At 37.3% G+C, this 288,358-nt stretch overlaps 1 protein-coding gene across 1 annotated transcript; it reads right to left on the bottom strand.

Moving 5' to 3' along the window:
- Positions 1–78,383: 78,383 nt before the first annotated feature.
- ANGPT1 (angiopoietin 1) lies at positions 78,384–240,168 on the bottom strand (the record flags this gene model as incomplete). Its single annotated transcript, XM_080639609.1, has 9 exons — positions 78,384–78,544; positions 89,143–89,273; positions 117,097–117,263; positions 131,103–131,204; positions 136,796–136,923; positions 155,067–155,299; positions 162,830–162,951; positions 165,994–166,149; positions 239,872–240,168. The coding sequence occupies 9 exons, from the start codon at positions 240,166–240,168 to the stop codon at positions 78,384–78,386; spliced, it is 1,497 nt and encodes a 498-aa protein (XP_080495735.1).
- Between the last annotated feature and the right edge of the window lie 48,190 nt (positions 240,169–288,358).

Here is a 288,358-nt window from a genome sequence, read left to right on the forward strand (position 1 = left end):
TCTTCAGTGTCATGATTGGAGAATCCTAGGCTGCTTACCTTTTGGGAAGATGACATAGACAAGTGCTCTGAGAAGCTATTTTCCTGAGAGAACAAGAGCTGAGGGCATCTTAGCTTGAATGACAAGGCTGACACATTCCTTCAGAGTCAGCAGTATCCAGTGACCCTTCACATCTAGCCAGAACCAGGGATGATGCTGACATTTCAGAAAGCCATCTGCCTTACTTAGAAATGCTTCCACCCATGTCTTTACAAGAAGTACTTCAGGAACCAGTACCACATCTGCAAAAATGGTGAACGGTTATTCCTGATCATGCTTCCCCGAAATCGTGTAAAAGCCTTTCATTAGTACTAGTTTAACACTGTCTGCTGGTGCACCAGGCCAGAACTTCCAGACAATGATTAAAGTTAGATGACATTAAGTCAGGTCTCAATATATAAGTTTCAGGTCTCAATATCTAAGTTTCAAACTGTACAGAAAGACCAGCTGTTGTACTTCTGCAGCTCCTGAAAAGTTGTAGTGTGGTGGACAGGACTCAAGCATTGTCTTTTCTTCGATAGTCAGGAATGAAAATGCTGTAACATTTGTTATTTTGAGGTAAATTATATTTTGGTCATGTGATTATTTATCCTGTTACACCTTGTTCATCTGAAAAGGGACCTCTAATTTATTTTGAGTGGTGAGTCTATACTGACTAGATGAGATCAGGCCCCACAGAAAGTGCACTTGTGATTTATATATTCTTTATAGAATGAGTGTTTTTAAGTTTGTTGGCTCAGATAACTGGGTGTCATTTTATTGAAACCAGTGGAGCAGTTCTGATTTAAAGCAGTTGCAAGTCTATCCAGCTTTTACTTTTTCTGTTTATGTAGCTATTATGTGATAATGAAGTGTCCAGCTAGCCATGAACTTTTAGTGTTCCAATATTCTCTGCTAGGTCAGATATTAGAAAAGATATCTGTTTTACCAGACTGTTGCAGATCTAGCACATTTAAGAAGTGCCAAGAGAGTGAGCTACAATCACAAAAATAATATGTCAACAACAAATACATGACCTATTTCAGCACAAAGTTCCTCATCATGCTTTCTTTGAACAATCTCAGATAAAACTCTGTGTTTTCTATATGGTTGATAGAAAATGATAGGCCTCTTGGGCAGGTGAGTTAGAGAGAAATTAAGAGTTCCATTTGCTGTCAAGGTAGCTTAGATACTAGGATGAGTAACTAGAATTAGGTGACATGAATATTTCCCCAGTAGATTTAAATATTTGTGCTGAATCTTATATTTACCTTGAATCTGAAGGGTTAGATTTCCAATTTTATATGGCACAGCATGAATAAAAAAGTTCTCTTCCACTAGTACCAGGAGCATATGCTATCCCCAGAAGAGAAAAGCAATTAACCACTTGGTTTCTGTGACACCAGGGAGTAAAATCTGAAATGTGGTTCAAAAATCAGTAGTGCTGATGAAAACTTGATGTTATTGCAAAAAGCCCAAGATTTTATCATTGCCTATTAAACACAGTCTATTGTAATACCTGGAAAACTAGACAATTCTGGAGTAAATTATCTAAGCAGAAATAGCTGTGTATGCAGTATTCAGTTGCATATTGAACAGAATTATTGCTGTTGGATGCAGCAAAATGGCAACATATGCACTAGTCATTTGTAAAACCAATGACACGAATGAGAGCCACATGGATGGAGTATATTGAAATAATTAAGATGAAGGACATGTGAGATCTATCATAATTTATAAAAAAAAATAACAAAAATTCAAAAGCAAGTGCAATTTTTGGGAGGAGTTAGAGTAATTGGCATGATATATTACCATTCTTTAAAAAAAGTTGTTAATTTATTTTGCCTTCAAGTTAGAATATCAGGTTTTGTCATGGTAACATCAGAAGCAGGGATATATACAAGTAGTTTCCATTCTGCAGAAACAGACATTCAGGTATCATGGGCTAATTTGGATACTAACATGTAGATATGGAGCACAAAGCAGAGGCTTTTCCCAGAGGATCACGGCTTCAGGGCTGTGTTCCACAGTGCAAGGGTCCCTACAAACATTGGATTAAATCTGATAGAGATATAAATATTAAAACCAAAGCATTTACTTTCTAGATTCCTGTTCTCCACAGTGAAAATTGTAATCTTGCATTTAAGGATGAAGTCTTGTCATATAATAACAGGGGATAATCAAGAACAGTAAAAAGATGTCAGAAACAGCTCACGTGAACTTTTGGTTCCATGAAATCAAGACCCTCACAAGGGTATTTTTCTTAGATGCTCAAACTGTCTTTGGTTTTAAAACTAAATATCTGTTCCCACAAATGCTATTTAGACATTCGAGCTCTGCTTTTTAGATAGTCCAGCTGGGAGAAGTTCCTGCATGTGAAGGTGTCCAAAGAAGTCTGAGCTGGATGCTCACCCGTCTCCATCGGGATTGTGCTCACTTCAGGAGTCAGTTTGGATGGTGCCAAAGCAGCAAGAACCTTAAAGCCAGCCTGAATGGCAGTAAGAGAGCTGTGCTGAAGAAAATATTTCTGCATCCAGGAGGAATTCATGATAACTTCCTTCTTAACTGCTGTTTCAATACTTCCCTAGGAAATGAAACAAAAGAGTGTAGTTTTCCTCAGACTGAGGAGCAGCAGAAAAATACCCTAACCAGGCTACAGGATTTATTTCTACATTCACTGCATTTGCTATTTATAGTCAATTGTGAAACACTTCTTAGAGCAGGAACTGAAATGTAAGACTCATGAGAGATATGGGATTCAAAGGCTACTAGATCTTCGTCGCAGCCGGACTGAATGAATCTAAGTCTCCTGCTTCTCATGTAAATGCTTCAACATCTATATCCAATGTAGTTATATACATATGTTTATATATATAATGTGTTTATATATGTGTATATAGTATACACATGCACATACACATACATATATAAACATAAATAAAAGCGCACAGTTTCATCAGCGTCATCACCTCCCTTGACTTGATATTCTTAATCTATGTGACTGTGACTTAAATGTGAGGAGAGATGAAAATTAGGCACGCTGTTTTTTGCAGGGTAACATTATTAAAAATTATTCCAAACATTGCATTTATGTTTCTTCAGTTCATAAACAATTTCAAATTCAATGCTTAGAGTGAGTCCTTGGAATCAGACAGGTTTTGCAATGAAAAAATATGCACAGATGGGTTTATACAAGGAAAGTTTCACTGTTACCACTAGATTCTGTCAAAATAAAGCCAAGTCACTAGAAAGCACAATGCACTAATCAGATTAGCCCAGCATCAAGGTTTCTGTGTAAAACTGCACACAATATCAGAACAGTGCAGTGTTAATGTGATAGTATTGCTGTTACAAGCAAACCTATACTGCTAGTGTCATACGAATGTTTTATACAGAGAAAGATCACTAGTACTGTCATGGCCTTAAAATATGAAGGTTTCATTATTGTGTTTCTTGAATCTGTAACATTTTAGGGATGATCTTTCACGCAGTGGAAGATGTTTTTTATGTATGTCTGTTTTCTCTCATTATTTATTTTAATTAAGTTTACCTTGACAATAAGTATTCCTGCCATGTCTTCCTTAATTATAAGACTTGCTTACTTGACACTAAGGCAGTAAAGGAAACATTTTACTGTAATACAGATTTTGACACTTCTGTTAAAACTTTAATTTTAGACTGACCATGTACTTTTTCACCTTAAATCTCCAGATTTGTCACTATAAAAATGAAATCACACTGAATTATGGAAAATAAAATTAACTTGAATTTCTTCAAATCTAACAATATTTGCACTGAGAAGACTTCACTTCCTAATTACACTAAGTACAGAATTTATATTTGCTTTGTAAAGTGCTGTAGATATGCACCATCTTGCATTCTCTTAGCAACCGTCATAATGAGGCTTTTATTCTTGCTGGCTTTTATTCTCCAAAACAAATGATCTCTATTATATTAACCTCCCTATGGCAACATATATTCACACATATTAGCAAAACATAGTGTTTTGATTGTTTTTCTTTTCCTATTACAGAAACCCCACAACCAGACCCTATTTCCAGACAAAGAGTTAAATCTTTATTTTTCTTGGTGACTTTACTAATCCACAATTTGTTATTTGATTGCACAATGTTTTAAATGTTGCGTCCTTCATATTAGTTGCTCCCAACCTGTCGCTCACAAATCTCTGACACTGGAAGTGGCCCTTCACTTTTTTTTTCACTACATGCTTTTCCAAGTGAACTAGGAGAACAGAGTATGTTGCTTTCTGCAATAGGTTGCTCCCTGGCTCCCTGGGAATGGTAATGGCTTAACATTCATAACATGGGATGGAACAGAAAGGAGAATATATCTGGGATCTAGAGAGGAAGGAATATTTGGAATCTGAACTCAAATTTTCTGGGTTTTTTTGACTGATGACCTTTCTCTGTATTGCCCTTCAAATGCACTGTCATGGAACAACTACAGGGCACAAAACTTTTAAAGAAGTAGCTCAAAGGATTCTTTAGATTTACATTTAACAGTCTGCTGTATTTAAAACCATAATTTACTTTGACTCAAGTGGGCTAAATGACATCATTATTATACTGTGGGAGAAAGAAGTAGGTTTAAGTTGGAAATAATGTTGTTCAGCATCTTATCAACCATATTTATAAAAGTATTAATATTACATCAGGGCAAAAAATTGAGCTAAAATCCTGAAGAATGTGTTTTATATTATAAACTTCCATAAACCATTGACACTGAGCTGCTTTAGCATCTGGCATAACTACTTTTCTTGGCAAAAGAACAAAAAAATCATGTACTGTATTTTCTTCTTGTTCTCAGATTTCTTCTGTATTGACTGATACATTTATGGCATATGACTGCATCTATGTGCAGACAAACGTGTGAATTATTATGGAGAAAATTAGTTAACTCAGTGTTTTAATCTTCAGCTAGATCTGTTGATGTCTGAGAAAAACAATCCAGACATTTTAAGGGTGCAAAAGTTTGTCTTTTATTTAGTCTTTTTGGAAAGAAAAATAAAATTGAAAGAAAGAGAAATATTTTTAGCAGTAACCTGTCTACTGAAACGTGCATTTTTTCCTTTAAAAATGAATAATGTAGTATGTATAATTATTGTAACAGTAATGGCATAGCTATATATGTTGATGAAATATAGAAGCAAAAAAAATTTGAATGCCAAATTTTCCAGCTACAGGTGGTATTAAAGATAGGTTTATGGTGCATACTAAATTATTTCATTGTATTTTGGTTGTTTCTTTAATATGGAGGTGTATTTAAAATAGCTGAAAATAGCAGCATTACTGTTCCCTGAGGAACAGAAATTTCGATTTTATAATAAGTTTGGACAAAGTAGACCTTCAATAATGAAAAAGTAAAAGAAAGTACTCTTTTCATGGCAAATCTTGGAGAATAGATGTAAAATCATTTTAAACTGAAACAGCATAATACTGAGAATCAAAAATAACTCAGCAGAATAAACAACTCTAATGATATCTCTAGTGCTCTGAACTTTCGAATTCCTTAAATGAGACACCTGTTATTTTAGAATTTTTATGAAGTTTGACAGAGGAGAGAGAATAACATAAGTAGTGTCCTGGGTTCAGCAGTGGCAGTCAGTTTTTCTCCTTCTTGGTAGCTATTGCAGCACTGTGTTTTTGACTTCCGGCCTGGGAACGGAGCTGATAACACCGATGTTTAGACTGACCAAGGACTTTGTGAGTCTCATGCTCTGCCAGGGAGGAGGAGGGGCCGGGAGGAGGCAGGGACGGGACACCTGACCCAAACTAACCAAAGAGGTATTCCATACCACAGCATGTCACGCCCAGGATGTAGAACTGAGAGTTCCCGGAAGGGCTAGATCACTGCAGGGTGGGGGTGAGGTACCGGTTGGTGAGCGGTTGTATTCTTTTCCTTGTTATTTCCTTTATCATTATCATTATTGGTGGTAGCAGTAGTGATTTGTGTTATACCTTGGTTATTAAACTGTTCTTATCTCAACCCGTGGGAGTTGCATTCTTTCGATTCTCCTCCCTGTCCCTCCAGGAGCGGAGGGAAGAAAGGTGGGGGGGGGGGGGAAGTAGACTGCGTGGTTCTGATTTACGGCCTGGACTTAAACCACGACAGTTCATATAACTTTATGCTCAAATAACTTTGCAATTCTTTCTGACTTAAAAATCTTCCTCATTATTTTGCTAAAATCTATTGCCTTCATTGTGCCAGGTTTGTTATATCAAGCCTTAGCAAAAAAAGACAAGTGTACACACATACAGGTTTACCTCTGCTCCTAACTCCACATTTCTAACAATTTTCTGGAAATGGCTGTTGTCTTTTAAGTGAATGTGCCAGCTCTTTTGAGAAGATGTTTATCACCTCCTAACTGGTGCCACAAAGGGACCATGTGCAGTGCTACAGGGTTTTATGCTGCTTTACTTCTCAGTACCTTGTTGTTCTTGCTCAGAGCTTTTTATCTGTCTTAGCTTTTCACATTTTTCCTACAGTGGAAGTGTTTATTCATCTGCAGTTGAAACGGTATCTGATATGAGTAGACAACACTTCTGGAGTGAGTTTCTGAATACATTTCTGTTTGAGATAGCTATTACTGTCTAATTAAGAGACGTGCTCACTGGTAACTGAAGAACTTAGCTGTAATTTGTTTCTACGAATTTTACTTTCCTGTTGAGTGAAAACTATCTACAAATTCAATAAACTCATTAACCTTCATATTACTATTACAATGGACTGGAACACAGAAGTTCTGAGAATCAAGTTTAAAAGAAAACGTGAAAGACAAATAGTTCAAATGGAATTATGAACTGCTGTTTGCATTTGTGTTAACCATGATACATTTTGTGAAAAAGCAAAAGGAAACCAAAACAAAACCAAATCAAACCACAAAAAAAATCACAAACAAACAATCATTGATATTTCTGTACATGATAATATCTTGGTAACAGGCCAAATGATTCAAAGTTCAGAAGAATTTCTGCTAGATATTATATATAGGCTAGAGAAATAGGTTAGCATGTCAAACAGGAAAAGATGAAATACAGTTCCGCCATTGCTCTACTTGGATTAAAATTATTAATGAAGCAAAAAACATGGCACAAAAGACAGGTATAAATTCTGTATATTGAAACATCCAGTTCTGATTCCTGTACAACAAGGACACGTTATACTTACACTATCTTCGGAAAAGGATGCTCATGTGTTTAGTCATTGAAGTATGTCTCATAGGAGGAGAGACAGAGAGCAGTGGCTGTTTATCCCAGACATGAGAAGGCTCAGGGGAACCTTACCCATGTGCATAAATACCTGATAGAAGGAGTACAGAAGAGAGAAGCAGATCCTTCTGAGTAGTGCCCAGTGACAGGACAGAGGCAATGGGCAAAAACTGAAGTACAGGAAATTCCATTTAAACATTAGAAAAAGCTTTTGTGCTGTGAGGGTTGTATGGAGCGAGTTGCTGAGGAGCCTCCATCCTTGAAGATATTCAAAACCTGGCTGGAGATGGTCCTGAGCAGCCAGCTCTGGCTGACCCTGCTGAGAGCAGGGCTGAACTGATAAGCTCCAGAGGTGTCTGTTGGCCTCAGCAATTCTGCAGTTCCCTTTGGTGATAGAGAGAGAGAATTCTCATCATAACAATTTGTTGAAATTCAGCTGTGTGGTTAGAGTTTTATAAGAAAAAACTTTCACATTTTGAATTAAGAATAGCTAGTGCTGATATAAATGTTGCGTGATGCCCTTGTTCATTACATTTCTGATCAGTGCTTGACATATATCTCCCAGTTCCTGTATTATATTTTAATTGGTAGTATTAAGAAAAGTGGTTATTACCCACACTGAAGAAAATCTTTTAAAGTCACAATCTTGTTTGGTGTAGATTTAAAAAACTTTTTCTTTATGTGAACAAAGGATTAACAGTAGCATGCTTCCTTTCTGAAGAAGGAATTCAAGGATACAAGAAAATTAGACCGAGAAATCAACACTTGTAAGAATTATTGGAAAGATTCATGTAAAGTTAATAAAACTGTTGCAAACAAACTGTTATCTCATGAAAAAGTATAATTTTTTTAAAAACTGTTCAAGATTGAAAGATTAAAAGAATGGGACTTGTAGTATAATTAGTAAAAACCATTGAGTTTAGGCATTCATTCATCAAGTGTGATACATGTATATCTTATATACAAAAGGTCAGAATGGATTTTCATACTTTGAGGGCTTGTTTTCATAGATTAAAACTGAATAAGAGAGTTTATATAGTTTTTGGCTACAGTTCCACTACAATATATTAATTTTAGATACATAAGAGAGTTACAGAAGGATGTTTAAGTTTAGAGATATAGCAGATAACAAAAAAACTGTTGCTGTTAGTTCATACCAGAACATAGGAAGTGCAGAGCAAGCTAAATGCATCCTAAAAGGAGATCATAGCTTTATGCTTAAAACAGGAAAAAAATGTGGTGATATGTTTGTCTTTTGGCGAAAGTGGAGAATCTTCTTTAACTTGCAAGATTGGTTCTCTCCTCTCCAGCCAGAATTGCTGTTTGAAGTGCCAGTCTTGCGACTTCTAGTTAGGAAGAGGTTTTTACATGAGCTTGATGTGCACCTACTGCAGCTATTGTTCTTATACCACTTAAATGAGCCATGCAGGAACCTCTCCCATCATGCTGTCCAGACCCAGAGAAGTGTTATGTCTGCCTGAACTTTTTATATCTCTGATCACTGACTGAACAGTTGCAAAGTCCATAGGAATAGGAGAAGTGGGAAATGGCTTTAAATTGAAAGAAAGTAGATTTAGAATAGACAATAGGAAGAAATTCTTCACTATGATGGTAGTGAGACACTGGCACAGGTTGCCCAGAGAAGCTGGGCATACCCCATCTCTGGTAGTATTCAAAATCAGGTTGGATGAAACTTTGAACAACCCGGTCTAGTGGGAGGTGTCCCTGCCAGTAGCAGGGGATTGTAATTAGATGATCTTTAAGGTAGCTTCCAACTCTAATCTTTCTATCATTATACGAATACACATTCTTACCACTGGTCCTGTTGTCAGCTGAGAATCCATCACCTTGCATTGACCAATGTTTTTTTAATTTCAACTAATGCATGTCACATCTTTCATAGTGAGTTATATGCTGGCTTGCTCTTGTAAAAGCCAGCACTGCTATTATCCTGTCAACAGCAGGTTTCAAAAGGAATTCCTTTGGTGAGTCTACCTTCAGTGCTGTGCCCCTCAAATTTACAGTTCATCCCTGCAGAGAGTTATCTTGCTGGTTCAATATCTGCGTTTAAAACAAGACTTTGATTGAAGTTATTCTCATCATGCCTTCCACTTACTGAATTAGTTTTCTTTAGGTAGTGCCTTGGAAGGCTATTTGAAAACACATTTTTAATAAACATATATAGTGAGAGAAGAGAGAGAGAGTGGGGACAGAGACCCTATACAGGTATCCAAACTAATTGGTTTTGTTCTACAATACCTTTGAAGATACTTTAGCAAAAGACATTTAATGAACTATTGTTCCATGACATAGATTTAAACTAAAACAATCAAGAAATAAATATTTTATGAAAAGCACTACCATCTCCTTAAATAATATTATCATACATTTGGTACTGATTTATCCTTATTGAGCAACAAAAAAACCCCAAAACCTGAAACAATCAAGAAACAAATATTTTAGGAAAAGCACTATTATCTCCTTAAATAATATTAACATACATTTGGTACTGATTTATCCTTATTGAGCAAAAATAGTTTCATTGTTCTAAATGAGCATTTACAGTGTATTTTGGACCTATTACAAGAACTGTTGAAGTGAGAAGGTATTGGGATGACCTGAATAATTTTCTTGAAGCTTTACTGTTCTTGAGTAACCTATCTCACATGGGTGTCAATGAAGCCTTCATGCCAATCCACACCATGCTATCAAATTAATTTTCTCTCCCTCATCTAATATAGTTTTCAGCATCTGTGCCAAAGCCAAACTACCATGATGAGAGTCACAAGTCTGGAGAAAGAATGAATTAAAATTACATAAACCTGAGAATATTTTGACACAAACTTGTCCAAGGTGCTAAGATAGATCTTTGTGAAGTGCATATCAAAGCTGCATGTCATATAGAAGAGACTGGGACAAATTCTGCTCACATTTAACAAACAAGCTGTGTTATAACTGGTAGGTTTCTTTGTGTAAGTGAGAGGGGGCTTTGGCTCAGCATTTATCTAATAGATTAAATGTAAATACAGTCCAGTAGGAAACTGTATTTTCCCGACTAATCTGTATTACTGCTGAGAGTTAAACTATGTGTGTCCCTTTCTTATATTAAAGAAAATGAGTAGGAGAAATATAATCTAATCACTTGCTGATATTTCATAGAGGTGGGAGTAGCAAGAGGCTTTAGGTTTCTCCAACTGTTTATTCTACTTTATTTGTCTTATGAACATGATTCTCTCTTCTCAGGAAAACTGCTGTTTTGGATGCAGTCTTACTGAACCTCCGCCCAGTATTTAAACCAAATTGAATCTGAGCCTTTTCCAGGAAGACTGGGAGGAGATGTGAAAACTGTTTAGAACTAAGATTAAAAAAATAAATGTGGTATCTCTGCACTGCTGCTTTCACTTGAGATCTGAACTCAGGTCAGATGGGCCACACTTACCACAACTTCTGGGAGGACCCAGCCAGGAAAAGTTCATTCTTCTTAGGCTGTCAGAAGAGACACAGGAATATTATAAGTATCCTTCTCAGTAAATTCGTTGATCTCTCACATTATTGGTCCTTTAAAACCAAACTGGGAAGAAACACCTAGTACAGCAGGGAGGGAGAAGGAGAACTCTGGCCAGGATTCCTCCTGCCCCATAGAAGACCTTTGGAAACTGGACCCCTGCCTGCCAGGAGAGGCCTTTTGGTAAAGATTAAAAGCAAAATGTTTGCTAATAGCAGAAAATATTTACAACTATTTATGATGACAAATCTAATGTGACAAAGAAAGAGCACTTCTAACCTACCTTGTAAACTCTTTCACTTTCATTTGCACTGCCCAAGTGAATATAGGAGCATTGAAGACAGACACACTGTGTGTGCAATAGTTGTAGAATCATAGAATAGTTAGGGTTGGAAAGGACCTTGAGATCATCTAGTTCCAATCCCCCTGCCATGGACAGGGACACCTCACACTAAACCATGCCATCTGAGGCTCTGTCCAACCAGGCTTTGAACACCATCAGGGATGGAACATTCACAGCTTCCCTGGGCAACCCATTCCAGTGCCTCACCACCCTCTCAGTAAAGAATTTCTTCCTTAGATCCAATCTAAACTTCCCCTGTTTAAGTTGGAACCCGTTACCTCTTGTCCTGTCACTACAGTCCCTGATGAAGAGTCCCTCCCCAGCATCCCTATAGCACCCCTTCAGATACTGGAAGGCTGCTAGGAGGTCTCCGCGCAGCCTTCTCTTCTCCAGGCTGAACAGCAACACCTTTCTCAGCCTGTCTCCATACGGGAGGTGCTCCAGTCCCCTGATCATCCTCGTGGCCCTCCTCTGGACTTGTTCCAGCAGCACCATGTACTTTTTATGTTGAGGACACCAGAACTGCACACAATACTCCAAGTGAGGTCTCACAAGAGCAGAGTAGAGGGGCAGGATCACCTGCTTCGGCCTGCTGGTCACGCTCCTTTTGATGCAGCCCAGCATACGGTTGGCTTTCTGGGCTGCGAGCGCACATTGAAGCCAGCTCATGTTCATTTTCTCATTGACCAACACCCTCAAGTCCTTCTCTGCAGGGCTGCTCTGAATCTCTTCTCTGCCCAACCTGTAGCTGTGCCTGGGATTGCTCCAACCCAGGTGTAGGACCTTGCCCTTGGCATGGTTAAACTTCATCAGGTTGGCATCAGCCCACCTCACGAGCGGGTCAAGGTCCCTCTGGATGGCATCCCTTCCCTCCAGCGTATCAACCGAACCACACAGCTTGGTGTCATCGGCAAACTTGCTGAGGGTGCACTCAATCCCACTGTCCATGTCACCAACAAAGATGCTGAACAAGACCGGTCCCAACACCGATCCCTGAGGGACACCACTCATTACCGGTCTCCAGCCTGACATCGAGCCATTGACCACAACTCTTTGCGTGTGGCCATCCAGCCAGTTCTTCCCATCAAATTGATGCCTCTCCAATTTAGAGACAAGGCTGTCGTGTGAGACAGAGTCGAACGCTTTGCGCAAGTCCAGGTAGATGACGTCAACTGCTCTACCCCTGTCCATCAGTTTCGTAGCCCCATCATAGAAGGCCACCAATTTGGTCAGGCAGGATTTCCCCTTAGTGAAGCCATGCTGGCTGTCACCAACCACCTCCTTGTTTTTCCTGTGCCTTAGCATGCCTTCCAGGAGAATCTGCTCCAAGAGTTTGCCAGGCACAGAGGTGAGACTGAGTGGTCTGTAATTCCCCGGGTCATCCATTTTCCCCTTCTTGAAAATGGGGGTTATATTTCCCTTCTTCCAGTCGTTGGGAACTTCACCTGACTGCCATGATTTTTCAAATATGATGGACAGTGGCTTAGCAACTTCATTTGCCAGCTCCTTCAGGACCTGTGGATGGATTTCATCATGTCCCATGGACTTGTGCACGTTCAGGCTCTTAAGATAGTCTTGAACCAGATCCTCTCCTACAGTGGCCCCAAGGTCTTCATTTTCACAATCCCTGCATCTGCCTTCCAAGACTTGGGTGGTGCAGTCAGAGCATTTGCCAGTGAAGACTGAGGCAAGGAAGTAATTTATAACCTCAGCCTTCTCCAAATCCAGTGTAGCCAGTTCTCCTGATAGCTTTCTGAGAAGGCCCATGTTGTCTCTAGTCTGTCTTTTATTTGCAATGTAAAAAATGTTTATTTACAGTGAAACACCCCCTTTTTGAAATTCCTTTGTGTTTATATAGTGTTGGTATTTTTCCATACCTCCTCAGTCTCTAAAGGTGCTGCCTATTATTGTTTAGTTTTGGTAGCAGTGACAAGAGGAAGCTGTCTTCCTGGGAGTTGAAGAAGACCCACATGGGCTTTCTCTCAGGGGACAAAGAAATGGTGAAAGGTGGAGAAGGAACAAGGAGGCGAGTTTTCTATAGGAGTCATTCCATTTTAGTTAATGGGATAAAGTGAACACAGGTATTAGCTGTGTCATAGAGGGAAGGATGAAAGTTCTCTTTCTGCTCTGCTTTCAGAAACACTTTCCAAATCTCTCTAATGCAGTGATCTATTTTTTTGTGATTTTTCCTCATTTCTGAGCTGGATAAATCAAATTTAATTCCAGCAGAAAGAATTTATATAGACATAGAGCTCCTCTGAACTAAGGTTGTGCAATTAGAGGCTGAAGAAACTTATCTAGACTATGAATTGATGAGTCAGTTATGAATAGCAGGAGTGATTAATGAAACATTCTGGCTAATATTTGAAACTAACTAATGAATCTAAAGATACCGTTAAAATGTTTAAGTGTAGCAGTTCTCTCCCCAATCCCCACTTGCTATCTTTTTAATGCCTTCCTATTCCTCAACTAAATTAGTGAATTGCAAGAAAGTGTCATTCATTTGTACATTTTTATCAATACAGAATGACACCATTTTACTTTTCTTGCTCATGCCTTAATGTGGATGAATCACACTGAAATCTGCTTAGTGTCTCAGTAAAGATCATACTTATCCACAATTCCAGTTGTTAACACACAACATTAAATGTATTTCTGATGCTTTCAACATTGTTTTCAAAGTCTGGTTAAGATGAGTTTCCTTCTTCAGAAAGGATATTCATGCCTCTAAACAAACAGACCACAATCCCTCCTGATCCCATCCTGATCCCTTTCTATCTTTTCTGCCCACTTCTGCAAAGAGGAATCTGCAGGCATCCAGACCAATGTTCCTTTAGATTTCTGCACCGAATTCCTTTCTGTCTGCTTGTCCTGGGCTCAGCAGCAGCAGTCAGTTTTTCGCCTTCTTAGTAGCTGGTGCAATGCTGTGGTTTTGACTTTCGGCCTGGGAATAATACTGATAAAGCCGATGTTTTCAGTTGCTGGTCAGAATGTTTACCCTGACCAAGGACTTTGTGAGTCTCATGCTCTGCCAGGGAGGAGGAGAAGCCGGGAGGAAGCAGGGACGGGACACCTGACCCAAACTAGCCAAAGAGGTATTCCATACCACAGCACGTCATGCCCGGGGATGTAACTGGGAGTTACCCAGAAGGGCACGTCCTCTTCTCTGTCGGGCTCTTTTCCGGCTAGCGGTATCGTATTCTCTTCCCTTGTTATTTCTCTTATCATTATTATTATTGGTGGTAGCAGTAGTGATTTGTGTTATACCTTAGTTACAGGCCTGTTTTTATCTCAACCCATGGGAGTTACATTCTTTCTATTCTCCTCCCCATCCCTCCGGGGCTGGGGGGGGAGGGGAGTAGAAACTGCGTGGTTCTAATTTACGGCCTCGGCTTAAACCATGACACTGCTTCTGCAGATTATAGAAAGCAAATAATTAAAACTCAGAATAAATTAACCTCAACCGCATTAGCTCTAACCTCTCATTGATCTCGGTATCTAGGGCAAAATTACTAGTGCTAGAGACATAATTATTAATGCAGCCAAGAATAAAACCCAACACCCTTAGGTGTTAGTTTTGATTTTGAAATTAAGATAAATTTGTAATTCTCTTTTATTTCAAAGTTATTTTTTTTATTTTAAATTATTGAAAGGAAGAATAATACTATTAGATTTTAGTCTTAGCTACAAAAACCTTATGATATCAGCAACTTAGTGGCAACAGTTGGATTTGGAAGGCCTCACAAAAAATCAGATTAAGCCAAATGAAAACCAGCCCTAGCGCCAAGTACTTATCTCTCAAGCTATGTCTGTGAAAGTGACAACACTGCCAAAATAAAGAGCAGTACCTTAGGACTGCGTATTAGAGACTACTGTGGGTTTTAGAGTTAACCTAAGCTGGAGCTGGTTTACATAATGTACAGTAAAAATGATTAGCATAGAAATAATTATGATTTCTTTTCATTGCTTTAGGTGTCTTTTTATTGTGTGCAAATTAGTTCTTTAAGGTGAATTTCATGTTAAGCGGTTGCCAAGTCAGTGTAAATTCTTGGTAAATTTAGCACATATAAGCAGTTCTGTCTGTCTCATGGATAACTGGTGTCTAAGTTTGTTTTCCGTACTTACTTTAAGAGTGTTCTTAACTCTATCTCTGATTTTAACATTCTGTTAGCATATTGTTATGACACAGCTTCTTAAAAAATACACCTTGCTATTGTCTTAGCTTTTTTGCATCTACTTTTTTTTTGTTTGTAGATATCTATGGACTGTTTACTCCCTTCAGCTGAAACAACTAGTAGTTTAGAGCTTATGCTGTCCAAGAGGGGCTTGTAATTTTATCCAAAATGGACAAAAGAGAATAAAGAAAGGGTTATGTTTCTCATTTTAGATATATTAGGGACTGGATGGAAACACAAGTTGTACAGCATGTAGAGAGTGTTGCTCATGTCTATAGTTTCATACATATGGTACTATTCAAACCCTATTCATGATGAAGACTGTTTAAAATTTTATTGAATTTCTAAATGAGTTCTCTATCTCTAGATGGTATTGAAATCTCTATCAGAACCAGACCAAGCTTCCCTTCTTTCCCACATCTAACTTCCATCAGAAGACATAGCCAAGAATGGCTTCTTTCAGAATGAAAATGTGCTTGTCCTACTCGGATGGATTTAATTCTGTTTTCATTTCTTGGTTCTATTCGACTTTTAGCTAATTGTGTTTTTTTCTGATTCACTACCAACAAGCAATAAGACTCTTCGTTTCATATGCAATTTAAACAACATTTATCTCTTACATGCTTATATGTGGAGACCTATGCAGGCCACAAAGCAGGATATATTATTTGGAAAGACAGTTTGAAGAAGAAATCCCTCACCTGTGAAATGGTCTGTTTCCAAGCTACAAAGGTGTAAAATCATAGAATCGTAGAATCACAGAATAGTTAGGGTTGGAAAGGACCTTAAGATCATCTAGTTCCAGCCCCCCTGCCATGGCCAGGGACACCTCACACTAAGCCATGTCACCCAAGGTTCTGTCCAGCATGGCCTTGAACACCGCCAAGGATGGAGCATTCACAACTTCCTCGGGCAACCCATTCCAGTGCCTCACCTCCCTCTCAGTAAAGAATTTCTTCCTTAGATCCAATCTAAACTTCCCCTGTTTAAGTTTTAATCCGTTACCCCTTGTCCTATCACTACAGTCCCTAATGAAGAGTCCTTCCCCAGCATCCCTATAGCCCCCCTTCAGATACTCGAAGGCTGCTAGGAGGTCTTCATGCAGCCTTCTCTTCTCTAGACTGAACAGCCCCAACTTTCTCAGCCTATCTTTATATGGGAGGTGCTCCAGTCCCCTAATCACCCTTGTGGCCCTCCTCTGGACTTGTTCCAAAAGTTCCATGTCCTTTTTATGTTGAGGACACCAGAACTGCACACAATACTCCAAGTGAGGTCTCACAAGAGCAGAGTAGAGGGGCAGGATCACCTCCTCTGACCTGCTGGTCATGCTCCTTTTGATGCAGCCCAGGATACAGTTGGCTTTCTGGGCTGCGAGCGCACACTGAAGCCAGCTCATGTTCATTTTTTCATCAACCAACCCTCCCAAGTCCTTCTCTGCAGGGTTGCTCTGAATCTCTTCTCTGCCCAACCTGTAGCTGTGCCTCCAGCCTGTAACTGTGCAAGACAGCAAGAGCTATCTGCCTTTGGGGAGTCTGGTGTGTGCTGAACAGGCAATAAGGAGAGCATCAGTATACCGTTGTGTATTCTAGGAGATGCATATGTCCTGGCTGCTCTGCACATACTTTGTCCTACCATCTCAGAAAAGATACAAGATCTGGAACAGGTTCAGAGAAGGATGTCTGAAAGTGTGGAAGAGCTTCCATACAAAGAAATTTATGTAGACCAGGACTTGTCAAGCTGTAAAAGAGACGACTGAGGGGCTCTAGCTGAAGCCTGTGAAACTGTGAGGAGAACTTATGCAACCATTTCTCTCTTGTCTAGTACAGGGTCAAATGAATCTAGCAGCTAACTGGCTAAAACTGAAAAAAAAAGTAGGCATTTTATGTAACTAGTAGTCAAACAGTAGAGCTGCTCACCAAAATACATCACAGAGAGTCTGCTAGTGACTGAGTCACATAGATAGCAGGTGAGATATACACTGAGTGGTATGGATGTTCACTCCACCTTGCTAAATTCTAGGTGAAGTAACACTGTTCTTATGGAGATATCTGCCTGAACCAGGAAATGAGAACATATTTAGCATAATTGGCTTACACTAGGTGCTTACCTAGTTTCTGCCTATGAACTACCTGGCTTTTGTGTTATTCAGTTCCTCAGAGCTCTGGATGTAAAAGCAAATCAACTCACTAAAAAACTTAAAATAGAGGTTTGGGTTTTTTTCCTTCTGCCTCTACCAACTCTTCTAAGTATTGCAGTGACAAGACAATTACCAGTTTCTCTATAGTACAAGATCTTTCAAAATGTTTTAAGCTGTTTGACAAACAAACTTAGCTTTCCCTGAACGGCTATTATTTCTTATGAAAGTGAGAGGAGATGAAGGAATTTCTCCATTCAAATGAAATCTCCATCAAATCAAAAATCCTTCCTGAATGATGCTTTCTGATGAGCTTTATCAAAACCACATTGGAATAATGAATAAACAAATTATGTGTTGGGATTTATAAATCTATGAAAACCTTGTGTCTAGATTGGGGCGAAATACTGTCATTAGCACACAGAGTATTAAAGCAATGTTACACATCTCATATTAGTACTTGTCACCGGCATAAATCTGAGTTACCTAGAGAGGCATGGGGTGAACAAGCTGTCAGTTTTGTTTTCATCCTACTTCATGATCTTTTTCTTCCCATTGAAAGTTTGATTTCCTTGCTGTCTGCCATACAGAAGCTAGGGCACCTTCCTAGGACATTCCTCTTGCAGCCTGAAGTTGTAGTTGCATGTATACTGTGTGTACATAAAAGTATTAAACTGTACTTTTAAAAGGTACACTTACAACACAAGGTAGGGCTTGGTTCAAAATGAAGATGCATCTAATTTTTACTTTTTCTGCAGTATTTCACACAGTTAATTGATGCTGTCAGTAACTCTAATGGAGGGTGATGTTAATGCTTTGTACTGCAGCATTCTGAGCTTGATTTTAAGTTTTAGGGAGTTTTCCAACTTACAATGCTGTATCACAAAGAAAAACAATACAATAAAAGTAGATGGTTATAGTAGCCAGCATCAACAAGTAAGTTTCCAATTTTTCTGGACTTACGTGTCTATTTAATTTTATCCTAGCCAAATGAATTGGTTGTTAATTCTCCAGATTCTGAGAAATGTAAAGATCTACTTAAGAATGAGGTCATTGTGATAATATACATTACCTGTAGTGTGGCCTAATGTGAGAAAAGTCTGAGCATATGAAGGAAATGTAGGCAAAGTCCAGGTCTGAAAGCCTGAGCAAGAAAACATTCTCATTAGCAATACAAATACTATCTCACTGTCTATTAGCTATTTCTCCATTGAAAAATCAGGCCAGAGTCTAATTTGAGTGATTAATAGCACATCTTCAGCTGCTATAAATCTGTTGGTAAGTCCAATTATTAAAACCAGATGAGGATTTAGTCACATACCCTGCACTCTTCAAATGCCCAGAAATGTCTGTAATAATAATTACCTCTTGCACTTTAAAACTTGGGTGGATTTAGTGCTCAGGAAAGCAGAGTGAAAAACAGCTCTGACTGATATTTAGGGCTGGTGCAAGTGTCATGGAATCCTTGCGTCTGTGTCTTTAACTTTGATTTGTATTGACCCACTAGTTAAAAATTAATGTTAGCAAATTGAAATGTGAGTCTGAAACATTAGCAATGTTAGCAAAGACAATGAGGATACCATTGCATATTATGACACGTTCTTTGGATGTCTTCAGTGAAAGATAAGCTAAATTATCTCTTTGTTTCCTCCTATATATAAAGTGCTTATTGATCAAAGAAGTTCATAAGCTGAACTCTTCCTCAGTGGATGTCTCTTAGCTCTTGTTATTATATCCCTCCACCTGAGGAGGTCAATCTACTTGCTCCTAAGTGTATCCTGTTATACTCATGGTTCCTTAGTAAAAATCAGTTGTTCTGAAATCTAAATAAGGCTAAATAAGGTCTTAACAAGCAAATGTCAGTTCCCAGAAAGAGCATACCAAAATATTATTCAGTAAAACATCAGGCACTATTTACAGTAGTCAGTCTAATATACAAATTTGGAAAAAAAATATTGTAAGTAACAGATAAAGTAAATGTATCATTTGTATTTCAATGTGTTTATCATGTTCAACAGTGACAGCATGAATTCATGAAACATTAAAAATATGACTCTAAAAATCAAAAAAGTGTTTGCATAACTGTAGTTGTGAATTCAGAGGGAAAGCAATGTTGCAACTTTAAGCTATGCAATATAATTTGCTAACATCTTCTGAAATCCATACAGGTAACCCCACTGATCATCATAATAAGAACACAGAAGATTTATTTTCCTTGTCAAGGAGTTACTGATAAGTACCGGGCCAAGTGAAGGTTTCAGATGTTGTAGACATAAACCTTGTGCAAAAAAAAATATTTAGACTTTACTCCCAACTTCTCAGGACAGCCAAGAGGGTTAATGTGCTTTTTTGACTTCTACAAAGACAAACTTAATTTTATTTTTTTCTTATTACATATGTCTATAAGAATTTTGAATATCTCTATCATTATCAAGAAGCTGAATAAAGAAATAGCTGCAGGAGCCACTCCTTATAGCCAGAATTAAAGACCAAAGAGAAGGGTAAAGCTCTATGCAGGTTAACGTCTAAAACAAAACAGTTACTACACAAAGATAACAAAAACCTTTTTTTTTTTCTTCTCAGCTTTTTCCCTGACTCTGACATTTGATGGATCAAATGCTTCAGCAGCTTCAGTTCCTTGTCCATGTCACAGCTTCCATTTCAGGTGTGCCAACACAGATGTCTAAGTCCATGTTATGATCACTGAAATCAACCGGGTGTTGCTTTCTGGTTTTATTTAAAGAGAGGGAAAGAAGATTTTTAGCTCTGATAGTAACTTTTAAGCCAGGAAAAATGCATCAGATATTTTGTTGATACTTTTGAGAGAAATGTGTACTGGCTTGATCCCAAAATGAGATTCTTGTTTTTATTGGGTGCTTCTTCTCATTTGGCTTCCTGGATACGTTTTGCTAGTAATATCAAATCAAGTGCTGCTTTTATTTTCAGTAGAACCAGGGGTTTACCTCATGTACAAATCACTGAGACAGAATAATAGGAAAGCATTGGAAGATGTGGTTAGATCTGAAAGTTCCTGATGGAGTATCAAAAGCTTGGTGAGGGGAAAATGAATTTAAGAATAAGAGAGAGTACTATTAAAATTTAGAGTATTTGCTACCTCCTGAAAGTCAAAGCAATGAGATAATTTTGTCCATTTTGTCACAGGCTTTTCATACTAGAACAAAACTAAATACAGGCCAGCATTTTAATACAAAGCTGAAGAGCTGCAGTATTGTCAGTACAATCTTGAAACACTTCAGTGTAGCAGAAGCAAAAATACCTGAGCCTCTGAAAGCCAAGGGCCATTCCCTCAGATGAGGTGACAGTAATAAACCCAAGTCTGGCTTTCAACCCTGCCTCAAATAATGAGCAAATCAAGTAATAGGTGTCCTCAAATGCTTTCCAGAAATAAACTGGGGAGATATGTTGTAAATCTACAGCAAATGTAGATATTTTTACTGTTTTATCACCAGTGACAGTTTATAAAATGTAATAGTACTGTTATGATAGTAGGACATAATAGTTTATGGTTCAGAGATTAAAAGCAATATCTTTTCCCCTCATTTTCAACAGTAACACCTAATTCCATTAGGAGCAACTCTATGCGGCTATTTTAATTTTTGTTGATAACTGCAAAATCAGCTTTCTTTTTCTTTGACAACTAAGCCTTTTAAACTTCATAAGTAGAATAAAGTGCTGTTGAGTGTATTTTAAGTATGCACATGTAGTTAAATTCACATTAAGATATTTTTTCTTGGAGAAATTTAATTTTCTCATTCAGATATGGGCACAAAATGAACTGTTACTTATAGAAATTTAGATTTTTAAGAATGCTTAAAGGATGTAATTTTAAAATGCCTTCCTCCTTTTAATAGGAAACCTCAAAGCTAGCAAATGATTTTACATTCAGGGTAAAAAAAAAAAAAAAAAAAAGGCAAGGATAGGCCCCAATTCAAAACTGTTTTCTTGTGCCCCATCAGAAGTACTTGGATATGAAAATATTTTGCTTTTATCATACGTTCAAGTAAAAAAAATCTGTGCCTTTTATAAGAACCAATTCAATGCAGATAGCTGAAAATCTTACATTGTTTTCAATTAATTGGATTAGGTCTGTAGACATTGAGGATTAGCTGGTAGTTGAGTGCCATGCGTTAAGTATCCACAATTGTATGTGTTGTAAGGAACAATTAAAGCAATATTTAATGATTTTGCAGAAAAAAACTGAGTTTGGCTGCTGCATCATTCTTGACTCAGTATTATTTGGCATGATATTTTGTAACATACTATAAGGTATTGTAAGTTATATGCACATTTTATACAAAATACTCAAAAATATTTTATGGTAAAAGAGATCATATAGTGCAGATAACTTAGACAATACAACTTAGGATCTTGAACTCAGACTTTGTGTCTTAACAGAAATGTATGGCTCCATGGTTTGGCAATATCAGTGACATGCAGTAAGAGGCTGTCAAGCTCAGTAAGAGAAATGTAAGCTTTGCTGCAGCTGTACCAGTGGCATTTCACAGTCATTCAAAAACTATAATCAAGGGCCACTATGAATTAAAAGGAGGAGACATTGTAAGACAAAACATTAACAGACTTAATTAGAAATGTGTTACATAAAAACAGTTTGAGGGATTACAATTTTTTATATGGTTTTAATACTGTTTCCCACTGATTACTCTTACGAAACATCAATAAAATCAAAAGAAAACACTGACTTATCACTAGCAAAAATAGTATATAATGAGCTGTTAAAATTCAAAGTAAAACTGAAGCGATATAGAAAGATACATTTTTTTCTTTATTTTCATTATTGTAACCTTAGATGTTTCATAGGGCATTGATGACATAGTATTAAAGTGAATAATTAATTAAATATATTTTAGTATGTTATATATTTTTTTTACCTTTCTGTTTTAATTGATAAAACGGTAGGGAAATATTCTGTTTGGATCTTGTTTTGTATGGTCTGTTTCTCAAGCATATTTTGATATTTATACAGTTGCAATTTAAAAATAGCTTAATATGGACTGAGAATATAGTTCCTTAGTCTGAGCTATTTTATTTGATGATGGAATTTCTATCCAATGTTACAAGCAAATAGATTTTTAAAATATGCATAATTAATTAAAAAAAATAGCAAACTGTACTTAAACCAAAGATTTATAAAGACTTTCTAAGTGTTTCTTTGTTTAAGAATAAGTGCCAACCAAAATTATTTTGGCCTTATCCAGTTAGAAACAAATACTTAGCATACACTATGCAGTTTAGCCAGATAAAGCACAACCAAGAGAACATTGGTACGAATAACTCTTTTAAAAAAAACAACCCTTCAGCTAGGATTTTGGCCATATTCCTGTTCTCATTAAAACCAGTGGCAAATATCCCATTGCTTTTAATATAACATCTTTATGACATTTAGGTAATACTGGAAAAGAAAGCAATCTCTGACTTATAAAACGAAGACACATGCACAGAACTTACGATGCTCAAAACCATTCTTGGTTCAACATGCCTGGCATGGGCTGAGTGCGCAGAATTTCCCTTGCAGTGAAACCAGGACTCAGAGAAGGTAAGAGATCTTGGGGTTCTTTTTGTCATAGTGAGCTCAAACTAACTGTCCAGTAAACTAACAGGTTCCATAATTAAATACCAGGGGACAGGGTGGTGTTTAGGATGTCAAATAGCAGAAAATTTCTGATTTTTAACAGTTCTTCCAAAGCCTCTTAAAATGCTTAAAACCCTCTTTAAATTTAAAGCCAGAAGGATATAGGCCAAAGGAACTGACAGACTACTCTCTTCATTACCTGCTGAACAGGGTTTAAAGCAAATTCCTGGTGGAGGAAGCCTCTTTGGGCTGGGCTTAAGGGGAACTTTGCAAGGGATGTGAGCACGGCTGAGCTTGTGCCCTCCTTGCTCTCTGCTAACTTGACCCAGGCCAGCCTTAACAGGAAGCCATCCAGAGGTGTCTTACTGCTCTGTTTCTCAGTTTCCAGTTTCTCAGCTGGAAAATTTGGATTGAATTTAATGGCTCATTGATGCAATCTCTGGGTTTGCAGAGGAGAGCTGGGTCACGTCTGGTTAGTGTTGACCATGGGCTGAGTGGTGCCCCAGCTGCACAGGGCATGCCCTTTTCCTTCCATGACACCCAGCGGTAGGTGCAACAAATTGAATAATCTCTATCTTTAGGAATAACACAAACAAATTCAAGGAGGAAGAAAGGAAACAGCCCAGTAGCTTTTAGTTTTGCCTTGGACCATGGATGATCCTAGCAAAAAACCCCTATTGACTCATGTAAGTAAAATATAATATAAAGACACGTTTTTGAAATTCTTTCTTGTGCAGAATAAGCAAGTATCTTAATAGCAATTTTAAGATGAGTTTACATTCAAACTATGCCTTTAGGAAGAGGAAACATGTTTCCACACCGTTTTAAAGTGTTAGTGAACTTTGATACAGATGTGAGAAAATCCCTTATAGTTTTAAGCTAAGTTGGGGTTACTCTTGAAATCCAACTTTTTTATATAGCAAAGATTGTGAAAATATTTCAGCTTGACCACTTCTCCATGAAAATGACAGTGTGTAAATCTACACTTTCAGCCAAGGGGGAGAATGCTATAAATGAGCTCTGACAATGTGACTTGAAAACTGAAATGTCCAAACATGAGTCTGTACATGTTGTTTAATCCCCGAGTTTGTAGCATTAGTCTTAGCTGGTAATAAAAAAGTTTTCTAATACCCTTCATGACTGATCAAGTTCTTGCAGTAAACTGCATGAAAATGAGGTTATGCACATGAACTGCTCAAAATCACCCTAAATCAAGTACACTGAAATTGGTTGGGAAGTAGGTAACATGAGCTTTTGTATTATCACACTTAATTCTGATTATGTTTAATTCAGAAGCTCTAGATGCACAGAACAGGTTTAATAAAAGATGCTGATCTTTGTGATCCTTTGAAAGGAGCAATTTTATTTTTATTGTAAATAGGCAACCTAACATAACAAAAAGAAAAAATATATAGAAGGAGTGACTTTTACAGGGAAGCTGTATAATCATATGTAAATAATATATTTTAATTCTTTAGCTGAACTAAATGTAATTCTAAAAGCCAAGTGAGCTCTTTGCCAGAGCTGGATGAGATGACATAGTCAACTTTAACAGTATAGTTTCTATAAAACTGTCCTTTAACAAAACTGTAAAAGATTTAAACTGATGAAAACAACCTTCTTTTAACTATACATCCCTTTTTTACGTTGGTTTCTTTTTTTTTTTTTTTTTTTTTTTTTTTTTTTGTGTGTGCCTGTGTTAGTAGACATTGAAATATATATTTGCTGTTACCTTGGTACTTTCTGGTTTATATTCACAGGCATTGGATATGCTGTTCCATGTAGGAAGTTGTTAGCATGAACCACATATATCAGAGTTGGCAGTGATTCCCTGAAGCCCATTAATTCACTTTGATAACCACTGCTGTTCCTGATACTCCTATTATATAAAGATCAAACATACCCAAATGAGCAAATTAAGCAGGTTTTAATCGTCCCATGGAAATTTCTTAGTGTCTGTGACAGAACTACTTCTGTACAGTGAAGGTTTCAGGGTAATGATTTCAGTGTGCCAGAGACTTCCAGTAAAGTCTGAGGAAAAGAGGCCACTAAAGTCAGTAAGCCCTGAATTAGGGCTTTTGGAACTGGTTCATCTCATCCCAAGGGTAAAATAACAGTACTTCAAAATGAATAAGTGGAAGTCATCTTTTAAATTAGAACAAAGGGTCAGGACAAATTATCTTTGTTTCTCCTGTAATGAGTATATAAAGTTTGTTCAGACCTCTACTGCAGGATTAAAACTTAACAAACAAAATTTCTCTCTTGTTTGTACTGATACAAGCAAACGTGTGTAGTCACTGTGATCTCCATGGCAGCCTTTTTTGGTCTTAATCAGTCTGAGATTTCTTGGTCTTATGACAGAAATTTTGTGTTTATGAAGGCAAAATTCTGATATCTAGAACTGCCTTACATTTTCTTATTTCTGCTGCTCTCCAGAAAATATTGCTGTGTGATCAAGAAAATAAATAAGGCCCTAAAGCTGAAGGAAACAAATTTTCCACAGTAAAATAAGAAAAATAAGATAGGCATTTACCTGCATACCAGTCTACTTACTGTCTTTTGCACCACAAGTGTTGGCTTGAGAGCAGATCCAGCCTGGATGGTGGGTAGACTGTGGGCAGTGGAGGCAGTATCTGGAGAGATGGCACATGAGCTTGGAAAGGGGTGTAGATCTGTGGGCTGAGCAGACTAAGGGGACACTTTGTGGCTTGAAGAGCAAGTTGTGAGCCTGCAAGTTACTTGTTTATATTGAGGATGCTGGTAGGTTTGGCCTGGGGGGAGATGGCAGCTCAGCTGGTAAACTTTCAAATTTCATTTCATAGTGACATTGAATATTTACAAATAGCTTGAGTCCATTTTCACAGCCCACCTCTTTTCATGATTTCCCACTTGGAAGTTCTGCTTTTATCTGCAAAGCCCAAGGCCTGACCAAAGTACCTGCCATATTGCTAATAGCGTCAAATAGAAACATTTAATTTATATGGACATCTTAAAACAATAGAAGGCTTTTAAAGTTAATAATTAAAAGCAGCTGCATTGACTATGCAAGGAAAGAATGCAGATGACTTGTCATCAACACGGATTCTTAGTATATTAGCAATCCTAATGATGGAAACAGTGACTTGTGCAGTAAGTGGCCAAAAAAGTCATGACTTCTTGTTCATACAGAACATTCCTGTAGTTAACATGAGAAGTTGCGGTCAGAGATTGCTTGCAAAGGTAATTTCTCACAGCAAATCCCCATGAAAAGAGTTAATCTTAAGCTATTTCAGCTATCCATCTCCGAACAGCTAGTCTTTCTTTATGAACTATACAGGCCTTGGGCCTTATACTGGCCTGTAATTGTCTGATGTTTGTACTTTTTACCAGAACTTTGAGAAACCTTGAACTGAATATTAAGATGGAAAAGAAAGAGGTCTGTGTGTCTGTCAAGACATTAATTCTGAATGACATTTCTATGTTTCCGATATCCTTTATGCACTGCAATGATGACTGAGCTCTGACCCAATAGAACTCTCTTAGGGGTCTTAAATCAAACACACCAGAAATGAAAATAAAAACCTAAAAACATGTATTTTGGCTAATTTGATTTATTCTGTCCACATAATTTTTTGTGTGAAATATTTGTGTCCTCACAAAACTTTTGTTTCTGCTGGATGAAGGTGCTTTTCAGTATTTTTGTATTATAGATTCATATGGACTATATATTACATATGTCTGCATAATATTTATGCATATATATTTGTGTATCATTATTGATAATCTCTATTTGATAGTCACATGAAAATGGTTCTCCAATTCTGTCCTGTTTTCTGTGCAGCTTTTTGAAGTAAATACAGAATCATAGAATCATAGAATAGTTAGGGTTGGAAAGGACCTTGAAATCATCTAGTTCCAACCCCCCTGCCATGGGCAGGGACACCCCACACTAAACCATGTCACCCACGGCCTCATCCAACCTGGCCTTGAACACCGCCAAGGACGGAGCATTCAGAACTTCCTCGGGCAACCCATTCCAGTGCCTCACCACCCTCTCAGTAAAGAATTTCTTCCTTAGATCCAATCTAAACTTCCCCTGTTTAAGTTGGAACCCATTACCCCTTGTCCTGTCACTACAGTCCCTGATGAATAGTCCCTCCCCAGCATCCCTGTAGGCCCCCTTCAGATACTCGAAGGCTGCTATGAGGTCTCCACGCAGCCTTCTCTTCTCCAGGCTGAACAGCCCAAACTTTCTCAGCCTGTCTCCATACGGGAGGTGCTCCACTTCCCTGATCATCCTCGTGGCCCTCCTCTGGACTTGCTCCAACAGTTCCATGTCCTTTTTATGTTGAGGACACCAGAACTGCACACAATACTCCAAGTGAGGTCTCACAAGAGCAGAGTAGAGGGGCAGGATCACCTGCTTCGGCCTGCTGGTCACGCTCCTCTTGATGCAGCCCAGGATATGGTTGGCTTTCTGGGCTGCGAGCGTACACTGAAGCCAGCTCATGTTCATTTTTTCATTGACCAACACCCTCAAGTCCTTCTCTGCAGGGTTGCTCTGAATCTCTTCTCTGCCCAACCTGTAGCTGTGCCTGGGATTGCTCCGACCCAGGTGTAGGACCTTGCACTTGGCATGGTTAAACTTCATCAGGTTGGCATCAGCCCACCTCACGAGCGTGTCGAGGTCCCTCTGGATGGCATCCCTTCCCTGCAGCGTATCAACCGAATCACACAGCTTGGTGTCATCGGCAAACTTGCTGAGGGCGCACTCAATCCCACTGTCCATGTCACCGACAAAGATGTTGAACAAGACCGGTCCCAACACTGATCCCTGAGGGACACCACTCATTACCAGTCTCCAGCCAGACATCGAGCCATTGACCACAACTCTTTGCATGTGGCCATCCAGCCAGTTCTTTATCCACCGAGTGGTCCATCCATCAAATTGATGTCTCTGAAAATCAAATTGATTTCTTCTGCAGCCATGCAAACTAGAGGCTTCTCTTTTGAAAGTGAAAGATATGAAAGATAGCAATGTAAAAGATGTAAAATAATTGCCAACTGTCTCCAAATTTTTCCTTGTACCTACGAGATGTTTTGAGCAACATTGCTTTACTCCCAGAGAACTAACAGAAAGCAAGAAAGTGTAGTCATATACTGCACCTCTGGTCTACTGAGGGAGATCATGAGAACAGATTGTGGAATTAGGAGACCGGCACTTCCTGTAAACAACACTGCTAAAAAGTATAAGCAATTGCAATGACATATTTTGGTGCTGGATTGAAAGTGGATTTTTTTCTACTATCTGACTATGACACAGACATATGAAACAGTAACATATGAACATCAACCACTGCTTTCAGAGCAAAAATCTCGGAGTCCAAACACCCTCTTTAAATCCAAAGCTTTTTCTGAGTAAATATTACAAAATATTGATGAGGAAGCATTACAGAACTGGATAATAGCTACTGCTTTGGTAAATCATTCTGATGGGTGAAAAAATATAGGACATCAGATTATGAAAAAGGTATTTAGAAGCTTAGAATTAAATTTACAATAAAATATTACATTATTCTGTTGATCTGTCCTTCAAAATTCAGAGCCTTTGATGAGGGAGTAACGTCTGGCCATCAAAAGACAGCAGTATGAAAACTGTATGTTTCATTAGTGTTGTCTCTCAATATCAATTAAAAGGAGGGTTTGTATATTTTAACTACTGAATTCTTCAGTTCTGTGGGGTTTTTTCTCCTTTTCTTTTCCTTTTTTTTTTTTTTTTTTCCCTGTTTGATGTCTCCTGAAAAAATTCCATTTGGTTATGAATTTTTCCCCAGACGATCATTCTCTTTGGAGGTCAGTTTTGTACTCAACGGTAAACAAGAATGACAAGCTCCTTGGCTGAACTTGTATTGACATTTTTTTACCTACATCTTCAAGCTATCTGAATGGGCTACAAAAATGCATTTGAAGGTCTGAGATAGACCACAAACAATCTAACCATAATTAAATAGCCAATTAGCAATAAACTAGATGTAATTAACACTACCAGTGATCTTCACAATATTCTTTAAAGCCATTTTTTTCCAGAAGAATGTCACTTCAACTCATACATCCTTCTCAGAGTTATCTCTCTCTATATTGCTTTAATTCAAAGTACTGAAAGTAATTGCTTTAGTAAAGTTATACATGAGGTGTTATATCTGGAAATGCTCCTCAAACAGACTTAAAGTTCCAACAATAAGTTTAAGATTTTTCTTATGCTTCAATGGACATGTTTAAAGATGGCAGAATTTCAGAAGCTGAATTCGGGATTCACAACTTTAAAATGAATTGCATAAATAGTGTCACTGTGTACTGAAGTTATTACTGTACCTTTTTCGTGGCTGAGAGTTACCTAGGAGATATGTTGGGAAATACGGTGGTGATATAAAGATAACGACTTTGATTGAGATGGACTGAGACAACGTGTGGTTTTGAGGCATACTAAGGGCTTTGTTAGGCAGAATTCTCACCTAGTTTTGCTTCACTGTGTGTGGTTTTCAGATGGCTGCAGATGTCTTAGAAAACATTATATATGAATTTTACAAAGTGAAAAATAAATAAGATGTTCTGCAGATGTGAATGCTACTTTAAAGATTACTGTCCCACAATTTAAAATCGTATTTGACAGTCAGAGGGTGATAAAAGTTCCATTAGTGGTGGAGAAAAATGATATTATTCTATTTAAAGTATCAGCATTTTTCCTTCATTTAAAATGTAATTATAGGGCACCAAGAGGTCAGAAAACATTCATGATAGAAAAATACTTATTTGGGCTGATTGTGCATTAATTTGTCAGGGCATATATTCTTTCCTGCGCCTTCATTGCAGTGATTCATCTTCATTGGTGATAAGAAAATATAGCTTTCTATTTTAGTGATACTGACGATGATTCTCTTCTGACAGATTGAGTGCCCGGAGTAAATAGCTTTGGTCAATGTGGAAAATACATCACTTGCAAAAAATTCAAAATGGAGGTGTTGATATATATGTCACTATTTGGCCTTCTTTTCAATACCTATGCAGAGATTAATTAGAATGTAGTTTATGCTTTGTCATACTACAGATGAGTTTGGTCTTCAAATGTAACTCAATAACCTTAAAATACACAGGAGATAAACACTAAATACCAGGCTATCAACAATTTTATTGTTAAATGGATTACTAGATGACAGGATTCCAATAAGATAATCAAGCCATCAGTAAGGCTGGTTATTTCATTTCCAAAATAACAACTGGATGCAATTAAAAGTTATGATTCTCTCTTCTGTCATGTAAAGTCAATTTTTTTAGGTCTCAGATGAGTAATAGTGCTTCTCGCACCTCATCTCCTAGGTAGCTATTAGAAGCATGCCACTTTCAACTGCCAGATGTTCCTGTCATCAGTCTGACCCTGCAAAAAAACATTCAAACCAAAAGCTGTCTCTTATGATTTCTTCATTTTCCTGGACAGTAGAAATGAAAAGCAGTGATGAGTGGTTTATGGGTCAGAACATATGAAGACCGTCAATTTATGACTACCACTTTCATCTGAAATTCGCAGCCTGTCCTGGAGTTGTTGGGTACGTCTTTATCATTTTTCAAAACTATGTATGGGTAAGCCTAAGTTCTTCTCCAGCTCAGGTTCTATAGGAAGGGCTCATGTTTTAGTAGAGAAACCCAACCCAAACTCCTTTTCTAGTTGCCATAGCTCCTTATACTGCAGTAAGTACAGTTATACAGAGCACTCAAGCCAGCAGCCCAACTTACTGCTCCTATTAGAATCATAGAATCATAGAATAGTTAGGGTTGGAAAGGACCTTGAGATCATCAAGTTCCAACCCCCCTGCCATGGGCAGGGACACCCCACACTAAACCATGTCACCCACGGCCTCATCCAACCTGGCCTTGAACACCGCCAAGGACGGAGCATTCACAACCTCCCTGGGCAACCCATTCCAGTGCCTCACCTCCCTCTCAGTAAAGAATTTCTTCCTTAGATCCAATCTAAACTTCCCCTGTTTAAGTTGGAACCCGTTACCCCTTGTCCTGTCACTACAGTCCCTAATGAAGAGTCCATCCCCAGCATCCCTGTAGCACCCCTTCAGATACTCGAAGGCTGCTAGGAGGTCTCCACGCAGCCTTCTCTTCTCCAGGCTGAACAGCCCAAACTTTCTCAGCCTGTCTTCATACGGGAGGTGCTCCAGTCCCCTGATCATCCTCATGGCCCTCCTCTGGACTTGTTCCAACAGTTCCATGTCCTTTCTATGTTGAGGACACCAGAACTGCACACAATACTCCAAGTGAGGTCTCACAAGAGCAGAGTAGAGGGGCAGGATCACCTCCTTCGACCTGCTGGTCACGCTCCTTTTGATGCAGCCCAGGATACAGTTGGCTTTCTGGGCTGTGAGCGCACACTGAAGCCGGCTCATGTTCATTTTTTCATCGACCAACACCCCCAAGTCCTTCTCTGCAGGGTTGCTCTGAATCTCTTCTCTGCCCAACCTGTAGCTGTGCCTGGGATTGCTCCGACCCAGGTGTAGGGCCTTGCACTTGGCATGGTTAAACTTCATCAGGTTGGCATCAGCCCACCTCACAAGCGTGTCGAGGTCCCTCTGAATGGCATCCCTTCCCTCCAGCGTATCAACCGAATCACACAGCTTGGTGTCATCGGCAAACTTGCTGAGGGCGCACTCAATCCCACTGTCCATGTCACCAACAAAGATGTTGAACAAGACCGGTCCCAACACCGATCCCTGAGGGACACCACTTGTTACTGGTCTCTAGCCGGACATCAAGCCATTGACCACAACTCTTTGCGTGTGGCCATCCAGCCAGTTCTTTATCCACCGAGTGGTCCACCCATCAAATTGATGTCTCTCAAATTTAGAGACAAGGATGTCGTGTGGGACAGCGTCAAAGGCTTTGCACAAGTCCAGGTAGATGACGTCAACTGCTCTTCCCCTGTGCATCAGTTTCGTAGCCCCATCATAGAAGGCCACCAAATTGGTCAGGCAGGATTTCCCCTTAGTGAAGCCATGTTGGCTGTCACCAACCACCTCCTTGTTTTTCATGGACCTCACATCTTTTCATTAGAAACTTACATCAATAAACTTGTGTGAAAGTGACTGAGATTGAAATCTAGCCCAATATTTGTGTAGCTGAGTGTTAATAAGATCAGGCAAAAACCAATAAGTGATAACCTGAATGTTCATTTACGTTATCAGGAGATTCTCTGTTTCCCTCTCCCTCTAATTCTCCCTACATCTACTCTTCTTTCATATATGTGTAACTGCTATATGCATATATATATGTATACCTATATGTATTTCTATGCATGTATAAGGAGCTATTTCCATGTTTCTGCTTATGAACAGTGTGTCTAAGTCCTTTGAAATCAGCAGAAAGACTGTATCTATTGATATATTTCTTTTATTTATTTATATTTATTATATTTATAATTGATATATTGATACTGATCAGTTCTCACCTGAAATATTCTCATTGTTTTAAATAAGAAAACTTTTCATTTTGAATATCCTGATTCAATAGCATTTCCTAGGAATGTATGAAGCAAACAGATGCATTGTATTGCCTTCTGGAGAGATTTTTGTGATGGTGTTAAAAGATTTCACCTATTTCTAGTCTAGCACTGAATAAATTGGCAGCTTTTGTTCATTAGACCCTCTGGTGGTGCAGTTCTGCTTTCTCCTTACCCCAGACTGTAGCTCTTAGACATGTTACTATTCCACCTTAATGGGGGGGGGGGGTGGTGTAGTTGCTTCAATATAAATTGCAGTTAGTGGAGCTCTAGCAGCAGAACATCTGCTCTCAGGTATTTTAGAAAATAGCTGTAAGAAAACCCTTTAATTGCTCAGAAGCATAAAATAGGTCTGAAAATACTTGGACAAAGGAGTTTTAAAGGGGACTTAATTTGTGCCAGAAATACTGGATTTTGGGGTCTAGTTTTAAGAAGTTACCTTATCTCGTGGACTAGCGCAGACCAGGACTGGACATTGCCCAGAAATTTGGCTAACCTCCATAACTGTCAGAAATCTTGGGATATTTTTAGAGGAAGTTTCAAGAAAGCAGATATTGCCTGCTTTTAGTTACATGGCTTCACTCTTATCCATACAGCTTAATGCACACGGATACATATGTTTTGATTTGAGAAGATTTTAGTGGTAGAAAAAGCACTTTCATTAAAATGCATTACAAACATTTAGACATAATATTAAAGTTAAGCATTTTATATGCTATAATAGATGCACTAGACTCGGGAAGAAAGTGTCTGTGTCATATGGATCTCAGTATAGAAATTATAATCAGAAGATACATGTGCTGCTCAAAATAATAAAACAACCATGATTTTTTAATTCTTATTTTCTGGTACAACAAGAAAACATAATGAAAATATTTAGTTCATTTCATAATTCAGCATGCGACTTAGAATAAGTCTCTTCAAAATATAGTAAAATTCTTACAGGTAATGTAGGTATAGAGATAAAGGCAATAGTTTATATCGTGGCACTACATGTTGTGCTAGTGGTTACGATTATTTGCAAGATCAAAGTCTTGAATGTTTCTCAGACTGACAGCTTAAAAAGTGAAGAGTTCCTTTAAAAGTCTAGAAATTAGCAAATAATTTACCATCTCTTTGCAAGATATTCTGTATTTGCATGAAAGCACCATACTTTCCTTCCGTAAAAAGAGAGCAGCCAAAGTTCTTTTGTTTTTCTGTAGCAATGGGCAAAGGGTGACTTGAGAGGGTATTCAAACAGGGCAGTGATTAGATGCAGAGAATTAACATCTCATGGAACACAGTGGACATGAGAAAGATTTTTGACTGTATAAAAGGCAGTATATGTAGAGTCTTATTCTTTTGTTTCCTCACGGTAGTATTTATTTACTATCTGATTATTACTTTCACAGTATCACAGTATGCTAGAGATTGGAAGGGACCTCAAAAGATCATCTAGTCCAATCCCCCTGCCGGAGCAGGAACACCTAAATAAGGTTACACAGGAATGTGTTCAGACGGGTTTTGAATGTCTCCAGAGAAGGAGACTCCACAACCCCCCCGGGCAGCCTGTTCCAGTGTTCCGTCACCCTCACTGAGAAGTTTCTTCTCAAGTTTAAGTGGAACCTCTTGTGTTCCAGTTTGTACCCATTACCCCTTGTCCTATCATTGTTTGCCACTGAGAAGAGCCTGGCTCCATCCTCATGACACTCCCCCTTTATATATTTATATACACTAATAAGGTCACCCCTCAGTCTCCTCTTCTCCAAACTACAGAGACCCAGCTCCCTCAGCCTTTCCTCATAAGGGAGATGCTCCACTCCCTTAATTATCTCAGTTGCCCTGCGCTGGACTCTCTCCAGCAGGTCCCTGTCCTTCTTGAACTGAGGGGCCCAGAACTGGACACAATATTCCAGGTGCGATCTCACCAGGGCAGAGTAGAGGGGAAGGAGGACCTCTCTCGACCTACTAACCACCCCCTTTCTAATACACCCCAGGATGCCATTGGCCTTCTTGGCCACAAGGGCACAGTGTTGGCTCATGGTCATCCTGCCGTCCACTAGGACCCCCAGGGCCCTCTCCCCTACACTGCTCTCTAACAGGTCGTTCCCCAACCTATACTGGAACCTGGGGTTGTTCCTGCCCAGATGCAGGACTCTACACTTTCCCTTGTTATATTTCATCAAGTTACTCCCTGCCCAACTCTCCAGCCTGTCCAGGTCTCGCTGGATGGCAGCACAGCCTTCTGGCGTGTCAGCCACTCCTCCCAGCTTAGTGTCATCAGCAAACTTGCTGATAGTACACTCAGTTCCCTCATCTAAATCATTGATGAATATATTAAATAATACTGGCCCCATCACTGACCCTTGAGGCACTCCACTAGATAGTCCTCCAACTAGACTCCGCCCCATAGACTACAACTCTCTGGCTTCTGTCCTTCAGCCAGTTTGCAGTCCACCTCACCACCTGATCATCCAGACCACACTTCCTCAATTTAGCTATGAGGATGCTGTGGGCGACTGTGTCAAATGCTTTGCTGAAGTCAAGGTAGACCACATCCACCGCTCTGCCATCATCCATCCACTGTGTTATTTCCTCATAAAAGGCTATGAGGTTGGTCAAGCATGACTTCCCCTTGGTAAAGTCATGTGGACTGCCCCTCATAACCCTCTTATCCTTGATATGCCTTAAGATGGCACCAAGGATAAGGTGTTCCATCAAACAGATGCTTTCAGAGCACCAAGTATATTATGTACAAGCAAGCATATGCGGCAGCTTTTAAGAAACAAATATAAAAAGTGCTCAAGACTGCAAAATCAAGACTTTGCTTGTCTAGCAGACCTCCATGAATTCTGTAAAGCAGACAGTCGACTTTCCTGGAATCCGCAGTCCTTTTCACACAGATAAAGACACTTCTTTCCAGTATGTAAATCTTCAGTAAAAAACTGGTTCAGATCTGCTAAATTCCTGCCATCAATTAACATACTACTACTCTTTTTGTACTGGCTACTGCCAGATAGGCAACTTACTCTTTTTCTCCTGCAGTGCTGTTCTGGCTAGTTTCTGCAACAATTTGTATTTTTTTGGCGCCTGCGTACTCATGACTGTCAGTCTGGCCTTTTCTTCAGGCATGTGTTCTACAGTTGAATAATGCATTGATAATAGATGCAGCTGACAATTACATTATTGATTTCTTGAAGTGTAACATTATCTGCCTTGGGATTTTCATTCAAAAGATTCAGAACATGTGATTGTAATTTTCAACAATAAAGTCTTTTGAGCATCTCCAGTTCAGGTTATCATAATATCTTAGGCTGATTTTGTACAGATAAAACACAGACAAATATAGCCGATTCTGTGATTTAATGTACGTTATTTATATGTCGCCATTACCATTTTTGTAGCTATTTAATTTTAATCCTGCCTCCTAATCCTCACTTCATCTGGCATTTTATTATTTCTGTTTGATGTTTTCCATGCATAACCACTTAATGGAAAATTTTTTACAATGAAAATCAAATCCTCTCAGCAAGTGTAAGAATGTAAGTACAAGTATTGTTATATCAATGTAAAAAACATGAAAGTGCAGGATATATATTTTCTTACCCACATTCTTATTTGTAAAGCAACATGGTCATGCCTTCTGCTGCTGACACCTATTACCAACTAGTTGCAATTTACACAATCTACTAGATACAAATTAGACAGCTAAGGAAAAGGAATTAAAATAGTTGTTTTCTTGCCCTCAGTGTTCAGATGCTGATGAGGATGATGGAGTCAGTAGCACCGCTAATGCCCATTTTTCATAGAATCATAGAATCGTGGAATAGTTAGGGTTAGAAAGGACCTTAAGATCATCTAGTTCCAAACCCCCTGCAATGGGCAGGGACACCCCACACTAAACCATGCCACCCAAGGTTCTGTCTAACCTGGCCTTGAACACTGCCAGGGATGGAGCATTCACAACCTCCCTGGGCAACCCATTCCAGTGCCTCACTATCCTCAAAGTAAAAAACTTCTTCCTTATATCTAATCTAAACTTCCCCTGTTTAAGTTTGAACCCATTACCCTTTATCCTATCACTAATGAAGAGTCCCTCCCCAGCAACCTTGTAGGCCCCCTTCAGAAGGAGGTCTCCACGCAGCCTTCTCTTCTCCAGGCTGAACAGCCCCAACTTTCTCAGCCTGTCTTCATACAGGAGGTGCTCCAGTCCCCTGATCATCCTCGTGGCCCTCCTCTGGACTTGTTCCAGCAGATCCATGTCCTTTTTATGTTGAGGACACCAGAACTGTACACAATATTCCAAGTGGGGTCTTTTTTTTTTTTATTGCTCTCCTTATTTTTCCAGTTATCTGTAATCATCTTATTGTCCAGAGGCTTGGTCAGGATCAAGACTGCAATGTGGTGAGTACTGTACAAGCACAGAATAATCTGTGTATCTAACTATTTACATGATCTCAATGCTTCTTCCTGAAGACTAAATTCCTGACTTGAAGCACTTTCTTTCTTAAAGTAAATATAAAATCCTAAGTAGATGTAAAATCCTAGGTCTTCTAATGTCAAACATCCACATTTCAAGATCTTGAAATTGTAAAATTGCATTGTATGTCTTCTTTAAAATAGCGGAGTCCGTTTTATATGCACAAGGTATTTCTGTTTTTCCTTATTTACTTTGTTTCCAGACCAAAAACTTTATTTTTTATTTCTTAAAAAAAACCTCAGAAAAACAGATTATATAAGATCTTATTTTATGCTCTCAACACAGCAACTGTCGAATAAAGATTAAAGACATATTTGCAGGATGTATGATATGTCCCCTTTTTTTACTAGTCCAAGAAGTATTGAAAGAAATGGCAGTACAGATGAGGGAGCTGTATTGGTGGCATGCTTGCTGCTGTTTCAAATCCTCTTAGGTGTTTGTTCAGGGTGGAGGAAAATAACATCTTAAAGTGAACTTTATAGTGATGGTCATCTCAAATTAAAAAGAAGAGGTAAACGAAACAGTAAAGGATCAGAAAAGGCCATGCTGCCCCTGAAATACTGCGGTGTGGAACAGGCTCTGATAGAGAACATTGTGATCCATCAGTTTGGTGTCATAACTTGAAAAAGAAGCATAACATTTCCTATACGAACAAACTTAAAATTGAAATTCTATTCTGTCTCCTATCCTTATGTGAGGCATTGCTAAAGACCCTGCTTTTACAACTTTCAAAACAGATCACTATGAATACGGAGGTACAGGTGGTTGCTGCTGGAACTCCAGAGGGGTGGAGACAGCTTTTTATATAGATCAGCTGGGAGTCAAAATGTTATTTGACAAGCAGCACCATACCTTTCAGTGAGTTGCTCAAGAGTGAATCAGCTGGAAATGCAATACTAAATATGAATATATTTTTAGAGCCACTTTAGATTGTAAAATATATTTATATTCTAAAATACAAATTCTTTGAGAGCTCCTATTGACATCTTTCCACCATGTCATTAAAACATGGAAATCTAAATTTCTGTGAAGCTTAGTTATTTTCATTTTAAAAAATAAATCAGATTTATTTATTTACTTAAAATTTCACTGAATTCTTTTTTCTTAGATGTGTGTTGCATATGTGGCTTTGATTTATTACCCTTTATCTTAAAAACAAAGAAGTATTTCCTTGATCACATGTAAGTATCCATTTATCAATAAAATAAAAATATGTTCTTGACATTTTTATTTTATTTTTAGTGGGATATAGTTTATATCTTTTAATTTATTCTTCTTGATATTTTTAATCCTTCTGAATCAACATGGTTTCATAGTGAATTTCAGTGTCTTTGTTGTCATATAGCTTTTAATGTGTTTGATTTTTCACTTTTGCTATCTGCTTAATTTATTTTTTTGCTTCTCAAATGTTTTATAGGCACTACACCAATGCTGATACTGTATTTGTGTTGGCTTAGAAGTTCCTTGTAATTTAAAATCCCACTGGTAGATCTCAGGGAGGAGACTGGCTTGGACTTTCACATCCAAGAAATGTAATCCATACTGGCTTTCTGCAGGTTTACTATCTCAATGATGTATGGCATTTGACATAACTTCTCTGAAAAGCCTATGAGAAATTTCTTGGGTTTGGATACACAATATAATTCTAGCTTCAGTTCAATGTTTTCCAGCATTTCTTTTTGCATTCTACCTCCAGTAGCTCAGGCATCTTACCTGAAGCCATCCTCCATTGCTTAGCTTGGAGCCAGTTCATATATAAGGGCAAGGTCAGTTGGATGTTGACCCAGACTCAGCTTGGGTTTTCTAATGGTGCAAGTGAGCAAAGTGCACTGTTTAAAGAAACTGACTGAAGCTGTGAATCTTTTCTTTTCCCAGAATCCAGAAGTCTTGTAAAGTCTAGGATTGTCTAGCTGTTTCTTCTTGATATATTACAGTTTAACAACATAAAGTGAGTTGTTAATCACTGTTACATTCCTGGCCCACCTTCAGCTGTTTTTCATTGAGTTGCAAGCACAACCTTTTTCATCAAGCACTTGAAAATATGGATTTCTTCTGTTCAGTGTTACATCCCATACACCGTAGGTGCCTCCACAAGTGCATGCAAATGGGTGAAATGCCTGAAGCCTACTATTAGTCCCAAACTTTGGATATTAAAATACTTGATGCATTTAATCTTCAGAAGTTTATGTGAAAAACAGATAAACACTACCTCTGAAAAATAGCCATTTAACTACATATTTGAGTCATTGACCTCTAGAAGACATTAAATCCTTTCTTTTGTCTTCATATGGGAGGTGATCCAGCCCCCTGGTCATCCTCATGGCCCTCCTCTGGACTTGTTCCAACAGTACCATGTCCTTTTTGTGATGAAGACACCAGAACTGTACACAATACTCCAAGTGAGGTCTCACAAGAGCACAGTGGAGGGGCAGGATCACCTCCTTCGACCTGCTGGTCACGCTCCTCTTGATGCAGCCCAGGATATGGTTGGCTTTCTGGGCTGCGAGCGCACACTGAAGCCAGCTCATGTTCATTTTCTCATCGACCAACACCCCCAAGTCCTTCTCTGCAGGGCTGCTCTGAATCTCTTTTCCACCCAACCTGTAGCTGTTATAATCGTGTAATACTACATGAGAATTGATGCTATTTAATTTTATTTTTTTACTGGGAACTTTTAAATGAGAACAGATCTAAGTCAGAATCCATTGCTCTTTGAAGAATGATGTTAGCAATCTCCAGTACTATCTGAGAAACAAGCTTTATCTAGATGATTCTTTCACTGGCTGGCCAATACACTGGCAAAGGTTAAAACTGAATTTTAATGAATCTTTTGAATAGCAATACTAACATTTTAAATTATTAATATCTAATATCTATTAAACATATCAAATTGTTAAATTTGTACTAAGCGTATAATATTTAATCTTATATTTACAAATTTTATGTTAAAGACTGAAATTCAACAGAAACCTAAAGCTACACCATGCAGTTACAAAAGCACTGTCTTTATAAAAATAAATATTCAAATTTCAACTCCCATGTATAATGCACAACTTTGTATTTAAAACTTTGAACTAGTTTTAGCTGCAAAATTATTTATAGCACCTTCATGAACCTACAGGCTTCTTCAGGATCACTGCTGGCAAACGGGTTTACAATTGTGAAAGCTTTGATTGTAAGAAGTCAAGGATTTTGTATTACATCGTCTGGCATTACCCATGGTTGTCGCTGCTCGTGTCTTAGATTACATATTTAGAATAGCATCAATGTAAATAATCCATGAAGACAGAACTGGAGGTGATCATGTGTGTTTCAAAAGCACCTATAAAAATTGGGAGCAGCACCTTTTGCAGAGAAAGAGGCTCTTGTGCTGTATAAGTCATTCAATGCAGATTTTCGTCTGTGGCCCAGGAGTCAACCTGCACACTCTCCCCAGATTTGTAGCAGCTTTCAGGAAAGCAGAGAACAAATGGTGTAGTCTTCATGGTCTGAGACATTACTGTTATTTATGGTACATGAGCACTAAAAAATGTGATGTCTGTTTATTTGTCTTTATTTTTTAATCTTAATCTGATACCCAAATGAGAGATGAGTAAGAAGTTAATAATTTATTATTTCATGGAAATTAAAGACAAAATTGAGACGCTGCTCATGATATATCAAGGAATTGCCAGAACAAGGCATTAAGTTTACAGTGTTGGCTAGGATTTATACTAGAGTTGAAACTTTGTCATATTATGATAGTGATCTATGCACTACCATTGTCACCCTTCTCTTTTGTCTTACTCTTATCATCAGAAATTCAGCTGACACTGTCAGTGACAGATCAAACACCTGTGTCACCATTTTTTGACTGTCATTCATAAGAACTACTGTGGTCAGTAATCAGAAATAACATTTACACCAAAGGTTATTTCTGCTGCAACAATCATATTCCTGCCAACTGTTCTCATCTGAAAAGTATCTGTGCTCAGCCGTAGAGTACATTGTTGATATTTCATCATCCTTAACACAAAGGAGTGTTGCTTCTGGATGTATAGCATCTTAATGAGTATTGTCACCTATTGGTGTTACTAAATTTTGCTGTCCTGCCATTTCTAACTCGTAAGATAGACTTGAGTTTAATTTATTCTTTCTTTCCTAACTGCATAGCACCATGCTTTCTCAGCTGTTTTGCCTTTACATTGCTACTAGATGTGAAGTAGGGGAACAGAATATCTTTCTTGTCCTATCCCCCGGCAAATACTTGTCATTGTGAGTACTGCTCTAGGCAGTACATGAAGGGTAGTAGTCTGTCACCTGGAAGTAAAACTAATTTTACATACCTCTAATTTCTGTTTCATTTCTATATTTCATTATTTCTAACACTCATATTTGAATAAGAAACCAATTTTAGGAAAATGACCTAATTAAGTTTTCTTTTTCTAGATGTAATGGAAAAACAGACTTCTTTCGTGCCTTGCTATATTACAAAAGAATCATAAAGTTTTAAATGGTAACTTTATTGAAAAAACCCTTAGAAAGCTAAATAATTAAATAATTTTACTTCAACACAAGATTGTGGTCAGAATGCAGACTTAATTTCACTCTCTCAGAGTTGTAAAGGAGCTAAGCACCTAAAAAAATTTTTGTGGAACAGACTGGGATGCAAGTAATTTCACACTGTGATAGCACAAAATTCTGAAGGGGTTATCTAATTTCTATTTAACAACTAGAAACTAAAGAAATTTTCCACAGTGGTTGTGTATTATGCAACATTTTCTAAGTTTTAATTTCATTTAACCGTATCAGTTGACAGCTGGTTTTGTGCCTTCATTAATTCAAATGAAGGCACAATAATTCATATCAGAAATTTTATCACCATACAAATATAAAAATTATAAAAATTAGTATTCTTTTCCTAGATTTCAAATTTCCTGTTGTGCTTTCTTATTTCATCCTCAGTGGGAACAGCAGGGTGTTTGCTAATGTATCATACAGCCCCACTTCTTTTGATTCTTTTTCTAGTAATTTTTTTCAAAAATAACCTAGTCTGCACTTTATGCCATCTTAATGTTGTCCTTATGTCCTTTATAATCAAGCTGTCATAACCTAGTATTTAAAAAATCTTTGAGGTGTTCTAGCTCTGTACTTAACTTCAAGACTCTATACTCTATTGCAACAATGGTCCAGTGCCAATCCAAAGTTACGCCAGAGTTCTCCAGTGCTCTGAATATTTCCCATGTCAGAAATGGTATTTACTAATTCTAATTGACAGATTCTTTTAAATCCTTGTATTCAAGTATGTATACTTTGTTACTTCCACTCTGAACCAACCAAAACATCTAGGACTTCAGTAATTCTGTTACTTAAAAAAACCTTGGTGCATAAAAGTATGCACTAGGGAAGAAGAGCTGCTCTCTTACATACTGTAGAAGGGATGTAGGTGTAAATTATAAGTGTGAGAATTTTTAAATAGGAAAGAGGTGGTTTGAGAAAGAGCCAAATAAAATAAATCTTGAGGTAAAATGTAAAGGTACAAAATTTATGTAATAGAAAAAAAAGTATTTGGAAAATATTATAGTTGAAGACCTTCTGGGAAAGACATATTCAGATAATTTTGTCCTCCAAACTTCTCAGAGGAAATCCTGACAAATATTTTAGATGAAAGTTTTAAGATAGCCTGGAGCTACTCCCCAGAGTCTTATATAAGCCTTATTAGGTTAGGTAAAGAATTAAGACTTATTCAACTGTTGCCAGTTATCATCTTAGTATAATTGATTCAGTGTGCGAACCCATCTCGTATCTCATCTTATCAATAGTTGAAGTAACTCCAATTTATTTGGCCTTTCAAGTGTCTCAAACACACAGTCATTTAATAGCTCCTCCAATAGCCATTTTGTTTCTGTATAAGGGTTTCTGCATAATCCTTTTCTCCTTATTAACAGAGATTACTGAAAAAGATACCATTGAAAAGAAAGTGGATTTTTAAGGCATGTAAACTTTAAATTGTTTGGGGAAAAAAAGAAAGGTACAACAGGCACAATTTTTTTGCAAAGTTAGATTCAATGTTCTGGTGAAAAAGTTAAGAAAAAATCTGTGGATACATTTTTATTATTTACAAATAGTTCCATATTTTGTTATTCATTTAATATCATAATACAATTAAAAGAAAATTAATAACTTCAATTGCTGGAGCTGCTTATGTTCAGAAGAAAAAACCTTAAAAATTATAAATATATGAAAAAAGTGTCTGATTATAAACATGAAATTTTTTTAGCTATATAATAACTGAAAAATATCAGTTTTATGTGTGGCATGAAACTGACATTAAAAAGCATTTTATATATTTTTCCTACTCATCATTATCCACATGGGGGATCTAGATAACGTTTTCTCTTTTGAATGGAATTTGCATGTGTCTTTTAACATGACTGGAACAAGCTGCTCCATGTCAAACATGGACTATACTTAATATTTCCTTCTACTTTAAGGTAGTCCACATCCATTTGCTTTTAGTATTTTATCCAAACTGATTTCAGGACTTTATGTAAGAGGATATGAACTAGTAATAGTGCTTCTATTACTAAACCTTGTACAATATATTTTTCTTGAATTTTTGTGGTTTTGGTTTTTTTTATAACCCTCTTCTCTGTGCAGATCTGTGTTCTGTCCTTTCTTGAAGTTCACACCTGGAAATAGTTATGCACAGCAATAAATATCTATTCTGGTTAGCATGTGTTTTAGGTGATACAATATGTTGGACTTTCGATATTCCATAAAACAGCGATAAAACTTCTCCTGACTTCAGAAGCACTAAAAATTAGGCAATATGTAGTATTTTTACATCAAACTGTATTCAGTAAGTTGTGAATCTGTGTCATGGAGGCCTGTTCTTAAAAGCAAAGATGCTCAAGAAGAATTTATTTAGTGGTCAGGGACATGAATTGTTCTTTAAATCAAGCTGTTCCTTGATGACAGAAGCCTTGTAGCTTAACTTGATTTTATACAATACAGATCAGTGACAAGATGTTATGACTTTCTGTTTTAATTTACAGTAGTTTCTGGAAACCATGCTTGCTTATTTCCAGCTGGTATCCAAGTGATCAGGGCTCAGCTCCAGGATGTGTCACAAACTACCTCTATGATATTAAGTGGTTCAATATTTCTGTGGCTCAGTTCTCTACCTATAAACACCATCAATAAAGCTATTGTTGTCTATTTATTTGCTATGCTGCCTCTTAACTCTGGAAGATTTTTGGGGAAAAATCTATCCCTCATTTTACTTAGGTACATCATTTACATAAATGTACAGTTGTAGACTGAGGCCTCTATATACTGCTATACTCCATAACACTAACAATAATGCTAATATTTTGTTAGGTTTCTTTTGGCATGTGATTCTTGCTAAGGTTTAAGTCTGTGTATCGCTCAGACCAGCTGTGGTTCAAAGATCATCACCCTAAAGTCCCACTGGCTAGCAGGAAGTTATATGTGGCCAAGAAACAAAAAAGAATGAATAGGAAACTCAGCCTTTATCTTTAAAAAAATCTGAAGCAGTATTTTCCCCCCTTACTCCCCCCTAGAAAAGGGTGACAATTCATTTTTATTGTTCAGTTTAAAAAAACCCAGACATGTAAAAATATGCATTCCCTTTTCACAAGAATCCCACAAACAGTGATTTTCATGTAAGACCAAAGGAATTCTGTACAGCGGTCTATACACTAGTCTCCCAGGTTCTATGTACATAAAATTTCTGGCATGAAGCTTATGGTAAAGTACACTAGTTGAAGTTTGCCATCTTTTGTAGCTGAACTGACTTCCATACAAACATTTACAAAGTCTGCAAGTCAAGTTCTGCTGATCTAAACGCTGGATATCTTTGAAAATTTTGGACTTCACAGAAGTTAAGCAGTAAGGAATGGAAGATGAGAAAGAAACAAAACGTCTTCTCATCACCATCTTCAGATGTAGACAAGTCAGCCCAGAAGATTAATGATTTTCATACAGAATTTCTGTCTGCCAATGCCTTGAATTCCCCAGGTGTTCTTAAATTTGTAAATAGGGACCTAGCAATTGTTCATGCTTTGAACAAAGACATTACTAAGTAATAAAATCTTTATAAACATCACTTAATCATCCATAAAATAAACCAATGACATACTGTTAAAATTTACATTTTAAATTAAAAAATGTGACCAAAATGTAGAGGTTTATTTAACATCTGTTTAGCTTGGGTGGTAGATGGAGTCTGATCTTGTTAAATGAAAAATACTATACCTTTGGGCTTACACAATAGCAAGAAATATAAAGCAGAGCATTAAAGGACTGACTGATGAAAGTAGTGGACATGAGCGCTTGCAGTATAGTAACTACTCATATCTTGGGAATGTGCCCCTCTGCAAAGGGATGTGTAAAGGTATTATATGAGTTGAGGTTACAGATTGGGCATGAAAGTGGTCTAAGACCATTGCCCCTTAGTTCCATGTTACATTTAGTAAATGGACATAGCTAAGTGATGCTGGAGAGCAATTTCTCAGTCACTGTCTATAGGTGCTCCTTTCACTTCCCTTTCTCTTCCTGTCCTCTAGTACAAGAGGCTCTTGCCTTTAACTTTTGTGTCTCCTATACCTAAACAGAGTTAATACAAAGTGACAATGACTGGATTTACACTTCTGAGTGGAAAAAAGAGAAATCACTTGCAGTAGTATTTTTCTTTTAGTTTAGATTGAACTATTTAACTATAAAACGTTAAAGCCAGTTTCTTATCACTTATAAGTCAAATTCCTGTTTCATTTAAATTGATGCAAATCTGGAGAGGGAAAATTATAAATGACATGAGTAGGTTTTTCATGAGCAAAATGGAAAAATCACCTTTTTTTTTTCAGAGTCCTTCTGTCATTATAATTAGGTGGAAGTAGACATAGCCATCTGGCAAACAAATAACACTCTACCAAAGCTTCCCCTTGGCCTGACAGTTTCCCTCTTTCCCAACAAAGAGAAGCAAAAATTCTGCCCTGTCTTTTTTAATTATTATTTATTTATTTTTAAGGCGGGAAAAACCTGTGAACAATAAGGAAAAGATTTATTTTCCTAAATCTCAGATTACCTGTAATAGTGACTGAAGACTGAGGCAAGCTAAAGCTTCATGTTTTCAGAGTTTGACTCTGAAAGAAATGATGCATAATCTTCAGTTAAATAGGGAATTTCCACAGTACCAAAAGAAGTGTAAGGCAATTTGTAAGACCTGTTTAAGAACTTAAATTTCCCATGTGTAGGGAGTTTTAGTATCAAAACCTAGTGCTTTAGCATGGAAGATGTGGATCTAACCATACATATACAATACGAATAGATATGTAACATATCCTTTGGAAGAAAATCTTAAAATATTTCATCCAGAAAAAATGGAATTGACTTATTCAAAAATATATCACTGGAGCTTCATAAACTCTCCAGCTGCAGAGCTCCAACAGAATAGGGTGGCTTGGAGAATCTTCACAGCTTCAGCCTGCAAAGTTATGGGAAAAACAAAGATGTGATCTTGGAAAATTTTAGAGCCCATCTATAATCCTTCAAAAGATTTACAAGTCTTCCTTCATAATCCAGTGGAATTGATATATTCCTATTCCAATACACATTTTCAGACAGGAATGTTTTCAGTTGGAAACATATATAATTTAGAGGAAGTCAAGTACACTTCAGTCATACAATTTTACATATAAACTCTCTAAGTCCATGTCTTTGTCTTCCTCTCTTGTTTTCAATATATATAAAAAATGCACAACATAAATCAATTTCTTGTGTCAGTAAGAAAAAAAATTATGTTTTAGAACCTATCACACTCTAGTAGTTACAATGGCTACATTTTTATGTTAGTATCTGCAGTTTAAAACAGCAGAAGTTTATTGCAAAGTACTGGCACAATCTTGACACTTGTTTTTTTAATACTTAATGCTAAATTCACTTAAGCCTTTGCATGACAGTAGCATCTGGAGAGTTTTTCTGTTTGTTAAGTAGCTAGGATGACTAGTTTTCCACTTCTGGAAAATGTTACTTTCAGGGAGGTAAAGGATTTATAATTAGGGAAAAAAAACCCAGGAATTACAGTATTATGAGCATGACATCTCTGTCTGAGAGTCCTAGTTGCCAGAAACAGAAATGCTGGCTCACACACCACATCAAAACAAATGAGAAAATATCATTAAAAGTAAGTTTGGAACCCTCATTTTCCTCTATAATGTTGTATATTTTTACCAACATGACAATGTGAGGGTGTCACGGAGCGTAAGTAGTACTTGCAAAAGTAGGAACAGGTAGCCTTAAAACCAAGATTTCAGCTGTCTGCATGAATTTAACAAAAGCTAAGGGAAAGAAGAAATAATTAAAAGGAAAATGCAATAAAAAGTCTGTCTGCCAAATGTTTAGTGTTTGGCTCTGGACTCAGGCCCACTAGGACATGCTCTCTGCAGGCTGCGGCACTCAGCAGTTAAGTCCTTATCTGCTCTCTGGAATGTTTCTGGATTTTATCCAACAATCTTTTTAATACCGAATTTGTAAAAACTCTAGGAAATCTTAAGCCAGCATTTCTGAACAAAATTTTTTTTTTTTTTAATTGAGACAGAAAGTGACTAGCCCTAGGCAAGTGGGAAGATAAATGCATGCAAACCAGTGCTCTGTGATGCATCAGCATGGCATACTGCAAAGTAGGAAATTTCATTGCTGTCATACAAAAACCCAGAGTAGGTATTTAGGAACATGAAAGCAAAACAAAATGCTAGAAGCAAATGCTGAAGTTGCTTTTGAGGCATAGGATTTAAAAAGTAATGATTAAATGGTCTCCACTGTCTTGCAAAAAAACATGATCACCTGTTGCTCTAGACATTCAGTGCCAGAGCAATGTAGAAGTCTTCATAGATATAAAATGCTAAAATAAATTCTCTCTCCCTGCACTGCAAAGTGGTAAAGGTTTTCTCGCTCTCTTAGGCCTTGGTTCAGTAACTCAGGATGTCACCCACACAAAGTGGACAGCAAGACACAGCAGCAAAGCAACCTTCCTGAAGGGGAGGATGGAGGCCACCTCAGATAATAATGACATCTCAGATGGCGTTCTTTACCTCTTCTTAGGATCTAAACTACACATTTACAGAGGCAGAATCCATAAACCTGGGTATCTGCATCCACTGTGTAACTCAGAATTATGGCCTATGGACATCTAGACAATAGAACCAGCAGTGCTAGAGAGGTACTCAGCCAATCAGCCAAGGGCTTTCTGCTTCTAGTGCATTGACTTCCCCAGGATCTAAGGATTCTGCTTGCTTGGTCCACATTGATCTTCAGCAGTCATCTGTCTCCTGTGGAATAACTTAATTGTAATCACCTGAAGGTGATGTCCCTCAATCTTGTACAGAATCTACACTTATTTTCAGACCCTACTGGATTCCTTTATTCTTGTCTTTCATGCATACTTCAAAGACTTGTGTTTAGCCGCCTAGTTAGTAAGATCCTTGTCAATGGGCTGTTGTTCCACTCTACACTTACTAGGAGAGAATGAGGACAGCGGCGAAGGCAAAAGGATTTGACTGTGCAATCGTATAACTCTTCTATTGCATATGCAATTAAAGGGCCATATGGATGTTATGTTTTAGACAGTGGATTAGCTGATGAGACTGCCTGTGATAGCAAAAGGCTGGCCCAGAATACCCAGCTAGTTTTATAACCCAAATGCGATAAATACTTACACTAATTTTACCATGCTTTCCCAGAATATAACTAGACACAATTCACAAATACAGTCTTGAATTTCATTATTTACTAATAAAATCTGGTAAATCAGTTCATCTCCTCTTCCTGGACAATGAATTACAGAATCTGAATCTGCCCTGAAAAATTCACATTATAGATTGGACATTAATTAGAAACATGAGATCAGGACTGAATTTGAATCACTTGCTTACAGACCAGTTAATAATTTTCACACACTTTTCATTAAAAACAACTATCTTGTGGCTGCATGGGTGGGTTCAATAATTCTGCTGTCATGAGTACAATTATAAAATAAACACAAGGGACTAAATGAGAGAGTGAGAGAATGAATTTGCCAGCTGGAAGCCTTAGCAAAATGATATTCTATGACCTCAGGAACTATTCAGTACAATTGAACCTTGTCTATCCTTGACAATATATCCACAATAAATGTAATTGACTGCTCCTCTCTGAACTTTGGGACTGTATGGAACTGATCTTGTCTGTGAAGATTACATGTTCAATAATGTCTTTGCATATGTGAGGTCTTTCTTACTCTGTGGCTAGTACGTAGGCTGCAGTATGGTTTAGAAATACTTTACATATTTTGTTATCAAGATTTTAGCTGTTATGGTTATTGTGATGACATTTCTTTCCCTGACCAATCCCTCTTTTTTTTTTTTCCTCCTTCTTCTTCCTCCTGATTTTTTTTATTCATATACTTTCCAATGTTCTTTTGTGCTTTTTAAAATCTTTTATTTTTCAAAATTTGTATATTCTGATATTAATTTGATGCTCTTTGCTCTCAGTGACTTTATAAAATACAGTCCACGCCTTCTGGAAGAAGGCTCTTTTTTAAGCTTTCTTTTGATTAAGGCATTTTCAAAACAAACTAGGTGATAGACAAAAGCAATAAGAAAATAAAAGCTTTCCACATATAATACCCTCGCAACTATTGCAAAATATATATTCCATTAAATATTCCCGAAGATCAAGACAACAGGGTGTCAGTCTTCCTTCAGGTGTTGGATATCTCTGTTAGCAGAGCAGAGCAAAATGATAGCAATGGTTATGCATAATTAGGGAAATATTCTGGAGATGCACACTACCTGCGTTTGGGGAGGAGGAAAGGTAGATCGGTGTGAAATTGCACATAGTCCAAGGCCAACTCATCTGTGTCTGGAGAAGTCCTGGATTGGTTTTGTCTTAAAGGAGTCCAGTTCAGGTGCTGCAAGATCACTCTGTTATATGAACCAGAAAATATTATGAAGTGGCTACAACCATTATCTTCAAGAATGTAATCATAGGGCAGATGTGCTTAGGGTATCCATACACCTCTGGTCATTATTGTTTTTCCCATGGTTTAGGGTGCTATAATCCATGCACTGCAGTGCATCTGGATACAGTATGCAACAGAGCATAGCACTGAAATCCAAGAAGGTGTACTTTTAAAATAAAGAATATATAAGCTGTATGAAGCATCCACTGTGGGTAAGAGAACAAGCAGACACAAATAACTACCATAGCAGAGCTATCCTAAAAAGCTTCTTTCCATACAGCCCCTTCAACTAGATGTAGCTTGTGTAAACACAGTGGAAAGAAAATATTAATGTATAGTACTAAAATGCTCAGTTAACATCATATTGAGTTACATATTTCATATGCAGGTGTATATATGAACCCTGCAGTTTTTAGAAAAAGGGACAGTCTATATCTAGCCTCTGGCCTTTGTATTTTATATATATGTATGTAAAACTCCATTTATATATTACTGAGGGGTTTCAATTAGAGTCCTATCAAACTTTACATTTAGATGTAATTTTCATTTATATTGTAACTCAAAGGTTTCTCAGTATTAAAGAGCACCTTAAGAATTAGCAATAAGATATGTTACAATAATTTTTCATGATATGTTTGTCCTGGTTTAGCAGTAGCAGTCATTTTTTCTACTGGTGCAGTGCTGTGTTTTGACTTTCGACCTGGGAATAATACTGATAAAGCCGATGTTTTCAGTTGTGGGTCAGAATGTTTACCCTGATCAAGGACTTTGTGAGTCTCATGCTCTGCCAGGGAGGAGGAGAAGCCAGGAGGAAGCAGGGACAGGACACCTGACCCAAACTAGCCAAAGAGGTATTCCATACCATAGCACGTCATGCCCAGGATTTAGAACGGAGAGTTCCCGGAAGGGCTGGATCATGGCAGGGTGGGGGTGAGGTACCGGTTGGTGAGCGGTTGTATTCTCTTCCTTGTTATTTCCTTTATCATTATTATTGGTGGTAGCAGTAGTGATTTGTATTATACCTTAGTTATTAAACTGTTCTCATCTCAACCCGTGGGAGCTGCATTCTTTTGATTCTCCTCCCCGTCCCTCCAGGAGCGGAGGGAAGAAAGGTGGGGGGGGGGAAGTGGACTTCGTGGTTCTGATTTACGGCCTGGGCTTAAACCACGACAATGTTAAATATGGACATTTGATTATATAGATAAGCCAACAAATTTAATATCTCCACTTGCCTCAATGACCAGGAACTTCCTTCATCCCATAGAAGGTGCAACAAATATTATTATATTTCACTTTGATACAAACCCTACTTCTTTTATTTTGGCTGTCCAAATACTAAAATGAATTTTAGAACAGTAATTTGCTGTACAAGGAAGAAAGTACAGGAAGGTACTGAAGCGTGCTTCCCAGGAAGCAAAATGGCACAGAAACAACTGTCTCACTTAGGCCTGAGTTCATCCCATCAACTGTATAGCCTTAACTGAGTCTTCCAAGCAGGCATCACACAGATCTATGGAATTTTACTTAATTGGTGAGAAGACAGAGTTCACCTCTAGAGAGCAATTTAGATGGTGTGTGGGCTTGCAAGAGTAAAGCAAAAGGGGTTTGTGACTAATGGGTCTGAAGAAGAGAACTGCTTCTGCATCTGCACCAGCTGGAACTTTCCCAGGGCTGACGCTTTCCAGCTTAAGTAAATTGCATTGTTGTAACCAAAATGAGACATGCTGAAGGAATGAGTTATCATTGCTGGCGTTAAATCAAAGAAGACAGGATGCAATCCTGAAGCCAGTGGGAGATAGTAGCAAGCATTTCTTGCAAACCCTGATATATAAGAGTTTTATTACTGTCATAAATAATTTACAATATTTCTCAGCACTTTGTCGGCTAAGTACCTACAAAGTAGGTCACACAAAACTCAAGAAACCTTAAAATACTCAATTATCCCTGTAGAATCTTATTGATTTGTTTCTAAAACTTGTTTACTGAGTTAGAGATGTTTATATCCATCTTTTTTTGGATTTAATAAAGTAATTTACCAGAACTGCGGACTTCCACTTTTGTCATGTTGAAATTTCCATATTTCCCTAAACTTATTTTCAACTTCAACTGAAGTCCTAATGCTAGGATGAATTACAACCTTCATTTCAGAGCTAGAGATATCCACAGAATACGTTCATTATATAGAGCATTTCTATTCTCTGATGCCCTACTACTAACAGAAATGTTTGTATTCAGCCTCCTTTCAGCTGCCTGTATGGAGGCAGCCACAAAGGCCACCTAGCCTTCAGCTACGGCTCCAGAACAATACAGGTCTCCTGTAGGGCTTGTGTGTTGTCCACCAGTGACACCTTATCCTACCCTACGGCATCTCAAGTGGCACCAGGAGCCTTTGTTTAGGCAACTGAATTGAGTCTTTTCTGATACAGTCGTAGTCTGCCAGGGAGAGAAAAAAGGAAATATTTGTCATTTTAGGAATCTTTTTAATCAATCTTAAAATATCTTCCAGAATTATTCTTTTTTTTTTACTGAGGTAACTTTCTATGGTCATGTGTCCTCTTGTAGGGCCAAGCAGCCTTTGAGAACCACAGCCTTGGTAAGGATTGATTTTCTACACTACGTAACAACATGAAGAAAATGCCTCCATTTTTCTTAGTGGAGTAATAATAACCTCATTTACAAGGCACTGAGGACTAGAACAGTCTTTGTGTGACATTTATTAGACACTGTCTTCAACTTAGCAGTGTATGACTTCTTTTAAAAATGGCAAACCAGGAGATGCATGTTAAGCCAAGTAATCTGCATGCAGTTTTATATACCACAGCTATTGAAGCATATTGGTATTGGGACAGACTACAGTTGTTTTCACATTTAAACAAATACAAAGTCTTTAAACAAATCCATTTTACATGTAAAGCCAGTCCCCACATGTAAACTGTCCTTTTATATTAATGTAATTCCAATGATGTCAATGGAGCTGCGACAACTCCAGCACCATGCTGACCCAGTTCCCCAAGGTGACGTTCCTGGTGATTGTCTCTAGGTTCCAGGTTCCTTTAAGCTACTGCATTGCATTGTTTCTAAATAATATGGGGATTTTTTGAGGCTCTCAATATTAATGATTTTTTGTAAATCTTATAAAGCCCTTCAGAACTGGAAAGATTTCCAGAATACTTGGACTTTCTGCTTAGTCAGTGTCGGTTTTTTGCTTGTGTTGAATTTAACATGGTAGGTGACATGCTGGTTTACTATTTACTCCGTTAAAGCTTTATGCTGGAATGAAATCAGTACATGAAAATCTGGAGATGATAGTATAATATAATAATAATGATAATTATATAATTCAATTTAAAATATATGTGAACTTTTCTAGTGACACTTTAGATTATTCTTGTTAAACTTTTTCTGCATTTCTGGTAAAGGTACAAGTAGGTTCTTCTAAATTTATCCATATAACTTCAGTGTCCAAAAAAATTATTTGGCTCTTGTGTCAGCTGAACATCTTGGTTCTAATGCTGAGGATATTCTCAAGACACTTCAGCTCCCTCAGTTGATGTCAGCCAACAGACACACAGGTCAGCCAGAAAACTGTCTAAGGATGTACACAGGAAAAACAACAATGGGGAAAAAAAACCACAAGGAACATCATGGGCCATATGCCTTCCAGTTAAAGGAAGATCCCTGTATGGGAAAAAAAAGAAGGCTTTGAATATACAAATAATTATAGTGTCCCTTATGAGGCCACTTTCATTTCAACAAATATAACAAAGACATGTTGTGACATTGGATTTAGATGTTTTTGTCACCATATTAGTGGTTGCCTCAACCAGTTCAAACAATTAGCTCAGTTTATTCAATGGCTTCATGGCAAAAAAGAGATCATTTTAAATGTTTTTACTTACACCAGCCTGCTTACAACTCTTACAGGTTCAGTGCTAAGAGATTTAAAGGAAACGCAAACCAAAAGAGGCCTTCTTCAGTTTGCTGTTAGTGTCTTCCAAAATCAGCCGTCTGTGTACAGAGCCAGTCTCTGTATCACTTGTGGCCTTTCCTTGGCTTCTGCTCAGAGAGAAGCTGTTTGTTGTTTAATAGAGCCCTCAGAGATCATTCAGAGAGTTATTTCTGTAAACCAGAGTACATAGACTGAAAAATCTTTATAAAGTCTCGAAATAGGAGCAATTGGATGCACTCTTCCCTTGCTAGATATTCACTGGGAAACTGCAAACCAAATTTGAGGTCTGCATCCCCAAATATTTGTCGTTCAGCAATTTACCACAGTCAGGGGCATTGTTTGGTGTATGTGAACACTTCTCAAGTGAATCAATGCTGTCATCACAGATGAAGGTAACTTACTGTCTTGCAGAATTAGGCCAGTGATAGGGAGCAAATTTCTCTGTCAGAAATAGTAGCACTGGCAACTAAACAAGAACTTGTGTTTGAGGCGCAGCATGGACATGCATATAAACATGCATGTTTACAATTACTAGATATATTAGTCTGGAAGTAATGCATTAGAGGTTTGTTTGGGGTTTTTTTAATCCATGTAAGATAAACATTTACAGGAAATAAAAAACATACACAAAATACTTTTGTTTGTTTGTTTGTTTGTTTGGTGAAACAAAACAGAACAAAATGAAACAAAATAAACCAAAATTAAACAAACCAAACCAAACAAACCAACCCTAAAATATATTGTATAGAATAGAAAATAATTTGAGCTGAATATAAAAGCGTCTGGTGGTTTATTTTTGGAATGCAATTTTTAAACAATTGTCATTTTCAAAAAGCAAATGCTTGGAAATTAAAAACTTAAATATTTTCCCAAATACAAATTTGAAGTTTTCTGAATTTTCTTCTTTTTTGGTTGAGTTTCTTCTCCCAAAATTAACCTCAAATTAAGGAATAATTTCCATCTTTCCAATTACATCTTTAGAACAAGAAACTTTTCACTGAAGAAAAACTAAATACCAGCATTATTAATCTACATCCACTGAATCAATAGCAGAGCTTTTTGGTTCTCTGTCTCATTCTCAAAGAATAAATGCAACCACTCTATTCAGATTGCATTAATATTCATAGCTATAATTTCATTATTTAATTCTTACTAATGCTTGGCACTTTATAGAGCTGACAGCTAGAGAAAGAGCAATATCACCATATCTACAACAGGACATATCTGCAGAGATGGGAGTGACCAAATTAGTTGGAGTCTTGAAATTACCAAAGCTACATTAGTTGGTCAGTTGTGTTCACCTCCTGTGGTACTGCTTTGTGCATATAGACACACTCCAGTATTGAAAATAGAGATTCTTCAAAATTCTAGTCAGTTGTGTCTCACTGTGAAAATGCCAGCAGAATGCTAGTCTACCAATGAGTCAAACACTGCAGTACCATTGTGACTTCAACCCTTTAAGTTGTCAGAATAAGTTGCCATCCAGTTTTGGTAAGTTGTCATAGGAGTCCAGGGTGAGTGATGGGGGGGGGGGATACACCAACAAGCAAAATGGTCAGAATTCGTGTAAGGTATCAGACAGCTAGACAAATGAAAGTTTTTCTAGTCTAGTTCTTTTTCTTTTGCAAGACAATCGGATGTGCATGGAATAAAATATGACTTATCAGAAACACTGATAACAGAATCAAAACTTTTCAAATTACTTTAAATTGTGAATCAAAACAGTCTTCAGTAAATCAGGTTTGGCTGAACTCACCTAGTGGAAAATACAGTATTGTTTAGATATAACTTTCTATTTTTTTTCTTGTTAATTTTAGCAGAAATTAAATAGAGATAAAAATCAATATTCACAAAATCACAGAATTGTTAGGGTTGGAAGGAAGCTCTGGAAATCATCCTTAAGGTTTGTGGGTTTTTTTAGTAGCATTCAAAAACATATATTCAGTGAATGTGTGTTCATTGATCTTTAATTGAATAATATTCCACACACATCAGCCACAGCCTTCTCTTGTGACAATAAATCCAGAACATACTATAGTGGCTGACATGGCTTTTCAAGGGTGTTGTTTCTCAGCTTCATTTATAATGCTTAAAAATTATATTAACCAGCTTTATAATTCTGCATTTTTTGCTGATCCATCCTATTTCATTTTCTAAAATATACTGCATGAAATATTAACTTTATTATTTTGACCCAGCCTGAATTTTTCCTGAGTCCTGGAAAATGTTCAGCTGAAGCTACCAGGACGTTACAGAACACTCTGGAAAAAGAAAACTTATTTCCCCATAAATGTCAGTAAAGGCATTTCAGAATAACAAACCAAGCATGATTTAAGTATTCTGAGGTCTTATTTGTTCATATTGTTCAAAAGATTCCTCAGTTGCTCTATTTGTGAACAACTATCATGAAAATATACTGAAACCACTGGGAAAATAGGCATAAATGCTTTCAGAGGCCATGCAACAGATGTAGTGATGCTGGATCAAAGGAATATGAACACTTTCCCTCAATTTCTCACCAGCTGAGACTCTTTTGGTTTAAAGGGGACTTAAGTCTTCTGGGCAGATTATCGACTTCTTGCCCTTACTCTCTGGGGACTCACTGGATGGGTCCTAGTCCATTTTATTTCCTAGTGTAGACATAGCTATAAAATTTAGGATTTGATGTCAGGGTAGTGGGGAGTGGATCTGGCAGGAGCTGGGACACCAAGCAATGCTGAGGAGTGGGGAACATGAGTGGCCAAGAACATTGAATCTGAAAGCCCAACAGATGGTCTTCAGGAAATAAAGAAACATGAAACTAGTGAAATTACGGCTTGTGAGAGAAAAAGAAAGATGGAACAGTTACTGAGTGAGGTACTTTCTTAATCCCTTCTCTTTTTCTCCTTGTAGCTTGTGGCCCCTTTGGGGAAGACAGAGGGTACGAAAGTTTGAGAGAAACCTCTAGTTTGACCTATGGGTTATGTGACCAACAGCCATGCCTGTAGCCTGAATCACTGAGAAGCAATTGCAACTTGAGATCTGCCACCAAAAGCCATACTTGAGCCTCCATATCCTCATCATTGCTACCTATCATGCAGAGAAACTTTAACAAGAACACAGTAGTCCTGTTGGTGGCAAACCCTGAATAAACAGAACTCTCTGCCAATATAATCATTCCTAGTTCCCTTACTTCGTGGGCCCCACCTCCTTTCAGCACCAACACAAGTTCCTCTCGCCTCACTGGCACAAGCAAGCTCCTTGCGCCTTCTCAAGCTGATTTTCCCATGGGCCTCTTAGGTGGGACTCCAAGGAGAGTTAAAACCAATGCTTGTTCACATAAACCCTGAATTAGACCATACCTCTGTGGCTTCAGTGTAGAATAAATTATTTTAACTATTTGCCTTACATTTGCTTTTCCATTTTCACATAAAGAAAACAGAATATTTGCAAAGCACACTCTGTCAATATTAACATAAAATCCAGATGTCTGTTTTGTCAGCCTACTGCCTTATACTGGATGTTTGGATATTATAATTTGCTTTTGATTGGTAAGTTATTTAAGGGAACAAGATGTATGTGTGTAAGAGTGCATACTGCATTGCGGCTGCTGCAGCTAGTGCCCTAGGTTCAAGATACACACAAGTGAACGATTTCAGGTCTCAAGAACAAAAAAAAAAAACAGCTGTTTGCACTGATATTTCACAGAACTGTGAACACATCAAAATATGCAACAAATGGTCATACATGAATATGCTACTGTTATTTATTCTTTAAACAGGATTTACTTTCATGTTTCAACAAATACTGCTGCACTGAGATAGTGTAATCTTCCCAACCATAGCTTCTTCTGCCACCCATCTCCAGGCCTTAGAGCAACTCCTATTGTTGTGCATGTTTGCTATAAGATTAAAGATTCATCTAGGGTGGCATATAACCTGAATGACACATTCAAAGCAAGTGCAAATTTGCCCAAAGACTCCTGTGCTGATGTTAAGTTGTACATTTTGTGAGTACTCATTTTTCATCTAATGGTTCAGTTCTGATGACTTTTCCTTGGAGTGGCTAATGTTGACATTTCAAATGACAATTTTCCTGTTGGGTAGAAATGAAAGCTATTTACCATGCAGTTTCCAAATGATTCATTCTTAGGAATGAGGAATTGCTCTCAAGAGTGCTGGTTGCACAGTAGTCATGAAGACCAGTGCCAGTAAGTACAACTTCTTTACTGAACTAGAGGTGCTAACTATGGCAACTTTAAATGAACTTTATATGACTGTTGTGTAGTTGTGTAAGGTGTCTGTTCCACCATGCTCTATACTTACCACAAGCACATGGCCTTCACAAAGAATATGCTAAGCAAATGTTGGGCACTGCAATCAAATATTCCTCCATTCCTATCTGGAAGTGATGATGGAAGAACTTGATCTTGGTCTCAGATAAAATATTTATTCAGCAGTACATCATATGAAGAAAATTATGCAAATATCTTATATCTAAAGATACATTGTTAATGCTCTGCCAAATTCTGATCTTAGATATGTGTGGAAAAACTCATATTGCATCAACTGAATTAGTCAAAACTAATTGGTAGAAATGACAGCAAACTTTAGCACATTGATGCCAAATAGATCTGCACATACATATCTGAAAAGAAGAATGAATTCGCAAACACAGAACCAAATTGAAGATTTTTCACTGATTTTTCTGGGCTTTGTTTCATACCATAAGTAATTTCAGGGTCAAATGCCATGTCCTTAGCAATGACTGCATAAGGGAGAAACACATCCACTGTTCTAAAAAGCAGGTTTATTTTAAAGTAGTTAACAATTTTCTGATTTTGTCACATAAAAAGTTTTCCTGAAAGAATTTTGCCAATGTGCTATATAGCTCCAAAGCTGTATCTGATCCAGTTAAGCCAATAATGTTACCCTGGATTTAAGTCAGTGTTAGTGAGTGCAGATTATGCACTCCCATGGGCAAAAGGAGCAGAATTGTTCCCTTTTCCTTAGAAATGGAATTGGAACTTTGTTTTTTAAAAAGTAACTTTCTGTAAAATTATTAAAGTAACTTTCTATAAAAGTAGTCCAGAATCTGTCTTAAATAACTTACGAGAACAGAATACAAATTTTATTTCTAATAAAATATTCCTATGAACTGTTTTTTTCCTAGTTTTGCAAACTTGGATTTAAATTTCTGTTTAACAGCATTTGAAAAAATCTGGTCTATGGCTGAACCTGCAAACATTGCAGTGCATATGCAACTGTGGGAGAGAGCTCATATTAGAGAAGATTAGAATTGACCTTGTCATTTAATCTGCTTATCGTTCAAAAAGTCAGAAAAGCAAATCAAATGTTAGAAAAAAATAGAAAAGAAAACAGGAATTTTAGCTCCATTACAAAAAGAATACAATAGCAGGGGAAAGAGAAGGAGGAAGTCAAGAAGAAAAGGGTAAGAACAGCTTCTACACAACAAACAAAGCAAGAAATAAGGAAGGAACATATAGTCCATTAAAATAATGAGTGGTGTAGGGCAGGGAATGATTGTTCACTATCTTTTACTTTCCAGCACAAGATGATGTGAAAATCAGAATATCTTTAGTCTGGAACTCTGGAAATACTAAAAATTCAAATGGTTTAAAATACATGATTGGAAAAAAAATACTGGGAGAAAATCTATAGTCGTTAAATAAAAAGCATCACCTCTGAATGTTCCTGACCAATATCTGTGGATATCTTTCCTATATTCTGGGCCTGCTTTTATCCTTTTTCTTAGACTTCAACTGCTATACACGGATTCTTCTATTGAAAAATGGACTACAGAGTGGAGTTTGGTTTTACCTGGTACACGCTTTCCTGTGTTTTCATTCAGAAACTGCCACCCAATTGAAGTCGTGGCCTGTAAATATCAATTGTCCAGAGGAGGGAGAAGGGCCTCAGTCTTCACAGGAAATGACACAAACTTCTTGACCACCACTGCAGTATAAGTTTAAAAGGTTAAAAGCACAAAGGAAATACAAGAATAAAATAACACAGAAGACTTGATAAGACAGGCTAAGAAAACTTTATTTAAAAGATGGCATTTTAAAAGGATAAAACTTTATCCTGTTGCTCCTCATTTTTCAATCTCTGCAACAAAATTAAACAGCATATGTGGGATTATTGCATGTTTGATTTTACTCATAATTCACCAAGCAATAATGCTATGTCTGAAGTTTGCAACACTTGCTGATCTCAGGAAAGATTACTTACTGTAAGGACTATCTGTGCAATGTTTTGTTCAATGTGGCTGGATATCCCTTTCTGTGCTGCAAGCACATGAACCACAAGCAAGGTACCTCCCACAGATGCTTACAAATGCCTTTTAACAAACTGAAGGTCTTTGATTCTGCTCTCAGTGCACCAAACAGGATAGCTGTCATCACTTGAGTGGAAATTCATGTGGGATTTTAACTGTTGTGGGCTTCCGCCTTTTAGTTTCTTTTTCCCAGAAGAGGCCATAAGTCTCTGTCTCTTGCTGGGGTGATCTTCAGAGGCTTGGAGGTTGTTTCAGCTCCAGTGGCAACGCATGAGATAGTGCTGTGCATCATCTTGGGGCAATCTTCGTGAGTGTTGCATCTGCTTGAAACAGAATGGCTGCCAACCTGTCAGGTTTGGCCCTTTTTAATATTTGATTACCTACACACCTCAGCAAATACCTTTGGGAAGTATTAGTTGAGATATATTTGCAAAACAACAGTTATGCAATTTTTCCAGCTATAGTGATTCAAAGGTCTCGCACAAGAGAGTACAGCAAGATTTTGAGACACTGAAGAACTAATTCATTTCTATTTTCTTAAAATATGATTCCTTAAGATTTCCAAGTATAGTTGAATCAAGCCTTTCATATTCAGCCTAACAATACTAGTGCCAACGTGATATGTATTAGGCAAAAATGTTTTTTCAATTTTGAGAAAAAACCAGTGGTTAATGAGCTTCTCTCTCATGCCTTCATTGGTTATAAACTCAGTATAAATTCAGCCTTTTGACTCCTATTAGCAGTTTAAGATTTCTTGGAAATAGATAACGTATATAATAACTCAACATGTTTGTCTCATCCATCTGTTCTCTGTTGGCAGGTTGTAAATTATTAGGACACATGCTGTCTTGTCTATACCTTTGTACATGCAGAATAGAACCAGGTGGGAACAGTTTCCTGCTCTAATTAGTATTTAGGTTCTTCCTTTGTGTGAAACCTATGCAACCATAATAATACATGAATGCCTTTTTTGTCTTTTCTGAACACATTGATTTCTGTCTTCACTGAGGTTCATGTCATCAGAGGAGAGTCATAGCAAAAAGATATCAAGCACTTCTGCAGACTAGGACAATGTCAGACATTAAGTATCAGACTGAAAACTGGCACGTCCTAGTCAGTTGGTATAAACCCAGAACCTGGTTAGTCCTGAGACACATTTAGTGACAGAGACATCTCAGTAAGTGATTTAGTGGGAGAATAAATTGTTAAGCTTGTGCAGATAATTCCAAGCACAAACTCAATCCCTACAGGAATAGCCATCAAAGCAACAAAAGTGTATCTATCTTTTTCATCAAACCAAAATTTGTCTCAGTGTGATGTATGTCATTTTTAACTGCTGTAGTTGATGTGAAACCACTGCTGGAAACAATTTTCTTTGAGAATTCTCCATTTATCAAGTTTATTTTACAAACTACAGTTATGTGGCTGACTTTGGGGGTGTGGACGGTCTGAAGTTTAAAAGCAGACATCAGGGAATAGCAAAGGTGAGAACGATTGTGCTGTAAATGCTGCTCTAATGCAAAGGCTGAGAAAACTAAAATAGCAATGCAGGTTCTACATAAATCTAACAAAAAAATAAAGAATGCACTAACAACCCTATGAAAGATCCTTAAGGAGTCAAGGGATGATGTTGTTGACAAGGCATCAAGCCAACCAATATTTTTTTGAAACTGATAATGAAAGAGGATTTAGAAATTGGAGAAGCTTAAGCAGGTTTTTTTATGATTTTGCTTAGTACAAGCAAGATCTCCAAGGACTGGGCTATGGTTACTGTACCTCATTATTTAAGGAGTGTTCTAGGGAGTTACTTAGAAATTATGTATCAATGCATTTAGCCTCATATGGGAGAAAAATTTTTCACAAGATCAAATAAAGATACCCTTTGTAAAATCAACAGTCTTGAGAACAGCCATATGTTTTCAGGAAGTGGAGATCATGCTTGAGCTGGTTGGAATTCCTGGCGGATATTGTTACTGCAGAGGTGTGGGGTGATTTGCTAGATTAGCAAGAAAAAACCACAGAATTTTCAATGTAGTTATTCAGATATCTTGATCATATAAACATCCCAGATTTTTAAACTATGTGGATGAATGTTCTTTGCTTCAAGGATGAGTTGAAATGGTTGATGAAATTCAAGGTGTTTCTTAAACTTTTTTTGGCTGAAGACTTTTAAGCCATTATAATACATAAACCTTGCTTTTGAGATTCCTGGGATATTGTAGGATTGGACTCAATAATAATAATAATAATAATAAAAAAAATAATTTGTGAATTTTCCTGTTTCAGCACTATGAAGACTAACAGAAGTGCAAATGAAACAGGACGCAGAAAGTACTTCAAAACATTTTTGAGTTTCTCCAAACTCTATACTGCCACTGGAAAGAGCCAGAAGAGCAGCAGAGGGATGGTGTATTTTCACTACAGTAAATAGAACTTAATTTGGATTGCTTAGTTTGTGAATGCAAGCCATGTTTAGTACAAGCTTAGCAGTGCTTTGCAATTTTCTTCTGTAAATATGTTTAAGGCTATAATCACTTTAAGATGAAAGGTTTTGTTTTTCTTTTAGTGCACCAAACCACAGCTGACCTACTGTGATCAACTGATTTTTTTTTCTTTTGCTACCAGTGGTGAACCATATTCAGGTAACTTTTCTTGGAAAATGGGATATTAGATGAGCACCCAGAGAGGAGTCAGCGTCAGAGAATACTGAAATTCCAAGAACTTCTTTAAGAACAGTAAACTTTGCAGCTTGGATGACTTGATATTTCATTACTTCCATTAAATTCCCAGATTGCATGGATTAGACAGAAGAGTTAGCAAAATGAACAACTGTCAAATGAAAGCTTTCCAACAGACCTTAAGGAAAGAGCTTCAACCGTCAAATCAGATCAAGAGTAAATTATTTTGAGTGACGTGGGATTACAGCAAGTTAAACTAACAGCTGGATTCTCAAAATAAATATATCCCAAGTTATTCTATAAAGTTCAAGAACCTTTTATGTATTGAAAATACTAGAGATTATTACTGGAGGAGTGACAAACACTTGTCAAGGGAAGATTTTAACCTGTACCTCCTAAGTAATTTCAGGTTTGAGATGACAAACAAAAAGGCAATCTACAAATAATGGTTTATGTTAAACTCTCACAATGAAACCTTTACTCATGGCTGAAAATTAAGGCTGCTGTTCTGACGTAAAAGAAATTGGACAACAGACCATGAAATCTCCCTTGTCTTTATATATATATTAAAAAAAAAAAGAATAAAATTTGTGTTATAACATGCAAGAGAAATGAAAATTAAGGAAGAATTTTTCTTCTTCTTTAACTGCTATCAAAAGATCTTCCGCAAAATTAATACTATCTCTGTCTGCCAGATCTTTTAGGCTCCTTTGAAAGAAGTGGCTCCCACACATCTGTTTGTCAAATAGCTACTAGTCTTACCAGGGAAAACAAGTGATTGTGAGAGGTGAGGAGCATTTCTGCTCTCTTCTTGAAGGCACATTCTGGGTTTTGTGCATGTCAGTTGTGGCAAATGCGAACAGCACTATCCCTAAGGCTTTGATGAAGGTTTCCACAACTGCATCTGCTGTGGAAATTTTCCCACTTAGCATTTGGCTTAATATTAATCATTGTGAAATCATAGAATCATAGAATCATTGAATAGTTAGGGTTCGAAAGGACCTTGAGATCATCTAGTTCCAACCCCCCTGCCATGGGCAGGGACACCCCACACTAAACCATGTCACCCAAGTCCTCATCCAACCTGGCCTTGAACACCGCCAAGGGTGGAGCATTCACAACTTCCTCGGGCAACCCATGCCAGTGCCTCACCACTCTCTCAGTAAAGAATTTCTTCCTTGGATCCAATCTAAACTTCCCCTGTTTAAGTTGGAACCCGTTACCCCTTGTCCTGTCACTACAGTCCCTGAGGAAGAGTCCCTCCCCAGCATCCCTGTAGGCCCCCTTCAGATACTGGAAGGCTGCTATGAGGTCTCCACGCAGCCTTCTCTTCTCCAGGTTGAACAACCCCAACTTTCTCAGCCTATCTTCATACAGGAGGTGCTCCAGTCCCCTGATCATCCTCGTGGCCCTCCTCTGGACTTGTTCCAACAGTTCATGTCCTTTTTATGTTGAGGACACCAGAACTGCACACAATCTGAGGCCCACTCTGTCTGAAGAATCATGGAATCTTAGAATGCTTTGGATTGGAAAGGACCTTGAAGCTCATCTAGTTCCAACCCCCCTGCCGTGTGCAGGTAGACCTTCCACTAGACCAGGTTGCTCAAAGCCCAGTCCAACCTGGCTTTGAGCACTGCCAGGGATGGCGTATCCACAGCTTCTCTGGGTAACTTTTTCCAGTGTCTCACCACCATTACAGTGAAGAAGTGAGGAAAGAAGGGAACTCACAAAATCTAGGGGTACATTTCTATTTTTATAGCTATTTTCCTAAGTTTTTAGAGTTGAAATTGTGACTCCTACTCATTCTTTTTTTTGATCCAGCCACTGAAATGTTCCCAAGATTTTCAATTTAGCACTAGACTCGGGTTTTTTGGCCTTGGGTATATTGAAACTGTTAAGCTTGTGTAGAAGTAAATGTTAGTCCAGACGGAATTGAAAACAGATTTCTGAGGCAAGAAGTCTAAAGCAACAAATTATTGACGCATTTGGTTACTTCCACTGCAGTCTAAAATATTGAAAAAATAACTAATATGAATTCACAGCTTAGATAGATTTTGGAACAAAGTAAAGCCGTGAATTCTTTATGGGCAAACATGATATCTAATCACTCAAGAAACACTGCTTTGCTTTAAACTGCAGATGTCATTTTTGGACTAGATTACACATTAGGGGGATTTGATGAGCAAAATTTGGATGATTCCTTTTGTTATGTGAATTATCCTGTCTTACAATCTGACATCTATTGTTGTGGGGTGGAAATCTACAGAAAACTTGGCTTCAGTCATACTACTTTAATGGCTTAACTGTTATTTAGAACAGAAAATGGCAATGTCGATAGATCAAAGTCTTCTCAAAACTAAAATGAATTCCTTGGATACTCCAGAGGTCTATATCCACATTGGATCATATTGTCTACAATTCTTGTAATAATCATTTTATGTCTGTCCATAAACGGAGCAGATGCAGGTTCCCCCTTCTCTTAACGCCCTCATGTATCCAGCATCAGGAGAGGCTGGCTTAGTATGCAGTGCATTTACATAACTGTCTGTGTCCAGCAGACTTCCGTAGTGCTATATTAACCCATTCAAGAGCTGACCTTCAGTTTGACTGAAAGTGGTAAGAAATTCAGTGTATTGTCTAGACAATACAGAACACCAGAACTTTGTTTTGTGGAATGGATCTCTTTTTTTTTTTTTTTTCATCGAATGAAAGGCCAGACATTCAGGAGGCTATAGTGAGATTTGTGCTTTTCCTTTATTGTGATGCATTTCATTTCCATGTAGGCTACTTGACTGACAGTGTGTTTGAATTGGGCCAGGGGCAAAAGCAAAATGGTGTATACAGCGAAAAAGACTTCTTTCACCACCTGGAAATGGAAGAGGATTCCTGTTACTTTTCATAGTTTTCCATGTCATCTTCTTGAGAGTTTCAGGATGAATAGTAGGAAGTGGACTGAACTTTTATTGCTTGCATAAGTTCTGATTGCTTTCAGGTTATATATTATTTTTGTAGGGGCTTGAGGAAAACAGTGGGGTTGTTCTGAGTTTTCCTGAAAATATATGTAAGAAAAAATACTCAATTTTCCCATGAAATTCTGTGCAAGACACTTGATCACAGTAAGGAATACTTTCTTTTCTCAGCTTATCATTTGTTCCTTTATGCTATTGTGTTTCTAGGAAAGCTGAATCACTTGTTATGTTTTTATTATATAAACACTAAAATACAAATACACTTTCAGGTAACTGATCATGACCTTATGTTACTTAAAATAGAGGGGGAAGTGGCAGGAAATGTAAGTTTTTATTTTTTTTTTTTTCAGAAACCCAATAATTATGGTTTCTTATTTATGTTTAATTGTTGGTTTCCTCAGTGGAATTTGAGGGTAGAAAGGGAGGAGTCAATAAAAAACCAGAATACCAAAATATGTGGACATTTCATTGGAAACCCAATCACTTCAGTCTGAGGTGTTCAGTGAAACCACAAATATTTCTAAAAAGAAATATCCCTGCTCTGAATATTTCTGTTTAATAACAAATCTGTGAAAATCCTTGTTTCGTAGAAATAAGGGAGCATGATTTTGATGTTTGGCTGTTGAAGAAAGAATTTTTAGTTCAGATTTTTTTTTAAAACACCTCATTTAATAACATCATTCACTTTTTGTAGCCTTTGAAACTTTAAAAACCAAATCTAGAATAAAATTCAGATGCATCAGTCCTTTATATGGTAATATACTTCATTGCATTATAGAAATTTTGTATATATTTGGCCAAGTCCTGTGAAGCATGAAAATATGAATTGCCTCAAACAAATATTTGGAGAAAGCTAATCCACATAAGCTATTAACATTCCAGGTGTTGATATCTACTAAACTAAACAACAATTAATCTACTATAAAAAGTTATAAAGGATAGGAAGAAATAATCTTCAAAACTGGGTAAAAAGACACATATGAACATAAAAATTACCTGTTGATTCTGCAACAATACTATTCACAGAAATTACTTGCAATTCAAACAAATTACTAGAGATGGAAAAAGTAGCATATAAGTTTCAACTATGGGTTATGAATCTATTTCTATTTTATGCCCTACTTATGTATATATGTTGAGTATTGCTGAACCAATAAACAATCAGTTCACAAAAGTTTGATTTCCATTTTTTTTCTCTAAGTTATAAGCTGCACAGAAAAATAGGGAACAAGAAAATGCAACCTGACACAACAAACGAGAATTCTACCACTCAGGAATTAAAGCAAGCTAATTGCTATTGTTTCATTTTATCATTTTTTCATTTTACTTAAAAAGAATTTTTGAAGAGTCATGACAAAAAAAAATAAGGTTATTCAGCTAAGGGATGAAGCGTTTAAGAAATGCTGAAGTTGGAATTATTTTTGCACCATCTCCTGAGAGATAGTTTACATATACTGTCACATATATTTTTCTGTACACAGAGACATGCATGGGAAATATGTTTGCATGTAGGAGACTGCTGCCTGAATATGGTATTACTTATTGTAGGCCACCCACAACAACACTGTATTGAAGTAACTGTTCACTACCAGCAATGATTCAGTTAACCTTTGATTAAACACAGGAATTTAAACTATGGAAAGGTCTGAAACCCAACACAGTCCTTTGACACCTAGATGTCTGTCATTAAAGATAACCCTGAGTAAGGTACTGATTTCTGAAAATAGAATTAAACTACTTTGGTTGTCGATCTTAACCCTTCCACATTACAGATGTAACCCTGCTGTGTTAGGAGACTTCCTGAATTACTGCTTCTCCTTTCAAGTCCACGTGTTTGTGAAGGAGCTTTAGGGGCAGCACAGGGGCCAGCGAACACAAACTGGGCAACTCCGTTTTCAGCAAATGAAGTGACTGTCCAGGTCGTATTGAACAGTGGATCACAGAAAAACTCCCAGGACTTCAAAGTCTGATTGTGCCCCATCCTTCCTTCACTTTTTCACACTTCATATAGATTGAGACATTGAATTAGAAAGTCAGACAGCATGTTGCTTGTTGGTTTTTTTTTTTAAATCTTTTCTTTGCCTGAGCATCACTAATGCCATGCCACTATTTTCAGCTTCGTCTACATGGAGATTGTGTTCCATCTTTTGCCACTGTTTCTGGTAGGTAGGAAGTACTTCCCTGTGATGAAGGCCTTGAAATGATCTAAGAAGCTTGTGCTCTCAGAAATGCTTTTACTCCTGTTTAACTACTACATTTTCCCCCCTCTTTTTTCACTCTTTTTATTCAAATCACTAAGAAAATCTCAGTGGGAATCTCCTGATATTTCCTCAGCCTGCTGTTCTTTTCTTCTATACAACATTAAAAACTGGCAAACAGTGACAAGGTTTCAGTTTTGCGTATCACCTGATTATACAAAATAAAATAAAGAAGTCAGAGGAGTACAATTCAGCAGCAGATTTCCACTGGAAATAAATGTGTGCTGATCCAAAGCCTATGAAATATGAGAGTCTTTAGATCTATACTGTTATTGAAAAGTTGCCCATCGGTTCTTTGGATAGGTTGTGTGTTGCATCTGATCTGGAATAAGCAAGGTCATGGCTGAGAATAGCTTAGGCACTGACTGTCCTGCAGAGACAGTTCTTACACCCCTTATCACCAGCAATACTGTTGGGGAGCAGGACATCATCCCATAGAAGAGCTGATCTTTAAACTACAGCAGTAGTCCAACCTGATCAAAGCAAACCCTGTCCAACAACAGAACATTTCTCTTGAAGCTGAACATGAACACTGACCAGATTCACAGATGACAGTGACCTCCCCAGCCCTCACCAAGCTGCCCCAATGCCCCTGGGTGCTGGAATGCCCATTGGTTTTTCCAAACCACTGGCAATCTGTTATGTGACATTTAGAGAGAAAACATTTTTCTTTTTCCCAAGCAGAAGCTTGTCAATCTGCCTTGTCAGCCTGTACCTTCTTGGCAGTGCACATGGGATGTTCCTAGCTCCCAGGCTACTCACAGCAAACTGAAAAGGGAAAGAGGAAGCTTTATGCTGTTTTCTTTTAGACCCATGATTCATGAGCATGGAGCCTATGAAGGACAGCTTGGTCCTTGACAAGTCTTCAAGTAGCAGCTACTTAACTTTGTCCCAAAGGGTGGTTGTGCAGCTGCAGTCTCTTAAAATTAAAGCCCATCCTGCATGTCTGTAGCTAAATTTCTGGTTCCTCTTCACAGGTGTTGCATGAAAGAACAGTCAAAAAATTTCAAAATTATTAGTTGCAACAGGTTTGTTGAAATTTTCAGTATGAATGGAGCTGTTTAGGATCATGCCCATATTCACATTTTTAAAGCATTTCCACATGTGCTTTTTAGAAGCAAAAACAAAAAGAAAAAAAAGACAACCTAAGGAAGCTTCAGTCTGAAGCTGATCAATGCAAACAAGGAAAGATGGCAAGGGTTGAAAAGACTCCCTCAGGAACGTGGCCTTTATGGAAGGGGGAAGGTGAAATCTTACCCTTGTCAGTAAAGCTCATTTCATAGTACCTAAGAGGGCATTGCATTTTGGCAGGGTCCTTCTTGTTAGGTATTAGTGTTGTTTATTGTGTAGTCATTGTTTGTGATAACAACATGCAGATAACTAACTGGAGATAAATACTTTGGGATGCATAGAGTAACCTGATATTTCTTGGTGGAATACCAAGTTTACCCCTTCCATGACACTAATCTCATAATTCACTTTCTGAGCACCAAAGATTTCTCTTACAAATCAGATCTATTTTATAATCCATTCAGAGTTTTGACATACTGAGTACATTGCTGTTCACGTTCCTTCCTTGGTAACAGCTTAATACGGCGATATGAAGGTGCTAGAAGAAAAGTCAGTCAAGTGCATGCATAAATGGAGTTTGTCCATGTTCCCATTGATGATGAAGGAACCTGGTGGACTCTAGAATCCTTGTTTTCCCTACCTTCTTATTTTGCGTGAAAGCCTCACTGAGTGTTGTTTCTGACAAAGAGAATACAGAAAGAATAATGTCAACTAGCCTTCCCTGACTTCAATTTTTTTTTATTTTTGTGGAGAAAAGAGAATGTTTTGTTTAATTTTGATTTAATTTACATTATGTTTCAGATTAAAGGCCACAAATTCAAGATCTATTTGGATAAACACTGAACCTGTCCCAACTTTCTAGGAGCTAAAGACATCAAGAGACATGGTGTTAAAACCTGTAGAAAAGGTATGGTCAGGGGGATAATTCAGTCCCTATTGAAGCAACCTGATTGTCCATGCAGTCACAAATATTAGTACTTCAAAAGGCTTCACAATGACTTTACTATCTAGCTTCACTTGCCTTTACTAGGAGTAAAATTGCTGTGCATTGGGACAGTCATTTTCTCCTATTCACTAGGTGTGCTGTGCTCTAAAAGTACTGAATGTGTTCTTAAAAGGATAGACAATGGGAAAATATCCCATTTAAGAAATCTGTGGCATTAAATGCAAAGCTGAGCTCTCCACACCAGGATAACACTTAGATTTCTTAATCAACAAACTGCAGAAACACATCCTCAAAATATTTCAGTGTTTAACTCATAAGTGGAAACATCTAACTAGACATAAATATGTAAAATAAGGATGTTGATTTGGGCCCCTTCAGATATATGTTAGCAATACTGAGAAGAGCTGTTTAAGTTAGTGTGGAACCTGAGCTTCTTCATGGCAAGAGATTCATCTGACCCAAAGAAGATGAAAACCGAGAAGAAAGACTTTAGTCTCATTTTCACCATGAGGCCCCAGTTGCGTGCAGACAGATGAGAATCAAACTGCAGTCCAGGGCACAGCTTCCATGAAAAACGGCCTGTCAACTATTAAAACTCTATTCAAAGCACTGCTTTTTCTTATGGTACATGCGCCATAAGCCTACATTTCTTTGCAGCCAAAGTGCTTGGACTGAAACATTCATGGATTGTGTAACAGTGTCAGCTCCTCCCTGCTGTACCACAGGCACTGTGTAAACTTTGATGTGGAGCCGGAACACCCCTGGGCATCCAGGAGCAAATCAGTGTTTGCTTGTTGTGCTTGTGGCCTGCAGGTAACTAAGCTTCTGGTTTTGTTTCATTCCCATTAATTTTTATTTGTTCAGATCAGCTAAGCTCACAGCTTTTGAGACTCACAGTGGACAAAAGGGCATGAACAGCTGGATTTCTCCAACTTTCTAAATATTGATTCACTTCTGGTTTCTGTAAGAAAATGACATGGAGTTCTACTAATTTCTAAGGTTATCTGTGACCTTGTGACCTGCAAATCGTAACCTCAATGCGACTCTTGTTTGAACACTGGAAAGTGAAAGGTCAGAGAAACGAGATAGCTTATGTATGGCAACAGGATTAGCAGTTTGGGCTGCTCCAAAGATATTAATTTGAACCATCTCATGGCCAATAATGCTTCGGTGGACTTAAGAGAACAAAAGGAATTCTTGAACTCTTGAAAAGACATTGTATTTTTACTATTGCTAAATATGATTCTAGAGTAAATTAAGGCATCAAAATGAGCTGATTATTTGGGGAGCTAAAACCACAAAATTATAGGATACATTTTCATTGCCCAATAAATTATTCTTCATGAGTCAAAAACCTTATTGAAATGTGATTATTGGACTATGCAATAAAACCAGTGTGTGAGACAGCAATTAAAGTCTTTCAGGATAATGCATTATGCATAAGTTGATTAAATTTAGGCCTGAAGAACAAATTGAACTATTGTATCTACAACTGCTCAGCATTTGTCTTGAAAACTATTTTAATGTGTTTTTTTAAAAATACAGTTCAGTTCCTGTCTTAATTCTATAGCTTTCTTTCTGCTTCTTTCTTAGGCCTTGCGATGTGTCCTCCATATACATATCTCTGGCGAAAATTGAGATGAATGTGACATGACTTTTTAGAAGGATTTTGTGAGACTCCACTTTCTCCATCACCTGAATTTTTTTGAGCAACTTTTTTACCCAATAAATATCATTATCTTCTTTAGTTACGGTCTATGTTGCTATAAAACCAATGCATTTTAATCCTTTTGGGATAAACTGAGTTAAGTACATTTAAAACTGAAAGTACATACCTGAATATAGGATTAACTTTGACCATTCGTGCTGGACGTTCTATTTGTTTTAGTTCCTTCAGTTTCCTTTTTTTAGATCCTTCGTTCGTTGCATGTTTAGTAGATTTTGGCAATGAATCGACCTTTGGAAAATCTTCATTTTGAACCATAGGTGGCAGCAGACAGCAGAAACGTCAGAAATAAGGACTCTGCCTCTCCGAGTGAGCTGAGATAGCAGGATAGCTTGCTTTGTTGTAGAATGAGTTCTTTACCGTTTTCTCCACACATCCAATAGATATTTAAACTATATGTTCTATATATTTACATTATACGTGGTTGTACTGAAAATATAAATATTTTTGCTTCTTTTTTCTCTGAGTACTTAAATGTGTAAAATGTTAACTTGAACAGGATAGTCGCATTAGAAATGTCCTTCAGTTTCCTGCAGTAACCGTTGATTTGCAGCAGTACCATTTAATCTATTTTATATGATATCAGACTGAGGCAATTTTTGTGATCTAGTCTGTGGGGCAGCTCACAGTGGCTGGAAAGGAGATTCAGGAGATGCTGGTGTTGTGAGATTGCACATCACACAATGAAAAAGAAGCAGTGACAGAGCTGCTGCCTCCTGCCTAAACCTCTGTTAATAAACCCCTAGTCAAAGTCACAGAGGAAAGTTCCCTTCTCTTCATTTTACACTTGTGGGTACTCAAAACTGCTTGTGCTTAAAAATTCATTTTTACAACACAAACTCCAATGTATTTATTATTGCCTTTTCCCAAAGCCTTGAAACTCTAAACAAACAACAAAGCTTTTGTAACATGCTAAATGTTGCATGTATCAGTCCTGTGTTAGTCACACTAGACACATCTCCACCTACATGTTTAGGGAACTGCCTGTCTTCTCCTGTGGTAAAACTAGCATTAGTTTCTTAATCTAATAAACAGAATTAATTGGTGGAAAAGCCTTTGGCTACATGCTTGTATCAGCTTTGGCTTGTGAATAGGCAGTCTAAAAGCCAGCATTTTCACTCGACAGGGTCTGCTTGACTGTGTGCATAGCCTGGAGGTGTGCAGAAACATCTCCTTGTGAGAAACTGCCATTACGGTGGCTCCTGGGCTGTTTCTCTCCACTCTTGGGACAGAGAGCTATTCCAGGAGAAATGGGTAGGAGGGAAGCAGGGGTGCTTGACGACTCTTCCGTTGCCTGGACTGATGTGGCTTTCTGCCAGAAAGATTTCAGCAGCTGTTTTGCAGGGGTGGGCCAGGATTTGTGGGATCCAGGACCTGCAATGCTGTTGCTTCAAGGAATTCCAGATTTCCTGGAAGGGCTGAAAAAAAACCCCTTAAAAATGACAGTATTGATGCCTGGCAGTGTGACACTCCATGTGAAGGCAGAGCAGAAGACTGGAGACTAAAACCTCTGCATGATTCCAGGAGGAGAATTTTGCCTGGAGGGTTTACAGAACAAATAGTGCTAAGGGAAGCTATCAAAGAGAGATTAAATCATCAGCTTTGGTGGATGAAAGATGAACTCCAAGCAGAAGCTTTTGAATTAAAAAAAAAAAAAAAAGAAAGAAAAAAAGAAAAAAAAGAAAAAAAGAAGAGAAACGTTTGTTTCAAAGGAAGTGTAAAACTTATATCCATATACCCAGGAGTTCTGCTCCATTACTCAAAAGAAAACAAACCACTGGTTCTACAGTGAAGGTGAATGAGATTGGGTCTGAGATTTGTAGTTTCCTTTAAAGCAGACAATGATTCTAAATATAAGCATGAGAGGGCTGCGAAAGGATGGAGGTCCGCATCTTTTAGTGGAAGAGTAAATATCCAAAGCTGATTTATCTACTGGTGGATTTTTGTCTCATGCTAAAAGCAGGAACTGTTTCTCAGGCTGCATGTTATCAAAAATTCCTCTAAGAAGGAACTGCTTTTTAAGTATTGCTTTCGATTTTACCGGATGTCAATGTATCTCCATGGCATTGTAAATATTAAATAAAAGAAGCAAGTAAAATATTGACACTGTTCCTTTCAGGCCTTGGAAAATTAATTGATACTACTTATCCTCTAATAAATATATTAATAGATTCTTCTGTCTAATTCTTCTTCATTTTCCTTTTTTCTGTGCTTTAACCTTTGTCATTTCTCCATACTCTTTTCAGCAGTGACTTCCTTCTTTCACTACATTTGCCTTCAAGCTCCCTAATTTGATTCCTTTCCTTCCTTAGCTGTCTTATCCTATAACAGCCATTATCTCACTCTTCCTCCACTCTTTCTTAGCTGTCTCAGTGCATCAGGATTCTCCAATTTTCCTGCTCCTTGTTTTAGAGTTTCTTTCCCTTCCCTCCCACTCCCCCCTACTCTCCCTACCCCCATCTCCCAGAAGCATATCCCTATGAGTTACTCTCCTGGAGTCCTATTAGCACTTCTAGGGTTCACCTGGCAAAGCATCAGTTTCCTGTATAAGTAGCAACCAGGGACATATGTGCCTGTTTTACCCTCCATGGCCTTGCAGGGCAAATGACTGTCAAGAAAGGTTTCTTCCCCATGGTTTGGCAGGGACTGACTTGGCTATCCCAGTAGATGATGGTGTGGTTGTGAACACAAGCTTCTGCAAGTCTTTGTCCTGCAGTTAAGTCTGTTGCTTGCCTTCCTGTGACTACATCCAGGCAGCAGAAGGGAAGCATTGCCAGCTGTGCACAGGGGCACTGTTAAAGTGTCTTCCTGTTGGCGTTTGCACTTTTGGTTTATTTAGGTTTTTGTGCTTTCTGGATTTTTTTCTATTATTGGCCTGAGATTACAGTTCCTCTAGATAAAATTTAAAAGAGGTCTTTTTGATTGGCTGTGTCAAGCTGTCTGCAGACATATGGATTTCTTTTGCGTGTGCATGTTTGTGTGTGTGCACGCGTGTGTCCGTGTGTGTATGCATACCACACATCAGAGTTAGGCAACACCAGCAGCATCAGTTGTATTTAGGGGTTATTGCCTCTCTCCTCAAGCTCTCCAGCTTATGTAAAAAATTGTAGGTAGTAATGCCTCTTGGCACAACTGCAGCACATTCTGATTGTAAATTAAGATGATCCTACCTGGAGAGTTCAGCTCTTATTGTGATTGCTGTTTCAGTTTTGTTCTTCCCAAAGGAGAAGTGAGTGCTGTGCTAATCCCAAATGAGGTTATTTGAGGCATGTTCAGAGCTGTGGTTTGAGCTGCAGATCTGCAGGGAAGTAAGTTGTTATTATAGCTGGAAAGGTTTTTAAGGAACTGTGTCTTGGGTACCTGTTGTACAGATGATTATAAATGTAGACGACTTGCCTACTTAACAGACCAGTGCTGGATTCTAGGGCACTCTGAAAAGCGTGCATTAAATTACATCTCCAGCCTTAAAAGATATTAAAAATTAGGGATCTCTATGCTATGGAAAACACATCTATTGACCTACAAATAATTTGGTTTTATAAACCAGGAAGAAATAGTAAAGTTACCATTACCACTGACAACTGACTATATATTTAGTTTCTTCCAAGGCAAGCAAAATTTTAACATAAATCAAATTCAGAGACACCATTTTTGCTAAGTGTAACTCTTCAATTCATGCAGTTCATGCATATTCAATTTAAAGAGTAAAACGTGCTTTTATGTATGTAGCTCCTCACAGCTTTAGTGTTGACTTAAAAAGCTAGGCTGGTCTGAATGAACAAGTCCAATTAAGCAAAAATTCCTAAGAAAATGAGGATAAACTGACTACAAAGACATGTTTAAACTGATCCATGTAGTGTTAAAAGGTATACAAATGGAGCAAGAGGCATTTCTGGCTAAGAGATCAATGGAGATTTGTCACTGCCATGAAACATGAGCGAATGGATGATAGAACACATCATAAGGCAAGAGAAAAAAACATCATACTTCAATTTTTATCTTTGTGGAATTCAAGAAACATTTTATTTTAAAGATTGATAGAGTTGTATGATTTGAAATTAAAATTAGAAATATAGGGCCCATAATTTTAATCAAGGAAATTGAATAAAAATACTGAAATATGGATTTGAAAGATTAGTAATATAGATTTCTGGACAATCTGTAATCAGACTCCCTTTCCAGGCTTTGTGTGAATTTATTAATATTTCATACAAGGAGAGGTGGTGGCTTGAAAAATGTTGTTAGCCAGTCACAGAAAGGTATACTTAAAGCAAAGCAAAACACAGACTCTGCAATTTTTAATAATATTTTATTATAAAGGATAGGAAACCAAATCCACAGTTTTTTCAAACCCAGATAAATAAACAGTAAGTATCATGTTCTTTTATTTTAAATGTGGTTTTTCTTTTGCAATAGGATCTGCAAAAACAGCATTACTAAATTGAAGACCTGCAAAAATATATCTTTTGAGAATATGGAGGAAAACTGACCACATATTTTGAACATAAATGAAGACCATTAAAAAAAACTGCTGGAAACTAAGACAAAACAGCTCTGTGAAAAAACTGCTGACTAAGGAGTAGTTTGGTAACTTATTCAGCAGAAAACAGCAAATTAACCCTAGGCAAGATTACTTCAAATATATATATAAATATATACAAATACACAAAAAAAAAAAAAGATCTTCCTGCTTAAAACCAAAGAGGACCATGTGGGGCCTTGTGATCTCTATAAAGAGATGTTTAAAAAATCCTATCCCATGAGATAAAGGGGTGGGGGGGAGGGGGAAAGAAGGGAAGAGGAAGAGAAAAAAATAAAGGCAGTTACTCTGTCATCATCCTTTAAAAAATAATCAAATCTTTTTTGTGCCTGGTCTCAGGAACAGTTTAATAAATGAAACAAAGCAACAGACAAACAAAAAAGTCACCACATGAAGATTTTGTGCTTCATGTTCATCATAATTTACTTGGTGAAAATATTATTTTTTATTTCAGTGGAAGCAGGCTAAACTTTTTCATTTTATATATAGCAGAAATAGAATGACTGCAAGCTACTTTCCCAAATGGATTTTACTCATATGACTAAATCACAAGGGGCTGTAAATGGAAAGAGTTTTCTCTATACCCTTATGGGCCACCCAACTATTTTGTTACTTCTTGTTTTAGGAACTTGATCTCCAAGAGTTGAAATGTGCATCTTGCCCCCCACTTCTCCAACACTTTAATATAACAAAATTACATGCTAACAACCTTTAAGCAGTCTTCTAAAGATCTTATAATATTTATATCCTTTTGAGGTTTTGAATCCTCAGAGTGAGGTCAGGGCTGCCTGTACAAATCAAATGACCATTATAGGAAATATAAACATACTATTTACAAGTTCACAACTCTTTATTTTCTATACTATTCTGATGAGTATTTTTTTATAATTGTAGCCTAAGCACTGTGTAGAACTGTCATGCTTCTGATATTCACAAAAATGTAAGAATAAGGAAAAATAATGATAAATTGAGCACATGCAAGGATACTGTAAAATGAATCCATTGCCTTAAGCTATGCATTTATGTAATTTTCATATACCCTAAGAATTTGCCTTCCTGTTTACTTTTAATGGAAATATTCCATGCAAAATCCTGTCCTTTCTTTAGGATAATATTTCACATTCTTTAAACCTTCTATTAATTTTTCTACATGACATTCAGACTGCCTTTAATGAAAGAAGGGAAAAATCTCAAAACACAGCTACTTTTGTTATCACACTATAAATCCTAGCTCAGGGATTATGCCAATTATCTGATTTACTTCTACAGAGCAACTGAAAAATTTATGCTTATTACCCTTATCATTCTTTATATGTTTGACTCGGTTTATTTATGAGAAACACGTCCTTAAAGGATTTAATGAAAAATAATACTCGCACAAATTATTTGACTCTGGGATTAACATAAATCCATCCACTATCCAAATTCAGTTCATTTAAGAAAAACAATATTTGGAGCGGTCATCTTGAGTGCCTTAAGATGAGTTTTAAAAAAGGTGTCTCTGTAATCCATTTTCATGGGTATAATTTTGGCATTTCACTGCTGAATAACATTCTACGCAATAAACTGTAGTTGGTATATTTCAGTTCTTCAAATTCTGAAGCTGTTGCTGAATAATCTTGTGCACTTTTGCATCTTTTTTTTAAAAAAAGAAGAAAAAAAAAATTATATCTGCTGACAAGCACCAGGTTTGGGCCAAATAAACAGATCCAGGTGTTCTCTGGAAAATCATTACAGCCACCTTCTTCTAAACCAAGTCTCCCCGGTCATCAAAATGGGGGAGTTTTTCTGGGGTGACTTGAAGAGTTTTTGCAGGTTATAGGGTGATAATGAAGCAATTTTTCATCATCCCTACATGTTGCTTTCAAGACCTTCACCTTTTACCTTCAACCTGTGATAGTGGTGCTGCTGAGGGCAGTGTCATCCTGGTTTGTTCTGGGATTCACCACCAAATGCCTTTAAAAATCCAAGGGCCGAATCATCATGGTGGTGGAGCGCAAGGAGTAGCTGGGGCCTTTGAAGTAGTGCCACTTGATGCCATTGAGCTTTCCGTGGTTTTGCCCAGCTGTATAGAACATTCCATTGAGATTGGAGGGACCACAGGCATCAAACCACCACCCTGAAAACATTAAAACAAATGATTAAACTACCAGTGCATTAAGTATTTTTATTTTATTTAATAGGTTTAGCTGCTTATCACATTCTAGTGTTCCCAGACTCATTAATACTCCTAGTGTGGCAGTGGAGAAGATATATGAATGTTTTCTTTTTTTGCCCTTCTGTGCCATCCTATAATCAGTGGTGCTGGAGAATGAACTTGTACTTACAGAGTTGGAAAAGTATCTAAGTCCTAACTCATTCTTGTTTTATATGCAGCATGTGAAACAAAAGCAAGAACCACAAAGACAAATAAACTGCTTCTCTTGTTTAAACAGTACTACAGTTCATCCATCTAATGTAAACCTCAGAGAAAGACTATAACTTGTAAGTATTTTTGCATAATTTCACTTGTTTGGTTATTTTAAGTATAAGCATGATTCAATTTTATTTACCAATTCTTTTCTATTGCTGTAACTGTGATTGTTCAATTGCTCAGTTTTCTTATTCTCTCAGGTCAGATGTGCTTAGCAAACATGGTTTAGGAGTGCGGTGGTGCTGCCCTCTTATAGTAATTACAGTACTATAGCAATAGATAATCTGTATTCACAGTGGTGTACAAGGAAACAGGTAGACTCTTTAAGACTTCTGATAAATTTACAAACAAGACTCAGGAAATGAATGGAAGGACTAAGTGAAGAAGACAAATATAATACTGTAGGGTGGTGACAGTTAGTCAGAATACCTGTGTGCATGGACAGATGGTTTAGATGACTACCTGAGTGTGCATGCATCTAGGTGACAGTATGGCCAATTTCAATCAAGATATATTCACTGCAGGTACATTTTGAGCCAGAACAGTGACATTCTCTCCTCAATCTTATCATTTTAGATATGAAAATCTGTATTAAATCTTGAGCTTCTTAATCTTGATCTTGAAATGTGACAAACACTTTTGCATCAGCAGCATCAGGAGGGTCCTTGCACAGGTTCATTTGAGATTTGTTCACTTCTCTGCAAAGCCCCTGAGCAAGTTCTCACCTGGCACCTAGAAAACTAACAAATGCTTATTCATTTTTATATTTTTTTAAGGGGTTTGCAGACATTATTTATTTATGTGCCTACAGGTAGCAGAAAATTACTAGTTACTTTAACACCACTGACTACAAAAAAATACTAAAAATGTTACTGGTTGATATCAAATTTAGGCTTAGAAAGCCACTAATTGCATTTTGTGCCACCTCCAAGATGTGGCTTCCTATTCATTAACCCTTTGAATTCCGTGTGCTGTAGCATATATTTTATTCCACTGGAAAGACAGAGCAAAAATGTCTTGCCCAGATGGCTGTAATTCTAGTTCACTACTCCAGCTGCATTGTAAGACTATTCTGAAAAGTGAGGTGGCAGAGATTTAGAAAAAAGACCAGAACTTTGCTTTCAGAGAGCAAACCAGCAATCTGGTTTTTACAGAATGGCCCAGTGAACTGTTGTTTTGGCACAACTGAATGAGTATTAAATTGAGAAGTTAGGATAAAAAAGAAATGTAGCAGTTCAGGAACTTTTCAAACAGAGTTTTCTGCCAGAAAAAATACATGTAAAGCCATACCTCCACCTTTGTGAGTGCTCTGTCAACACAGCACTGAAAATAAACCAGAAATATTTGCCAAGTACTTGTGAATATTACTAACAAGGACAGAGGTCTTGTTACCATTTGTATGACTGAATGCAGAAAACCCAGACTTACTAGAAGTGTAGCTTTGGTCGCAAACTGTATGCAAATAAGTCATCTCACCTTTAGACTTCTGCAGTAAAAACATGCATATATGTCTTTAACCAATGGAGAAAACGGAGTGAGTGATGAAAAAGAGAGTGAGTCTTCAAATCTATTTTGAATTGTTGCTTTAAATTTAAAATTAAATTAATCAGACAACTCTCTTGCTTACATCCCCAAAATCTTTTCTTATTAAGGTGAATTTTGGACTGCCATGGAAGTTTTAAGGAAAACTCCAAATAACGTGAAACTTGGCAACACCAATATTACAGGGCACAAACTGACAAAGATAAACTAGGTGACACACTAACTCCATGGACAGTAGTGGGAGATTTGTTGTATATCTTGATGGGAATAGAATTTTCTCTCCAACAGCTGACAGGTTATCTACATAATGTAACGGAAAGATGCTTAGTTTAGACTAAGGAAGACAGAATGAGTCCCCACACTGCAAAAAGCTAATATTCTCAATGTCAAAAGTATATTAACCTCTATTTGTCAAGAAAGATTTCTGCTGAGTTTGGGGAGGTATTTTTTCTTATTTGGCTGGTGGGTTGCTTTTTAGGGTTTTTTTGTTTCTCCATAGTAAGACCTATGTCTGTAAATCTTTAGCACAGGTCTTGTGTATCTTTCCATGTAATATGGCTGTACTGAACATTTACATCCATGTATGGAGGCAATATATAAAGATTGGATGGTGACTTTTGCTTTTGGTTTTTAAATGCCACTTTATTTTCAACAGTTATTTCAGCCTGCACATCACAGTACTGTAATATTCCCAAGACCTCCTGCAAACCTTTTTCAAGCACTACGGGTAGCGATAAACTCATCTAGTAAGTGCCTACTGAAAGCTGCAAGCGTCACAGTGGACTGAAACACAGGATTCTAAATTTTCAGCATGTTTCCTACTCTGACTTCTGGAAAAGGATTTAAATTGTTAGAAGTTCCTTTTGGACAATGTGCACTGCCCTTGCAAATCATCCAATTTCATCATATACAGTGGTTAGCCTTGTATCTACCTATAATGAATGCATTGTATAAATGCATTTTAAACTATGCTTTACTACTACTGATCTGATACTGACCGTGATTAGCTGTGATCCAGCGCTTACTCTGTCCTTTGTATTCAGATCCGTGTAATTTATGTTTCTAGTCTTGTAATTTCTTAGATTTTGGATAATACTTAGTGGGCTTTTTTCAGAAGTAACACTTCATAATAAAATCTTAAGGGAAGAATTTATGCCAGATAAATTCTGGCAAACTTCTATTTTGATACAATTGACCTCTCTTTGATTACAATGTTTTACCTAAGGGGGCAATAAACAAAGAGAAAGTCTTACAGCTGATGTTTTACTGCAACCACAGTATGATCTTATAGAAACTTCAGACGAAGCTAAACAGGGAAAATGTAATCCTCATTTTTCAAAGTTGGAACACAGATGCAGATGAGTTCTGTTTATGGTGTTGGGATGTGAAAACATGGCAAGCTTTGCTAGTTACCATTTCATCTTAAAGGAAAAGCAATGGATGTAAAAATGGCCTTTTTAGGATGAAGATTTTAAGCTGTCCTTTACAAAATCTCTGTTAAAAGTGGAATCAGGTGAAGAAACACAGAATTTTGCAAAACTTGTGTGAGGATTTGCTCAAATCTCTCATTACAGTTTTCTTTCAAAATGTGTTTTAATGAGCATTATTCTTACTAGTAAGATTGTATGATTTTTTTTTTAAATACTTCCTAATGTTACACTAAATGTTTGGTTTACTTTCTCTCTGTCTTTCTTTTTGTAAGTTTTTGTAAGTTTTTTGCTTGTTTCTTTGTTCTTTCTATATAGTTATTTCTCTCCATCCTCCCCTGCAGTCCTCTTAAAGCTCCTCATTCCCCATAGGGCCTCAGATTATCAGAAGGCTTCCTACTGCATGGTTCGGCATCAAAATCTGTATCTTTGAATGGATATAAAGAAAGTAATTTTTCAGACACCTTGTATATAGTGGGAAAGAGGAATGGAAACAGTGACTTGGTAGCTGTAAATGGGGGAACTTAAATAGAGGTTTCTGAAAGAGATACCTGCAGCAATGCCATTGGAGAAAACACCAAATAAAGCAGCTCCAGAGCCATGAGGAAAGATTCCCAGTAGCTAAATGTTGACTCATTCCTTGAAGTTCATGGGATTTTTCTCCCATGAAGAATCTTGTTTATACGTCACTACAAGGTAATGGTTTCCCGAAATAAATATCAAGTCTTCTCTGAATGGCAGTAAGATTTTAACCTTGAAGATGATAACCTTTGGCAATAATTTCCATGGGATATTTGATTTGAGCAAGATGACTCATGAAGCATGGGCATTATGAGAAACAGTGATGGAAGCAAGATTTTAAAGTGACTAATGAAGTGGGAAAGAGGAGGTTTTCATGAGAAGGTTGAGTGTTTTTATTCAGAAACATAGGTAGTTTTGTCAAGATGTTGTGATCACAAAATCACTAATTTCTTATTTGAACTGAGGGTTGATTCAGTCTTTTGAGGTTAGTCCACCTGTAATAATTTGTGTAGTACAAGCAGCATTACTGTCTCTGTTTGTAATAAACATCCTTAGGTCATGAAGTACATTGTCCAAACAAAAAATAATTTAGCTAATACCTTGATAAGTTCTTTGAAAGTTCATCTACAAATAAACTTGAATCTTCACTGTGGAGAGCTACTCTTCTGGACCAGCTAAGGCATGCTCACACTTTATGGTGTCTTATTTGGTCTTTAGTCAATGCTGCTATTACTGCTGGGAAGTTGTTACATTTCATGTCAGCTCTTTTAATTAAATAAATGTTTTTTGAGTGCTTCAGCCTGCTTAAACCACCTATGACGAGATATTTCAGCTCCACAGACCTGCCTGTACTATATCTTTGGCCAAATATGAATGTATATTGAGATAATTTGCATGAATTCTTGCAAAAAACCCGCACCTTACCTAGTGAAGGAGCATTGCTCAAATTAGTAGTGATATTACAAGAAAAAGTATGCAGCCATCTTTTATGATGGTTTTCTGAAGTCACAAGTATAATTTTTGTATGATAAAATCTTCTTTGTAAAAACAACATAGAAGAAGCTTTCGTATGCCAAAGCTAACATCTTTCCATTTTGGCTTGTGATATTAATTGTAATTAAGCATATATGTATGTAAAATTCTTCATTAGTAGCCCAGTGCTCATCATTTCATGAGTGCACTGTAAATCTGACATGCACTTGGAATGTGTTAATGATCATTCAGGTTTGATGAAAGATTCTTAGTTGCATACATAGTAAAAGAAGCAAAAGCATAAAAGTAAAAGAATAGTAAAAGAATAGGCATCTAAACACTGCACATTTGATGTCAGACCCTTTCTTCACACGTCTCTGCTCTCTCTCCTCAGTACTCTCCAAATGCAGTGAGATCAATATAAACCATTCAATAAGATCCAGAGTATGCTTCAATGGTACATTTGTTTGGGTTTATGAGATAAATGGATCCTATGAAAAGCCAGATTTATTTCTAACCCTCTGGGTTTGTCCATAAAATTTAGTGCGTTTGGCACCGCAGCCAGTAATACTTTCTAATGCAAAAATATTGAAACAGTCTTCATTGTTCAGAAGACATAACAATTTATTTTATGTAACGTTTCAAGAAGTTGAAATGTACTTTAAAGAAGTTAGATGGTTATACTTTGACTTTTCATTCGTAACTTCTCAGCTAGAAGACTGGGTGTAGTTTTGGATGACACCTCAAGCTATATGTGGAGTCACTGGATAGAGTCCAAAAGAGAAGGAAAATTTCCAAAATATAGGAGGAAAGACTAAGGGTTGTTTAGTCCAGAATTCAAAGGACAGATTGCCAGCAGTCTCAAATTCATAAAAAACACTGCTTAAAAAAAAAGCAGCTCTTCAAAGGAATGGCCTATTCTTTCCAGTGATCGAGGAGAAGACAAGATGGATCACAAGTAAATTGTCAGAGAATTGGTTTAGCCAACGAACAAAGTTTTCTTATATAAAGTGTAGCCAAACTCAGTAACAGATTATACTATGGGAATGAATTTCTATCATTAGAAATCTTGAAGATGAACAAAAAGAAATAAATAGGTAGAGAAGAGTCTGTCTTAGAGAGGGACTAAATGACCTCTGCAATCCATTTCCAGGTCTATGTTCTTTTATTTGTTAGAGTATTGGATTGACCAGACTGTTATTTAGCAATTGGTACTTGACATAGAATCATAGAATAGTTAGGGTTGGAAAGGACCTTGACATCCTGAAGATTAAACCAGAATTTAGCTGGGAGGACATAGGATGAAAAGGCATTAACTTTTCATTCAATTGGATAACATAGTCCTATTTATAAGGACCTTTTTATAAGGTAAAAATAATATGAAACTTATTTCTGTTCACTTGTAATCCATATGGTGGTTATATTTCTCTATTTAAAATGTTAGGCAACATAAATTGTGGATGATTTTCTGGCAAAGAATGGCCACATACCCAGATCATCAAGTGCCTACGTGGAGTTCAACATGAACCGAGGGACAACTAAAGGTGAAGGAGGATGGGAGTGAGGCACTGGAAGTGAGAATCCCAGCAAGATAAGAAGGAGCTGGAATTTACTGAGTTGCTAAATTGAGGACTGTTGGAAAACTTTGAAGGTCAGGTTCTCACACCTGTGCTTAACCAATTACATGTTAGTTGTTAAGGGCCTTAAAGATATGTATCCAATCACAATGGGCCAAGTTAGTGTAAACAACTTTAAGAAATACTATATAAAGAGTTAGTTTTCTATAATAAATGACTTTGGTCTGATCACATTGATCTCCGACTGAGTCCATTCTGCACCAATAAATGATAATTCATGAATGGTGTTTTCAAAGTAACTTTGTTTGGAAGCAACAATATACATAAAGCCTAAAAATCAATGTTTGCTTATGTAAGTAGAAGTATATACAGGGGTTCAAGCTGGACACCTTTAAGTGTGCTGAGGTTGCTACTTTAAAAGTTTTGGTTTCAAACAAAATATAAAAGAAACTGTGGCTTTTTCTAATTGGATTATGTACAGACAGATTTCTATATTCAGCCAAGAAATTCCCTCCAAGCGATGACCAGAATTCTCCATACCATTCTTGCCAGAGATTCATAAAGTGCAGCACTTGGAGAAAAAAGCAGTGAAACAATAAGCAATTAGTGCTCCACTGTTTGGGATTGTCATTGAGCATTCTCACTTAATGGATGAGAAATCCATTGAGGATTAATAAATACATGGGAACTGTCTCAGACTTGGGAAGTCCCTGAGATGCGAAGGATACTGGGAAAATACTCCAGGGAAGTATCATCTATTTATATTGTTCTCAAGCCCAAACTAAGGCATCTGCTGCTGACTGCTGTCAGAGACAGGAGATTGCAGCTGGATGGACCTCTTCTTCCAGTAAAATAAAAGAAGTTATTTTAGTAATTCTATGCTGCTTCAGCCCTAGAAAGACATACAGAAAGTCTGCCTGTCACTTTGTCAAAGTATTTCAGGGATCAGAGGTTTAGAAACATTCTCATTTGTGACTTGAAACCAGGTAAATGCCTTGACTGCAACCAATCAAACACAAAACAAATCACCTTAAGGCTCTTTTACTATGGGCCAAGTCACCATAAGTCACTTTCCAGTGACTGAAAACCATTGCGCAAACAACTTCTGGGACTCAGCTGACAGGTGGTATCCTGGCAGGATGTTCTAACTTGGCCTTGTGCCCACGAATGTGATCCAGAGACGTTAAATGTTCTACTGTTGGAAATCTATCTGAAGCACTTTGGACATCTAATTAGTGTTTCATACCGGTGACAGTCTGTTACATTATAAATGCTATTTCTTGCAAAAAAGCTGTGCATGTAGTTCACTGGAGTACTCTCCAAAACAACGCTATGAGGATATAACATTTTCATTAGTTTACTGGCCTGAGATATTGTACTACTTCTTAAAAGATATTTTTATGATAGGATTGGTTTTTTTTACTGTTTTGACAAATATTAAGCTTAAATGAAGTAATTATTTGAATAAATATATTTTGTCTCCCATTAAAGTAAACCTAGCATGCTTAATTTAAATTTTTCAAGGTACAAAAAAGCAGCTAAATTATTTAACTGCCATGTGTAGTTCACAGGGGCTAAGAATCCAGCTCATTCATGTACTTTTGAAGTCATTTACTTAAAACAACATTAAGATAGAGTCAAGGAGCATGGTTCGCGAAAGCACAAGAAACACACGCACAATTTTATTGATGTTACTGTATTATTTTCCCAGTATTTAGTTATTTCTTATTCTGGGGAGTGTGCCGGGGGCGGGGGGGGATAGGAGGAAATAAAGGAGAAAAGAGGATAATAGTTTTGATATAGACCAAATAAAACTGACAACTAGTAAGATCACTGAGAGAAATGTGTGTTTTCCTTACATTTATATTTTCAGCCTTGACTATAACCATATCATAGTCTTGAGCTTCAGCTTATCTCAGCCTTTATTTCTGACAGAAATATATTCAGTTCACCTCATAGAGATAACATGCTCACCCAAACTGTCAAGATAGCTTGAAACCTGCCTGTAGATTTCATGTCATTCATCATTAAAAGCTCTCTATGACGTTGCCAAAACTAACAGAGTCTGGTATCATTTGGAAAAAAAAGAGGTTTTCCAAAACCTGTTATCATTGCTACTTTTCTTAATTAGTCATTGTCTGTGGAACAAAACTGAACTCTACTCACTAAACAAATGTTTTGATATTTAATTAAACGTCTGATATTTTTCAAGGTATGAGGAAGTCATTTCAATGAGCAAAGAAAAGCAGAGTGTTGGGGGAGGATTCTAGCATGAGTAAAGTTTTTCTTGAACTACATATTACTCAGTGCTGTACAGCCTATCTCCAGAAGACTTGCTGCTCAGAATCTAGTCCAAAAGACTAGACTCATCTATCCCCAAAGGCTAGCTGAATCTCCTTTCACTCTGCAGTGTTTTGTTCTATTTGTGGTTTCCTCAGCCTTTGATAATTCTCTCCCTTCCTCTATATTCCTTTAATTTGCTACTAGTATGTTCCAATATGTGGTTTTCCTGTTGATTTACAGGACTGCTGCTGCAAAATATATGTGAACCTTGTGGAATGGTTGTTCAACAGCAGGTTGACCTTAGAAGGGCATTGACCTGCCACAGAAGTCAGGGCAGGAAAATAAACACAACCCTTAGCTCCCAGAATTAGCCATCTGGGAGCAGAGGTATTTCCAGGCAGCTCGAGTACATGAATGAGTCTGCACTTCAGCACAGACACAACTCACATTTAGAAGCTTCTCACTAGACTCTGGCCTGCCCTGGAAGTAAAAGACTTTAATTCAGCATGATCTCTAAAGGGAAAGTTCAACAATCTTAATTAAAATAAACACGGAGTTCTTATCCGTTATCTGCCTCTAGAACTATCTGGTTAGCTTCTCTTATTTTTATAGAAATGGAAAGGTAACATCTGATCACCTGTCTATTGGAAGAAGTTTGTCATGCTGACATTTAATAAGACATCACTAAGGGAAGTTAGGAAAGTTTGAAAAATTGGCTCTTTGAAGACTTTCCCAACTGGGTCATTTCCAATTGGCAAAAGAGAATGAGGAGATAGGTTCTGATTTGATATAAATTCTCAGTGATGGGAAACTATCTTCTGTTAGCAGATGATAGCTTTAGAGGCTCATATATTCCTGAATGTGGTCTGAGATGAATTAAGTCTGAGTGCCAGTAACCACAAATAATACCAGTTCAGCAGTCTAATCCAAAATACAGAATAATTTGCATGCTATATGTTTTTTTAACACAAAAGATAGAAATCACTGAGGGAGAGTCTCTGAAGAAGGTCAGATGTGAAAATAAGGGCTTTTTTGTCATATAGTTAATGAGCCAAAGAATCCCAATTTAATCTTTCTGCTTTAATGTGGCGTCCTGGAGACAAAAAAATTAGTTTACCCATATAGGAATTAGGAATAAGCAGAATTTTCCAGGGAAAGTTCTCACTCTTTTGCAAAACTTTAGGTGTCTGTATGGGCTGACCATCTCAGATATTCCTCCTCTGCACTGGAGGGAACAAACATCAATTATATACACCATACATGTCCTGGTGCTTTAAACTGTTTCAGTATAACTTCTCTGAGTTTTCCCTACCTGAACTTTTCTTTCTTTCCCTCCACAGTTCAACTGAGCTCACTAAGGATACTGTCTTAAATCTTTCAGAACAGCTATGTGCCACAATTTGAGCAAGGTGTTGCAGGTCCAGTATTTCACAGGTGAGTTATTTGGCCATTGCATTAATTAGGTTTATATAAACATATGTATTACACACATATAAGACAGAAAGCTGACTCATTATAATTATTCCAATAACAGAATCACATCCCTAAGTGAGGTAGATAATATATTGCAAATCCAGATTCTGATTGTTTTTAAACTTTACTTTCTAACAGCCATTTCCTTGCATTCTTTTTCTGGCTAATTCTCCTACTTCTCACAAAGTTTCTTCCCTCTTCTTCATCTCTTAACTTCTCTCTTACTTTGCCTTTCTTGCCTCAACAATAGCTTATGCTTTCACACTTGAAATTGTTAAGTGCAGAAGTACGCTAACTGCATCTTTGAGTAATCCCTTCGCTGCTGATAGGAATCTTGAGGCATTGGCACTACCACAGTACATATACAGAAAAGAGTAGAAGTAATAATAATAAAAGGAATTTTCACACAGTACTTACACATCTGTGAGTGCAACTTCATCCATGGTTGATTTAGGAAAACAGAGTAGATTCTTATCAATGTATCACATATTTTCAGAGTTGTACTCACCTCCAGTCAACATGAGAGCACATTTACACATGCAGTTGTCATTGTCAGCGTCTTTTGTACTGAATTCAGCACCATGTAAAATCAGGCTACTCTGTTTTCCAGCTGTCCCACTGTGGCCTTTTAAATAAAGCCTGAAAGAGCAAAAGAAAACAAACAATCAGTGTTGGCAAAAAGAAAAATAAAATATCCAGGCCTTGCATAAAGTGCACTCAGAAAATGCACAAATGTCTTGCATTGTGACTCAGTGTCTTTGTTTCAGGTGTAAAATGGGAACATTCTGGGGGTTTCAGTGTATCCATAGTAGCACATTGTCACTGCCACAGAGCAGAACTGAGCACAAGAAATTTGCAACAGAAAATGCAGCAAAGTGGAGGGAGTCAAGAGCCTGAAAAGAGAATGAAGAGAGGTGTCAAGAGATCTGTAATACATTGACAGGATAACCGAGTATTTGGGTAGCTGGTCTCTTTACTGTGGCACAGAAACAGCACTTCCAGTTAACAGCAGCCACCGATATTAATCCCTGGGCTCGATTTCAACAGTTTCAGAATTTTTAATTTCACCAGTTACAGCACAAGCCAGCAACCCTCTTCTGCCAAAGCCATCTCTGACTGATGGAGAATAACTTAAGAGTTCAAGCCACAAAAGTCTTCATGAATTGCAATGCTAAATATCCCTTTTCTTAAGGAGTTTTGTCAACTAGTTGAAACCACAACCATGAGCTAGGAGCCTGAGCCCAGCCCCAGCAAGTACGAGAACATTTCTAGTGCCCAATGCTATAACGCTGAAAGCCAAGCGTGCCAGCTGCAGAGATGGTGAATGGAGTACCTCTGTCTCAGCAACGAAACATGGGGGACCTGATCACATCTGACCCAAGTTCACAACTACAGCAACAGTTCACATGCACAAGATAACAGGATAAGACAGGAGAGAAGGGGAGAGCAAAGGAGAGCAGATGAAAGGCTTTAGAAGCTCTATGAGACAGATATCACTAGCAGACATGCTCACAGTAAAAACTACTCCTGTACATAGCTACCTACATCAGACATCTGACCAGTATGCTCTTGGTTTTTTTCATAAAACATTGCTGGAAGATGAAGGTATCCTTTGCTGTAATAGCTTCACATGTAGGAAGGAGACAGGAATGTCTACCTGACAAGACATTGATGTTTTTTCTGAGATTTAAATAAAACCTTATTCTCCCACATAACTTTGGGTTTGGAGCCCGGCTTATAAAAGGGAGGAGAAGGAGCACATAGCACATATAGCAGCTTTTGATTAACTGTATTGTGGAAACTTTTTACAGAAAAGACTCTTCTGAACATCCCCATGAGGTTACTAAGCTGTCTCAATATATGAATGCACAAAACCAGCACTTGAGCTCTAGAGAGTCTGAGATTCACACTTTCATACTGCCTTAAACATCACCTAATTTTTAACAAAATTCGTCCTATATGTCCTTTCTCTAACAATGGAAACCATAGATGCTAAGAATGAGCATGTTAAAACAAAAAAAAAGTATTAAGAGAACTGTCAGGGCTACTCTTCCAATGTAGTTACACTGCCTACTTTGATTTTAATCTTGCATGTCACTTGATCTGAGCCTGATAGTTAAATATCATTGGACTTAATCCTAAGAGTAAATTTTATGTATAAATAAGAACGTGTGCATACTCATATAAAAATTCTTGGATTAAATATGAATACCATGGATAATCAAAGACATTTGGGTAGCACAAAAATGAATAAGGCAAAGTGTGAACCTCAATAAAAGGTCATGAAGATTCGTAGAAATTTAACAGGGAACAACCTAGGAACAGGTATTTAGGAGGGTCATTGCGTTACTCTATTGTTCAATCACAATGGCAATTAGCCCGTAATTACTGTGTTATTCTATCAAAGGATAATTGTTTTAGACAAGATTTCTCTAAGATCTTTCTTGCTCATGTTCATTTCTTTGTTCCATACAAAAGAGAAGATGGAATTGATCCCATCTTCATTCATTGGACTTTTGCCTTGTTTTGCAAGCTGTGCCTAATTTTTTGCAGAACAAAATAAACTTTCCTGAGTTTGTGTTGACAGAAAAATTCCCTTGTCACATGATATCTACAATCTGATTTTAAGTGGCCATACATCCTCACTATATCAGCAACACCAGAGCTCACAGAAGTCTCATAAAGTCAGTATAAAAAGCAAATGCTGTTTACTTAAATCAGAAAGACAATTCTAGCCAGATCATTTTATTAACAAACACTATAAACCCCACTTAGTCCAATAAAAAAATTCATACCATGTAACAAAACAATAAAGAAATTCATAATACTTAGTGTGCAATATTTTTCCCAAAGGGTTGAGGCATTAGATTTATTTACAAGCTCATACTCCTGTCCTCATATTTTATAGATTCCACTCAGCACAGACTTAGATTTTGCCAGCTACATTTGAATTTCCCTCAACACCATTTGTCTGGTAGGTCTCCAGTGACTTCAAAAGGATAAAGCTTAGCTTAGCTCTAAACTCTATTAGGCTTTGCATACTACAGAGTGTACAGAAGAATCATAGGGTGAAATTCTCTTGTCTGGGCCTTTCTCCGTGAATTAGCATTGCCCAACAATTAGGAAAAAAATGGTACTGCAAAGTTGGTCTTGAAGCAGTCAGTTGTTTTCTTTCTGAGCTTCAGTTCAAGCTACATGGCTCTGAACTAGCCTGGCTTGAGATAGGATGTCTGGTAGCTCCCAGGAAGCAGTAGATATCTTACCAGTCTAGACTTAGCTATTTTTTCAGTATTCTCAGATTCAGAATAGTAGGATTGAACCTTTAAAAATAAACTCTGAATAACTACTAGGATATAATTTCTCTCCCTTAGAAAAGATGGTGATTCACGATAGAGTTCTTCTTGATGGTTCTTGAATGAGATAAACGAAAGGATGTTCAAAATAAAAGGCAACTCCTTCTAGCCAAAAGTCCAGGAGCAGTTTCAGGACTACATCTCCTGTCTTCCTATTTGCACGTAGCAGGGAAACTCTGAAGATAGAGGAAAGCAGTGGAAATACTGCTCAGATTTACAAATTAAGCAGGAAAAGTAAATTCATGCTCAAATAAGTGAGAAGAACATATCTACTTTATCTGTATACAGTGGAATTAAAACCGCAACAGCTAAGCATTAGCAAGTAAATTATGAGTTAGTAGGGGTAATGCATATAGTAAGTTTTGAGGATTCTGATGACATATTTATGAAATTCAAAAATCACTATGAGGAACAGCAACTGACAGCATTCACTTAGAGACCAATAGCTTTCCTAGTTGATGTGCAAAGAAAAAATAGCACATTTTAAAAAAATTGCAACTGTTACCTTTCATCTTGCACGGGTATTTTTTAGAAATTCTCTCTGAATTTTTTTGTATGTGATATTATAGCAATGGAAGCTTGGGATCTATACACACAGATGGTGAGGAAGAACTCTCTTAAACATGTTTTGCTTTTTACCATTTCTATTGTGTGACATAACTTGACTATCTGGAGTCCCTTGAAACCAAAGGTATATTGTGTAGAAAGAGTAGTTCTAAAAATATTATATAAAAAAGTGCGGGGCAGCCTGAAAAGACATTTCAAATATACACCAGAAATTTTTCCTTTTGAAGTGATTACATCACCTGGAATTATTCTTTCAAATATATACAATTTAGCTGTGTTCACATGCTGTTTGATGAACTTAACAGATGAACCAAATATACTTCTAAATAAATTATAAAAACACCTGTATTTTTCTGAAGCATGCAGTTATGAAGATTGCAATAGACAGAATGAGATATTAGAATATCTAAGAAATAAGTACAATCATAAATCCAGATGAAAAAGTTGTGTGCTAAATATTATTAAAAGTGTAGGATATGGTTTCTGCTTCAATGTTTGCATATAAAGCACCTGATCTTAGAATTTAAATTTATTTATTTATTTTTGCTAGAACTAATAAGAGGTCTGTAGGATTCCCAGAATTTAATGTTTGCTACTTTTTTCTCTAAATTTTTTCTGTTAGTCGTTAAAGGTCACTCAGTCCTTCATCTACAGCAGTCCCTCACGGAAATAGTCAAGAATTTATATCCAGCTTTGTTAGTGAGCAATGCATACTTTGTCTGTAAATAAAAAAATCATACTAGCTTACTGCAAACATTAATAATCATCATTAGAAGATGTAAAGTACCATCTTAACTACCTCAGTGTGCATACAGTTAAGTATTTTAATGAGATAAGATCAAATCATATCATTACGACAGTGCTAAAAATTTGAGCACAAATCTCCATGACTGCAATTCATAAACACGTGTAATGGTGTAAGATTTTTAACCATTAAATAGAGAGAAACAGGAGTCTTGAAGTAGGATTTAAAATATTCAGTGTGATGAACGGAGAGGGACACATCAAAGCTTGCCTTTAGGAAATGCTGCCTCCAAATTCCCACCTCATTTTGTCTCTCTCTCTGCAGACTAAAATGTCCCTCCCTGATCATTCCACATGGCTGGCAGGAAGGAATCCCAAAATCTGATCTTTCCTCAAGGGAAGGGTTGTTAATTTTGACTGAAAGGGTCATTGAGTAAAATGGATGCATGAGGATTAGAAACCTATAACGAGATTTTCCTATTCTAAACCGTCTCTTCACTGTATTTCCATTCTTTCATAACTTCAATAGGAGAAGAGGGCACCTACATCTCAGCCCTTCTTCTAACCCATTGCTCATCACTTCCACCTGGTGTGTGACAATATGTCAACACAGATACCTGTGAACAAATACAAGCTCCCACTGACTGTCCTCCATGTTCAGCATGCGAAAGGCATCTTTGCTATAAAACTCATATGACTGCCATTATTTTGTTCTCTAGTTTTGAAATTTCTGAGGTTGAAGAAGGCTTTAACTTTTTAACTTGCATCTTCCATCTGGTGCACATTTGCATCTAAATTTTAGATAGCTTCAGTTTGTGAAATGAAACTCACTCCTAAAGATGCTGAATTTGGTAGAGTTTTATGAATTACTGTCTTAGTCAACCACATCCCATTTGTAATGATATTTAGGTGATCCAGTCCCTTTGTGAACCAAAGCCCACTGAATTGTAACCATTTAGGAGAAACCAGTAAGAGATTTTCCTCAGGTTACTCTTTTAATTCCAGACATTAACTGTAATAACATTAAGTAATAACACCCCCCCCACCCAAAAAAAAAAAAAAAAAAAAAAAAAAAAACACCTAAACACACTCAAAACAAGATAGCAGCTCTATTTTCTATTTTAAGTTCAGATTTCTTTTTTCTCAGAAAATGTTTTTATTGTTTATTTGGTCATGCAAAATTATTTGTTTATCAATGAATAAAATATAATTTCTACTGAATTAATATTAAATGTAGTTGGCTCCTTGTAAAGTTTCCCAATGTGCCTTTTCCTGAACATATTACAAAGTAGCATGAAGTCTCCCAATAGTAACAGTTGCCCCTGAGTAGCAAAAGCACCTCTGTAATAAACATCTTCCAAATATTTAATGATAGATATTGTGTTGTGGACAGGAGACAAATTTAAATAATCACTCTAGAGAAAAACTCTTCTCACTGAGGTTGAGGCTGCAATGTCTGCCAAAATCCTGTTAAACGCAGAACTAACCATAATGCAGTAACTGTCTGGGAAGCCTAGCCCTGGTATTCAATTTTTTCAAAATTTAATACTCCCACTAAAGCATAAAAAGAAACTTCCCTTGTGTGTGCTAATTTGCAGATTCAGTGGAAAGATCAGTGGAAAGATCATCTCTTTGTTGGAGATAAAGTATGAGCCATCTGCAGTGAGTGGGCAGATCCCTGTGAGTTTGAACTGCTTTAACTGGGTTGCAGAGTAGAAGGCATCATAGTGCTTTTGTTCAGATAAAAGCTAGATTGCCTGGACACCCATTTGCATTCTTTTTTCTTTGTTAGGAAATAAAGATTCTTCTTAAACATGACATACTTTTTCAGGGAAAAACGTTTTATCTAGATTTCACTGGGGCCATGCATGCTCTCCTTATGAAAACAAACAAAATTAAACCAAACCCCAGTATTTTATCATAAATCAAGATTGGTTAACTAACAAGAACGTAACACCAGATGAGGAAAGTAAAGTAATCATTAGAAGTCAATCAGAAAGCACTCTGAAAGAAAGGAAAATACTTTGGAGAAATTGAAGAAACTAAATAGAGTGGAAGATGATGAAAACTTAGTCACCACTACTCTCAAAATTTCAAGCTGTTGCTAAACCACTTATCCAAGTTACAAGAACAATTCACCACCTTTATCATTGTTCATCCTTGAAGGAGTGATGTAAAAGTACCAAAGAGAAGAAGTGGAATGTCAGAGTTAGCATCTCACTGGGAAAACCTGTGATAGAAACCATAAAAATCTAACAATATTCATTTTTTCCCACTCCTAACTTCAGTCCAAACTTGAGAAACAATGTGTGTGGGAAAATCTCGCACTTTTTATTTAATTTTATTGTATTCTTAATAGAGTTTGTAACTCTGCAAACAGTAGGTATGGTGGTTCTGAAAAATGTTAAAAAAAATACAACCCCAAACAACACAGTAAGTAGCTCTGACAACTTGAACAGATTTTTAATTTGGCTCTTAGTATTCTTGCTGCCAGCACATGAAAATGATTTTGTTTCACAATTTGTTAGAAAAGTGTAAGATGAGATGACCTCTGTATTTCTTTGCTGCTCTGTAGCAATGTCTCAGTGCTGTAATTATTAAATTTGACATTACTGCAACTATGTGCATTCTCCTGTTGAGACAAGTGAAATGTGCCCAATAAAAAAATATTCACTTAATACATCCAGAGTAAGAACACATAGCTTCCAATTTTAAAGGTAAAACAGTAATAAATAATAGAATAATAAATGCATATGACCAATTTTCCTTTAGAATGGTTTCAGTACAGCCTGTCTATGGGTCAATAAACACTACGCAGAAGAGAGATCCTTCCCTGGGATGGCACACTGCTAACAGAAAAGCTTGTTTTCTCTGTAAGAACTTGTGCTAATTTTAGCTTCTGTTTGAACCATGCATACCTGACAGGTGAAAGGAGAAAAATATGTTTATTCTGGAAAGTGCACAAGTAAACATAACCTAGTCATGAATAAGAAACATAGTTACACGTTACAGCAAACTACACAGTAGTCTAGTGAGCCTTGCTGTTGTACTGAATGTGAATTTAACAAATAATACAACAAATTTTCTTCTTCTATATTAAATTTCTTTAATAATTGACTGAAGAGCTGTACTCATTGGGAACAAGTATAGTGAACAGGGGTAGTTAAAAAGACATCCAGATTTTCTGTCTGAGACATTTTTCCTACCATAAGGCAAATAGCCTGTCATATCACTGCATGCAGACAAACGGCGCTTTGTCACAGCTTACAAAAATGTTTAAAAATATGTTTATCCTGGACAGTGAACAAGCAAACATATGCTTCTACTGCTTGAAATGCATGCTACAGAAGCCACAGAACAGTCACTGTGGCAGCGTGAGCTGCTAGGTTTGCGTCTGATGTCAGTAACATAGTGGTGATGGAGAGGAAACATACGGCAACACTGTTTTTACTGCTAACAGTGACAGAAACATATTTAAAGGCTACTATCACAACGATGTGTTGAACAGAAATAATTCCCTCTACTCTAAACTCTCACCAAACAGAGCACTGAAGAGATAAATCAATCCGATACCACCATTTTCTCTTAAAACTCTTTTTCAACACAATACTTATTAAACTAAAGTCAACCACCATTTTTTTCTCATGAAAATCTGAAATTAAACTTTTCAGCAGTTAGCTTAATTACTTTTTATAGTAATGAGTATTTAAAATCTTGTTACAGAAAAATATTAATAAAATCTCACTCTCCCACCAGCCATATAAATGCTAAGATTTCCTGTTGCTACCAAAACTACCACTTTTGCCCTGATTGATGGCTATATGATACATAATACGTTAATGCAAGAAGTATAGGGTCTCTATTAATTTCAAACTTGAAATAACTACAGATGATCAATATTTTAGACAGGCATATAAACACTGAGCATATACGAAGATGATAATGAAAATTGTTTTGATAACATTGAAGATGAACAAACTTCTTAAAAAATAAAATACAAAATTAGAACTTGTCTAAACATTTGCCCAAAACACAGGCAAAGCCAAGGCTAGAGAAATTTGGTTAACATAAAATGTAATGTAAAATGTAAAAATATTTTTTTCCCTTCTCCACTACAATTCCTCAGTTTGGCTGAAGCCAACAACAGAAATGCCAAAATTCATTCTCAAGGGATTTTTCAGCACAGAAATACAGGGACCCTCCAGAGAAACTCATATTTTAAAAGTTCCTAAGGTTTATATAAATAATCAGATCTTCTTCTGCTCATCACCCTAACTATTCTATGATTCTATGATCTATACTGAACTGCTGAACCTTGTGAATGTTTGTGTTTTTATCTAAGGATCTGTTTTGTGGCCATTGAAGCTAGTAGAAAAGTTCAGAGAACACCGGTTTGAAATGCTATTTATCTGTAAATTGATTAATCCTCTTTGAAAATCCAGTAAAAAAGACCCACACAACTCCAGTATAATTAAACTTAATAGTTATTCCAAAATGAGCTTGAAGTTCCATGAAGATATATTTGAATAGTGGATTTATGCTTTAGTTGTACTGAGGGTGACATTAATTACCCACTGTCATATGTCATGTACATTATCCTAATTAAGTCATTTAGATAAAATAGAAATGTAAAATTTCCTATATCAGCATGCTGTTCATGCTTACTTTTACCCTGATGACTACTGAAAAGATACTAGCTTCTTGTTACACCACAATGTCATTGAAAAATATCATTTATGGGCCATAGTAAAATATTTATCACACAGTTTAATTAATTGAAATTAATTAAGCATAAGTAACCATAAAAGTTACAAATACCATAGGTAGACCTATGTTAAAAATTTATATAAATCTCCCTGAGACATGTTAGTGTTTGGAAGTCAATGTGTTTAAACAGTATATAATCATTGTGTTTTGGGGTGTGTGTTGGGGATTTGATTTTTTTTTTTTTTTTTTATGGTGGGGTTTTTAATTGGATTGTTGCTTTTCAAAGAGTATCCTGGAATTGTGATTGAAATTAGTTATAGTTTTGCTTTACGAAGGTTAAGTACTACAAGTGCATCTCTACTCATGAATCTTGATAATTAAAACTTTTCTATTGTATGTTGTTGCTTGCAATTTGAAGAAAAACCTGTGAAGACAGTGTTTAAATGCATTTCTTTTCCATTTACAAAGATGCAAGAGAAAATATAGCTAATTGCATTTTCTTTTTTTCCCCAGTATTTGCTTGAAGCCATGATATCAGTAAAACCTATTTAAGGATGCCTGTTACTAATTTATAAATATCCTTTACAAAATAGAGTTTAAAAATCCTAATTCCCTAATATTTTTGTTAAAAAAAAATGCATAGTTTTTGAAGTTAGCAATTATGTATACTTATTTTGCATGTGCTGGAATAAGAAACTATTACGTTTTACTTTCTATTACATAAAAATTTAGAGTTTTATTCATAGGTAAGCTTTTTTTCATTAGAAAGTCACTTGTTACTAAACTGGATGAATTTTGTACATGCCTAATTCTTCAGATTCCATAGATTATGGTTGGTTGTTTTGGTTTGGTTTTTTTAATTATCAAACAATATAGATAACTTTCTAAGTGGAGATAGCTTTTTATTAGCATTTTATTTTAACTGGATACCGGATCAGCATTGTTTTCTTAATTATGGAGGTTCAGTCAAATGTTTGTACAGTTTAGCAGAGACCTAAACAGTCTACCTGAAACAAGTCACTATCCTAAGGACTCAAATTACCTTTCAGAACAGAAATTGGTGTGATTTTTTTTTTTTAACTGATACTGGCTCCTTCTTTAATGTTAGACTGTTTCTCTAAAGTTCCATGGTTATGATAACATCTCAGGTCACAAATCAGGCAGTGAGATAAGTAACCCTTAAGCAGGCCTGCCCTGCAGGAAATCCACATCAACAGTATATAATAAAGCAAAATATTCAGTTTGCTATAAAAGCAAGTGGCAAGAATCAGATAAGAGACAAGCTGAAATATAAGAGCAAAACCAAGGACCAGCCCTGAGACAATGTCTTCAGATTCCAAAGATTTTGCATAAACCAAACGGGACAGTGTCCTTGAAATGACCGCTTCCAAAATAGTCACTGAGGTTAAAGTGACTCCTATAGGGAAACAGCTTTTGCGATTCACTTGATGGAAATATTTACAACTCTCACAATGAAAGTAAAATGCTGTCATTCTATTTAATAATCATGCCTTCTTCACGCAGGCTTGTATTGTGTGTGTAACGGCTAAGGCTGAGAGCTAAAAAACCCCAAAACAATGATAGATACACTGGTTCACAGAATTCCTGACTCGAAATATGAGTACTGAACATTTTTTTGTTTTTTCAAATTGAATGTTGAATGAGGTGTCACCTGTAATCACCATTGAGAAGTTATTTAAATATTCAATTGGAGGTAACATCTAGATTGAATAATCTTTCCCCCCATGTTTTCACTTGCACAACAGCTATTTGAAACTGTGTAAGGCATGTTTAAAATATCATAGAATCATAGAATCATTAGGTTGGAAAAGACCTTTAGGACCATCAAGTCCAACTGTTAGCCTTACACTGCCAAGCCTACAACTAAACCATGTCCTTAAGTGCCACAACAACATTTCTTTTAAATACCTCCAGGAATGGTGATTCCACCACTTTCCTGGGAAGTTTGTTCCAATGCTTGACAGTACTTTTGTAGAAGAAATTTTTCTTAATATCCAGTCTAAACCTCCTCTTGTGCAACTTGAGGCCATTTCCTCTTGTCCTATCACTTGTTACTTGGAAGAAAAGACCAACACTCATCTCACTACAACTTCCTTTCAAGTCATCCTAGGGAGCAATAAAGTCTCCCTGGAGCCTCCTTTTTTCCACACTAAACAATTCCAGTTCCCTCAGCGACTCCCCATAAGACACTAAACCATTCACTAGCTTTGTTGCCCTTCTTTGGACATTCTCCAGCAGTCTAAAAAGTGGGCTAAAAAAAGTCTTTAGACTTTAGACTAAAGACTTTAGTCTTTAGACTGCTAAAAGCAGTCTAAAGGTGGGCTTTTTTTCTCTTTTTGAAAAGGTTGTATTTAAGGAAATGAATCATTATTGGCAGAAGTGAAAATAGTCTGCAGTTAATTCTTCATAATTTTTTTTTTTTTTTTTTTTTTTTTTTTTTTTTTTTTTTTTTTTTTATTGTCTATTCTGTGCTGGCAGTGCAACCTTCTTTTACAATTGTGCTCCTTTGGGCATCTGAAGATTCTGGTTTTGAATTTTTTCCAGTGTTAATGACCTAATGACCCTCTCAAATTATACTACAGTGTTGCTATAATGTGGCTGGAATGGAATGAATTTGCAGCTGCCAGCAGACTATGATTTAAAGAAATAATGAATAAAAAATAAATACTTTGGGTTCTGCATGAGATTTTCAAGATTTATGGTGGGATTTGTGTCAAGAGATGTGTGCTTCCCTCTGGGTGAATCCCAGAGAAAAATACAGGTGTGTTTTGGGGGGACATTATTTTCAAAGCAAAACATTAATTAGCATTTCCATTCTCTTGCCTATGTTTCAGCCTTTTAAATCCTGATGAATAAGCCAGTTCACAATTTATGAATTTCTACAACTTAAATTAATGGGCTTAGTCTAGTAGCTGTGTATGCAGGCTCATGACATCAGTAAAAAGTAAAGGATGTTAAAGATGTGGGGATAACAGGAAATTACTTTGGAGATGTCTTTGTGGAGATGACAAGAAACACAGTCATTTCCAGATACAGAAACAATGTAAGGTAGCATTAATGACAAGGTGGTCTCTTTCTGACAATGTTTGATTTTGGGGGTTTTTTTTCTTACATTTTGATGTCATCTTACAGACTGTGCAAGGATAATGAAACAAGAGTGACTTGACCTTCAGTGAGAGCTCTGGTGGCCATACCTCAGCAAAGTACTTAGTATGTGCTTAAAATACAACTTAAAAAAAAAGGTGCCTAAGTGCATTGCCAAATGAGGGCATAAGTACCCTAAAAAAAAAAATTAAAAATGAGGTGAGGGGAAAGAGGATGTGAAAGAAGTGAGGAAGACAAAGGAAAGGCATCAGTTACTCATCCAGTATAATTCACACCAGCAATGTGAAAATTAGTTTTCTTATTAAAGGTTTAAGCCCCTGAAACACCTGGCTTGATTATTTTACTCATTATTGGATGTATTGTACATCATGCTACGCTTATCCTCTCTCCTTTATATCCATTATCATACAAAAGTTAGACTTTCATTATAAGGGCATGTATCTAGGAAAAGGTAACAAATTTTGGAAGTGACTGATGTACTGAGAGTTTCTGTGAAATGTTTATAGTTATTTGAAAAATAAATATTGGCTTCACTGTTTGCTTGGTTTTCTTAATGCAAAATTAAGTTTAAAAAATGCCAAAATGAGTTATGTGGCACTAAGACCTCTGTAGAAAAATATAAACAGACTGTTAAAACATATTTCAATTCCCTTGGTGTCTTTTGTGGCATATAAACAGTCACATATGAGTGAAAGGTTCACTGACTGTCACCCATTTGTGATCCAAGTTCTTTGATGGTGCCACACTGACCAGGCTAACAGGGATCAGAATGTCTTACATGCTTTTTTTCCCCTAAAACCACAGGTCATGATCTTATAAGAGCTGTGATTCACAATAATGACTTCTTTGGTTCAAATGGCATTGAGATTGGTACAAAACGGTTTTACTTTAGTGCAATTGAATTATAACACTAAATAAAAGAAAATGGAACACAAACACTGCACGTGCACTTGGGTCAAGTGTGGTGAGCACTGATTTAAAATTGAAAACACTTCAGCCTGTTGTATCTGATTAAAGAAAAGACTGGAAACTAGACTCTGTATAGCACCAGGCACTCAGTTATCTTTTTTTAATTAGGCTTCCATTGTTATTGAGTACCTCATTCTTCCATGGTAATAAAGAAGGTATATTGAAACTTTGCAGACCAAACAAACAATAAAAGTACACTGCATCAGATACCACAATATTTCCATGATCTGATGTTCGAAGTTGCTATCTGTTTGTACGTTTATGTAAATTAGTAGCTCTTTAGACATGGAGTGAACTTCTTTGTGCTCTAACTCATCCACTGCGTTGCTGTGGATCAAATAATGAATAATATCACTTCTTGTTACCATTACTTTAGAGAATGTCATAGCAAAATCAAGCATGTTTACATTTGATAGGGAACCCCCCTCCCCCTCCAAAAAAAAAAAAAAAAAAAAACCAACCAAAAAAAAAACCACCACAACAAAACAACAGTGTCTTAAAGACTGATGCAATGAATGATTCTGGAAAAATCTGGGATGATCCCTTCCTGAAATTGTTTAGAAGCCTCACAAGTATGCTTGAATTTTTGATGCATGAATGAAGCAAACGCACAGAAAATACCTCATCACTGGTATTCTCCTGAAAATATAGTGAATTAATACAGAAAGAGTTCCCAAAATCATGCTCAAGAAACACTTGCCAGTAGAACTGTTCATGATAAAAAGGAAAAAAAAACCCAACCAAACGAGTTGGTAACAAACTTCAGAGATATTAACCACAAGCATACCAGATTAAATAAGGGTCAGTCTAAGAATTTCTGCATGTTTTTTGCAGGGAGATGAAAGCTTTTTCTGTCAGGACTCTGAGCAGACATGAGCTCATTCTGCCCACACTCCATCCCGGCTGAAAGCAGTACTGTCGCAATAAGCACGACACTGAATCTGCTCAGGGGCAGAATACATTAGCTTGGGCTTGACGGCACAATGACAGGTCTACTGAGCTTCTATTTAGCTCAGAGAGTGGGCAGAAAATGCACATCTCTGTTAGAAACTGCACAGAGGGGGTTTTCAGGTCCCATTCTTTGCTTCTGTATTGTGGAGAATTTAAGTTTGAATTTTGGATTTTGGTCAATGGTGAGAATTGTTAACATTTTGCAAGACTTTCCACAATGCATTATTTCTTTTATCTGGATATACTGTCATTAATGCTAATTAAGTTCATCATAATCTTGTAAACACTTAGTGGACATGTTAAGTCTGATGGAGACCATGGTCACCCACAGGAAGAACATAATTTTTCTAATTGAAATCAGAGACACATCTTATTGTTTGTATCCCCATTTCAAACTTTTCTGGGCTGGCATTTGGAAGTGTCAGTTTCTTCAGTCTTGATAATGGTTAGGACCTGTCTAGGTTAAACATTTTGAGCTGAACCTGAATTTGGGTCTTTAAAATGTACTCCACTGCCCAGCATCCATGCATAATAATGAAGAGAATGACATACTAATAGAATCTGCGTGAAAAAGCTATTCTAATACAGAGATATTTTGCAAGCCTTATTTTTTCTGAAATATTTTTCCTCATTCTGCATTTTACTTTTGCATGAGTCTCTCACAGTCCTTTACCGTTTGCACCCTTAAACTTATATATGCATTATATTGCAATCTTAAGTTATTAGCTTATTAATGCAAACATTGATGATGCTGTACCATCTAGAAGTTTTGACATGTCCTTAGACATATCCTTTACACTTCGTGCACAAATTTTCACTATGCTAATCTACATTCTGATAATCATTATGAGTTCTAGAGAGTTTTAACACTGACGATGTTATACAAAAATGAAGTAAATTTAAATTAATTAAGTGAAAAAGTGACAGCAAGAATACTCAAATACTGATTAAGAAAATTATTGTAAGATTGAAAGACGGTTATTGTGTTATTTAGGTTTTTATGGAAATAGAGATACATATTACATCACTTATGGCCCTGTGGTGGATACTCTGAATTTAGAATCATAGAATAGTTAGGGTTGGAAAGGACCTTAAGATCATCTAGTTCCAAGCCTCCACCTCACACTAAACCACGTCACCCAAGGCTTTGTCTAACCTGGCCTTGAACACTACCAGGGATGAAACATTCACAACCTCCCTGGGCAACCCATTCCAGTGCCTCACCACCCTCTCAGTAAAGAATTTCTTCCTTAGATCCAATCTAAACTTCCCCTGTTTAAGTTTGAACCCATTACCCCTTGTCCTGTCACTACAGTCCCTCATGAATAGTCCATCCCCAGCATCCTTATGACCTCCCTTCAGATACTGGAAGGCTGTTACCAGGTCTCCACGCAGCCTTCTCTTCTCCAGGCTGAACAGCCCCAACTTTCTCAGCCTGTCTTCGTACAGGAGGTGCTCCAGTCCCCTGATCATCCTCGTGGCCCTCCTCTGGACTTGTTCCAACAGTTCCATGTCCTTTTTATGTTGAGGACACCAGAACTGCACACAATACTTCAAGTGAGGTCTCACAAGAGCAGAGTAGAGGGGCAGGATCACCTCCTTCGACCTGCTGGTCATGCTCCTTTTGATGCAGTCCAGGATAGGGTTGGCTTTCTAGGCTGCGAGCGCACACTGAAGCCGGCTCATGTTCATTTTCTCATCAACCAACACCCCAAAGTCCTTCTCTGCAGGGTTGCTCTGAATCTCTTCTCTGCCCAACCTGTAGCTGTGCCTGAGATTGCTCCGACCCAAGTGTAGGACCTTGCACTTGGCATGGTTAAACTTCATAAGGTTGGCAGACCTCCAAGACCATCCGATCTTGGAGATGTCTGGATAATTTTAATATAAAAAAAATCCTCATGGGTGGCAAATATCCAGAAATGTCTCAGTTTCACAAGGTTCTTTTATTCAGGAACTGTTTCATGCCCAGCAGAGAGGAAGAAACTATGTTACTGGTTTCTATTAATACAAACATCAGTAGGTTTAAACTCTTTCAAATGCTTTGACAGAAGTAAATTAAAAAAAACATAGCTATTCTTAGTGTTGTTACTGGCAAAAGTGGGAGGTTTTACCTTGGGGACAGTGAGGTCTGTTCACACCAGGATTTTATAAATTTTGTTAAGATACCTGTTTGACATTCTTTCTTAATACAAATATGTAGGGGTGGCATAAAGTGAGAGAGCCTTAAAAGAAAGCGACACTGTGTAAGAAGACTAACAATATAGATTACTTATGAAGATAATTTCAGCAGGATAAGGTTAGTCACTTTAAATTGGAGAACTAAAAAAAAAAAAAAAAAAAAAAAAAGCTATTACCTTATAAAAGCCTGTGCAGCTTTCTCTTAAGTGCCCCATCATGTCTGTCCCTGATAGCTGGGGAATAGCTGGTGACATCTCCACTGAGCTACAATATGTAACAAGTAAGATCACTACCGAGTTTCCACAGGTATTTTTTTACTGCCAATACTTACATATGTTAGAATTCTCTCAGATGTGTGCCCACGCAGCAGCCCTGAACAGGATTTCACTGTGCTGTTCTTGCTTTACATGATACTGCTCTCACACAACTCTACTAAGATTTTTTTCTGTAGAGATGTTTACCAGGTAATAGTAGCTGAGCTACCAGTGATTGTTACTCTCTACTCTTCATGTAACAACTTATTGATCTGAATGCTTACCCAGCCTATAGGAGTTATGGTTTCTATTCACTCAGGAAGAGGAAGGTTTAAAACCACAAAGCTTCCCTCACAATGGTGCCATAACCAGAAACGTGTCCTGTTGCAAAAAGTTGCTCAAGATTGACTGAGCCTTAGAGAGAGTACAAGTGTAAGTCTTTAGCAGAACTGTTTTAGAATGTTCAGACTTCAGTGGTAGTCCTCACTGACTCATAACATATTGTGTCGTTTAATTGAACTGTATTTAATTCAAAATGAGACTTAATCCATGGATCAGGAAGCATAATCTTAGAATTCCCTCTCCCACCTCATTGACAAGAGACCTGGTACCTACTCATTCACTTAACAGTGAATTCTTCTCCGCACTGTATCAGAGTTTCACCAACTAGTCTGTTCTGCAGAAAGATTGCTGCTTTTTCTTCGGAATCAATAACTATGGTCTGGATCCTCTCTGGCAAATGAATGCATTAACCTAGGGTCTTTCATTTATTTCCTGAGTAAGACAGGGCATTGTCTCCTACCTTCAGGCTGTGGGCTGTGAACCGTCAGTGGATATAAATGAATGCCTTGCTATTTTCAGAATATCCTAATGGTTAACTCTTGGCAGCTGTCTGCTCTGTGTGTTGCCTGATTTGGCTTCTGTCTAAGGAGTTTATCTCTCCCCTGGCACGCACAGAGAATCGAGTGTCTTAGGGTTCTGCAGTTTGTTCCTTGGGCCTATGTTAGCACTGAAAATCCTAGGGCTTTAATGCTAGCACTGAAAATCTTTATCTCACCTACCTGTGGGAAACTATGTCTGATTTGTGAATAAGCACTTTAATTCATTAAATCCAGGGTGATGTTTAAATCTAGTAAACTGTTGCAAACTAGTTTTTGCTGCCTCAAGTAATCAGTAGTTTGAATTGACATGTTTATTTTATTTTAGATTAGCTTTATGAGAAAATAAGATACTTTTGTTCTTACTCATACATTTTTCTTTTCTTAAAAAATGAATCTAGGAGCCTGGAGAAGCTGATAATGACATGCCCACTATGTCCCACACTGATAGCTGAGGTGGAATATATTGGAAAACAAGTTTCTCTCCAGCTATGTGGCTAAAAAGCCCTGAAAAACCAAAGAAAAAAAAGGATTCTAGAAACATAAGAACACTATAAAATGTAATTATTGAAAATTTCTTATCAATAGCCTATTAACCCTTCTATGGATAGACCCTATCTGTGGATACACAAAAATGGCGAGGTTGTTGTATCAGACATATTTTGAGTAACACACACGGGAGGCTTTGCTTTCCTCTTGGAAAGTAAGGTTACTGTCCAACCAGTGTATACCTTGTAAAGTACTTTTATAAAATATCAAGTAAAGACTTTCCCAGAGTTTAGGGAACACCTTTGTTGGTTTCCCTCCATATCCTAGACATTGTTGCAGTAAAAAGCTGTAGCACATCTGTGACCAAATAAAACACAAAAAGAAACATTAGGGGGTTTAAATAGTGTTTTTAACACTATTTTTAAGATAATGTATTATTTCTGAGCTGACCTTGCATACATGAACATCATTTGACTTTAGTAAAAAAGAGAGATATTTATTTTGCATGAAATACAGTTAATACTTAAGATTAATTGATTCAGAAAGGTGAGGAAGTTTTTCTTCTTCTAAGTATATTACTCTAACTGAATATGAAGATAGTCTTTATCTAAAGGACCTGAAGACTAATGCCACCTTTCATTTTACATAGAACTGTTTAAGACTTAGAAGGATAGTGAGGAAATATGCCAATACCTAACTTTTTCAGATGAAATAATACATCTTCTGTGTATGGAATTAATTGTTCCATGACACCTAAAATGAACCACATAATACAATTCCAAATTAAATTTCTCACTTTTAAAGATATTTAAGTTATGAGCTAAGAAAAGTAATTATCAATGTCTTTCTGTCATGTGAAAGAGACCTTTCAGTGAGCTATGGTAGTACAATATCTTATCAATAGTTTTGTAATAATTTCTAGCATTATCAATTATTATGCTTCATATAGACAGATACAGTTTGGTATTGAATGTCAGCTGTAGCTGGGTTTGGTACACCTGGGCTCTCATGTTTGCAGCCTGTGTTGGTTTTTTCACTTGAACGTGGCAGACAGTCATTAGATTTTGCAGAGATTCCAGTAATGAAGATTCAGAGGGGTAGCAAAGAATTACATACCCCTTCATGGAGGTCCTATTTTGATAAAGTGAACACATTTTCTTGCTTCTTGGAGGGAATACTTTAGTATTGGTGCTGGTAACCACCCCAGCAAACTTCCCACAAAATGGGCATGTGATGGGGGAAAGTACTCCACTACTCCCCAATTCACTACCCAAAAGACCTTTCCCCTCCTCCCCTCAGGATCTGCACATCATCCCTCTTCTATCCATTCCCATCATTCTCTCCCACTATTCACTTCTCAATTCAGTAGCTCATTTACAGTACTTAGTATCATAGAATCACAGAATCATAGAATAGATTGGATTGGAAGTGACCTTTAAAGGTCACCTAATCCAACCCTCCCTGCGGTTGACAGGGACATCTTCAACTAGACAAGGTTGCTCAGAGACCTATCCAACCTGGCTTTGAATATTTCTGGGGATGGAGCATCTACCACCTCTCTGGGAAACCTGTTCCAGTTTTTCACCACCCTCATAATAAAAAAGTTTCTTCCTTATATCTAGTCTAAATCTCCCCTTTTTTACTTTAAAACCATTTTCCCTTGCCTTATCACAACAGACCCTACTAAAATATCTGTCTCCATCTTTCTTATGACCCTCTATTAAGTACTGAAATGCTGCTCTGAGGTCTTCTCAGATCATTCTCTTCTCTGAGCTGAAGAATCCCAACTCTCTCAGCCTTTCTTCATATAGAAGAGGTGCTCCAGCCATCTGATCATTTCTGTGACCCTTCTCTGGATCCTCCTTATGAACAAGGTCCATGTTTTTCCTGTGTTGAGGACTCCAGAGCTGAAGGCAGTACTCAAGGAGGGGAAAAATCACCTCCCTTGACCTGCTGGCCGTGCCCCTTTTGATGCAGTCCGGGATATAGTTGGCTTTCTATATACATATAGGTGTATATATATATATAGTTGGCATCTGATCCAGGTGCAGGACCTTGCACTTGGCCTTGTTGAACCTCATGAGGTTCTTTTGGGCCCACCTCTTGAGCTTGTTTGCATCCTCCTGGATAGTGTGGTATCCCTCTGGTGTATTAACCACATCACTCAGCTTGATAGTATCTGCAAACTGGTTAAGTGTGCACTTGATCCTACTGTCTATGTCATTGATAAAGATACTAATCAACACTCATCCTAATATTGGTGATTACCAGTCTCCTTCTGGACATTGACTCATTGACCACTACACTGTGGGTGTGACCACCTGACCAATTTCTCATGCAGTGAATGGCCCAATATTAAGTCCCTATCTCTCCAATTTAGATAGGATTTTGAGGGGAACTGTGTCAAAGCCCTTATAGAAATCCAGAGAGATGACATCCATAGCTCTTCTCTTGTCCACTGATGTAGTCACTCCACCATACACGGTCACTAGGTAGGACTTGCCCTTGGTGAAGCCATGCTGGCTGCCTTGAATTGCCTCCCTGTCCTGCACATGCCTGAGCATAGCTTCTAGGAGGATGTGTTCCATGATTTTCCTAGGCACAGTGGTGAAGCTGACAGATTGGTAGTTCCCAGGGTTCTCCTTTCTACCCTTTTCAAAATGGGTACAATGTTTCCCTTTTCTAGTCACAAGGGACTTCACCTGACTGCAATGACTTTTCAAATATCATGAAGAGTGCTTGGCAACTGCATCAGCTAATTTCCTCAAAATCCTGGAATGCATCGTGTCAGGTCCTACAGACTTACGTATGTTCAGATTCCTCAGCTGACCTTCCCTTTCTGGCTGATGTACCTGTAGAAGCCCTTATTATTCCTTGCATGTCTTGCCAAGTTCAGCTTTTGTGGTGCCTTGGTCTTCTTGATCCCATCCCTGTGCAGCCAGGCAGCTTCCCTATACTCTTACAGGAATACTTGTCCCTGTTTCTACTGCCTGTGCATTTACTTCTTGCCCTTTAGTTTGACCAGCAGGTTTCAACTCATCTATATGAGTCTCTTGCCTTCCTTACTTGATTACTTACACCTGAGGACTGACAGCTCTCGTGCTCTTTGGAAAATGTCCTTTAAGATCTGTCAGCTCTGATCTCCTCCCTTGGCCCTAAGGGCAATCTCCCAGGGGGTCCTATTGACTAACTCCTTGACCAGCTACAGCCTAGGCTGCCTCTAATCTTGACGTCACCTATTAGTTCACTTGTGTTGGTGACCAACAGGTCCAGTATCACATCCCCACTGGTAGGGCTGTCTATTACCCAGCTTAAGAAGTTATACTCAATGATTTCCAGGAGTCTCCTGGGCTGCCTATAGCCCACCAAGCTATTTTTCTAGTAGATGTGAGGGTAGTTGAAGTCGCCAAGCAAGACAAGAGCCTAAGAGTGCAATGACTCCTGTAGCTAGAGTAAGAAGGTCTTGCCAATAGGTTCTCCTTGATCAGGAAGCCTGTAGCAGACAGCAGCCATGAGGTTTCTTTTGCTGCCTTGATCTCTGATTCTTATCCATGTGCTTCCAACCTGCAGTGGCTATTCTTCAGAGGCAGCTCTTCACACTCTATCCATTCCTTGACATAAAGGGCGATGTCTCTGCCCTTCCTTTCTTGCATGTCCTCTCTGAACAGCCTGTAGCCATGGATAGCTGTACTCCAGTTATGGGATTTGTCCCACAAAGTTTCAGTAATGGCAACTAGGTCATAGCTTTCTAGCAACACTGTAGCTTCAGACTCCTCTTGTTCGTGGCCCACCCTGAGTTTATTTGGTGTACAGGCGCTTCAGCTGGGCTGTATGACATATCACCTTCTCAGAGGAACATTCCTTAATTCCTTTGAGGTATTTCACTGGTGTTTCACTGTTAGCTCCTATTACCTCAGGAGTCCACACATCATCTTCATAAGACTTCAACTGTGTTCCAGTATAGCCAGAACACCTCACTGCATTCTTATTATATTCCTTAACACAGAAGAAGAAAACCTCTGTTCCTGCTTCAAGGTAGTCATGGCTATTGTATAGTGAACTATAAATTAGCTTTATGTAATTAGAGATGGGAAATCATTAGCTGTGGATGCATAGAATACATAGGGATTTAAATGGATTAAGTCAATTTTTAATATTCATAAACTCCAAAAGTATATTTGCATCAACTTTCATTTAGTCAGAGAAAATGTTATATTTCATTCTGCTTACATTTGGAGATAGTGTATAAACTCCATTGAGCTTTAATAACAACAATGGCCTGGTTTCAGAAAGACCTCTGGTTAATGGGCATTGGATTGAATCCCTGCACATCCAGTATTTGGACTTCATGAAATATTATTAGACTGACAGTGTTCTTAAGCAGAATAAAGTTATTTCAGCCAGATATTTATATATACATAGAGACATTACATCTTTTTCCATATTATCTATTTTATACCATTGTTTTGTGAAAAAATATGCAATATATTTTCAAATAATGGAAAGCATGCATACCACAGATATCATGCTGTCTTTTAATAGAATTTTGCATGGATATTCCCTATGAAGTAGTTTTGCAAATTGAATTTCAAGCTTCCAAAGAAAACTGAATTACTATGGGTTTAAATTTCTGTACCATGTCTGGTTCTTGAGTTATTTTGTAGTTTTCAAAGCTGGCAAGAAAAGTACCAGAGTCTGGGCACAGGACTGGGTCTCAGAGAATCCTATCCTATGTGTCCTCCATTGGATTTTTCTAAGAATGGACCCTTTGAAGCTTTACTGTGACACAAGTAACACAGATGAAGCTAGGCAGACGGTTCAGAAAAACTTACAAGTCAGTTTTACCTAAACTACTCAAATGAAAAAAGAAGAAACTATGTTACTTATTGCAAATGCATTACCAAAAACCCTGGGTGATAACAAAGAACCGAAGTAACACTTAAAAATGAGGTTTGCTACACCAAAGTTGTAGCCTAATAGCCTAATAGCCTAGTAGCCTGTTAATGTCCTGCTTCTGCAATAGCAATAGTGTGTGGAACATATTTTAAATTAAAGATGCATAAACCCAGCTGTCCCCATAAAAGTCATACTCTTAAATAATACTTCCTTTACTACTGATTACAACAGTTCTATTAGTACAATTTAAAAGACTGTACAAAAGAAAATTTTTCTTTATGGAAAGAAAAGTGAGAAATTTTGATACAAAATTCCAGCATTAGTTCAACAATGGTGATTAAATAAATCAATAGTTTCCACCTTAAAAAAAAAAAAAAAATAAAATCAAAGATTAACATTACATCAAGGCCTCTGGCTCCAGGCTACCTACCTAGTTTGCCTAACAAAACAGATAGAAATAATACCATTGCTGAAACTAAATATACAAACTCTTAAATAAGCAAGAACTAAAAAATCCAGTACTCAGTGAACTAAAAATTCTCTACTATCAGTTCCCACAAAGGTTAACAGTTTTTAGTTTACATTCAACAACTGATCTGGTTTCCGAAAACAAAGGCTGGAGCGACACAGTATTTTGTAGAGCCTGGAAACTGTGTTCTCTAAAAATTTATATGAATCAAGAGACCATGTAAGTGGTTTCAAGTAATTTGAGTCAATTCAATGACTCTCTCTCCTGTTTACAACAAATTCCGTTAACTTCTTGCATCTGAAGGACCATACATCTGATTTTTCCCTGCATAACTGATATTCTATCAAACTGTCTCTTGCTTGATCCACTAACAATATATCTATGCCCTCTTTCATTTTGTTGTAAGATTTACTAATCTCTTTCTGATGCTGGTTCCAATATGAAGACTGTTCTCCATAAAGTATCAAAGATCAGACATCACCTTAAGTCCATGATTCATTCATAGAAATTAGGATGCTCTCTGTCTGTCACCAGTTTTGACCTATACTTACAGCAATCCCAAAGTTTTGCTCACCTCAGCAGCACTGCCTCATCTTTAATCATATTTCTCCATGGATAGGACCAGTGCTAGTGAGTCATGGCAGAAATGGAAAGCTTTTCTAAGTAAAAGAATGACTAAATACTGGAATATATTGTCATAAGGAAGTGAGGGTGTACTCTCTAAGGGTTTTGAGGTACAAATAGCTCAGCCAATTAAAAATTATTTTTCCCCCATTGTCCATCCCATGCCTTGCTTGGAAGTGCTGCTTCTGCATCATGAATAGCAAAACCGGATGTGCATGCAGACTGAAATTGCTGCTGTTCAAAATATGGCATCAGTATATCTGTTTTCATTAAATAGTGTGTGGGATTATGAAGTGTGGTGTCTGAAATCCCAACACGTGGTTACTTTTTGTGTTTAATTCTGGAAGGTCTGAGGACAGAAGTCAGAGCAGCAGAGTGTCATACCAATACAGCTCCTAAGAACGTTGAACAATGTCAGCTAGCTATCAAGAATGGGCTAGGTAGAGTCTACAAAGGAAAAGAGGAGAGGCTGTGTGTCTTCTAGAAGTCTCTTTCAACTTACATTTTTATAGTATATAAAATGTGAATAACTCATTTGACTTAAATTAAGAAACACTGCACTAAATTGGGTTTGCAAGATCTGATTTTTCTTACTCTATGGAGATTTTACTTGCCATAGTGTAAGAATGACTTGCAAAGAGACTGGCAGAAATAGTTTTCATCATATTTACAAACAGCCCTCCATTTTTGTGTAACCATTTTGTGCAGATAAGAAGCCTAAAGATGTTCTAAAGGAAATTAATACTTAGATACTTTTATGCTATTGAAGCTTTCACGTGTGGTGCAGCACTGATTTTCTTATTTCAGTTATCACTTATCATTATACATTTACTGCTTTGGTATCCATCTTCTCAACTTTCTCCTATTCGGTCATAATCTGGGATAAATAGATTTTATTCTGCATTCCCAGAAACCCTTTTGGAGCTATCTCATTTTAAAAGAGAAACAAGTATATTTTTAATATACATGTGTTCAGCATTAACCTTTTTAATCATAGATTCTTTAGGCTAATAAAAAGTAGTAAAGAGAATGCAAACAAACAGAGGAAAAACAGAACCCTTCTGAAATCACCAGTTGGGAGTTATCCAGACTGAATCGAACTTTGCATACTGTTGGGACTGGATTTTGGAAAAACAGCATGAAAATGATTTTCCATATTTTCTTAGACACATTTTATCCTTTCATAGCATTTGTTTTCTTTTTTCTTTTTTTAAAATTTATTATATTCAAACAGTTTTTGTGTGCATGTACATCTTCCAAATGTACAACATACTCAGCATAAATGAAAGATGTTGCATTTCCTAGCTTTTCCTTTCATTTCAATACCCTCTATTTTAGATCACCTTGACCTACTGCCCAGACCAGCTTGGAAAGTTGTCTCTTTACTGGTTATTATTTCTTAGTGAACTTGTGTTATTTGAAACTAATGTACAGTGAAGCCAGCCTACAATTACTTATTTTTGCAAAGCAGCATTTAATGTTGGTCACTAGCAGAAAATCCTAATAGCTTCCAAAAGAAGAGAGAATGTTTGTTTAGTAAAATTATTTCAAATTAACAGCAACTACAGTTTTGAAAAGCTTTTTTTTTTTTTTTTTTTTTTTTTTTGTTCTGTGTTTGAGGTATTGAAAGCAAACACAGAAAAGGCCTGGCAATTGTGTAGGAAAGGCACTGAAAGCAGGAGGTTGAGAACTGTGATTTTCAGCTTCAGAGGAATCATTTAAATTCTTAATGGCAGCTTCTCAGATAAAGAGAAAACAGCATTCTCTGAAGGGTAGCCAGCTCTTTAAGGCTCAATAATCAGGCTTTTATTTGGCCTGCCTTCTGGAGTTGCTTCTATCACAGATAGTGATGCTGGCAAGCAAAATAAAGAGTTTTTATGTCATAGGATATATTCTTGTAATGCTTTCTTAAAAAGCCCAACATAATTTTAGCCTGAAAAAAGTCTGCTGGACATAGATCTGTCTGTACTAAGCACAAGTTCATTTGACAAGCATTAAAAAAAATAGATTTGCATGTGCCTTACTCATCATGATTTCCAGAACTGTCACCATGTACTCAGGTATTTTCTTTTAATATTCAGATATGTTTGAGTAGAAATAAACTTAAAGGGCCAACAGAGATGAACAGAGTCTTTATACGTCTTCATGTTTTCCTCTCTGTTTATTCCAGAATAATGCGAATGGAACTGATTGCCTGATCCTCAGACAAAGAAAATTCAGTTGTACTGTAAGAAGGCCACACAGACAGCATAAGTAGAACTCATTCTACCCTTTTATTGGACTATGGAGCAGGACAGGAACCAAAACTGCAGTCATTTGTCCAAGTCGAATTCTTTCCAATTTTTACGGAAAAGTGACTTGAACATGGGTAGCAGAATTTATCACTATTACTCAACATTATACTTTTAAGGTTTGTATACTCTCATTTAATTTATACACTCTTGGAAGACATCTCTTTTATTTTTGTTGTTCAGCCAGAAGAATTTTCATCTGTCACAGTCTGCAACAGAATTCCCAGATTGTTGGAGGCATGACAGCGCAGCCCTTCCCAAAACTCTTGTCACATTTCATGGGCAAGAAGAAATCCTTTAAGCATTTCCAAGTTGCTCTACTATCTTACTGCAAATGCAGTTTAGCATTTTGAAATAAAACAAGGAATTCTCTTGCTATTTTGCCATGAATGATCCAAGGTGAATCCTGAAAAGAAATCCTCCCTTAACATAAGCTTTAACAAAAGTTAAATTGTCAACATCCTTCCAATTCCTTAACAATACATGCTGTCCCTATCCAGTCCAGAATAAATGTGAGCAAAAAAAGCACTGTCATATTAGGAAATTCAACCACCTTAATTCACCCTCTGAGTAATATTTCTTGCATCTTTTTGGATTTTCATCATAATTTTTACTGTCTTTTGAAATTTTTCCTCAGTTGACAAGTATTTTTCCCATCCTTTCCTTACATCTTTTAGCATCTTCTACTAATGTTTAAGGTCCCACATCATCCTCTTTTACATTGCTGATTTTATATTCTGTGCAAATACTTCTAGCCTCTGTTTTGAGAAATTTCCTTTACTTACATTTATTCATTACCTAGAAGTGCCTCAGAATGGGTGCTCCACCTTCCCAAAATCTGATGAAAATGTCATAGGCAGTGCCAGGCACAGCCCTGCTGGAGGGAATGGAGGAAGAGTTGTCTTTTGTGTGCCTTGCTTTATGCAGGATTTAAGCTCATACAAATTGCTTCTAAATGTAGCTTCTGCACTCCTACATATGCAGTAGTGCCCTCTGACAAGAACCCTGAGTATTTCTAAGAATCAAGTTACTTGAATTTAAAAATCTGAATACCAACCTAGTTTCACACTCTATGACTTGAATGTTTGTGTTTACATGTTTGGTTCTATCCTGTCTTATGATAACTAGATGTGCTGCAATAAATATTTTAGAATGATTTTTATTAAGTTTCGTGATCTTTTTCCAGCATTTCTCCAGTACTGCTCAGATGAAGAAATGATTATAAAAAATCACATACAATGAAATCACTAAGGTCATATATATCTCTTTTGTATCTAAGTTCTTCTTCGAGTTATTATTTTGGGGGTTGGGGTTTTTTTTTAATAAACAGATTTAAGTTTCCTACTTTTTCATTTTTAAAAGAAAGTATGGGAGAAAAATATTATTGGAAAAAAAATTAATTTTATGTCTTTTTTGAAATATAATAAATGGCATGCTGCTGCTGCCGATGAATCAAGGCTATCTAGTACCTGACACTGTGTTTTGTGTTTATCATCTCCTCACAATAAGATCCAGAATTCTGGTTTTTGTCTTCACTTACACTGAATTTTTAGCTTGGAAATATCAAATGTTTTAATGACATTTTTTGTCTTTTATTCCCATGTCCATTATTTCAGTTTTATGATTTTGAGGTAAAAATCCTTCAAGTTGTAATGAAGAATCCATATCCTTTTTCTATTCAATCAGGTTTGAATTCTGATAGTCTCAGATGTGATTGAAGTTATGCAGGTTTTTTAGCAGTTATACCAGCCAGCATGATTAATAGATCATCCATTGTTCTTAGATTTGTTACATTTACTCTAACCTTCCATCACTGAGAAATTAGATTTCCATTTCATTTTTACCTTCTCTATTCACTTTTGATGAAAATCCATATTATATTTTTGTCCTTTCTTATATTTAACAAGCGAAAAATGAACAATATTTGTCACTCAGCAGAGTCAGAAGAATTTCAAGAGATTCTTACCTGTAATTCTGTTTTTCATTTCCTATGTGAAATCTGTCATACTGTGAATATGCCCGGTTTCCTTCCCAGTCCATTAATTCAATTCTTAGAGAATATTGCCTCTGACTTGTTATTGCAAAGATAAATTCATTTCCCAGCCAATGTTCACCTGACGGGCTACCAAAACCCTAGAAAAAAGTTGGCAAAACAGCTAGATGTAATTGTTGCAACTGATAGAACTTTTATAAAGTAATAAAACCACCAATATATTTTACCTATACATATTAATTACTGGTCATAGCTTTCTGTGCTCCAGATTGATTATCTCTACAATGAGTCTACTAATACATACCATGTAGGAATGTTGTGCAGGTTAGCTAATATTTGAAAGGGCAGTTGAGGTTATTAGTGGAAAATCACTTTCCAATTACAAGATATTAATAGTGTGATGCTATATTCCCATCCTTCAATGGGAATACTGGACAGTCATATTCTATGACATATTTCATATAGCGTTAAACCTAGTTATCATTAAGACAGTTAAGTCAAAACAGAATTCTGCTATACAATATAAAAGGTTAAAGAGTTTAATTTAGCCTAGACTATACACTGAATTCAAGTTAAATGTGAATGATATTTCATGTCTTAACTTCTAAAGAAGAATGGACCATTCCTTTACTGTCAAGTGTCTGCCACAACCAAAGGAAGGCATTTAGTTTAAAATCCTCTTCTGTATATAAGATCTACTGGATAGGTTTCTGTGAGTGATCCTCAGTTGTAGCATTTATATACTTCATTCCTTTTGTTTTAACTGGCCTACCTGAGCAGATATTTGGTGCTCACTATTACTAGAGGCTTAGAAGATGTGCCACATTTAGCTATGCTGAGCTGAGTACACTAGTTTATGTTTCAAAGACACATAATCAGCCTTTAAGCTCAGAGACCATCAAGTGATACTTATAATAAAGTGTTTAGTCTGCAAGAATTGAAATTCAGTAGTCTGTGGTGAGTCTCAGAGAAGACTCAAATATGGGAGGATATTAATTGTTGGCTTTTCCTTTCCTGCACACTATTTTATTACACTCTTTCTCAAGTAGAGATTTCCTATGTAAGTCCCTGTAAATACTGGTTGTAGACAATACTGGTGATATCTTGCTTTGACATCAGTCTTCCAGTCCTGCTCCTCAAGCTTTATTTACCCTGGTGATGCTTTTGTATCTCTTACCCACTGCTTTGATTGCATTCACATGCGTATTTGGCTTCATGCATGCTTCCTAAAACACAAAAAACTTGTTCCTCACCTGCATAAACCCTGTTTACAGCTGACATACTCTTCTGTATGTTTTCACTGTTTACTATCTGTTCCTTCTATCCTTGCCATCTCCTAACCTTTTCTCTTTGCCCTGTGACTGTCACACATGGTCTCTCCTGTTCTAGCAGCTTTGGCAGTGTCATACCAGAGCAGTCAGTGGTTTGTCTCTGATATCCTCTTTCACCCCTGGTCATTGCCACTTGTCTCAGGAAGGCAAAATATGCTCTACAGTGACTACTTAACAGACAGTTTGTCTCCCTAAAATCCAGAAGGTAGAAGTTGGAGCACAGGTGTTCATATACCAGCCAAAGTACATTTCTTTGCAGTCTACATGGTTTCTGATTCACAGAAGATATAACACTATTTTTATCAGCTGTCTCCCTTTAAAAGAAGATTTTCAGGAAATCCTTTCTGCCTTTTTCCCAATGCCAGCAAGCTGAGGTGACTCCCCTTGGAACTGTGGCTCTATTGAATTATATTTGTCTTATTTAGATTGAAGCCTATTCAGGATGAAATACATGTGGGTTTTTTAACATTATGTGTGCCCATATGTGTTCTAGATAAACTCCAGACACCATACATAACTATTCTGAAATAATAATAATTTTTCTTCTTCACATTTACACTTCATTCTCCCTTTTCACATGTACTATTACACTAAGATGAAAATCCGTCCCTAAGCGGTTTGCTCCTCTGACCAAAGGAAATGAAGTTGCAGCAAAAGGGAACTGGAGGAATATAAAAAGCAATATAAAATTATAAGGAAAGCTACCGCATTAGTTAGAAAAAACTGAATCTTACTATAAGAAGCTACAATATTGAAACTCAGATTAGAAATGCCTAAACTAACAATGATTTTTTTTTTTTTTCTTGTCAAGGGCAACTTCTTTTCCAACAAAATCCTTGCTTATATGAAAATAAAACCAAGGAAGTAAGTGGAATATAAAACATATCTCTGAAGCAAAGGATGTTCTTAAGAAGTTGAGCATTTTATTAAACACTTAATATGGCTGGGAAAAACAATAAACAAACAGGCACTCAAACTTTCATAGATCTGAAACAGAGAGGATCAGTACATTTCTGTTGAGTACAGAGTTGGGAACCATTTCTTCAAGTGTAATTTTATTATGCCAAACTCTACTGGTTCCAACTTATATTTAGTCTGCAGTTTATGGCCACTATATCAAACCCGAAGAAAGACTTGCATTCTTGCTAGTTTTTCCAGATACTTTAGCTGACTTACTAACTACACAGTTTCCCCTGTTTGTATCTTGGACTGTCAGTGCTGCAAAAACACGACTATTTTGATGCTTCTGTGCACAGAAGCCAAAGATGTGCAATTAACAAAACCCCCTGAAAATCATAATTAAACCTTCCATTCTCATTTCCAGTCCTGAGGGTGGCAAAAAAAAAATGGTTGTGCCAGGTTCTTTTGATTTGCCTTCAAGATCTATAGTCTTCAAAGTATAAAATACAAAATAAAATCAAATATAAAGCTCCTTTTTTTATTTTTATTTTTTTTTTATTTTTTCATTCAGCCATAAAACTTAAGGAAAACAAGCATTTGCAATTGTTATGCCCACCTGTCCTTTATTTTTGTGCAATATTTTTTGAACATTTTTGAGGTTGGGATAGAAATCACACAAACTTAAAGTTCAACGAGTTTTCAGGAGAACTGGTGTCTAGGATGAGCTGCTGCTGAGAGAAATGTTGAAACGGAAACTCAGCAGCTGCCTATTTCAATTGCCTATCAGTAGGTGCACACCGACCAGCGAGGTGCAGATGCTGAGCATGTATTGCCTTAGAGAATCGCTAAATATCTTGGAGAGATTTGAGGGACATAAAAGGGGAACTCAAGCTATTGCCACAAAGGATCTTAGAAAATAATAGGGATTCAGGAGATTATTAGTAACAAGAATAGGACTTCTATGCAGGACACAGGACAAAAATCCACAGAAAAGCAGACCTCGTTAATTTTGCTGTTCATGAGACAATTCAGTAGTTGTTCAGTAATGAAATTTCAGTGAGGAAATCCAACCATTTTAGTTAGTGATATAAACACATGCCATTTATGTTTATTCTGCTGCTTAAATCTGTGGGGTCCCAAGTGTTAAGGTGACTTCAGCCTTGACCAGGACCATGCCTGTCATCTTCTATGGACAAGGAGTTTGCATTTGAGAATGCCTTAGAGCATAGCTCTGAAACTTAAAAGTTGACACTGGGACTCACCTATTCAGACTCATAGCTGCCATGAAATGTTTTTGTTTCCCAGTCACATATATACTCTGCCAACATACTCATTGGGTTTTGCATTCATATTGCTATAGCAAACACTTTCAGAATTATTTGTGTTAAAGTTTTGTACTTAAGGAAGTACATTAAGTGCTCCAAGTCATCCTCAGCTGTCAATCTTCTAGGAAAAGCAACATCTGTATTTCATGAATGTGTTTGTTTGTAGTTAACTACATTTTAAGTCCCTCTGAAACCCAGTGGGTAGTAAACACTGTTCCAAAATTGCATTTTAAATGACTACGAGACACTATTTTGTCATTAAATTTCTATATTTTGCTCATTGCATGTTTCCAAGTAGAGGAATTAATTGTTAAAATTCACATCTTATTCCAAATATACTAATTTTTCATTGAAATTTCCATAACATTTTGGAAGGAGTGGCAAATCAGAGCCTTTAATTTCCCAAAAGAGTGCTTAATGTAATAGTAAAAGTTCAGAAATCTCCAAAAGTTTTCAGAGGTCTCCTACATTATCCTTGTTAGCACTCTGGAAGTTGGGAGAATATAGCAGGGAAAGACTCAGATGTACTAGGATGAAGCAAAGGAGTTTTATGGCTCTTTATGCCTATAACTATATTGTATATTGTGTAAATTCTGATATAGTGACCAACAGTTATGTAAAAAAATAAATAAATTGTAATTTGTTGTTCTTTTGTATGCACTAAAGCACTTACAACCAGGAATCACAGACACAAGTCCATGATTTCATAATTACACAAATTTTATATATTTTATACATCAGCCTTTTTCCAATTGCATGGTGATTAACAGTCAAAACTACTAAAGCACTCATGAGTCCAAAGAAACAGGCTTCAATACTTGTTTTAAAAATGACCTTAAGAATTTACAAGTTGATGCTTATTCAAAAATAATAAGTAGGGTGCAAAAGACTTTTATTAGCTTTGGCAAAATCTGTGGGGGTATTTGGCTTGAATCACATTACTCCAAGTTCATTAAACAATTATCTCTCTTACATTATTTATTTTGTCTGATAATGCTCATAGGAAGCTTTGACTTTTTATAGACAAAACAAAATTGAAACCAGACACAGTCAATATATCCTATGGGTTCATCTCCTGTCAGACAATTTACTGAATAAAGCAGATAATAAATCAGTGTTTTACAGCAGCAGTGTCTTCTCAGAAGCTGTAAAGAATATTCATCTCCTTTTGCCTTAGCTGAGAATGTGAAATAGATTCTGTTTAAGAAGATAAGTTCTAAAAAGGTCAGTATACATCTTCATTTACATCATATTGAATAATTCATTACAATATTTTAAATAGAGATGTGGTCTACAGAAATGACTTCAAGTTCCTCAGAGAACAAATGTCCTAATAATGCTAAATATTTGGAATTATTTTTATAAAATAGTAATAAATATTTATTGGCAAGTTCAAAAAATACGTTTAGATTAAAGCCAGAGGTACCTTCTCAAAAGTCTAAAAAAACCCCTAAATTCTTGACAGTTTAAAGAATTAAATGGTTGTATAGTCACTCCAAGATTGAAAAGTGTGTCTCAAAATCTTCTTCATATGCTGCATCAATTCAGGCTGTTGCTTTTTGTTCTAGACAAATATGTTAGTAGACCTACAGAAGTCAAGTTCAGTTTTTCCTTTTTCTTTTGCAAAACATACAGCATAAGTTTATCAAACTTCCTTTGTCTAGGTAATGGTCCCCAAACATCTGTTTCTTACAGTGACCCATATACAACAGCCAGTGCATTATCCACAGGCCTCGATTTCAAACTTCCCTACTGTTTAACTGAAAACAGGACAGCATTTCCTACTCAGAAAATACTGAGATCCTCTCTCCCAAACCATTTTCTTCACTCTGAATGGATCATGGAATATACAGGCACTTAGTGTGTCTCCTAGTAAGTGCATCCCAAGGAGATGGGTATGTTTTAAAGAAAAGAAAACTCAAGTTTTGTGATCTAAGAAAGATGAATTAGGAGTGTAAGAGATCTTTGTGTGCTGTTCTTTCCAAAGAAATAAATTGTCTGGTTCAGGGCTTTTAGTCCTTATTTAAAATCTGATTTAAAATCTTTAAAAAAAAAAAAAAAAAAAAAAGTACTTTGGTTTCACTTCAGGCAAAAAGAAAGTACATTTTCTAAATGTACTTCATTCTCTTTTTTTTCAAAAAGACACTGATTCATCCCATATAGCAAAGATGTGCATGACTGGGAGCATAGATACTAGAGGAAAGATCAACAGTCAAACCATCTGTATGTAAATTTGATCAGGGATTTGAATCTCTGCCCCATAATCTGCCTAAATACCCCAAGCATCAAACTTAATGGATTGGTTTTTTTCTGCCTTGCTTTGGATCACCTGCTACTCCAAATAGTTTAAGAACAGAAGGTGACTCACACCGGGGTCAGAAAGTTATAGTGCTAATTTCACATTAGCCCCAAAGTGAAGGGCTCCTCCAGTGAGTCCCAAATGGAACAGATCAGGCAGGAGATGCTCATCCCTGAAGAAAAGCTGTTCCATGATGAAAGCACACAACTATCAATTGGTAGGACCTCTGCTACATTTCTACTAAATGTTCAAATCACTGATTCCTAAAACAACCTCTTAAAATCTCATCTGGCTCTTGTAAAGTAGCATTTCCATCTTCTGGTTAAAAAGTATCTTTAATAGCATTAACTTTTCTCATGGTGCTCTGCTACAGGATGTTAGCATAATTAAGCTGAATCATGATACCATTACATAAAATGTACTAGGTTTTATATGTATGGTATGCCTTACATGGTTATATTAATAACCTTTCGAACACCACATGAGTCTAAGTGGCATACATTAATGGTGTTAAATTGAAACACTTGCGGCAGAACAGGCACAAGTATATAGCCATGTGTCAACACAAGTCTTGAAAGTGATGTCATCCAGTTATATTTGCATAGGGAAGACCGTGCTGAGTATCATACATTTAAAACACAACTGTGCTCCAACACTAAATTATGTATAATTTTGCATCCAAAAATATGTCCCAAAATAAAGATGCTTCCTTGTGTGGCAACACCTTCTCTGGTGCCTAATCTAGTGATCCAAAGCCCTCTGAAACAAATATTGTTTCATTCTTGCTGTCTGAGATCATACTGTTGAAATGCACACTGTAGATTAAGCCTTGCTCAGTACCAAGTTTCAGGCACATGCTTTCAGAAAACTGAATATGGTCTCTCACTGCTTTGATATTATGCCTGTCTCCACTGGACATGCTGGATTTAGATCTCAGGAGAAGCAGAGTACATGCTGGCTCTTTTTATGACACTGATGAAAGTGACAATTATCTGAGTAACAGTTGCAGTCAGAAGTGACTTTTTATCAAACTAGCATGACATGTCATCCTTTATCACAGAGGGGTGGGTCTCCATGAAAGGCGTTACTCACACAATATCTTAATACACATTCCAGTCACCAAAAATCATTTCCTTATATCCAAATTACTTGGTAAATGTTTGAAAGAAACAAATTACTTCCATGTCATCTATCCCAGTCCCTTGAAGTAAATGATTTTTTTCAGATGTAACTAACTCATGACATTGAAGTGTACTATCATCAGAAATGTATTTGTGGCTACATGTTACAAAATTATTCAGGTATGAAGTGTGGGCATTTTTTTATCCCCTTGTACTCATATAATTCACTCTCATTTTATGTTGCTTATTTAAGCAACATAATTCAATATCACCACCACTCCCAACTCGTCTTGTTTGTCAGGGTATAGAAGCAACATGCCTTCTGTCTTTTCCAAGGACATGCATTCTCTAGTTTTGGCCTTTCTCACAGGTCCATTCTGTCCTTAAATCCTTTGTTTTCCAGGAAGGGCCATGTTGATATTGCAACATCATTTAGAACATTCTTCAGACTACTGGCAGGGAAAGAACATGAAACTGTTTCTGCAGAAGAAATTATGAGATATTCCTCTAGCTATTTAGCTAGCTAGCTAGCTAGATGGATGTAGTACACACAGTGTTATGAAAGCTTTCCATCTTCCACAAAACTTTCTATATTACTTTCCTATTCCCAAGTTATCTTCAAAATACCTCCTCATGTTCTTTTAACCAACAATTCTTTCCCTCAGAACATGTTTGCTAAGCCATAAAGGAAGGGAAAAACTGTGAAGACATGCTTTGAACAACCTCTGCTTCTCTGCTAAGCAAAAGAAAGCAAAACAGAATAACCCATGTGCTAATGATAAAATTTTCTCAGCTCTGAAATCAAGGCAGTGCTGTGTAAAAACTCATTGAAGGAAGACACAGGCTCTTATTATAAAATCCAGTTAGCTAACTATCAGGAGCAGCTTTATCTTTGTATAATTGTACCTCTTTGCCCCAGGGTGGGGGAGATCCTTCAAAGGCAAACAATCTGGGGGTAATAAGAGTGAAGATGAAAATCAATGTCAATATCAAATCAATCAACAAACATATGCACATTAAGCGTAAGATGTTTTGGTTTTTTTTTTGCTTTGGTTTCATTTCTTTGAGTTACTGTTTGTGGCAAAATAATATATTACTTGAATATATCTCAAGCCATAATCAGTGGAGGAAACTTCTAATTGTCATAAAACCACAGGCCTGTTCATAGCTAGGAATCTGTAGCTGGCATGCATATATATATATATATATGTATATATACACACAAATACACACATTTTCCACATGCCAATAAAGGTCCATTTTCTTTAGTCTAAATGCAAAAATTTGTCATGAATGACGATCCAAAATATGAGCTTTTCACAAACTCATTCTATCTGGAATAGTCACAGGAAGAGCAGTGTTACTACCTTCAGAGCTGTTTGATAGTATTTGAGATCTTATTTAAAGAACACAGAAATGTGGCAAATTCATCAATAATATTAGACTACCGTGAATGCAAGAAGTGAGAAAATTTTATGGCCATATCAATGCATAACATAGCTTAAGTACTTATAATACAGAAAAGGATTTAAAATTCATTCAGAATAGCTAGCTTTAACAAAACCAAGAATTACGATAATGTTTCCACAATATGAGCATTCAAATTATGAGCAAATTTATTTTTTCTGTCAAGAACGTTCTTCTCAGCCAAGCCACACGGTTTATGTAATTTTTGTTTAAAGAAAAACACATCTGAAGTTGTTTTCCACTAAAATAATGGAACAAGAATCATGAGGCTTATACAAACATATTTAAAATGTGCCTTGTGCATTTGTATGCAATCAGGCTCTCACTTGAAAAGAAAGTGAATAATCTACTGTGACTGGAAGGAGCTGGAGCTCTGTCTGTAGTTGTTTGATTCTTCTAGTGGTTGGAGAGAAAAAAGAATATGCACACTCTTTGTAAATGGACAAAACTGTAACAGAAAAACAGCCATCACCAATTAATGCTACAAAGGGAAACAGCACAACAGCTTGAGTTTTTGCCTCTCTGCTCAGGTCAAGCATAATGTTAATTGTGGTGAGGACCTATTTTGAAAAAGAAAAAAGTGCAAGTTAGTATTGCTACTGAAGCAATATAGAGTTTAGAGACAGGAAAGGTAGGCAGAAAGAGTAATAACAAAACTGAAACCTGGAACTGAAACCTTCACAAGATAAATTAAAATAAGACTTAAAACAGATGGAGACCATAAAAGGAATTAAGGAGCCGTATTCTGAAACAGGAGCTAGACACTTTGCAAATAAAAATTAAATGTAAATAACATCTGGAAGTTTTCAGAATGAACTGGAAAAGTGTACTAAGAAATAAAACCTTTGTTGGAATGGTAGCTCTTGCTATGAATAATTCAGGTACATCTATATGCCCAAATACCAACTTGCAGTCTGTATAACTTGCAAGGACTGGTGAGGTGAAAACATGAGGTGACCAGCAACTTGACTGTGGTAAACTAGGAGGTCTTCCAGGAAAAAAGTGGGACCTATGTCCAAACTAGAGCTTACTCAGAGGTGAACTCTGTGAAGTATATGAAAAAGTAAAAACCATCAAGCCTTGAAGGAAATCAAAGACTTACAGTCTGAAGAGACGTTCAGCTGTCTTTTAGGTAAGCAGAAGACAGATCATCAGATTTGTTATACTAGTTAAAATTTACTGGTGCTCAAAGGAAAGTCAGATTATTCCAGATAATATAATGTAAATGCCCACTAGAACTTCACACAGCAGTACTTCCTGAGAAAGTTCTTTTAACCAACTCTGTGATCTCAGTGCTGCAGAATTTAAGCCTTGGAAAAGCATAAATTATCTTGCTCTGGCATCATACCACATTGGCACTACAGAGCTAGCCATCAATTTGACCCAACATCTTTGCAAGAAAAGTAAAAGAAATTCTGATAGAAATGGAAGTGGTTTTGTAGGTGTGCTTTTCAGGCACACACAAATCCTAGTGGTGATTTCTGAGATAAATTGGCAGTAGACTTGTATTAACCACTGAACTGATGTTGGACCCTTAGATGTTGATCAGGAACATGAGATTAAGGGGGTGTGTAATTCACTGCTGAATGTCATTCTTGTCTCAGAGAACCAATAGAAGAAAGCTGCCAGTCAGGAAGACGGGAGGTGGTTGCCATAAAGCTGTGAGAAATTCAGCTATGGGTCTAACACATACAAGTGATCCTAATCTAACTCATGACATGGTGAATGATTAAAAAAGTGATAGCTTGCTTTCATCAGAGAAAGGAAAATAGAAATATTGTAGCAATAAAGCATGCAGTACAATTAAATACTGACATATGGAGGAAATAAAAAAACCCCAAAAACCAAAAAACAACAAATCAAACAACCAGACCTGGTTAGGAATAGAATTATTGCAGACTGGCTAAGGCACGCAATTTTAAATACCTACTGAGAGTCTTTCTCCAATGAGAGAAAGCAAGAAAATAATTTTAAAGGTCTGAGGAAGCCCCCAATAAACTTGTCCCCCCAAAAGCCCCTCTAGGAAATGGATAGTGAATTTGGGCTATAGAGTGTGGAATAACTTTGGTGAAATTCATGGGAATTAATAAACCAGACATGTTAAAAGTCTAAAGTATAGGGAATCCAACAATCCATCACCTGATTTGGCAAAAATAGACAGTAACTGGGAAAGATTCATTTATCCAAGAAATGAAAAGCTGGAAACTGAGCAAGAACTCTTGATAGCCAAGTTATCACATGCGCTAATAATTTGCTTGGATTTGATTATTGATAATGACTGCCTAATTAATGCCAGAAACTGTGTATCAGAAAATAAGCTTGTGAAAATCCCCCTTCTAAAAGCAGCTCAGGTTTACAGATGGCAAGCAATAATTCTTAAAATTATATTCCCTTTCTAGAGGTCAAAATTCTAATAATGTTTTACATTCACTCCTCAGGCAAGGAAATATGAAAAATGGCTGAAACCTGCTGCAGGGTGATCTTAGCTGCTGTTGTTAAAGAAATTATTTGTTGCTCCATTTCATATTTTTCTGATAAGCAGCAAATAGTATAATAGCAAATCCACTGCAAAATGTGAAAGAACAGATGTAGTAGGAGCTGATAAGAAAAGTATAGGAGGATGAACTCACAGGATTTCCTCTGAATTTCTTCCAATTACTATTGGAACAAACAGTACAAAACTGAAATAGCCCAATGGCACAAAGGCACAGCACACGACTAATAACAAAGCTGAGTAATATTGGTAAGCACGTATGCCTCTAAGGAAGAAGATGCCATAACCAATCCTGCACAACAATAAACCTGCATAAAACATTTGTATTCATTAGCTACTGCTTTAGTTACCAAATAAAGCGTAACTTCATTTTACAGAGTGTAGATTGGATGCCAGTGGAAATGGATCCAAAAGAACAAGAAGACAAAGTTAGTATCCCTATTACTGTAGTATCACTGAGATTGTGGTAATTAATGCATGCATGTTGTAAATTTCCTTCTTTCAGAAGATTTGTTGCTGCTTTATTTCTCTTTTAACCTGTTTCCTTTTTTGGTGTCTGGAAAATACGTTAAACAGGAATTGAAGTACTTCTGTGTAAGCTGAAGGCACCAGCATGAAACTGAATCAAAGACAATGATTGCCTCCTTGTTGCCAGGGCACTCCTATAACCCCGCAACACTGTCACTCATCTTCCCAGAGAATACTCCATGCTCACCCTTCCTAAGTCAGCTGCTACAAGGATCTCAGCTGAGAGTCAGAGAAAATGTGCAATGGCCTCCTAAACTGGAACAACCGTTAATTTGTGAGGGCATTAGCAGTACTGCAGGTTGGTGGCCTGAGTCCTTGTCCAGCTTAGAAGCTGACAATCCTTAATTAGTTGTAACAGAATAATTTCTACAGTTTTCCAGATTCTTTTCCAATAAGAAGTAAACGCACTGAAACTAAAGCCTCAGAGACTACTTACTGTTGTTATTATATGTTTTATTTCTGTTGAATCAGGGGCCCTAGTGAGATACAAGCACAACAAAAACATCTTAGCAAATCTGGAAAGCTGTATCTTAACTATGGCTTGAGAGAACATATATTAAGTTCAACCAACCCAAGTAAGACCAAGTACCATTGTGCTCCTCATCACACTACCCAGTTTCCCATTGGAATAAACTCCAGGTAGATGTGTCAGGAAGAAGAGGGAATGTGATCCAACAGGTATCACACACCATCTCTGAACTTCTAAATAAGGGAATTTAATTAATTAATTAATTTAATTAAGGGACTTAAGACAGTGGTGTCATTGCCTTGAAGCTCAGACACTGTCACATATTCCAGCAAATCACAGAGCATCCACTAGCCTCAATCATTCAACACCTGGTGACATAAGATAATCACAGAAGGGGGTTTACGCTAGCTACCCTGATGAAATAATTCATAGAAGCAGAGACAAGCCTAAATTCCACCTTTTCTCATGACTTACTTATAGGATAGCTATCAGTAAAAGTCAAAAACAGATCCTTTTTATCTGATAGAAGTGATCTCTTAGAAGACTACAGCATTCCTAAAGAGAAGCAAAACTAATTTGGACTGCTTGAACTAGACAAAACCAACATAATTGATCCTGAACAGGCTCACACTGTTTTAAAGGAAAATTTGAGAAAAATGTTTGACTAAGTGAAGGGATATATGTGAAAAAAGGCCATATGGGAAAACTTCAAAAATATGGGCTGTTTTTATTAAATGGTCTAAGAAAAAGCACAGGAGAGAGAAATTGAATAGATCTCGATAATTTGTACAATATATATAAATTAAACCAGCTCATGTATACAGAATGACTTAGATTGCATATGCAAATCCTAATTTTCTCATAAGTAGAACTGGTGGAATTTTCAAATTCTGTTTTCCCCAAAATAAATTGATGTTTAATATTTTATTTGATTCTGAACTAAAATAAAAGTAAAATGTATTTCAAGTTTCCTGCTGAATTAAAACATTACAAATTATGAAATATATTACATCCTCTGGTTATCCGTAGTAGCAGAGACCTGACCCAGATGGTTAGTTTTTATCCCTATAATTTATGCTTTCAAGTAATATGAAAATATTGAAAAGGAAGCATCCATTTAATCCAAAATGGCATTTTGCTTCAATAATCTAATATTGCAGCTATTTCTGAAACGGTATGTTCTGTAACAGAACTTTTTCCCAAAGAAATTTTTACTGAACAGAAATTGCTTTTATTTTTAAACATTTTATATCCTCTCTTCATTTAGTGCCTTCTGAAAACCGCTGGAAGAAAGATTATCCTCCTCCAGGCTGATAACACAGTTCTGAAAACTTTACTGGGAATGTCACTGAAATCCAAACCAGTCCTCAGGGACTCAAAGAAAGGAGCTCCATCAGAAAGTTTGAACATGCAGCAAATGAAAAAAAATCAGAAGTTATTTAGATTGAAGTAAATGCTTTTGGGGTTTTTTTTGAGTTGGCAACAAAAAAATAGCCAGCTGAAGTCATGTCATCTGTAATTTGGTAAGTAATTTTTTTTCTTTTAATCCTTTTCAAAGTATCAACATTTCCAGTACATTAGCTTGATTGGCAGAGGTGTTGTATGACTTGGGATAAGCCCCAGTAAAACTTTTCATTTCTATCTGAGATGCTCCAAGTTTTGAAGGAGTTCCCCTCCACTGGGAACATCCATACATTAGGAACACCATCACATGCCTATTACCCCATAATGTCACAGCAAGTCAAAACTTCGGAAGGACAGACAGCAATATTATTTAGTGCATATGCCTGGGCCTGACCTCACTTGAATCTCAGTAACTGATTTGAAAGAAACCCTAAGTCATGGGAAATAATATCCAGCTAATTGAGTAAAAAGAATATGGTTTTCAAAAGTAACAGACACGACAAAAAGTAGCTCATGAAAGACTGCAGGACCACTCCACATCGCTGTAGACAGACTATCTATCTGTTTAAGATAACACGAAGTACTATTTGAAATATAACACATCTACGAACTGTACAACTATTCCACATTCTTCACCTTACCATTTTGTATTCTTTCCAGCTTTTTTGAAAATCCATGCTCCCATCTTCTCGGTGCTGTATAACCATCCATCCTCCTCCAGCAATTTCCATATTGCAAAAGACCTATGCAGTAATTAAAATAAACTTAAAAAATTAAAACAAAGAAAACTTGCATTGGAATTCTTAATCTTAAGGGGGGGAAAAGTAGGGAGAGAATTATTTGTGAATGACAGAACTAAGGAAGCCTATTTTCTTATGGATTTATGCCTATGCCCTTGATGGCCTACACATAGAATCATAGAATAGTTAGGGTTGGAAAGGACCTTAAGATCATCTAGTTCCAACCCCCCTGCCATGGGCAGGGACACCTCACACTAAACCATGACACCCAAGGCCTCATCCAATCTGGCCTTGAACACCACCGAGGATGGAGCATTCACAACCTCCCTGGGCAACCCATTCCACTGCCTCACCACCCTCTCAGTAAAGAATTTCTTCCTTAGATCCAATCTAAACTTCCCCTGTTTAAGTTGGAACCCGTTACCCCTTGTCCTGTCACTACAGTCCCTAATAAAGAGTCCATCCCCAACATCCCTGTAGCCCCCCTTCAGATACTGGAAGGCTGCTATGAGGTCTCCACGCAGCCTTCTCTTCTCCAGGCTGAATAGCCCCAAGTTTCTCAGCCTGTCTTCATACAGGAGGTGCTCCACTCCCCTGATCATCCTCGTGGCCCTCCTCTGGACTTGTTCCAACAGTTCCATGTCCTTTCTATGTTGAGGACACCAGAACTGCACACAATACTCCAAGTGAGGTCTCATGAGAACAGAGTAGAGGGGCAGGGTCTTCAATCACTTGATTACAACCAGAGCTCTCCTTGTGTTCAGTGTAATTCTTTCAGTTTTTACTTTCAGCACATTACCCAAGAAGGTCTCCCCATCACCTCCCTCTGCATCCTCGGCTTTCCTCTTCACATTTCCTCTGTGCTCCCTTTCTATTTTTTCTGCAGTATCCCTGCAACCACTCACTTCCTCTTAACAAACAAGAGTGTTTCAGTGATAATAATGTTTTCATTTAACAGTGTAATTCTAAGAAAGAATCTTCAGGAATTCTTACAGAAAATACACATTCAGGAATTCCAAAATATAGCACAGATTACATTATTATGCTTTGCTTTGAATGATAACAATAATAATCAAAATGGATATTTAATTTTCATTCAGTTTCATTCTTCTTACATTATACTTTCAAAAATAAAAAGAATAAATGATAAAAAAGTGCAAATAATGCTTATTAATTCACTTTTCTTGGAATATGGCAAGTGGTAGTATTAATTTTTGTTCCTATTTTTGTATGACACTTGATTTTAAGATCCATTTCTCAGTGTTACTTGTTCAATGAATTCTCCCTGATTTTCATTCCAGTGCACTCATCAGTGCCATATTTGCACTGCCACTATCCTAAATTTAATTTGCCTGTGCTGTTGAAATGTTATTTCCCTCCTTAGAAGTAAGACATCAATATGTAAGAGGGTTGAAGAGTTATCACCCATTGGCTTAGCTTTTCGCGTTCGCATTAAGAGTTGATCCATTCAGCACTGCTCAGTAATTGAAAGTTTTAAGTTGCTTTGCCAAATCGAAGGTTACTATTCAGTTACATAAAAATTAATTCCTCAGTTGACTGAAGAACAATATCCTACCCTCAGGCAAAGCAATTCTGAATCTTTCTTACTCATAAGCATCGTTTTAGTAATCCTGTGCAAGTGCTTTTGTTTTAATTTGCTGCAGGCATGCCAACTGAAGTTCCCATGTAGGTATAGGAAGGAAACAGAATACCAAACAGTACAAACATGCGAACTTGATCAAGGGTAACCACAAGAAAACCCACAATTTGCTAGACAAACATTTTGGCCCTATTCCTCCTTCAGGAAAGATATTGTGAGTCAAAACATTTATCTACAGGATTTAATTTCTTTAGTCTGATTTAGAGTGAGAATTTCTAAATGATGGATTTACTTTCCTTATAAGTCATCTCAAGCTCCCATGAATCCACTGCATTAAATCCTCAACTGTGTTAAGACTAGTCATTTTAAAGACGTGCACAAACAAATGATAGGTTTTTCATACTAAAATATAACAAAATACCTGTAAAAAGACTTTGATGTTTTCTAAATATTATAACAAATTAAAATTGAAAACTGCACAATGAAAGATTTATCAGCAGTCCATTATTCACAAGCAGTCACTGTGTGGTCTGGCACTTTCCACACTGGTAGATATAAACACCTGCCATATTAACAAGAGTGCCAAGCTGATTATAGATGTTCAGTGTGGGTAGCTCTAGCCAGCAAATGTCCTGAACTGGCTGCTGTCCCAGACAAGGTCAGGGCACTCAGCCATTAAACACCTTTTAACATGTTCTGATATTTAACCCTCTACCAAAAAAGAAAAGGATAAAGAAAAGTGACTTTGAATTTGTATTCATCTCTAGATTCTGAGTTTATTGTCAATAAAATAATCTGATATAGGTTAAAAGAACACCTAAGGCACTGCACTCTTGCCCTTCCTTAGATGCAAATTTTAAGGGAAAAGTACTCAAGCTCCTAAAAGGTAAGTATAGGATTATTTATACATATTTTAGATTTATCATTAGTTTACATTTTGGTAATGTAGCTCAAGACCAACCATTTGACATTCTGGCAATGCGTCTCTGCTGCGCAGAAGCCTGAATTTAACCATGTCAGGATGACAGTTTCCACAGTATATGGGGCTAGTATACATTTAATGGTTTAAAGCTTTGGAATATATGCTCACAGGCACCATCAACAACAATTTGGTAGGATGTCCACAAGCAGGAAGTAGAGGGGAAGGAGTGAAGCTGCATTCGTGGCAGCAGTGGAATTGCTTTTGCAGAGCACAAAAACCCCAGATATATAGACCCCGCCAGCAATTATGTTACATTTTCAGTGCACTGCACCCAGAAGTTTTTAGAAGTTATGCTTGTGAGGGCATTAGGGAAGACAAGTAGGAAAGCCAAATACATTGATCCAAAGAAAGATATGGGGGTTCAGTGTGTGCTCAGACCAGTCCTTCTGGCCTACTTTGTATCCTGAAGGTGACACGGTACGTCCAGCTACAAAATGGTGACAACCTCTCTCCGACTGCTCCTCTGCTCACTTCAGCATGGTAGCTGAAACCGAGTCTGCAGGGGACTGAAAGGACTCTTCTTGACTTTGCTCTCACTATGGCCTAGGGACAATTATTTGTCAATACCATTAAGCATTGCACACACACATCAAAGTAAGCCAATTAATTAGATTAATAAGCCTACATTTTTCTCTTCCCATCTCAAAAGATGGGATATTATTAAGATTCTTTTAAGCACAGATGAATCACTAATTTTGATGCAGGGCTGGAAGACTCATAAACTAAACTAATGAACTTCTGAAACTAGGAATATCAAAGACAAAGTGCAATCTCAATTTGTATGCATATCTAAATGCATATAAAAGGTACGGAGCTGGAAGCACAGAGGATATTTTTCTATGACTATATGATGGTAAAATCAGAAAAAAAAAAAAAAAGAACTGACAGTAACATATGTATATATGACAAAGAGATATCCTCTATTGGATGTCAGGATTCTAGTAACTATCCCTCAGGAAATGTAAAATGAAATTAAGGTATATTTTTGTAACCTGAAGTATAAAATTACTATAAATGAGACAGTTGCCAGTGGTTGTTTTACAGATGATAACAATATATTAGGCTTCTTAAAACATGTCAGGATTGTGCAATGCATTGTGATAATCCAGATAAATAAGCTGGCTTTGAACAAGAGGGTATGTCTGCACGAAGTACCTATCAAGATATTAGCTTGGGATCCAGAGCAATCTAACTGTGTCAGCGTGGTGCTACCTCTGGGCTAATTATTACTGGCACAGTGCTGCATTCATGAGATTTTGAAGCTACCTCAGCTGAAGTTGGTTCAGCTATCTCTGCACAGCACTAACTTACAGACTGTTAGTACGACCTTAATGTCTGAAAAAACATCTGTTAAAGCAATCACATTCCTCACATGACTAACATGAACGTGCCCAGGATCAGCTCTTGCTGTGTTATCACTAGGGCAAGAAAGAAACAGGTGGTAGCAGAAGTGCCCTCAACACACACACACTCTCCCACATTTTCTTGCTAAAATTGGAAGCCTCCAGGAAAAAATAAGGCAATAATATCAGCTGAATTGTGTTGCCTGTATTAATTGATATCAGTGTCTGCAAACAGGGATAGAGCACAAACACTGGGTGACTTCCATAGTGTCACAGTCCTTATACTGCTGATGAAGTGGGTTAAAGGAAATACACCAGAAGCATCAGTGCCACAGTGCATTCAGATAGCCACTGTTTTTCATTGCAACCCAGCATTTGAGAATGGTTTATGAACTTTAATAAGGCTAAGAAGAACCATTGCCAGCTTGCAATGTAATTTGGACTTTGATGTTTCATCTCTGTTTGGAATGGAACAGATTCTACAGAGCTGCTTTTATTGTTCTTGTCCTGTTCAGTAATGCTTAATGAAGTGTCTGTATTTTATGTCTTGTCAATTATTTTTCCATTCACATTCACCAGATTTATATTAATCTTTGCCCATACCACTCTCCCATCCCAATTCTACTGATATTATAATGAACACTTAATGCCTTAGTAAAATATAATATTTGATATTTACAGGCTTCAAAAGGCCTCTAATAAAACCAAATTAATCTTAGAAATATGTTTTACATGCCTTAATGTCATCATAAAATGACTAGAGACAATAACATTGGTAATATTTATTGTTGTCTTTTTCTGTTTGCAGTGTCACCATTTTAGTCAGTAAGAATAAATTCACCAGATAGATGTGGTTCCCTCTCTCCTGTTCAGCCCACTTTCTGGACACTGTTATATTTTATTCTCCTAGGTAATCAGCTCTTATCATTTTGGGGGGCTGGTCCTAATAGTGACCCATCAGAAGGACAGTCAGCATTCCTTCACATATAAGTTAGGCTTAGGTTACTCTCTCATGTTCTTAGCTTCAGGCACCTTAGCAACCAGAGCCTTCCAAAAAAACAATCTCATTTACAGACTAGTGTTTCATTTTTATCCAAAAAATCCTCCCAGATACCTTTTTCCATTTTTTTTTTTTTTTTGGGGGGGGAGGGCAGGATTATATATGCTTTGTCATCTCAAACAGAGCTAACATTCAGCATTCTTTACAGCCAAAACCACTCTCCCCTGCTCCCTACAAGAGAAACAGGATTTTTAAAAATCTTTATCTTTAAAAACTGCTTATTCTGTTATTTCTTTCCCTGTGCTACCAGATAATACCTCCCATCATCTTCCTCATTATAGCACTTTACTAATACTCTTCTAAACTTTATCGTAGATTTATTTGCAGCCATAGCTTGATTCAAGTGAACCTGCCAAGAGGGAGGGAGTCAGTTATTGAATGTATGTTGGAACTGAGGAAGGATTCTCTATCAGGAAGAAAGAAATATGTCTGGAATAATAGTTTATCATTTTCTTCACTCTAATGTATTTTTTTCTATATCAAATACAGCCCCAGTTATTTATACCAGTAAAATAGTTTGCAGAATGAGAACTTCAATAAAGGCTCCAAAATTCCTTTAAAGCCAAGCAACATCATATTAACAAATAAGAAAATAAAACAAATATTTACCTTTTTAGGATCTGAGACATTGTTAATATAAATAGTGTAGACCCCACTTTTGTTAAAACCAGATTGGTATACATCTGCACAGTCTCTGAAAGGCTTTTCTTCTTCTTTTTTTACATTTTTTAGTAAAACTGCAAAACAAACAAAAAAAACCATGGTAAGATACAATAGCAATCTTAAGCGTTTCTGCGTCTCAAGAAGTCCACTTTTGCACGCTGTATTCCTTTTAATCATGCACACTAACAACTGTACTGCAATTGTTACACAGTGCATTTGATAAATTGTATTAAAGAACTAATATGAAACTTGCAGGCAGATGGCAGAGTAGGCACCAGGAGAAGTTAAGTCATTATGTAAATAGATAAACAGAGCATCCTGTCTACATAGAGACGTGAACACAGAACATTCCTTCTGAATGCAAAAGTCTGTGCCTCTGGCTCAAGCTGTACCTGAGAGGTTGCCAAAGAATGCCCCAGAGATGGCACATGGAGGTGGAAAACTTGTTCAGTTTTGTTATCTGACACAGACGTGAGCATGGATCTGCTAAGGCAGCAATGTAGAACTGTGGAAGAAGGGAGCTTGTGCCCTCCTTCATGAGGTACTGCCTTTTGAGCAGCCTATGGACTTGGGGCAAAGGACCTGTTTGCTTAAGTTATTTTTTTTCTCAGATAATTATTTAATTATTTTCATATCTACAGTCATAAAAGTTGCTAGATACAATCAGTGGAAAAAGAAAGAAAAGTCAGTGCTACTGAAGTCAGCTGTTTAGAGCTACAATTTATTTTATTTATTTATTAATTTTTTATTAATTTATTTTTGGCCCTGAACAGAACAATTAATATCAGAACACCAGTGCAGACCTTGATCCTGTATATTGCAGAAAGACCACATATATGAATCTAGGTTGAGAAATTAGGAAGTTAAGATGTCTGAGGATCCCAGTCTTGAAGAACCGAGAGATTCCCTGTAGAAGGAGTAACATCTGAATGTGTTCCTGCACTTTCACAAACAAAACTAGCATAACCCACACAATACTGAAGGATATGACTTCATTCCAACAACACATACTTTAAGCACATCAGTATTCCCATGGAAATCCATCAGTCTACTCAGATTCTTAAAGTTAAACATGTCCTTAAGTGCTGTGCAGGGCCCGGGCCAGCATTTCATTAATCCCTACAATAAGGAAACAATATTTAAGTTCTCCACACATACTCATCATCTGGTGACAGACACATCTTTCTCGTTTTTGGCTTGGAAGTGGGAGTTACAGGTACAAAAGGGACTATGACTTACTTGCTTTCAATAAAGTAGCCTGTACTGCAAAACTCGTGCTTAATGACAACGGTGTGCAAAAAAGCAACAGCTTAACATATGAGACTATCTGGCTCATAAGATCGTATGCCATAATGCCAAGGATTTGCAGACTGATATATTATGCCCCCTTTGAACACATCAAAGCAGTATTTTAGGATGGCAAATTTCTCCCAACTGTCAGATCAACTGGCATTAATACCATTTCACAGAGGGGGAAACCAGGGAAAATGAAGGTTAAAAGTTTTACCTTGATGATTTTGTCAAAAGGCGAAAATAGAAAAATAGTCAGAAAACAAATTCTGAACTGTAATATTATCCTGCCCTCTAGGTCAGAATTTTAGAGCTATAATACTCTTTTTTCCCTTTTATGTGTTTTATTTTTTCCTTTAAAATTTGATTTTAACAAAAACAAAAGGAAATGACCCCTTACTCTTCCCTTTCCATGTATCTGCTGCATATTATTATTTTTATCCAACACCATAAATAAAAATCAAACTTGGTTCATATATTTGCATATGAACTTCAATTGGAAAATCTGTGGCTTTGAGAATTGGCCACATTTGAAAAAGGTAGTGCTGGCAATGCAGTATATGACAGTATTTCCATGAGGTGGCAGGGAATGAGGTCCTCAACAAAGTATGTATTAACAATGCACTCACAAAAATGCCATTTTATAGATAAGACATAGAACTGAGGCCTTCAGGATTTGTGTTAATTAAGGACTTCATAGTACTTTCTTGTAAGCAGATGGTGTTAATATCAGTGGCCAAAGTCCAATTTGAATAATTACTTGGGGCTGGAGCCAAAGCCTAGAGGAGTTGAAGCAAAGCTTCTCATTGATTTCAGGGGGCTTTATATTAGATCCATTCTTCCTGGCTGGTATTTCTGTAATGCTGTTGTTTCAACTGCAGACACCAGTATCTCCTGTCTAAAAAATATATTTAATTGGGCAGAGGCAGAATGTTCATTTCCTTGAGTCTGAAAGTACTTATTTTTTAATATCTATATGTAGAGAGATTATCTTACCTCTATTTAACTGTTATACACACATTAAAACCCATTTGGAAATAACTACTTAACAGTCAATCAACGAAATTTGAATTTGGTTCCTTTTCAACTGAAAGTTTGACCAGAAAAAAAAAAAGAGAAAAAACCATGACTATACCCTAAAGTTCATGTTATTTCAATTTTAAGCAAGGTAAGATTTTAATTTCAGTCATTAGAATTAGATTTGAAAACAATTTTTCTAAGGAGATGGCTCTCTCCTTTTTATCTCTCATAAATAAAAATATCTTTTTCCTATGAAGATTAGAAAAACCCCACAATAAAACTTCTGTTGCTGTAAGAGATGAAGGTGACTAGCACAGACATGCCCATAGATATGCCAAGTTCCTTCCAGCCTTCCTGTCAGTATCAGACATCTGAAATACCTGAGATCACAGACAGCAGATGTGTTATTTTCCTACAGATTAAGCAACCCGAAACCCTTCTTTTACAGCAGTGGGTTTTATTCAGTGAACCACTGTAGCCAGAATATGGTTTCTTTGGGTGCCTCTCACCATCTCTCAGGAGCTGGTGCTCCCAGCTGGAAGAAAAGCTCAGCTCCTTGTGAAGCAGCTGAACTATCACAGTATTACAGATTGCAGCATGGTATATTAAGCATAACCAGCACAAAGTTTAGTTTTTCTTAATACATCAGACTGTAATTTGCAAGAACAACCCAAAGTTATCAGAAAATTAATACTCAGGAATGTTACTGGAAATATTCTTTTAGGGTAAACTATGTTTTTTCTAAAGTTTCCTGTTGTTTTCATAACTTAATATTCCGTACAATTTCCAAACCACTTCTACCTACTATAGCTCCACACTGTTTTTTTCTATAATATTTCATAGACTTTGAATCCTTTATACATAAAGTGAAGTTCCTGAATTATGCATTGGCTCACACATGGTAGGTGTGTAAATAAAATGAAAAAAAAAAAAAGGCTCAAAAACGTAGTTCTAAAACAAAATACGTTCCATTACATTTCTTTGTTCAGCTTCAAGATCTTAACTGACTTTACACAGATTTCTAATGTTAGTTATGCTGTTTTCAAATACAATGCTAATTCCAAACTTTTATGTACCTGAAGAAAAAGATAAGTCTATATCAAGAAAAATAATATTATCATTTTTTAAACCTCATGCTTAGCCAAAATTTGGACCCCTGGAGGTATTTTTGATTGCCTTTTCTGGATGAATAAACTGGTGGTGAAGTCATGCTCCTTTGAAGCAATGATGTCTATGTGGAAAATCTTGCTTTTCTGAACAGGAGAATTAACAAGAAAAATTAAGTTCTTCTTTCACTAAACTTCCAAAAGTTTTCCAGTTAATTTTTAGCCCAATAACTTTCTCCCTGGGTTATGCTACTTGTGTTTACCTCCTTTATGAATTATTTATTTCAGTTATCAGTCTTTCAGCTGTTTCTTTTCCTTGATGCCCTGTATGAGTCTGCCCAAGTGTTCTGCTACTCCTACTAACAGGGTATTAACCTTCAGTACAAAGCCAATGTGAGTATCTGAGGTTGTAGTCTCTTCAGATTTCTTAGAAAAGGTTAATGTCACTTGAGAGGGAGAGAGTTCAGAGATGTAGGGCTTTTTCTCAAAACAATAGCCAGGGAAATCCCTTAGCTGATTGTTAGTTGTGTGTACCTCTGTGTATGCTGAGACTATTTTTCTGCTATCAGTTATGAGAATAACTCAATAGTAAATTAATTTACTATTTCCTAAGAGCTATCACAGATGAAGGACGCCTGCTTTTCTGCCTGGGTCTAAAGAAATACAAACTGGCTACCAAGAATAAATAGCTTCTGAAGTATTTAGTAATCTACAGTCCTCCTCCTGGTAGTATGAAATTTAAAACTTACAATATCTATTTTTTTTCCTAGCTTTATGAAAATTATCTAATCTCATGTCTAATAGACAATAATACTTAAGAAATAATATACTTGATTTTTAAATTGAGAGTTTCTAATTACTTTTGAGAAAATGAAGTGGTTATTTCACTGCTTTTCAAGTCCCCATCAGATATTGTGTAAATGAATAGCGCAGTTCGTAAGCAGGAAAGAATGTTAAACTGAAGTTAATTATGTTGACTGAATCAATAAAATCACATTCATATTTACTAAATTATTTAATATCTTAACTGTCATGTTTATGAAATCGGTTGAGGCTGAGTTAATCAAGAGAGTCTTATGTCCTTCAGCGATATTGCCAGCAAATAAAAGGCAGCTGTTGGGGTTTTTTTTCCCTGATAGTGACTTATTTGGACAGATATGCAGAGGTTTCTGTAGTGTCTTAGTGAATGATTATATTTTCATTGTTTTAACGTTTTATTTACATTATTCTGATTTTCTTATCGCACTTAATAATCACTATACATACCAAAAGACACTTAAAAAATATCTTCATGGTCTTGAAGCCAGAAAGGAAAAGTTTCTCTCCATATTGGCAAATATAACTGACCTAAATTTTAGCTGCTCTATCAAAAGCATCTGAGGTGAAAATTTCTGTCCCCAGGTGAGCAACTTCTAAAAAAATCAGAAAGGAGGAGGTTGTAAATTGATGGGTTTTACCTACAGCTGTAGCATTCCAGACAGGTCATTCAAGGACCACCAAATGTCAGATTCTGTTTACATCCAGACTGCAAATAAATTTTGCCTTGATCTTGTCAGGGTTCCAGATGCATTGTGAGGAATCCTACATTTCTACAAGACACCCTGTATCTCTGAACTCTTTCGCAGCCATTAGGGTGCAGCTGCTGTGCGCCACCACAGTTCCAGTTATAATGGCAAATAGTGCCTGGCTCACAAAGAATCAAGCCAGGAACAGTTTGCTAATGTTATCAAAAGGATGTCAGTCAAATATTCCCAGTGAGGAGGCCTGGAAAATGGCCTACACATAGAATCATAGAATAGTTAGGGTTGGAAAGGACCTTAAGATCATCTAGTTCCAACCCCCCTGCCATGGGCAGGGACACCCCACACTAAACCATGTCACCCACGGCCCTGTCCAACCTGGCCTTGAACACCGCCAAGGATGGAGCATTCACAACCTCCCTGGGCAACCCATTCCAGTGCCTCACCACCCTCTCAGTAAAGAATTTCTTCCTTAGATCCAATCTAAACTTCCCCTGTTCAAGTTTGAACCCGTTACCCCTTGTCCTGTCACTACAGTCCCTGATGAATAGTCCCTCCCCAGCATCCTTGTAGGCCCCCTTCAGATACTGGAAGGCTGCTATGAGGTCTCCACGCAGCCTTCTCTTCTCCAGACTGAACAGCCCCAACTTTCTCAGCCTGTCTCCTGTCTATATGTTCCCAGTTTTAGCAGCAGGAACCACAAACAGATCTGGCAGAGAAAGGGTGAAGATTATTTTTGCTTTGAGGAGGAAAAATACGCAAAAAGCCTCTCAGTTTTTGCTGACTTATGGCCAAAGGTATAATCTGTTGTTTCAGTGGCCTAGTCTTGCATATACCAAGCTCCACTTGAGAGCAAACATTAAACTACAACCTAATAGCCAACGGTGACGTCCAACTAGTCCATGCTACAAGACAACCATGTGACAACACAGTTGTGCTGCAAATGTTATACAAACCACAGTGAATAGTACAAACTTGGAGTCTGACTTCAAGTCAAATGTGGTCTCTAGATAACCACAGTGCTGCCTACAAAGCTAAATGATAGCCATGTAAGAGCACATTTGTGTCCCTGTCAAAAAGGACTTGAAAAGTGCATTTTCTGGATTTTAGTTTGTTCAGGTACATAATACATACTATATGTTTTTCCTCTCAAATAAATATTTCTAGATTATGAAAGCTACCACCACCACACAATATAGCCAATGTGACAAAGAATCAGAAAATTATAATCCATTGAGATATATAAAATTAAAAAATATTGAAGTTACTTATTATTGATAAAACATTAGGAACTTTTTAGTGGAGTTACATGCACTTAGTATCCAATTCTAAACTATTATAAAGACAAACTACCACCACATGATTCAAAACTTTGTCTGCATTATTTCCTCCTGTATTAAAACTATATTTTATTTTTATCTATAAAAAGTCTGAATATCATCATAAAAAAGGGGTGGGGTAAGGTGGATAGCTTGAGTCCAGCAGTCTTCTCAGATAAGTCATTGTTTGTGAATGCTTGTGTACTCAGATTTGTTTATTAGAGGGGGTGAGAGAAAGTTTATGACTGGAGTTTGGACACGAATTTTCCTTGCAGCAAAGTATTCATTCACCAAAACTATTTTCAAAGTAATATTTCTTTGTGAGATTGCTCTGAATCTGACAAAAACAGCTGGCCAAAGGCAAATTGGAAAAAAAGTTCATTTTGACATACTGAAATAAAATATTTCTGTTCTGGGAGCAATTGCTCCATAATCAAGTACACAGATTGTAAATTTGAGGATTCTAATTATAAAACTATACTGTCAAGGCTCCCACTAATCCCCAGTGAAGTTATGAGAGTGGCTATACCAGGTTACATTGCCACTTCAGACTCTGCAGCGTCTCATCTCCAGCATCAGAGGCCCTAAAAGTCATGGGGCTTCCTCACCAGACTTGATTTTTTAATCTTCGCTGCTCTTCTGTTTTCTTCTTTGCTTGTGCCCTCATAATTACTTATATTCTCATTTTGTTTTTCCTTTAGTTCTTTCCTGCCCCAGGAGGACCCTAAGGTTTTGCAAGGGCTGGGTTAACACCTGGCCCAAAGAGGAGTCTTCAGTAGGAACAGACGTCCAAAGCAGATGACTGGAGAAGAGCATAAGAGCAAGCAAGCATACCCAGGAATTTACAGCATAGGAACTTCCTCTGCCAGATATAATATCTGGATATTTAATAGCCTCTGAAAAAAAAATTCTTCCATGAATTTCTCCAGTTGCTTTTTTGAAGCCACATGAATTTTAATCATTCACTGTCTTACACATACCATGTGAAGGACAGTCTCCCACTGTCAAACTTCTAACCAGTACATTTCAGCTGGTGAACATTCTTAGCTGAAAGTGTCAGTAATTCTGCATCCATGTTCTACAAGCATCCTACAATTTCTGCTGCATTCTCCTTTTATTATCTTTTACACTGCCTGAAGTATCACAGACATGCTTAATGAATATATTTCACATATTCAATCATCTGTCTGTGAAGTTTTTTCCATCTTCATTTCCTTTTGTTGTTTGTTGTTTTGTTTTGTTTTGGGGTGGGTTTTTTAAGATGTGGGGTCCAATATTTTACACAGTACTTGAGCACATCATGAATTATACTGTGGTACAATTTTTTCTGATTTCCATTTGATTCTTTTGTAATAATTTATAAAAAACTATTTTCATTATGACTACTAATAGGCTAGTATCACCTCCCGTGTCTTTCATTCAAGATTTCCTTGGGAGCTTAGCTTGAACTTACATGGTTATTTTAGAAGGTGGGAGAAAATAGAACTCTACAATTCCTTCCTCATGCTTGCATACCTGCTGAATGACTAGAATAGAAAATGTCAGCCTTTATTTAAGTGTTCAGATTTTATGACAGCACGAGTAAATATGGGTATACGTATATATACGCACATTTTTACTGTCTAAGGAAGCACTTAGTCGTAACCCCAAATCCAGTGCCATGGCAGGGTGTCACTTAAAACAGCAGTGCTGCTTTTCCCATTTCTGTTGGTTGTAGACTGCCTCATAGCCAGAGAATGAATTCGCTATTAAGAGAGGTGTTTTGGGTCCAGAGAGGGGAGGAGTAAGGTGGGGAGGGAAGGGGAGGAGAAAGGCTTGGAGTTTTTGTTTGCTTTCTTTGTTGTCTTCTTGTTATTTGTTTCTTTGTTTGTTATACAGGTTTATTATTCCACTGGAGCAGCTCAGTGATCAGGTTCATCCTGTGACCCCACGATTACTAGACTGGATGGAGAAGTGCAAGGATTTTGTTTCCAAGGAGCAAAAGCAAAAATAACCCCTTTGCCAGCAACCTCCTGCCATTCATGGCTATGTGCATACCACTGAGTGCACATGAGAGGCCCAAAGGAATGTGCAATCCAACATAACTACCCGGCCATGCTGAAATGCAGTTACTAAGGTTGCAATGATTCTACCAGCCTAGGAAGTAGTCCAATCTCAGATTTGTTAGGAACATCAATGTTCATTACATACGGAACTTCAGATACATATTTTTAAGGTGGGGAGGAAGGAGAATATGTGCAGCCAATTAAATGCCTCACATCAACATTGAAAGAAATGTTTTAGGAGCTAACAGAGTATTACTCTTCCCTCCCACACCCTCTAAGAGTCTGAAGTAAGAAAGGCAAACAATTGCACAGCAGAAGCACTCAAGCTGCCCAACTACTTATTAAATAAATCATTTAAAGCAGAATTTCCCTCCTGTAGTGCTGCAGGAATTGACTCGGTCTTGGAAAATGTTAACATAGTGAGCTTTCATCCTCTCCGGGGCATAATTATTTACTACCCAATAAATTATCAACAGTTATCAAGGTTTTTTCCCAATAAATCCAGCCTTAGTGACTGGTAACAACAATAATACTTCGATTCACTGTGCATTTGAAAGACATCACTTAGGAATACCATAAAATGGTCCTCATTAGTGAGCTGAAATAGAATGCCTTATGGCCCATTTACAAAGAGATAAAGATACTTAATTATCCAGCTGCAATATAGTTCCTTAAGAATTTCTGCTTGGGACAGCAATTTTGTGAGTAACCAGCCATTCACTGAGATGAGAACTAAAGAAGTCTTTCATGAAATGCTACAAGAGAGATTAAGCCACTGGCTTTGTTTAATATTTGTAGTGCCCATATTTCTTTAATTAATTTATATTTTTCCACACAGGCACCCTAATGTGCATTTAGTGTTTCCAGCTGAAGAATGGTGTGCATACAAAGAAATTTTTCACTAACAAGTCATTTGGGTGACACCGACAGTGTTGTTAGTTGGTTTATATATGCTGATATTCCCTGAATATCTTCAGTGTGACTGAATAATACCATTTTCACAAAGCAGAGTGAAGAGGAATTTGGCATTGACGTGTGTTGTAGGAATGAGGGTGGGTAATTTATTTTAATATTAACAATCAAGAATTTAAATGTAAATATATGTACTTAAGATATTAATTTTTCATCCCTAACTATTGACCTCCTGCTGTGACTATCAGCAAGTTAATAGGGATAAAATATGGGAATCCCCAATTCTGCTTTGAAGACTTTAAATATTTTTCCAGTGACATAAATTTCAGATGCTGCACATTCAGATTGACTTATTTCAGTACAGAATCTCTATGAAACCACAGCCTGGCTCGATCCTACCTAATACACTTTGTGTCATTTTATTACACAGCATAACTTGCAAATTAAGGTATCCTTGCCTGAGCAAGGTATGAAAATATCTTTATCTTAAAATCATGATGATTTGGAATTAGTGCTTTTAGTTAGTTAGTTAAAAAGACACACAAGAATATAAAATTAATATGTCTCAATGTAGATACTAAGAAAAAAAAGCATGTCACTAGTATCTAATAACTAATATCACCCTTTAACAGATAATATAGAGAAAAAAGGTATTTGCAGATGCAATTCACCTCATACTAAGATAACACACTTTACAAAAGTGCCTTTGCTGACCCTAAATAAAGTCCAGAACAAGATTTTACATCTACACTGTAAGCGTAGGGAGGTCAGCTGAGGCTGACCAACATATCTTACTTGAGCTTTCTGAGCATCCCTGAAGATGTGTATCAATACAGAAAGACCCCAAGGGAAACAGGAAATTTATAGCACTTGAAAGGAAAAAAAAAAAGAAAAAATAAAATAAAGTTGGTGCAGATGTGGATGTTTAACTGAACTTCTACACAACTGTACAAAGAGAACCTGGCCTCTGACTGAAGCCCTATAACACCCACTTATAGAATCATAGAATAGTTAGGGTTGGAAAGGACCTTGAGATCATCTAGTTCCAACCCCCCTGCCATGGGCAGGGACACCCCACACTAAACCATATCACCCAAGGCCTCATCCAACCTGGCCTTGAACACCGTCAAGGATGGAGCATTCACAACCTCCCTGGGCAACCCATTCCAGTGCCTCACCACCCTCTCAGTAAAGAATTTCTTCCTTAGATCCAATCTAAACTTCCCCTGTTTAAGTTTGAACCCGTTACCCCTTGTCCTGTCACTACAGTCCCTGATGAAGAGTCTCTCCCCAGCATCCTTGTAGGCCCCCTTCAGATACTGGAAGGCTGCTATGAGGTCTCCACGCAGCCTTCTCTTCTCCAGGCCGAACAGACCCAAATTTCTTAGCCTGTCTCCATACAGGAGGTGCTCCAGTCCCCTGATCATCCTCGTGGCCCTCCTCTGGACTTGTTCCAGCAGTTCCATGTCCTTTTTATGTTGACCTCAGTGTCACCTCAGTGAGTCCATGTCCTCAATCATATCCAGCTACAGTAAGGATAAAGGGATCCCTCTTCTCTTCCATGACACTAAATACAAAATTAAGATTAATTTTTTTCCCCAACATTCATAATATAAATAAAGGCAGATTAGAATATGAAATGCATCTTTATAATAGTGAGCTTTATTAATAGCGGATGGACATTTTCTGACAATGATCTTCTCATCTTTTTTTAAACTGAGGGTTTTTCTGTTATTGTTTTCCTAAAAAAAGTGAAAGAGCTTGCTCATAAAATCTCTAAAGCAGGAAAAAGTAGAGAGAAACTGAGCAAATGGATGTTTTCTGTATCCTTGAACACATGTATTGTAAAGCTTAGCTGAAGCTATTTGCTTTGATATCTCTGGGGGTCAAAGTAGGACTTCATGACAGGATAAAATGTCTGCCACTTCATTCATGCAGTTTTTTCTTGTAACCATGTCTCGAGTACAGTCTTGATCCACCTGCGACCTACAGCTTACAGACAAAGTTGGTCAGCAACTTCTATGCATCTAGCAAAAATCTAATTTTGTTTGCTTCTATGCTTCAGAAGAAAAATAATCAAGTGACTGATATGCCAGACTACAGGTTCCTGCCTCACTAGTTATGTCTCATCATGTTGAAAAAAGCCTTAGCAATGTCAAGGATGAGGTACAAAGCAGATGCAAGTGCTTTACTATTTCTGTGCACAGAAGAAAAATGACCAAGAGCTGCATCACACATCATTCTTCTACACTAAAAACTGTTAGATTTAAATATACTCATTATTGTATTTAAATATATGGTTGAATCAATATAATATATAAAATTTCTCTTGCTGGACACAGTTCAAACTGTAAGATTTGAAATTATCTTTCAGAACACCTGAATTTCTTGTTCTATCCTGGGATCCCCACTGGGAATTTTTTTTTTAAATACTAGCTCGTATTATGTAAGGTGTCTTTGAAATCCTTCTAATGAAGTAGGCCAGGATCACTACTGGGGTAATTCTGCTTAGGTAAATGAAGTTTCATCTGTGCCTGTAACCTTCAGGTCATTCCTTTGAAGTTCTCATTCTATTCTCATGATCTTCACTTCAGCATAAATTTTTAAATCATAACAACTGTGGTCTAAATAGGTGGAATAGACTACTTACTGTTCAAAGTTTTGAGTACTTTAACTGCTGTGCCTTCTAAAAATATGAATTCCACTCAATTTTTTTGGACATATTTTTTTTTCTGCATAATTTTCTGAAATATGAAAACCATCCATAGAACAGGAGACTTGTACCTTTTTAGAAGTGCCAGACCCACTAACCATGTTATTTATTTCATTAACTCAATAGGTGCTTCTGTGGAGGTAAATTCCTGGCATACATGTGTATTATTACAAGAATTAAGCTTAGCTTGTTGTCAGCATTCAAGAGGGAGCTAATGCTTCATTTCTCTCCTACTAGGAGGTCACAAAACCAGACATTAATGACAAAACTTTCTCTACTGTTCATTAGTCTTCTGAAGTATATAAGTTTAGAGCAAACATTTTAACAAGGTATATTATTATGCAGTCTGACAGACAACATAAATTACAGGAAAAGCAAAAGTTTATGGTTAAATATACTTTCCTGACGAATTTTTACATCCCCCTGTCCTGTGGGTAGGAGCACTTGGGCAGCTATCCTAAGTTATGTAAGTTAAACTCAACACAGTGTACACTCTAGATATACTGTTTTATACCGGAATAAAAGGACAATCTATTTGGAAATATATGTGACTTCTCAATGGCCAAATTTTGTGACATTGGGCTTGAAACATAATTTCCCATTAGACTGATACAATTTATAAATTACTTGGCTTGAACTTGTATACACTTTGTTGATTATAATGTTATCTACTGCTTAACGTAATTTGTAGTACATGGAGGGCTGTGTTTTTTGGGGGTTTTTTGTTTGCTTTGTTTTGGGGTGGTTTTTTTTGGTTGCTTGGTTGGTTTGGGGACTTTGAGTAATGTTTGTGAAACTTTCTACTTAGCTTTACGTATCCTTTTCATAAGTAATTTTTCTGATGCATAAACTTAAAAAGTCTGTCACTAAACTATTTACTGTATTACAGATTTATTGTTTGACAGTGACAGCAATGTGCTCAAATGTCTTATCCATCCTCAGAAAAGCAATACACAAAGTAGTATGAGGAATGAATAGTTTAAAGAAAACAATAATCACAAAATCTTTGATGACCTTTGCAAAGACTGATGTGATCTGTATTCAACTCTTATGTGCTACAAGTGAAGGACTTTTAGTCTTGGAATATCTCTTTGGTGATTAATTAAGCCTTCACCTCAATTCTTCTATTTCTCCATCTTTTTGTTGGGGAAAAGTAAAACTTTCAGGCATTTCTCTACATTTGAATTTGGAGTTTGCTTAATCTTTAAGAAGTTACTTTACATTTTCACCATACTGAACAATCATTTCATTTGGGAAAATAGTGTCTGAAAGTGCTGCCTTTTAAAAATTACATTGTAGAAATTTATTGGCAACCACTGCCAAGATTGTTGCTTCTGCCTAAAAAGTACATAGACACTGTGACAAATCTATTAAGCCATAGACACAGGCCAAAATGGAGACATGTGAGTCCCCAAGGTGTTGTGCGTATATTGGACTCTGTAAGTTTTCTGACCAATTAGAGTGTCTATTTTAAGGATTACGTGCAACTGAAATCCTAGAATCACTCACACTGGGACAGAGGTGGGTGGTATTTTGGAAACCAAACTCACAAACAATTCCAAGTTTTACAGGTGGTCCCCATCCTAGTGCTGCTCTGCACCAAAACTGACACTGAAAGTGGGATTTGGACTTTATATTTAGGTCTATTTATATTTTAAAGAATTATCCTTTATGTGGCTTCTACTTTTCTTCTTTCTTCTTCATTTGCCTTTATATCCTTCAGAAATTCTCTTGAAGTTTGCCTATCCATGGTAGAAGTACTGCAAGAAATTTCTTAGGGTTGTTATCCAGCGCTGGGAACTGTGTTAGCTAAACTCCTCAGAGTGTAAAACTAAACAAAAGCAGTTTCTGTTTAGTTCTGTGCTTCTACATGTTCAGCTATGCTATTCACAGGCTACTAGCAGGCAAACTTCTGAATGTTTCCCGAATTATCTAAATTAATCTAAAAATAACTTTCTGATACAATTATGTCATTCCTGGACAAAATTTATCTCATGTTTTGTAATCAAAAAGCAATGGTTACAACCAGGTTGGTATAAACTGAAGTTGTGTAGCTGTGTTATTATCATTTTATAAAAAATAATTTAAAAAACAGTTATTTCTGCGTCACTAATTAGAAAATCCTGAATTCTATGACTTACGCAACATAATTTTCCTGTCGCTTTACTTCTCTTGGGGAGGTTTTTTTAGATTTCTTGATATAGGTAATAAATTTAAATATATCATAGAATCATAGAATGGGTTGGGTTGGAAAGGACCTTAAAGATCATCCAGTTCCAATCCCCTTGCCATGGGCAGGGACACCTTCCACTAGACCAGGTTCTCAACACCCCATTCAACCTGGCCTTGAACACTGCTGGAGATGGGGCAGCCACAACCTTTCTGGGCAAGCTGTACCAGTGCTTCAGCACCCTTATAGTGAAGAATTCTTTCCTAATACCTAATTCAAATTTCCCTTCTGTAAGCTTAAAGTCCTGTCACTGCATGCCCTTGTAAAAAGCTCCTCTCCAGATTTCTTGCAGTCCCCCTTCAGGTATTGGAAGACTGTTATAAGGTCTCCACCCCAAGCATGAAAATTATGTTGTAGAAATAAGTTTTTAATTTATGGTTGAAAAATACAACAAAGGTTCTCAAAGCCATTCTCAAAATACCATGGGATTTAGATGTACTTTGCAATTCCTCTCAACTCTTGGGTTTACCCTTGGGAATTTACTCACCATTGACAATCTGGCTTTCTAGACTTGATGCCCTGCTTAGATTATGCGTCTTTTCAAAGGTAAGTGGCCCTAGTTAAAAGCCTGATGTTTCTAGGGGACCTAGCCTTTGCTAGCTCTTTAGCTTTCTAAGAATTCAAAAATCTTTATCACACCCAGTGATATCTAGCAACCTTTACTTAACCAAATACATTTTTTATCAATGGAAAATAGATTTCAATTTTATACTGTTCCTTTTCTTCCTGCCATTAGTTATTTTGTATTCTTCCATGGCAGTATCCCACATACCTTCTTTCCCATCTAATAGTTCTGTATGTTACAACTCTCTCCTCATATGGAAATCGTTCAAGGTCTCTAATTATTTCCATTGTCTTATTCTTTTCTGGACCATTTCTGTTTCTGCTATATCTTTTATGAATGTAGATGACTGAGATTTACTAAAGTATGAGGCAGAAGGGGTGTCACTGATTTATGTATCACATTTTGTTATTCTCTATCTCCCAATAAATACCAGTTCTCACAGCGTATTTTATGTTTGGAACATTAGTTTGCACATAAAGACTTGTGTAAGACTATCTAAAATTGATGGTTTTGTGCACATTTAGAGTAGCTCCAAGGTACTTCCCAGCATGCATACTTTTACATCTTCAGCATATATTTGCACAGACTGAAGCTGATTAATTATTGGTACAACCAAATGCTTTCATATTATGCCTTCATTAGAGTAGCCTTGTGCTCCAGCATAATATTATCATTTTAACTTATGCTGCATGGCTCCTTTTTCACAGACAATAAGTGGAAACATATCTGGAATTATTTCTCTTCAAATAAAAAATATCCAAGTAAAATTCTGAACATGATAATACACAAAAGGTGATGGAGTCCAAAGTAAAGAGTTTTAGTTAGACCATTAAAATTATATTTAGGCATTTGACTTCGTGTCCTGGTTTAGCAGTAGCAGTCATTTTTTTCTACTGGTGCAGTGCTGTGTTTTGACTTTCGACCTGAGAATAATATGATAAAGCTGATGTTTTCAGTTGCTGGTCAGAATGTTTACCCTGAGCAAGGACTTTGTGAGTCTCATGCTCTGCCAGGGAGGAGGAGAAGCCGGGAGGAAGCAGAGACAGGACACCTGACCCAAACTAGCCAAAGAGGTATTCCATACCATAGCACGTCATGCCCAGGAGGTAGAACTGAGAGTTCCCGGAAGGGCTGGACCATGGCAGGGTGGGGGTGAGGTACCGGTTGGTGAGCGGTTGTATTCTCTTCCTTGTTATTTCCTTTATCATTATTACTATTAGTGGTAGCAGTAGTGATTTGTGTTATACCTTAGTTATTAAACTGTTCTTATCTCAACCCGTGGGAGCTGCATTCTTTTGATTCTCTTCCCCATCCCTCCAGAAGCGGAGGGAAGAAAGGTGGGGGGGAAAGTGGACTGCGTGGTTCTGATTTACAGCCTGGGTTTAAACCACGACACTTCGTTTGAGCATCTTCTCTTGCTTCCACAGTTTCTCAGAAGTAAAATTCTGTTGAAAATTCTGGTTTCCGGGTACCTGAATTTATACTTAGCAGCCCAATTTGAAACATCTACTTCTGTATCCTCACTCGAAGTTTTTATAAGAAGCAGCTGAGGATATAAAGTTTAGGAAAAATGTTGGTTTGTTTGTTTGTTTTTTTATTTTGAGTCAAATTCAAAACTGTCAGAAAATCTTCATAACCTTAAAAAGAACTTGCAGTATATCCCTGTATGAAAATAATATATCTTTCATTTAGATATTAATTTTAAAGTACTCCTGAGCTCTATTAGAACACTCTGAACACAGCATTGCCAGGTTTCTTTGCCAGAAGACTGTAAAACATAATAAAGGATTTGCATTGCATCACAATGTTTCTCTATTGATATGAGAACAGCCTACTATGAAGGATGTTATTTAATTCAAAATGCTGGGCAACTATATAACAGAATAAGCAGAAGGGAACATTTAGAATGAACAGGGGGGGAGGAAAAAGGTTTTTTAAAAAGAAGTGTTCTATCAACACAGGCCCAAGCCTGCAACAGTTCCAAAGAAAGAGATATAGTCCTCGTCACTGGAGCAGTTTAGATTTAAGCCACACAAGTTGCATGGGAATATATAGTAGAGAGCAAACCCACACTGCCTTGAGCTGAATAGTTTGAATGACCTAATATGTCTTCTGCCTTTTAAACAGAGTATTGAATAACAATGCAGGTGATGAGGTTTTGACTGGGGGGACAGGGTTGTTTTTTGAGGGCTTTGTTTGGGTTTTGTTTTGTTTTTTTCCTTTTCATTTTTTAGATAATTTATGGCACTTAGAGCTGTAGAATTACAATGAGCAAATATGCTGGGTTCTTCGCACTGCTGGTACTTAACCTTGCATACACCTCTTTCATCCATGCTTCCACACTCACTGAATGACTAGCACAGCTCACACATCTCTAGTTTCTCTCTAGGTTCCTTTATCAGAAGGTTTTTGATGGCTTTCTCCCAGATGGATATTAACTTATTTCCTTAACTTTCTTTCCCCCAGTATTCTTAACCCTCTGCATGCTATACCAGCCACAACTGTTAATCCCTTTTTAGCTGCTTTTTTTAGTATAGGCCTTTTCTGTTATATTCGCCCTTACGTTTCTTCTTCCCTCTCTTCTGTATGACTTTGCCTTGTTTTTTGTGGTTGCGAATTTATTCTTTCCAGTGTTCCATTTCCATCCTTTACAGTAGTCTCTATTCATCCATTTCACTTGACCAGTTCTGATGGAAGGAATTTATTTCCAGAGACATTCTACATTGTCTTTAGCATTTGAAAATTGCTATCTTACCTGATTTCTCAGTCTCTGTAAGAAAACTGCTTATTAAGAAAGGCAGACTTGAGAATGGTACTAGAGTTTTTGTCAACCTCTTTTTCCAAGGGTGTTATTTCTATCTTTTGTGTTTGTAATGTGCTTAATGCACCCAGAAAAAAAACAGACTCCAGCAAGGCAGAAGGAAGAAAAATGATCCCTTACTATAAATAAAATCTCATTCAGGAGAAGAAATTAATCTTTTGGATGTCTCCAGCTCCATAAGTGCCTACATTCATGTTCATCAACATCATAACTTATATACATAGGTATAAAGTTCTGGGTTACTTTCCTTTGTTTAGTATCCTGTTCTCTCCATTGATGGTAAAGGAAGTCTAGAGTAAACTAAATATAGGCATCTATATACATCCAAGGTTGATTGGATTACCCCTAGCAAAAGGAGATGCTCAGAGGAACAAATCAGTATTGCTAATGTGAAGTCAACACAATTATGGCCTACATCAACTATGGTCAAGTTTTAACAACTCAATGATATTAAATAAAAAAAATAAATTAAATACTACTGTTAGTACAAGAGTCAGCCTTAGCATTGTTCAAACCTTATTTGATTTGTGGGTTCTCATCAGCTATTTTGTTCTCAGTTAAATTGTCCTTCTTTTTCTTGGAATAAGCTCATTAAGCTTTGCCTTTTCAAAAATTCAGGACTTACTTCAGAAGAAATCTGCCAGAACTTCTAATATTTATAAAGCTTTTTTCTTACCTCCTTCCTTAGAACAAAGGGTGATCAGAGTGTGAACTGTATCCATCAGTTCAAGCTGCTGTTTCTGCAGGACACTATTATTGCTTGTTGCCTTGTTTAACTGCTTCTCTAGTTCCTGGATTATGTAGCTTTGTCGTGTGACCAAGCTCTGTAGGTTCTCTTTTTCTTCCTTCAAAGTGTCCAGTTCCTCTTTATGTTTTTCTTCCATTTCTAAAATTCTGTGCTCAAGTAAACTACAATGAAATAAAATAATTAGAAGATATTATTTCATGACAATATTTTTATTGAGAAAACAAAACTATTTTATTTTTCACCATAGACTTCAGTAAATAAAACATTTATTCTAAAAACGTCACATCTACTAATTCAGCCCACTGAATTAATGGGCTAACTTAGATTTTTTCTGTCAAGTAGCCAAATATAACTGATCTCTGAGGTTCCCTGTCTAATTGTTACACCCATCCAAGTACATGAGCATAGGGCCAATAACACATCTGTATGTACAACTTCAGGCAGAAAAGTCTATGGTCGGCAAAAGAAAGGGAAGAGAAAGGCATTGAAGGGGACATCATCGGTAGTATGAGTGGGCTGATATGATAAGAGATAGAAATCAAGTGTAAACTGAGAAAGATTTTGTGAAGGGCCTTGCCACTGAATGGAAGATAAGCATTAGGAGCTATGGAGTAACATCAAGAGATATGGAACCCACAATAATAATACCATTTGATGTGGTCTGTAATGTCAGGAAAGGAATTGTGCGCCAGGTGAGTGGCATCTGTTTCACATGAAGTATAGTATTGTTTCCACAAAAGATAAATCAGAAGCTTGCCTTTTAAGATAGGTTTCACTTCTTTTCCTTGAGTCCACATACGTATTTTCCTGCTCACTTCCCTCCACCCCTTCACTTTTCTGGTTCCACAAAAGGCTCCTTGTACAAGAAACTGCTGGATATCATACTATGCAACCTGCTTACATCAATTTTTATAAATAATTTTACACATGTATGGAAACACTTTCTCCTGATCAGTGTTCTTTTTCCAGTATGCTCTCTGCCCTGAGTCAGAAGTGCACAATTTACAAAGATCCAAGACATATCAGATTATATCTAGAAGAATAGAGGAACTGTACATAAAGGACATCTAATGTATGTCAACAACAAAAAAGTTTTTTCAGGCCAGTGGTTTAATGCTGTGCATAAATAATTTATTAACATTAGATAAAGAAACTCATTCAATTCCTCTGCTGCTTTCTGTTTCGTGATACTACACTATGCACCAAGAAGTGTTTCTTATGCCCATAAACCAACTGGTGGTTACAAAGTTGCCAACAAACTACTTCCTGTTTAAGTCAGTCTTTGGTTTTATTTATTTATTTATTTGCACTCTCCCCCCACCTTTGTTTTTACTCCTGGATAATAGATCAGTGGCAAAATGCCTGCATAATTTCAGGTCATTTAACTTAACTGAAGAATGTAATAAAATCCATATGGAGGGGGTTTTTCTACTAGATATCATAGAGCCTTAACATGAGCTGTTACAAATGATAACAATGCAAAGATTAAATTCAGGCCTTGGATTTGCTGTACAAGCTGGAGTAATATAAAACTTTTTTTTCTTTTTCTAAATAAAAGAAACCAAGCAGCAAATCTTTTCTTCTGAAACATTATAAATGTGGGACTTACAAAGACACTGAAGAAAGTATACTTTGTAATACCAACATACCTAGTTCTGTGAAAGTCAGTAGGATCTGGGTAAAGAAGGAGAAAAAGAAAAGATGGGAAGGGAAAACATTCTTTTTGTGGCGTCCCAAATGCAAAGGGAAACATGATATCTCATTTTTAAAGGCTCAATAATTAGTAAGAAGCACAACAAGATTCAGTGGACAGGAATCAAATGATAGAAAGCTTCAGTCTGAAACAAAGTATGGATTTTGAAGCCAAAGACAATAAATTATTTTAACATCTTATCAGACCTGTAGCTGATTTTTATTCATTACTTGAACTCTAACATTAAACATGATGCCTTTATGCTGTAAACTCACATCTATTTTTTTGAGAAATTTTCTGTGGAAGTCTGTGTCTTGATTCCTTTACAGTTTACTTTGAGGTTTAAAAATTGTGTTGTTATAAAACGCGAAACTAAGCTATTTAAAGGAATGCATATGCATTTATGCAATGATCTTTCTATGTCCATAAATCTACAACAAATAATAATAAGTCCTGAGGATAGGACCATTCCCTGGGAGAAATAGAAAACATTCATTGTATTTTACTAGGAATCAGTGAGAAAGTTTTGGTCAAAGCTCTAAATAAAGAAAAATAAAAACTGCACAAAGATAGAGGATTTCTGCATTAGCCTGTTCCAAAAGGAAGAAATCCTTAAACAGCATAAGAAAAGCTGCTCTTATGAGATTTGATTCCAATGTGGCCAGAATTTTTAATTTCTGTAGTTACATTCAAATTCATTATAGCTTATTTGAATTAAAAAGTGCTAGAAACATAAAAAAATCTTGAAACAGGTTGAAACCAATTACAAAGATATTTAGATATTTTTTTAACAGTTGAAAGAGCAGTCTGTTCTCTCTTTTTTGCCTTTGACATTGGACAATTTCTAATAGACAAATACAATGAAAAAATAATTTTTCTGAGTGATTGGGAAAGCTATTTTCCCATTTTTTTAAAGAGGCATTTTAAAGACAAGGTTAAAATACAAATATTTCTACTAGTTTTCATTAATGACTTTTGCTGCCATAAAATATTAAAGAAAATGAAAAAAATGTTGCCTCTATACCAATTAATCCAACAATATGTAAAGGCTGACTAAATTTGTTATATAACATTCTTTCATGACATGTTCCAGTCAAATGTTACAGGCATGATGCAACGACTGGTTCTTTTTTACAGTAAGTTTGCTCTATGTTTCCTATACCTTTGAAATCCCTATTTATTTCCTATCTATTTGAAAGTCCTAAATGTTTTAAAATAGTTACTGACCTAGACAGATGAAGGAGTCACGGGCACTACAATACTCATAATAAAAATAAATCACCATTGACTAGAAACATCATATATATATATGTGTGTAGGTATATATGCACACATGCACATACAGGTATGAATGTGCATTTTTAGAATTGCAGCCTTCAATCTGGGGAAACAAATTGGCCATTTGGGGAACAGAATGAAGTTGTGAAGAAACAGATGTTGTTGTTAGCATGGATAAATACCAGCATTATCCACTGGACAATGACCCTTTACAGTCATTATCTAGAAGACAGTTAAATTAAAACCAAACATTCACACACATCCCCCAGGCCCGGACAACCTTAGTTTTGCTAAAGGTTAACCATATCTCAGTGTCTAACCTACTGATCTTGGCAAGGCTAAGAATCTATTTTCAACCATACAAATGATGTGTTAACTTTGTCAGGATATAAGCCAGTAGGATGCCTGGGTGCAACTGTGCTATGTCCAGCTGATTCAGAAAAAGAGCTCTGATAATGCTGGAGAGGGTAGAAGGCCCATACAGAAGTCAAAGAATGACTTCCAGGGAAAGCTGTTGTCTTTTTGAAAGGTGATGAAGTAGAACATATAGAAAGCACTCTGGTAGCTCTCTGGAGAGGAAGGAAAGTCTGGTTTAGACAATCTGCCTTATAAGGTAGACAGTTTACTCACTAATCCATTCCAGGCCATAGCAGTTTAAGGGATTTTTTTATCTTTGTTTTCAGAGACCTCAGTTTAAATATGTGAGAACAGGATACAGACCAGATCTTGGAGATGGGCAACTTTCGCATGAAAATAATCTCTTAAAAAATCTGGATTTATTAAAAATATAGATTAAAACACTTATTTTGTTGAGCAATTCAATAAAATCAGCTAATGTAGAAAAAAATTCTTTGGCTGTATACATGTGGTTTTCTTATATTATTATGTATAAGAATACAAAAAAGGTAGAAAATTTAAATGCTTACTTTTGAGTTCAAGAATGCTATTTTCTCATTGAGACAGCTTCTTTGCACTTTCTTTTACATGAGTGAAATTTGCCATATATTGTTAAGTGCTGATCACTCATTCTTACTTTGGTGGTCTGATATTCTGAGTTTAAGGAATTGAAAAAATATGTGTTGCCATATTCCTCAAGGCCAGTAACTGGTCACCTAGCATCAGTAAGCTTTTTTTGTTGTTTTTTTTTTTTTCTTATACCAGTGGTAATACCATTGAAATAAAAAAAGTAAATAAAAAAAAAAAAGAATTTATTTTTTTAGTACATGTGAAACCTTCAAATGAAACTGATCATAGGTACTATATTTCTCCATCTTTCACACAGTCAGGTGGAAATTCAAGAATCATTGAGCCCTCAATTTTCATAGGACACAACAGTTCTTGTATTGAATGTATTAATGTAGTTTGATTGCCTGTAAATTTAAGTCAGATTTTATATTTAAATTTAAATTTCACTTCCACTATATATTGCTGGAAGATCCAGAATTCCATATATTTTTTCTCATTTGTTTTATGTGAGTAAATAAGTTGATTTCACACTTGTATATTGAAACAAATGGCACACAACAAGTTAAATGCAGATGGTGCACTATGGGAAAAAAGAGGGTGTGACAAAGGAACTTTAGCAGGGGAATCTTTCAAGAATAAATCAAAACAGTTTTTAGAAAGCACTTGTGAGAGAAAAAACTGCAATGGAAGAAACTACCATTTACATTATAGTGGGTGGGAACCCACAAAACTAAATTATTTATGGCATGAGAGCACTTAATAGAAACATGATTCTGGGGTAAATGTGACTGTACTTATGCCATGGAATATCTTTCACTTCAGCGGGATAAATAGAAAAAAATTGGCCACTCTTCCCAGCAGAGGCAGGAAGTAAAGAGAAATGCCAAGAATAGATATCTCTCTTTCTCTAAAGATCATGCGTTGGTCCCCTGTTGATATGCAGTGTTCATTTTCTTTAATGGACTGTAGTACATCAACGATCAGCTATTATTACTGTCATATTTTGCATTATTTTAATCAAAAATCCATTTTTGATAGTAATTAATTGTTTTTATTTTAACACAGAGAAACAAATTATCTGCCTACAGTACACCATCTCTTCTAATTACTTTTGTGACGATAACAGTTCCTACACTCATTCCCACTGTGGCATGCATCTACTGCAAAAGAAAGGCCCCCTCCAAACACACTTACAGTCCATGCAGGCAATGTGAATAAAAGTTTTCTCTATTTAATTGATGTGAAAGTGATATGCAGAAGGACAAAGATATTTTAATTGCAAGTAACTACTGAACATTGCCTGATGGGTAATCTATAAAGACTACTCAAAGCTAAGTCAAACTAAAACTAAAATCCTTGGCATGCCCAGAAACCTAAAATCTGCTGAGATCACCAAGATGTGTCCCATAGTGAACTTCATACACATATAATTGATTTCAGGATCAGGACCTACAAGGCCAAGTCTAAGCATTTCTTTGTTAGGAGTAGATGATACAGAAGCTGACTATCCATATTTTAGTGGAATCATAACACTGACCTTTCCCTAATTTTATCATTTTCAAGGAGGGAATATAAAGCCTGGAAATGTATGCCAGGTACTTGATTCATAACAACATGAAACTCCATGTGCTTTTTCATTCATTCACATACAAATTTACTTCTGAGAGAAAGAATTTGGTATCAAATGTGCTTTTTAACATACCCCTCCTTTTCTTCTGAAAAAACAAGGCAGACCATTTTGTCATGTCATAGACCATTTCATCATAATGTCAGCCAAGTCAAAGGTCAACTTAAGTAAAACTTACTTGTTTACTGACATGAAGGTTTTACAACCTGACACATTGTTAAGATAAATAAATAATTTCAGATTATTAAGTACACAAGACAGTCTCTTGAGCAGCCAATAAGATTTTGTTGCTAACCAGATTGTAGAAGATAAAAATGCAAGTATTTATGTACTTAACTAATGCTTGGGCTAATCCCAAATTGAAATAGGTTTTTAAAATATGCAGATTGAACTGTCTCTTGCAGATGCCTACCCTTTTGTGGAGTACCAGAAGAGCCCATATATGCACTTTAGGTGAATTACTTAATTTTGAGATGTCTGAAGTTAATTCTGCACTAATTTATTCATATTTCCAGCTGGTCAAGGGAAATTTGTGGAGTTTAAGACTTTTCAATGTAATCCAAATTCTTCAGAATAACATCTGCTGGAATTACTGGTTATAAACACTTGTTAAATACATCAAATGGGTTTTCATAACCAGTAGCAAAAATGGTATATTATTTGACTAACTTTGCAACTAGACATATCTAGCAAAACCATCTTATTAACAATATTTTCTATTTTTCATTACTATCCAACCATGAGACACAGCTGAGCCTGTCTGGCAAGATGATTATGCCTTGAAGAAAACACATTTAAGAAAGGGTAAAACCACTACATGTCAGCGTTGAGAAGTGAAGGACAACAGTGAAAGAAAGAATGCTGCAGACACCAAGGTCAGAGAAGAAGGAGGTTCCCCTGCAGCCCATGGAGAGACCTTAGTGGAGCAGATATTTCCCATGGAGAACTTCACAGCAGAGCAGGGGGAGATGCCCAGAAGGAAGCTTCAGGTTGTGGAGAGCCCACATTGAAGAAATGAAGGACTGCAGTCCATGGGAAAGAACCATGCTTTCCCTTTCCCATGGAGAAGGGAAAGTGCAAGAGGAAGGACCAGGTGAACCGACCACAACCCTCATTCCTCATCCATATTTGAGCAATTGCATTGCTCGAAGGCAGGGCAGCAGAAGAGCCAGGAGTGAATCTGAGCCTGGGAAGAGGAGGTATGGGGGAAAGGTCTTTTTGGTTTTGTTATTATTTCTAATCATCCTATGCTGTTATTAATTGGTAATAAATAAAGATTTTTTTTTCCCATGGCATTGCCTGGTAGGTGATCTCCCACAGGAGAGATCCCACAGGATTTTTTATCATATTTTCTCCCTCTGTCCTGTTGATGAGGGGGAATAAGAGAGTAGCTGGGTCATCTGACAGCCAGACAAGGTCAATACATCACACTGAGATACTGGATTGCTAAATCCAGCAAGTACTGAGTCCTGAGTTACAGAAGCACCTCTCTGAGTGAGGTACTCTCTCTGCAAGAGACGTACTTTTCTGAAGCAGACAAAGGGACAACACTGGAAATTCTTCTTGACTCTCACTTCACTGCTTAAGAAGTTATGCTCTGCTAAACAGTTTTTTCTTCAATTTCAACATAAACACCAAACATTTACCGTTCACTTATTCTTTATTCTTTAAATGGAGCAGAGCTCCAAGTATCCTATATACAAATGAGTCCACAGAGTAAGATCTTTCCTTGTACCAATTAAAATTAGAAAGATGAACTTATAGGTAGTTGATAATATCATAATTTATTATTAATATTTTTCTACCTGAAAATGCTCACAGAAGTTATCCTTATGCTTTTCAGTGGGAGGAACTGTGGCCATGTGACTAAGATGTCAAGAAGCAAACTGAGTTGTAAACTTACAGTTCACATGAAAAGTGATAAAAATCAACTTACATTTAGCATACATGAGCTAACATAATGTAAGTTCACACCCTAACACTTTCAGCCGTTTTATAAATATTATCTATACTTTCCACTTACCATATTTGCCTCTTTCATTTCATCACTTTTTTAGAACAAAGTACACACAGACCACTTCGTGATGAACAGAGAAAAAATGTAAGACACCAACTACTCATTTTTACCTGTTTTTCTCATGGATTTTCAGGATTTCGTGTGTTTGTTGTAGCAGCTGTTTTTCTAGCTTGTATGTTGACAATGAATTTTCTAGTAGCTGAATTTCAAGTCTGGATGTTTGATTTAGCACCTTAAGGATAAATTAAAAACGTTAGTGTTTATATTGTCCTAGGTTATGTTTCTATAGCAACATAATGCAACAATTTCATTCTGATTTGATGATTCGTAAAAAAATTGTTTCTAAATCCTTTCATAACCTCAGCTGCTCAGCTGGTGCAAATGAACACACTCGAGCTACACTGATATGTACCAGCTGATATTCTGGCACTCTGTTTACTGTAGAATAATACTAGATCGGCAGAAAAAGGAAAGGTGATTGCCAAACAAACTTCATTTCAATAGAAAGAACATGAGGCATGCCTCAAACATGAATTCCTACAAAGCATGCTTCAACCAGAAGAGTGCAAGAGTACTTGGACCACAGCCAAAATGTTGCATCCGCTATTTTGTAAATAGAGCTCCTATTTTAGCTTTCCCCTGAGTTCTCTCTTTTGCCATGTTGGCAGAAGTCTGGTGTCTGCTTATATTATCACAACTTGCACTCTTACACAGATTTTTAAGATGCAGGCTGTGACCCTAAAACATTGCCTTATGCAATCGTCTTCCACTTTACTGGTGGTCTGTATCAATAGCCCATTTTACTAAGTACATCAGACTGAAAGAGGCCTTTTATCTAGAAGAAAGAGAATAGATTCTAACAAAAAAATAGTTCAAAAGTGGAAATAACAGAATGCTTTCAAGAGTGAAAGCAACTGTGTTAATGTTAGCTAATTTTATTGGGGTTTGTCATTCATTAAATAGAGACTGAAGCAGAGTGTGTTAACAGTTTTTGTAGAAATGTGTGCGCACAACAACTGAGATGCAATCACTTCTGGAACTGAAAATGCTGCCTCTCTAATGGAACCTATCAGACCTTTCTTGGATATGTATCGATATCATCATAGGATTATATGGTAGTATTTTCTCATGCATGCCTGATAAGAACTTGTTACAGAACATAAAGCAAAGAGAATGGCTCTCAAACTCAGCCCAGTGCCCTGTTTTTCTGGAAATTGCTGACGCTCACAAAGCAACTTGGGCTGGTTTTGTTTAAGGGTACAGAGGTTAAAAAAATTGGACATTTTCTGTCCAAAGTTGTTATTTTTTTTCAAGATGTATACATCTGGTAATGACAGGAGGCAGCACCAAAGTTTCAGAAGGACGTGGCAGAAATTGAAAGTGTATTACGAAGGCTAGCAATTAGACAGGAAACCACCAACAGATTTCCAAAGAGGATACTTCTGTGAAGTAGCCTACAAAACGGCAGTAAAGCTTCAGGTAGAGAAGAAAGCCTGAAGGGAATCCATGGGATTTTGGATGGGACAGGGATTAAGAGGGGTCAGTGAGATTTAAGGACATGTAGGCTGTATCTTCAATCTTTCAGACTCCCCCTTTGCTGCGAGTCCTTATTACATGCATGAGATCTTGGCCCGCTTTTCTCCTTCTTATATCCTACAGACCTTCACTTCTCTGCCATGCAGCTGGCTACCTCCAACACTACCAAGAGCAGTCTCTTTTCACTTTCTTGAGCCACCTCCACCATTCTTTTCTGATTAATGGTAGAGCCAGTGACTGCAGGGACTTTATCATACTGCTGAAAGAGTGGAGATAGAAAATGCCATCACTGAGCTGACAGAGCAAGTACTGCAGCAAAAATAAGGAAAATATATATATATATATCATAAAATCATAGAATAGTTAGGGTTGGAAAGGACCTTAAGATCATCTAGTTCCAACCCACCTGCCATGGACAGGGACACCTCACACTAAACCATGTCACTCAAGGCTTCTTCCAATATGGCCTTGACCACTGCCAGGGATGGAGAACTCACAACTTCCCTGGGCAACCCATTCCAGTGCCTCACCACCCTCACAGTAAAGAGCTTCCTCTTTATATCCAATCTAAACTTCCCATGTTAAAGTTTGAACCCGTTACCCCTTGTCCTGTCACTACAGTCCCTGAGGAAGAGTCCCTCCCCAGCATCCCTCTAGCCCCCCTTCAGATACTGGAAGGCTGCTATGAGGTCTCCACACAGGCTTCTCTTCTCCAGGCTGAACAGCCCCAACTTTCCCAGCCTGTCTTCATATGGGAGGTGCTCCAGTCCCCTGATCATCCTTGTGGCCCTCCTCTGGACTTGTTCCAACAGTTCCATGCCCTTTTTATGTTGAGGACGCCAGAACTGTACACAATACTCCAAGTGAGGTCTCACAAGAGCAGAGTAGAGGGGCAGGATCACCTCCTTTGACCTGCTGGTCATGCTCCTTTTGATGCAGCCCAGGATACGGTTGGCTTTCTGGGCTGCGAGTGCACACTGCTAGCTCTTGTTAAGTTTCTCATTGACCAACACCACCAAGTCCTTCTTTGCAGGGCTGCTCTGAATCTCTTCTCTGTCTTATATTGCTAAAAGAATTAAAAAGGCAAAAAGTAGTAGAATCTTTGCAATAAGTGCAGTGTGAATTTGTACTCTGTTATGACAATGATAGTCTAGTCACTTCAATGAAGACTGATTTTAGTGCTAGGAATCAGTCATATGGAGATGCCTCTTTATATTTATGTGATGTTATACAATTTTACAGTAAAACCACAGTGTTTTATAAAGAAGCTGATGCTTGTCCCTCTTCATGGTTTTAAAGCTTCAGATATGCACTACTTTTCAAATAGCTGGAAACATCTTGCAGAAAATAAAAAAAAAACTTTCTTGTGATAGTAAAGATGCAAACAACAATGGAGATCAAAGGCTCTGTTTTAGCCTGAAACTCTTTATTTAGCTTGACACTTATATCATTCACAGTTGGTAACTGGGCTGTTTATTTGAAGACAAATGATGATTTAGTTTCCTGGACAGTTTTGCCTCTTATGCGCACAGAGCTAAATACACTAGCCGAATGAAATCAGAAGGCAGACACAAAACAAGGGTCAGTCATCACCACTGTTGGTATCAAGAAGCAGAGTGTGTATGTTTCTTGGAGGCATGTGTTGAAATGTTTTGTGTGGTGATGCATTAGAATAGGAAGAGGATGATAAAAGCTCTTTGCAATTAACAGCTTTTAGAAAACCAGTCTGGGAACATACCTGGGTTTCAACATCCGTGAGTTTTCTTGTCTGCTCTGCTGTCTGGCTGAGGAGGCTGGTCCCTATCTCGAGCATGGTGGCAGTGTGGTTCTGTACAGCATTCTGCTGCAGCTGCACAATCTCCGATTTCATGTTTTCCACAATGTAGCTCTCAAGCTGTAAAAGAGAAAGGGTTGTAGCTGTGGTATTTTTGCCTATTTAGGCATTCTGGTGACAGGGTGGATAGCTGGCATTCTTGCCAAAAGGGGAAATTTCAACCTTTCCAGGGGGAGCCTAAGTCTCAGCTGACCCTGTGATTGTGGGGGTAGGGTCTTGACTATCTGTGTAGCCCTTTCCAGTCACAGAGTCCCAGTGTTTTTCCAAGTATCACAGCCTGCTGGTATGAGCTGGAGCAGGCCCTACCTGCCTCCACCTGTGTTAAGGTTGCAGTGAACATCTGTGGTAGAGATGCAATGACAGTTCTAAATGAACCCCTAAAAGAGCAAAGCATACCACAGCGAAATGTCAGGAGCTACTTGTATATCGTAACTTACATGTGGGTCCTTCCTGGAAGAGAACCTGTCATATCCTAGCCTACCTGTCCTGGATTTTTCCTATCTCACAGTTTCATCGATATGACTTTTTACTGGGTTAGATCCCCACAAAGAGTTTCACAAACTCAGCAATGAACACAGCTTGGTTTAGTTGTGATCAATAAATTGTAAAGGAATGAAGACACTATCAATAGCAATAAATGAAGGAAGTTCTTGACCAAAAAACATAGAAAGCTATTTTGTTCCTTTTGCTTTTGTTCTCTTGATTCTGTTTGGTTTTCATTTGCAATCTGTTGAACAGAATCTGAATTAGGACTCTCTTAATAAATTTGGCACCCTAGAGGTGCACTTTTTGATTCAATTTGTTTTAGTTAACATAGGCAGGGTCATTCCCCTTCCAGCTACCTAGGTCCTTGCCCAGCCATAGCACACCAGAAACTCAGAAATAGTCTACAATATAATGAGATTGTTTATTACTTATGCAAGCAGTGTTTTGAAATCTTGTTTGGTGTGCTCCATAAAGTATTAACATAAGAAAGATGGCCCAGAACATTTTTTTTCAATACCTTCCACTCCAGTCAGTTGGAGTTCATCCAGTGAAGGACATCCAGTGAAGATCTGGTCCTCAGTTTCTTTCTGTGGCTTATCATTTTTTTTACCGTTAGCCAGCTCCAGACTTAAGCAACCACCATTTTACTTAATCATGTCAATCACATTGGACCTGCTTCTGCAGCAGTAAGCATATTTCATTGTGAAAGGTAAGCTGCACAACTATATAGTATGAACCAGATGGAGTTTATTTAAAGGCTGAAGAAAGCAGCAGGAGTCAGATATACAGTATGATTAATAAGACAGGCTGCTTTCATCTTATCTATAAGCATAGTTGTGCTTAGGGGTAACTACTGTTAGATGTTCTGATGAGTCACATCAGCTGAGCTCACAAACAATTTATCAAAATTTAATTATTTATGTGCACCTCCTACTAGTTTTATAAACACTTTGACAGAGAAAGAACACTGCCAAAGTGTAAAATATTTTCTGCATAAACAGTTGTTAGTGTTCCGTCTGTTTGTTTGCTTACACCAGTTTGGAGAAGCACTTAATACTCATGTTGGTCAAAACCAAAGTGGATTTCTTATGGTTTCAGACAACAGAAACATTTGCTTGAATTGCCAAGCCACCAGTCTGTGCTGAAAACTTGCAGTGTTTTAAGAGGTGGGGAAAATTTATCTTGAATATTCTGATAAGTATTAAAATGAGATTTAACAGCCAAAGAAAGCTGCGTTGCAAAACAACGTCTTCAATGGATGTCACCTTTTTCCACTCCTAGTCTAAGTTCACTGCTCTGTTTTAGTTTATTACTGTGAGATAAGTGTTACAAATATTATGCTAGTTCAAGGGAGATTTTGCAGACCCATCACATTTCTACACCATGCTTTTATGTTCAGAAGTATTTTGCCTATATATCTCTTTGACATTCAACAATGTATTTTTATCAACCCTTTGCTTCCTGTTTTCTAATCAATTTCTTTTTTTTCCCCTCAAACTATCTCTTGGTTGCAAATTATCTCTATGAAAGAGCCCCACAAACTCGATAGTCCATATTCTCCATATTCTGGTCCAGATACTGGAACATCTGAATAAGAAGTTCAAATTTCCTCCCCAGCTGTCACCTCTTAACAAAACACAGTACTCTTAAGACATAGTACTGCCCACGATGGGGTACCAACACACACATTTCTTCTATCCAATGTCTTTTGTTTCCAGATAGGAACATAGCATGTCTGTGATGTGGTTGTACAGTGCTTGATTTGTTAGTCCACAGCTTTCTGAAACTTTTTTGTTTAACATGGGTTACCTGGTACATGTGTGTACTGGATGTCTGGGAAAACCCATGAAAAAATATGGTAGCTATACTTCTTATACATCAGAAATCAGAAATTAGATATTTTCACACATCAATAAAAACAAGCAAAGATAGGAGTATAAATATAAAAACACACAAAAAAATTACATTTCTTACTGTTTTTTCCCCCTGTTGCTTAGTCACATTACAGAAAGGATTGTGTTTGAAAAATCTAATTGTGTCTGTGTGGAGCCACAGCAGGTTTTGACTAGCAAGAACACAGATGCAGATAGAGGCATATTGCAGAACTTCTACTTTTAATTATTGTAGGCTAACACACTCCCCATAGTATCCATTCTTGGGCAATTGCCCTTGGTTACTCACCCCTAAAACAACCTCTGATTGAATCTGAGACTGACTCATTATAACAACAAAGCTGATTTTTGCATTTCAGAATTACTCATCAAATGCTTTTGTAAATATTTTGTGTTCAGTACACTGCCACAATAGTTTCTCTGAGCACATTTCAGGAGTATCAGGAGCTATTAACTCAGGCCAAGGAAGGTAGAATGACTGAAAAACTGTACAGGTTCTGTTACATCAATTCCCCTTCTTCCTTTCACCCACTTCTTTTAGTTTGCTCAGGAGATTTATTGGTTGCAATACTGGCCCTGCTAAAATCAATGGCAAAATCCCTATTGACTTCAATAGGCCAAGACTTCATCTATTATTTTTATTGCAGGAAACCAGCATTTACCAGGTTCATTATGGCCAAGCAGTGAGTTTTATCTGAAACCTTTGCTTCTTTGAAGATGTTGTATTAAGTGTACTGAACCTTAGGCTGAGCTTTCTTTGTGGTTAGTTAAGAGGAGTAGCATTTAACAGGTGATAAAAGTATCTTTGCAGGGTGGCCCCATAGAAAATGTGACACTCAGAAACCTATTCTTGAAGTAAACTTAAGAACATTTAGGGGTTGAAGTCATCTTTTAGAACCCTTTCATCCTATAATTAAGTTAATTCAATTTGTCCAGAGACTCTGCTATGAACACTAAATGTATAATACATGATGAAATACTCTTTTCAGTGAATCTACATTTTGCATTTGGATTTCAAAATCCATACATTACTCTTTCCTCTTATTTCAGATACTTTTTGTTTCAAAAAAACTAGAATTCTTTTCTGCATTCTTTTTCCCCAATTCCACCCCTCCCACTATATGGCTTTCTATAGTGCATCGATGCCCTTTTGTATTAATTTGGCTGTGTCTGCTTTCAGTAAGATCTCTTACATTGCACAGGAGTTTTCAGTAATGCAGGCTTACCGGTGGGATGCATAATAACATTGTAACATTCTCAGAAATAAAACTGTCAGAAGGTTCAGTGTTATTGTTTAATAAACATTCCAGATGATTATGCATTAAAAGTATCTAGCTTTTTCTGGACAATGTTTATTGAATAATCTTCGTAGAAACCACCCAAACACTAACAGAGCTATTAAAATGGAAACTGTAACTTAGGGTCTACGTAAACGATAATGGTCCGTGGCAGACGGCTTATAAATTAAATAAGAGCTTTTTCTTTTTCTTTGATCAAGCAATGTTAGTCCCATGTAATTATATGTTAAGGACTGCTATGATATCCAGATGACATGAGGTTTTCATACAGTGCAAGTTAAAGCAACAATAGACTGCTCTCCCTCTCGTACCATATATTGCACATCATTTGGAGAAATGGAAAGACAATGCAGAAGTGATATTCTGTAAGACCATCGTTATCCATTATTGCCTATCCATTATGTTTTAGGTACTTTACTGTATAACATAACATGGTACAGAGATGCCAAGCCACCACTGACACAAGCTCGAATGTCTACAAATTGATTGATTCTCCAAGACCATAGTTTCTTAAGCACCTAACAAACAGAAGTAACTTGAGTGCAACAAATTGCTGTCATTTTATAATTGCAGAGCTGGTTCACACAATAATTTCTCAGATCGCTCTGCAGACTGCATCCCTACTGAGTTATATTTGTAGGTTCAGAAACATCTTCAGTGACTTTCCTCATTTTACTTATTTGCCTATACAGAATAGTTCTTTTTATTGATTTCATTATGTGTGCTTTGGTTTGTTTGGCTTTTTTTAATTGTTATGGATTTAATTCATTTTTATTGACTTCCTTCTAAAAGTTTCATGAGGAGGTGAGTTTTCCAAACCTCTTCTCTGTCTAATTTTTTCTATAGAGTTTGATTCCAAATACTGGGTCTGTGAGCTTAAGTCAGAAGTAATCAAAACCTGAAAAAAATGAAAAAAAATAGAATTAGAAAGAACTATAAAATACCATATAATCTGCCTGATCTTTACCTAAAGTATTCTTTAGTTTTGGAGTTTCAGCAGTTTCCCCAGAGAATCCCTATCAGGATTTTATTACCTGTACTGTTAGAAAACTTTTCCTTTAATATGTAAAAGTTAAACTTCACTTACTGCAGCTTCATGGATGTGGAAAACAGATTATTCTCTTTCTTTTTGCAGTTTTATGTTCTTCTAGTCAGTTATTTTCTTGTTAGCCTTCTTATTAAGCTAAACTTCCCAAAGTCCTTCAATTTTCTAGATTTATGACCACTCTTTGTCTTCCATACACTCTCCCAAAATAATGAGCACCTTTCTTGAATTGCAGCATTCAGAACCAGAAACAAAACTCCTGCAGACACTATACTGTCTGTCGGTTGTTTTTTTGAAAAAAAAAAAAATAAAATTATTTTTACTTTGATAAAAGATTCTTTTATCTAGCTTGCTGCATTCATAGCAAACTTTTATGCAACTGAAGATTGCTTTAAAACCAAACTGAACCACCATGAGGACAAGTGTCATAAGTATATGTGAAGTTACCTGGATTAGAAATCTCAGTATCAGTCAGCTGGGGCTGAATCGGAAGTGTTTGATCACTGTGTGCTGAGAATGCACATTTATGTATATTTCATAACCAACAATTTCTTTGTGAAAGCTTCATATATTACATATTCCAACAGGCTTTTCTGTGAGTCCCTTTTGTGTACCAGTCATTGTAATCTTTCACTTCAGCTCAGCAAGGCTGATTTTATAAATTCACTGAAAGTATCAGTACACATCCTGTATCATCTCAAGGTAGGCAATCAGTTATTGAAGATCTGAGAAAGCTCTTCCTCAGATGGATCACTTCTTGTCTCCTTTGGTGAAATTTATATTACAATCTCATTAAAAAACTGAAGATATATTTGGAAAGGTAGTCATCTTCATTGTCTATTTGATTGTATATCTACATTGTTCATCAATTCTTTTTCTGTCTGCTGTGCACTTTCCTTGACAAGCCTAGATAAGGCTGTTCTACATCAGGTACAGATTAGCATGTTAACATTTCATCTGAGCATTATTCATTACCTTTACATGCCATCCATGTTCATTTTATCCTGTTTCCCACTGATCACATACAGTCAGAAATAGTGGAAAGGTATGTTATGATACATTATGGTTTGTCTATACTCCTTGGATTTGTAACACAAGAAGGCTGTGTCATTGTGAATTTGTCATTTCTCATTCACAAACAGCTCTTAGAAGATGTGGGTTTTGTTTGTTTGTTTGTGGTTTTAATAAATATAATTTCAGCCTTTTCAATACACAAATAAAATTGTTTTCTTCAGTGATAAACTTGTTCTTAAAACCTTTCTACTTCTGCGAAAGCCAAAGAAATTCTATTGTATTTTATCTATTTCAACTTCTTCCAGCTTATTCCCACTAAGGCTGTCTGTGTATTTCTAAATACAAATTACATCAAATATCACTTTTATATCTGACTCCCCAAGGCATTTTGTCAGTGTGGGGACGTATGACCCTCTCTCAAACTGAAAAGCAGAGAAAGAATTCAACTTCCATTGGTTTCTGTTTTCTACGGTCTTGGAGAATCAATTTGTAGACATTCGAGCTTGTGTCAGTGGTGGCTTGACATCTCTGTACCATGTTATGTTATACAGTAAAGTACCTAAAATGTAATAGGCAATAATGGATAACGATGGTCGAAGAATAAAATGTATGACATCCCACTGGAATCTTGGTAAACTGGAAGCAAAAGTATTTTTATTAAGGACTGCAACATGCATAGAAGTAGTCCTTGCTACACTAGTCAAGACAAGATATGGGGAACAGAGTTCTTTGTTTCAAGATATCAAAAGACCTCCCGTTAGGTTTACCCAATAGCATAATATTCAATATATGGGTAATTTTTGGAAGCCAGAATATTGAGTTTCAGTTCTTAACAAAGTATCTGGCTTATCAAAGGCATTGTATTGGCTTAGGCCAAATATTGACTGTACTGGCCTGATAATTCAATCTGAGATTTCTACTATGGTATCTTCAATAAATCTTTTCAATTTGTTTTCAGAGTTTCATATCACTCTAAAAGCTTACCCACTTATAGACTAAACCTCAAAAAATTGTATAAATGAAATTTATTTTTTTATTTCAGGAGTAAATAATTGCTGTTATTACAAAAGTATACAAAATACTAAGAGCCAATTTCAACTACTTTTGTATGAATATTAAATCTCTCTGGCATTTAACCTTACGGATTGATAAAGTCAATAATTGAAAATCACACGAGATGTGATTAAATAGTGCCTAAAGGAAGATACCTATAACAAGTAAATCATAAAAATATGTTGTTATTTTCTACTGATTAGTAATATTTCTGGTTCAAGGAATTAGCCAGTTTCATATTAACCTTTATGAATTTTAGTACAGCATGAGCTGTATTTTTCTTTCTTGATTTAACTTTCCAAACTACTCAATTCTGCAAACTAAATTCATTTGATTATATAGTTGACTGCGAACCTGAAGCATTCCAAATATGCACTGAAGGGAAAGGCATAATTGTAGAAAAAGCAACATCTGTGATCTTACCCTAAACAAATTAACATCCACGGGGATTTCAAAAATGTATAATTTCTATTGAAGTGTGTATCTAATTAATTTCCTCTGGCAAAGAGAGGAGTACTGTCTTTTGGTGAGGAGTACTTTTCAGAAAAAGTACTCTCTAAAAGTACTATCTCTATCTTAGGTTCTCCCTGATGAAGAAACCAGAAATCCTTTTTATTACCATTTGCCTATTTTTCCTGTGTATGTTGCAACTTCCTTGAAGATTACCTTTTTGCCTTTCATCAGCACCTGACACAAAGTCTCAAAGTTAGCTGAAGACCCAGGGTGTCATATTATGATGGTGACTGTCAATAGCCTTCAGTGTTAACCTGCAATCTTTTTGTAGTGCATAAATGGGAGGTTTAGATGCACTGAAAGCACTGAAAGTCCTATAATTTCAGTATATGTGAGGCTACATGAATGCAAGGGAATCCCCTGGGCCATCAAACAACTTCCCCCTGTTCCAGGCAACTACTTATTTTTACCTTCAACCCAGAGGGATCCACAAAACTTCCACTCCCTGCATCCCACCAGTCTTAAAAGAGTCAGTGGAACTTACGATATCTGCACTATGTGTTCACATCCTCCATGTGTGTGCTTCTATCATAAATAACCTAGTGGTGAGGAAAGTTGAAAGTAATCTCATATATTTTGCTAGGTTCCTAACGTTTCAGTGTTACCAGAAATGTATTGTTGTTCTCCCCGTCTTTGATGCCTACAGTGTTTCACAGGCATTGGTAAGAACTGAATCATGGTAGGTAGGGTTTTGCCTTGTCCAAGACCAGATGAGGTGTGGAGCCAGTGATCCTTGTGGCCATGATTACACAGCTAACTGTACCTCAAAGCACAGGAAAAAAAGAAACAACATGACTGCAGTGACAGAGTGCTTCATGGTCTGCTCAAGGGCAAAGCTCACTGCTACCAACTTCTGACTGTAAGTGAAGCCTTTGACAAGCTAGAGCACCTGAAGAGCCAAGGTATTTGTAAGCAGGTGTGATCCATCACCTCAGCATGTCTTACTTAGCAAAACAATTTTAAAAGAATCCTATCTACACTACAAAGAATTATAATATTTAAATCAGGAGCCCTGTTCTTTTCTCCTCCTTTCCCTTGCCTAATAATGGCAAGTATTTAATTTTACTTTGTCTTGCATTCAGCATCTGGCTTCAACACCATGACTCCAGTTTATATTGAAGACTGAGGTTCTTGCCCACTGGTGCTTAATACAGCAAATAGCAAAGCCCCTATGTGCTGTAAAATCCATTTCCCCACACTACCCAGGGAGGTAGAGGCCTGAAATCTGTTGAACTAATTCAGTCTACCAGCAATGAATAACTAGACAAAGGTTTATATATTCTCTCATGCAGTATTTATATGCATAGATTTACAAGAGGGTATATATAATAACTCCCTGAAATTATGGATTATAATGTAGGTAGACAGCAACATTCATTTGTGTCCTATAAAGTCTGGTTATATTGATGGTTCTTAACCTTCATTACAATAATTTGGACACAAGCAATTTAATGATAGATGTTCTGGATACATGACAATGTTTACCTTAGTTTTATTACAGACATTAAAAAATGACATTGATACACCTCTGCTGGAATCACTTTATAATTTTAAAGCACAAATAAATGAAATTTCCAGAAATATCTGTAGCAGCAAACTAAAGACTTCAGTTTCCCACAGCACTATAAAAACAGTTAACTACTAGTACAAAGTCTAACACCTTTTCTTTCTATTCATGAAATTCTATATATAAACCCATTAATCTCTAAGTGCCTCCAGACATACCTATAATTCTCAGCATTAAAATGAACGTGTAACTCTGTATATAGGTGAGTTAATCTTGCCAAAATATGTGCAGTCCTAGAAAATTTGTTTTCTTCCTGTGCTGATGGATCTGATTGCTTTAATACATATCAAACAGTGAATTAAAATGCATAAATAAAAGTGGTGTCAAATTCAAAATATTATAATATAAACACATAAAAATTTCAGATTGAAATTGTCACATATTCAGTACACATGTACACATATTTACATATGCACATACATGTACGTATATATAAAAAAAAGATGAGTTCTTTCCACTGAATACATTGTAAAAAACCCATTTTAGTAAGAGCAGTGGAAAGATCTGAAGATCACTAAACCATATAGTGAAATATCAGGTACTCAAATTAGCTTAGAGAAAAGCTACAAAAATAAGATAAAAATACTTTGGTTTATCTGAAATGGCATTAATTCAAGGTACATTTCCTTTTATGGCTTTTAATAATTGTATAGAAAGATAAGACCTTTTTTATAGGAAATATGAGAGTAGCTAAAGCATATAAAGACAGTTCTAGTCCCTCTTTTCATTACATTCCTCTGGAGATTTTGAAAGGGCACAATCACAGGTTTCCTTTAAGTAAACATTTGCTAATACAATCTCCTTCATCCCCAGTTGCTGGAGTGAGATTCAAGTTATGATTATGAGGATCAATGCCTTGCTCCTACTTCTTGAATGCCACAGACTGAGTGAGAAATGTACAACTGCAGTTTTCTCTAGAGAGCTCATATACTGGGAATAAGTATTATCATTTCCCCGTTAACTGCTAAAAGAATAATCACACTGGAGTTGCAATGACATGGAGTACAATTAGGCTGTTCTATACTTAGCACTGAGCACACAGTAGTAGCAACAAGAAAATTGGGCTGAAAAAACTCTTCTTTTTCTCTAATTCTGAAGAATAAAAACTGGTCCAAATATTTAAATGTGGGGAAAATTTGAAAATTTAAATCTTTTGGAGATATTCCTTCACTTAAGTCATTAAAAAGAGGAGACAAATGGAAAATAATTATGGAAAAGTCTCCCTCCTAAAGCCTTGCTTTAGAAGCAGCATTTTCTCCCTGTTCTCTTTTTGGGTTTTTTTTGTTTTTTTTTTTTTTTCCCGGACCTGGCAAGAATATTCCCTCCTACTTCAGTTTATCATATTGCACCTCTTCCTTGAAGTCAATGTAATGCAAGGCATTCCTTTGTAAGTCATGAAATCATGAGCTAAAGTGGGGAAGCTTTCAGCCTTCAATTTCATATCTGCTAACTCACTGTTACTAATTTATCTTTCTATGTCTGATGCACAGTTCCTACCACAGTTGCTAACAAAGATAGGACAAATAAATTAACGTATGAAAAACTATTATGTGCATGCATAAGCACACATGCAGAACAACAGATGTAACAAATGATAGACTGAGGAAGAGGGGCACATATTAGAAATGGATTCCTAGACAAAGAGATGAGTAGTATTTTTGCCGCAATTTGCAAACATATCTGATTTTTCTAGGGAAAACCGAAGCCACCAAACATGTTTTCACAAATGCTATGCTCAATGTCCAAGTTAAAACCAATTAGACATGAATGGTTTAAGATTCATGCATGCTCAATACAGATTCAAAGGATTACACTAAAGATGAAATGAAATGGGTTTAATTATTTTTAAATAGTAAGAAATTGTTCAGATGTCTTTGATGTATCCTTTGGACTATCTAACTAAGAATATCTTCCCAGTGATCCCAGGCGTACTGTCAACCATGGCTGCTCCTACATTCCCAGCGAGGTGGCAGGGTGGCTGTCAGTCTCACTCTCTCACTGATTAAGTTGCTACTTTTGTTTGCAAATTTCCACACAGTGTCCCAGTGCCTGAAGTGATAACAATCAGTCATTTCCGATTTGTAATCCAGGAAATTGTACTGGCCCTTGCCCGACGGAGCTTCACAGTTCACAAATATAAAGTGACAGCTATTCTGGCATGATTAATGTAGAGAAAACACAGAGAAAAGATGAAACATACCAGTTATTTCAAGTCCCTCCTTCACTCAGATATTATATGAATTCTTAGCATTTATCATTGGTTTTGATTTCTTGATCTTCCTTATACAATACTTTAATTTTACAGTAAATCCCAAGTAGGTCACTTATAACAATAAAACTAGTGCTTTCTTACTGAGTAAAGCCATATTCAGAAGAGTGATTTTGTAATAACTCAGAAGCATTTACAATGTAATCAAAAATACACTGAATAAACCAACATATCAGAATAACAGGACTAAAAGGAAAATATCCCAGGCTTTTAAAACATGCTGTAACTCTTCAGACTCAGAGATGACCAGAGCTTGAAATCAAATGCAGATATTCCTAAACTTTCAAGTATTTAAATTCAGGATATTAATTCAATCTCATTTTCATGATGATAGCCATGTGCTACTGTTCTTCTCCCTCAGGGGTAAGGAAAAATATCTTTTGTACTGACTTTGTAGTTGCTGTCCTTAAATGTAGACTTTCAGGTCATTAGTTTGAGCACATTTGCAGAATATATAGGAATTAGGATGTCATTTCTCATGACTATAGCTATTCGGTCAAAAGAAGAATTGACATCAATAATGCTCATATCTATAACACTCTGTACTATAATAGCAGAGAACAGAGTTTTCATCAATCCTTAGAAAAGTTTGGCAGCTTTTCACTGAGATGTAGGTCGAAATCATGTTAATAGTTACACATTCTGCCCATTAGCTGGCAATAACGTAGTCAGAACATTATAGCATGGCAATTTCTTCAGTACTGAAAACAGATGAAAAAGCTTTTCAGGCACTGAAAGAATGCTGTGACTGTGACTCTAATCATACTCATATCTATTCCTCCCAGAGGCCCCAAGGAAACTGTATTGGTTACTGCAAAGTACATCTGAATCCTGACATATTAAAGCTGATGTAGGTTTTGCAGTTAATCTCAATTTGACCAGGATTTCATCCCTGAGATTTCACTTTTCTTTTGACTTTCAGCTCCAGGACATGTAAAAATATCATCCCAGACCCAACAGGAATGCTAGTATTTTATTATCAATTGGCTCTCTGCAATTCTAATCTGCTCTGAAACCAAACATTAGAGTTTGTAATTTTACTGTAAACTTGTTAACATGCTATTCAAGTTTATTTTCTTGTGAAAAGTATGCTGTTAACATCCTTACATGTGTGCACATAGGGATTATTAACCTTTATTACATTTGGACTAAACTGCTAACTTCTAGACATGAAAAGAAAGCTAAAACATAACTGCTTCTGTTCCACTTGAAATAAATTACTATGCTACCACAAATTCCCAGCAGGAAAAGGGAAGGTGAGATGTAAATTTCTGCACAGTGTGTATAGTGTTCTATGGATTTCTGTGCAATAACAGTGGAAGTACCAGCAGTGTCAGTGTGATGACAAAGCCAGAAAACAGGACTTCATTACTTTCTTTGCAAGTGGACTGCAAGGCCATCACAAAGGTGTTTTCTTTAAAAGGAAGACTACAGGAAGGATTATGTAAAATGGACAAAATCTGAAGAGTTCCAGTTGAGAACTGAACTTCCTGAAAGGTCGGGGTGTTGGGGGTTTGTTTGAAGCTTATCTTTTTGCATTTCACAGTTTCAGTAGCAGATCTTTCACAGCTGGGCAGCAGCAATAGCTCTGCTTTCACAGCACCCTGAAGGAGGTGTCATTCCAGCAGACCTGCGCCCCACTGCTGCCATATGGGAGAAGGTCATGGCATGAAAACGTCTTCATCATCATCATTCAGAAACCCCGTGACACATGAGACTATAGGCTCAGCTGGAACACTGCAATAGCTTGGCTGATCTGAACGACTTCTCCAGGTAGGACTTCTACTTGCCAAAGAAAACTAGATAACGTATCTCAAATGTACCACACAACTCTGTTTTAGTTTAAAGTTCCTTATCCAAACTGACAGCTGAGTGTATAGGAAATGTGATTCTCCCTCCTTTTCTTCACGCTCTATCTGTGTTAGTCTCGGTTTCTGCAGGGTTCCATTTTATCTGGGATGGCTGCAGAGCCTTTCACTGACATGCAGAAAAACCAGCTTGCTTTCAGATTCCTTTTTGCCTGTTACAAAAAATTACAGAAAAGTAGTCTAGCTTTTTTCCCTTGTCCCAGCTCCCAGAAACATAGCACAGACCAAGGATTCACCCAGCCCTACTTGAATGCAACACATTCATAATCCTACTTCTATTTTTGTTAGGCAGAAGGTATAGGGACACTGGATCACTGGTGTTTGGAGCTGATTATTCTTGATACAGCTCAATACAAAGGTTTAGTCTATTCTCCACTTTCCTGGTGGTGACAGTGTACTCATGTATGTGACAGTCAATCCTGCAATATGTAAGAAGTAGGTTCTGTTCCTGTCTGCCAGAAAAGATTGTGCTCAACATATGAGTCAGTGAATTTATCAGGTAAAAAGGAAGCTGACACTGATAACTCATCTGCTGCTAAAATGAGAGTATGAGTCCCTGGTTAATAGTCACAACTATAAAGCACATTGAAATACAATGAGCATCTAAAAAGACAAGTGAAGTTTGATCTTCTGGCTTCCTGGCTTCTGTGAACTTTCCACAAGGCTTCTATCTTATCTGACAAGGAGTCTTTGATATACCTGTGAAATAATAAACTAAAACATGGGCTGTTCCAGTAATTTTCCTTCATGTGACAGCTGTAAATTCCTTTAGTAAATATAGGGTAAACACTGCCTTTATGAAGGTAAGCTCTACCAAAATAACAAAGCTGCGATCATATGCCACATAAGTATTGATAGAAGAAAGGTTTCCTACGGTTTGTTTCTTAGTCCAGTGTTTTATATTGGTTAGTAAACAAATATCCTCACAAATAGGAATGTAACTCTTCTATGTATGATTCAAATATGATGCCAGCCCCATTTGCATTCTATTACCAAGATGCTTCAATTAGTGACTTTTAAAAGAATGAAGTTACAAGTCACAAATGTGAACAGCAGCTCAGTGTTTCACTGTGATGTTTTAGAAAAGCAGAGGGTCTTGGCACAGACTGTACTGTAGAGCAGCTGAACCAGCAGTAAGAATGCTAGAACCCTTTACTGCAATGGATCTTCATAATCCCCATCTTTTAACACATGGTTTTGTAAAGCCAGAGTGGTAAGAAGGTTTTTTAATATAAACTGGCTTTCCAAGTCCTGAAATTTTAATCAGATTGGTATTTCATTTGATTTCTTTTATACTTAAAGCCTATTCTACTCTTGCATGAACTCTAAAGCTTTCATTGAGAAGAGTGAGACGAGTGCTAGAATTGAAACATATGATATACAAATAACTCTGGTGGACCAAACAGTTGGAGAAATATATTTTAGGAAATTTTCCTGAAATGTCAAGGAAGAAAATAGTTTTATTCAATCTGTAATTCGGAGGATACTGTGAATTGCTACCCTTTGGTACATCATCAAAATGATTGCTTAATGATATATAGTGGGACATTTAATTGATGTAAATATCCTTCCAGAGTAATTTTATGTAAAATAAGATATAAACATAAAAAAAAAACCCACTGGTTGTCTCTTACATGGATGAATTACATTTATTTTAAACAGTTACGTGTTATTTAAAAATAAAATTGTATGGCTTCTGCACAGAAAATTGTGTGAGAGAAATACATTGGAATACAAAGTGCAGGCCAGTCTTTCTGCTAGAAATAGTTTATCTCACTTTAAAAAGAAAAGAACATGTAACAGAACATCAGAAATGCCGAAAAAATGTGACAGCTATACTTCACTATACTTGTTAACTTTCAAAATCAGATTAAATTAGTTAGTTCAACTGTCCCCCTAATTTTGTTTAAAACTGCATTTGCTTCTCAAATTCAGTGAAACTTTGATACTATTAAAGGACAATGTAGTTAGCTCATTCAATTAAATTTAAATTCATACAGTTTTTCCAACATAAATAAATAATCCAAATATTTTCATCCAGACAAATCAAATGCGATGTTCAGTTGAGGGAACAGAACATTCTGTAAAAATTTAAATCCACACAGTGACTTGAAATATTTTTATAAGACAAAGCCAACTTAAAGTCAACCTTATATTTAGCCTTTTTTTACCTTACTTACACTCTTTCCAAGTAATACTAACAGTGATATGTAAATGAGTGCTGAGAGAAAGAAGGTCTTTCGGGTCATTTTGTTTGTTTTTCATAGTTACTGACATTTTCTTTCTGTTCAATTTCTACTCACTTAACTGTGTCCAAGAAGGTTCATAAAAAAAACTAAGATGACATTGTCAGTCTACACTTTAGCCCAACACTTGCCATATCCAGGCAACTTACAAAGACACAAATTGACAAAATTTATGGTGGCTGTTCTTTTAATAAGAAGCAGGACCTCTCAGTCCCAACATTTGCATGCATATATAAACCAGTATTATTGTGTATATGTATGTACTGGTCCATTTATACATGGCTGAAATTGCGAGCTTCTATTATACAGCTTCATCCAATGCAGATCTTAATATGGGATCGTGGAATATAGACTGAACTGAAGCCAGCAAATTATTTTATTAAAGCCCTCTGAAATCTAGTAAATGAAAATGCCTTTGACTGTTATAGACCTGAGTTGTATTTTAAAAGTGAGCTGTTTGTGATGGGTTCTCCAGACCAGTAATAATTTTCTAAGTCATGCATTTAAATCAGAGGCTTCTTTCTTCTTTTTCCTTCTTAGTTAACTGCATAAATGGTCTAACCATGATCTCATTAAAGACAATGGCTCAAGCAGAGGTTCTGTTGTGGATTTTATCTTCTATTAATGATCTCCCCATTTACAAGGTAGTTAATAGATCTTTTTTTGACTGTGGTAATCCACGTCAATTATCTCTTCAAAGAGACCCTCAACTTGTTTAAAAAGCCCTTAAAAATTTGTGTTTACTTGAAAAATCTAAGCATCTGTTTAGAAAAAAGCTTTATTTTGGCTGAGCTTCTATTGCTAGGTTTTTACTGGACTTCTTTCTGTCACTACAATCCAGTACTAACTTTGTTAGCTTGAGCCACAGAAATGTTGTATCACCATGGGTACACAGAACTTAGCGCGCTGGACACAGTACTGCCAAGGGCTGAATACTCAGCAAAGCCTGAGGCCAACACAGACCTCATTTTAAACATGGAGTATTTACATGATCACTTAGATGATTCACAGGCACACACACATATGTGCATAATCTAGGGGATGAGGAGCAGAGTGTTCAGAAGTTTGACAGATCCAACCCCTGGGCTTCATCCTACATGACCTCTCCATTTCAGAGTTGTCCTCAATGTGTTTAATATTCCTGAGCTTTTTTCTCCTCCCATCTTCAGCTTTTTTCCAGTTTCATTATTCACTTGGAAAAAGGAAAGTTAAAGTTTAAAGCCTTACTTTGATCTGAGATGTCATAACATAAACAACAGATGCAAATACTTCTTTGATGACCACTAATCTGTCTGAAAATCTCCTGTTGAATCAGATCTAAAAATAATTACATTCTGTGTTATTTGGCATAATTCATCACTTCTAAACTCTGGGAAAACAGAAAAGTATTGCTGACTTTAAGGAATTTGTGATTTTAAGATGTCTCATACCTAGTTTGTTATATACCTTAATGCCATGAGGGACATGGAATAGGGGGTACAAACTCTGTTTTGCTGTATGTATAAAGGATAGAATCTTGTTCTCTCTTTTTTTCTCAACAAGGAAAGAGTGTGAGTCACTCTGATAAATGTGCCAGGACTAGCCTACTCAATTCACCTCTTTTACAAGGATATTCCTTTAGGTTTCAGTGATGTGGGTACAGATTAACTATTGTGTTTTGCTATTTACCGTGGGAGTGAGAACAATTCAGCATTAATACTGTCATTTTGCTAATACATCCCAATAGGCCATGGCAGAAGCAGTTAGAAGATTAATGGTTTTAAAGATGATTCTTGCAATACTAAACTACTATCAAAGTGGCAAACAACAAAAAAATTCTCTTTTCCCTTTCCCCTTCTCTTCCTAATATAAAACAGGGCTAGACATTTCTTCTGGCTTTCCTTCCAAATGAAGATGCTCCCTGGACTATCAATTTCTTCCAGCTATCAGAGCAGTATGTAAGCGTATTGGTCAGACATTTTTAGTGCAACCACAATTTTAAAAACCAACAAAGTTCCTGGCATAATATTTGTTAGGTTGCAGGAATAAAAGTATCAAAAATTCAGGGCTGCAATAATCAAATCAGATCCCTCAATCTGATGACAACTGGATTGCTGCAAGGATAACTCAGAAACTGGAAATGTGCTGTTCATTACCCTAGTCCTTACTGTCAGCATATTTAACAGAAGTTTGATCTACTGGCTTCTAAATCTTGGTTTTCATTGTGGAGTTTCTATTATCCAACTGATTAACTTATTCATCTGTTGCATTTCCCTTATGTGTTCCCAAATACAGTATATTTCTGTCTTCCCTCACCAAAATTTCAGGTTCTCCAGAAATTTTAAAAGATAAGGGATGCTATACAATGCTAGTATTCTTCCTTTTAGCTGATATTTAGCCTTTTAGGAGATTTAGGAACATTTACAAACCTGCCTTCAGGCTGGAAGTGCAAATGCTAGTCATGACTGGGTGAGTTTTACCTGCAGAAGATTCTAAAGCAGCTCAAGCGCTTCAATGAGTGGGACATTGGTAGATTTTGCGTTGAAGCAGTGTGGTTCAACACATGACATTCAAGATATTTTAAACCAAGATTTATTTGAAAGAGGGGAAAAGTATTGGTAAGCTGATGTGACGGTTGCTTCTCCTTTACTGTTGGCATGTCAAGACATTTTGTTAGCAAGGTATGATGACTGTATTCACAGGATTAATATAGTTGTGCAGATTTGCACAAATAATGTGCCCAGCCTTGTTGATTCCAGTATTATTTCACAATATCTTTGATGAAACTAATCCTACATTTTTTACATTCCATTATTTACACCATAGAGTTTCTTTTCCTGCCACATTTCCCTTTTTCTTTCTATTATTTCTTGCTCATATTCTGTTTAAAGCTTTCAGTTTCTTTGTGCCTATATGACTAATTATGTAGCCTATGTCTACTTTTTTAAGCAAAAGCATTTAGCATACTCTTTCAGCACATCATTATCTTTTTGTACATAAGAGTTTCCTGCCCATTTTAGCAGTCTACTTTCTTCAAAACCAGCTTAATTTAATGCTGTAAAGTTGAGACTGAGCTTGCCCTTAATGGAAGAATGAATTTAAGTTGAGAAGTTTTTACCAAAATTCATAGTCGCAGAGTATATAGCCTTTACTGTATTTGCCTTCTGGGGATGATTTGGGTTAGGTTTTTTCTGTCTATCTGAATTAAATACTCGACAAAAGAACTATTCCTACATCTGTGCATACAGTTCTGCGGTGTAAATACCATTATTGCCACTTAAAATTACATAGTGAGCATCTGTAGATCACATATACAATTCTTATTGATGTTAGTAGGAGCACTCTATTTGTATGGAAAGCAGCTGCATCCTTAAATTTGGGGGGAGGGCAGGAAGAAAAAGTTCAGGTGACGTTCCCAAAGACTGGGAAAAAGGAACCATAACCCCCATTTTCAAGAAGGGGAAAATGGATGACCCAGGGAACTACAGACCACTCAGTCTCACCTCTGTGCCTGGCAAACTCTTGGAGCAGATTCTCCTGGAAGGCATGCTAAGGCACAGGAAAAACAAGGAGGTGGTTGGTGACAGCCAGCATGGCTTCACTAAGGGGAAATCCTGCCTGACCAATTTTGATGGGGCTATGGAACTGATGGACAGGGGCAGAGCAGTTGATGTCATCTACCTGGACTTGTGCAAAACGTTCGACACTGTCCCACACGACATCCTTGTCTCTAAATTTGAGAGACATCAGTTTGATAGATGAACCACTCGGCGGATAAAGAACTGGCTGGATGGCCACACGCAAAGAGTTGTGTTCAATGGCTCGATGTCCGGCTGGAGACCAGTAACAAGTGGTGTCCCTCAGGGATTGGTGTTGAGACCGGTCTTGTTCAACATCTTTGTTGGTGACATGGACAGTGGGATTGAGTGCACCCTCAGCAAGTTTGCCAATGACACCAAGCTGTGTGGTTCAGTTGATACACTGGAGGGAAGGGATGCCATCCAGAGGGACCTTGACACGCTTGTGAGGTGGGCTGATGCCAGCCTTACAAAGTTTAAGCATGCCAAGTGCAAGGTCCTACACCTGGGTCGGAGCAATCCCAGACATGGATACAGGTTGGGCAGAGAAGAGATTCAGAGCAGCCCTGCAGAGAAGGACTTGGGGATGCTGGTTGATGAGAAACTTGACATGAGCTGGCAGTGTGCGCTTGCAGCCCAGAAAGCCAACCATACCCTGGGCTGCATCAAGAGGAGCGTGACCAGCAGGTCAAAGGAGGTGATCCTGCCCCTCTACTCTGCTCTTGTCAGACCTCACTTGGAATATTGTGTACAGTTCTGGTGTCCTCAACATAAAAAGGGCATGGAACTGTTGGAACAAGTCCAGAGGAGGGCCACGAGGATGATCAGGGAACTGGTGCACCTCCCATACGGAGACAGGCTGAGAAAGTTGTGGCTGTTCAGCCTGGAGAAGAGAAGCCTGTGTGGAGACCTCATAGCAGTCTTCCAGTATCTGAAGGGGGCCTGTAAGGATGCTGGGGAGGGACTCTTCATTAGGGACTGTAGTGACAGGACAAGGGGTAACGGGTTCAAACTTCAACATGGGAAGTTTAGATTGGATCTAAGGAAGAAATTCTTTACTGTGAGGGTGGTGAGGCACTGGAATGGGTTGCCCAAGGAAGCTGTGAATGCTCCATCCCTGGCAGTGTTCAGCGCCTGGTTGGACAGAGCCTTGGGTGACATGGTTTAGTGTGAGGTGTCCCTGGCCATGGCAGGGGGGTTGGAACTAGATGATCTTAAGGTCCTTTCCAACCCTAATTATTCTATGATTCTATGATTCAAATACAACAGAAGAATGGAACTACAGGCCTGATTTTGCTTCCATTACAATAATTTGGATTTGTAGAATTTCATCCTAGTTTACTTCATAAGTAGCTAATTCATTAATAATTTCCTAGGGATAGTTTATTTTGGGGAAAAAAAAAGACTTTCAAAAGTAAGCAACTGATGAAGAAGAAACTTTTAAGATACATTATTTCAGTGCTCAACCTAAATTTCTTCACATGATGTTTTTCTATCAATCTTTTTTTTATTATTATTACTTTTCTAGGCAACACTTGTCATATTGTTATTCAAATTTCAGATCTTATGTTCAGATTTCTGACTCAGATGGAAATAGCAGAGCTGATTTACACCAGGTAAGTATCTACACCTTTAAGAGTAAATTAATGGTCTGTAGCCAATTGCACTCTGAACAATCTTCCCTGGTCAGTCTGTGATCCCAGATCAGTTCCAAGCAGATTCTTCCTGGAATGTAGTTGTGTAATTATAAACCAGTTTGGCATTTAGCACTTCGGAAAAAATATTCATTTTTCCTAAAGAGCAAGAGAGCATTTCTTTGGGTTAAACTGTTGTGTTGCAAGCTGTGTTTTTGTTCCATAGGATTAGAGACTGCTTTAGCAACATGGCTTCCATCATATGTTAGCGTAAAAAAATCCACTGTGGAAATTTGTGGATAATTTTATGAAACAATTTGACATTTTAGTTACATTTACTACTACTTCTTTGCATTGGAAAGTAAGTTGTTGTGTTAAAAAAGATGATAACTAAGAAAACATACTGGAAGACATTAGTGACATTAGCACTGGCAATAATTAAAGTATTTTCTTAAGAAATAAAAACCAAGACAAGAAAAGAAAGACAGAAAATGGCTATATACTGTTCTATGTCAAAGGTTTATCTTGTACAGAATCCTATTTCTGACAATGGTCAATAGCTGAAGCCATATAGAAACAGAGCATGCATAAGTTCTTCAGGACAGTCAGTATATTCTCCAAGATATCCACAGCTTTGGAATTTCCTGAGGTAAGATTATATGTAGACAATTACTCTTTATAGCTGCTGCTGGACCCAATTCTCATACATTTATCAAGCATAATTTAAAAAACATTCATATTTTTGGCCTCCACAACATCCTGTGGCAATGAGTTCCATAATTTTATTATATATCATGAGAAAAAGTACTTCCTTTTGTTTGTTTGTCCCTAGGGACACAGGCGCAAATGAAAAGGCACTGTATTTACCTACTAAGGGGTAATGTTGGGGTGGGAGACACTTGCAGGGCTGTAGGAGGAAGATACTGATTCTGACCACAGCTTTGCAGCTATGAGAGTGAGGGGGCACTCAGAGCATGGTCTGAGCTGCAATTTTTGCAGCAGAGGAAAGTAGAGAAGCCCATGCTCATCATGTATTATAGTTTCTCCTTTTGTCAACACTTGCTTCTCAGTCCTGGATATCTCTGTGCCACAAACCAATGCCAGATGTTTATCCACATGTATCCAGTGAGAAATTTAAGTGACTGAAAAAAACAAAGGCTTTATCTCACGTACACTGCACTGAAGAGCCCCAGCCTGCTATGGAAATACATGAACAGGAAATTGTATGGATCCTAAAGGCAGATCAGAAACCAGCCTGTGGTGTGGGGAGCAGCGGGTTTTCATAAGCTGTGGTTTGTCTTTTTTGAAGTGGTTATGTAATGAGCTGAAAATATCGACATGCTTAGATAGCAAACATGCACGTAAGTTTGGAGGTACAGAATTTCCGCGTTAAAGAGTGATGCTTGCTAAATGAATGGCTACAGCCTGACACCCTCACACGTCCCCTCTCTAGAAACAAGCAAAACCTCGATACTTCTCCTCAGCTTATTCCCACGTTTCTTCTATTTACCACATACAGAGCAAAAGAGTTGTACTTACTTTTTCAATGACCAAATTATTAAAACTTCACACTATAAAGCTGCTAACCACAGAATCTGAAAATTATCATTGCTTAACTGCAAAGTATTTTGACTGCTTTCAGACAGAAAGCATGTCTTTGTAGCCAAACTCTAAGGAATGAATGCAGTGACAGCACATTGAAACATAAGGTATATTCTATAAGCACTGATGTTCAATATAGATAATTGGCATTCACCAAATTACCTACTGCCTCTGTGGGTCAGATTCCCAAGGATTTTCCCCAGCTTGAAAAAGAGGATGACAGTATATGATACCAGGTATAAAATGCTGGCTTTACAGCTTTTGGGTGCATGTAAAGCTTCTGATAAGTAATCGGTAAAATATAAGCACTATAAGTAAATGATGGAGAGAGGAAGTGAGTGAGATAGAAATATTACTCAGTTTCCAATAAATGGCTACTGCTTAGACTCATTTGAGGAATCTTAGTGCCTGGAAAGCATAAAATAATGGTAAATACATGCAGCTAAAGATCTCTAGTGCTTTGGAATGCGTGCTAACCAGCTGTACATTGTAATTTTCTTAATTTTTTGCATTATTTAGTTCAGATCAGGTCTCAATTCCTATGTCTTAGCTACTATAGAAACAAGCATTACCAGACATGCCCTGCACTAAAATAGCTAGCAGGAGGAAAAGGAAGAGGAAGGTAACAGACATAGGTGGGCAAATAGACTTGGCATCATATCTGTCTTTGCTTATCCTTACTATTTCATGAACAAGGATATAATAATGACAGCATCAATTGACTTAAACTACTTGTTAAGTTAGAGTTAACTCATTCTTGACATCAGAAAGGAATCCAGAGGAATATATGGAAGAAACCAGAATACACTGAAATTCTGTATACTTATACCCAAGAAAGTAAGGAACGATAAAACCTGAAAATTACTGAAATATCTGAATTTTCTAAGAAATTATCTGAAATTTCTTACTCCTTAGTTTATTATTCTATATGGTCTTTAAACAAACTATTATCATGTCATGTATCTATATATAAATAAACTTATTTGGATACAATGCTCACTGAATTAATTATAATGTATGAAAGTGAACAGAAAATTTTTAGTTCACCTAATTCAAAAAAGTCACTCAGTAGTGTGCTGAGCAAATGCAAGGCCTGATGAAAGACAAAAATACCATATTGAAAAGAAAAAAAGGAAAGTGTAGTCCTTGCAAATGAAAGTATATACTATTTAGCCAAGAAGTGATAACATCTAAGCAAGCAAAAAGACAGCTTCAGTGAAGTGAAAAAATTCTTTTTTCAGTTGGGAGGACTAATGAGGGTAATTCTTGCAGTTAGAAAGGCAATAAATTAGTTCGAAGGGATAGAAACTTAGATTTCAAAGAAGACATTAAGAGGGCAGTGCTACAAAGCTAACTTGCATCACCAGTGAACAGTAAACTTTCAAAAGACATGCTCCTGAAAAGCCCCTCTACTGGAAAACTCTCAAGGTTTTCTAGGATAGGCCCCTAATTCATATTGCTCCAGGTTATGTCTCTTGATAAAGACTTTTGACATGCTTACCACCTCCTTGGAAGCTGAGACCAAGTTAGCTAAGACGCAGGAAGACAGCCTCAACAAACACAGCCTTAAAACACACAGGTTAGTATACTTTGTCTTTCAATTCACTTATGTATTCAACAAACTTCTGTAATTGCATTATCTATTTTGAATTAGTTTAGTGTGAGTTGTCCCTGACCATGGCAGGGGGGTTGGAACCAGATGATCTTAAGGTCTTTTCCAACCCTAACTATTCTATGGTTCTATGAATACAATGACTGTATTTAACTGTTACCTTAAGCTAACTTAAAGTGAGTATTATTTTAAGGTAACTGGATAACAGAAATATCTTTAAGTGGTGTGGAAAATTTATAAATGAGAGAAGTAAAGCACCTTTCAACTTCCCTGTCTCTGCAGTGTTTCCTCTGGTGTATTCAAAGAAAAACAACATCTCAGCCTCATGAGCCAGTGACAAGCTATTAGCATGTAGCAGAATATCAGTACATATGCCTGAACCTAAACGTCAAAAGGAACATGTGACAGATGTGACAGGCCATCTGCAAAGAGCACAGATGTAGATATTATTCAGACCATCTGTCCTAGGCATCCTACAGTGATGTTTGTAAAGGCAGGCTCACAGTATTGCTGATCTGCATTACTGTCCACAGATCCCTCCTCTCTTCACTGCTTGTACAAATTTCTGCAGTCCTAATACACCCATACAGCTCAAGTGCCTGGAGCTCGGTGGTGCACATAGCGTGTTTCCCTTTCCCATTCTCATCAAATAATAACTGAGCTGGCATAATTACAGCTTTTTTGGGCTTTCTTTGCTAAAACCTTTATAATTTTTAAATAGATGTGATTTTAACTTCTAACTCAAGCTGTTAGAAAATGTGACCATGTGGGGTTAACTTTGACATGTCAATAGCAATCACTGCATGACAGCATTTGGCATACTGATCCTTGAAAAGAAACTAAAAAGTAGCATGTGATTATCTTAGACAAACAGACATGATGAAAATGCTCATTTTATAGTGCCAAGCTGAACAGACAGAACAAATTGGAAACTCATGTGGTCTAGAGTTTGCTGTGCCACTATCTTCGTTTGACACCTCCATGCCTTAGCTTCCCTTAGGAAAAATAGGGATTAACTCATGTTTATATTCAAATAAAATAAATCCCGAGATCAAAGTGTTCCAAATAGCTGGTGTTCTTTTATTCAACTCTTTTTTTTTGGAACTGGCAACACTTTTCGAACAACCAGGTACAATGGAGTAAGTATATAGTAGAAAAAGCGTAAAAAAACCCCCTCATTTCAGAACAAGCTCTCAAAAAAGCAACAGATCAAGAAAATAAAAAACATTTTTAATGATTAATCAGTTAGTGTAAAAAGCTCAAACTACAGGGTATTAGGCCATTCATAAAAATGTTCTAAAACCAATCATAGGGTATGTTTCAACTTAAACCTATTATATATTTGTAGTTACTGAAGGCTGGCAAGTAAGATCAACTCAGGCTTATTTTTTATTCAGGTCTGTCTATTTCTTGGTCCCTGTATTTTCTGAAACTTTGAATTTAGTCTGTAAAAACTGCAAATCAGTAATTGAAATCAATCAGAAGAGTCCTTTCTTTTCCCACTTTCTCATATAATTAAGGCAAGTAATATACAGGCTCTATTAGAACACATTTGATAAGGATACTGCAAAATAGATTTTCTAGAGAACAGAATAAATTAAAAGTAGATCAGAGAGATTATGAGATAAATATGTTCTTGCTGAGATAAATAGGACAATTTTTTCTACTTTTTTTCCAGAAAGACTTAGTTTAAAAGAGATAGGATAGCTGTGCGTTACAGTTATAATAGAACGAGTTTTATGCCTGGATTTGTAAAGATTTGCATCTTAAAACTGATTAAGTGATAGCATCACATTTTTGAAATGGCTGCCCATTGAAACTACTGTCAGTTTAATATTCCCCTCTGTGCTGCATTTTCAGATCCCAATGAATTTCATTCAAAAACTAGATTATTTGAAAACTCTGCTGTATGAAATATGAATTTAATCATAGAATCATAGATTGGTTTGAGTTGGAAAGGACCTTAAGATCATCTAGTTCCAATCCCCCTGCCATGGCCAAGGACGCCTCTCGCCACACCATGTCACCCAAGGCTCTGTCCAACCAGGCCTTGAACACCGCCAGGGATGGAGCACTTACCACTTATTTTGGCAACCTGTTCCAGTGCCTCACCACCCTCATAGCAAAGAACTTCTTTCTTATATCTAACCTGAACTTCCCCTCTTTCAGTTTAAACCCATTACTCCTTGTTATCGCTACATTCGCTGATGAAGAGTTCCTCTCCAACATCCTTTTAGGCCTCCTTCAGATAGATATTGGAAGGCTGATATGAGGTCACCACGCAGCCTTCTCTTCTCCGGGCTGAATCCTTTCGATTATTAACAGACTAGTGAGTAAATCATTGAATTGGTGGGATTTACTAATCTATGCTTTGACCTCCCTAATTTTACAGTGTCCAAAAAAAATTAGATCAGTACATAACTATGACACAGAAAGGTTTTTCCCCTGAGTGTGTGTACTCTTTAGCTTAAACTTAGTGCCACTGGCATGCTTCAAGCACATGAGTCCACATGAGCATGGGGATAACCAATTTGAAGACCCAGATAAATTCACCTGCAAATAGAAACTGAATGGTTTGCCTTATCCAAGGTCATCTCAGCACAGGCAGCAGCACAGTGTTTGAGAATCTATGTGTGTTTTAACCATCAAATACTACTTAAATCCAAGTACCTAAATAGTCTGAGAAGTGAAAAGTGTGGATTCTGTACCATTTCCTTGATCTAAGTATTTAAATGTTGCTTATGTTGCACTTCAAGTGTTTAAATGCAGCTTATGTTGCAATTCAAGTGTTTAAATGCAGTTACGGATCTGACAAAAATGCCTGAGAATTCAGTTATTCAAAATTCTCTACAGGCAGCAATAATCTTATTGTTACATATAAAAATAATGATAAATTATTCATTACTTCCCTTAACAAAAAGTATTGTATTTCACTAGCAAAATATGCAAATCAATGCTGTTTTTTGTCTGCCTCAGTATATTTCATTATTCAACTCAGCTGTGTGAAGTAAGTTCTATGTGCTACATGAAAGTTACACTACTTGGAAACTGCTTCCTGAATGGACTTACTACTTCAGATATCACTGGTAATTTCAAATACATTTTAAATCTTTCAGCTACTACACTCAAATATATTTCATAAATGATTGTTGGAAGAAAACTGCAAAACCTTGTGCAAAGTTGTTAAGAAGCCAGGTTGCTGACTTCATTAAAAATCTGCTTACAATATGTATCCAATGTCTAAACCTAAAGGCAGTCATTCAAGTCCAAAAATAACCATATTCAGTTTTACATTTTGGCAATAGCATTGTGATTGCTGCTTACTTCCCTTTGTGTTTTTTATACAAAGCTTTAGCAGTTGGAGAAAAGCAACCTAGTATGCATAGAATATCACAAAAGCCAGAAGATATTTGCATATGCATAGGTGTATAGCATGCATTGTGCTAAGTCTTTTTCAATTTTTAAATTATATATAATTCATATATGCATATAATATATATGCATAAACAATACTTCTTACAGCTACTGTATGCATTGACTTTCCACTTAGTTTCAGGTTTTGTGTTTTCAAAGAAATCATGTATTTGTGTCCTTTACTGGCAAAGTTGATAAAAATGTTTCACAATAAATATGCTCCATTATACAATATCAGTATTCTGAACCTGTACAAACTAAATACCTGGTGCTTTTAGCTTACTGAAATAGGTGTCTTATGAAGTATTTTCAACCGATAATCCATTCCTTATGATTTCTATCTCTTCAGTAATGTTATTGATAACTATTAATAATAATGAAATCTAAACTGCAGTCTTTGGTGTAATATCCAATTAGATAAAATGTAAGCAAGTCAGTTAAATTCATAGGAGAAAAATATTTAAATGTTTAACTTCTATTGATTAAAAATATTTACTGAAAACAATTTTCTATTGCTCAGGATCACATGTGAAAGCCCAAATCAATCCATGTAATGAATTTACTCTCCACTCCAAATTCTTGTGAATGTAATTTTGCCACTTTGTGCACCAGCTTTACTCTTTCAGTATATGAGGAAGAGAGCGCTACCTCATAACTACCTGGACGGGATCAACACTGGTGGGCAGTGATGCAGGTCAGCAGGGCTCACATGTGGCTGGCTGAGCCTTTCAGAATCTGCCCAAACTCCCAGCTTGGGTTGATGGCACCATGTCTGAAGGAGGATTGGAACATAGAAATCTTTCAGAAATGTAGAAATGTTCACTGAGAAAAACCTCTCTGAAATGGAGATTACTGACAAAAAGTGCTGCTTTCTGTTGCCCTGCCCTTTGACAGGTAGGGAGGGACTGCTGCAGAGCCCGACAGGAGGAACAGGAGCCACTGATCTGCAGCAGGTTCTGAACCAGCTGAGAAAGTGCATCTACAGCAGCATGCAATAGCATGTGCCTTGCAATCCTCTCCAGCAACATTCAGTCCAAATGAGAAAAAGGTTGGACCCCATTATCGGAACTTGGGGGAACCATTAATGCTTCATCTGTGCTGCTGTACTAGGGAAGTGATGAGAAGGGAAAAAGCTTTCCGACCCTCTGCTTTGCATGAATATGCAACAACTGCTAGGGTCAAATCCTTACAATAATTCTGCTCACACTGGAATGTAAACAACGAATATTACGGTCTCCATGCCTTGCTTCCTCTCCTGAATAATTCATCTGGCCTCCTATGGATATATATTGCAAAAATACGATTCGTTTCAAGAAAAGAGAAATGTATATCCCAGCTTTTCCAGCTGCAGACACCTGAAGAACATCCTGCAGTGCAGGATCATTGCATGAACACTTGTCAAAATGAAGGGGCAGTCTGAGGATGAGTGTGAGATGCTTGAAGAAAAGCAAGAAATTCTGCTCTGTGCAGAATTGTCCCTCTCCCTTTCTGTGAAAGGGACAAAATATTATCCTGGCAGAGCTATTTTGGGATGAGGGAGCTGAGATTTCCCACTCAGATACATCTGTCTAACATCTGAGCCTGTTGCTACGGCCAGGCAAGAAGCAGATGACTGGCTCCCGGCAGCTCCATCCTTCATTGTGTAGCCAGAACGCCTTTTTGGTTCCACTGGCAATTCTGCTTACATCCAAACATAAGGTCAATCCTGAAAGCAACAAATAACCAGGCTCTCTATGCACTCTGAATCACTTTGTCATTCACTTTTGTGAGTCCAGATGACATAGAAACCTTCCAAGAAGTGTCCATAAAGTGACCAGTTTTGGCTGAAATGCTAATAGCCATGTTAAAGTGGTCTTCACTTGTTTCCATAGCAAATTGCCACTGAAGAAAAGATGGACTGATAAGAAGAAATATACAAATTGTTTACTTTTCCAGTCCATTGATGTCATTTTGTGTATTCTTTCATTCTAGCCATTAAAAATCTTCTGTTGCCCCTGTGTAGTCATTGGGCTGAGTGGAAAGGTAAACACTGAAGTCATTATTCTTCTGGTAGCTGACAGCTTCTCTTCTTGTGGAATGAAAAAATGTCTCTTCTTTTTCCTCTTGTCAAAAAAACAATAGACGTTGCATTAGTCACAGTGAATATGGAAATCTGCCAGGGAAAGAAAGTAAGTAGTACCCTTGTAGAAACCTAATAAAAATGTCCATTAGGCTTTTGGAAATGACCCTAACTACCAGTCAAGGCATAATGAAATTGGGAAAACACAAAAAAGCAAAGTCTCATTTCACTATGCAGCTTTCAAATGACCCACAAACCTCTCCAAAATATACTCTGCCAAAGTTCTTTGGCAACATGTGCTAAAAATATGAAAGAGAACAGGTTTACATAGAAGCCACAAGCTAGGCTAGCTGTTGTCAACACCTCTTGCACTACAAACAGAAAAATCCCTTTTGACATGTTTTCTTAATGAGTTATCATCTTAAATTTATTTTCATCCACAGTCCATGGAAGCACATGCTGCAGTTCTTTATTCACATAAAATCCAGAAGAAACTAATGAAGGGGGGTGCTGCCTGAGAAAGGAGGACAATACTGTACTTTCTGGAGTAACTGTTGTATGTTAGTGGTAAGGAACTAATTTTCTTTAAAGAATAGTGCTGTATAGCTTTTAACATTTCATTGTACACAGTAGTGCTCATAAACTATAATAAAGGGGAAATTTTACCTTGAATTAAACCAAACAAAAAAAATCTGGAACTCAATTCTCCACTTCCTGCTAGGTGTTTGTATCTGTGAGAAGGCAGGATCAGGATTTCACTTTAAATTTTCTTCCAGAAAATATGGTCTAACTCAAGTGCAGGCTATGGGTTTGTACAAGAGCTATTTGTATTATGAAAGAATTCTGGTTAACTGTTCCACTCAGGTCTTAAAATCTGTTAGCTTTTGAGAAATTCAGTGTTTTACTGTCAAGTTGTGAGCAAAAAAATCCTAGCCTATTTCTTTATATAAAATTTGCAAGTAATGTAATATAAAATCATCCTCAGATGCCATTTCATATTTTTACTAAACAAACAAAAACAGCAGGAAAGAATAATACATATGCTTAGCCATACTGAGGTAGCAGAGTGAAGGAAGAGTGAATAGATGTTGTATGTTTGGACTGGTGGGGTTTTTTTGATAAGTCTGCAGAGTTGATCTTATTTTTTTAGATAATTCTGACAGCCCCATCATACCCTTGAAGCCAAAAGCAATACCACTGAGAGTATGGTTTTCAAGACTGAACCATTAGATTATGACAAAGCAATCTGATTTTCCCTGAAATTCCGTGTTTGCACAGACCTTTATTCATTGTGTGTCCTGCTCTGTTTGTGGACCATGACTTCAGAATTTTAATGAGCCCCATGTAGAGGTCTTTTCAGAGCTAGCTTTGCAAAGAGGCATGTCACACTGAGAAATTTCTTGTGCTCCATTACTCTATTGTCTTGTGCACAAGTTTAAGTCTACCTTGATTTCACTCCATACATTTCCTTGTTCCTACTGTACTGAGCTAATAAATACTCTACCCCTGAAGAAGTTCAGCTTTGCAGTTATTCATTCTCACTAACCTTCCTTTCATGATGAAGCATGTAAAACTGCCTTAGAAATCTGCCAATTTAAAGACAATACTGCAGTTTGAGTGCTTTTGTCTTTGTTTAAAACTGAAGCCCCCAAACAAAAAATATTTAGCTATAAAATTCAACCACAGATCAGCCAATGAAAATGTCTTTCTGAGACAAAGCTAAAAAGCAGGGCTGTTTGATAGTCAGTGACTACTCTAGAGACAAAAGAAGAATGCCAAGTACCTTAGCAGTTTCACTGTTTACGTTTTCTTTCAGATCTGTCAAAGTACGGGCAGTATGGCGCTAAATAATAATTGCTATGTACAAAGTGCTTTGCCTCAGCATTTCATAGCTAGCAAAAGCTGTACTCTGCACCACAGCTCTAAAAGCAGCAGGAACTAGGGACATGAGATCAGAATGGGCACAGAAGGAGATTACATGGGTCATTGTACGTGGTTTGGCTTGAGTGTCTAATCTGGTGCACTGGGGAGTTCAGAGATTGGCTATGTCTCCCAAAGCTGAGCTTCTCAGGTGGTCTTCTCAGGGTGCAATAAATCCACATGCCATTCCCATGGTGTGCAGATCACAAGGGCAAAAAATATTAGGAGTCGTGTTCTCATTACAGAGGAGGGCTTTGTGGCAACCTCAAGATGTGACCAAAGCACCAGGATAAAATCATCTGGTGATAAGCATTACACGCCTAATTAAAAAAGAAAAAGAACAAAGCATACACTTGATTTCACTCCAGATTCAGCTTTAACTTTGTACAAATATTCTGATATTATTCTTGCTTTCTTGTTCCCCTGAACTTCCTGCTCAGACTGGAAATGGAAGGGCCAGACTGCTCTCCTCAAGGGATTTTTCAGAGCAATTCTGAAGAAAAAAACATTCATGTTTTCAAAGTTGGCACTAATACTCAGCTATAAATCATAGCTCATCAGCGATTCTTAACAGGACAATGCACTGGCCAAAATCTGTAGGAATAATTATCAACAGCAAAAATATCTTTGTAATCAACAGAGGGAAAATAGGGATCAGGGTGCCTGATTAAGATTTGTATGAGAAATTCCACAAGCCTCCATTATTTTCTTTGAACAGGAACATTTGTTAATAGGAACGTTTATTTTACCATTGATAGAGTCAAGCCCTATACAGTATTGACAATCACAAGGGAAACTTACAAAGCAAATTTACCAAAGTAAAACTTGACTCTATGTCACTTGATTCACTTTTGACTTTTACAAGTTTTAACTGCTATTTTATCTGTACCAAATAAGCTTTTGGTTTAGAATATACTTTTGACAGTATTCTGAAGGTATGTTCAGCTGATATTTTGGTTCATAGCCTTTTTCTAAGGAATTGGTGAAAAGTATCAAGGAAAATTAAGTTAGCTTCATATCAGTATTCAGAGGTACTCATCCATTGAAATACACTGGAAAACACTGTGGTTTCAAATCCCGAAAGTTTAAGATCCCCTTAGGTAAGTGAAGGAGGAGAGGGGATTTACAAATGCTTACTCAATTAGAAAGTTGCTCAGCTCATTATCAGTTAATTGTTAAATATATATTAGTCATTCTTTAGCTGAGATATTTGGGAAGCAGATGGCTCCTATCAACAGAGTTAAAAATAAATGAAGGTTGTATTCAGAAACATCTTGTACTGGCAACTATCAGAAACAGTGCCAAGCTTCAAAATTCAAATACAACCATGCAGTCTGAGTTCTTCTTTCCCTAGCTTTATGACTGATAAAGAAAAGATCTATCTGTGAAACATTATCTGGAAGCAGATGACTAGCTTTTTATTCAAGGTATTTGTCCATGTTGAGACGAAAGCATTTTTTTTTTTTTGGCTTTTACCTGCCACAACAAAATACCACAATAGACGTAAATATGTCACTTGATATTAATTAAAATGTGTAAATTGTAGATTCTATTCTGTTACCTTTTAGCAATTGCACTTCACAAAAGCTTTTTAATGTCTGTCAGGTGAAAATGTGACATAATTGAGCCTAATCTCACTAAACCTTTCAACCATGTCTCTCACTGAAACTTCATAAAACTTTTCTGATGAGAAGGGAACACTTAAGTGTTTCAATGTTCTTTTATTCTTTTATTTATATTTCCAAGAGGACAGTCTGGTTTCACCCTAAAATATGTCAGCCTGACCACCTATGGGTATAGTCCTCTCTTTCCAGAGTATCTCCAACTTAATCACTGAATTTCCTGCTAAATCAGAGTCTCCACTTTGGAAGTTTATTTTCAAAGAAAACACAACGGAGGTGGGGGGATGTGGATCAGGGTCCATCTGGAAATGTTTTTGCCCTAAACCATCAGTTAGACAAATCATTTCCAGTATGATGCTGAAACATGGGACAAGTCTTCCAGGAAACTGGAGCACTAATGATGAACTCCAGGGCAAATTCTCCCATTCCTATTATGAGTTTTTCCAAAATCCACATTAAGAGTTCGCAACAGTGTTGCCCTAGAGATGCTATGGAAGAAAACTCGCTAAAGACACAGGCCCTGCAATTTGAATGACAGCATTTACAACACTATGGCTTGTGAAATATTAGAGTATTTGCCAAATTTGGCATTAGAAAATTTAATGAAGGAAAAAAAGGTTATGAAGGAAAATGAAGTTATTTGCAGCATTTCTTAAATAACAAAAAAGTACCAAGTGCAAAAACCCCAAGCAAAATTACCCCACACCACCTCCATGCTTATTCCAATCATATCTGACATTCATCAGAATGATGGACTAACTTTGCCCTGTAAAAGAAGCTCTGGACGTCCTCTTGCTGTTTCGTACCTGTCTTCTGTTAACTTAATGTGCCCGAACACTCCCTACCTATTTGTCTCCCCTGTATCCACAGTTAAAGGCAAAATAAAGTTAATGAGTAATTTGCCTATCCTACCCAAATGCCCAGCTGAGGTGAGAGGCTGTGAAGTGTGGTAGCAGCCACTGTCCCTGGTCAGAGCTCTACTTGGGTGATTATGTAATTACCACACTTGTGGCTGCAAAAACCCACAGTCAATCTCTCCTGCGTCAACCACTTCACAACTGCAGGCTACACAGCCTGTTAAAAAAAAGGCTTTTTAGCTTTTCATTGTTAATTTTTTGTCTTTGTTTCCCCTGGTGTGTTCTGCAAATGTCTATTGCAGATCTGAGTAGAGAGGTTTGCAATTGTTATTTGTTTTCGTATATTCACTTACAGATATAGAAATCATGCTGACAGCACACCTGAAAGCTGGCACAACATGCAATGCTGTCAGAAAGTCCTCTCCGTGCTCTCCCAGCTCACATGAGGTGGTTCCTGCAACACCTCTTACGATGTAACCATCAGAGCTTTTGTTTTTACAACCGGATGATACACAAGGTCCTGTGCAGCTCTGCTGGGAGTAACTGTCCAAGGGATTGGAAGTCCCACCAGCTTCAACTTGAAACACTTGGCTTGACTATTTTCCCTTCAGCAAAGTGTGCCTCAGGCCTAAGATTTGGTGGTCTGGTGGTTAACACTGCTGTCCAGAGTTTCATGATACTGGGATTCCTTCTTCTGTTTTACCACAGATTTCCTGTGTCCTTGAGAAGTCACTTAATATATTCCTTCAATACTGCAGATAAAACAATGCTGTTCTTCCTGGGCAAGAGTGTCATGAGGACAGTTCTGTTCCCTCTCAGAGGACAATGTATGTCACTGTGGTATTTAGATAAGCAGAAAAATAGAACTTTTAAAATGTGTTGAAAAAGTTGGGACTTTCATTGTAACACAAAGGCATCCGTGAAAGACAGAAATGACCATTTTGGACATAAAGGAGATGAAATTATTAGAGAATTCATTTGTATGTGGAGATTTAATTTCACATCTGCTTTTTTATTTCAGATTTTCTAAAAGTTCTGAATATTTTATTCACCATAGAATAAATCCCTAATAAAAATACAGCAGTTACAATTGTACATGTGCCATTGTCTGTGGAAAGTTAAAACAAATCGTAAACAACCTTCAGACAATTAACTCAATGACTTCAGCTGAGAAAAGATTTTTTAAGGCAGCTTTTCCTTCCCCCACTTTCTCAAAATCTGTCACATTTTGTATCTTAAAAGCACCCTGGCACAGAGGAGGATCTCAGATGGTGGGATACACAGGTTCTGGCCTGATAGCCTTTGAAAGTTTTGCTCTTCAGTCTCCCCAGTCTTCAGAACCCCTGACTACTGGCAGTTTGACTTAGAAAAAGAAATAGTCCTAATCTGTATTCAGTCCCTTGATTTTAAAGCATTTTTTCTTTGCACATACAAACAATGCTGCAATGAGTTTTGACTTCTTTTCAAGAAGAGATTTTGGATCTTCAGAATAAGGGACTGAAGTGATCGAAGTGCTGGGGATTTTGACCATTAGCTTAATCAAACTCCAAGGGACTTGGACACAATTGTGTCAGTGACCTGTTGCGGATGCTGCTGGTTAGCCAGATATTTCTTACAGCTGAATATTTGCAGTGTGTAACATGCTAAATTTGATAATTTAAATTTGTAACTTATTTTAATGTTTCGTAATTATTGGTAGCATGCTACAGATGTTTACATACTAAAGAAGAAACAGAAAATAAAATAGATGATGCACAATTCACAAACTGCTGTAATGAGATCTCAGTCATTTCAGGTGACTCCTACTTATCTCTTCTTCTTGCAACTCACAGAATCATAGAATTATAGAATCACAGAATAGTTAGGGTTGGAAAGGACCTTAAGATCATCTAGTTCCAACCCCCCTGCCATGGCCAGGGACACCTCACACTAAACCATGTCACCCAAGGCCTCATCCAACCTGGCCTTGAACACCACCAGGAATGGAGCATTCACAACCTCCCTGGGCAACCCATTCCACTGCCTCACCACCCTAACAGCAAAGAATTTCTTCCTTATATCCAATCTAAACTTCCCCTGTTCAAGGTTTAACCCATTACCCCTTGTCCTGTCACTACAGTCCCTGATGAAGAGTCCCTCCCCAGCATCCCTCTAGCCCCCTTTCAGGCTGCTATGAGGTCTCCACGCAGCCTTCTCTTCTCCAGGCTGAACAGCCACAACATTCTCAGCCTGTCTCCATACGGGAGGTGCGCCAGTCCCCTCATCATCCTCGTGGCCCTCCTCTGGACTTGTTCCAACAGTTCCATGTCCTTTTTATGTTGAGGACACCAGAACTGCACACAATACTCCAAGTGAGGTCTGACAAGAGCAGAGTAGAGGGGCAGGATCACCTCCTTTGACCTGCTGGTCACGCTCCTCTTGATGCAGCCCAGGATACGGTTGGCTTTCTGGGCTGCGAGCGCACACTGAAGCCGGCTCATGTTCATTTTCTCATCGACCAACACCCCCAAGTCCTTCTCTGCAGGGTTGCTCTGAATCTCTTCTCTGCCCAACCTGTAGCCGTGCCTGGGATTGCTCCCACCCAGGTGTAGGACCTTGCACTTGGCATGGTCAAACTTCGTAAGGCTGGCATCAGCCCACCTCACAAGAGTGTCGAGGTCCCTCTGGATGGCATTCCTTCCCTCCAATGTATCAACCAAACCACACAGCTTGGTGTCATTGGCAAACTTGCTGAGGGCGCACTCAATCCCACTGTCCATGTCACCAACAAAGATGTTGAACAAGACTGGTCCCAACACCGATCCCTGAGGGACACCACTCGTTACCGGTCTCCAGCCGGACGTTGAGCCATTGACCACAACTCTTTGCGTGTGGCCATCCAGCCAGTTCTTTATCCACCGAGTGGTTCATCTATCAAACTGATGTCTCTCCAATTTAGAGACAAGGATGTCATGTGGGACAGTGCCGAACACTTTGCACAAGTCCAGGTAGATGACATCAACTGCTCTACCCGTGTCCATCAGTTCCGTAGCCCTCTCATAGAAATGCCACCAAATTGGTCAGGCAGGATTTCCCCTTAGTGAAGCCATGCTGGCTGTCACCAACCACCTCCTTGTTTTTCCTGTGCCTTAGCATGCCTTCCAGGAGAATCTGCTCCAAGAGTTTGCCAGGCACAGAGGTGAGACTGAGTGGTCTGTAATTCCCTGGGTCATCCATTTTCCCCTTCTTGAAAATGGGGGTTATATTTCCCTTTTTCCAGTCTTTGGGAACTTCACCTGATTGCCATGGTTTTTCAAATATGATGGAGAGTGGCTTAGCAACTTCATTAATGATGGCACAGATAGCTGTGGGGATAAGGGGACAGTAGCAGGTTCTGTCTACCTTGACTTTCAGCCTGTCCTTCCCAGCAGCCATACTGGAGGAGGAGATTGGATATTTGGATTAAGAGATGGGTAGAAATGTGGCTGGTCTTCTTCAGCTAAAATCTAGCTGATGGGTGGCTGCATGTGCTGTTTCTTAGTGTCCATACAGCAGGCCAATACTGACTGATGTCTTAATCATCAAACAGTAAAAAGAAATCAAATGCATCTTTATAAAATTTTCAGATTATGCCAAAATACAGAGAGCAGTTTATATGTGGGATGACAATGCTGCTGTTCAGAGGGACCCCAGCAGGTAAGAGAAATGGGCTGATGGAAACATAGTAAAGTTCAACACTGGTGAATACAACATCATTCACCCCAGAGGGGACAGCTCAGTGCATTAGTGCAGAGTGGGGGTCAATTGGCTACGGAGCAGCCAGCGGAGGAAGCTCTGGGGGTCCTAGTGGAGCTGAATGAGGGGGTGCCCTTGCAGCACTGAAGGCTAGCCACAAGCACATTAGAAGATAGTAGTCTTCATGCTGAGAAGCTCCCTGCCTCTTTAGCCCTTAACTGCAAAAGGCCCTGAACTATTTGTTACTCATGAAACCACATATCAAGCCCTGTGTCCTAATTTAGGTTCTCCAGTACAAGAAAGCCATTGGAAACTAAAGCAGCGGTCTTCAAGCAGATCCATGGTAGCAGAGAAAAGTCCATGCAAACTGTGCATTTATAGTGACGTAATTGAAACTGTTTTGCTAAACTGCCTTGAATTTCAACTTTTCTGTTTTTCATGAGATGTCTTCAATTTATAATTGAAATTTTTCCTGTTCCACAGTTTAGTCACATGTTCCGGTTTAGATAAGTACATTATGGTAAAATTTCTAATGGATCTTCAGAAGCCTATTTAATGTTATCGTATATACTTACAACTTATGCTCGCATATGTCTCCAGGAGACAGAGGAAATAAGAAATAAAAGGAAAACAAAACAAAGAAAAAAAATGCAGAATGGAAAAGGAAAGAGTATCCTGAAAAGTAGCATATGAATCCATATCAGGTAAGAGAGATACCTCATATGATAGAAGAGATAGCTATCTTAACTTGGATAAGTCTATCTTACCTGATAGCTCTCTTAAAAATATAACAAAACACTTTGAATACATACCCTTCACAAAAGGATAATATTTCCTTCAGAAATTTGCCTTTGTAGATCAGATATTCATTCTCATGTTCTGAACCATAAATGGTATGTGTTTAAATATACTTTTTAATCTATTATCAAAATTAAGTTGATTAACTGAACTGTTAAGTGATGTGAACCTATTTGCTAAAGTTACCTTTCTCTGTAATGCTTTAGTTTCTTATGTTGGGTGAATAATACAGTTGTTCTACTCATTTGTTTTGCGTAAGTGCAGTGCTGTGTTGTCTTCAAACAAATGCACTGTATCATTGCACAACTATGAAATTGCAACAATTAATGTTTTTAATTGAAGTAGCCAATTAAAAGACTTAGATTTTTCTTAGTAATGCAGGACTTCCTTTTGCTAATGCAGTATAAATTGTAATAATTGCCTGGAAGTATTGTGATGCAATTTCAACTAAAAGCATACAGGCTCATAAAGTATGAAAACTGTTCCTGACCTAGTTTTTAGTTTTGTGAATGGTTACTGCATGCTTAAGCAAACCTCAAATTTAGTATTTCATATATATTAAAAAAAAATTTCTTGTTTGGAATTCAAAATAAAAACACTGCTTGGCAATGGTTTGATTTAATATATGACAAGTGTAATCAGTAGGAATTCTTGCAATAATATGTATTGAAAACAGTTGTTTTCTCATTCATAGATGTATGACTATCTTGTATTTTCAATTCCAGTTTAATTCATGGATTTTCAAATTTGAAAAAAGTTGCAGAGAACACAAAACCTCTCATGACCACCAAATAATGTAACTATTAATTTTTACTTTTTATCATTTATTAAGGAAAATTCACAGGCCCAGAAGAGTGGGGGAGGGAAAATGAAAAAGGAGTGGAAGGTGGAACAGGCTGTAGACAGAAAAACTGGAAATCAAATTTAAGCTAAAGATAAATTTAGACTGGGAAAATTATTTTTCTTCAGAGCTTCCTTCTGATCTCCTTTTTTAAACCACATTTCTCAGCATTTGGTAGAAAAAATTTCTCCTCACTCTAGATATTGAGGCTGAAAATGAAGTTTTCAACAGTGACAGACAAGACTGTATGTGAAAAAATTTTAGGGGAAAAAGTTAGGCACAGACAACTGATAGATGCTGAAGCATCTTGGTAGATATTCCAGAAGCATGTAGCCACAACCATTTCATTTACGTATACCCACCTTCGACTCCAAATTTCCTCAGTGTTTAGGGATAGATAAACCTAGAATTTTGGATTAAATGCAACTTAACTACATACCTTGGAAGGATAATATACAATCCAGCTTGTCAAACACACCCGTTGGAAAAGTTATTGAGAATATGATCTGCAGGCCACATTTCAGGACAACAAACACAAGACTCAATAAATGATCATCAGCAAATTTACCTCAGAGATCTGCAGAGGCTTATGAAAAGTCTGTCTATTCATATCTTGCCTGCTTAAGGCTTGATTATCAGGAAAAGTTGAGCATCTCTGTTCTGAAAACCTGTTCCCTTTAACATGCTTGAATCAATCACAGCAGTGTATACAAACAAATCATTAATGGCTTTTCAAAATCTTGGCCTGCATTCCTTCATATGGTCAACAGTCACTAGAAAATAGATCGCAATTCCTGATACTCTGCACACCAATCAATTTTTTTTTCTTTTTCATAATTGTATTAACACTTGTCATCTTTGTGTCTTGTTTCCTCATTATGTTTCAGAGCTCATTATTAATTTGTTTTACAGACATTACATTGTCTCTATATTGGGCTTGATGCAAATTTACCCTGTTTTTCATACATAATTTTAGCAGTTTAAACTCTCTTAAATTTGGAAAAAATACTTTGATGCAACTTTTACAACTTTTACAATGTATTTATTTTCATAGTATAAATATTTGGGGGTTTGAGTTGCACTGATTTTAATGCATAAATTGTTCTGCAATATCTCCATGATATGTTGTTGAACCACCCAATTACTACAATCAATTTTCTTGAGTGTAGCACTTACCTACACCTAACTAAAAGAGATTTTATCTACCTTGAAATAAAATCACAGATGAAAGTCTGCCTTTACAATAAAGCTGGTAATAATAAGAGTGACAGATGCATTGGATCCTTTCACATTGTATCTTTGAAAATGTATTCTATTGGCAGAAAGAAATTAGTATCAAAGCACTTACATGACTAATTTGTTGACAAAGCCTGACCACTGCTCATCTTCAGGCTCAGTTTCTGGTTCTTTGAAACAAATATGATATAAATCAGAAAATCAAATATTTAAAGAACATAAATACTCCGCAATACTGAAATGGTTATAGTTTCATGACAACTGCAGTAAGTACACAGAGCTTTTTTTTTTTTTATGGTTATGCTTAGGACATGGTAAAGTGCTAAATGTGCAAGCAATTATGAACTTGGCACAGTAGCAGTATTTATTTTAAGCTCTACTTGTGCTGCTTTGGTAGAGGATGTTTACTTAACCAGACTCTATTAAACATGCTGAAGACTTTGTACTCTAAAACATTTTTAATTGATGAAACACAGAAACAATCAATCATCACAAATGGTAAAGAGAGGCAGACAGGCCCAGGCAAACAGAATAAGATCTGTAGGTGCCTTTTCATCTTTTAAGGGGAAGAAAAAAAAAAAAAAAGGAAAAAGAAAAGAGCCTATTTGTGCTGCTGAATAAAGTGTGTGTGAAAAGAGAAGACTTGATAGTGATGGAGACTGAAGTCTTCTATTTATTTACAAGTAGGGGGGCGTAGTGGTGGGAACTCTTGCATGGATGGTCTCTTTCCTTTCCTATTCAGCCTCTGACCTAATGGACTTGATAAGCTTATTCTCTCTCGTGACAGGAAAAGTCCATGTTAAGTATACAACCTGTGGGTCTAACTTACTCAAACAATGCTGAACGGTGACGCTTTTCATGCACCATTTGTAAACATATGAAAGCCATTGCACTGCCTCACATTCCTGCTCTAGGAAGCAAATTCAAGAGAACCCCCCAGTAGATGGGAAGTGTTTCTCCAGCCACCTTATTTTCAAACTGCATTTGTCCTGAGCCTCCAGATGTTAATTTCTAAATTATCTGCTCATAAACGTGTTTTTTTAAGTGTAAGCTTAAAAACAATAAAATGGACTAATGCAATATTGAAGCAGTGTCAGAACACAGCATTTCTTTGAAAAGGGGATTATTAATACCTATTTCTCAATAAAAAACTTCAACCTAAAACACTTGCTCAGACTAAACTTCTCCTGATTTTAGTGGGAACTTTGACTGAAAGAGAATATAGCAGTGCCAAATCCATAGTAGATAAAGATTAAATACTTAAATCGTACAGGAAGTTATTCCAAAGTGATGTAGTCACTTGTGCGTCTCATAACTGTGAAGTTGAAAGGAAACATATTTATATTAACTGTGTATATATATATATATGTATTTTCTTTCAACTTCACATGAATGCATTTATATTAAGTATAACAGGTGCTTCAATTTTTTTCTGTACAGACCACAGACTAAAACATAGAAGGCATACATATATAAACACATGCACAGATGCACGTATACTTTCATATGTATATCCAAACAAGCTTCGATATGAATAAATGTTGGGACCCTGAAAGCAGAAATTATTAGTGATTTTTCTTTAATTTTGAAGAAGTCTGCATAAAATGTATGCAGATCTTACTATTTCACTGTGAGATTTTTCCTTCTATGTATATTTTTCTTTCTGTCCTTGTATGTACTTATATGTACTAAACTATAAAGATATACTTTCACAGTATTTACGTAAAAATGTCCTTTTATTACCTTCCCAGAAAATTAGAATGCCATCTGCTATTAAATACTCCTGAATTATTGTAAGACTTCTTGAAATTTATATAGGAAAAATTATTTGAATTAGTCTTCTGTTCCAACAAATGTATATGCTGGATTCTTCCTGCTCACCTCCCTCCTCCCCTCCCTTGAAAAGTGTACCTTCACTATGGATCACTGATTGAGATCATAATATGAACATTATTCCTTCCTTGTGGTGTGTCAGCATCAGTACACAAAAATTTTTTTAGAGCTTCATACTATTTTATTATGGAAAAATCATATCATGGAATAATTCAAGATAATATATACAATATGGAATTTCAACTAAAATTATTTTAAGAACTCATTCATACTTATACTTTTTAAAAAAGAAATCCACGGTTTAATATGGCATCCTATTTATGTTTGCAAATGGGTGTGGCCTACAAGTATATTTCAAGGGCAACAGATTTTGGTGTTCTGACCAAAATTGCGGATCTAATATACTATTTTGTATAAATGGAGATAACTGATTCAGATATCTGTTACATATTAAGACGTAAACATTTTGTTCTGAAACATTACCCTAAGTAGGTAGCATATTTAGGTACCGTATAAACTATTACGTTCATGTTTCATTAAATTCATATGAATATGAATCCTAGGTAGGAGTCAGATAGTTAACTCAATGTTTGATATTGTTATCAAAGTAATTTTTGAGAAGAATTAGCATTATATCTGTTATCCAAAGGCTAGCCTATATAAAAACTTGTGGCATCCCTTAGCTCATAAGAAAAATCAGCCTAATATATAACTTTGATAAGTTCATAACAAAAATATAAATATTACTCTCACAAGCTTTGGTGTTTATGCTATTTTATAAGTTTCCACTTTTTTGGTCTAAACCAACAACTTTTATTTTCTAACCAAAAATAGAGGAAGTGTGATATGACACAACTCAATTGAGGCATACATGAATATAATATGAAATGAATTATTAATTCATATTTCCTTGATATTTTTGAAACTTAGAGACACCTAAAATTTTATAGGTATTAACTCTCTTCATTTCAAGTTTTGGTCTTTTTATTTGTTTGCTTGGGGATTTTTTGGGATTTTTTTGGTTTGTTTTTTTTTTCTGGGTATGAGTCACATAAGAGCCTGTGACACTGTTAGTCATAAAGCAAGGGATGCTGACTTTTAAACCTCTGTTCTCAGGACAAAACCCTCTTCCATTTTTTTCTTCAAGCAAAAGTTGAACAAATGTTCCTAAACCTTACCATCTTTCATAAATCTTGATATTACCAAACAGAAGGAGAATCACAGGTCAATTAATCCAGTTCTGCATTTGTAAGTGACAGCTTAATGGGGTGCAACTACGTTATAATATTATTTACATTTATTTCTTATTTTGCAGAAGCAAGAAAACAAAGCCAACCCCTTCAGAGCCATTATAATAGTTTCTTGACTTTCAAATCATTTAGCCTGCAAAACAGGTTATTTATTTGAACCATTCTATTTTTTGGACTACCCATCATCTGCATTTTGTGCCTATCACTTTTCCCGTAATACAGCAGCAGCAATATAAAGAATGTGAAGACACACATTGACGATGTCTTTCCCATGGAGCTCTTGAATATAGATCCCTCGCCTTCTAGGGGGTAGTAGTAGCCTTTGCTCTGCTGCCCTCCCTCTGAATGCAGCTATGTGTCCTTATGTCCAACTTGCTCCTCCAGTGGGAACATCAGCAGGAGGCTGGGACTGTGGAGCACATGTGGAACACACCTATCTCACTCCCTAGCCACAGCCCAGGACTGAGTGGCCCAGTGCTTTAGCGGGTGTGGAGGAGGCAACCCCAAGAACGAATCTTTTCCTTGGCCAAATGTACCAGGGACACATTAACAACACTCTTTTAGGTGTAAACCAATTACAATATTTTTAGAATGTCATCTAAAATAAGACATATTTTTAAAAAATAATCATGAATCTGCATAAACATCTGTGGTACATGTGGATTAGCTTATGAATGAAAAAAAAGAAGAGCAACTTCAAGGGAAGTTTATAATGGAAAATATTGTGACTCCTTCAATGACAGGTCATGACTGTGAGTATGAGCCAATCTGTGTGACTTACAATGTTATATTCTTCCATTATATCATTTTAAATGTGTTTCTTCTGTTCAAATCCTGCAAGAGTGATGCGAAATAAATTTTAAGTGGCAGACTTTTTGTGTAAGGACATGTTGGTTTATGTTTAAAAATAAGCCATTTAAGAAAAAGGATAAACATTTATTAGCTTTTAAGAAAGTTGCAGTTAGGGTCTAGTTTTTTGTGACAGAATATTTCCATCTGTCATATAAGAAAAAAGGAAATGCATTTTATCTATGTCATCTATGATTCTGAAAACCAGACAAGTTTATTATTGTTGTTTATTGACATACCACCCACTTCACCGGTCCCACCAGTTTCCCCCAAAGCCCTGAGTTTATTTTCCTTAGAAATCATGTATATTCATGGTAACTCCTGTCCTTCACTGACTTAGAGGTTTATGTGCCATCTATACATTAAATAATTCCAATTCCCAGTCATATCAGCATGACACAAAAATAAAAGCTTATTGAGTATTTTTTTTATTATAATCAGAAGAAAAATCAGATTTAACTGTCAGACTTTGGTGACTTACAGAACAAAATTTATAAAGGAATCTCAAAATTAACGTTCTTCCTTTAATGTTCTTTAACATATTACAGGAAACTGCTTGAGAGAAGCATGTTTTCTAGATGTTTATTTCAACTGACAGAGAGCAGAACAGAAACTTTGTCAATAATGCAAAGAATTCTGAGCCAGGCCCTCTTAAACTGTAAACTTTTCTAAAATCCTATTAATGATAATCAAATACTTTGACATCTATTAATATAGATACTCAGCCCAAAGTAAACTCTCAGGAATATTTGTGATTGCTATTTTGATTGAATAACTTTTGTTGATGCTGTGTTTTGCAACAGTCTATAAAGCAGGCAGAAGTGAAACATGAATTGAATAAAACAATAATTTTTAGAAAGAAAAACAAACGAAGAGTTTCACAAAATTTTTCACGAAAGTGGTATCATTGGTAGTTTAAGTAGTTTAAGTTTTTACTTGATTTTTGCCTATTGTTTTCTTTTTTGTTTTCCAATGTGATTATTTTTTTCTTCTTTAACTGCCTGATTAGCTATACAAATATTATGTACATTATGTCATATCTAAAGAGACGTATAGACATATGCATCCTAAGCACTGAAAGAACAAAGATATAGCCTTGAGAATAATACTTGAACTCAGAGTCTGAGCCTGTGTTCTAGCACTTGAGACATGGTACTTGTTATTTATTAGGAAATAGTACAGTACAGAAATACATTTCACTTGTTTTTGGTGTTTAGATAGTTTGAATCGTAAGTTGAAAAGATGTGCCTCTATAAACTTGGCATCAGGAGCCCAAATATGTTGTTTTTATGAAAGACATCTAGAAATATTCTTACAAAGCTGTGATTAGGTTTTATATATTCTATTATATGCAAAAACTGTTGATATCATTCAGATCTTTATAAATTGGTCCAATGAACACAACACTGTAACATGAAGTATGAGACCTCAAGCGCCTTCCCAGGAGGAGAGCATTTGCTCCTCTATGTCACATATTACCACCATAGAGGTCAGATTGAGTAAGGTTCTTAAATGAGTCTTTTTAAATCATTAGAAAGTTTACAAAGTTACTTTGGTTTTGAATAGTAAATTGTGAGCTATGTTATCTCTCTTTATGAATATTTTTTGTTAACTAGAATAATGTAGTTCTCTATTAAAGAGAAAACTAGTCAGAACGATAAGAACCTGTTTAAAAGGAGGAGTACTTTAATATTATCACTAGTCCTTCCATTTACTCTTGATTGCAATCCTGGATTCACAACAGTCACTGTAGTTTTAGCTGTCACTTTCACCAAATGTGCCCTATATGTTAATCTGTAGTTTCAGATGTCCTATAATCACCTGAATGATTTTAAAACTAACAACTAGAGTCCATTGGTATTTCTGTTTAAAAGATGACCATAATGAACCTTAAGCATACTTTTAACATTAAATTTCAATGTTTAAATAAAACAAACCACATTATAGTTTCTGCTTTACCTGAGACACTTCATTTAGCTATTTATAATACCCTCTTTTCCAAAAAATATTACTTTGAAGTTTCCTTTTCATATCCATCTTAGTAACTGCATACTGTGACAAGCAATTTTGGAGGTCTCTACTGAGCAGCAAATACATCTCTATTCTTCTTGATCCAAACAGGGACTGTATGGCTTGCTTTGACTGCTAAAAATATTTACGATAGAAACTCAGCCACACCTCCTCTTTTTTTTTTTTTTTTTCCTCTACCTATTTTTAGAAGTTGGGCCTTTGCATTGGTTTCTGTGCCTCACAGTATTTTTAACTGCTTTCCTGCTTACTGAATTTTAATAATATGCCTGAAAATAAAAATTGGGATTCTAACCCTTTTTTTCCAAGATTATTCTTCCACTGCACTGTTCTATGTAAAAAGCATTATTTCAGTTAACAAGGGATAACTGACATAATTAAACAGAGGGTTTAACAGAGTCCTCTCCCACTGCTACAGATGCTTTTAAAGCACAGACCCCTCTGGTCACACAGAGCTCCTCTTCAGAAGCTCTTCCTACTTCTCAGAAAATGGCTTGAGAGACCAAGGTTGTGACTTATGTCTCAGTCCAGGATTGAGAGAGAGCAGCAGACTGGGATGAAGAGTGAGTTTTTCCTAAATAACAGATGTCAATGCCAGTACTTGCTGGGAGACCCCCCCAGGGACTGGAAGTCAGGACATGTGGTTTTATACAGTCACTACCTGGCAGATCAAAAGTCCCAAAAGTCCAAATAGACTGGATTAAGCAGGGCAATATCTAGCCTCTTTTTTCCCTTTCATATTAGATCCCGAACTGGAAAGTTCAGGAACTTCAGAGCCTGGTAAAACAGCAAGAATCTGAGAGAAAGGCAGTTTCACAAGCCTTCTGGCTCCTCAGGCAAAGAGTATAAGAAACATTAAGGAAAAATGCATTTCTCATATGCTTGTTAGCTGAGAATTTGCATAATAAAAAAAGCTGCTACACTTCTTATCCAACAAACATTCAAATAATAAGATACAGTAAGCATTGGAATGTTCAGAGGCTAATCCATATTGAATTTAAACCTCTGATCTTGTCACTAAAAGTAACTTCCACCCACTTAAAGTTCTGGCAATTCAAAGTGCTACGGTAGGGTAACATTCTGCATCTGTAGCCAGAGACTAGAGGTGTATTTTAGTCTTTCAGAAAACAAAACAAAACAAACCAAACAAACAAAACTCCAGTATGTATCTACATTACTGTAACCCTAACAACCATGTCACTTTTTTTCTGAAATTCTTTCATTTTTTTTATGCCCATAAATTACACAAACCACATTTCAGTTTTAAAAAGCAACAAGAGTTGCCTTTGTATGAAGAGACACAAGCTCAACATGCCAAAAGCGTCTGTTTATTTCTGAATGAACATCTAATTTGTTTTAACTGTAATCAGTTGCCAAACTCCAGCTGATTTTAGGAGCAGTAGAATTATGATCATTGTGGAATTCCAACATAAACACATACTATAAACACATTTGCGCATACCTTTATGTGAAAATAACCTTGGGGTCATCAAAAATCAAGGACAAATCTTGCTCTCTAGGGCAAATCTGGAGCAAGTGTTGAAATCAAACTTCTGGAGCCATTGCAAGATACCTCAAATGTTCTTTTTCCACTTATCAGTACTTCCAAGAGCAAAACATCCAGAAACTTGCAAAGGCCTTTCAAGCTTAACACTGCTCCAAAACTATTTCCCTTAAAACAGTTCTAAACTACTGTTCTAAGAACATTTCATGAAAGGAGTCCAAATACAAAGTTGCAATGGAAACCTACTTTCCAGGCAGGATTTGTCACCTCCACTTCCAGGCTCCTGGAAAGAAAGATGTTTCCAGGCTCTCACTTCCACAAACAGCCACTGAGGGGATTCACAAGGATCTGTGACCCAGAAAGTCCTGGGATTTCCAGCTGCAGAGGTCCAGACTCCCAGGTCTTCCAAGGTTTGCAAGCTCTTGGCTCAATTTCAGACTGGACAGACATAAAGCCAGGAGTTTCAAAGCTCATGGGAGCTATAGCATCCAAGTGCCAAGGTTTTTGGGTCAGGTTTGACTCCTAGGCACTCTAGTTCCTCTGCACCCTGGGATCTCAGGGAATCCAAGATCTGAGGCACAAAGCCAGCTCATCAGACTGGCTGTTTCTCAGCCAGGATTGCATTTCCTTTCATAGACAACTATGAATAATAATTCCTGATCAAACTGAAACCTAATTTTAAAATCTTGGAAAATTCTTGAAACTGAATAATGGAGTGAGAATTGGAAAGTTATTTACAACAAATGACCAAAGGAAAAAACATATTAATGAGGAAATAAAGGAAATAAAGGGATTTGGGTGTTTTGAATACGGGACCCAAGTTAGTAGGCCAGGTCTACTGGGGGCTGGCAGAGCTGATCTGACAAAGAAGAGAAAGAGAGGTTTTGGTAGGAGGCTTACCAGACTGGTCAAGGTTTCTTTAAACTAGATGTGTTGGGGGAGGGGGGCATCATTCCATCCCAACACACCCAGTCAGTTGCCAGCACCTACAATAAATGCTCAGAGCAATGCAGAGATATTCCAGCCGCTCCAGCCAATGAGCCGGCTTCATTTGGAGCTCGGCTCAGGTGCCTCTATACAAACACCCGTAGCATGGGAAACAAACAAGAGGAATTAGAGATGTGTGCACGACTACGGGAGTATGATATAGTAGGCATCACAGAAACATGGTGGGATGGCTCCTATGACTGGAGTATTGGAATGGAAGGTTACAGGCTCTTCAGAAAAGACAGGCCTGGCAGGTGGGGAGAGGGAGTTGCTATTTATGTTAGGGATAGGCTGGAGAGTATGGAACTCTGTCTGGGGACAGGTGAGCAGTCGACAGAGAGTTTGTGGGTCAAGGTTAAAGGGAGAACAGCAATGGGGGACATTACTGTGAGGATCTGTTACAGACCACCTGATCAAGAGGAATCTGTGGATGAAGTGCTTTATAGGCAGATAGGAACAGCCTCACGCTCACTGGCCCTTGTTCTCATGGAAGACTTCAACCACCCTGACATCTGTTGGAGTGAAGGTACGGCCCGGCACAAGCAATCCAGGAGGTTCCTCAATTGTGTGGAAGACAACATCCTTCTGCAAGTAATAGAGGAGCCGACAAGGAGAGGTGCCATGCTTGACCTCGTGCTCACCAGCAGGGAAGGGCTGGTTGGAAATGTGACACTCCAGGGCAGCCTTGGTTGCAGTGACCACAAGATGGTCAAATTTGAGATCCTTGGGACAGTGAGAAGAGCGTGCAGCAAGCTCACTGCCCTGGACTTCAAGAGAGCAGATTTTGGCCTCTTCAGGAGCCTGCTTAGTAAGGTTCCATGGGATATGGCCCTAGAGGGCAGGGGAGCCCAAGACTCATGGTTGTTATTCAAGGATCACCTGCTCCAAGCTCAGTTGCATCCCAACTAGAAGGAAGTGCAGCAGGAGGGCCAGGAGACCTCCTTGGATGGATAAGGAGCTGCTCAGGAAAATTCAAAGGGAAAAAGAGGCTTATAAAAGGTGGAAGCAGGGACAGGCGGCCTGGGAAGAATACAGGGATGCTGTCCGGGAAGCTAGGGACCAGGTGAGGAAGGCTAAGGCCCAGTTAGAATTGAACTTGGCTAGGGATGTTAAGGATAACAGGAAGGGATTTTATAGGTACGTAGCGAGTAAAAGACAGACTAGGGACAACGTAGGCCCCCTTAGGAAGATATCGGGAGAACTGGCTACCCAGGATTTGAAGAAGGCTGAGGTTCCTAATGACTTCTTTCCCTTGGTCTTCACTGGCAAAGGCTCTGATCGCACCACCCAAGTCTTGGAAGGTGAACGCAGGGACTGTGAGAATAAAGACCCTAGGCCCACTGTAGGAGAGGGTCTGGTTCGAGACCATCTTAAAAACCTAAACGTACACAAGCCCATGGGACCTGACGAAATCCATCCAGGGGTCCTGAAGGAGCTGGTGAATGAAGTTGCTAAGCCACTGGCCATCATATTTGAAAAATCATGGCAGTCAGGTGAAGTTCCCAAAGACTGGAAAAAGGGGAATATAACATCCATTTTCAAGAAGGGGAAAATGGATGAACCGGGGAATTACAGACCACTCAGTCTCACCTCTGTGCCTGGCAAACTCTTGGAGCAGATTCTCCTGGAAGGCATGCTAAGGCACATGAAAAACAAGGAGGTGGTTGGTGACAGCCAGCATAGCTTCACTAAGGAGAAATCCTGCCTGACCAATTTGGTGGCATTTCTATGATGGGGCTATGGAACTGATGGACAGGGGCAGAGCAGTTGACGTCATCTACCTGGACTTGTGCAAAGTGTTCGGCACTGTCCCACATGACATCCTTGTCTCTAAATTGGAGAGACATCAGTTTGATAGATGAACCACTCGGCGGATAAAGAACTGGCTGGATGGCCACACGCAAAGAGTTGTGGTCAATGGCTCAATGTCCGGCTGGAGACCGGTAACGAGTGGTGTCCCTCAGGGATCGGTGTTGGGACCAGTCTTGTTCAACATCTTTGTTGGTGACATGGACAGTGGGATTGAGTGCACCCTCAGCAAGTTTGCCAATGACACCAAGCTGTGTGGTTCGGTTGATACATTGGAGGGAAGGGATGCCATCCAGAGGGACCTCGACACTCTTGTGAGGTGGGCTGATGCCAACCTTATGAAGTTTGACCATGCCAAGTGCAAGGTCCTACACCTGAGTGGGAGCAATCCCAGGCACGGCTACAGGTTGGGCAGAGAAGAGATTCAGAGCAGCCCTGCAGAGAAGGACTTGGGGGTGTTGGTCGATGAGAAAATGAACATGAGCCGGCTTCAGTGTGCGCTCGCAGCCCAGAAAGCCAAATGTATCCTGGGCTGCATCAAGAGGAGCGTGACCAGCAGGTCAAAGGAGGTGATCCTGCCCCTCTACTCTGCTCTCGTGAGACCTCACTTGGAGTATTGTGTGCAGTTCTGGTGTCCTCAACATAAAAAGGACATGGAACTGTTGGAACAAGTCCAGAGGAGGGCCACGAGGATGATGAGGGGACTGGAGCACCTCCCGTATGGAGACAGGCTGAGAATGTTGTGGCTGTTCAGCCTGGAGAAGAGAAGCCTGTGTGGAGACCTCATAGCAGTCTTCCAGTATCTGAAGGGGGCCTGTAAGGATGCTGGGGAGGGACTATACAAGAATGCTGGGGAGGGACTCTTCATCAGGGACTGTAGTGACAGGACAAGGGGTAATGGGTTCAAACTTAAACAGGGGAAGTTTAGATTGGATATAAGGAAGAAATTCTTTACTGAGAGGGTGGTGAGGCACTGGAATGGGTTGCCCAGGGAGGTTGTGAATGCTCCATCCCTGGCGTTGTTCAAGGCCAGGTTGGATGAGGCCTTGGATGACATGGTTTAGTGTGAGGTGTCCCTGGCCATGGCAGGGGGGTTGGAACTAGATGATCTTAAGGTCCTTTCCAACCCTAACTATTCTATGATTCTATGATTCTACTGCATAAAGAAGAGAGGCACTTATTCAATAGATCATCTTATTTCAAGTTATAATAACTAAACAGAGAACAAAGAAGAAAGAAACAAGGAAACTAAGTGGTGAAGAAAGGTTGAAAATTAAAGCCTGTAGAAACTGTATAAAACTGTATAAAATTTTGCTTCAGTTTTCCATAAAAATATTAATATGGAGATTAGGCAGGCATATAGTTATTTAGTATCTAGAAATGGAAGTTCCTGTCACCAAATGTAATCTTTCTTAGTTGAGGTTTTTGAGAGAGAGAAAAAAAAAAAAAGATATTTGGCAGAGGTGTTGAAGTTCAAAGTGTGTTCATGTCTTACTGCTTTATAACCTCTTGAGATGAAGAATAGGAAATTCAATAATTAAATCACCCTATTAATTCCACGAAATCTAATAGATTGAAAATAGTATTTATTGATGAGAGAAAACTATGCTAAATAAATTAAATTAAATAATACTTAATAAATTAAAATAAAATTGTGTTACTTAGATTACACATTGCCCTAAAGTAAATAGGAGTTGGTATTATTATGATGGATACATATAAATTTGTCAGTGCTTACATAAAAATTATTATATGCCTCAATTTTCATTATCAGCAAGAAATATAAGTATTTTCTAGGAGGACAATTAAGCAGCACACTCTACCACATTATTTCTGATTACTTTAACATTATGCCAATTTTCAACAAAATCAGTCTGTGCTGAAGACAGATTCCTTTTCACATTTGTAATGCAGTTAGCTAATATTATTTCTGAAGTCAGTACAAGTAGATTCCATTACAGTAAATAATAAACAAAATGTGATAAAGAGAATCTTCCAAAATATGTATTCTGTCATTCAAAACTGCAGATGTTTTAAGTTTCATTCAATATCCTTCTTTTACAAGAATTTGTGAATTCTTTAGGTGGGACATAATCCTTTTTGTATCTTACGCTTCAAGATACTGTGCTCAACTAGCATAATTTAGGTGATTCTGGATTATAATCTGAAAGTGAAAAAGATTATGTATGTATCTGAAAAGTTCTCTTGTGCCAAAGGAATGCTAAAGTGTGCCAAATTGTCTTGGGATCATGTTTTGAAATAAAAGGAAAATATAAATTTTTCAGTCTCTCCCTGGTATGGTGAGTATCTGAGAGAAAAGTTGACCTCACTGGAAGTTAGACTATTTCCAGACGAAAGCTGATCTGTAATAACTCTCAAAATCTCCTGTGCTAGTAGTGACTGTTAATTCAGACTGTATTCACCGCGCCCAATCCCACTTCTCATCATAGTCCCTTGTATCAGGCAACCTAATTATCTGTGGATGCCTTCATGGAGTTTTCTAGCTGCCTTCATTTAAGTTCTTTGGGTGTTGCTCAAAGAAGGAGCCTTGCAGCTGGCTATGAATCTCTTGGGCAAAAAATGCAAAACATAAAAGTAGAACAAAAATGAAAAATAAGCATGCACTGAAGTCAGTGACAATTCAAGTTGAGAATATGCTAGGAAACATATGTTCAAAATCATGTGTACATATGCAAAAGAAAACAATGCCTGTTCTGCTTGTACTTACGTTTTGTTGAACTCAGAGATGCTATACTGATCTACAGCCAACATAAGCAGAAACAGAAGCAAGGCCAGTGGTTATTCCAGTAAGTATTACAAGAAAGAGAAAATATCTTATGTCACTGAGATAAATTAATCAAAATCAAATTAATATTAACATTCCATACCATTTATAACATTAAAAAAAGGATATTAAAATATAAATAATCTTACAAGTTCATTTAAAAGTTTATTTTTCTGTTGTAAGGAGTGTTTGAGGTATTGATAAAAGCCAGACCATTTATCTTTAGTTGAAAAACCTTCTACAATTTTTCAGATATAATAACATTGTGCCTTGGAATTTTCTTATTATTCCTTATCCCTACAGAAAATTTGATGTGTTTTCTACTCAGCAGTGGAGTGATGTCTTTATTGCAGAAGTTCCTTACATTTTTACAGAATTTATTTGTGCTTATGTATTTTAATAGTTCATTCCCTTACATGCTGTGTAACAGAGATGAGTGGCTTGACCTAACAAGCTAGCTCTTCCAAACTACATGACATTTGAAAAAATCGTAAATAAAACAAAAGTACATTATTCTAAATATTTATATGAACACAGCTTTTCTAAGACCTACAGTAGAAAACATGCAGGAGCATAAGAAGATTCAGCTAAAATCGTACACAGTATAGTAAATATGTTAAGTTTGGAAACATCCACATAATAGCCATGCATAAAACCACACTGGTTTTCTTCATGTGCCTGAAAATTCACACAATGACAGCTTAGGCAAACATGTGGCAACATCAGATTCAGTCATAAAAAGTCAATTAAGTATCCATATTGTCATAGTTACTTGATCTGCAATGAGTGACATTTTGCTTGGGAACCAAGTCAAAAATATGCATCAAACACAAGAAGCATGTTGAGGAATTCCGTCCAAAACTCTGTGTAGAGAAAAATCCCTTTGAAAATGTTTATATTTTGTAACAATTTTAGAACTAACTCATCCCTATTATTTGTAGAATCACAGAACAATTTAGGTTCAAAAAGACATTTAAGATCATCAATCAATCAAGGGGAACAACCGGTCTTAGTATTAAAGACCGAGTCAAAGAAGGCATTAAGTATTTCAGCCTTTTCCTCATCCTTTGTCACTATGTTTCCCCTCCCCATCCAATAATGGATGGAGATTCTACTTATCCTTTCTTTTGCTGCTAATTTATTTATAGAAACATTTTTAATTCTCTTTTAAAGCTGCAGCCAGATTATGTCCTAGTTAGGCTTTGGCCCTTCTAGTTTTCCTCCTCATGACATCCTTGTACTCATCCTGAGTTGCCTGCCCCTTCTTCCAAAAAGGTCATAAACTTTTCCAGGCAGGCCAGCCCAGAACATACAGATGCTTGGCTTACTGCAAGCAAAGCAAAGTTTGTCTCAAAAGCAAAGAACCAAGCAAATAGCTGAGCATACATATATATGTGAACTAACTGTCTTAGGTTTATATAAGGCAGATTCATTCATAATGTCCAGACTAGTAAAGAGTTTAGAGGTCCTGCTGGTGTAGTTATCATAGAATTATAGAGTCATAGAATAGTTAGGGTTGGAAAGGACCTTAAGATCATCAAATTCCAACCCCACTGCCATGGCCAGGGACACCTCACACTAAACCATGTCACCCAAGGCCTCATCCAACCTGGCCTTGAACAACGCCAGGGATGGAGCATTCACAACCTCCCTGAGCAACCCATTCCAGTGCCTCACCACCCTCTCAGTAAAGAATTTCTTCCTTATATCCAATCTAAACTTCCCCTGTTTAAGTTTGAACCCATTGCCCCTTGTCCTGGAAAACCAAATGAAAACCACAACAGAATACCAAAAACCAAGACAGAAATTCCTTCATTTGCAACCTAGAACCTGGATAACAATATGGAAGTTTGTTACCTTTGTTAACTTACTTACAAGACGGCCCTATGTACTGTCTGATCTGGGACTGCTCTCATTCTGGAGAACTTCAAAGTTTCTTAACAGGTATAATATTTGACAGATGTTCATTCTGCAACTCCTAAGTGATGATGATTGCTGCTTGTGCACCCTGATTACTAGCCATCTTTGAAAATGTAGTATATGTACAGATTTTCAATAACACTAAACACCCACCTGTCCTGCTGATGTCAAGCGTAGCTCTTTCAGTCCCTGTGAAGGCCAGATTTTACATTTTTCTCCTGACACACTTCTATGCTCTGAATTTACAAGAACCTTTAAATTTCAAAAAGATCTATTGAAAGGAAGACAAAAATTGGCTTCAAAACTACTGTTAAACTGTGTGATTTTCCTACTGGTTGTTAAATAAAGGGCTTCAACATACATTCTTTGCATAAAATAATATCAGGTCTACATATTTCATCAATCATTTGGATGAGTTTCTAGAATGATTCATACAAGGTGGCACATGCTCTATATTTTACTTGTCATCACATTTAACCCCTGTGGAGAATGATTTTGTTGCTAATAAATTATACAGGACATTATAAGGCATTTTCAACAAATTTCAGGGTTTAGTTTTCATTTTAAAAGTTAGTGCTGTTCAATGTTTCCATACCTTCCCTGCAGCAATGAGAAGCAATGAGCTGTAACATAACAAAATCTTTTTAGTTTCAGTTAGGAAGGGCTTTTACTTGCTGAGAAGAGGCAATGGCTTTCTTTAATGAGTTGGGGATTGGAAGTAGATGATCTTAAGGTCCTTTCCAACCGTAACCATTCTATGATTCTATGATTCATTTGACAGCCAGAAGTAGGCATCAAACGGTTTGACTTTTCCAGGGGTGGTGCTGAGGATACACTGCTGCATAGCATCACTGCCCCTTTGTACATCAGGCTGTGTGAGCAGAGCTGGTCTCTTAAGAAAACAAAAAAAATGACCACTTTGGAAACTGGGTGAGAAAATTAAATAGCATGGATGTACACAGGAGCTCTGGCCAGTTCATTCCAACAAAGCAGGCAAATTCATCAAGGAGGCACGGGCTTTGATACATTGAGAATGAGATTTTGACATAAGCATGAGCATCCAGACTCCTAGCTGATTTAAATCAACATCATTCCACTAATCTAGGTTGAGCAGTGTCAAATTACAGCAGCTATGAATTTAGCCCATGGGTAATTAGCCAATGTTTTTTTGAGCAACCTTGTCTTCTGGAAGGTATCCCTGCCCATGGTAGGTGGGTTGGAACAAGATGATCTTCAAGGTCACTTCCAACCCAAACCATTCTATGGTTCTGTGATTCTAACATCCAGAGAATCATTTCTAGTACACCACTAAAAAAACAGTGGAATGTTATAATGTGTGCAGCATGGATCTACTTATTTTTTTCACAACATATTTGCTATAAGAGCTTTTTCTTATGTAGATTGATGATTTTTGTCTTCCTTTTACATGAGCTAAATTAGTCAGCTAAAAAATATTTTTCTTAATTAAACCAAAAACTGGGGCAGTGGAAGAAAAGTTACAAATAGCTCTCTTTGAACTCAAATGCCTCTAGTTCAGTTGGGACAGTTTACATGATCTTTCCTACATCAACAACATTCCACATGCATATTCTCTCTGTGTTCCTCAGGAAAAAAATAAGGAATGGAAGAAGGAACTGTTCCCAGATAAACAGGAGGACACCAATAAAGCACATCCCTTTTCTAACATCTCCACTGTGCCTGTACATGGATACTACACTTAGGCTTCTCCTTCATACCCCAAGATAATATTGGAACTTGCTTCCACTTTCACTCATGACAGTCCTGACAGTTACTTTGTAGCAGCTGATTTTCTCTTTATCAACACAAAAGTGTTTTCAGGTGACATTTCTTTCAGTTTATGAAAAACTCTTGAAAAAAAAAATATATATAGAAAATGAAGATTATTTATTAATAAATAAATTGACAAAAAATACAGATTCTTGTTTAATCAAAATTTCCAACCACAAAGTTTTGGTTTGCAGTTGTTGCCTTCTGCCATTTGTTTACTTTAACCTGAAGTCTCAAATCCTCAGGTTGGAAGGTCTCTAGCTGGCTTACATCTGCTACATAGCAATTCTGACACAAAAATGTCTCAAGAAAATGCCCAAATATCCTGCCAAAAATGTCATCAAAAAGATTTTTTTCTATTTTAAATCGTTTCAGAAAAAAGAAACAAAAACATTTACTGACTGGCCTCAGCAAAAAGACCACAAAAAACTCAAATGTCCCCTAAAATACAGGCCAGACAGAATCTGAGACTAGGTTTAAGTTAAGATCATATTCCTGATCAGTTTGAGTGTTTCTGTTTCAAAAGCTGTTTCAGTTCTTTGGTGTTTTAAGGGATTGAAAAGAGGAAGACTTAAAAAAAACCCCAAAAACTAAGATAGGCCAAGTTGCATCTATGTTTTTTCTGACGTGAACGAAAAAGGAAATGCTGAAAATGTCTTTATAAAATTGTTCTCATGAGATCTACATCCCACTTTTAGGCCTGGGGAATACTGGTAGAAGCCTGAGCACATAATTAAAGCTGTACACAGTATCCTATCCTCAAATGAACAAAAAAAATCTGAGTTTGTCTGCTTCTCACAGACTGGGCTTGAGTCTTCTTTCAGCTGCAGCAGATTGACATTGGCATCATTCCACTGATGCCATTGACATGATTTCTGACTTGAAATGTTGTTTCAGGGCTTTCTAAAAGTGTTCTTTTCAGTACTATAAAACGAACACTGCAGATGGTATTAGCTGGTATCTTTCTAGGCATGCAGACTAAAGAACTGGCTGAGGATAGAGACCGTACTATCATTTCAGTTCTTGATGTGGTATCCCACAAATTTATGCTGACACAAAGCAGGAATTGTAGAGCGTATTGTGAGGAAGCACATCATCTGTTTTCTGCTTCTGCTTTTCTATAAATAACAGACTTCTGTCTCCATGGGTGTCAGGCTTGTATTTTGCAACATACCCCTCCAGCCCTTTAAAAATTCCTCCTGATCGTCTGGGAATTTCCTGTTCTGCCAAATAGGTTTGTCTGGACAAAGCAGGGGTCTGTCTCTTACCGTTAATAAATCTCCTTACATTAGGGCAGAGGCAGCTTGAAGTAGGTGAATCCAGAAAGCCAGTGCCAAAAAGTAGACCTGGAACTTCTGCCACTCCCGAAAGCACCAGGGGAAGGAGAGGGTGAGGGAGTCAGCTTCAGATGGCCACACCTGAAGTCAGGAAATGTCCTTTCCTGGAAAGGAACTGAGCTCGGATTTTTACTGCTGATTCACTGTGAGCAGCACTGGGCCCAGCTCCACAACGATTTATTAGCATCACACTCTGAGTGAGAGTCAAGAGACTTTTTTTTTCAGTTTCTAATCCTCTCAAGTCTATTTAATGATAATGGTTTGAGTTTGTGGAATGTGTTGAAAACCACCTTTGGGTTCGTACTACCATAGGAAATCACTGTTTTCTCTAGATATAACTTTTGGTAAGAGCTTATGCTAGCAACACCTGGAAAATGCAATATCAATAGCAGGCTAAGCCTAATAGAAGCAACCCCCAAAATTAACATCCACTCTTTAGAAAAACCACTGAGGAACTCTGAATTAGGATGTGAAGCTGTCTTTCAATAAAAAGCTTGTACTCCATTATGAATAGTATTCTAAAAATAATCTTGGTGCAGCTTGCTCAAAACCTTTTAGAAGGATTTTACGATAGAAGTGAAAACGACAGCATTCAACAGCTACACTGACAAAACTAACACTGAGTGAGGTGTCATCTTGAAACTTAAAAAGAATGAAAATGGGAAATTTACATTAAAACATATCTTCAGCGTTCCATCACGGTGGAAAAAAAAAAAAAGGTTAATTTTAGTGACAAAAGACCAGAGTTTTGATTGTAATTTCAGGAGCTCTGCATGATTTTGTTGACAAAATAATAAATGAAAATGTTAAAGTAGTCTTTAAAAATGCACAAAAAGGAAAAACATGTCATGCTTAGTCCATATTTTATGAATCAAGAATTCATGTTTTATCTTCATGCCCATAACAGTACAACAAAAGCATTTTCAGTCTTGCTCAATTCTGCTTCTAGGAAATACCCCAGGGGGTCAGTGGCCAAATTAGTAGATATTTCCAAGATATGTAGGAGTGTTAAATCCTGGATAAGGGGAACCTTTTTTTAATCCTAGGATTCACAATGCAGTTGTTGTTGGTTTTTTTCTGGTGAGCACTGGGAGACATTACGGTAGAAGGTAACAATTTCTGCTTTTTTTGGCTTACTGTTTAGCATTAAAGAAATACAATCAGTAATCTTAGCTTTAAGAACCTGAATTCCAGAAAAGTTCTTTTATTTCTATCAATGTTTAATTTTATAACTATTTTTAATGGTACATCAATTGCACTTTAAAAGTCAATATATAAATACACTGTATAAACACTTAAATATATAATTTATACACTCACTGTATGCATAACAATAATTAAATATTATTATTATATATTTATAAGACTTATTGGTGTCCAGTACAGCATGTGTCATAATGGTTATCATGTATGGCAAAGAAAAAGTTGTCTAGGGCCATATGATCCCCTAGGTGAACTGTGCAAGGACTTAGAATTTATCTTTATTTGATGTTTTGAATTGCTTTGGCATTGTTCTCTACAGGAAGGCTTCTATTGGAATTCTCTGGACTTCCCATTCTCATCTATTTATCCAAAAGTATAAAACAGGTGTGTGCTTGTTTAGAGTGCCAGAGCAATTTCCATTCAGTTTTACTGAAAAGTAGCTATGTGCTTGTGATAACACTCTCCACCTTGAAATGAAAGCAATTTCACTTATAGTGGTAAAGCTTGTCATGTCCTATATGTTTTCTAGAAAGTTCTGAGTACCAACAACTCAAACAGGACCCTTGGCACTTTTGGGGTCAAGTCCTTCGATCTTGCAAATCTGAAGTTGACAAGTTTGGGCAAATGTCTTTCTAGTATTTCTGACCTCTAACTCATCATGGACTCCACATGGTACTTGCTTGATGTTAGTAAATTGTTTCTTCACTTAATAGTCATCTATATGCAGTGAATATATTACTTCTGAGGTTGTCACTGATGGTTGCAAGAGCATTCCTGGTAAGAGAGCAACATGTTGGTTACCTGAACTGCCACACATCACATTCTGGTTCTACTCAGCATTCCAGCTGGGGATTGTCTGCATTTCAGATACTTTAATATCCAGTAAAATATGGAGAACTTATGGTTTCCTCATTAAAACGTGCTGCTGAGCATCTTTTTTGCCTCACTCTTGTTTTCTTAAATTTAGAGGAAAAAAAAAATCTGTTCTTTTTTTTCATAACAATGAAACAGTCTCATTTTAAATAAAACCTTCCTCAACTATGATGTGTTTTAGTTCAGCAGAATGTAGTACTACTGAAATATGTAGTATTACGATCTTAACAGGGCCAAACAGCCCATAAATATTTAACAGCTACATTGTTTCACAGTATTTTACTGAACACTGTGCTGTACATCGAAGTAGTTTTTCAGACATTTCTGTCACTGCAAGACGACTTCTCCTATTGTGCGTGCTTTAGTGACATGTTGATACCTTGAGCAGCACACAAATTTATGGATTACAACAGCAACATTCCCCCTTCCTGTCAGAGTCTTAACAAAAATCCTCTATCAGCCTCAAATAGACAGACTTCTTGCTCTGAAGCACCACTCCCACCTCCTACCTTATATTTAGTTTTTCTAATCTTTCTCCAGGTCCCTTACACTTTGTCTGAGATGACCGTTTCCAAGAGACAATAGTCCGCAGTTACAAAGTCACCTCCAGTTTCCTTTGGAATTACCTGTCCAGTAACTATCTTATGGAATTAAAAATCATCAAAAAGCACTTTTTGTGTGCTTTTTTTAGAAGCTACCTATATTGTTACTGCATTTACATTTTACCCAATGCACAAATTCATCACAGATATTTCACACAGTTTATGCAAGCATTACATGGTGTCATGGTTGCATAAACACAGAGCAGTGTATGTAAGCATGCAAGGATGTGCAAGCATTTTGCCAGCGAGGTGCGATGCAGAAACTCAAATAATACCCTGGTTTCAGGAAGTGTGAAATAAGCCATCTTTCTCAACAAAAATCAGCTAATAAAGATTTGAAATCACTCATTCAACTGGATACTTCTCAATTGCAGAGCCATGTGTTATATCTTTGTACTGTGACTGGTAAAATCAAGTAAAATGGCTCATAAAGCAGATCAAACCATAAAAAATTACCTTTTACCAATGATTATTAAATTTGTTCTGTTGTAATCATCCTTAACCTTTAATGATAACTTTTTGGCACTTGGGGAACTCCTCTTGCCTCATGTGCCTCTGCAAATACAGTTGTCTTGTTTATGCTTCTTGGCATAAAAGTCTGATATTGCAACAGGTACAAAGCAATTCTTTAACAACTGACATGAAAGCAGAGGCCGTAACAGCTGAACTGGATGATGTCATGGGGGTAAACTATGTCAGAGGAATAAACAAAAGGATATTTATTGTATCAGACAGAATTCTTGGAAAAGGCAAGAGATCAAACTGGATCATTCAAGAAAAATGTGAAGGGAAACAACCTTAATCATCACCTCTGTAGTTAACAGGCTAAAGTGATTAAGAATTTTGCAGTCCGTGTCTCTTCCACACAAATATAGTAACAGAAAAACTTCCTAGCACAGCACTGATGGCCTTTCCTATTAACAGAACAGAAATGACACAGGAAAGACAGGTGGCCCTTTACCATTTATCTCTACTATAGTAAGTCACACACAGAGTGAAGTATGAAGTTTTAGCCAAGGAACAAATGGGAATAGTTCATTCAGGAAGAGATTAGATCACCTCCTTGAGCAATTTTCACTTTAAGCAAATCCTCAAAATTCCAGCCACAGCACCAAAGGCATCATGGTTTGGGGGCTGCCTGTTACTGTGCTGACTTGCTGATGTGGCCTACAAAGCCACAGGAATTTCCCAATGAATTAAGGCTGTAGAGGGTAAATATTTAACTATGACACAAATAAATATACTCAATATTTAAATGATAATAGCAGTGATCCTAAATCCTCATTTCAGCAACTTTTATCTGCATATGAATGCCCAGTTTTCAAAGGCTATAGCAGTCTTCATTGAGTCCTTTGGTGTTGGAGGAGACTTCAGAGAACCAGGTTGTATATAAAGCGTTTCTATGAGATTTCAGAAATATCAAGCCATTTCTACACAGGTTTTTCATACAAAATATTAAGATTTTAGGACTAGTGCTCTGATAGTAAGATAATTATCTGAAGATGCTTGCCTTCTTGAAACATAAATGCAGGACTCAGAAGAGAGAAGAGAAAGGCATGAAAATGACCCTATGATTCACCCACACAACCTGATGGGACAGTTTTAAAGAAGATTTATTTAATAAAGTTCTTTCTACTGCAAAAGACTTCTGCATGAGAACTAAAACTCCCAGAAGATAATTATTGCTAAAGCTATTGAAAGTCAAACATACGTAAGTGAAAATCAGCACATTTAAGTAGAGCCACAGGTGGTGTCATCCAAATTGAAAATTCATTCAATACAATGCTTAGGAAAAAAAATTACAAAATCATTATTTAACAACAACTATATTATTTTTTCCTAAATTTCCACAGTGCAAAACAAGATATTCAGAAAGAAAAATAAATGTTTATAATCATAGGCTGACAACTTTAAAACATTCACAAATAATACGATCCAAGAGGCAGGCAAATCTATGACAGACCTGAAGAAAAATGTAAAAGCATCTCTAGAGATTTTACTAGGACTCTTTGTTGTGGTTTTTTTCACATTTCTGCATCTGACCTGATGTGAATAACTACAGGAGATGATTATTCGTTCAGTCCTAGACAGGGAAGTAAGTGTCAGCTCCCTAGTGCATAAAACAGGGGAGATCAAAGATAATGTGTTTTGCTTCTCTGGTTGACAGGTAAAATCTTTTCGAGTATTCTGTGGCTCGGTTGAGGTCTGAGGTTGAGAAGTCACCTCTTCTTCTTCTTTGCCATGGGATGATGACTCCTGATCAGATGGTGGCCTGGGTGGTGAATACATTGTTTCTTCATCTTGCTTCACCCTTCTTGCCTCTTTTTTGCTTTTTCTCTTGCGTACAGGGGCAATCGATATTGGTACAAATTGGTCCTCTGGTTTGGCTGCAGTCATCACTGTGGTTTGAGTAGCAACTGTAATTGTCACTGGGGGTGGTGTAGGTGCTGTGCTTGGAGCTGGGGTAGCTTCACTATCTGTTGCAGTCGAAGTTTGAGTAGCAGCTGTACTTGTTGCTGAGACTGGTGTAGCTGCTGTACTTGTCGCTGGGGTAGCTGCACTGTCCTTTGCAGCCAAAGTTTGAGTAGCTGCTGTACTTGTCACTGGGGGTGGTGTAGCTGCTGTGCTCGGAGCTGGAGTAGCTGCGCTGTCTGTTGCTTCGCCCTCAGATCCAGGGGCATTTTTTTCCTTTTGAAGGTGCTGGATAGTGTTGAACAAGGCCCGGTAAGCATAGGCCAAGCCCCAGCACGTTGACATGATTTGTTCCTCTCTGGTATGACCAGGATGACAGCACACCTCATTAAAGTGTTTTACTAATTCTTCTGGATTTTGCACTTGTTCGGTGGAGAAATTCCAAAGCACTGGAGGGGCCCACTGACCTAGATACTTGCCCATACTATCCCACACACCCTGCCATTCATGGCTGTCCAGCCTCGGGGAAAATCTCTCGGTCCCCCTATATTGTCGTCTAACCCCAGACAAGACCCAAACCTGACTCTGCTTAACTCTTGAGATCAGACGTAATGGTTGTGGACAAAACACACTCTGTATGCGTGCCAACATGGTGATCCCCATCATGATCAGCAAACAGGTCTCAACAGTATTAAAAGGCCATTCAAAAACTTCAAAACTCTCAAACAATGCTGTAAACAGTTTGGGGGGGGCACTGGGAGGGTAAGAGAATGTCTCCTTCATAGGTTGACCACCCGAGAAGGAGAAAAAAGATATGTAATTGCTAAGCACTTGTATTATATACTTCCCAAAGTATAAAGGTGGTGACCACAATGGGAACATAAGCCAGATCAATTTCATGATCAATGATTCTATTGTATTACAAGTCATTACCATAAAGTACAACGAGACAATAACCTTAGCCCAAGCCCCACACTTGAAAAACACCAACACAGCAAATACCGGCTCTAAGTAAGCTATGGCATATTGAAACTGTGAGATCAAAAATAACAACTTTGAGAGCCAATAAATCAGCATTGTGACGAGTGACTATTAATCCAAAACACTGAATGCTTATCACAAATACGATTAGACACACTCCGGTCAGATCTGTCGTTATCTCAACCCTTCGTGCCCCACGTTGGGCGCCAAAAAGAACTGCCGTGGTTTAAGCCAGTCGGCAAGTCAGCCACGCAGTTTCTACTCCCCCCCCACCCCCAGAGGGATGGGGAGGAAAATTGAAAGAATGTAACTCCCACGGGTTGAGATAAGAACAGTCCAGTAACTAAGGTATAACACAAATCACTACTGCTATCAATAATAATAATAATGATAGGAGAAATAACAAGGGAAGAGAATACGATACCACCCTCCTAAAACGAGTCTGACTGAGCAGCCCGTGCCCTTCCACGTAACTCCCAGTTACTTCCCCGGGCATGACATGCTGGGATATGGAATACCTCTTTGGCTAGTTTGGGTCAGGTGTCCTGTCCCTGCTTCCTCCCGGCTTCTTCTCCTCCCTGGCAGAGCATGAGACTCACAAAGTCCTTGGTCAGACTAAACATTCTGACCAGCATCTGAAAACATCGGTTTTATCAGTACTATTCCCAGGCCAAAAGTCAAAAACACAGCGCTGCACCAGCTACTAAGAAGGAGAAAAACTGACTGCTGCTGCTGAACCCAGGACACTCTTCCTTTCATTTTTGTGGATATTTAAAATGTGTTCTGTGGATTTAGAGTGTATTAAAGGTCAAATATTAAAACACATTTCAAAATAGGAAATTTACACATTGAGAATCAGATTTTTTTTCACCTACAGTCAGGAAGTAAGAACCCCACCTTGAAGGCTGGAGAGCCTTTGATAATGACTGCAAGTTGGTTGTATATTTAAAATAGTGGGCAGGCACTAGTGTTTTCCTCTTTGAAACCTTGCAATTTCCCTCTGCAGATTTAGACTGGTGTAAATCACAGATGAAGAAACTGAAAGCCTGGCCTCCTAAACAGTGTTGTCCCTAAAAGAGAAGTTTCATAACATAGATAATATCTTTCAAGAAAACCCTCTTGCATACAGAAAGCCTTTAAAGGAAGTTCAGATGTGAAAAAAGGCAAGATCAGTCTATAAATTGCATACCAGCCTGCAGCAGAAACAGTTTTTGAATTCAAAATTGATTAGCACCAATCTGATCATCTATGCTTCAGTGTGAAAGAAGACATGCTGTCAAAAACAGAGAAATTGCCTTCTAAGGTCTTCTGCTCATACTCCCATTTTTCTCCCACAGTTCTCTAGTCTTGCCTTAATTTCCTGGCAGGAATGTTAAGAGCCTATCCTATCTCTAGGGTAATCTTTCAAGCCTATTTGCCTGCTTGGTACAGAGGAAGAAGAAAGATTCTGCCCAAATCCTCGGGCAGAACAGTCTCAGAAGGGAATTCTGCTAACTGGAACAAGTGGATTTTGGTTGTTCCCATCCATTCCTATTGCAGAAGGTATGCCTGGTACATTATTTGCAGTAAGAAAACTAGCAAAAACATTACAAATGGCAAGAATTTACTCAAAAAAAAAAAAAATTCCCTGAAGACCTGATGAAAAATTATATATTTATGCCAAGTCCTATTGAAGAAGCAGATGCTGTGCATGCACAAAGAATAATCAGGTTTGTTTTGCAGGATAGGCACATGTAAGGACAGAAACATGGCTGGGATGGGAAGTACAAATGTCCAATATTTTTTCCAGAATATATGTAAATTCTTGCTTCATATACATCCTATAAAGAACAGAAACAAAAGCACACATAATTTATCAGCAGCACAGCATGGGTACTCATTCACAGAGAATTAATGCGTGTACAATACATAAGATTTCATCTTGCTACCGACTCTTCTATTATTTTTGAGCCAACTGGTCAATTCTAGGAGAACAACAGATTAACAGCAGGTACATAGATATAAAATATAAGAGTGGATTTAAGCCACAACACTTAGAAACAGATTTTAGCATATGATACACCAAACACTCCAAAAATCTAAATGCATATCTGTGTATATGTGCATGTGTATATATGTGTGTGCACACTCATGCACCAGCATGAGACTTCCAAGGGCAAGGAATTCTGCAGACTGCTTGCAGAATTTTTCATCAGCTACTTTTTAGTCAGGGGTCTTCAACCCAGATTTTTCAACAGCGAGACTATAACTGCACTTTCAGCCTATTTCTTTCTCATTTAAATGAGGAATAATAATACAGATCATATAACTGCTCATGTACTACCACAAAACAGACCTTTAAAGTACCTTTGTTAAAGATCTATTCACCTATTGCACCATAAAATTAGCATAGTTCTCTGTTACCCTTTTCTTTTTGTCTTCTTTTCATTTCTGTTCCTAGAAGCTAGTCAAAGCAGTAGAAGAAATTTCTTTCAGTCATGTGACTCTGTTTTTCTATATGGTTTTCTTGAGGGATTAAAGAATTGTTTTAATCAAATTTTTTTGTTTTGTTGGTTGGTTTGTTGGTTTGGTTAAATTCTGAAAGCAAAACATTTTTGCAAATGTAGAATAACGCAACTTGAGCATCTTTCCATGAGACCATATACCTGTCTTGCTTTGACTGGCTGTACCCATATGTTTGTTCAATGTTGAACATAACCCCACTGTTAGTCTTGTTTAGACAAGGAAGTTACACTAGCTTGACTTGCATCAGTTTTAAGTAGGGAAAATTAAATTGGTGCAAGTCCCTGGGTAGACTTCTTATCCCACCTTCGGAGTGACTTACAGTGTTTTAGATTAACCTAATTCTTAACTAAGTTAATGAAAAGCAAAGCTTGATTTTTGTGCAGGAACATTAAAGGAAATGTAGTGCAAATGTTCAACAATTTATAGCATTGCTAAGTTACCCTTCCAAGTGAATATTCACCACCCAGATGTTTCATAAAACTGTCTAAAATATGCACATGCAGTTTCACAAGAATAACCTTGTGTTAAAGTACACTTGCTTCATAAGAAAAAGAGCCCTTCCTATGAAATATGAAACTATTTCAATTTCCTTTTCCTGATCAAACTACAACCCTTTAATGAGAGAGGAAATCCTTATGCTACTGGGAAGACTTTTACACCAAGGCTGTTTATTTAAGGCACTTGAGCTGCTGGTGCTGAAGATGATGTTCACAGCACAGCTAAAATCTTGATACTGGTTCTAGAAGGTCTTCATTTACTACCTCATCATTGTTTGCATCATCTTGCAAATATGGAGAAGAGGACTGAACTAAGCTGAACCATAAATTTACATGAATATGAGCAGGTTGTTAAGTATCTTCACCTTCCTATAAATCATGTGAGTTCGGTTTTGATGGTGACAAGTTTATTCAAAATTACTGGTAACAATAGCTCTAAAAAACTAGCCATCCTTCACTGGTCTTCCTGACAATCCATATGTGACTAAGACACAGTCTTATTCATCTTAGATTAATACAGTTTGGAGCAGAAGCTGCTTAATGTGTTTGAAGAATACTGCAAGAATAAGGACTCTTCTCACTGCTAAAAGGACATATACAATCAATTTGCTCAACTGCAACCTGCAAAATATATTTAGCACTATAGATTCATATTCATTGTATTTATCTGCTTATTCTTTATAAATTATTTTAGTTGCTAATTTTGAAACTAGTTTTCTTCCAAAATATTTTTCAATCTCGCTCCATTTCGTGTAAATATTGGAAGTATTATTATAATTTATAAACCCTTAATAGCACAAAATACCTTCCACTAGAAAGACTCCAAAAACAGCACAAAAAATAACGCATTAAGCCTCCCAACAGCCTTGTGAAATTAGGTAGCAGTACTATATTTGTGTTAGAAAAGGGAAACTGAAATACTTAAAGTTTACAATTTCTTTGCAGTCACTAGGAAAGTCTGTGCTATAGCCATGGATAGAAGTAAAGCTTAAATCTATCCCATTTAACTGAGGCATTTAAATCAGGAAGTGAGCTGCTCAGGATTTCCCTGGAGTCAATGAAGAGAAGCAGGGACTTCCACAAGACCATTCAGATGGCTGGCTCTTCCTGTGGGCTTGCTACCGTCTCTTGACACAGCATTGAGAGATTCCCCACAATGAAGAATAACCTATCTTGGCTATCTCTGGCTTTCAGCCAGTTTGGGTGGGATGGTGCAGACTTAAAATACCCAGCTTCATACTTTTCCCACATGAGCTGGCTTTCTTTTCCATTTTTTTTTTTTTTTTTTCACAGAGCATCCAGCTCTGTGAAGTGAAGATTTGTTCCAAACCACAGAAGGGAATGGGAACGATGAGTTCTCAGCACCCTCAAAATGACACGCAATTTACTTTATATCAGTTTCATTTAGAAAAGCTCTCAGTGATCTAAATGAGATCTCCCACTGGGCATGTTGGTTGGACAGTTCTGATGACTAATAAATGTAATATTTTATTGTTACCAGAAAGTTCCTAATTACAGCTGTCATCACTGGAAACAAACATATTCAGGTTCTACTGCACATTACGTAAAACCTTCTGTCCAAGCTTGGGAAATACTCTTTTTTTAAGTAATTTTCTAGCAAATGTGGCACATGCGAGACTGCCCTTCTGCTTCTTAAAAAAAATCCTACAACACTGCCAAATTGGTTATGCCCCAAATAAATGTAACTCTTTCAGGCATTTCCACATTTGAAGTCTTGACTCTTTCTTGTTGGTACCTCAAATTATCCCAATGACTTCAGAAATGTGATTAATACTGCTTTGAAATTCAGGCATATTATTAGCCGAGAGATTGTTTAGAGGTAAATAAGCAATTTCAGTTTTACATTCAAACATAAATTTTCTTAGAATCAGTTTGTTTCCATGAACTTACTTTTGCTCCTTAAATTCCATTTTTATATACTTAACGATTGAGTAGTACCTAATATATAAGTAATCCCACTAATTTGAATCCCATTATTTGTTTCAAAGCTTGTTTGTGGGAACTGCATTTCAAAGGTCACTAGGATGAGGATCTGTTTTGGATATGAGAATTCATTGACTCTGAAGCAAAAAAGGAGTACCTAAAATAGTAAACAGTCTCTGGGTCTAGACAAGAAATCCAGATTCGAGATGGATGCCAAATAGGAGGCTACTGACCAGTTTTGGATGAAATGTTCTCACTGTTTCCTTTTAGCCCTGGTCCACCTTGAAAAGGAAAGATTTACTGAAAAGCCATTCCTTACACGCCATTCCTTACACAGCTCTGTCAGTAATATAAGCACAGGAACAATGGTAGATTCCAAATCTAATTATCTGCTTTTATCTGGGAAAATTAACAGGAGTTCATTATGGATCTCCTGGTTGCACTTAATATCCAAATGTTATGTGGACTTTAAGGCCAGATGCTACGTTACAAAATGCCCAGTGAGTCATAAGCATAAATAAAATTTTTACTATTTCTTGTATTCGTTCAACTAGGGAATATTGGTTTCTTAATGTGACAAAATTTTACACACACTATGGCCACCTCCATCTTTGTATTAATATAAATTTGCCTCATAAGATATTATGACATCTCTAGATATGCCCTCTTCAGGGCAGGCTCTGTCACATTTTCACACAGCTTCATAGCAAGAATGACATATAAGCAATTTTCCCATCTTCAGCAAACAATATAAAATCCAAGTCACAATCCACACACATAAGCAAATTATTATTATTATTATTATTATTATTATTATTTCAGATTTTCAGTGGAGCCACAGCACACAGTGACAGAGACCAGTCTTTCCAAAAGCTACTTTCTTCTACACAATGATTGGTCCCCTTCAAAACTTAGATTCCTTACATGCTTAAAACCCAGGTGAGCACATGTGATCTTACTTCTGTAAAACAGGGAATAGAGAGCACAAAGAATGCCATAGACAATTTATCAAAACAATGAGAAGAATAAACTTTAAAGTGGACTATCAAATGACTACAGATACCCCAGAAAAAATTGCTCATAATTTCTTTCTTTAATTACTGAAACTAGCTCATCATTTTATACTTCTGTTATAGTTGATGACAGAACAGGCATTTTGAAGGCAAAGGGAAGTGAGTGGAAGCGTCTTTATTTGGTTTAAGTCTAGTGATGCCATCAATATTTGCAGAGAAAATGAGAAACCCTAAAATGCAAGAAATCTAAGTCTGGGATCTGGCTGATAGAATAGTTGTGGTTCACTTTCAACTCAAACTTATACAGCTGTGTTAGCTTCTTATTGTATATTATTATTATTAAGTATTAATTTTAAACTTTTATATTATTCTGCCTAGTTGATGATCAGGAAAAAAAGAATGAGTGGATCAGGTAAAATTCACTACTGTAATAACAAGTATTACTACCGTTTGGACTGATGGATAAGTATGTGAAAAACTCATCTATATAGCTATTCTGAATGTATACAGAGTCCATCGATGCCTTGAGTTCAACAAGCTGACTAACAGAAAGTTCCCAAGCAAGACATGATGACAACGTTTCATGTAACTCCTCTTTGGCAATACTTAGACACTGCAATTAAATACCAAACAGTGTCACGTGTGCCAGTCAGTTACTGCAAGAAGGAGAATGTGATGAACTGTTTGTTTTGAACTATTAGTATAAACATATTGCAGAAATGAAACCCAAGCTTAAACAATGGGGAAAGCTATCCGGCATTAAAATAAACAGTTCTAGGAAAATCTCTAAAAATGTTTACCAAGTCATCTTCTTCCGAATTGTTTCTGTGCAGAGCATTTTGCTGGGTCCCTGATTTTCCAACCAATCCCTGTTACGCGGACTATAGATATGCAAATGTCAATGGACAAGGCTGGGACTTAATTGCCAGTAATTGGCTCCCCAGACAAGCACATTTTTATCTTCACTCAGGCTTGCGTTCTTATTTTACTTTGATGCTTGCTTTGCTCCTAGAAATCTGCTAATCTAGATATCAAAGAAAACCATTTTAAGTTTAAGATACTACAGAGTTAAGCAAATCATGTTTCTCCCAAACTTCCTTAATAAATAGTCTTTCAATATTGCAGGCAAGCGTTTGTGCTGAGAAAACAATTCACTCAAACATAGCCTATGGACAATTTTAATGAAAATTATACATATAACCTGAAGTAGTAAAGCTATTTCCATTATGTAAGTCAGAATATATCTCAAATTCTTAAACATTATGTCTTATTCTAGCTATTCACTTCCAGTCATAGGCCCATAAGCATAAATTATTCTTTACTTTGTTCATTGCAGGTGCAATTGTAAAATACTGTTTAGTGTAGCAGCAGCTACATCTGATATTAAAAATATAAGGAGGGAAATAAATGCAGAGTATAAAAATGATATGCAAGTTATCTACAAAATATATTCATTGCACTTCAACATTATGCTTTTTTAGAAAGGAAATGAGTTATGGCTCAGATGCTTTGTAATGGCAACAAACAACAAAGCAAATTCAGTATTCAGAGATACTATAATAGAGCTGCATCAGCCTCATTTGTTCAGAGTGAGCCGTACTCCATCACACAGAGAAACGAGTCCTTTCATTCCAGGGAAAACTGACACATGGGGATATGTGCACAATTCCAGTTTTATGTAAACCCCTGGGAGCAGAGGCTTGGGGGCTGGGAAGGAAAGGAGGAGGAGGGATAGGTCTGCATGTTTAACAATCACTTCAGAAAAAACAGTCCTCAAATATAAACCCCTTTCATTGGGCTTCCTACCTGTTTAATCACCTCCCTCCAAAGTGTGAGAGGACTAACCCTAACTCAGACATTCACACTCCCGAGACTCATATTTCTTCATGCTCAGCTCACACTGAAACAGTGATCTTAGTTCAGTCTCTAGTGGACAAACACAGAATAAGTCTTATAAGCACGATTCAGCAGGCACTTTGCTCAAGTAAAATCATGTGTGTATAAACACAAATAACAACTTTCCTCTTTTTAGTACTTGCCTCAGCCCTCCCAAGGTATAGTAAAATAATTTCTTAAGAAATGCTTTCCCCTACAAAAGGCATCCCCTCATTTCCAGCATTATATTCCCAAAGCAGACTAAGATATTAAAAAAAAAAAAAAAAAAAAAAAAGGAAAGTAGTCTAAAAAATAAGTGCTTGATTATATTTACTGACAGCAGCTTTTCTGTCTTGCTAGAGCCAGATATGCAAAGAGCACAATTAATTCACCAAGAGACCAGGAAATCCTCTTTAAAGACTTTAGGAGGGTTAGGGGGATGGGGAAGGACTCTATATGCTTTTTAACATATTTCTGTCTTGTATACTGCCTGGATGAAACAAAACTTGTGAAGAACACAGGTTACTAACTATGCTAATAGGAAGCTTTAGCTCGCCTTGTAAAGTCTTCACTAGATTTTTATTGATGCTCATTCTTAAGATGAACTTGTGTTAGAGTTAAATAATGTATCTTTCAAAAGAGTACATACAATAGTTTTCTTGTGCCATCTTACACAACTAGTTACATCCCTCAATTGCTCAATTTTCTGCTTTGCCAGGCCAAAATGCCAGTGTGAGAATTGGAATATTACAAATAACTGTATACAGAGACTGTTTATTTATTTTTACTGGTCAGCTATCCCAAGACATTTTCATTATCAAGGCATTGAAAAGATCCTCCAAGGTATGTAATTTTACACAAGTGAGTAATCCTGTTAAGGTGAATGGGACTGCTCATATGAGTGGAATTATTCACATATTTAAGTCTTCTCAAGCCCAAACTTCAGTTCATGCGTAAAATACTGAAAAGTTCATTAGAAAATTAGAACTACTGCACAAATTCTTAAAAGTAATTACTTCTGCTAAGTTACTGCTACACCTTCAAAACCATTTTTCCCTTCCTATGACAGAATGCACATATACACACACAAATTAAAACAGGCTGTTTGAACTCCAGTGGAATCTACACAGTTAAAAACTTCTACTGTGATGTTTTAGGACTGTGAATGCTTATATACTTTCTTCTTTCTTTCCAGCAATTAGCTGTGTAGAACAATTTATATAGATCTATTTATGAAAGAACAATGATGTTCTTAACCCAGTGCCTTTAAATGCTGACTTTTTAAATGCTCCCTTTTGCTGTCAGAGTAGCAGGTATCCTTCATGGCATGTGATCTGAAGCTGTGAGCTGTAAGAGAGTTTACAGGAATACTTAGTAAGTTCTGTCATTAGAGTCTCTGGAGGATTTTTGTGTTCTCTGGCTTACAAACATCCGTGGTCTCTTGAGATAAAACTTCAAGAAGTTGCATCTTTCACAACAGGAAAATTCTGCTCCCAAGAGCAATGTCACCAAGAATGGTGCACTCTGGCTGAAACATTTCTCCCTACACAGCCACGAACTAGGTCAATCCTTATTACCTCAGTTCTCATAGAAACTAATGAACCCCCTGAACAGCATAAGGGTCACCAAAAAAATCCATTTAGTGAGGAATGAAAAAAAGAAACACTTACTTTTTGCAGCCACTGAGTGTAATTTTCCATCACATGTTCCAGATGTTGCAGTTTCTGGGAAGGGAAATCCTGTTCCACGTGAGGAGCATCTCTCTGAAGAGCATTTGTGTTGTACTGGTCTGTCGTGCTTTCACGACAGTTCCCGTCCTGTTCTGGCAGAATGAAAGTGTAGGTGCACTGCCCATGCTGAATCCGGTTAAATCTTCTCCCACTGGCTTCTGGACCCCGACGCTGGTTATTGCAGCCTATATGAGGAAGAATCGCTGCCAGGAAAGCAAAGGAAAGGAAAACTGACATGTTATTATTACTTTCCCTTCCTGCTTTAACAAAAACTTTTTCTTCGTCTTTCTTTAAATTTGTTCTTAATTCCCCTTGAAGTCTTTGGAAAAAGGACTGGAGAAGAGCACTTTAGTAATCAAGCTTGGATAAACTGTTGGTTTTTCAATTTCACTATGAGGATAGATTCCTTAGTTAAAATTGGGAATATTTATTGCATAGTAGTTAAGATTTATTGTTTCCTCTCTGCTACAGTCCAGCATGTAGCCTGCTTTAGTCAGCTGCATATGCATATCCCAGTCTCTTTCCCCTGCACTATCTGCTGCAGAACTGCTATTTTCTCTCAGGCTTCAGTGAGTTTTATTAAGGTTGCACTTTCAAGCCAAGCTGGAAGCAAGCAGCCTTTCACAAGATGACTTGACAGGAATGCGTGTATGAGTGCGCCCCTATGCTAGGGATGGCTGATGGCTCCGTACAGAGGGATCATCTTACAAACTGGCTGGATGCATTACCTCAATCATGCATGGCTTTCCAGCTCCTATTGCATACAACTGCTAAGGGCTTTTGACAAATTCGTGTAAGTTTAATAAGGAAGGCAGTCCACCTTAATACACTTCATATGTTCACACTGACCTATTAAAATGTAGATAAAGTGTAGAAGTTTGCTATAATCCCTCTGTAAATATACAAAGCACTGAAATTAAAAATACTTTCAGTTCTCCGCTGCTCTGTATCTATTAAAGAATTCTAAGTTGGGAGAATGACACTTATGGGAAAAAGTTAATTTTAACCCTCACATGCTTTAGCTACTTTTCTAAGACAAATGTGTTTCTTTAGCAGAGTTCTCAGAGAGAGTTTTTTTCAGCATATAATGAAATTAGAGCTGCCAAATAGTAGTGGGAAACGGCAGTACAGAAGGATAATAATTTTCTATGTTTGGCATCTAAACTAAGGTAACTAATTATAAAACAGTGAGGGATTGTGGCTGAGCTATTCCAGATTGTCTTCTGTACTACAGCATAGTTATTACACTCAAAACACTTCCTCCAGTTTGCAAGTCTGTCTGGGGCTATACAGGCACCTCTCATCATATGTAGAAACTGTCTTAAGGGCAACGTGCTTAAAGAAAAGTTGTGGTAACTATTTAACGAACTGTCTTATATTTAAATAATGCCTTTGGTATTTGCTAGAAACAAATTAAAAAATGCACCAATTAGAAACAGGATTGGAGAATTCCTGAAATTCAGAGGAATTTGGATCTGAGTTCTTGCTCTACATTTTTATTCTGAAAGAATTGCTTGAAATATTTAGCCAAGTACATGGTCTGCTTTTGAGTAAGTGATTCCTATTCAAAACTGGGGGTGAAGGCTTTTCATTTTGCATCTGGAAAGAAACCACTGCATTTGGACTAAAAAGAAATATCCTCTAAAATAATACATAGAGATGAGAAAGTCTTACCTTGCTTTGAAATATCTGCATGTCCAATGCAGAGAGAGAAAAAAAAAAAAAAAGAAAGAATGCAAAGCAAAGAGCAAAGCATCAATGTTACTTTTGTTTTTAGAAAAATCAGAATATCCTTCTACCTCTGGACTGTTCAGCCCACCTTTGCACTCTGTTTTTTCTTTTTCTGACTCTGAAGACCAACTTCTTACAGCTTGCTTTCTTGCTTTCATATAGCAATATAATAATTCTCCGCCATTATCACAAATAGGTCTGCTGTGGGTTTGTTGCACAGTGTTTGCAATTATTGTGAAATGTAATTGCAAGATATTTGTTCATATAACATCAGACAGCTTCAGTCAGGAAGAAAGCTGTAGGATCAGAGATTGAGCTTAAGGGTTAGCATAAAACCAGCTATTTCCTATGAGACAAAGCAAAAACATCAGAGCACAAACAATTCGGAACAATTGGTAATGATTCATTTTGTTTTGGTTTGGTTTGGTTTTTTAAGTAAAAAGAGAACTTCATGAAAGGGCTTCAGAGCACCTAAAAGGGGGGTAGCAAAGGTGGGTGTACAAAGGCTTCCTAAATTTCTAGGTCATACTTTAAAATGTCACATATTACACAAATGCCACATTCATTTTCTCCGGAGTATTTAAACAACAGACTTACTCACATGCCAACACAGAAAAGTGAGATTGTAAATTTAAAAATTATGTTTTTCAGATGAGCAAAGACTTCACAGAAGAGCATGCTCACTTTGTGGCTATTGCATGGCCCCTTCCCACTGGCCCAAGATGACTTCTCCTTCCCCTTTTTCACCCTCTTACTGAGATGTAACAGCCATAAGAACCTCCAAGAAGTGCAGAAGTGTCAGACATCTTTTGCATTTGCTCATGTCTCCAGCTTAGTTCCCTGCCACAACACCTGCATCTCAAAGCAAGACCCCTGACCCCAGGCCCCAAACTGATGGATCACAGGCAGCACATAGTGGTCAGGTGCCACAGTGAGGAGATATGCAGAGCCATGTAGCAGCCAGAGCATCTCCTACCAGTACACAGCACTAAAGGTTTCCTCACTAGGAAGAACCAAGTTCCACTCACACAAACACTTACTGCCCACATCTAGGTGGTATGAGTAGCACAGCTGAGACATCTTGTGTGTCCAAACACATGGTGTCTCACAGAGACAAGGTAAGGATAGCAGGAGTCCCCGGAGGAGCCCAGGAGCCATTCTGTCACTCCCAGTTTGCAGCCCTTTTGGCCCAAGGGGATGCACAGAAAGGGACTCATGAATTGTGCTGGGATTCACTTAAATCTTTGCAAGGACCCAGGGTGACTCTTGAAATGGCAGCATCTCTGTTGGCTACACTGGAATTCAGTAAGATTTGGGGCTGTTCTTGCTGACACCTCAGCTGGAGCTGGCAACCAGGGTCCCCAGCTAGAAGCACAGATACTCCCAAAACTGTAACACAGGGACCACCAAGGTCAACTTGCTGTTTCCCCAAACACATGGCAAAGTTGTTCTGATAAGGACATCAAACCAGCCAGGCCAGGTTCAGTTCACAGTCCTCCCTGGAACACTCATGGTCCTGTGCGTTCACAGGCAACAAGAAATACAGAAAAAAGGCTTGCTTCCAGATCTACAGTCATGTCATTCCACAGGGAAATTTTCTGGGGAATTCCATTTTGTCTAAGGAAAACAGGTTCAGAAAAAAGAAGAGATTTTGTTTTCTAAAATTCCCTATTCCCATAAAGGTGTTTGCCCTTTTTCTTTCCAAAATCAAACCAAACAGCCAAAAAATCTTTCCCCTAAAGTGTCAATAGTTTGATGTCTTCTACTCAATTTAATAAATGTACAATTTATTATCCTGGTACCACATGACTTATATGATCTGTCCCAGCTTTTTGACCTGAAAATTTCATTGAGGTGAGGCAAAAAAATAGTTCTCAAAGTTCAGCCAAATTTGCTGTGGGTTTTTCTGCAGGATCCTACATTATATACTATAGATATAATCAAAATTATTTGTCCAGGATGGCACAGAAAATCAGTGACTCAGCCAGAAACTGAGTGGGGGCATGTATGTATTTAAAAGACTATTTTCCTAAGACCACTTCCTCCAACACAATCACTAGTTTTGTATCCCCTGAATTCTTCCTTTTGTGTAATAGGGAAGGGATGGTTCCAGAAGCTTCCTTCCCAGACCATGTAAAGTCTCATACACACTGTTTATTTAGTAGCTATACAAAATGCTGTAGCTCACTATTGTAATGAATCCTACAATGCAAAATAAATAAGAATTCAACATCCAGATAAAAATTACATTCACAGGATATTGGTTCCCATAGATCTAGCATTAATATAATTTAATGGCTTTTGTCACAGAATCCTGTACATGCTCAGAGTTCAGACACAGATCCTAGGAAACCAGAATCTATTTCTATTTCTTTACATATTTGCTGCAATATGTGTTACTGCTGCAGATGAGTTGCAATAAGGTTGCATCATGTTATACACTGTAACTGAAGTTACTCCAACTCAACTTCCTCAGTGTATAAGGGAAGTCACTGCAGAATGGCCCCTAAGTATAGGTGTAAGAAGCAGGTTTCTATCTCTAGGTAAATGCTGTACAGGAGGACACAAAATGTTTATTTTTAATGTAGCACATTCCAAAGAACATCATTCTAAACATACAAATTTGAGTTAATAAAATGGGATCTGAAGTGCCATAAGTCTGTCTGGTTTTGTGTTAATGCTTCTCTGTTACTTCAGTGGAGATGGTTTGAATTTACCATCACAAATGGGATGCAAGATGGGATGCAGGATTTGTGCCTGACCCTACAGAATACAAATGGTATTGAGAGCAAATGAAGGAAAAGACCATGCAATAACACTTTCTACTACTACATACTACCTTATACTTTCTTATCCTCCTGAGAACAAGCAAAGAGTCATCTCAAATAAATTACATCTCAGGACTGGAGTCTGTATATTTACATGTGCATACTTCAGGTATGATTCCACATAGTGCTGTCTGCCAGATTCTTCCTTCAAAGGAATATGGTGATGGCCCCTGAGTCATGCTGCAGCCCAGCTCTCCCAGCATTTGATTTCATACCTGGGAACAAGTAAAAGGCTGGGAACATTAACAGAGTGGCAAAAAGAAGCAGCTCTTAAAAGAACGTGGTGGTTTACCACAGAAATGTTTGAGCTACTGGTTATGCTGTACAACCTGTCTGAATTTTGTCTCACACAGAGGCTGTGAGGGTTCTCTGGGAAAAAGCTTTATCAGACTCTTTCCAAACCGGTTGGCAGCTGAGAGACCCAGGTTCTTTCTAAAAACTTTAATGCTGTTGGGAACATGGGGAAATTGAGTGGTTCTTACATTCATAACAAATCTTCAAGCAAGAAAAAGCATGTACATTAATTCTGTTAAATTTGCTCTCATTCCCCAGAGACAAAGGAATGGCCCCAGCATCTTCTTGTTCTCTCTCTAGGGTAAATTTTGTCTTTAACTTTCACACTTTTAGGATACTTGAATCATTTTCAAAGACCAACTTCCCACCTTATTAAACAGGAGTAATGCCCAGCAACTGAACACAGGGGCATGACATTTCTGTTTGAAAATAGTAAAATTATATGTCCTATTCTAAAATGGCTGATGAGAGGACCAATAAGAGACAGAATCAACAAACTGGCTGGCTTTAAAAGAAAGATATTTCATATGGATACAAACCTTTTATATCTATCATGTGAATGTTGCAAATTACAATGTCGACTTTTGTTGCAAATTACATTGAAAGTGCAATTTTTTGGAAGTTCTGCAAGGCTACAGCTTTCCTACCTAATAGAAAACAAAATTCTGGATCAGGTGCTTAAACTCCTTGTTGATGAGGAGCACTATGTATATAATGGTTAGAGACACAAAAGCCCAAATGGGGGTGTGTCACCCAATAAGAGGGTGACAAGACTGCTTATCCATAGAAGAAATATGAGACCTACCCACCATTGCTGAGCACCAACCTCCAGTGACCTTGATCTTTCTGTCCTCATCAGAAAGTCTTTTCTTCAGAGGTCTGTCTGTAGCTTAGATCTTTTCAACTCAGGTGCAGCAAAGGGGGAAGTGATGCCTCTGACAACGATTATTAGAGCATTTGGAGGTGAGTCCCAGGTTTAAACCCTTTTACTGTCCGATATGGAGAGAGATAGGAGTTAGAGTCGTATATATACTCATTTTGAAGTATATATATATTGGTAGCAATACGTGAATGAGTAATTTATTCTGCTGGTTGAGACATGTCAGCCAGATTCCCCATCAAACTGAATGGCACTCTAAACAACCAACTGTGAAAGTAAATCTTGCTTACTTTCTGACCTAATTAAAACAGAATGTAAAACTATCTCCTTCATTTTCTCCACATAGAAAAAGACATAAATTCAGGTAACTTCTCAGTATTTATCAAGTATTTGGCTAAAGAATATGTAGCAAGAATATAGCATTTAAGAGTTATCACTGTTCTACTTCCTTAAATATAGATATTTTTTTCTAGTTAAGACTGATTTTCCAACAAACTTTTTTTTTTTTTTTTTTTTTCATAAAGTAGACTTAGATAAATAATGCACAGGAAATGAACTTTATTGGATATAATGCTGTGGTAGAAGCTAAGAATGTAAGTTTTCATCTACAGTTTCTAGGTGTTCTAATCAAGTTCATACAGAATACCTACAGATCTAAAGGACTGAAAAGAAATGCCTGAAAGAGGTGTAATCTATACATCAGTGAACAAAGAAGAAAAAGCTACAGAGAATGCACCGAATTTCCAATTTTCAAGTTGCTGTGAAAAATCTGGCAATATCGCTTTCCTAGAACAATAATAACACATCTTCTGCTTTTAGTTAAAAGAAGGATGAAACCCATCCTTCAACTGTACAAGCTAGTAGTTAATTATGTGGGTGAAATGCTTAACTTTCAATGTAGCTTTAAACTGGGAAAATACGGTATTAAGAGCTTGAATTGTTATTCTTATTTAAGTTCACCTTCAAAACCACAACTTAACTGTTTTAGGTGTCTGGTTAAAAGAACAACATGGCAAGGGCAATGATGTTTCTGAAATGTATTTCATTCCAAATGAGAAATTAACTAGAGTCCCAAGACTGAGCAATCTCAGTATTGCAGCTTTTAATATTCTCACCCTTGGTGTATTTTTCATGAATGGGCACACTCAACTCCATGAGTACTCTCAGTGTTCATGCAATTTAGCTTAACTTTTTGGCCAGTTTGACTCTAGCAGGAGCAGCCAACAGAAATTATATTACACAAAGCAAGCAGCCCAGTTTTCCAGCATTCAGGATCACCATCCTAGTACTTGTTCTGGAAAGGATAAGTAGTAAGAAAGGAAGCAGAGAGAAGAACATGAATGATATAGCTATTTTTGACATTGATTAATACCAAGATTTATGGCACAGCTGACTTAGCTTGGAAGTTACGTAAGCCCCAGCTGAATGAAAACACCTTAACAGAATTCCAAAAATGGAACAAATCCTCCCTCTCCCAAAAAGGGGCACATTCTACTAGAACCTGGGGAAAAACAACACAACATTGCATTTCAATTCAAACTCCAGGAAACACAAGCTTATCGTGGCTATATGAATATATGATAAGTTGGATTGAGCCCAGCTTTTGACAAAAAAAGTCTTTAAAATCTTGCTCGTTTGCTCTGAAAGAGATTCAGAATTTCAAGTGCTCTCTCCAGCAGTACTAGATTGTATATTCATATAACTACATGTGTTTTCAGGAATTAAGTCAAATAGTAACTGAATTTAGCGGTAAATGCTCCATCCCTGGCAGTGTTCAAGGCCAGGCTGGACAGAGCATTGGGCAACATGGTCTAGTGTGAGGCGTCCCTGCTAGGAGCTGTTGGAACTTTATGATCTTAAGGTTCTCTCCAACCCAAACCATTCTATGATTCTATGAATACTTTGATAGCAAGACTAGCATATTGGACTTGGGTCTAGCTAAAATCTTTCAGTCTCCAGGACCATGGCAGCTTCCTTACACTCAGACTATTTATTAATTCATTCCCAGCAGCTAGGAGTTAGGTTCTGGGTGACAGATATAGCTAAGAAAAGACAGAATCAGCCACCAGGGGTGTGAGGTACCAGAGGTAATTCAACAGCAGTGTAGCCATTGAAAGGGAGAGGCACAGAGAGACAGTCTGGACTTAAACATTGCAATTTCTTATTTAAGAGGGTAGTTTATAAATAAATTATCTGTTGTATTTTTATAGTGTACTTTTCTACCCACAACTCTTATTTATTTTTGCAAACAGCTTCTGTTTTCACATTCCATATGTGGGCATGAGGCAGAGGCTTGGCTTTCTGTGCTCCATTCCAGCAGTGTCCCCATAAGACCAGAATTTGTGGTTAACTAGTTAGGAACCTCTACCAACCGGCTAAAATTATTTTAAGAAGCCAATCAGCTTCTTCCCAATTGTACGTGTCACTTTTACTTAGGAAGTAAAAAGTCACACAACACACATAAATAGCAGTGAGGCAAGAATCTAGCTATGGTTTGCGAGTAGTGTCCCATGGAATCACACCAGCAAGGCAGGCTGGCAGTGCCGTGCTAAATAACCTTGTTACATTCATGTGACACTACTCAGCTGAAGTATGGGATGCACTCATCCTATACTTAGACAGCAAGCTGTCATAATTTTATATAGCAGAAACGTTTATTACAAGCTGGCTCTAGTTAATTGGTCTGCTAGAACCAAGTCATTAATAATAGTCAGAGACAGTATTTTCCAACAGAGTTGGAAAATAGAGATAGGAGTCCATGTCCCGGGGACTAGGGTATGCTTAGGAGGCTCAGGCACTGTGCGACATAGCTATAACTAGCCCCACAGCGCAGAATTTTCCATGTTGCACTGCAATCACAGTGAAGGCATTCTACCTTCCCTTCAGAAATTCCCTCTAGCATGTTTGTACAACCTGCTGTGGCACAGATGCCCAAAGAGGCTTGTAAAACTCAATTCAGTGGAGTTGTGGACATTGACAGGTTGTGGTTCCCTGAGGAAAGCAGGCATAGCCACACTGTTTGAGACTGACACCTGTAGCAGGCAGACAGAATACAGATCTCAGGCTTCTAATCACACTGAAGATCTCAAAATGCCCAATCAACGAGGTGTAAAAATTGAGATAATTAATAGGATTACACATATCTGGTTTCCTTTAATGCCAGTGATCATATAAATACTGTATCAGTTGTATTGAATTCAAGCAACATGTTTGTAAGTGTAATGAGTTCTGCAGCTGATTCTTCAGCCATTTATTTGAACACAGTGCAGTGTAGAACCTGTGACACCATGGCAATACTTCTTCCAAGCGTGGTGCTGTATCCTGTGGAAAACCAGTGCTGAAATATGAGCACCAGAGCCTGGACTGTGTCCTCAGGAGCATATGTGTTCAGGCACCAGGTCACTGGAGCACCAATAGCCTGAGAGATTCATTTCCGAGTGTAAATAGAACAGAAAATGGTCTGAAGTACAGTATTTTAAAATGAACATTTTCTTCTGTGTACACCAGTGACTGTACATGTCACATACATTAACCCAGGGTACTCAAATGGCGCAGTGCCTCTAATAATGTGTAACTAGAAGATGAACTCTTTAATTCACTTTGATCATCATAAACCCATCAGCACACTAGTAGACACTGAACTACTGTATGTCAATAAAAATGTTGTTTAAACTGTTAACTGCCCATTTGAAGCAGCAATTAATCCCCAAGAGCAATACCTTCAAAAATTACTGCCATGGGGCATAGATAAATATTAACCTTGGCTCTTAGGGAAGTGTTGAGCTCATGACCTGGAAAGGGATCATTCTTGGTATTTTAAAGTTTTATCCCATGCTTTGACATTGAAAAGTTGTATAATTCTCAGGAAAAAAACTCTGGCAAAACCACTACTCTGTTTCTAGCATCCTTGATGTAATCTTCTAACTCAGAATGTGAAAATAAAGTATTTTATAACTGCAACTTTCTCCACGTTTCCTACATAATAATTAAAATCCATGTTTTGGATCAGGTCAGGGTAATCTCAGCATAATGTTGAAGATTGGGAGGGACATAACTTGTGAAAATGTGCATTCTTCCTTCTAAAAGGACCAGAGTCATTTTCCTGTTTGGAGGCTATATTCAGCAGATGCCCACTGTCCCCAAGCAAGAGCCAGGTTTGTGGCACTGAGTTCATCTGAGCTGCAAGTTCCGGAACAGAAGAACAGGAGACAGAAAAAACACAGCAGAAGACTAGAGCGGTTTGTGTTCAAGTATTGCTGATAATAAAGTGCATCTTTGTTTAAAATTCACTTGTTTATATAATGTCATGTATTCAGACAGTGATTTGTAGTCATTTATAAAGTGCTGTTATTGTAATTCATAAAAAGTATTATCTGGTCAATAATATTTTTTTATATGGAAAAACATTATTTTAAAACAAATGGCAAAATGAGCACAACTTTATCAAAATTCTAAGAACAGCTTTGAAAGTGTAACCCAGATCCAAGCAAGCCAGGCTCTGGAGAGTTTTGTTGCATGATATAACCTTGTTCCTAGGTTCTGAAGTGTATAAAAGAAATATCCCGTACGCAGCTTTTTCATGTCCCCTAGCTCACACAAATCCATGTTTCAAGTGCCATGAACTCAGGTTCTTTCAATTACCCACTCCACATAACAGTATGTAAGTGAACAGGACCACACCATCTGCCTGGAAATACTGGGAGGGTGTGCAGTAACACAAGTCCTCTCAACTATGTGTTCATGTCAGAACTGGGAACCATAAAAGAACAGCACTAACACGACAGGATGAAACATGGTGGTGAGGCTTTGGTAGATGATCCTTAAGGGGTGAAATGAGGAGTGCAGTGGTATCAAATGTGGCTCTGCTTTCTCCACCCTTAGTCAGTCTGCTTTTGTAAGTTCTCTATTCCTCATTTGGTTGGGTTTTTTTAAAATAAATATTTTGATAAATATGGAACCGTCACTCTAAATACTGCTACAAGCAATAAGCAAGCATAAACTCACAGTTCCTAAAATTGGGAGTGCAAAGCAAGACTGTGCATCTGAACACACTATTCTAGGAAGCAGGGAGGGTGGCACGCTTTGTCCAGTAGAGGCAGAAAGGTCTACAGGGATTAAGCAATGCAGAGGAAGTTGTAGCATCTTTAGTATGTTGCCATCATATTGGTTTGGTGTTTTGAAATAATTTTACACATACTATTTGTGTTTCAATGGGTCTTTCCAATGTGAGATGTATGAGCATTAGGAGGTAACAGGGGCCACTTGTGCCACTCTGTGCTGTGCATGAAAGAAAAAAAATCATATCACTGTTCCACGATTTTACCAGTACTGTATGAAAAAAAGAGGGTGAACCAAAATTTCTGTAGCAGGCACAACCAACAATTTATATTTTGAAAATTACTGTGTGCCACGTTGTTTTCGTACTGCCTAGAGAATCCAGACAAAGGGAAATCAACTCACCTAGCAAAGAGAGATGATCTGTCAGTTTCAAGACTGAGGCTGGTTGGTAAGACTTGAAGGCATATAGTGATAGGACAAGGGGGAATGGCTTTAAGCTGACAGAGAGGAGATTTAGACTAGATATTAAGAAGAAGTTCTTTATTATGAGGGTGGTGAGGCGCTGGCACAGGTTGCCCAGAGAAGCTGTAGCTGTCCCATCCCTGGCAGGTTGGATGGGGCTTTGAATCTGCAATGGAAGGTACCACTGCCCAAGGCAGGGGGGTTGGAACTGAATGATTTTTAAGGTTCCTTCCAACCCAAACCATTCTATAATTTTATGAAAGACAACCATATGGCATCCAAACAGCTAGTAATCTGTGCTTAGCTACTTTTCAGCCAAACCATAGAGATGCAAGGTACTTGAGCAGGAAGATTGACACTCAATTTATAATAAATCATAGAATAGTTGTGTTTATTGTTTTGGGGAGGGGGTGTTACTCTTTAGTTTTATATCTCTCTCCTTGTTAATTCCCCTTAGTAGTAGTGGCTGTATTAGTACTACCTTCTACTGTACTTTATTTATAAAACTGTTCTTATTTTAACCCCCATGTTTTACATTTACAGGAGATTTCTTTTGATTCTCCTCCCCATTCTGGCCAGGGAGGTGAAAAAGGGGGTGTGAGAGAACGGCTGTGTGGTACTGTCTGGTTGCTGGTTTTAAACCACAACAGATAAATATCCTAAAAGAAAGGACTAAAAAAAAAAAATAAGAGAAAGGAAATATCACCAGGTTACAGTTTTGGCAAAGGCTCAGTTATAATAAACAAATATGTTTCCATATACATTATCTGCAGCTCAGGTGAGTTGTATCACTATAAAAATACTGCCTGAGACGAGCTGAAAAAAAAAAACCAAAACCAGAAAAACAATAAACAGGGTTATAGAGGTGAAACTAGAGGTCAGGAAGCTACTGGAAAGTTGGACTGAGATTGGAACTAGATGATCTTAAGGTCCTTTCCAACCGTAACTATTCTATGATTCTATGATTCTATGTCTAAAACCATGGCATGGTTTAGTGTGAGGTGTCCCTGGCCATGGCAGGAGGATTGGAACTAAATGATCTTAAGGTCCTTTCCAACCCTAACTATTCTATGATTCTATGATCTCCCACTGACTGGAGATTTATAACTGGAGAAGAGGCCAATCAAAAGTATGCTGCCTGTGTACTATCAGCACACCTATGTGCAGTTGAATGTCATAGTAAACCAATTCTAATTAATGTTAAATCAATCCCACCCTTCTTTTTGAAAAAAGGAAGAAGAGAACTGAAAAATATGATGCTCGTGGGTAGCTGGGCCTAGAAACAAAGCATATGCACCCTCTGTAATATAAGTCTGCCTGCCTTAATGCTTGTCTAAGCAATAAATGCAGAAGATTTGAGATAAATTGATTATGATGGGAAAATCATTGTCTGAATCTATCCAAAAAGAGAAATTTAATAACATAACACTGCAGGCCATAGTTTAGTGCTTCAGCTTCATGCTACTGTTCTACATTTAGGCACTGGTCTGATTTAAAAAGAGTGATTTTGCTATGGTAGTAACAAAAGAAAAGGACAAGAATCACCTATGATTGTTTTTTACCTACTATACAGATCCTGTTGCTACTTAGAAAAGTCTTTATTTATGTTGCAAAAAAGATAAAGGCAGGTAAATTGCATTTAAGCAGGTACAAAATTGAACAAGTTACTCATACAACATCTTTCATGTTCATGTAAGATTCAACTGATCCAGTGAAGGCACATTTATATTTTGCTCTTGAAGAAATAACTCAAAATTAAATCCCCTCACACTTGTAGGGAAGGCTACTTCAGAAAACATTTGTTGAGAGAGTTTCAGTTCTCACACGCTTAATCAATACAGGTTTTTTGAACATGTTTCAAAACAAAGGAAATCCCAGCCACTGCAATAGAGCAAAGATCAGACTGACAGAAGTTAAGCTTGATCTCAACAGTACCGCCATTAGGATTATCAGTATCTTTTAGTGAGCTATTTGAAAAAAAAAAAAAAAAAAGAGTTTTAAATGTAGGGAAATATTGAGGCTTGTTACATTTTGATCCTAAAAGGTTGGGGGGGGGTGGGCGGGTGGTGTTTTTTTCAGGTTGTTTATATTTTTATATTTATATTTAGATATTGTATGCTTATTTTATGCTGTTGTTTGACGTTTTTTATGAGGACAGTGACAGATGAAACCCTTCCGGTAAGGAGTTTCTGCCACTGATTAGCTGCCGATAGACTTCAGGGGACAGTTTTTCTATCTCTTGTGTTTAAGATCCTCACGCCCATGTCCCTGGCACGCAGCTGGACGTAATGCTCCCTCTTCTCTGCAGCAGGGCGCTCTTCGCCATCCAGGCCCCAGCCCGCGCAGGCGGCGCTGAGTGGTGCGGACCCGCGCGGAGCGTGACCCCCCTCTGCTGGCCCTGCGAGAGAAAGGGAGAAATGCAGAAGTCAAAACCAAAGAAAACCTTTTCCTGTTCTTGCACACGCCTGGGTACATCAGCGGCAGAAAAGTGAAAAATTAACTGTCACTGGCGTGGGAAAAAAAGAAACAAAACACATGTTAAAACAAACCTAACCAATTAAAACTCGTTTTTTTTGCGGTAGTGATTTGAGATGTCCCACATCGGTTTTGTAGTCAGGGTAACCACTTTGTCTGTAAATGCAGCTGCTTTTGGGGTTCTGCTCCAACAGTGAGAGAGAACAGGCAGCACAAGGCAGCCTGGCCACAGGGCAGAGCAGAGGTGCTGCTCCGCAACTACCCCTCCCTTAAGCGTATGCAGTAAGCATATCCTGGGTTCCATAAGACCAATTTCTAAATATCAGTATAAATCACTGGTAAATCACTAGTAAAAATACATTCTTTTTATGTCTTGCAGAGTACATAAGAAATTAGTCTTTTTTCTGCTTCTTTTCTCTTTTTTTCTACCATTGTTTAAGCAAAATTAAAAAAAGATAGAGGGTTATATCCAGGTTACCAGTGGAAACTACATGTCATCTTCAAGCTCACTGATGTTTTTGCCAACCTATATGTAATTGCCAACTAAGAAATAACATTTGCTGAGCTTTTAATTATGAAATTCTATAACAGGAAAGCTTCCTACTTTGAGATCAATTACTTTCATGCTGCTACATGTTTCATTATCAAAAGTATTTTAGCTACTGTTCCCTCCATAGTGTTCAAAGCAGAAAATGATCAACATAATCATTACAGCAGAATGTGATTTCACCATTAGAAGCTGTCATGACTGACATAATCTTCATAAATGAAAGTAAAAATAAGTCTTTCACTCAACCCAAGCAATATCATATTCTGGCATTAGCAAAAGCTTGTATATTTAAATGCCCTATACAAATGATATATCAGCCTCACAATAGGGGGGAAATCTTGAAATAATTAATGTTGATGAAAATTTTGCCATGGAACCAGGTTTTTACCTGTAAATACTTATGCTTCTCTTTCAGCAACTCCCTGGCTACCGAATATTACAACCACTCTACTGCAGCCTTGGTAAAAGGATCCGGGCTTGGACCCAAGCCACAATCCCTTATCAGACCAACTCATTTCCTGTTACAGTCAGCTGTAAACAATTGATACTATCACTGAAAAGTGCAGGAACTCTGTTACAAATTATATTACCTGTCTATGGAGAAATGTCATTCCACCTTTACACTTAATGCTGACCTATACGTAATAAGAAGTAGTATTAACATTTCAATGTGCTCAAAACTCAGAGTCCACGTTACTGTGGTGGGACAAACACACACATACAGCCACCTTCTTCCTAAAGAAAGATCTCAAGCTCTAGTTCTGCATTACACAGGTCACAAGAGATGTGAGGTGCAGGATGTTTGAAAAGAGCAAATGGCCTAAATCATAGAATCATAGAATAGTTAGGGTTGGAAAGGACCTTAAGATCATCTAAATAAACCAATTCCTTCAGACTGGCTTAAAGTGCTTGAAAAACAACACAGAATTCTTAATGTCCTGATAATTTCAGAAATACAGCATTCATGCACATTTATACAGGATTCTGCTGTGTCTTTTTTATTCTTGCAGCTTGTATAAAGATGCAAAAATCCATTAACTGCAATGGGTTATATCTCATATCAGGTGCAAAATGCAGCCAAATAGTTACTGAGAGCAAGAGCAGAAACGGGCTGAAATACATTTAGATATTTGTAATCTGGTAGTTTTGAAACTAACTGAAATGGTATTAGTGCCAGTGTAAATTTGCACCACCAGAAACTTTATAAATGCAAGCAGAATTAGGAAGGAAGAGTGTGATTGAAGGGTATGATGATGAATAAATCTATGCCAATATGTTTATTATGCAAAGCATTCCAAGTACCAAAGTAGATATTTCCTACTAGTGAACCAGGACACCAATATGTTTATTATGCAAAGCATTCCAAGTACCAAAGTAGATATTTCCTACTAGTGAACCAGGACCTATGACCTATGCAAGGTCCGCTCAACTTCCTTCCACTGAAGAAATGGCATTGCTGAAGATACTTCAGCCATATTTTGTCAAAGATTAAGTAATCCAGCCTGTACCCCAATACCAGACAGTATGAGTTTCTGTAAAAAAAAAAAAAATAGAAGTGGAGGTTTCTATTTTTGCATTTTTTTTTGCCATTTATCACTATATTCCATACATTCTCAGTTTTAGTTACATGCAATATTGCTAAAGAGCAATTGTAAAAGCTTTCCTGTCCATTTTACTTCTGAAAACATTTCTGATGTTCTCTAACCGCTTTATTCCCACACATTCACTCTCCCAATACTTAGTAAAATCGAGAGGATTTTCCCTTTCCCAGTAAGCAAGAGGACTAAAAGGACTGCCTTCTTTGCCACAAAGTCAGACATAAGTGATTTCAAAGTTCTAGTAGGAATCTAGAAAATCAAGTAGATGACAATTTGTTAGTGTGAAGGCAAAAAAGTGTAAAGTTCTACTGAGAGGACACACTGTAGTCTACAGCTTGTTTGACAGATCTGCACATTTACCCTAGCCGTCAAGTCACCCTATACCCTATATAGAGTCTGGGTACCAGAAAAAGGAGACAATTTTAAATTAAATGTGTGTTTATTTCTTGCAACCTAAACCAGCAGTCTACCATGCTGAGCAACATGAACAGATATGTTTTATAAGTTCAAGTAATATTGAAAGGTATTAAAAACCCACAGATTTGAAATACAGAAAGAAAACTGAAACCGGTCAAGGAATTATTTATAAAATGTTTTTTAATTCCACATAATTTTTATATGGTTACTTGAATCCTCAATATTTCTGTATTTATGCTGTGTTGAATAGCTCTATCATACATGACAATGCAAGAATGGATTCACCTGCATTGCAGTGTGTGCAGGACACAGCTGTCTCATCAAAAGAAATTATGAAAAGTTTTAAAAATGTATCTGCTTCTCATTAACCCTAAGCCTTGCATATCAATCAGCAACATGTAAGTTTACTACTTGTAATTCACACTAAATTTACTGCTTACATATTTATGATGGCCAGCCTACATTAAACTTTGGCAACATGTTTAACATACCAACATACTTAAAAAGTTGATTCTTTGATAGTGCTATATGAAAAATATTTTTAGGAAAACAAAATTATGAGTATTTAACCTCTGTATATAATTTTTAAAAGAGGAAAGTATCTGAAGACTTAAATTGTAGATAGGCAGTTTCATGGGTTTTTTAGGAGTTCTAATGTTTATATTCAGCATTCTGGCAGAAGACCACAGACAAAAAGACTTCTTTGAAATAACTTTATTAACTTATAGAGTAGCCCCAAGAAACTACTTGACCGAAAATTAGAGTTCAGTGTCATTTCACTTTTGCTGCCACCCTTTTTTTAAAGTGATGTCATTTAATTACTTGGGAACGAGCTTTGATTATTTGCATGTGGCTATAGTTGTTTTGGTTGTTTTTTGTTTCTCAGTTAGGAAGGCAGATGTGGATCAACACAGAAATTTTTTTGATTTGAAAGGAAAGGAAGCTTTTTTTGAAAACATTTGTATTTTTTGAAACATCCAAAGACAAACTTCAAAACTGTCTTCTCTAATTACATAGTTTTAAATATATTTGTTCTGAGAAGTTACTACTGCATGATCTGGTTATACATATCTGTATGTTTGTATGTACTTTATGTATATATAAATATATATCTAAAGTTACACACATATATGTATGCAAACATATACATATAAATAAAATAGTATCAGATATACAATAGTATTTGTATGTATATAGTTACATATTTCTGTGATGTGCAACTCCTTATTGAAGGCTTTCATATGCATTTAAGAAGTAGCCTTCAGTTTAAGATCGAAGCCTGTGAGCTCTCCCACAAGTCATCTAGTAACATATAGATGGTGCACCCTGAATGAGCTAGTTTTGAGCATGGAACCATCAGTGAACACTCTTTTCCCTTTGTGCAATTTCATTAGAAGCCAATAGGCCAGCTTCTTCTTGATTGATTGCTTTATTGAGGCTTTTGGTAAAAGAAGGACATTCTTGGTGATGGAATTCCAAAACTATACTTAATACCTTGAGGGCAGAAACATTTTCTTTATATAAAGATGATTTCTTTATTTTATTCTTTCAACTTGTTTAAATTTATAGTGATTATAGTTTGTATATATAGTCAAATAAAATTTTTCTGACTCTCCATTACTAACAGGGCCAGTAGCAGTGACATTTTAGTACACAATTTCAAATAGATATAGCATTGTTTAAAATAATTACATTAAAAATTGAACTTTTAGTTCTCAATTAAAAATATGTTCTTTCACTGAATAGGACAGTGTGTCATGAATAGATTTTCCAATAAGCTTATATTGTCTTGGGCAACCATTACATTTGTAAATAACACAGTAACTGCTAAACACTTACTAGATTATTTTACACCAAAATAAATGCAGAAATTGATGTGTGAGTTATTTCTAAGGAGTGTAACAGTTAGAAAATGTTCCTTAAAGAAATACTTCTGTAAGAGCTTTGAGTGACTGAACAGTTTGAGAGAGTTGCAGTCTACCCACAAATACTTGAGGAATTAAAGGGAGGCTATAATTGTTAGCTGAGATATCTGCCACAAATTAGTTAAGCATCCAGTGATTAAAAGCTCTTTGAGGTCTACATATAAGTGCTCAGTACGAGTATTGCTCCTCTGAGTTACACAGCCTTGGTATATTTGTGATAACCCTTTACCACAGAGATTTTCACTTTACTAAAGCTGGAGACAAATCAATTGAAAACTTTCAAGACCTGACATACAATTTAGAAACACACCAGACCTCTGCCTAACATCTCACTAAAAACACTTTCTTGTGACACGCTATTAGGATCTTCTGGCCATTCTACAAATATAGCAGCAATGATGACCCTGTGGCTTTTCTGCCAGGGCCTCAAGAAAGTATATAATCAGGAGGCTTTTTCCTCACTTAGTAATGTTCCTTATTAGAAGAAAACAATAAACTCTCTAATAAATCAAGTAGCAATATTTAGAATAGATAATATATATATTTTCAGAAACAAACTTTGTTATTACTGTGCAGCTAATGGCAGACATAAACCATAGCAGCAACTTCAGCAGGAGATAATAGCTACACACAATTTTTTCTCTCTGCACTATTAAGTGGCTACACTCTGCCTAAAGGCTTTTGGTCTTGAAACAATGACAGGTCATGATGAGTTTGAAGTAAAAGAAGCAGCAAGTGTTTATTTTTAATTTGTGCATAGAAAAACACAGTTTCAATTTCTGTCCTCAAATCAGGTGTTGCTCTAGGACTCCAGATAGGAGGACCCAGGGCATTTGTAGCACTGAATAGAACAGTTTGTCAGTCCAGCAGTTCCAGGCACAAATGAGGTTTTAAGACAAGGAGTACTGTATCAGCATGAATAAAGAGAAGACTTACTATATTCCTGGTGCCATAACGAATGAAGAATCCAGTATAGATTTACTGAGATAAGAAGGCTTTCACTATTCAAATGCTGGTAAATCAGAAAAGGTAATCACAAAGAATATCTGCCGATTACGTATTTACTTCTTAGATTATATGACAACAAAGACAGAAAAAACCTACAGTGTGATAATTATCAAAGTGCGCATTACCACAGTTTATACGCATACTTTTAGGTTCTTGTTCCGTACCCACTCTAAGGAGGTAGCTTACGGTGAGAAAGAAACCATCTTGAAGCAGTTCTCGCACATGAAGAGCAACAGAAGTTTGGGAAGCTGCTATTCCCTCAGCCCACACACACACATGCATACAAATCCTATCTATAACTTCATTTAGTCTCAACCACAGGTAAACAATTATCCAATGTGAGGGAAAAGCACAGTCATTCACCCCTGTCCTGCAACCTTCCCTGACCTCTGAGCGCATCCTATGATGGACCCAGAACAGAACAGTGAGAGAACCAACTCAGTAACACCGTAGCATGACCTCTTTTTAATCCTATAATGGATACTTTTTCCTCCGGTCCAATTACAAATTGAATCCTTTCCAGTAGGTTGTTTCCCTATGAATTTAGTTCACAAACTCCCTTAGCAGGGATAAGTTCACTATCATAAGGCTGAAGTTTACCACCTTACCCTCTGCTGCCTGTGGCTCTCCTTTCAGTGCTAATATTACAGTTTTTGGCATAACTCTGTCTTGCACAACTGTGTTCAACTTTTAAATTTAGCTTTCTCTGTGCTTTCAGACTGACAGCCCATTCATCTTACCCTTTAAAATTTCCTCTTTTTTGGAATTAAAGCTTATATGGAGTGCAACATCTTCAAAATTTTTGTAATGCAATTTTACAGCTAGCTTCCTCTGCCTACAGCAGCCAAAACCCATCAAGATCAAGTGCATCAGAACTTGCATTTCTTAGAAATAGAACAAACCTTTTTCGCCTGCAACATTGTTTTTTTCCCCAGAACAAAGCAGTGTTTTCTTCACTCAACATCTGCATTTGTACAGTTTTTTGATGCTTCATTTGGGTGAATCTTCGATATAAACCTAATTTTTCTTAAATCTTTTATTGCAGTATCAGCCGTTGTACAGTAAATTCTCAAAAGCAAAGAAGTTAATAAATTTCCTTGAATCAGTGTCAAAATTTTAACTGCTTACTATCACACAGTAAATTAAAGCATGAATATAGCACTTTGTTCCAGTTGTCTCAGACAGCCTTTGATATTTCCTTTTTCAGCCCTCCTAGGCTCCTTTTCAACTCAGTTCTTTCCTAGTCACTCCCATGCATCTTTCCACGGTCTTTTGAAAAAACTTAAGAAAACAGAAAAATCACTGCAGCCTCACTTCTGATTATTCCAGAAATCATACTTTTTTTCAAGGGTCCCTGTGTCCTATCACAAGAAGTGCCAACCTTCCAGGGTTGCTTTTCTGGAGATCTGCACTGATGCTAACTAACTAAAAAAGAAAAAGTCATTTAACTCTTCTGCTGTCATTTACTCTTAGTTACCTTTCCCTTCTTTTTTTTTTTTTTTTAGCTGTCTGTTCTCTTCAGAAGAAAGAACATAAATGTATACGTCTCCCTAGGACATTGAATTCTTTTCATGCTGATACTCAGCTGCTTCCACTTGGATTTCAGAGAGAATCAACTGTTCCGTGTGCCTCAGGTACACATGGATAACTGTTCATCTCCTGTAAGCTATGTGAAGGTGACTGCACTCTTGTGAGCTCTGCATAGTTGTTCCTTACAGGGAACCCTAGATAAGAACTCAAACTCATTGTAACAATTTTTTCTATTCTATCTTCCCACAGTAGAATACAATTCCACTTGTTATTACTGCAAGGTATGCTCTTGGAGCCTGCCAAAAAAAGCAGGTTACTTAAACCACAGCCTGACCACAGTCTTTTCTCCCCTACCCGGACTTAGTTCACGTATCTGCAGCACAAGATGTGGGGAGGTCTGATTCCTGATATTCCCAGCTGCAGCTATTATGTATAATATTAAAACTGTAATTTTAGGAGTTTAGAACTACAGTAAATTCAAATATCCACGTGGGCATGTTTGAAACTAAAATTATTACCTTATATATTTTGAATTGTGATAATGCTCAACCCCGTTTCAGACTGTTCTGACATGCAATGTGGGAACTATATACACAGAATAGAACTTTCGTAATAGAAAACATTATTTAATGCCTTCTTGCTGCAACAGATATATAGCTTTCCTTTCCACATGATCACAGGAAATCTGTTAAGTGCATAACAAGTATTTTTTTAACTCTGATACTAAGTACCATTTTTTAATTGTCTGTCTCTGGAGTCCAGTTCGATAATAGCATTCTCCAGTTCTCTGCATTACCAGTGCAGTGTCAGATGTGATAGGGTCTAAGCAATGGGATGTAAAAGAGGCTATTTACAATGCTGTCATAGTGCCAGTTGTAAATATAAATCTTGCTAATTATAAGTGTTTGAAATATAGATGGTTCAAATGGCTCTATGGTAATTTAAAGCTTAGAAATCGAAATTTTTTAGAAATCTGGGTATAATTCATGATGGTTTTGTGCCTTCATTTCTTTTAGGAAAGTCAAAGGAACAAAGAACAAATTTTGTGGTGGAAAAGTAGTTATTTTAAAATCTTTAAAGTGAACTCATTTTCCCTTATTTTGAAAAACACCAGGAAAACATACTAGTTAACAATATTTCTGGAGAAAAGATATATTTAAAATTGTTTAAATATTACACTCTGATGAGGGATACATAGAGGGATTTTTTGTGCTTGTGGACATATTTATGATTTCAGGCAAGTTCAAGTACAGAAGGAAATTAATACAATGAACCATGATTTTATGTACCTATTGATATTATGAATGTATAAATGTGCATATATGTATGCATATATCTGTCATAATATTAACATAATATTAACAATATTAGCAGTTCCTGAATTCTGGAGACAGGTATGTCATGAAAACATACATTCTGCATGACCTCAAGTTACAGAGATATAATTCAAGTGAGGTCAGGGTATACCTAAAATTAATTTATTGGTTAGTCAGGGTGCTAAATAATAATAATAACATCAACAATAGCAATAATAGTAATAGTAGCAGTAATAGTAATAATAATATAAAAATAATATATAATAATATCATCTTGGTTATTGTGGTAATGCACACTTTTTAAGGTATATTTTTTCTTTTTATTGCAAGAGTGTAGTCAGGGGTAGCTTTTTGCATTAACAAACACGAAGCAAGCTGGCGATCAAATAATAAAGTATTGATTATTAGAAGATACATGCTTCTCATCAATAAATATTACTTATCGGTAAATATTACTGGTTTTAAACAGTATTATAGTTGAATTTGCAGCTCACCTACATAGCTCAGTAGCAGCTCAGTACAGGGATACTGCAAAGCCTACCCCTGAGTTTCTTTCTAAGGAATATTTCTCAAGATCTTTCTCATAGAACTTAAACAAAAAGGATAAGCAGTCAGAGATGAAGGCACTTAATAAGTTACAGGAAAAGATGGTGCCATTCATTCAGCCCTGGACATTGCTGGAGTTTTGTTTTCCACTTTTTCTTACACTGCAATGTTGTTGGCTTTATGTGGAGGCATCACAGAGCTCAAAGCTATCCCACTTAGTTTTTAGTTTCACTGCACATCTACAGGTAGTTTAAGCTGCAAACATTAAATACTTATCACATTACGATAAGATTTTTTGTATGTGTTTATCATCCTGGAAGCAATTGCGATGTTGACCGGACAGCCATACAGAGTGGACCTTAGTGTCTCCCAACAGTCATGAGTGGTGTTTAGTTTATCCATCTCATCCTCCTAGTAAATCCACCAGAGATTTTAAATGGTTTGGTGGTAAGAAGCAGGCACTGCTATTCTCTCACATGATAACACTGGTCATCTAGAAGTCAACACAGCACACTGAACACCCTGTGCCTTCTGTGGTACTGCTGAAGCACCCAGGCCTGTCACTGGCCTCCATCTCAATGGTCTTTGTGGCTGGGAATTCAAAACAGACTAAAACACTGCAATCATATGCTTGCCATCTGCACTATTATTGTAAGCATCATGACTGCTGTCACTTTTATCTGACACTAATAATGGTCAGACATGAGATAAATTATGTCTGATTTACAATCAGGAAAACAGGTTGGGAACATTTGGACCAGGCAACTCATGTAGACAGCCATTTGATGCTTGTGTCAATAAACATGCCAATAACTCAATTAAATTTGGTACTGTTTGTGAGGCAATTTCATTAGGAAAATGCCAGTGTACTCTTGAGGATTGAAAATAATTGTGAAAAGTTTCATCTATTAGCTCATGGAGTCCTGCAACAGCAGGTGATTTTCATAGCTGTTTCTATGACAGGGAAAAGTAAATATTGTTTTTCCAGTGCCTTGTTTCATTCTTTTACTGTTTTATTTTCATGTCATGAAATAGGAATCAAATTCTCTGATGAAGTTAATAACTCGTGATTCCTTTTCCTAATCTGAAACATTTTGGTCTTCAAATAATTATTAAAAACATTTTGCATAAGCCTCATTATACAATTATAAAATGTGTCTTAGCATAGATTTTTTCACATGTAACATCATGAAACTAAACAATGAAAAGTGCTTGTTTTCAGGTTAATATTTAACTCATACAATCCCCCTTAAGGAAAGTACAGGAAAAAAAAAACAAAACACATGTTCTTGTAAGTCTTCTTTACAACTATCTGGATTGTTTCCTCTTTCTTTCCATAGAATCAATAATCTATTTGGTATCATATGCTAGAATATAAAGAAAGGACAGTAAGAACAAAAGGAGAGTGGAAATTACAAATTTCTTTTTGTTCTGCCCTTACTGAAAAGGTGTAATATGATGTGCTTTGTCACTATCTCTTTTTTTTCATGCATCTTACCTTAGTATCAATGACAATCACCATGACTTCATCTCCAATTCAAGCCAATAATTGCCAAAATACATTTAGGGTAATGAGATGTTTATGATACATATTCTTCTGAATCACAGAAAACAATACAGGAGATAAAACACATTTCACATTGAAAAGTGCCAATGAGTCACCAAACAGGGAAGATGAAAGCCCGGACCACTTTATTTTGCATATTTTCCAGAACACTCCCTGGCAGTGTTCAAGGCCAGGTTGAATGGGGCTTTGAGCAACTTGGTCTAGGTGTCTCTGCCCATGGCAGGGGCGTTGGAACCAGATGATCTTTAAGGTTCCTTCCAACCCAAACCATTCTGTGATTCATGATTCTGTGATTACCAGTAGCCTGATAGTCCAAGAATATGAAACAATCCTCTATTTAACAGGCAAGCATAATCAAACTATCTCATAATTAAGACATAAACAGAATGAATACTAGGACAAACAAAGGCTGGGTGGGGACAGGATTGAGAGCAGCCCTAAAGAGAAAGACTTGAGAGTGTTGATTAATGAAAAGCTCAACGTGAGCCAGCAGTGTGTACTTGCAGCCTAGAAAGCCAACTGTGCCCTGGGGTGCATCAAAATGAGCGTGACCAGCAGGTCAAGGGAGGTGATTCTTTCCCTCTAATCCACTCTCATGAGATTCCACCTGCAGTACTGTGTTCAGCTTTGAGCCTCCCAACAGCAAAGAGACATGGATCTGCTCGAGCGAGTCCAGAGGAGGCCATGGAAGGTGTCCCTGCCCATGGAAGGGGGTTGGAACTAGATGATTTTTAAGGTCCCTTCCAACCTTGATCATTCTCTGAATCTATCATACTATGATACTATTATACTATTATGATTTTTCCGAGTCCCTCTAGGAATTTAAAGGGAGTTTGTCTACAAGGGTTAACATTTTCCACACAGCAAAAATGCTGGTACAATCTGAGATTATCTGAAGATAAATCCTGCAAGGTGGGCCTGGATTTGGGAGCCGATGGAATTTCCTCTAGGGAACCATCTGAAAGTGCCTCTCCAAGTGATATACAACAGGCATCCAAGCACTGGAACTGCCACCTTCTCAGAACCAGGAGTCACCTGAATAAGGCAGAGACCTTTCTGATATAAATGCAGTTTGAGTAGGTGATATATTTTTTTCTTTCATGGCTTTGCATAAATCTTTATAACCACTGGTAATGGCGTTGTCTGGCTGGGATGTTGCAAACGTTGATAATTTCTACTTGTCTTTACCTTTTTTGATATGTGTGGTCTAAAACATCCTAATAACAATATTTCTCACATGAAGGAAAAAGTGGATCTATAAAGTGGAGAACTGGGCAATTCTTCATGCACTTTAGTCTCCAGAATATCCTTGAGAGGATTCAGACGGCATCAGAGTAGGTCCTCTGTTTATTTTTATGGTCCAGTAATAAAGTGACACTGAAGGAGGACAGGAGACACTTCCAATAAAATTAGCAACACTGAAGTTTCTCTGGCCTGCAAGAAATTATTGGTGTAATACATGAATTTTTAGGATCATAGGGAGGATGTCACACACTCGTTCACTGTGTTTTTTACTTGTCTTTCCTACTGTGAAAGCTGTGTATTTCAAGTTCCACTGGGCAGTTTGCAAAAGATTTGTCACAGCATGCTCTGCACTTGATATCCATAGGAGTTGTATATGCTGTGTATAACATCATGCCTCTATAATCACTTGGTATTTTGGATACTTTTAATTTCTCTGCTCAGCACTTTTATTTGCCAGCTTGCTCCCACATGCTCTAATGAATTCTTTTTTCCTGAATTTTTACCATTAGTGCACTTATCCATTTTCTTGTTTGGTTACAGCTCTCACTGGCTATGCCTATGGTTTGGCTGTAGATTAAATCCAGACTCTGCTGGAATAAGAACACTCCCACTACATGATGCAGAGTGCTGATAAACTTACAGTTGAGCCAGCAAAGTAAGTTTATAGTACTCAAAAAATGTTGATGAGTTGACTTTGTGCCAGCTGACTTTATGCTAAGTCAGGACTGTCTGACCATGCCAGATATCCCACAGCTAGTGAACCTCCTACAGATAGGCAGTGAGCCTTCTCACAGCCCCTTCGTGCTCCCTATCTCCCTGCTTGCCCACAGAGTCATTGTCTTTGGAAGCAGCCTTGCGTCTTTATATGCAGGCACAGGGCCCTGTATTTCCCTTTGTCTTTGGATTCCATCTGTAATCACGGACCTAGCCATGGACCTGCCATGCATTGCATCTCTACATTGGCCCACTGCCTCTGACTTTGCCACTGCCATATAATTGAATGTTAGCTACAATACCATGGTTATCATCACAGAGACAGGGACAGGATTTGAGCCAGATCAAGGCCATGTGTGCCTCATTTGCATTAGCCCAGATTCCACTGTGTTTATCTCAAGCTAGAATGAAGGTGGGTAGATCTAAAACAGCTGCTAGGGCTCCCGAGGCAGACTCTTCTACAGGTCTTCTCTTGCCAGCATGTGCAAAGGTTCTCTACGAATGTGCATTAAGTTTATTTTGCCTTTGCAGGACCATAGCATGGCACTGAGTCTTCTCCTGCTGTTTAACTGTTTGCATTATTCACACATCTTTGGCCTGAACCAGCTGAACTTTTCCTACAGGTTTGGAAAATACGATTGACCAGGGACTGGCACAAGGGAACCCAGATGAAGCCATCTTTACTTTTTTTTCCTGTAGAGGAGGGGAAATTTTAGCCTTCCAAACCTTCTGTGTTCAGGGTCATGGGAGAGCACTGGCTTTATTTCAACTATTGGTACAGGACTAAAAGGACCAGCTGTGCTTGACTAATCTGAAAGTTCTAAAGAAGGGTTAATATGGACACAGGACAGTAACGCCTGTAAATACTGTGAAGAGCTTGGCAACTGCTTGACTGTGATGTAGTCAGATGTTTGAGAAGTTTGGCCTCCTGCTTGCTGCCCCTTTTGAGGAAAAGAAGGAACATCTGAGGACAAACTCTGGATCATTTTTGAAGGCCTTTGAGACCTATTTCTATTTCCTTATCATATTCTAAGCATACAGCCATCTTCTAGGCATTTTGCCAATAAAACAGTCTAGTGCTGCTGGCAATTCTGTCCCTGCTCTTCTGTGAATGACTTGAGAACTGGCCTTCTGCTACCTAAAGCCTTCCACTCTCAGAATGAGCATTTCAGTCCAGGGTCTGGAAAATCTGGAGGATTTGGCTTCTTGCTACACTTGTTTCATGTTGGAAAGTTGTGAATCACAGCCCCATAGCTGTTTCTTTCCACAAAAATACTTCATTGGCTTATTTTACTGAAGTTGCACAGTAGGCCGTATTACACTTAAAATGTAGGTACACACATATATAATCAGCAATGATGAATTTTCCTGTTCAGAATCATAGAATCACAGGATAGTTAGGGTTGGAAAGGACCTTAAGATATTCTAGTTCCAACCCCCCTGCCATGGAAGAGTACTTGGAGAAAGAAAAAGAGATTGGAGTGATGTATCTCCTGCCCAATTATCTTCACTTCCTATTCTCATTTCAGCTAATGTGTCAGCAGTTACATAGCTTGATATAGGTAGAGAGCCTACCCAGATGTTTCCTGGAATAGTGGGCTTCTCTATGGAGGCCATTTTTTTCCTGCCCAATGCATTCAGTATTTTGGACCATTTTGTGCTGAATAGGATGCACGGTGTTGAAAAAATATGTGTACTCCTGTAATTGCATGGCTGACTGCCATCATGAAGCATAAAAATTGTCTGCCAGAGGTAACAGGGGGGCCATCTGCATCTGATGGTCCCCATGATTCATCATGGGTCTGTAGAAGTCTTTGTTATCCATGTACTGGACCCAGTGGTGGAAGAGTCTGGAGAGAGCATGCTGGGTCCAGCAGTTACAAGTTCTTCCCCCCTGCATTCTCATTGGGACATCAGCCAGACGGAGGATCTCACAGGCAGAACCTATGATCACCACATCTGATGTAGATAGAGGATATGTCAGCTGGAATTCATGATAGCCTGGAGCTAAGGGTACTTATTTAGCTGAGGTATCTACAATGACCACTTCTATATTCTATTTAAACAATTTGGGTATCTGTAGTCAAAGTCAGCTGCTTGGGCACATGAACCTGATCTTTGGCCTTGGCCAACTGGATGGGTAATCTATGAAATTCAATGTATGGGAGCAGGGAAGAGCAAACATGGTCTGGCCCAGAGGAGGTGTACTGTTCTGTTATTGTCCTGGGCCAGAGCCAAATGACAACTACAGCTGCATTAAATTACTTGCATACTAGCTCTGAACAGGACAAAAGCCAGAAGATAGCTGAGGTAGGTTATGAGAGACCTAGCACAACGTGTGGCAAGGTTTTTACTGGCACCTGGCTCTTACTCAAACACCTCACACATTCAATATCTAAGTCACTTCATGAGCACTGTTTCCGCAATCCATGCCTCATACACTTCCCTAAGAAAACAGACCATATAATTTCCATTAGTTTTCAGAGATCAAAATCCAGTGAACAAGAGCAGGCTGTAAGCAACGCCTACTGGGATCAAGTCTGGTACTGTGATCCTGGGAGTTAAACATACTCTGCATTTTGCAGTTTCTGTTACATGCTGTTTCCAGAATCTGTTTTCCAAAATCCTTTGTTTTAGAGGCTTTCTCATGTTTCCCTTGACAAGCTCTAAGCTCTATTGTTATTTCTGTAGTTAGAATCCCAAAACCTTAAGGGCTGGAATGGAAAAGCCTGCTCATCTGGGATTTAAAAGATGGTAAGAACTATACTGGTAGAATGTGCAGGACAAAAAAGACTGTAGAGAAAAACAACAGAGACAAAATAAAAGGGGAACATGAAGTTGTATCACTGCATCTCATTATTGTAACTCACAGCTGCGGTATTGTTTCTATGTCATGAAGCTGAGCTGCTACATGAGAGAGTGTAGATATGTGAAAAACAAATATTGGAAGGATAAGGCTTCTCTCCCAGTTTTGCCCATTATTATTTCATCTCAGGTCCATCTCAGGTGCAGAATCCAGCATTTTTTCATGCCATTCATGATTGCCCAGTGCTTCAATCTATCTGGAAATCCCTGCAAGGCCTCTTGAAGTTTATCAAGCCGTTCAAGCATGACTTACTTTTAACATAGTCCACCTTTTCTATCACTAGAATTTGTTCCCTAATCTTCCCAGAAGTCTTTTCACCTCTGTTGCCAGTTTTTAATGACCATCTCACTTTTCCCTGTAAGTAATAAAAGATAACACCTGATGAAGAAGTGATCTGTCCTTGTTTCCATTGGCTTCCATCTGACCAAGAGAGCAATGTCAAGGCAGGCAAACAAGTAGGCTTTCTTCTTGCTGACCAACCACTCCCTTTCTAAGGGATGATAATAGAAATGCATAATAAACAGTGAATATAGTTCAAATTCTTGGTGTCTGTGCTGCCTTAGTCTTGCCTCCTTCATTTTCCCTTCATCTTGATTACAGATAAAGCAATACTTTTCCTCTGCAAGTTACCCTTCATCTGCTGCTAGATCTTCACTATTTAGGCTTCTGATACATCACCTGGGTCAACCCTACTCTGTGACACAGCTTTGGCATCTAACAAACTATTAACACTGTTGACAGTGATTAAAAGCAGAAAGACTTTTTCACCCTTCAGCTGCAAGATGTTTTTGCTACTCACAACAGACAGCCCCAAACACTCTGCAAACACAAAATTGCTGCCAAACCACAAATCTGACAAACTGCAATCAAACAAACCATTACTCAACAGATAAGCAAACAAATTCATTTACTCCCAGGGAACAAGAACTTGTTTCTTCCACAATAGCAGTCACACAAGATTCTTGGTCTTTCATACACTCTGCATTCTGACTTTGGAAATGTGAATTAAACCAGCCATAAAGATATGTGCATTTTTTTTCTGCCCCTATCCTGATGAGGTCTTAATTACTCCTTGAAAGAGAAATAGCTTCAACAGATACTTCTTTGATCACAAATTTCCAGAGCAACAGAAAGTTGAAAAATGGGAGGGTATTTGGTGAAATACTTTTTATGATACTTATATGGATATCTGCTTTTGACTTCTATCAGCTACTAAACAAGATGGGCCCAGTGTGACTGTTGATGTTAATAAGGCCCAGCAAGGCATGAACAGTCCCTGCCCATCCGATGTACCTGCTAGCTATAGAATAAAGGTTCTCTCCCATGAAGCAGAAGATGTGGCTTCAAATCTGTAGGCGAGTCTCCTGATGTCAGGTGAATGCTATAACACGTGGCTATATGGAAGCAGTCAGCTACAGCATCACTTCTCCTTTGACTTTGCCCTCCCAATCATTCCTTCAGCAAAAGGTCTCAATGGCTATGAATTGTATATAAAGTGAAATCTTTCTCTGTGGCAAAGGTAAAATGCCTGAACCTTGGCAAGGGATTATGCGCAATGTTTGTTGTTGGTTTGCCTAGGTTATTATCTGGTCAGAGTGCTGGCACTCTTCTCTTTGTATGAGGTGTACGGACAGTCTATATCTAATTCATAAGTTGTGACCTTTCAAGAGATGGCAGGAGCCTAAAAGCTGTATGCTGCAGTGCCAAGGAACATAAACATTGCATGACAAACTGCAGTATGTTACAGATTATCAGAAACATGATAGCTGTGTTAGTGGGGTGCTCCACACAAGCTAATTTGCCTAACCCCTCAGCAGTTGGATTGCCTGTGGTAAACAGCAATGTGCAGTACAGATGTATCCTGGTCACAGGGTTGTAGTATTCTGTGAATTTAGCTCAAAAGCCTGTAATTTCCAATGAACTGAAATGTATGTTGGCCACATCTCTGATAGTCAAGTCACATTTAAAGTCTTTAAATATGAACGTAGGCATGTATTGTTTTAGTATTATTCTGGTGAATTTAATGTTGCTGATTCAAAATTAAATAATCCAGATTATTCAGGAAACCAAGGTTTTTCAAATCTTATTCTGCTTTATCATTTTTCGTTTTGACTGATACCAGCCATCAGCACACAGGCCTGGCCCAACTTACTTAATAATAATTGGACCAAAAGAGTGTTCTCTTTAAGAAACAGAAAAGGAAAAATCAGACTTTGACATAATTTTTGTGCCATGAGCATCAAAGGGGTGTTGGATAACATATTAGCTGTGGAACAGAAAGGAAGAACAGAAATAAATATTTTTATCTCAAATTTTTATTTCAGCAACAATTCATCTTAATTTACTCACACGGAAATCTGCAACAGGAAGGTGAAACTTTGCATCCCAATATTAAAAAGGAAAAATGGGCATTGAAAATAGAAATGCATGCTAGAGGATGTGACACGGATCAATGGTTTGGCATGTTTGAAAAGACATATTTGGAAAGCTTTTAAATATCTTTCATATTCAGTTCAAATTTTAGTGAACTGATGAATTTCCAGATGTAGCAAGATATATAAAACATCAAAGATGTCTTACATTTTGATAGTGAGATATCTGGAAATGAGATAAGATTACTTTTTACTACTGTATCAATTAAAATGCTAAAACTTTTTCTCTGTAATTTCAAGTATTTGATGAAAATGGAACACTATTGCAGGAATTTTTGGGCTCAATAGAGGAATTTCTGACAGTTTTACTCTGTCTTCTGGCCTCAGAAATCACTTCTTTTTATATGTATATATCTTTTTTTTAAATCAAGAAACCATTTTTGTTAATTCTTTCTATACAGTTCCTATCACTAAATATGTTTTAGCTGTGAAGTAGAAATAATTAATAAATAAATAGCAATTCAATGCTTCAGGGATTAAGTACTCCATAGGCCTTAATGGATATTCATTATTTAGAGCTCCTGAACCTTTTTCCCTACTCAGTCCATTTTTGAAAGTGATTGTCTATTCTTAAAAATCTATTCTTTTTCTGCACCATTCTTACTGCTGTTTCTTGTATTTCTTTCCATATTTCTGAAAGTAGACTTATTAGGACTGTAACTTTTATGTTGAAAGTGTTACACAGACATAATCCCCAGATAAAGAGTCTGCAATCTGGAAAGACAAGTAAGAAATACAGTCTTAAAGGAGACATTTAAATTAAAGTAGTTTTACACTGAATGCTTTTAGCCACATGTTAAAATGATGGGGTGGGGTCTTAATTAAACTGAGGCCAAGCACAAATCTTGACTCTCCTTGGGTCTTAATCATGCTTTGTAAATAAGCACATGTTGACAGGTATAAGAATTTAGTGCTAACAGGTGCAACATAATGCATACTGAAGAAAAAAAGCTTGAGCTAAGGCTACTGAATTAACTAGGTAAATTCAGGAAATAAACATAGGTACAAAGGAGGTACTTCGTAAGTGGGAAAAAGTTATACATACAGCTGAAATGATGAAATGTTGAAAGGACAACACTGGAAAACAACAAAAAAAGTTATTCTAACTTTCAGAAGTTGCCTAGTTTACCTTGCGGAACAGGTCACACCATCACCACCAAGAAGATATTGCAGAAGCGCGCAAGTCTAAGAAAGACTGGGGCTGTGAAAAACTCGTGTGAAGGGAAATGGAAGAGTTTGGAATTGTTTACTTTAGAAAAGAGGCGGATAAGATGAGACATGACAAAAACATGTAATGGAATTGATACAGTCTCAGCCTCATAACACAAAATCTCATCTCTGGAAAATGTCAGATTTTTGGCAAAAAGCTCAGAAAGATATCAGCTGAATAAAGAAGTATTGGGGGTTGGCAGCAACGGTTTTGGTTTGGGGGGTTTGGCGAAAAAACATGTTTCCATGGAAAACAAACACTTGCAGGATGAAAATGTTTCTTAGAAAATTCAATTTTCTGGTAAAAAAAAATTTGATAGAAAACATTTGATCACCCCTAATTTGATTACATAAAGTGCTAAAAGGATGTGATGCAGGTGCTTGACATGTCTGTTAATTGAGGTTAGCAATTTCATACAGGGTGTGAAGTATTTCATTAAGGCTCAGAAAAAATTCTGCTGCCAGTATTTTCTCTGCAGAGATGCCTCCTTTTTTAGACTGATTTTTCTCTGAGTTGTAGCTAACTCATTTCTGCTGACCTGCAAGGAACACTGCAAAGTCAAATCTTCAAGAACTCAATGTTCTTTTAACAAATATTCAGTGAAAATTTTCAATCAACTCTAATTTTACAAATGACTGAGTGTGTTATCCAGGCATGTTTCGGGTTGTTCTGGCTTTTTTCAAAAGGAGAGCTGCAGGAGGTCTCCTGCCTTGTCTTAAAGAAACAAAATATTGCAATTGTTTAATTTCCGTATAGAAAATGAAGACATGCAGCCATATCCATGGTTGTTTCTAGTTTAGAAGATGTAAAAAACGCCTACAGCAAAGTATGGGTACTCTCATATTTATGTACACAAATTAAGTGATAATGAATTTCCTTTTAATGTAATTTGTAATGCTAAGTTTGCAGTTAGACAAAATGTCAATCTGCTTCTTTGCAAGATAAAGCATGCCATATTTCATATGCTCTTTTATTTTTTTTTTTAAATGTGAAAACGCACATTTAGATAGCAAAACCATAGCACTATAGTCACTGCATAATCTTTTCTCTGAGAAACAAGTACTCCATCATTTTTTTGCAGAAACTTGGCAGGGATGGGTGTGTCTGCTACTAGTTTTTCCTTGCTTTCTTGAGCATTGTAGAAAAGATCTTATAGAACAGCTTTGTATCCAGACGTTTCTTTTCCCTGATGTGTTGGCATACTAAGCTGGATTCGCATCTCACATCTGATGATGATGTAAATCTGGAATATGTCTACAGGAATCAAAGAAGGAGCTGAGTATAATTTTTTGTATAGAAATGTGCCAGGAGTCCAGATGAAATTCATAATATCTATTAAGAATTAAAATATTTGTCTAAATGCCTCAACTATCTATGACTGAGAAAACCAAACCACATTGATTGACTCTAACTTTTAAAGCAGCTTCTACTTTCATTATCTGATGGGGTAACATATAAGTTTCCCCGAGTACTCCTGTGGGTGGAAGTAGGATGAGAAGAAAAAAAAGGTGTGAAGATCTTGTCAGTGTTATGAATGCCTCTCTCATTCATTATTCCTTATTGTAACCTTCAACAAAGTGTGCAGTTTTGCAACTGAGTTTTGTTAAGCAGCTGAGAGATATTATTTTCTTAATAATACCCCTGTCTGAACTAAAATGAAAGAAGGTAAACACCTGACTCCTCTTTATTTTATCATCCTGAAGAGTTTTGACAGAAAAAAAATAGATATAGGTAGCAGCACCCGTGCTAGGAATATTCAGAGAGGCTGGACCAGAATATTTGTTAATCAAGGTTAGCAAATTCATACAACGTACAGTTTTCCCAGCATTCAAGAAAAAAATCTGCTGTCAGCATTTTCTTTTCAAAGATCTCTCCTTTTTTTTTTTTTTTTTTTTTTTACTGACTGTTCTCTAAGTCCTATCTAATTGTAGTCAGCTCCAGTTGAAGTTCATGAGCTGATCCAGATGAAAATCAACAAATTTAAAATTTATTTCATTCTCATATCTCCTTGTAGCCCACACCCAGATGAGGTCTGCTTCATGACACTTCTTCAAATGAAGTCTGATGAGAAACACTTTTTGAAATCTGCTTTTTAAATGGGGTATATCCTAGGATTACACAGTTCAGTGTCTGAGCAAAATAGCTTATGAATGTTTAAGCCAGCTTTAGCTGAATAAAAAAGTATCTGTATTTTTAATTGCTCTCCAATTGATTTGAAATAACTGGCCATTTCTGTCTACGGTTGTATTGTTTTGTTGCTCCTTGTCTCTCTCAATTCGCTTTAAGAACTAGTGTTCGTACCAGTGGTGTATCAGTTAGAGATCACAGGGCAAATCCAGCCTGAGGGGCTAAACCAGGGAGCACTCTTCTACATGGGTGATATTTTGTAATAGTGACCATACATAAAGTCATGCAGCATGCAGTTATGGAGTCTGAGAAGCTAGTTCCCAGCCAGCCAACTTAGATCTGCATAATCCAGGTCAAAGAGGGTCAGAAGAGTGAGGACAAGGCTTCACCCTGGCTTCAGGTTGCCATCCCCTTCAAGTCCTCAAAAGCTCCTCTCTTCTTGCTCCATCAAGTGCTTATGCTTGGGAGAGGCTGCTCTGCTCTGGATCTCAAGTGAAAGTCTAAGCTTTCACAGAATCACTAAATGGTTGAGGTTGGAAGGGACCTTCAGGGGTCATCTAGTCCACCTCACCACTCAAGCAGGGTCACCCAGGGTACATTCATTGCTCAGGTTTGTGTTCAGAAGGCTATCGAATATCTCCAGGGAAGGAGACTCCACAACCTTCCTGGGCAACCTATTCTGATGCTCAGTCACTCCAAGAGTCAAATTCTTCCCCACGTTCAGGTGGATCTTCCTATGGTTCAGTTTATGCACATTGCCTCTTGTCCTATCACCTGGCACCACCAAGAAGAATCTGGCCTGTCTTCTTGACACCCTCCCCTCAGATAATTATAACACATTGATCAGATCCCCCTGAGCCTTCTCTAGGCTGAACAGCTCCAATTCCCTCAGCCTTTCCTCATATGAGAGATGCTCCAGAGCCTTAATCATTCTAATAGCCCTTGGATGGAGTTGCTTCAAAAGCTCCATGTCTCTCTTGCACTGAGGAGCCCAGAACTGGACACAAGTCCAGGTGAGGCCTCACCAGGGCTGAGTAGAGAGGGAGGATTATCTCCCACAGCTTGCTGGCTTTAACAGCATTTAGGACCTGCTCAATACGTCCTGTTGCCTATCCTTAAGATTTGCTGTTCTTTGCAGTTCGAGTGCCCTGAACAGATGTTATGAATCTTAAATTCCCCCAAGGCATCTTGTTACTTCTATAAACACGTGCAATCTGTAATCTACCTTTACATTTACACACCAACTCTGAAAGTAGCAATACTTCTTTTCATAGACATCAAACATAAAAAACTAAGAGGGGCATGCCTTTAAGATGATACAAAGTAAGGCATTTAACCTTCTAGCTCTGAAGTGTGTTAATTATCCCAATTTACCGATGTTGTTCTAAAAGAAGAGTATCAGCATCTCAATATATGGTCCAGTATGGCGTTATTTACCTCCCCCTCCTGGAGGTTATCAATATTTTTATTCAGCTTCATTCTGTGAATGCCCTGAAAAGCACAATCTCACAAGATACAGTAATGGAATCTGCAATTTCTTAATTCTCTAAGGGATGACATTTCTTATCATGACTGTGAAAGGGCTAATTTCTTCAACATGACACTAATGCACAAATACTGAGAGAAGATATGAAATAACTGAGATCATATTATATTATCATATTATATTATATTATTGGATTATATTATTGGGTAATGAGATACTAATAAGATATGCAACAGCATATATGTAAAATTTGGAAATTTTATTGCTTTTATCCGTGTTGCATGTTATCTTATCCAATTCCATTCTCGAAGAACAGTCTTAGTTTCAAGTTTGATTTGTTTATAAACCATACCACTCAGGAATACCAACAGGTCTGTATATCTGATACTATCTGACAGGAATTTAAGAGGCATGGAAGGCAGATCCTCTCTTTACAAACTCATGCAAAATCTTCATAATCAGACATATGTTTTTGAAAATATGCTTACCTGACAATTCATTAAGATTGAAGTCTTTATTGTCCACTGGTCAGCAACTCTTAAAATCTCAGCTATTTTGAAACAATGACTCACACATGCTGTTCCTGTCCTCTATCTGGCTTCCTTCACACAACAAGCATTTCTAATACCAAACCAGCACAGAAGCTTCAGTGAAATGTAAAAATCCTATTTCTGCTTTATCAAGAGCTCATTTCTTAAATGGCCGATGTCTTTTTTACCTAGGTCGTGTACAAGGACAGTAACCCTATGTTTGTTTTTTTCTGACCATTTCCTGCTGATGAAAGGAAATACATGTATCAAATATGTAAACCAAATTCAGGTTGGCTTTGGTTGATGCAGTTTGTTCCCAAAATTAGGAAAGATACTATATTTCATCTCTTTTCTTTCTATGAAATCACAATGAATTAGTAAGTTCTTCAAATTTATATGTGACACGCAGGAAGAAAGATATCCCTCAGAATAGAATCACAGTATCATAGAATTTGAAGAAAGTCCCACACATGAATATAATCATACCTAATAGTTTTCAAATCTGTCATTCTCCTAACAGAATCAAAATACTGTTGCTAGAAGGCAACATAAAAAAAAAAGAGGGTTTACCTGAAGTATTGCTCTTACTGTTCCCCACTGAAATAAAACAGTCTATCTATGGATAAACTTAATAGACAAAACAAGAAATTCCCTGAACTGGAAGTAAGAAGAGACTGGAATTCCCTGAACTGGAAGTAAGAAGAGACTGGAAGAATTTTAAAGGGAAGTCTCTGTGCCTGTATATATCTTCTTTTTCCCTGATATCCACCTTTATGGGCATTGCTGGAGGCAGAATACTAGCCTAGATGGAGCTTTCATGAGGACTACTATGACCATTCTTGTCTTCTCAGGCAGTTTTAAAGGCTGGTGAAATGAAAACACAATTCTGCTTCCAGCAGATAATAGATTATCTACTGTGCTATTTTTCAAATAAAGAGATTCTTTACAGGCTTACAGACCACAGTGATGGCATGGTCTTCAAACCACAAGAAATATTTCGATTAAAAAAAAAAAACAAAGATAAAATTGGGATAAATCATTAATGCTCAAAAAACTGCAAAGAAGCTATACAGTATTTATAAAAGCAACTAAAAAATCACTGTTTTATAAAATATGGTATTTATCAATAATAAAGCAAAGCATTTATAATAGTCTAATTATTTATATTATATAAGTTATATTTTATGATTTATAGCACTATTTTTTATGTAAGTTGCCACAGTACTTTCATGTACAAGTCCACAAAAACTGAGTTTCCTACACTGAATTTTTTCAGTCATAGCTCTATTGCTCTATGTTTTTAATCAAGGAAATCATGTGGTTTACATTACTTGGTTTGTAAGAATAATAGTTGCTTCCATATTTCCTTTAAGCTCTAAAAGATTATCTAACTAATTTATTTACAGGGTTATTTTATTCTATGCCCCTATAAAGAAGTAGAGTTGTTTATTTATTTCTCTTCTAAAAGAGCTCTTTTTCCCATAGAAGGAAAACAAGAAGACATTTCAAGCTGGATATTTAAGATAGCTCTATTTATCTATGCTTGTCACAGTGAAAAAAATTACTGTTAAAATTTAATAATGTCCTAAAATATAAATGATCCCTACCAAATACGAACGAATGTTTTCCTCTTTAAAACAAACAAATTATGACTGTGGAGATTATTTTAAAATTATTTTGCCTATCCTGCAGCCGTAATCTTTGCTAGGGTAATTTAGCACAGGCTCAGTGAATTAAGGGAAGCTAAGGACATTCACTCCAACTGATGATTTGCTCATTTCTGCACATAAAAGAAAGTCACTTTTAATTTGTCAAAAAAACCCAATGTAATTCTGAGAGTTTTAACTATTCTTTTAACATCAGGAAGTTAGCAGTCCACATCTGGAGGACAGTATGATTCCACCAGTGGTTGTAACAAGACATAGCAGACTATTGCAACCTTTCAACAGGTTGGCAGTAATGAAAAATTGTTCAACCTAGAAAGTCCAGTCCATCCATTGTTCTTCAATATTACAAATATCCAACTGTTGTTACACATTGATGAACTCTACCGGTACAGATGGCAAAGGAGCATGGCTGGTTGAGTTAGGGTGCAGACAAGATGTATCTAGGAGGAATGAAAACAAGACCTTGTTGGTTATATTTCTACAATCTGTGAGGTAAGTGGAGTGCCCGTGTGTTCTCAGTGGCAGTGACTGGAGTGTTTGGGAGGTGCTGCATTGTGCCAGTCCCTTCAATGTGGACACCAATGACAGTTTTAGCTAAGAAAATCGTCATAGTGGAGACATGTCCAACAAACTTACTTTGAATAAAATGGTTATGAATGATCATATGCTACTAGAGACAACCAGCTAAGATCCTGAGGCCATCTCATATGACATAGATTTACAGCCAAACTGTCTTACCCTCCAAAGCGGGGTGGTTGCATCCAAATTTCCTGCACTAATGGTCCCTGACCTGTGTTAGGGATCAGAGTCAAGGTTTTCTTTGAAAGGGTGTTACCAGGTCCAGAATCAGGCCAGAAGCAGAACAGTTTCTAATTGTCAAACACTAAAACAATATAACTGATCACATACCTGTTCTTACATCCGCACATTGACCATTTTTATTTTACTAATGGAGAGGATTCTTGTGCAGCCAGCGTAGAAAGGATACCTCTTTGAAGAGGAAATTTAAAACTTTGATAGTGCTTCTATATTATCATAGCCTTGGCTGCTAACATAGGAAGTGCTGCTGTCAAAGAGGGGATGCTGCACTGCATCCTTGTAGCCTCAGCTGTTCAAAGAGTTATAGCTCATACTGATTAGCATTCAGTACCATGTGTCCCCATGGCCAATGAAACAGTATCTATACACTGTCTCCAAGGCCTTTGCAGGGCCAGTCTCTGCACCCAGTATTTTCAGTATTACAATGTCCCTTGGCAACATATCACATAGTATCAGATGAATTCCTGCAGAATTTAAAACCTCAGCACAGGATTTGCTATTGGATGCAGATTAATGAGCAGTATTGTGATGTAGAAATGTAGGTAGAAAATGACATTGATTTCAGAGTCTTAAAGAAAAAATGTTGCATAAGAAAACAATTATTTCTTCATCAACAGAACATTTCACAAGTATTTTGGCTAAAGGGTTCTGTAAAGGCTGATTTAGATTTATACATGGCATGAGAAAGGAGGATAACCTTTGATCCTGATTTTCTTGCGGAACAAACTCTTGTTAAGCATCCTTTTCTGCCACATGCTGCTGTTAGAGCAAAGAAGCAACAGTTACCTCTTTGCAAAACCAGATAATATTATTCAGGAACACTTTTGAAAGACTAGAACTTTATCAGAAAAAGAATTTCAACAAAATCTGCCAGGTTCTCTTTAATTAATCCCTTTGTAATGTAAGTGATAAACTTATAAGTATTCCTCTAACATGAAGTCAGCTTTTAGAATGGACTTCAGCCAAACAGATTTTTAATAAAAATATTAAGTTGGCCATCATACTTTGGAATCTTACTGTCTTGGAATAAACTAACATTTGCAGATCCTAGTAATGGGAATTCTGTGCCCTTCTTAAAACTGATCATGTAGATTTGTGTTATTTCCAAGACTACTGGGGTCTTAACAAAAGCATATCTTCAAGTACAAAGATCTCAATAGTCCTTGGGAGTTCTTACTCATATGAAATTTCAGAAGAAGGACTTCAATGATATAATAGTAAACAATAAGGAAAATAATTTTGGAAATATTGAATCAGATGTTAATAAAAATACTGTCAAAATGGAATTTCAGTGCAAGAGTCAAAAAAAGACACAGTGGCCCTAGTGACCTTTAAATGAAAGGCATCAAAGCCCAAATGTGCCTCCAAATGCTGAAGATAGGGATCTCCATCCAAAACTAAAACCTGCAGTTCTCTGGCCTGGCTGATACCAATCTCTGAAACTCATGGGTTTTGTTAGTAATGTCATATGGTCCAGATACAGTCAACCGAAAATGAATAGGATTCACTCAGATACTGAATAAGTTGGCTCATGTAATCGTAAGTCTGTTCTGAAACATCAGTGAAACTCATGATGGGTGAAAAAATTACTAATAACTGGGAAAAGGCTAATGTTGATCCCACCTTAAGAAAGACCAGAGAGGGAACTTGGGACTAATGTGTCTGTCAGCTTCATCTCTATTCCTGGAAAGCTAGTGGAACAAGCTGCTAGTAATTCAGTATCAGCATGGATGACAAAGTTGTTAGGACCAGACAGTGTGCACCCCCTAGTGAAAAATCATGTTTGATCAGTTTGACTACCTTCTGTGATGAAATGACCATATATGAAAATATAGGGAAAATAGTATATGTATCATATCTTGACTTTAATGCAGCCTTTGATACCATCTCCCATAGATTCTCATTCAGAAGTTAAGGAATTATGGGCTAGATGGATACACTGCCAGGGATGTTGAAAATTAACTGGAACTATTGGGCTCAGAAGGTGGCAATCTTGACATCCAGCCTGTGGCTGGTCAGGAGTGTTGGATTCCAGAAGATGATGCTTAGGCTGATATTGTTCAATATCTTATCATTGGGATGAGGAGTCAAAGTGCACCCTCAGGAATGTTGCATACTCTATTAAATTAAGGGGACTGAATAATACGTCAAAATACAGAGCTTCTATCCAAGACTGTATTGAGAAGTTAAGGACTAGACCAACAGAAACTTTGTGAAGTTTAAGATAGGCAAATAGAATGTTTCACTGCAGACCCTGACCTGTAGGCTGATTTTCAATCCCAGACTCTCCCTCCCTTGTCCCCAGAGTGAGGGCTGGGGTTGTCCTTGTGCCCCCTGGCTGCCCTGCTCCTGGCTGGGGCTGGAACAGTCCCAGGCTGCAGAATCTGCCCCACCACCACTGCAGAAGCCCTGAAACCCCTGACTCCCAAGGACTCCCTGGCCCACATTGCACCGTCACAGTTTTCAACCAAGATAGGGTAAGCTAAAACATCAGTCCAGGAGTGCAAACCATGGCTTGGCAGTTGGAAACCAGTAGTGCCTAAGCTGCTGCTGTGTGTCCTGCCTGCACGTGACACCAGAGCTGGTTCCCCTACTATTGCTGTATTTGTCACAAAGCTTTTAATAATGCTTTTTCTGAATTTATGTATCAAATCTGAGTGAAACGAGTGTGAATCTCAATGCATTTGCTCAAATGCAAAGTCCAAAAAAGGATTTCAGAAATATTACCTAGGATGCTTCTGTGGAAAGTCAACTCATTATTACGTTGTCTGTTTGTATTTATCCACAGCAACACTATTTATCTTTGTCTTTCATCAGTCACAGCTTGTCCTAATTTGGTTATCATGGACAAGATTTCCTTTGGTGTTTTATAGCCCTCACACACTTGTTTCTGATGATGCCTTAAAGCCTTATAGTGTTTTTAAGGGGACATGTAGGCTTGGCTGTCTACATCTGAATCTATTATTTGATAGATTATTGGTGTCTCTGTAAGGTAATACACCAGTGCTAAAATTCACAATTCTCTTAGTGTTCAGCTTCATGTGTGTGTATACATATATGTACATATATATATGAATATATGTATAAGGAACTGCTGGAATCACCAGGACAGTCAGCAGAACGAAATCATCTTCCACCCAACACACTCGTGTGCCACAAGCAAGTCAATCAGACATAGACTTGGTGTGATGGGTAGAACTTCCCATGTGCTGCTGTCAAAAAAGAGCACAATTTTTTGATGCACAGTGGAGAGCAATTGAGGATAAGTCACCGGAGGCAGCAAGAGCAGTCCTGGCACCAGCTGCTTGTCTGTATGCTGCTGGCAGAGCAATGGAAGCAGAGATTAGGTTTGGTACATGAAGTGCAGCAGACTGAGCATGGACATGGTGCTGACTGCAGGTCAGTGTCACAGCAGCCAGGGTGGGCCACCTTACAGTCCCCAGTGCCAGGAACACTGAGCTCAGGCGGCATCAGCAAATGGGCAGGAAGAGATTAATATTCTGTTTTTATTGCTTTAACATGAAAGTATTTGCCTACCTGCAAGACATAAAAGACTCTAGTTTTCTCCCATGTATGGTATTGCGGACTATTAGAAGTTTCTTTCATGGTTAAATGGAAACACTACAAGAAAAGCTACAGAATTCTTAAAATGCACTTTTCTCATTTCACTTGCATTTCAAACACTGGTTTGCTAAATCTAACCGCAGCATATGCAGAGGCTTTGCTATTCTGGGCCATGATGAGAAGAAAGTAATGTTGAAAATAACAACTAAAGCATTCTAAAAGTCATTTACTCTCACAAAATTATGGGGGGATATTCATTTTTGGCAACTGACACAAAAATTCTGTTACTTTTTATGTATTTCCTCTCAGGATTAGCCCTTTTCTGATTTTTCACATGCTTCTAAGGGATCTATACATAGACATAAGGAAGGGAGAGGAGAGGGAAAGCCTTCCTTCTGTTGTGAAACAAATACTCCTCAGTATGTAGAGAAAGGATTGCCAGAGTCAGGACATTATAAACTTTAATCATTCTGCTTATTAAAGACTGCAGACTGGCCAGATTATTAATTGCCAGGTGCTACTCATCCCTAGTCTTGGTTCTACTCTTATCAAATCTGAGAGCAGTAGATACTTGCAGCTTATAAACCTAAAATAGCTCAAAAGTGTTGGTAAAGATATACTTGCTCTGAAGGTACATAAAGTGCTCTTTGTCAGTTTTACTCTACAGTGTTAACTGACATACTGCATGCAGTGCTTGACAGTCCTGTTAAAACTTAATTTAAAAGTAACTAAAAGACTGAGAATTTGGCTGCATGTTACGCGGGCCACTTCAGCTTTCATAACATAAAAAGAGGAGGCTTCCAGAGGTGCCAGATCAGATCTCTTCATGACAAAGGCAAAGCTGATACAGGCATAGCTCCCATTTGAATTTAATATTCCTTTTCTCTCTTTACTGGTGACAGGTCTGGAATGCTGGAGGCTGGAAGAACAAATAAGTTTGGATCAGATCTGTGGAAATAAAGATGTTCACAGGCTAATCTCTGACGTACCAATCTGACAGGAGTGGGAAATCTGTAAAAAAGCCTGAATTGTTTCATATTGCACGGACCAAGAAATTGTAAGTTTTCTGTACTGCTCTTGAGGGAATTATTGCAAGCCGTTTCTTCAAAATCAGTGTGAGTTTTGCCATCACCTGTAATGCAAAGAAGCTTAGGCCGTTTGGATATATTTTTATCTTTCACAGTAATGGCGAAATACAGGCTTTGTAGGGAAATTTTGAAATCTTTATTTCATCGACATCAAGGGAGAAATTTCACTGATGATGGTGGGGCCATGTTTTCACCCAGCTCACTCTGATCTCTTGCTGATCAGTTCTCCCTGGGATCAAGCGATAGGATGCATGGGAATGGATCAAATGCTGCATCAGGGGAGGTGTAGACTGGACATGAGGAAGCATTTCTTTACTGAGAAAGGTAGTGGTCAAACACTTAAAGAAGCTTCCTAGAGGGGTGCTCAGTGCCCTAAGCCCATCACTGTTTAAGAGGCATTTGGACAATGCCCTTGACAATATGCTTTAACTTCTAGTCAGCCCGAAAGTAGTCAGGCAGTTGGACTAGATGATCATTGTTGATCACTTCAACTCATCTATTCTATAATAAATGAAATGCCAAAAAAAAATCTGTTGGATTACATCTATCTGGATTGTTCATTCTACCACATTATGTTTTGTTATCAAACTTCACTTACATCTATCTGGATTGTTCATTCTACCACATTATGTTTTGTTATCAAACTTCACTTACTCTTAGATACACTGTTGAATGCAGAAGTCTGGGAATGGATGAGCTGGGATGTACATCATGGTTAAATGATTTATTACTAAAAGCAACAGTACACTGTCATGAGCAACAGGCTTACCCAAAACCACATGTTTCTAGTAAGTCATTTTATCCTATAATCAGTTGAGCTACCTTACACTGAAGATGCAAGTCAGTCCAAATTCCTGATTATTTTCTTTTCTCTTTTTTTTTTTTTCTTTGAGCTGCATTAGTTCAGACAACTTGTATCAGATACTGCATGATGTAACGTGACATGATATAATGCAGCATTCTGAATAAGGGAAAATCTGAATGTTATTTCAGCTGTCAGGCATGTTTTTGGATAGTAAATTTTATAGTCAGCATTTGTGCAAGAACAGATAGAGAACAGAAGACAACTACTTGTAGACTGGGAAATGTTATCGATTTCAGAAAGAGTGATTGTAGATATTTCTACTGTACTGTGATTTGTAACACACACATTTGAAAGTACCTGTACTATCTACAGTTTCGAAAACCACAATAGAATTAAAATAAAATACTTTCACGCTCAAAATAAAATAAAGACAACAGTATAAGGCAACAGTAAAAGATCCCTATATCAATAGCTAAGTAAAATCATGACAGAAGGAGGTGGGAAGAAACAGACATTGTTATCTGCAAGAACTGGAAGGGGGAGGAGTCAAAGACAATATTGGTCAAAATTTGGTCAAAAAGGTTACCCTGAGCCTGAGTTCAGGGAGTACCTAGTGGCTATCTGGATATGTTTCCTAAGGCAAGGTCTGTTAAACTAGTATATAATATTGAAGAAAGAAGGAGATGCCCCTTAATGCTCAGGTCATTTAAAACTAGATTGTAAACTGCAGGGAACAATTTTAGACTGTCAGGGGAGAATAATATGTGACCTAATACTCAGCTTTCCATCTCTAGTTACTCTCACTCTGTGACTGCACATTTCAGGGGACTCGAAACAAGATACTGTTCTCTCACATCGAGGGCACTGGAGACTATGTGTGACTTGTTTGCCATTGCTCTGAAAGTAAGGTGTTATTTCAGTAGAGGTGTACTGACACTATAATCAGACATGAGTGGAGGTTAAAACACTGCAAAAATCCTTTTAAAAGTTTGGCAGAACGAAAAGGCACAAGCACATACACACCCCAGGATTGTCTTTTAAATATTAGCTAAAGTTTGGAACATGGGATGGGGCTGGGGAATTCTGAGACTGATTACAAGTTATAGCCCACTTCCTGTTTCCATTGAAGTCAAAGGCAAAACTCCCATTGATCCCATGGGAACACATTCTATACTTTCCCATTCCATAGCTCTAATATCTTAATGGATTTAAGCAGTTTTGCTTAAAAAAAAAAAAAAAATCACATTCATGCTGACAGTTTAGACACCAAATTTCTTGAAGCTCGATGTAATTTGAAATAACCCAGATGTGAAAACCTCTACAAATAAGATTTATAAAGGAAACAAAATTTAAACCTTAATGTTGACAACTCTTGCAATACCACTGATATCAATAAAGTGAAGAAAAGTTATTTTTTGCAGCTCTGTGGGGAAAAAAACCATTCAGCTACTCCCGTCTGAAAAATTACTCCCAGTAGGACTTCAAAAGATACTGGTCACAACCTCACATACATGAGGACTCATTAGTGTTTCTTAGTAGTTCTCTCTAAGCTATTTTTATACAAAGCTATGAGTTCAGAGGTCACACTGTACATCATGCACAGCATATTGGGGAGCTTTCAGAAGTGTAGGTATAGTTGGAGAGTTATGTCATGTCATATTACACGATTCTCTAACTGTATGTGAGAAAAGGCATGTAAACCTTTCTATAAGGCAGCCTTATAAAGACCTAAGCCATTTGTGTTTTCAAGCATCTCACCCAAAGCTCAGTTTTTCTTTCAAATTTCATGTCATTAAATTTCTGGACCAAAATAAACCTCTCTCTGAACAAAAGAAGCTGAGTACAGCTCTTTCTTGCATGGAAGAAAGCCACCAAACTAATTAAAAGCCAAAGTCAGTCTTGACCTGTCACCCTTGGGATGAGAATCTCGTCCTGTGCTCCTATTTAATGGGCCAACTTAAAGGCCTCATGAGTGGTTTCGATATGCTGTTCTTTATTCTTACATGGGCATTCAAAATTTCCATGTTGAAATGCCTTATTGTTTTCACACATTCAACTTTTGTTGACAATGAAATGCCAACGGCATTCAGGTGTGACATATTTCTCTGCACTTTTACCCAAGCAAAAAGGAGGGGTTTTAGTTAAAGGCTCTGTACGAAACTTATCAGAAGAGACTGCTAAGACACCAAGGCAGTCCTAATAAAGACCAGCCCTTCCAGAGACTTTGAGCACATGTGGATGTGAGGAAAAACCCCCTGGCATTCTGTTCCCACCTCTCAGAAGTAGCCTTTCTTTCGGTACATCTTTCCTTAATTCAAAGGGTCACTGAATCAAGGTAAATAACACCAAAGACAAGCGTTGCCCTTTGGACAAGTATGCTCATTGGATTATTCTTTAATATTTTAATTCCCTTTTCCTCCTGTGATGTCAGTAGCCTTCTTGTCTTAGAAAATCAGCTTTCTCTAATCTTTGTGGTAAAGATAATCAATATAATAATACCCCAGTTAGGGAAGTGGAGTGGGAGGTGCTGATCTCTTTTCCCCGGGATCCAGGATGAGTAGGAAGGGTTCAAGGCTGCTTCAGGGAAGGTTCAGACTGGACATTAGGAAGCATTTGTTTACTGACAGGGTGGCCAAACACTGAAACACATTTTCTGGAGAGGTGGTTGATGCCCCAAACCTGTCAGTGTTTAAGAGCCATTCAGGCGATGCCCTTAGCAACATGCTTTAACTTTTGGTCAAACCTGAACTGGTCAGGAGGTTGGACTAGATGATTATTGTAGGTTGCTTCCAACGGAAATATTTCTATTCTATGCTACACTATGCTACGCTATTCTGTTTTATATAGTTATTGGTTACAGAAATAAATATTATGCATGAAGACCAAAGAACCATGATCATCAAGAGTAGGTGAAAACATAAGTCGCAGTTTGAAAACAAGCTTTTGTTCATATAGGCATACCTTTGACTGAAGGAATCAGATTCTATTTTTTTTTATGTGCATATTAATGCAATAATAATTAGGACATGTTAAACACAAGAAAAAGATGTAGGCAAATAGCAGGAAATAATCAGTTGGAGGCCTCTCTGAAGAGAAGTTCATAAAGAAAAAAGTCTGGCATTTTTAAAACTCTGCAGGAGTTAGGTAATTAGCTCCCACTGCATTGTAATGACATCTTTAGAACTCACAGATATGGCAAATAGCCATAGTAATAGAAGAGGAGGAAGAGACAATGACTAAAGCTGAACAAATGTTTTGGAAGAAGGGAAATTTTGTTGAAGCAAATGTCTTCCAGAAATATATCTATTTCTAAACAGCTTTTTGCAGATCCACAGCTTTCTGAATATTCCAGCAGGAGAAAGATCAAGATTAATCTTTGCATTTCATTGGCTCAGACACTGGGATGTCAAATACACAGGTTCAAATTCTCAGTCCAGCTAAGGCAGTAAAGTATTTATCCCATATCACAAGAGAGAGAAACAAATGAAAACACACAGTGAAGGCAAAAGAAACATCACATAAAACCAGCTTTGTTTTTTGACTCAGAACCTAATATTTCTTTATCATAGAATCATAGAATAGTTAGGGTTGGAAAGGACCTTAAGATCATCTAGTTCCAAACCCTCTGCCATGGGCAGGGACACACCACACTAAACCATATCACCCAAGGCCTCATCCAACCTGGCCTT

This window comes from Psittacula echo (assembly GCF_963264785.1).
Source record: "Psittacula echo genome assembly, chromosome: 2".
Lineage (NCBI taxonomy): Eukaryota > Metazoa > Chordata > Aves > Psittaciformes > Psittacidae > Psittacula > Psittacula echo.